We start from the raw sequence: 288,358 nt of genomic DNA on the forward strand, positions 1-288,358 counted from the left end.
ACCACAAGGGTAGTTGTTGGTGTAAGACAAAGATAGAAGACAACAAGGCAAGAGTCAAGCAGGACAAGGCTTGACAGGTTAGCCAAGAGAGTATTTGTGAAAGTTGGAAGCATGGCATGGAATGTGTGGATTTATGCTTGTTTCAATGGATTTTTTGGTAGTGGCTATGGCTTTGAGGGCTTCCATGATTGTATTGCAATGGTGTTTTTTGCTAAATAATACATGGTGATGGATACTTTTGGAGGCTGGATTTTTTCCCTCAATGAGAGTTTTCCAAGGTATATCTTGCATCACAATATTTGTGGGTATGTTGTCTATTCTCTTGCATGTGGATTTTAGTTGCATATTTATTTTAGATCTATTATTGGTTATGTGGAAATAGTTATATTCTTTATTGCAAGTGTCCTTATAAGTGGTATCAGAGCTATGGTTTTATTATTGTAACCCTAGATTGAATCCATGGGAATGCATGAGAGGATAGAAATGGCAAGATATATGAGTTGTTTATTGCAAATCTGAGGGTTTTGGTTTTCTATTATGATGGGATGTTGGTAGATTTTGGGCATGTTAAATTGTTGGTCAAATGGGATTTTTGGATGTTTTATTTAAATAAGAGTTTTAGGTGGAGCTTGTGAAAATGACCTCCTGAGTAAAAATAAACTTTACCATTGGATCTGGGTTGATGTTTCCATAAATTTTGATGTATAATATGCCCTAGTTTGGCCATGTTTAGAGGAAATGAAGGAGTTTTTTGTTTCAACCCATGATGGCTGTCAAATTTAATCCTGTCAAAATTTTTGTTACAAAAAAAAAATTGCAGTGAAAATGGTAAAAAGACTATCTTAATAAAACAACTGCAACTTTCTCTTAGGATATTGGATTTCAAACTTCTTATAGGCATTCAAAAGCTAATTTATAGCACTACAATTTGGTGTAGGTTTGGTTCTATGATTTTGACATTTTGTCAAGTTTGAAGAGCCTTAAATTTAGATGTTGGTTATTTTGAACACAAATTTGGGCATAACTTGGGCATACAGAGTCAGATTTTGGGCTTTGAGTTGTCAACAAAAAGCTCTTGGAGAACTCTACACATTTGTTTAGATTTGGCATGGTTTATTTGGTGATATATTAATCTAAACAATTTATGGTATATATTGACTATGGTAGCATTGTGAGTTTATGTCATTATATGTTTGGAGATTTGATGTCACTGTATACTCAGTTCATATTTTAGATTGGTATCATGATGATATGGTTATTAGTGTTTGGTTTGGATATGTATGATGACTTGTTGGGTTTACAAGTTGTGCAGTGTTGTAAGCGGTCTATACTTATAGGTTGCATTTATGGTTGGGTTATGGGTTGTCTTTGACCATTGATCTTTCATTATTGATCCATATTCAAACTAGTGGCTTGGATTTGGGTTGTCTATGCCTTAAGTCACATGATTTGCTAATTTTTCTTCATATAGAAGGAATGAGATGTTGTTACCAGGTATAGTCATGGTGGAAGATTGTGGTTGACTATTATATGCTTATAGATTGGACATATTAAGAGTCAGATGCTTGGTTCATGGATGTGATCATGGTTCCATGGATTTTGGCATGACATGATTGGATATATAGGTATATCCTTGATGTTCATTGGTTTGAATTCCTGATTTGGTTATGGTGGTATATCTTCTTGGTTGATGATCATGGTTATTTGGTTTCTTTTAAGGAGCCCATGATGTGCACTTTGAGTTCTTTGATGGTTTGATGCCTCAATTAATTCTCATGGTTAGAGGATGGTTTATTCATCATGATGTCATGGATAGTTTGGATAAATGGTTTAGTGGGAGCTTGTGATAGTGATGAGGTGACAGTGTAAGATTAGTTCCCAGTTTGGTTTATATCTTCTTAGTTTGGAGATCTTAGTTTCACTTGGTCTGATTCTTTGGTTGTGTCAATGTAGACCTGGAAGATCTTCATTGAGGAGATGGGTTTTATGATGCCTTGGTACCATGGTTGAGTGGGATTTTTTTGACATTGATATATTTATTGAGTGTTTGCATATGTTGGAGGTTTGTCTTAGATCTTGTTGCTACAAAAGCATCTTTAACATTTGCATGGTGCACTTGTTATCTTCATGGTGTGTGAAGATGGTTCTTCATGGTATGTGGAGATGGTTTTTCTTCATGGTGTGTGGAGATGGTTGCACCTTGAAGACTAATGAGGTTCTTGGTAAAGGTGTGGTTTATGCTTTCATTTGGCATGTTATTCATGGTGTTAGGATGGTTTCATTTTTTATGTCATGATATACTCTTGATATGCATTTAGAGTTTTGACATGTTATAGTATGTTCATATGGAGCATGTTATCTCTTTGATTGAGATGGTTTAGATCATGTTGTCATGTTTATGTTCCTAAGGCCATGGTTGGAACTTTGACATCAATCTTGGTTTAGTTTCTTGGTATTGAGTACATTGATCATAAGCTAGCTACTTCATGATATTGTTGTGTTGCATTTGGAGTTGGCATGGATTGATTATTTACAGGTGCTCATGGATACTTATAGGTAATGGTGATCCTGATTTCTCTTGGATTATAGAACTATTTGTTGGGATAGTTGATGGTTTCAGAAAGAGAGTTCAAGGGGCATTCACCTGATATGGACTTGAGAGGAGATTGTTCTTAGATGAGTCTTGGTTGGAGACTTGGATATCTTGATAAGTATTCTCATTCCCCACTCTTGGTCTACTTGGTGATTTACTACTTGAGAGGTATAACCCATTGTTTCTCTCAGGTGCATTATGTTTATGCTTGTCTTTCATGGATATGGATCTTGAGCCATAGTACATGATTTAGTTCTGGAAGGTTTATTTGAGAGATGGTTTAGCATTGGTTATCTCCATTTTCATATGTTGTTATGCTAGTTAAGTTTGGGAGATGGTTTTATATTGGGCATATTCCTTGGATTAGGAATGGTTTTGTCATGCCCAAAACTCAGAGGGAAAAACCACCACCAATATATATATATATATATATATATATATATATATATATATATATATATATATATTAATGAGACCAATAAGTTTGATATTTTTAATTGCACAAGTTCATGTAAAGGTAAAATGAGAAATGCATATTGGATCTCTTAATGATGTGCTGTCATTTCCATTTAAGTTTATCACAAATGAGTAGGAATAGATCATTGATTCGGAACATTCATTATTAGAATGATTTTGATATTTGTTTCGTTATTACATTAATTCTAAAACAATATATTTAAAATTTATTCGAATAATGATAAAAAAAAACAAAAGTAAATCAGACTTTTCGAAACATTGTAATCCAAAGGATTAACTAAATAATATCATCATCTGATAATCAAATAGCTAAAACTTGCTTAAACTTTACTCTAAACTAATTATATTTGATCTCAAATATATTCTAAATAAAGCATTTCTAATAGCAAGGATATAATTAAAATTAAATAACACTAAAAGAAAATTCTTCAACCACTCTAATTAACTTAACTTAGAACATACTATCTTAGCATTATGTTAACAACTTCTAACTTTAATTAATTTTTAGCTTCCAAAACAAATCCTAACAACTAATAATTAATTATAATAATTTTAACAAAACAAAAAGAAAATTACTAAAATAATATAATACTAAATTCAACCTATACCACACACTAACTTACCAATATTGGATTTCAAACTTCTTATAGGCATTCAAAAGCTAATTTATAGCACTACAATTTGGTGTAGGTTTGGTTCTGTGATTTTGACATTTTGTCAAGTTTGAAGAGCCTTAAATTTAGATGTTGGTTATTTTGAACACAAATTTGGGCATAACTTGGGCATACAGAGTCAGATTTTGGGCTTTGAGTTTTCAACGAAAAGCTCTTGGAGAACTCTACAGATTGGTTTAGATTTGGCATGGTTTATTTGGTGATATATTAATCTAAACAATTTATGGTATATATTGACTATGGTAGCATTGTGAGTTTATGTCATTATATGTTTGGAGATTTAAGATTTGATGTCACTGTATACTCAGTTCATATTTTAGATTGGTCTCATGATGATATGGTTATTAGTGTTTGGTTTGGATATGTATGATGACTTGTTGGGTTTACAAGTTGTGCAGTGTTGTAAGGGGTCTATACTTATAGGTTGCATTTATGGTTGGGTTATGGGTTGTCTTTGCCCATTGATCTTTCATTATTGATCCATATTCAAACTAGTGGCTTGGATTTGGGTTGTCTATGCCCTAAGTCACATGATTTGCTAATTTTTTTTCATATAGAAGGAATGAGATGTTGTTACCAGGTATAGTCATGGTGGAAGATTGTGGTTGACTATTATATGCTTACAGATTGGACATATTAAGAGTTGAATGCTTGGTTCATGGATGTGATCATGGTTCCATGGATTTTGGCATGAGATGATTGGATATATAGGTATATCCTTGATGTTCATTGGTTTGGATTCTTGATTTGGTTATGGTGGTATATCTTCTTGGTTGATGATCATGGTTATTTGGTTTCTTTTAAGGAGCTCATGATGTGCACTTTGAGTTCTTTGATGGTTTGATGCCTCAATTAATTCTCATGGTTAGAGGATGGTTTATTCATCATGATGTCATGGATAGTTTGGATAAATGGTTTAGTGGGAGCTTGTGATAGTGATGAGGTGACAGTGTAAGATTAGTTCCTAGTTTGGTTTATATCTTCTTAGTTTGGAGATCTTGGTTTCACTTGGTCTGATTCTTTGGTTGTGTCAATGTAGACCTGGAAGATCTTCATTGAGGAGATGGGTTTTATGATGCCTTGGTACCATGGTTGAGTGGGAGTTTTTTGACATTGATATATTTATTGAGTGTTTGCATATATTGGAGGTTTGTCTTAGATCTTGTTGCTACAGAAGCATCTTTAACATTTGCATGGTGCACTTGTTATCTTCATGGTGTGTGAAGATGGTTCTTCATGGTATGTGGAGATGGTTTTTCTTCATGGTGTGTGGAGATGGTTGCATCTTGAAGACTAATGAGGTTCTTGGTAAAGGTGTGGTTTATGCTTTCATTTGGCATGTTATTCATGGTGTTAGGATGGTTTCATTTTTTATGTCATGATATACTCTTGATATGCATTTAGAGTTTTGACATGTTATAGTATGTTCATATGGAGCATGTTATCTCTTTGATTGAGATGGTTTAGATCATGTTGTCATGTTTATGTTCCTAAGGCCATGGTTGGAACTTTGACATCAATCTTGGTTTAGTTTCTTGGTATTGAGTACATTGATCATAAGCTAGATACTTCATGATATTGTTGTGTTGCATTTGGAGTTGGCATGGATTGATTATTTACAGGTGCTCATGGATACTTACAGGTAATGGTGATCCTGATTTCTCTTGGATTATAGAACTATTTGTTGGGATAGTTGATGGTTTCAGAAAGAGAGTTCAAGGGGCATTCACCTAATATGGACTTGAGAGGAGATTGTTCTTAGATGAGTCTTGGGTTGAGACTTGGATATCTTGATAAGTATTCTCATTCCCCACTCTTGGTCTACTTGGTGATTTACTACTTGAGAGGTATAACCCATTGTTTCTCTCAGGTGCATTATGTTTATGCTTGTCTTTCATGCATATGGATCTTGAGCCATAGTACATGATTTAGTTCTGGAAGGTTTATTTGAGAGATGGTTTAGCATTGGTTATCTCCATTTTCATATGTTGTTATGCTAGTTAAGTTTGGGAGATGGTTTTATATTGGGCATATTCCTTGGATTAGGAATGGTTTTGTCATGCCCAAAACTCAGAGGGAAAAACCACCACCAATATATATATATATATATATATATATATATAAGATTAATGAGACCAATAAGTTTGATATTTTTAATTGCACAAGTTCATGTAAAGGTAAAATGAGAAACGCATATTGGATCTCTTAATGATGTGCTGTCATTTCCATTTAAGTTGATCACAAATGAGTAGGAATAGATCATTGATTCAGAACATTTGTTATTAGAATGATTTTGATATTTGTTTCGTTATTACATTAATTCTAAAACAATATATTTAAAATTTATTCGAATAATGATAAAAAAAAACAAAAGTAAATCAGACTTTTCGAAACATTGTAATCCAAAGGATTAACTAAATAATATCATCATCTGATAATCAAATAGCTAAAAATTGCTTAAACTTTACTCTAAACTAATTATATTTGATCTCAAATATATTCTAAATAAAGCATTTCTAATAGTAAGGATATAATTAAAATTAAATAACACTAAAAGAAAATTCTTCAACCACTCTAATTAACTTAACTTAGAACATACTATCTTAGCATTATGTTAACAACTTCTAACTTTAATTAATTTTTAGCTTCCAAAACAAATCCTAACAACTAATAATTAATTATAATAATTTTAACAAAACAAAAAAAAATTACTAAAATAATATAATACTAAATTCAACCTATACCATACACTAACTTACCAATACAAATCCCAAAATTACATATTACTACAACTTAATTATACTAACTTTCTAACTAAAACAAAATCAAACCTAAACTATACCCTAACTAACCTTAACTAAATTAGAAATTAATCAAATAAAAACATACTAACTAAAACTTAAAAAAAACCTTAACCAAAACTACCAACAAATCTCCCTTACCCTTAATCCCCTACCTAGCTGCCTACATCTATCCCTCCCCTCACGTGGCTCAAGGCCCAATGTCACACTGCCCAAGACTGATGGAAATGTAGCCCATGTGATTGGACAACAAAAAGGGGTGCACTTGCCAAGAAAAAGGAGGCTATGAGTGAAAGGTTGAGACTTTAACCAACCTAAACACATACAAAACTTCCCCCACTTAGTTTTTCATTTACTAGGTAATTATACATCTGACATAACACAGGGCACGTAGTCCCAAGACACCCACTTATTTTTTGGCTACAGAGAAAACGTATGGAGAGGAGATAAAAGAATTAAAGACCATAGCTGAGTTGGTGCAAAATTACATGGGCTAGGTTTGACATCATTTCCCTTTACCATCACCCCAACCTCTAAAGTTGACGTGACCAGCATGGGAAAGAGGGTGCGCTTTCTTAGGATGAATTGTTTTATTTTTTTTGAAAGGGGAGTTAATGCAATAAAGTTTTCTTGGTAGGATGAGATGAGACCATCTTTTATTTTTGAATATGAATCACTTACTATTTTTCTTTATTTTTTATTTTTTAATCATATGATTTTCTCTTGAAGTGGTATCCAAATAGAACCAAAATATAATATTCTCTATTTTCAATCCAAGGATTAATACATTCCTCATACAAACTCCAGCAGCATCCTGTAGATGGATGTTTGAAAATTTTGTTTTCTCTCTCTTTTTTTTTTTTTGAAAGTAGGTGTATATATATATTAAAAATCTTTTTTTGCAACTATGTTTTAACAAAAAGAGTATAAATATATATCCTTTCCAAATTAGATTTCACTAACGACTTAGTTTATCAACAATGCAAGATTCATCTATTTAATTCTCCCATATTCACAAATTGAATTGAAAATTTTGACCTAACATAATTTCTTCCTTAGCATAATTGAACTTGAAAATTGCCTAATTGAATCAACACCATTTTACCTCTCCTTTTCACATATGCATAAAACTAAAATACAAAAATCTCACATGCAATAAACATTACTTAATCTCTTTTTTTAATTTCTATTAATCAATCTGGTTCAAGGCTATGTCAGGAAAGAACTAGTAAGAAAACCCAACATCCTTGCCAATACATCTATATTTAAATATGTTTTTACATAATATTACAATTCAAATGAATTCTCTTCTAGGTCCTTCACAAGAGATCATTTCCAATATCCTTAATGCATCAAACAAATCATGGAGAAGATGAGAACTGACCCGGAGGTAAAACAACATAAATGAAGAACAAATCAAGCATGCATCCCCATCTCGATTTTGCACAATAGGTCCAAACATTGAATCAGACTAGGGGGGAGGTGGATTTTTCCAATAGGAGACATTAATCACCATACCATAACATAGCCCTTTTGGGGCTAAAACTCAAGAACTTTTGTTCTTCTACAAATGCCCTTTCGAGGCCGATATAACAAGGATTTTCATTCATTCATTTCTTCAAAAATTCATATTTTCAAACATGGTATGTGATGACAAGTAGGGGCCCATAACACCCTACCCTCTTTCCCTCTTCTCACCATGAGAGGAGACTCTACACTATTGAGGTCGAACTAAGGCCCTTCCCCCATACATGGCCACTTCTTCCCTATCCAAGGGTGAGTAATGCCAAAACAACCCCATGAAATTCCCTCAAAACTTCAAAGCAAAGCATAAGAATAACATCCAAGAACAAGTTAATCTCCCTCCCAAACAACCTCAACACACATACAAGCAGTACAAGGACAACACAATGCCTTATGCATGAAATCAAGCATGAACAAAATGAAGAACATGATTAAAAGAGTGAAGAACTCCTACATTCACAAAAAGTTATGGTAAAATGACAAGTTGAGAAGAGCTTTTCATTCCTTCCCCTTCAACCTTCAAACTTCTCTCTAAAACTAGAGATTGGGCAACAATCTCAAAACTTCTCCAAAATGCATCTAAATGTGATCCTAACTCAACTAGACTTTAGGTAAACCCCAAGGTGGAGTTTGAGTCACCAACTCAAGAAGGAGACCATCAATTTTCACAATCAACCAAAAGTAGGGTTTTTGAGTGACCCTAAAAGTCAACCAAAGAGGCTAAGGGGGTGGGAAGTACTTCCAACCCATACCCTTACCCCTAGGGTACTTAAATTTAATGTTTTTAAGCCTTAAAGACTTAATAAGAACCAAAAAAAAGCTAGGAGAATAGTAAAACCAATTAACAACTTTCAAAAAAAGACAATGCAAAGTAGCACAAATTAGCAAGGGGTACAACTCCGTCTTTCCATTAAGTTTCCCAAATAACTATCCTTCACACCCATTGCACACATCAGTAGTTCAAGAAATCACATGCATATATGTAAGTTACGTATTGGAAAAATCATGTAAATTAAAAACATCCATTTTTCTAATAATCAATTGTTTATCTCATCCTACTCATAGTTTTTACCATTAAAATTGCATAATCAGAGTTTTAGTTCTGCATTCATTTTCTTCATCATCATACATGTTCATAAAGGATTAGATGACGAAATCAAATATATGAAAGTAAAGCTTCATGCATCATAAAATAACATAATAATGTTCAATGCATCAAATAGTGTCCCGACATATTGAGTCATGAGTATCAAAATAATAATGTATCATCCATGCTACGATGGGTCGGGGCGAGGCCTCACAAATCAAAACATGAATCTTTCATTTAAGAAACCCTTTCTTATTTCTACACACCTTTAATCATTAGAAATTACATAATCAGTGTAACTTTATTCATTAATTTAGATTAAAATACTAAAATAATCATCGTTAGGCATGCATATAATTAAACATCATAAACATCATTAATAAGGCAAAATGAACTATCTAAAAGCATACCCCTTAATCATCAAGGTACCAAAATCAGAAACCTCATTATCAGTTGAAAATACCTCACACCATTGATAGTAATAACTAATGTTTTAAATAGTTGAGGTGATGAAATAGTTCTACAATCACCAAGTATTAGAACATGGATATATCAACTACTCTAGATTTCATTAGGACATTCACAATATAAGCATTACTTCATATCTATTTCCAATCTTCTATAACAGTTTTAATAGAGGGTTCATATTTGATAAGTACATACAAGGAGGGTCCTTACAGGTTTATGAGTTTGATCTTCTTGTGAGAGGCTTACATCCATGATTAGTTATATGGTATGGTTTGGGTGTTGCTGAGGCTTCTTGGTTAGGAGATCATACTTGCACAGTTTACATCTAGAGGTGTGTGTAGAAGGATATGATACAAGTTATGATTTGCATGGTTTCTCTTTGCTCTTGGTTATCTTCTTGGATGTTTAGTTTTTCACTTACATTGGATTTGAGATTGGTTAGAGATTATGATCATTGGTTTGTGCTCATGTATGTTGTGTGAGAAATGATATGGTTATTCCTTTATCTCTTTCCTCTATTGGAGATATTTTATGAGAGTTGTTCTTATAGGTTATTAGTTTATGTGTTGTGGATGTCTTTGAGACTACATGGATTCACTTCTTTGAGATGTTGCAAGTGGATTGGTTATAGATTTGACATTATCTTTTGTAGTGGGAGCTTCTTGGCATATATGTGGTAGGTATTTCTCTTGAGGCTTTTGATTGCAAGTTATAGATTGGATATGTTGATGCTATGAGATTCACTTGGTATACCTTTGGAGGTATGGATAGTTGGATGGGTTTGACACTTGCTGTGGGTGTTATTTCAGCTATGGATATTTTGACAACTACAGATACATGTGATTACCTTTGGATCAGGTTTTTGTGCTTGGTATTTTAGTTGCTACAAGATTTTATGATCTTCTAATGCAACAGGTTGGGTGACTTTGTCTTTGGATGGCTTCTATGTATGTTTGGTGGCAGTGACATAATTGGAGTTAAGATCATTCATGTTTGAGATGCTGGATACTTTGATTTTGTTATAGGTACCAAGATGGAGCACTTGGTGTACTTTGATCCATGATGGTGGATGTGCTAGGAGGGATTGTTCCCTTGCTCATATATGTGGCTACAGATTGACCCTATGCAATGTATACAACAAGTGAGAAATTGTTGAGATAATGGGTGTTGCATACATTGTATAATATTGTTATATTGTATTATTTTATTTTATTATGTAATGTTGCACCTAGATGGACATGCAACATGTAAATATTCCCATGGGATATACTTGATGAGTTGTATTATAACATTGTGATAATATTCATGTAATTATTTGATATTGGGAAAAGAATTAAATTTTTAATATTAAATGTGGGGTCAAGGGGATAGGTAGCACATGGTTTATGAAATACCACTTGGTGGTTTTGTGGGACTTGCTACTATATAAGCAGCCACAAGGGTAGTTGTTGGTGTAAGACAAATATAGAAGGCAAAAAGGCAAGAGTCAAGTAGGACAAGGCTTGACAAATTAGCCAAGAGAGCATTTGTGAAAGTTTGAAACATGTCATGGGATGTGTGGATTCATGCTTGTTCACATGGATTTCTTGGTAGTGTCTATGGCTTTGAAGGCTTCCATGATTATATTGCAATGGTGTTTTTTTTTTAATAATACATGGTGATAGATGCTTTTGGAGGCTAGTTTTTTTTCCCTTAACGAGGGTTTTCTAGGGTATATCTTGTCTCACAATTTTTGTGGGTATATTGTCTATTCTCTTGCATGTGGATTTCAATTGCATATTTATTTGAAATCTATTATGGGTTATGTGGAAATGGTTATATTCTTTATTGCAAGTTTCCTTACACCTGGTAGGCTGACTGAGTTACATCCTCATGAGTTCCAAATCTGTATTAAGCTTGATCTATTTCAAATTTCAACATTAAATCAATGTAACCAATAGTTGAATCATCACTCAACTCATAGCCTAAGGGCTCAATAAATGTTTCCCTTGGTTCTACTACTTCAACACAAGTTAGATCTGTATCCACCATAAAACATATATCATTCTTAAATATGCCAACAATTGTAGGGGCAATTCTAAATCTCTATTTCATCTCATTCTAAATTGTCCTCATAATCATATTTTTGTTATCCAAAATTTTCTCTATAGGATGCCTTCTACACACACTTGTTATCTTGTCCATAGTGTATCTTTCATTGGTCATAATATCAGTTGTTGATACAATGGAAATCTCTTAAGTACATGAAAGAAATTGTGATTAATTAGAGAATATTGAAATTTAAATACACCATTCTTAGTCCTCTTAATCCTTTCCAAATTCTCAAGGAGTTGCACTCTTAGAATCTCACTTAAATTCACTTGTTCCTCTTCAATGCAAATCTTATAAGCTGCATATATGAAACTTGTTGACAACTCATCACTTTTGGTACTTGCACAAATGGAATGCATAATGATTCTACTCAAGAATCTCACATCATGTTGTTTGATGATGCTGATCACCATTGCCTTACCATTATAAACTAATTTGGTGTTAAGTTCCATCTTCTTCTTAACTATTTTTTCTCCAATGGGTACATTGCCTTGCTTACTAAGACTAGTAACCACATGTATAAAGTTAGCATAAATATAAACTACATTGTCTCCCATCCAAAACTTTTCATTATAAATTCTACTTAATATAATCCAAGTCCATTCATCGTTATCAAATTCAGGATAGAAATAATATTTGAATAGGTCTAAGTCCTCTAGATGATCAAATTAGGGCTTCATAGACATATCATGTTTGAAAACAATTTCCTTGTCCTTGTTTATGAATTCACTTCCAATAGTCTCAAATTTTCTAGACAAGTAGCTTCCTATATCTTCCAAGTAGACTACATTGTTCAGAGTAATAGATAAAACCAAATTAGGGTTTTCCTCTAAGGTTTTCACAGGAACAATCTTCACTTTGGGTCTATCAACATTCTAACATTCTGAACTACTAACATATCCATAATTACACTGAATATAAATTTATCCAACAAATTCTGTACAAGAAATGATAAAAATATCTTTTTCTGAAGTAGGGTTTTTCTCGAAATCGCCTTTGAAAATCGCTTTTGTATGCTCTAATCTTCTGAAATGATTTGCAATGTGAAAATAATTGTGTTTTGTACTCCCTTTATCCAACTTGAACTTGCATTAATTACATACTTTGCTAACTCAAAAAAGTTGTTAATTACATTTTGAAATCAAATATCTGATCAAGATCATCTGTCCAATCTTCAAATGCTACCCAAGGTTAGCTATAATTTTCATCCATCATAACAATGCTTCACAAAACTTTTCTTCAAAAAATTTGCTGTAAAAACATAGATTCCATCTACTGTTATAGAATCAACCTTCTCTATTTACAATAGTAACTCTTATTTCCTTCATAACTTGTTACTAAAAGCTCCAAATTCCAAGCGAGCTTAGCCACAGTCTAGACTCATCTAGACACACCTTTTCCCAACCTTGCTACTCATAGTTCTATGTCTACCTAGAGTTTTGAGTTCTGGTGCAAGCTTAATTCAACTTAGTTGAATCAAACTTAATTACTAACTTCAACTTTCCTTTGTCTGCATCATCTGACTTTTCCTCAGAGCCAATAGTTAATTCCTTCACAAATGTCTGCTCAAGTTCCTTTTGAGGTTCATTGACTACATTCCTTTGATCTTCATTATCTTTCTTGGTTCTGATATTCCTTTCATGATTCCTTCTATTATTTTTAAATTTTCTTTCATCGTTCCTTCTATTTTTGAGGTTTCTTCCATCATTCCTTTTGTCCATTCTACAATACTTTGTTGTATGTCTGAAGTTGTTGCGTAACTGACATACTAGGGTCCTACTTCTAGAATTCTATTGATCAATAGGTTCTTGACAATTCTAGGCTATGCGTCCGAAGTTATTATACTTATAACACATGATCTTCTTTCTTTCTTGATAAGGTCTTCTTTCTCTTGATGTCCTCTCATTAGATCTTCTTCTATCTACAGGGTTAGTATTTCTAAACATTCTACTATTCCTTTTATCATTATCATATTTAGGTTTCTTACAATCAATAGCTTTATGACCAATACCATGAGAATTATAACAATAAAAATATTTAATATGATTAAATGACTTATTTGTACAATCTCTTTTCATATGACCTATTTCAATACATGAAAAACACTTACCTCTAAATTTACACCTAGTTTCCTTAGGAAATTCATCTTGCTTAGGTTCATCCAATTTCTCAATTTCCTTGACTTGTTCAAATTATTTAGACTTATTAGAGAATTGACTAGATTCAATCTTATCATCAGATTTGTCCTTTACTTCCAGATCTAATCTACTTTTAGGTTTCTTTGGGGTATGTTCAGGATCATGGTGTACCAAACTATGGCCTTAAGTGGTAGTGAAAAATCAGAAAATCAGGGTTATGTCAACTTGACACATAATTTTAAAGTGGTTATGGACTTTATATCAAATAGTTGTAAGAAAATAATCTGTAGGAAATTGAATGTAGTTTCTAAACTACTAGGCCTTATCAGGAGAAAAAAATAATTGATTGGTCAAAAGTTTGAATTTTAATGCAGTACTACAAAAATTTCAAGGCAAAAATAAAAAGTAGGTGTATGTCTGACCACCTTAATCAAAATCAAATGATAATATTTTTTTAAATATAATTATAGATATGAAAAGTAGACTCATGCCCAGATGTGACGCATATTTTTTGGTATTTTTATTTCAAATAAATAATTAAATATGAATTTTCTACCAAAACTTTTTCGGAAAAAAAAAGTCCCGTGTCTAACCACCTTAACTAATAGAAAATTTTATCAATTTTTTTTTTTCTTATACTAGGCGAAGCATAGAATGTGACGCAACTTTTAGATTTAAAAAATGTTATACCGTTTGAAAATTATATCTGTTTTTCAATCAGTATGTCAATCAACACTTTACAATAATCTTCATTGATAATTAACTAATAAATACTTACCGATCTCAGAATTTGACAAAAATTATATTGATCGAATCTTGAGAGCGATATTAAAAAACCCTTTTCGTTTCATTCAATTTCAATGAAAATAACATTATCAGACGACTACCCGAAGTCTGAGTATCACTAAAACCCTCTTCAAACACGTCTTTTGGGTTGACCGGGTAGGCTTGGTAAATACCAAGCCTAATCGGATATCTGATATGGCTAGGTGAATTTTGGTGGGAAATTTGAAATCCCAACCCATTTTGGAGGGAAAACCGGATTTAAGACTTATAGCTTATTATTTATAAATTATTTTTGTTATATTACTATGTAAATATGTATTATAATATTATATATATATATATATATATATATATATATATATATATATATATATATATATATATATATATATATATATATATATATATATATATATATATATATATATATATATATAATAACGTAATGTAAAGATATAACATATAATATATTAATATATAATAATATATTATGTTATTCTCATTATAATCTATAAATATAATTTATATTATTATTATTTTTACTAAATATAATAACATTATATATATGTTATTAATATATATAATAACGCAATATATATTATAACATAATATTTTATAGCTTATGATTTATAAATTATTTTTGTTATATTACTATGTAAATATGTATTATAATATATTATATATATATATATATATATATATATATATATATATATATAATAACGTAATGTAAAGATATAACATATAATATATTAATATATAATAATATATTATGTTATTCTCATTATAATCTATAAATATAATTTATATTATTATTATTTTTACTAAATATAATAACGTAATATATATATATATATATATATATATATAAGTATGTTATTAATATATATAATAACGTAATATTTTTATTAAATATAATAACCATATATTATATATATATATATATATATGTTATTAATATATATTATTATATTAATATGTATGTTATTAATATATATGTATATTATTAATATATACAGGTCAAAGGGGGTCATAGGTCCCTTCGAACCATTACATAACAACATATGTCCCTAGGGGTTCTAGGACCCCTAGTGACATATTAGAATCGTTCTTATGGGTCGAAGGAGGTCATAGGTTGACCTATGACCCCCTTCGACGCATTACATGATGACATATGTCCCTAGGGGTCCTAAGACCCCTAAGGACATATTAGAATCGTTCTTATGGGTCAAAGGGGGTCATAGGTTGACCTATGACCCCATTCAACCCATTAAATGATGACATATGTCCCTAGGGGTCTAGGACCCATAGGGACATATTAGAATCGTTCTTATGGGTCAAAGGGGGTCATAGGTCAACTTATGACCCCCTTTGACCCATTGCATGACAACATATGTCCCTAGGGGTCCTAGGACCCCTAGGGACATATTAGAATCATTCATATGGGTCGAAGGGGCTCATAGGTTGACTTCTGATCCCCTTCGACCCATTACATAATGACATATGTCCCTAGAGGTCCTAGGACCCCTAGGGACATATTAGAATCATATTAGAATTATTATTATGATATTGCTTCAAGAATAATATTCTTATTTTATATCTTATTCTTACTGCTTCAAGTTGTGATGATCCTTCTCTTCCCATAATATGATTTCTTCATTTATATTCTTAAGTATGAAAGGATGTGTATTTCCATCTCCTTAGTTTTATTATATTATTAATCTAATTAATATATGTTTATATTATTATATTATCAAATACAATACTATAATATTTGTATACTATGATATTATCATATTTTAAGATCAACTATATCTAATATTTAATATCTAATTATGTTAAAGTGTTACAAATATATCATTATATATAATAGATTGTATTTTAATTTAATATTAATATTATTAATTATTATTATTATAATATATTATAATAATAATATATTATTTCAATATTTACATTCCTATTAATTCGGGCTCACGACAAGTCTACCCTTCATCAAATTGCTTGCCCTCAAGCAATTTCTAATTTTCATTCAACACCTTATAATCATAAAATCAATGATTATTAAAATAATGATCATGCTCAAAAAATTATGAAGTATAAATATATATAATGTATAAACATTAATGTATGAAGACACAAGCAGACACAAAGTATACACATTGATGTAAGAAGACAGAAGCAAACACAAAGTATACACATTGAGGCAAGAAGACACAAAGTATACACATGAAGACATAAAATATGATGTATAACTTCAAAGTGTACTATTTATCTCTTTGATAGGCATGTTTTTAGAGTCTACTTGAGGCTCCCTCATGAGCAAAGCCCGTTTTGGGAATCTGACCTCGACATGAATGAATTACTCCCCTCTCCCTTCGTAAGATCTGCATTCACTATAAGACTTTGAGGTAGATAGATACTTGGAAATAATAATGTATGTATTATTCATTTATATTGTCATCTTCCTATAGTGAATTGTAGAATTATTGTGCTTAGGTAGAAATAGTCTCCAAGAGGCTCCCTCATGAACAAAGCCCATTTTGGGAATCTTCTCCTCATTGTGACCGGATTACTCTCCCTTTCACAAACTCCCTATTCACTATGAGACTTAGATACACCCTTATACTTGGGGTTGAATTTTCAACTTAGGAAGAATAAGAGGTTCTCTAGAAGTCAAATCTTGATATAATTAATCATATTTAAATAAACTTCTAATATATTTGAATGTTCAACTTAGGAAGAATAAGAGGTCCTCTAGTGATTAATTAATTTGTGAGTGGCATTGTTAGATTGGTACAATGGCTCTTATGGATATATCGATAGTATTTATTACTATATTAGACTTCTTGTTAGAGATAATCATATTAGCAATTATATTCTCACAGTCATATTTCATAATAATATTAATGTTTGAGATTAGTTATTCTCCCTTTTGAGAGACAATATTAGCCTCCATGACTTATGAACAAAGTATAATTTACATTTTCACTTTATATATATATATATATATATATATATATATATATATATATATATATATATATATATATATATATATATATATATATATATATATATATATCTATATCACATATTTTAAAACTCTTAATATTGACTTCAATATATAGATGAAATAATAAAAAAGGAGAGTAAGAGATACCTTTATGTTATCTCATAATTTTAAAGTTACCTTATTTGGGCTTTGACCCCACCTTCTATGTTTGAATAAGGAAATTGGCTAGTCCTTTATTAATAAGTTTTGACCCAATTGTGATTACTGAACTCGGGCCCAAATCATTGATGTACATTGTAGGGTTCATGGTTAATATTTGTTGTCATTTGATGCTTGCAATTTTTCTTGGGTAATCGATGTTAATTTTGTGATCAGATATTGGTTGTTTTACTTTTCTCGATCCTCAAAATGGATCTCTATAATATTGGGGTCTACTCCACTACATATTGTCCCTATCGGCCTCTTTCTAAAGTAGTGAATGGCGTCACTATATATATATATATATATATATATATATATATATATATATATATATATATATATATATATATATATATATATATATATATATATATATATATATATATAGATATACTGGAAAATTTAATCAAATGGATTATTATGCATGTATCATCTAATCTATTACTCTTAATATTCAAAGGTGGACCCTATCATGAGTAGATCACTATTCGTATCATGTTATGCCATTTCATACTCTAGGCGAGTGATTTAATGAGTTTATTTATACTCTCGCTAGCCACCCATATATTTATATAACATCATTGCCATAATAGGCTATCATCCTTTTAAATCTACTCAATTCCTTGTTACTCTCAGTGGTAGCCTTAATGGTTCAAAGATTAATCAATTCTATCTAAAAAATATTGCCCACCCTTATAGCTTTATCTAGGTGGCCGCCTCCTCTCCCATACTTTCCATAGTGGCATCCACAATATCTTTCCTCTGATATTAATAGATCAATTTTCCATTTCTTATCTTTTCTTATTGAAATTTTGTCTATACTATTCTAGGTTCCTCCAATGTATGCTGAATATAATAAATCTTTATATTGTCTTTGCCAACAATATTAGCCTTTGCTGACTATGATAAACACGTACACTACTTCTTGTATATTTCTATTTAATTTTCTTGATTTGTTGGCTCTTATGTACCTATTTGAGTAGTTAAGAAACTTAGAAATTGAACTGCACATGAAGAACCCCATTGATCAAATATTGCCTCTATTTTTATCTCTATCACCAAATTGAGTTTATATGTGTTTTCCAATTAGGATAATGAGTGTACTATTTGACTTTGCTAGCTTGTATGTGCTTAATTGTAAGTGGCTTGAAATCTGTCTGTAGTTCCCCTCTTTAATTCACTTTAGTGTGGGCAAGTAATGAAAAATATTCCATTTAATAAACATGCAACTTTATCTCACATTGCTTGCAATAGGTCACATCTCCACAACCAAGCCTTGTAGGGTTCGAATGTAATTATCTTTATCACTCTCTGCTAATGATTTGTACTACATATAATGGCTTGAAATAACCACCAATATGGAATTCTCTATTGTTGTCTAAGATACAATTCTGATTGCTTATACAATAGTTTCTCTACATAACAATACACCCCTTTATATGGACTATGGTCTTTCTATATAGACAACGAACTAATTTTTTTAAAATCTTTTGTTTCAATCTTTGTAAGTATTTGTATGAATTTGACAATTTCTTTTTTCTAATTTTATGAAAAATATCACTATCTTGTGCTTATCTATTTCTGTCATGTCTTTAGTTTCAAAAGACGCTTTTATAACTCCTCATCTTCTTGTATACTCCACAGGGTGACAAGATCATGCTCTGATACCATTTATGATGATCCTTCTCTACCATCCTTTTAGTTTTTCCCAATTTATGATATAAAGCTATTTATGAATTTCTTTTTCCCCATAATATGATTTCTTCATTTATATTCTTATATATGAAAGGGTGTGTCTTTCCATCTCTTAGTTTTATTATATTATTAATCTAATTAATATATGTTTATATAATTATATTATCAAATATAATACTATTATATTTGTTTACTATGATATTATCATATTTTAAGATCAACTATATCTAATATTTACTATCTAATTATGTTAAAGTGTTACAAATATATCATTATATATAATAGATTGTATTTTACTTTAATATTAATATTCTTAATTATTATTATAATATTAATAATATATATTATTTTAATATTAATATAATAATATATTATTTTAATATTTATATATCGTATTAATTTGGGCTCACAACACAAGCTCAGATGTCAACTTTGCTAGATTGGCTCTAAGATCTGAATTTTCAGCCTTCAATTTAGATTCAACTTTGTTAGGATCACTCTTCAAACTTAACTTCAGATTAGTAATCTTCAACTCATGCTTCAAGATCTTGTACTCCATTTTTAGCTTTGAAAATTCATCATCACCATTTTTAGATCTAGTAGATTTAAGCTTGGATTTGACATGATCAATCTTGTCCTTTATTTGTCCAATGTATACTTAAAAGTCTTCATATCTATTCTTCAAATTATCTCTTTCCTTAGTAAGGAGATCAATTTTTTCAAGTGCCTCTTCAAGGCTCTTCATCAATTGTTCCATATCCATAGGGATCTTACTCAAGTTATTAAGCCTCTTCTGAGTAACTGTGCTCTGATACCAATTGTTAGAAATAGGGAATACTGGGGGGGGAGGGGAGGGGGGGGGGGGGGTGGGTGAGTCAATATTCTAAAAAAAATTGTTGCCAACTAGATATTATTAATTACTTTGAACCATGCATAAGAAAGTAAAAAAACAATGCTGAATAGTAAAAGTAACCATACACAAAGAGAACTCATAACATCATATTTTGTTAACTAGGGAAAAACTGGCCAAGGGAAAACCCTAGTGGGAATGATGCCCACAAAGATATACTGATATATATGTTCCTTGTTAGAGGATGGATTGTATTAGGAGTCAATAAGAAAATTCAGTATATAGAACCCTTGTTAGGAGACTTTGAATCCTTTTTAGGAGATTGTGGTATAATGTATGCAAGAAGACCTCACTGCCCAAACATGCACTTTCAATTACAAGAAGAGCTCATTGCCCAAATAAGTAACTAAACTTTAAGTACCTCAAATACAAAAGTATAGATGTTGTAACTTCTTCTCAGCTACTCTTTGACCTTAGCTCGATCTTGGATCACAAATTAGTTTCTCAAAAAAATTGCATATATCACTTCACAAAAAGTTTGCATATCACTTGCACATAAAAAATGCACACTTAACCTCGCAAGATGTCCTTTGCATAAATACCATGCCTTTTCACAAATTCCATGCCCTAAATCCATGAAGCAAACACAACCAACAATTTTTATTTTTATTTTTTTTGTGGGTGATGGAATTTTAAATAAATTCAACCACTGAGTGTTGGAGATGGTAAGGTTAGTGGATGTAGCAAAATTTTATTTCATTCAAAAAAATGGATTACAAGTTTTCCTATGAGAGATCACCCTATCATCCAACAATGTGCAATACTAAATTGTAATAATATTATGGTTATATACTTTTCTTCTTCTATCCTCTAATGGAGACACTCTGTATATGCAAGTGAATTTTAAATTTCTCGTCTAAATGTAGTTGCAATGGTTCTAGGGTTTGCAAGAAAAAAGATGTTTAAATTGTCCTAAATGTTTTGAATAAAGGTTATCCTATCATGTACATATCTTTTCCCATTCATCTTCCATTTATATATAATTGTATTCCCTTAATTAACTTCTTACACCTTACCCCTTTCTCTGACCTTGATTAATACATTTCTAACCCAGTATATTAATTAGATCTTGATTAATTAATAACTATTTGTTTGATTTATTATTATTTCTATTCCTTATTTAATTAATTATTATTCTTTCAATTTACTCATTTAATCAAATAATTCCATAACTATTCACTACAAATCGATTAATCCATATTTGTTACAATCTATGCTCAACTTTAATTCTAGTTAATATAGTATAGGTATAGATATTTAGGAAGACCCTTATGATTATCCTTTAGTATCTACAACTATATCGATGTTCTATGACTAGGTAATTCCATCAACGGATAAATAGTTATTTCTCAATATTTTTTTTTTCCTATAATGAGTTACTCTTAAATAAAAATCCTAATACTTTAATACATGTAATAAATATCATCAAATGATGTATGTATTACAAATTTTACACATTCTATCTAATAAATCTTTTTTTCTTTTTGTCATACTTTACCTTTACCCTTAAAATATAATACATATTATTGTTACACATACTAATCTTATTTATATATTATTATTATTTTTATACTAAATTATTTATAAGAGAATAACTAACATAGGTCCCTAAATCTACTTTCTAATTTCTACTAACCCATACATTATTAACTTACTCTTCTCCCTAAACATAACTTTATTTGTTTTAAGTTTAGTACTTAATTAACCCATGTCCTAACACCACCTCAAATACCTCTAATTCTATCATTTTTCTAATACAAATACCTCCTAGGTGGACGTCCATCTATCCTTGTCCAAGGAGAACACCTAGGAAAGTCCCCTCTGACTTATGTCAGTTGCAACTAGGATGAGAGACCCCAGCAATTAACTTAGAAGGAATGTCTAATCCAAGACAAGGCAAAGACATAAATTTTTATTATTCCTAAACCCCAACTTCCAATGCAATTTGTATTGCCCCAAGGTGGAGGCTCTTAGGTGGGCGGCCCTAACTTCATGTCAGTGGCCCACGAAAAGTTTCCAAATGCATAGTCTTTTCTAGGTGTGGGGAGGGGGGGAAATACAAATCTTTTTCTTTTGTTATAAATTTGCAAGTATTCCATCATGCTAGGTGCCTAGGGAGGAATGACATACTTAAATCATGTCAGGAGAGTACCATCATTATCCCTTTTCACATGCAACAAGGCAAGGTCGCCTATTCCATAGCCCCATCTCCATTTGAATTATATTGATCTTGCTGCAAAAAGGTATGTATGGGATCAACAAGGTTTAGAAATTTGTTTATAAACATTTTTCATTTGGGTTTGGTCAAAGAGTTTTAAGTTTTATATTTAATAGTTTATACTTTGGGGGGGATTTTCTATTTAGTACTTTCTAGTTGTAATCTTAGGTGTCTAGACTTCTAGGATCCTTGAATCTAACATAGTCCTAAAATATACATTTATTTATAAATATATTTATTACTATTATTTTTTATTTTGTGATGCACTCCAAAAAGGTGAGATAAGGGTCACATGATTTATATCGGTATGTTCTATATATATATTTAAATGCTCTATATTTTTGGGAGAGACTTAATTTGTTTCCCCATACATTTTCCAGAGAGTTGAATGGGCACTTACAACAAGTTTATTTCTTATGCACTTATGCATTCATGTCAACCATTTGATTTTATATCCCTATAGTCTAAGGTATTTTTGATATGTTATTTCAATGATAATTTGAAGTTACTGAATATACTATGTATAGTCTAGATTAATGAATTTATGTTATCATTTGGTCAATAAACCCAATACAAGGACACACACACAAACACACACACACACACACACACACACACACACACACACACACACACACACACACACACACACACACACACACACACACACACACACACACACACACACACACACACACACACACACACACACACACACACACACACACACATCATGACAAGATCATATATAAAATTAACTGATTATTCTTATCTATGAATAATGAAGTGTACAAAACCATTGGCTCAAGAATTAATATTGTATTCTCATGCAAGAATTCAATTCGAATATGCATATACAACTACTATACAATAGAGCTAAGATGATAATAATGTTCAACACAGATAATCTTCCTATCATTACAATTTATTCTATGATATTAAATTTGATTTGGCAATCTTTTGCATGTAACTCAAGAAAAATCAAGTATTCTAATTCCATGATAGATATCCATATCATGACTATAACTAAGTACAATTCCATTATCTATTGAATGCATATTTAACACTTATATATGAATCAAGATCGATCATAGAATGCATCTACTTAATTCTATGAGAATGGAGAATGATGGAATAACAGAGAGGTAGTTATATTTACATCTTACTAATATCTACAATGATACTTAACTCTTCTCTTCAATACACTCATATCCAAGATAGTGGAACAACAACATCAATACAATGAATCTCTCTTCCATGATACTCTCAAGCTTCCATCTAGCATACTTATCAAGCATGATCATAAGGTGGTCAAAAACACCATATCAAAATTTATGGAATGGAAATACTTTCTACTAAACATAGATGATTCACAACCTCTCCATTGACAATGAAAAAGAAAAGAACATTAATTTTCAATACAATTAAATTCATATAACAAGATAGATTTTGCTCTCTATCTCAAAACAAATACAATAATGCCTTCTTCTCCTATGCACATGGAAAGACTACAATAACTCCAAGTTTCCAAGTTAATCAAATAAAACCTACAATTGAGAGATAAAAATGGAGAACCATGGAGGTTCACCTCCCAACCTAGGCCTCAAGGAGGCCACCCACCGAGCTAGGGGAAACAAGGCACAAACAGTTGCACACCTTCAAACTCATATATCATGCAAAGTCATAACAACACATCTCAACACAACCCAACACAATACAACCCATCCCAAGAATTGCACACAGATTCAACAATAGAATCAAGATATAGGGTGAAGGTGGGCTCTCTCCATGAGGAGAATTTCAAATCCATGAATCTCATAAAATCACATATTCCCATAAGTAACATGCCCTTTCAAGACTTGGCAATATCTTCCCCCTTCATACACCTCCTTATACCTCCCAAGAATGCAAGCAATCATGAAGTCCATACTCCATTGAAACTCATCACAATCATGTCCACACATGGCAGAGTTTCTCAACTACATGGGTGAGCCCAACTAACCCCTTCACCCAAGGCTTCTCTTCCCTCCCACGGGTGAGTGAAGCCTTTACACCCAAAAAAACATTCAATCCACAACAAAAATTCAAGAAGCAAAACCAAATGCAAATAGCTTCAACATGCTCACTCACATACACAAACATCTACCACATACACCATATGCAAAACACATAAATCCTATAAGAACACTTTTACAAATTCCATTCTTTAAACTTTAATGAGATGAGAAAATCCATGGCATGAAGCACTAACCTCCTTCCAAGCTAATGGTTATTGAATGGTGATGAAGAGCTTTCCTTCCTTGGCCTCCAAGTTCCTCCCCCAAAAAACCCTAAGTGTCTCTAAAATTAGAGAGTGGGTGAACAACAACTAATTTGGCACAAGCTCCTTAAAAAGATCCCCAATTTCATTCCCACCTACCCTTCCTACCCCCTCATACCTTTCTACCAATATGAACTTAACCAAGTGGAGGGGTGAGGAAAGAAGCCATGTGACACTTTGATTTTCGAATTGGCTTGAAAATGACTAGTTTAGAGGGTCTCCTAAGTACCCTAGACCAACTCATGGTTATATTTAGACCCCCAACCTATACTACTACCATGTGGGTGATTTATTTTCACAAAAATAACACTTGGGAACCACTTTTAGGTCCTCTAAAGTTCCTATCAAGTTTGAATTCGAATTCCATCATGAAGGTGACTCATCATAACACTTCCCAAGTGGGTTTACTTGAATGCATAATGGGGATTAGATTTAGGTTAAGTGACTTCATGCCCAAAAGCTCTATATGACATGTCATTTACACATAGACAACATGAGTGTCAAATGACACACATTAAGATACTTTACACAAAAAAATGACATGTCTCTAATTATTCATGATTTCTAAATTTATACATGCATGCATAATCACATTAAAAAAATAAACACAATACAATGAGGTTTTGAATCTTCTAAAGATTCACCTTGGTTTTACTGTGTTCACATAGGTTTGAACCTTGTTTCCCTGAATAATTTCCATCTTTCAACTTTTTCCTGCACACTCAACTTAAACATTAGTAGTCCAATGAAAATAGTATAGAAGTACATGTATATAGGTGTAGAATAATCCATTATCACATTAACATACACAATTATTTTCCCTTTCTAATCATTTCTATAAAATATTCAAACATTGAAATATCAAAATATGTGTATGAGAATTTATCTTAACTTAATGTAACCAAATTAACATTCTAAACATCATCACAATCCCTTCTATCATAACAATGAAACACTAAATTCATATTTATTGAATCATTAAACAATTAAATGGATCCTAAAATATGTCATATGTGAAAATCACTAATATGCAAACATGTTAACTAGTATCTTTTTATTACATTATGAGGTGTGTGTCCCTAGGGTCAATTTCTCAGGTCATTAGAATACTTCATAATTATGTCAAAATCTACATTCGTCCCTAACAAAATCTCATAAATCATTCTAAGTAATGAAAATGTCAATCATGACCTAATTTAACTCCTAATCACATGCATTCCTTACGATTTATAATAGGGTACGAGTGTGGGCCTTACAAAAAATTTATGCTAGGTTGGTTAGGACAAAAAATAAAATTTCCCAACTTAGAGTAGACATCTAGGATGTTGGCTCCAATTGGTCAAGTAATTACTTTGTAAATAAATTAATTCTTTTGTCTTCATTCTGTTGTTCTGTACACAGTTATATTGGTAGATCTTACATATCTATCTTTTGAACTTTCGTTACTAATTTTTGAGGTTATACATGTCATTACCAACATGTATAACATCTCAATCTAACGTTGCTAGTCATAATATGACATCAAAAACATTTTACATATAAAAAAATGCACTGCTATAAACCATTTTCATACTTAGACAATTTTCTAAGTGCCATAAAGCTAAGTATCTTTATTTATGAGGTTTACTACAAGTATGTACACCATGTGTTGCCATTAATGACAACATTTACATATCTAAAAATAGCCAATTGTCAACATCTTCTACCTACCTCCCTTTCCATTTGTCTAGGTACTCTTCATAAGTTTTATTCCTTGTACTTTTGCTAACATAGTTGTCCAATATCTCCTCAATCTCCTTTGTATCTAAAACTAGATGCTGGAATACTCCACTCCACTTCTGCAACTTCATCTCCATCAGCTCCTTCATAATACTCTATAAAATTTGAAATGTTAAATAATCATGAAATATTCAATTCAGAAGGAAACTCCAATTCATAGGCATTTCTAGAATCATGCCTCTTCACTATCTTACACAATCCAAACTTCTTCGTTTTCAACTTATTATATGTAAAAGTTGGAAAAAGCCCCTTTCTCAAATGAACTGTTACTTCATCTCCAATATGAAATTCCTTATACCTCATTTTAACCTATGCTTTATCCTTAGACTATGTCTTCATCTTAATAATGTGCTTCTTCACCTCCTCATGGATGTTCTTCAAACATTCAACAAAATCTTCCACTTCAACATTACTTATTTCTCCTATATCCACCTATCTTAATTCATAAGCATTTCTAGGACTATTCCTATATATTTTTGGAAGTACAATGGGAAAAGTAAACTTTGAGAGGGGTGGGAGTGAATCAACACTCAAAACTTTGACCTTAAAATCATTCACCACACATCCATCTCACAATCTATGCATTTAAACTAAAATACCAAATTAAACATATACATCCATAGTATGAAAGTAAAACATTCAACATATGTGTGACACAAGATATTTGGTTACCCAAAAACCATCTAAGAAGAAGGTAAAACTGGGGTGCAGATGACACCCATAAATCTCCACTACTACAGTAATAAAGTGTATCTAATGAAGGTTACAATGTTTGATCATGAAACATGATCTACCTTGTGAAAGGTCTACCTTGTTAAAGGTTTACAAGATTGTTAGATCTTACCGTGTTAAAGGATTTAAACGTTCTATTAGAAGTGTGCCTGGTAAAAATACTTTAACTTCAATGAAGTAAACACCCTGTTAAATGATTTACAACATCCTGTTAAGACTACTCTATTAAGAGATTTAACTAATTCACCTATTAGAATGTCTTAGCAATGATCTTGTAGTTTGCACTCTATTGCTAGATAACATATCACCTCTTTCCTAATGTGTACTTGATCCTCATTGATCAAATGTATCTTTGTTTTTTTCTAATTCCTTTCCTCTAGTCTCCTCTAACTAATTCTAAAATGTATCTCAAATTCACAACTCCTTAGTAAACATTAATGCTCTGTTTGCACATGCAAAATTCTCTCTTTTCTCCTTCCACAATCATTAAATTTTTAGAGTTCATCCTCCTTAAGAAGACCTAGGTGACTTAGGGTAAGGTATGAATCAATGATTGTGATTCACCCATATTATTGTTTAAACCTTCCCTTTTTCTGATTAGCTACATGTAATGCATATAATTTTTTAATAAAGATTCATTCTTATCATCTAAGATCCCAAAACAATCCTTAAGTTGGCTCCTAAAATGGTTTACATAGTAGTTTGTGCCATAAAAAACTATGTCAAAACTATATTACTTGACACTTAAAGTCCTTGATGCTCGGCATCAACTGTAACTTTAATGCTGTAACTCAACCTTTGGATGACTTAACACTTACTATCTGCTTAGCACTTGAGTGACTCATCACTTACTAGTAACTCACCACCTACTGTATATCTCTCGCTCGACATATACTATCTAACAACTTATGCTCGACATGTATTTCTTGTTTGACATGAACTAAATAAATGACTTAAAGTATATTGTTACTTATATGTCAAAACCAATCTGAGATTAACAATCTCCCCCTTTGACATGAGTGAAAAAATACTTGGTCATGTATGAATAACCTTAGCCTTTCAAGCATAACTTAGACAATATCCATCACATAAAAAATTTCAAAATTTCAAAATTTTACAAAACTTATGACTCAACAATTATACCTCAGAATTTAATAACTCCCTTGAGTTGATTAATCCATTCTAAACTAAAAATAAATACTCCTTCTAAGTAGATTTTGCATATGCTGACTTGTTGAATCTATTTCGATTTGATCTCCAAACTTATCTCTCCTTTTCATTCATTCTCACCCTTTCCTTGTTTTCCTCAAAACTTATATAGTTTTCCCCTTTTTGAAACTTATGTCATTGGTTGTACACTTATAGTGTGTTTTTCCAAGAAAGGTTTATGGACCTCAAGTATTATTTTCAGAGCTACATCCCAGTTATCACAAGCTACCTTTAATGATTTGATTTGGATGGCCAACTTAGCAACAAGATAATCTAAGCCTTCAAGTATAGAAAGATGGGGATCTTTCTTCATTAATGTCTCTACAAAGGCTAGCTCCTTGTGAAGTATTTCCATGTGTGGGGTCAACATGGATTGGATGTTGATCAATGTAGCTCAAGTTTTTGCATCTTGAGCACGTAGAGCTACCAACTAACCTTGGGAATTCATCAAATTCTTGAAGTCCTTCTAAGTCTAAGCTAGAGAATGAGGTAATGCTATACCTATTTTCTTCATATCTCCCTCCAAATTGTCAATATGGCACTGCAGTTCTTGTGTGAATAGATTTGTATCACACAACTTGGTGTAAAGTGAGAAAATATGCTCCAAGACATTCTTTACACTATCAATCTTGGTTGCTAACTCAAATTGACTAAGTGCAATAGCACTTGATATCTTTTCATTTACCTTTCCTTGAAATTTTCTCTCAAACCAGTCAAGTAATTTTACATTTGAATCCCGGTCTGCATCATTGAACTATTCCACAATGTTTACTGACTAGTCCATTATAGGCTTGTGTTCTTCAAGTTTTGGCAGGCTGAATGCATCAAGAAAGATATCCTTGATGTCTTGCAATGCTTGATTCTACCTAAGCTCCCTTCTGAGTAGTTCTTGATGCTTTTTATTGTCAAGTGCATCCTATAGTATGCCCATTTGTTCAATAGTGATTGTTGAAAGGTCAAACTTTGCTAAAAAAATCACTTCATCAAAGTTTGCATCACCAAATGATGTAACCTCATCTACCTTGGATATACTAGGACTAAGATGTGATGACTGCATTGGTGTAGCTTCTACACTCGGCCTATGAAGTGCTTGACTTGGAGGAGTAACAGTTGTTGGAAAAGTAACTAGTGTTTGTATTGCTAATTGCTCCTTAGGCTTTGTGGTCAAGTGTGACTCTTCATATCTCTTCTCTTCTTGACTTTAAACTTCAATTGCACCTTGAACTTGTGTTTCAACTTGTGCAATTGAAGTAATTTCTAGTACAAATAGAGTGTGCACCAATTTGTTGATGTTTATCATGGCTATTTTTTTTCTTTGATACACTACAAGGGGTAATGTAGGTTGTATCATAGTGAATTGAGGGGTTTTTGATATTTTTTGTGTTTCCACCTCTGTAGATGTCTTCTTTTCCTTCTTGAGTTCATCTACACTAGCCAATATAAGATGACTACATAGTTGTGCCTTAGTGGTAGAGTCTAGCAATATTTTTTGCATGTCCTCCTCTAATAGGGGATTGATGTTCTGAGGTGCATTTTCAGAAAGATCCTTGATCTATATAATTTCAATGTCTACTTGTGTCACATATTGTGGACTGGAACTTGACATTTGTGTATATGGTATACTTTGTTCTGTTTGCTGCTCATCTTCAGCTATTGCCTAGGTATCTACATTTGTCTCAATGCCTTCCACATGTGCAACTATCTCAGTGTCAACTATAGTAACCACAGTTACTTCTTGATCATATTTTTCATCACCTACCTCAACAGGTGTCTACTCAATTATCTTCAGTTTTGTCAACCCATAAATTACCTTCCATAATTGAGTACTCTACTAAACAACATCTTCAATTTTATTCTACAAAATATTAAAGGCTTGGTACTTTGGAGAAAATTTACCTACGTACTTTTTAATGGCCTTTGTCATCTCAGATTTATCTAAATCTAGCATCACTCTTGCAAGTGTGGTTTCTCTTATGTTTCTCTATGTTGTGAGACTATATTTCCATCTTTGCTCAACTCTATTAGATAAGTCCTTTGGTAGAGAGTTGGCAATCTCAATTGGATTCATCTTAAATGTTGCCATCATGGCATATACTAACTCTTCTACCTTATCCATATCTAACTTTCCAATCTTATCAAATTTAAGATGTGAAAATCCACTCAAATCTACATTATTCTTAACATTTTCACATAGATAATCCAAATTAGAAGAAGGACTATGAATTACCACTTTGAATTGACTATTATCACCAAATTTTGTCCTTTCCTCATCTGATTCGACTGGAGAAATGTACTTTCTCCTTTATCTCTCACAGACTCATCAACTTGTATAGCTTGCTTGGCCTTTATTTCTTTTGGCTTTGCCACTTCTTGAGCTTTCTTAGCAGTAGCTCTTGTGTCAGTTTTGTTAGGTGGACTATAGGCTTAGGTTTTACAACCTTCTTTGGTTCACTATCTAGTGGAACTTTACCTTTCCTCTTCTTCTTCTTCTCTATGGCCATAGGTGCTTCACTGGCTTCTTCTCCCTCGACACCTTCTTCAATCTTAACTTCCTCTTCACCTTGACCTTCTCCTTGACCTTGAGTTAAGGCCAGTGGTGCTTGAGTAGGGACATCTTCTTCTTCATCATCTTCATTGTCTTTCTCTTCTTCATCTTCTTTTGCTCCTTCACCAAATTTAGTTTTAAGCTTCTTGACCATTTTGTTCTTCTTTCTTAATACTGTTTTTGTCTTCAATTCCATAGTTATCTTTGATTTTGCAACATCATAATTACTAAAGGCAATAGCCTTATTATCTACTTCTTCTACAAGAAAAGCTATAATTGCTACAGATGCCCCATCAAAATTGATCTCATATCCTAGATGTCTTAACCATCTTACGCTTGGAACTACAACCTAAACATATGTGAAATTAGTATCAACTAGAAAAAAAACATCATTAAAATGTTTCTCAACTAGTGACACTGGAATCCTAATTCTTTGTTTCATAGAGTTCTTAAAGTCCTCAAAGTAACTAGTCATAATAGACTCAAAATTCTCTCCCATGTTCTCAATGAATTCACCTATTTGTAGTGCAATAGATATGTTTTCCTTCCAAGCTACCTTTCCAAAGGAAGGAAATGTGTTCTACACATAGAAAAGTATACATCCAAGTATTGATTCAAACTTGCATTGTTCACTCTTGGTTTTCCTTATGGCTCCCAAGTTTTTTGACAAGTATTGCAAATGTAGCTCAGCAAGGTCTTTAAGTATGATCCTTCTTCACTATCTTTTATCCTACATAAAAAATATATACAATGTACATTGTTCAACCCACTTGATTGAAATAATTTGTGTGAAATAATCCTTACTACAAAAGCAATCAAGGGATTAGTGATGGTGTCTATTATCATTCCTCTCTTGTTCCACAAAACCCCTGTGTTCTTCTCAATCACCTCTTTTTCTTCACTTCTCATGGTTTTGGGTCTATCTAGGGGTGGATACCCTATTACCCTCTACACAATATTCTTAGTAATTTTGATTGGTCCATTTTCTAACCATACAATGTTGTCATGAATTCTGCTCAAGATAATTTTTATCCACTCTGTCTTAAAGATGTTTGGAAAATGTAGGGCATGAGTTAACCCTTTTCTACAATTTTTTATTCCTCCTTCAGTATTCTGTTCTCACATAGTTTTCCATATATTTCTTTGATTTCTATGTCTCCTATGCTACCCACCTTGCATGTGTAACAAAATCTTACATCTTGAACCATTAAGACTTGTGGTGGTATCATGGATAACACACCAGATGGGTCTTGTTTATAAGCAATGTTGGGAATTACCTTGAAAATTAGTTATTTAATCTTGTTGATGATTAATTGAACATTTAAAACTTCCTTTCCCTCTTTGACCTTAGCAGCAAAATAACTAGATGCCATATTCAATACATAGGGTTTGTACAAATTCAAAACAACATAGCTCGACACATGATAAATACCTTCTCAAATCTAATGAATGGTGTTGAATGGTGTTTGAATTCACTTGAAAAATGCTTTGAATGTTCTCTTAAATTTTCCTTTAGCTCTTCATGCTCTCTTTAGTTTCAAATGATGTTAAATGAGTCAAAAATCAATCATATAGACCTCAAAACTTTGCATTTAATGCTCAATGCTTACACAATTGTAAGCTCAACTTGAATAGAAATTTCAACTCACTTAGCTTCCATGAAGTTTCCTTTACACTCAAAAACCACTACAAGCTTGATCAACACTATCGCTTACGATAGCTCGACATTAACTATATTTCTTGACAACCATAGTGAAACTTTTCATGCTCGGCAGTAACATGAAAAGTAACAAAACTTAAAGATTTCTTCCAGATTCTAAACAAAACGTTACATCTTTCTTCATGCAAATATAATCTTTTCAAAACTAAATCATTGGAACTAATTTATAGTGTATCTTTTAAATATTAGTCCTACATATACCTATTGATTGCTTAATTAGAGGTGGTGTGATCACTTGACCCATTGGGTGAAGTGATCCCATCTGAACTTGATGTGTTGCAATCTTCCTTTCTCTTTCATTTCTTGTTCATCTTATCTCTGACATTCTCAACATCTACCTTTCTTTTTCCTTTTTTGAATTCACTGCTAGGTTCCTTTGACCTTGTTGGACAATTTTTGCTTATGTGACCCGTATTCAAACAACTAAAACATGTAGTTTGACTCAACCATCTTTTGTAGTCACTTTTGAAATGCGTCCTTATGCAATTTTTAGCAACATTTCCATACTCTTTACAATAGTGACAAGTATACCTAGTATTATAATCCCAATTATAAGAGTTTCCATTGTACTTTACCTTTCTCTACTTGTTTGATGACCATTTGGGCTTGGATCTAGACTCATATGCTCTATGTCCATACTTCTGACAGTTATAGTAGTAACCTTTAAATATTTGTGTGCTTATGGTCTTTGTTATGAATTCATATTCTTGATGTTCTTGTTTGTTGCATTTGTGGCAGTGATCCATGAACTTCTACTTAGGATTCTATTTTGTAGTCTTGTTCCTACAAACATTAGTAGTATGACCTATCTTACCATAATTATGACAAGTAGGTTTGGAGTTCTTACCTTTGTTATTCCTTTTTTCACCACTTTTAGATGATTCTCCTTCTTTAATTCTAGTATAACCCAATCCAAAAGTATCACTGTTAGACCTAGGAGATCTCATCAATTGCTCAAAATACTTGATGGCTTTACTAGGTATGTTGAAATTTTTAGCAAACTCTTTTTCTCTTTTTAGATCATTTCTCAGTTGTTCATTCTGCAACTTTAGTGTTGTGATCTCAATATTTTTTTCCATTTGATTAATGATTTGCAATCATCATTTTATTCAATGTTTCCAATTGCATGTGAGTAATCCTATTCACCTCTGATGTTTTCTCTTCTAGTCTTTTGGTCAATACCTTTTTGTCATCTTCAATCATGACTTTGTCCTCTTTAGCTTTCTTTTTCTACTTAGTCACCTCACATATCAATACTGATTGGATTTCTTGTTCTATCTTGAGATTTCTAGCCTCTTTAGTTAGGGCTCCATTCTTTTCCATCAAATGTACAACTACTACATCAAATTTGCTCATGTTTCCATCTACATACAATTTTGTAGTGTCAATCTCTTGGTAATGTGTGTCATTCTATTCAATAGCTATCTCTTTCCTTCTCTTTAATGATTGCTTTAACTCATGTCTTGCTTCACTCAACTAATGTAGGGAAATTTGTATTTTAATTGTTTGGTTTTCAATTCCCAACTTGTAGACTTCCATCTTCAAGATCATTCCTCAAAGCTACAAAGCTTTACTTTCCAAAGAACTAGGCTTTGATACCAATTGTTGGAAATACAATGGGAAAAGTAAACTCTGAGGGAGGGGGAGGGGAGGGGAGGGGAGGGGGAGGGTGGTGAATCAACACTTAAACCTTCAACCTTTAACCTTAAAATCATTCACCACACATCCATCTTACAATCAATGCATGTAAATTGAAATACCAAATTAAGCATATACATCTATAGTATGAAAGTAAAACATTCAACACATGTATGACACAAGATATTTGGTTACCCAAAAACCCTCCAAGGAGAAGGTAAAACTGGAGTGGGGATGACAACCACAAATCTTCACTACTGTAGTAATAAAGTGTATCCAATGAAGGTTACAATGTTTGATCATAAAACATGATCTACTTTATTAAAGGCTTACAAGAATGTTAGATCTTACCCTGTTAAAGGATTTAAACACCCTATTAGAAGTGTGCCTGGTAAAAGGACTTTATCTTACAATGAACTAAGCACCCTATTAAATGATTTAAAATAGCCTGTTAAGACTACTCCATTAAGAGATTTAATTGATTCACCGACTAGAATGTCTTAGCAATGATCATGTGGTTAGCACTCTACTGCTAGATAACATATCATCTCTTTCTTGATGTGTACTTGATCCTCATTGATCAAATGTATCTCTGATGTCTTTTAATTCCTTTCCTCTATTTTCCTCTAACTAATTATGTAATGTATCTCAAACTCACAACTCCTGAGTCACCATGAATGCTCTATTTGTGCATGCAAATTTCTCTCTTTTCTCCTTCCACATTCATTAAAAGTTTAGGGTTTTTCCTCCTTAAGAAGAACTAGGTGCCTTAGGGTTAGGTATGAATCAACAATTGTGATTCACCCATATTTCCCCTAAACCTTCCCTTTTTCTAATTGGCTACATGTAATGCATAGGGATTCTCAATAAAGATTTATCCTTACCATCTAAGATCTCAAATCAATCCTTAAGTTGGCTTCCAAAATGGTTTACATAGTATTTTGTGACATTACAAACAACTATGTCAAAACTGTATTACTCAACACTTGAAGTCCCTAATGCTTGGCATCAAATGCAACTTAAATGTTGTAACTAAGCTTCTAAATGACTCAAAACTTACTATCTACTTGGCACTTGAGTGATTTAGTACTTACTAGTTACTCGACACTTACTATATATCTTTCGCTCGACATTTACTATCTGAAAACTTATGCTCGACACGTATTACTTGTTTGAATGACTTAAGTATATTGTCACTCATATGTCAAAACCAATCTAAGACTAACATATATAATATGGAATGGTGATTTAATAACACTCCTATAGATAGAATTTTTTTATGAAAATTCTACCTATGGTAAAATTAGATCCCAATCCTTTGGTTTATCTCCAACCAAGCATCTCAGCGAATTTCCCAAACTCTAATTCATAACTTTGATTTGTCCAGCAGTCTGTGGATGATATGATGAACTAAACTTCAAATATGTCTTCAATTTCTTCCATAATGTACACCAAAAATACCCAACAAACTTGGTATCTTGATCTAAAACTATATTCTTTGGAAGACCATGTAGTCCCACCACTTATCTAGAAAACAACTTTTTCATATGAACAATATCACTAGTCTTCTTGCAGGGAATGAAATGTAAAATTTTTAAAAATATTTCAAAACCAAAAAAAATAGAATCATGCCATCACTATGTCATTGGTAAACAAGAAAAAAAATCCTTATTAACATCCTCCCATGACCTCTTTGGTATAGGTAATGGTTGATACAACCCAATATTCTGCTTCACTACTTTTGCCACCTAACATACTTTATGACTCTGCACAAAATTCTTCACATCTTGCTACAACTATGGCTAATAATAATTCTCAACAATCAAAGCAATGGTCTTATCTCTACCAAAGTGTCCAACTAACCCTTCACTATACTTCTCCTTGATGAGATTCTCTCTCATAAAGCTTATAAGAATGCACATTTGACTTATTTGATCAATATAACATCTTGGATTATAAAATCCAACCACTTCATCCTGCCAAGTGTAATAGGTTTTGAACAAGATTTCCAAGCTTTCCCAAAATTAGGATCCTCTAGATACAAATTCTTGAGTTCCTTGAATCCAACCACCTAAATTTGCATCTCTGTTAGCAAAAGTTGTCTTCTACCAAAAGAATCTACAACTCTATTAGACTTTGCAATCCTATGTTTCAAAGCAAATGTATAACTTTTCAAAAGCTCAACCCACATAAAATGCCTTTCGTTCAATTTTTCTTGACTATTCAAATATTGCAAAGCTTGATGATCAACATACAAAACAAACACCATAGGAAGAAGTTAGTTTCTCCAATTCTTCAACACCTAAACTATAGCATAAAATTATTGATCATAAACATAATACTTTATTTTGGCATCATTCAAATTCTCATTGAAATAAGCAACGTGCCTACCTTCTTGCCTCAAAACAACTCCTATTGCAGTATCAGTAGCATCACAGTCTACTTGAAACACCTTGTTAAAATCAAGAAGTGCTAAAACAGACTGCTCTGTAACTTTTTGTTTCAATAGATTAAAAATATTATATGCTCCTATAGTCCACTTAAATTATTTCCTATTACCTCCCATTTTTTTAGTCAAACATACAAAAATAGTGCTAACACCTCTAATAAACTTTCTGTAAAAACTAGCCATATCATGAAAAGATCTTACCTCTATTGCACTCCTTAGTTTAGGCCATTCAAGGAAAACCTTCACTTTCTTGGGATCCATTTTTAGACCTTTTGATGAAAGTAAAAATCCCAGGTACACCAACTCCTTCACAAAACTATACTTCTTTATATTTATCAACAATTTTTCATCCCTCAACTTATCAAAAAACTTATGAATATGCATTGAATTCTCCTCCAATGTCTTGCTAAAGATCAAAATATCATCTAGGTAGAAAATGACAAACTTATGCAAAAAATCCTTTATTACCTCATTCATGAGCCCCACAAAAGTGCTTGGTACATTGGTTAGCCCAAAAGGCATGACTAAACACTTGTACAATCCTTATGTTGTCTTTAAGGTAGTCTTCCACTCATATCCTTCTCTAATGCAAATCTAATGGTACCTACTCCTCAGATCTATCTATGTGAAATAAAAAGCTCTACTTAGATAGTCCATAATATCATCCATCTATGGTAATGGAAATCAATACTTGATTATGATTTTATTGATAGCTCAAGAATATATACACATGTTTCATTACCCATTCTTCTTTGGTGCTAATACTGTAGGTACAACACATGGACTTAGACTCCCTCAAATCAACCCTTTCTGCAATAACTCATGCACTTGTCTATTCAACTCTTCATTTTCTACTAGTGTCATTCTATGAACAACCTTATTTGGAAAACTAGCTCCTAGGATCAAGTCTATCTGGTGATTGATCTTCCTCACTAGGGGTAATCCATCAAGTACATTATCTAAGAAAATACCAACAAAACTCGTTCTTACAACACTACACACCTTTTCCTTTCTTAGAGTGTAGGTATTTTCTTGTCCATCATGTACATCATGCTTTCCAAAGTGTCACATCCTACCTAACAACATGTGACATATGTTCATAGGCATAATATCACAAAAAAACTCATCCTAGCAGCTTCCAATCTTGAACTTCACTAGGCACTACTCATTGAACATGACCTTCTGGTCATCCCGCTAGACGTGGGTGTTTCTACCTCTTGAGATTTATCTTCATGACCATATTTTTTGACACTAGATTTTCAGCGCTCCCACCATCCATGATTACATTACAACACTTATCTTCACATTTTCACCTTGTTGAAAACAAACTCCTCCTTTGATTAGGTTCATTCTCACCACTTAGTAAGACTCTTCTATTAACTAGGTATTGTCCTCTTTCAACATCTTCAAAATGGGATTATTTGAAATCTTCATCAACATGAAATAAAATGGTCCTAGTCTTCTATTCTTTGATCCCTCATTCCTTGGTTTTGGGAACATTCAAATTATCTATGTCATTCTTCTCCACAGCGAAATTTTTTTCCATGGAAACCTCCTCTCCCAAATCCTTGTTGTCTTCCTCTTCCTCTTCCTCTCTAATCTCTATTGTTATGATCATGGAAATAATTGGAATTACTTGTCCTCTAGTTCTAACCACTACTACTCACTTATCCTTATTATTTTCATCATTAGTTTGGCCTCCATAAGATTGTCAACCAAATCTTCCACTGTGACCTCTTCCACTAGTCTTGTTATAAAACTTGCTCATTTTTTGCTCAAGTCTTAGGGAAAAATGGTATGCTTATTTAATACTATTTATTCAGACCAAACTCAACTCTTCATGAATCCTTGGCCTCAACCCATTAAGATAACAAACAAATTTCTCTTTATCAACTTCTACATGTTCGATTCTAATGAGAACTCGGTAAAACTCCCTAGTATACTCCTGAATATATATTCTTGCTTACTTCAACCCTTCCATTTTCTTTAGAAAATCAAGCTCATAATCCATGGGAATGAATTGTTTCTCAATTTATCTATCATCCAATTCCCTCTGATGATTATTTCCTTCTCTCTTCTATTTCACTCCAACTAAATCTCCTGCTACTATATCTTCTAATGACCTTTTAGTTTCACCTTCACAAAATTGACCCTGTTAGGATCTTCAATATCTTCATTCTCAAAGTATTCCTCTAATTAATTGATCCAATCGATCAAATCCTCTAGGTTAATATTTCCTAAAAATGTGGGAACCTAAAACTTGGGTCTTTTTCCAATCTTGGAGATGGCCTTAAAATTCTTTCTTCTTCTGGGTTGAGAATTGCATCTACTTTAACATTTTCTTCTTCTTCACCTTCATCCTCGCTTTCATCTCTTATAGAAATATTTATTCCTCTTCACATTGTTCCTCCAATTCTTGCAACTATCTATAGAGGCCTCTAAAACTCTCAGGTGTAACATCTATGACTCTTCCATCATGCTCTCTCCATGGAGGCATTTTTGTGCTTCCACTGAAACCCTAGTGCAACTACCTCATAATCAGTGATCTGTCTACATGCTCATCCCAAAACATGATCCTAGTGCAAATGCCTCATAGTTGGCAATCTATTTATACACTTAGGAACTTCTACTTTCATACCACTTGATGAAGGGTGCTCCCCTTAATACCACAAACATAAAACCAAAATAAAATAATAATAGAAATTAGCAAGAAAAAAAATGGGCTTCTTATTATCACCACAAATACAAAATTACAAAATTTTGAACTAAAAAATGCAAACTGTGGGTACCTTCCTTACAATAATTCACAACATAGAACTATGAACTATTACCTAGAGCTATCCTAGACAATGTACATATACTCATTATATAGGCATTTTTACACTACACAACAAGTTTCTAGAGATCAAACCCTAACCCCTCAGGCTAACTAGCTCTAAAATTATATATTAAAATGGCCCGATACACCTTTGACACTTATTTTGGAAATTTTGATCAGCCCAACTTTGGAAGGTCATACCTATCAAATCATTGCTCTGATGAGCTATTATAATCCCTTTTTGGATTCCTTAGCTTATGATCCACATGTTCAAACTAGCGCAAGCTCTAGTTAACCCCTTTTCAGAGCCCGTATAGGGCATCTAAGGTCTTCAAGCCTAAGCCTGAAGTTTTTATACCAAATTTGTACACCAAAAATTTGCAATCACTTCATGAATACTCATGATATGGCACTAGGCCTCAACTGGTAGGTTGATATATCCAAGATGAACATCCACCTCTACAATTAGGACATTCCAAGCTTGCATGACTAACTTACTAAGTATCAAGCCTTCATAGACAAAAAAATATGCACTAAGACAACCCTTAATCAAGAAACAAAAAGGAAATATTTTTGGGTTATGCAAGATTTCTCTTACACCAAGGATGATCCTGCATCATTTATAAAAAAAAACTTTGGGTGTAATCAACATCCTCATAAGGAATGTCTTCAATTATTTCCTTATCATCACCATTTCTTCAAATATCCAACTTTTCTATATCATGAAATTGCTTAGTGTAAGAATTTGGTATAGCTCCGATACCATGTAAGAATTTTCCTTAGGGAAAAATGTCACCAAGATCAGAAAGCTCAAAAAAAAAGCACAATATGGATCAAATGATGTATGATAATAATAACAATATGAGAATGAAATTAGTGTGATATGAATACAGACTAGAAGAAAAATGATACCAATATCGAGAAGCTTGTAATAAAGCACAATATGGACCAAATGATGTATGCAATAACAATATGAGAATGAAATTAATGTGAGATGAGTACACACTAGAAGTGCCTATATATAAAGGCCTCTAAATGACTAGGAGTTAAAAAAATGATAAGCCTCACAACTAAGCATATGTCCACGAAGAGTGGATTACCCTCCATTGAGCACATGAGTTTGTGCAATGATCAGGAATAAGCTTTACATAGGTGTATCTCATAAAGAGATGTTGTAGACACCATGTGCTAAAATGAGATGCTAACTCTTGTGTTGTCAACATAACAACTCATATTTTTGGGTTTCTAACTAATAAATAATAAAATAATATATTTAACCTAAGTAAACTTAAATAAAGTGTAAATAATAATTAATTATTTACACTAACATCCCCCCTTAAGTGCAACTTAGGGGAATGCACTTAAACTCACAAAAGCTATGATGAAAATGCATAATGGGTCCTAGCTACTAGGCCATGTTAGGTACCCATGTAAAAATGCAATGTTGTACATACAATGCAATGCAATTTCTCTAAAGAAGAAGAAAGAGGGTAAACCTCATGGAAAAAACCCTCCCCCCAAAAAGAGAGATAAGTAGAATAAAGAAGATGCATGCATGGATGAAGTAATCAAGACCCCCCTATCATGATATACATCATGCATATACAATAGAGAATCCCTCCATGAAATCCCTCCCTTAGTGAAGGATCTCTTGATGATGCGTGGTTGAAGACAAAAGAGAATCCAGTGCCTACAAACAACATTTCTCCCTTTAAGAAGAAGATACACCAAGTATAGGTGCAAGTATGCTTCCCACTATGGATAGGAAGATGGAAGAGGGATCCATATGTAGTATGTTGTTGATGCTACCTCTAAAGTTTGTTCATATGTCAAAAAGTCCTTAATGAATGTAGATGCCATGAACTAATCTGGTGGATGCCGAAAATAAGGTGGCAAACAAGATAGCATGTCCATGTATGAAAGTGAATCAACCTCCAAAGATAATAAAGCATCCTAACAAGAAGGTATGGCAAGAGAAGCAATGTACCCTACCCTCAATGATGAATGCACACCCTTGAAAGAAGCTCCTTGATGATTGAAGAAGTTGCACCATGAAAGCTGAATGATGTTCCTCCTTGTAGGAAGAAATGGTGCCATAGGTGTAGTAGAGAATGCTCCCCAAATAGTAGGAAGAATCCTCAGAAGATATGATGTCTGAGGAAACTAGAATACAATCTCCAAAGAATGATGTGCCTCCTCTAAAGTAAAAGAGTCCTTCTCTAACTACTGTAAATAAGTGTTCACAATCATGTTAGTCTCAAAAGAAAGATCAAGTGGTTGAGGGTTAGAGTGTTCCCTCGTAACAAGTGAAGAAGAAATCTAATCAACAAAGAGAAGATGTATTTCATCAATAATGTCTCCCACATCTTCAATGTAAGAATCCACAAAAAACACTACGATGTCTGAAAGGATGTCATCCCATGAAGTTGAAATAGGAAGACATATAGTGTTTCCTTCTACACTAAATTAGGAACATCTGTGGCTAGAATTGAATTAGTAAAAGCAACAAGAGCATCAGGAGGTAGGATCTCAACTGGAGTTGAAGGTACCATAACTGGAGTGACTGGAGGTAGAATGTCCTCTGGAAATGGAGGGACTATTAGATCTCGATATGCTTTCCAAAGAGCCATCCAAAGACCATAAGGTTCACTAATCTTTCAAAGCAAATCAAAGTAATCATAACTAATATTGAAAAAAAGGCTGACACAATTATTCTAATAGGTGTTAGATTAGTATAAGAGGGAAATTCTTTGAAAAATAGAAAATGAAATACTTCCTTATGCTCTCTTAAATGATCAATTATCAAAGCACTCCATTTGTGATAGTTCCTTTCTGTCAACTTCAATTTTAAACCAAATTGACACTTATGACATGACTCCATGAGATCAATATATGTATGCACCCCCAAAATGAAAAAATAATCAACGAAACCACCCCCCCACCCAATGTATGATTTGACACTTTATACTTAGTATGATTACAATAGCCATTTTCCAATTTAGGCCTAAGTGGACTTCTAATTTTTCCGGTTACAACAACAAATATGAAGATATATTAGATCAACAAGATAAGACACAAGACCTCTCAAGGATCTAATTAATTACAAGTGCTAATAGGCCAAAAATGAGACCAAATTATGAAAGTACTATGTCTACACAAAATTACTCCAAATTGATACCAGATCTGGAAAATAGAAAAAAAATCATGCACTTTCAAAAAAATAGCACTAAATATGTGTCCAGATGAGCTCGAACTAAGCCTTTGAAGTTGCAAAAATTGGGATTTGTGATTTGTAGAAAAATTTAGTAATAGAGATCATAAACAACCTACACCAATGTGTAGATCATGATATTCTACCCCAAAACAAAAAAAAATTGCTCGAGAAAAGGAGTCTGTATGAGGGAGATATCGTTGTTTGAAAATCACCTCTGTAATTAATTTTCCTGAATTGTCGCCATCGCACCTCTAAAAATCAATTGACTCTAGATTTCATCTTAGATGTCTGGTTTTGATGAAACAAAAGTTGATTTGGGGGTTTTTTAAGCTTCTAAATATGATGCCAATATCTGATTTCAGAGTTGAAAATCAATTGCATGGATATGAAGAGATCATACCAATTTTGCAAATCAGGCCTTCGGGTGCTAGTTTGTAAAAAAAATTGCCTCAATTTTGACTATGGCCTAGGGTAGGAAAACTTACAGTCAAAATTCACTAAATCGATGCTCCAGATGCAATGGTGAGGTTTACTTTGGCTCTAGATGCTCTTAATACTTGCAGATACTTTGGATCTAGTGAATCATGGTCCTCTAAGAGGTGAAGCAAAAATGGTCTCCAATGGCTATGAAATGGTGCTCCTATGGCTTTGATACCATGTAAGAATTTGGTATAACTTAAAAATGACACCAAGATCAAGAAGCTTAGAAAAAAACACAATATGAACCAAATGATGTATGATCATAATAATAATATGAGAATGAAATTAATATGGAATTAATTCACACTAGAAGTGCATGTATATAAAGGCCTCTAGAATGACTAGGAGTTAGCAAAATAATAAGCCTCACAACTAAGCACATGTCCATGAAGAGTGGATTATCCTCCATTAAGCACAAGAGTTTGTGCAATGATAAGAGGATAAGCTTGACATAGGTGTATCTCGTAAAGAGATGTTGTAGACACCATGTGCTAAAATGAGATGCTAACTTTTGTGTTGTCAACATGACAACTCATATGAGTACGCATACTTCTAGGTGTCTAACTAATAAATAATAAAATAATGTGTTTAACCTAAGTAAACTTAAGTAAAGTGTAAATAATAATTAATTATTTATATTAACACTTAGGAATGTTTGACATAATCTCAAAAATTAATTTTTCAAGAGTAGTTGTGTCCTCAACTTGAACAACTATTGTCTCATCAACTTTCTTATGTTCTACGGTAACTTTTTTCTCCTTTTGTGCTTGTTTTTCTTCCTTTTGTATTTACAATATTTACTTTCATTGAAATTGCCCTTATTTTACATGTTAGCAAGAATGATACATAGATTATAATAGTGGATTCTTACATCACATGACTCATGACAAAAGAAAGTCTGACAAATTTAAAGAAATTGATGATGGTGGAATTGTTAATCTAGGTAATGACATTCCATGTGTAGTGAAAGGTACAAGATCATTAATGTTGAATAAAAAATTAGGTCCAATGATGCTTCCTAGATACAATGACTAAAGTATAATATTTTGAGTGTTTCTCAGTTGAATAACTCACATCACAAGCTAGAGTTTCAGAACAGAAAAGTCAAGATTTTTGATAATTAATGAAATTTAATTGGAACTAAAATACAAACAAAAGGTATTTTTTTAAAATCTTGATCCTACTATTGATACATGGCCATTTTCTAAAGTTGAGGATGTGTGGTTGTGCCATAAGAGGTTGTGTCATGTAAAATTTGAAAACACATGAAGGTTAGTAGAAAGAAAAGAGCAAGAGGTTTACCAAATTCACATAAACCTGAGAATGCTATGTGCAAAGAATGCCAGCTTTATAAGATGATAAAGTTAAGCTTTTTGAGAAAGACACACACTTCTAATGATATTTTGGAGCTAGTGCAAACTAGCTTGTGTGGACCTATGGGTATGAAAAGTTATTATGGTGACATATATTTCATCTTGTTAGTTGATGACTATTCTAGAATAATGAATGTCATGTTCATGAAGTCAAAATCACATGCTTTTGATATGGTCAAATGGTATAAGGATAGAGTTGAGAAATAAACTAGTAAATCATTGAAAATTTTAAGATCTAATAGAGGTGGTAAGTTTATGACTATCAAATTCATTAACTTTTGTGCTAAGCATGGTATTAAGAGACATATATTTGCATTGAGGACACCACAACAAAATAGAATTGTTGAGAGAAGAAATAGATCAATTGTGGATTGTGCAAGGACATTGCTGATTAAAAAATATGTTCTAAATTTTTTTAGAGAGAAGCTATTAGCACTATTATTTATACTCTCAACAGAGTTTAGTTGAAGAAAAGAGAAAACAAGACACCCTATGAACTTTGGTATGGTCAATTCACCTACGTAAGCTATTTCAAGATAATTGGAACTAGCTATTATATTCATAAGGATTTAAGGAATGGTATATTTGATTCAAAAGGAGATGAAAGCATATTCCTTGTCTATTCATCTAAATCAAAGCTTATAAATTTTTGAATAAAGCTACTAACAAAATGATTGAAAGTGCAAATGTGAGAATCAATAAGTTTGCAGGCAAAAATGATGTGGAAAAAAAAGAAGGAACCTAAAGATTACAAAAATTTGATGTATGTGTATGAAGAGCCCCCAGACACACTACCTAAGTTACAACAAAGAGCTACTAAGCATAAGATGATATTATCCGAGTTACAAAATTCTTTATGCAAGCATAAGACACTACAACTTGAGCATGAAGCTAAACTCCAACTAAGTGAATAAAATGTTGAGAATCAAAGATCTAAATCTATATTAGCCAAATATGTGAGAAATAATCATTCACCTAAATAAATCATTGCAAACAAAAGTGCCAAGGTGTTGACAAGAAGTAAGTTAAGAGACAATACCTATTTGATAGCTGAATTTGAAACTAGAATAATTAAGGTTGCACTTGATAATAAAGATTAAATAAATGTTATGAATGAAGAAATTGATCAGATAGAGAAGAAAAACACATGGACATTAGTATTGAGACTTACAGACAAGAATGTGGTAGGAACAAAGTAGATTTTCAGAAATAAGTTGAATGAAAATGGAGAGGTGGTGAGAAATGAGGCAAGACTAGTTTGCAAAGATTATGCACAAGAAGAAAGAATAAACTATGGTGAGACTTTTTCACCTATACAAAGATTGGAATGTGTAAGAACGGGTTTGGTCTATAGTACCTACAAGAAGTTATAAGTTTATCAAAGATGTCAAATCTACATTTTTGAGTATAATATTCGAAGAAGAAGTCTACATTGAACAACTAGACAAATTCATTGAACCTGATTAGAGAAACATGGTTTGCAAATTGAACAAGGCATTGTATGGACTAAAACAAGCACTAAGAGCATGGTATGAAAGGTTGCATTCTTATTTGATTTATATTGGATTTACTAGAACAAGTGAGAACAATAATATGTATTTGAAATGTGAATTTGAAAGTATGGTGTTGATTTTTGAAGTATTTGTGGATGACATGTTATGTAAGTCATTTGGTGATCAAATGAGTAAGGAATTTTATATGTCTATGTTTGGTGAGATCATTTTTTTTTTAAACTTACAAGTTCATCAAACACAAAGTGGTATATATGTGACTCAATCAAAGTATGTGAAGGAAATCTTTAAGATATTTGGAGTGTATGAGTCTAGACCATTTAGTACACCTATGATGTCTGGAGTGAAATTATCAAAGGAAGATACTACTGTAGAGGTAAATAAAAATTAATATAGATCAATGATTGGTAAATTAAAGTATGTTGTGCATAGTAGACTAGATATTGCACATGCCATTTGAATTTTTGCAAGGCTTTCTTCTAATCCTAAGGAAACAAACATGGTTTTTGTCATGGGAATATTTAGATGTCTTAAAGGAACTAAAGATTTTAGACTATGGTATAAACAAGATGGTGACTTTAATATTAAAGTCTATGCCGATGATGATGATTGGGATGGTAATGCAGATGATAGAAAAAGAACAAGTGGTGGAGTTTTCTTTTGAGAAGAAAGATTAATTGCATGGTTGAACATGAAACGTAGATGCATTTCACAATCTACTACTGAAGTTGAGTATTTTGTTGCTGCAATCAATTGTTCAAAAATTGTTTAGATTAAGAAATGATTGTAAGGTATAAAATGAAATATTTTGACTCTTGTAATGCAAAAAATATGGCTAAAGAAGTTTTATATAATGTGAAAAACACTTGCAATGAACATTACTTAAAACAATTACATCAGATTTAGTTCCCCTAATGGACTGTTATTGAATGTGAAGTAAAGAGTATTTAACATGATCACATAGCCTTATACATGATTCAAAACATTTAAACATAGACTTTCAATCACAAAACAAGAAAATAGTGGAACCTAGAATAACGCAGATGCCCTGTAGGTTGGCCTGATCACATTCATGTCACTTAAAGTGCATACACTCTATAGGTACCAACTCAAACCCTACTATAGTTTACCACTCCTAGAACCCTGACCTCCTCGTTCCTCTATGGTGACCCCAAATTTTGGTGTCCTCAACTTAGTTATGTCTCCACACTATTAATGACTCTCCTATATGTTGAATACGTTGATAGTTAGACTAGTGACCATAGATGTAAATCTGTCTGCAACTATTGCTATTACTAATGTTCCCTGGAGTGACTAGCAATGAAGAAAACTCCACTCCTGACTATTGCTAAGTCCTTCTCACCTACACTTTTGTCCCCTGTTGCTAGCTTCACATTTGCATGTATGCTCACTCCTTAAGGGTGCAGATTGTTGTCTCACCTCAAACTGTTGTCACAGTGACCCAACCTTGTGCTACTACTAATATTAATGTCATCAATCTTACTCCCACACCCAATACCATGTAACTTATCCTTGCTCTATCAACTATGTAGGAGCTAAAACTATATATATTCCTAGTCAATATAGGGAACTTCTAATCAATTTTACCGTAACACTTACTTCTCTCAAGTTGATTTGATTGGAAGCAAGAGTTTTATATTGCCACTATATGTTTGAACTTATTTAAACACTTGCAAGAGCTACTAGGGCTACGTCTATTCTCCCAACATCTTAAGGGGTTTCATCCTTAAGATATCTAGTCACATTCAAGCAACCAATTTTATAACAATATGTTGATATATTTCATGGTGCAAATCCAAATCTGGATACTTTCTTTGATAACCTCGATGTGAGGGAAGATGCAAACAACTAGGAAATGTGGGATAAAAATCTTATTTTTTCTTTTAGTCACTTAAGTCATTTTTGTCATAAAGTGACTTTAAATGATAAAGTACTTTATAAATCAACTTTATAAAATAAAGTGAATTAACTATAGGAAGTTCCCACTTAAATATCTCCTTGTCAAAACCAAAAACTCCTATGATTGGATGAAATCCTCAAAATAAGTGTCATTAGCCTATCCAAATGGAAATATAGACCAATATGGCACCATAAGGTCTAGTGCAAAGAAGGCGAAATTACATACAAAAAGAGATAATTGAGCTTGTTACTATTCATTATGATAAAAATAGTGTAATAAATATATCAAAGAATCCTATGATGCATGAGAATAAAAAACATATATAAATCAAGTATCACTACTTGAGGAAGAAAGTACAAGAGCAATAATTTAGGCTTGAATATGTGAATTCTAAAGAACAAATTGTAGACATATTCACTAAGACATTGTCTAAGGATGCTTTTGAGCATGTAAGAGGTTAATTGGGGGTCCTTCCCTTATCCTAAATTTAGTAAGTGAAGATGCATGTTTCATCAATTCATGGATGAAAAAATAAATCTTTGTGGAGTTGATGCAAGAGTTCACTCTTTAGGAGTTGTCCTGAAGTTGTGAGAATGATCGTAATGAAATTTATATAAATAGTACGTGCAAGGTACAATGATAACTAAAAGGTTTTATAAATTTCACATAGGAACTTATAGTTACCTTTGGCATTGATGTCAAAAGGGGAGAAGTATACCAAGGGACAATATGAATAACTCAAAGGGAGAGAGACTCTATTGAGATGGAATATGTGGAGAGAATATGGAGAATAAAATGATGATGGTGTAGAATGAAAGAAGCTCATATTCTAAGGGGGGGAACTATTGAATATTTTTGCTACTAGTGAAGATATAGGCCAAGTACATCTAATGATAAAATCTAAATGAAGTTAGAAAGTTGAATATTTGTATTGTTGTCAACAAATACATTTGATTATCTTGTGTAATGTTTTGTAATTTAAAATCATATGTTATGTGTTACCATCAATGCCAAATGTGAAGATTTTTGTCCTTAACTAATGAGGTAACTCATAATGCTATGAACGTATGTGAAAGAGTCATATCAGTTGTTATGTTTTCATTGATGGCGAAGTCTTAGTTGATTAGACATTATGGTAATTCAATAGAGTGCCATGTCATTTGATTGATGAAGAGGATTTGATTAATGAAGAGGATTTGAAGAAAGTATGTTGATTACATAGTTGATGAGTATGGTATTTAATGGACACCTGAATGAGTTAGACAAAACTGAATGAGTTAGACAAAATGATAATGTAATGTTGATTTGATTGCTTTACAATCATGTAATCCTTTAATGTAATGAGCTATGCAAGCTACATGTAATAACCCTCCAATAAGAAAATCTAATATCAAATCATATTACTTCATCCTAAAATTATAATAGAATAAAATTTTGAATAACTAATTTAGATATATAATTGAATGATAATTTATTAAAGATAATTAGTATAATAAATTATATTTAAATAATATTAATTGAAATTTTAGCTAAATACAAATAAACAAGCAATGTGTAATATGGAACGATCATTTATCTTTAATAGATAAAAGCTTGGATAGTTATCTAAGAAAAAAACTCATCAATAGAAAATAAACAATCATTTAATAATTGTGACACGTCAATGGGTAGAAGGCCCATAGGCCACAACAATTATATGGGTTAACTGGAAATATATAAGCCACGCCCGATATTGAATAGAGGTGAGCGGAGGGGAGGCTGGGTGGGGAGCGGGAGGAAGAAAAGAAATGAAAGGTGGAACAAAAGATAGAATTCAACACAATACAAGCAAAATAAGAAGCAGTGATAACCAACATCATTGGGCGATACTGAACAGAGGAAACAAATCAAGTACCACCATTAAAAATAATATAAAGGTATTATATCTCATTTTAAATGATACTATCAACATCACATGCAGAGTCGATGAGGAGGCCAACAAGCATCAAGCATTAGAAGGAAGACAAAGACCCATACTTTCCAACATGGATAATTACAATACAACAAATCAGGGAATCAAATAGAAGATGACAATACTCAAGATAAGTAGCCAAGTCATGGATATTAAATCAAAGAGACGAGCTCTTTCTGTCATCAGAAGTAGTATTGTCATTGAACATTTGGAATAGAGCTAAAAGCATATGTAGCAGTTAAATAATCGATCAAGACATAAGTGCTTACCTTCATACGACTAATATAATCTAATAGAGAAGGAATGAAGGGACCCAAGTGTAGCAAGGAAACCATACCATCATCTACAAAGGGAGAAAAATAAATATACTACATTTTGCTAAGGTGGATAGACAACATATCAACAAGATAGTTAGAGACTAGCAACATCGATAAGAACTAATGTAACTTGGACTCATACAAATAACAAATTAATCAGATCACTGAAAAGTGTTGGGATATAATAATTCAAGGGAATTACCCCTACGTGAATAGAAGATATATATATATGCAAACAATGGAATAGGGATAGCTAAAAGAGACTCAATATATAGTAATAAATTAAGGGAGGATTATTTTTGACTAGAGGGAACTAAGTCTAAGCATCAAAATATAGATTACCATAAACTAGATTGATATCAAGAGCATACCTAAAGACTAAATATAAGTATAATTATATCTATTTACATTAACATAATAATGATAGTAGATTATAAGAGATCAAAGATTATAATGACCAAGTTAATCTTGGTAGATGACATCCCTATTCCATAGGGGTATCAAGTTTCTCATTCGAGAGCTCAATGACTAGAGAGCATTCTTAATTAAATGTTGGATTCCAAGATAGTAATCTAGAGAGAGGTTAATTGGGAATCTCTTAGAGGCAATAATTATTGTGGTGGTTAATTGATGCAGGAGCATTGTGGGTGTAAGGAAAATCTTGCATCAACCAAAAATATTTCATTTCAGTTGTTTGAATAAGGGTTTTCTTAATGTAAAGTTGAGGCTTGCTACTCAATAAGTTAGTCATATGAGCTTGAAATGTCCTAATTTTAGAGGTTGATATTCATCTTGGATATATCAACCTACCAGTTGAGGCTTAGTTTCATATCATGAGTATTTATGGATTTATTTGTTGGTATCTCTAACTATTGTTGTTTATTAGGTCAAAAACTTAGTCATTTACAAGGTAGAGTCAGATGGCCATCACTGTGACTAAGTTACTCTATATAGGTTGAGTCATGTACATAAGAAAGTAAGTACCAAGCTCTATAGGAGCTGAGTAAGTTATCATGGTCATCGAGTATCTTCTATACGAGCCGAGCTCAATAACAACCGAGCAAGTTTCAAGCATACAAGTGCTGAGTTACATAGTATATGCCGAGAAAATATAGACTGAGCAACAACAATGTCAAGCATCAAAAAATAGAAAAGACTAAGAAATGAAAATTTTACATAAAAATCAGAAATGGAACATAATTTGAGGTAAAACATTTTTCAATCTAACTTGGAAGGAACATTTAAAGTTTGTAGAGGTTGTTACAGAATATTTAATACTTACAGAGGTTGTTACAAAAGTTTTAATGGTGTGGATCATAGATGTCTATGTTTTGTGATCAATGATTCAGATAAAAAGGAAAAATATGGAAGCATCTGGAAAACTCTTTATGAGACTCTTTAATATCCTTACATACAACCAGAGAAAGAAAGGAGATGAGAAGAGAAGTGTATATGTGAACAAGTGATTGAAATTAGATTAGAAGTCAATGAAGGGTTTTGTTATTACTTGATAAAGAAAGTGACCTATTCAAGGCAATGAAGTGAAAGGGGAAGACAAGTATTTATCAAATTAGAGGAGAGGATCAATTAGCAAGGACGAGACTCAAGATCAACTTACAGAAAAAACCAAGAGTTAGGTATAGAATCAGTTCTAGTCAATTGGAATCAAGTTAAATCTCTTAACAAAGTGGTCTTAATAGATCTTTGTAAATCTCCTAGCAGAGTCCTTACTTTATTGTAAGTGTTAAATCCTCTAACAAGGTGAGACCTAGTAGTCTCTTAATATTTTAATAGGGCAGATCATATTTTATGATCAAATATTGTAACCTTAACTGGTTAACTTTATTACTATAGTAGTGAAGATTTGTGTGTATCATCCTCACTCCAGTTTTACCTTCACCTTGGAGTGTTTCTGGGTAAAAAATATTTTGTTATGTGTTTATTTTCATGCATGTGATAGATTAGATTTACATGTTACAACAAGTTTTACATGCCCAAGTTTATTGATAGATGTGAATGAATTGGTGAAAAGTTTAAAGTGTTCAAGATTTTAATTCAACCCCGCTCTTAGTATCTTGTTTATCCTATTCATAACTCCAATCAACATTATTGTAAATTTTTGGCTTGCAATTTTGATATAAAAACTTTAGACTCACTGTTGAAGGCCTAAACATGCCGAGATGAGGCCCAAAATCTTGACGAGTGGCTGCTTCCGTGGATCCAAGCCTATAGATTAGGAGTCAAGGATTCCAAAAAGTGGTTATAATAGCCAATTAGAGCAATGATTTAAAATTTATGACCTTCCAAAGTTGTGAAAACCAAAACTTCCAAAATAAATGTCAAAAATGTAGTTGACCAACTTTATATGTATTGTTAGGTTTTGTCGGCCTTAAGTATTAAGTTTGAGTGTCTAGAACCTTACTAGGTGACATAAAATTTCCTATTTAAGAAATTCTTGTACATTATCAAGAACAACTTTGGGTGGTAGTTCGCAGCATTATCTTGCAGATTATTGTAATGAAGTCACCCACGTGGGTTAGCATATTTTAATTCTTAATTGTATAATTCTGCATTTGAAGCGATAATAAGAAGCCCATATTTTTATTCTCGCAAATTGTTGTTATTTCTTTATTTATGTTATGTGCCTAAGGTATTAAGGGGAGCACGCTTCATCAAGCATTATTAGAGAAGAAGTTCTTGAGTGTGTAAATAGATCACCGACTGCGAGATAGTTGCATCATGACCATGGTTTGGGCTGAGCATGTAGATAGATTATTGATTGTGAGGTATTTTACACTAGAGTTTTGACATAAGTACAAAGATGCCTCCATGAAGAGAGCATGGTTCGTAGGTGTTACACATGAGGGTTTTAGAGCCCTCCAGAGGAAAATACAAGCATTGTAAGAACAAATGCGTAGAGGAATGAATCTTGTCATAGGAGATGATGAAAGTGAGGATGAAAGAGAAGAAGGAAATGTTGATCAAGTGGTAGTAGATGAATTTCTTAATCTAGATGAGTAAAAGCTTTTTAAGGATATTTCCAAGATTGAAAAAAGACCTAAGTTTGATGTTCCCACATTTTTAGAAAATATTAATACAGAGGAATTGATCAATTGGATCAATGAATTGGAAGAATACTTTGAATATGAAGATATTAAAGATTCGAATAGGATCAAATTTGCAAAGGCCAAACTGAAGGGCAATGCAAAGATCTGGTGGCAAGAAATCCAATTGAAGAAAAATAGAAGAGGAAGAGAAAAAGTCACCAAATGGAATCAGATGATAGTTAAATTGAAGTGACAATTCATCCTTGTGGATTATGAGCTTGATATACTAAATAAAATGCAAGGGATGAAGCAAGTGGGAAGATTTGATTAGGAGTATACCAAGAAATTCTACTAAGTCTTCATTGGAACAGGCCATGCAGAAGCTAATAAGGATAAAGTTGTCTATTATCTTAATGGGTTGAGCTAAATCATTTAGGAGGAGCTAAGTGTGGTTTGAATGACCAATATTGAGGAGGCATACTAGTTTTCCCTAAGAGTTAAGGAGAAGCTAAGAAATTTTTTTGATAACAAGAATAGTGAAAGAGGTCGTGGTGGAAGATCTCATAGACGATCTTATGGAGGCCAAAATGATGATCAAAATAACAATGATGAGGCAAGTAATAGTAGTCATAGCCAGAGGGGAAAACAATTACAACTATTTCCATGATTAGAATAATAGAGATCATAGAGGAAGAGGAAGAAGATACAAATTTTGAAGAGGAGGCTTCCGTGGGAAATGTTTTCACTGTGGAGAAGAAGAGCATAGAGGATTTGAGTCTTCCCAAAATCAAGGAAGGATAGATCAGAGAACCAAAGGCCATGCCAAAGTTGTGCATGTTGATAAAGATGCCAAATCATCCCATTCTGAAGATGTTGAAAGAGGATAAGTCCTAGTTAATAGGAGAGTGTTGTTGAGTGGAGAGAATGAACCTGATCCAAGGAGGAGTTTCTTTTGCACTAGGTGAAAATGTGAAGATAAGTATTTTGATGTGATCATTAATGGTCGATGTACTAAAAATCTAGTGTTAGAAAAGATGGCCACAAAGTTAAATCTTAAGAGGCAGAAACACATATGTCCATTCCATATTGCCTGGGTGCAAGCTGACCACAAGGTCATGGTCAATGAGAAGTGCCTAGTGAAATTCAAGATTGGAAGCTACCAGGATGAGGTTCTTTGCAATATTATACCTATGGAAATATTTCATATGTTGTTGGGAAGGATGTGGTAGTTTGACGGGCATGTTGTACATGATGGGTGAGCAAATACCTACACTCTAACAAAAGATGGAGGGAAAAATAAGTTAATGTCATATAAGGAGAAAGAAGAAAAGGTATGTAGTGCTACTAGAATATGGTTTATTGATGGAAAGGAGTTTCTCCAAGGTATGAAGCATGAGCATATGTGTTTTTTTTTTGTAATCCCAAAAGATGGTAAAGAAGAAGTAGAGGAGGTACCTACAAAAGTTGCAGATTTGTTGGGAGAGTTTCTTGATATTGTGTTAGATAATGTACTTGATGGATTACCCTCAGTAAGGAAGATCAGTCACCAAATGGATTTGATTTTAGGAGCTAGTTTTCCAAACAAGGCAACACATAGAATGACACCAACAGAAAGTGAAGAGTTGAATAGACCAACTCATGAGTTATTGCAGAAGGGGTTGATTCAAGAGAGTCTAAGTCCATATATTGTACCAACAATATTTACAACAAAAAAGAATGGAGAATGGAGGATGTACACAGATTCACAGACTGCCAACAAGATCATAATAGAGTACAAATTTCCATTGCCAAGGATGGATGATAGTATAAGCTATTTGAGTGGAGTTGTATATTTCATGAACATAGATCTGAAGAGTGAGTACCATTAAATTCACATCAAAGAAGGAAGTGAGTGGAAGACTACTTTCAAGACAATAGAAGGACTAAATGAGTGGTTAGTCATGCATTATGGGCTAACCAATGCACATAGCACTTGCATGTGGCTCATGAATGAGGTATTGAAGGAGTTTCTTGGTAAGTTTGTCATTGTTTACCTAGATGATATTTTGATCTTTAGTAAGATGTTGGAGGATCATTTGATGCATATTTGAAAGGTGTTTGATAATTTGAGGGAAGAAAAATTTCTAATAAACATGAAGTGTAGTTTTGTGAAGAAGGAGTTGGTGTACTTGAGATTTGTAGTTTCAGTAGAATGTCTAAAATTGGACCCAAAAAAAAGTGAAGGTTATCCTTGAATGGTCCACTCCAAAGAGTGCTATAGAGGTAAGATCTTTTCATGGACTAGCTAGTTTTTATAGAAAGATTATAAAAGGTTTTAGTAGTAATTGCAGAACCTTGACTGAAACAATGAGAGGGGATAGGAAAGAATTTAAGTGGACCATAGGAGAAGATAAGATTTTTAAAATGTTGAAATAGAAAATTATAGAGCAACTTGTATTAGCACTTCCTAATTTTAACAAGGTGTTTCAAGTAGACTACGATGCTAGTGGTATTGCAATAGGAGTTATTTTGAGAAAAGAAGGTAGACCTTTTGATTATTTCAATGAGAAGTTGAATGATGCCAAAAGAAAATATTATGTTTATGATCATGAATTTTATGCTATAGTTCAAGAATTTAAGGAGTGGAGACACTATCTTCTTCCTAAGGAGTTTGTTTTGTATCCTAATCATCAAGCTTTGCAATATTTGAATAATCAAAGAAAATTAAACCAAAGGCATTTGAAGTTGGTTGAGTTTTTGTAGAGTTATACTTTTTTTTTTTGAAACATAAGAGTGGGGAGTCTAACATGGTTGCAAATGGTCTTAGTAGAAGAAAAAGTTTGTTGATAGAAATGCAGATTAAGGTGGTTGGGTTTAAAGAACTCAGTAGTTTGTATCCAAAGGATCTTTATTTTGGTGAAGCATGGAAAGCTTGTACAAAACTTGTAAAACTTGATAGGAAAAAATGGTTGGGTTTCATAATCTAAGATGGTATATTGTTCAAAGGAAGTTAGTTGTATATTCTTAGAAGCTCTATGAGGGATAATCTCATCAGGGAGAAGCATAGAGGAGGATTGGCTAGATATTTTGGGAGATAAGATCACTTCTTTGGTTACTGAGAATTATTACTAGCCACATTTGTAGCAAGATGTGAAAAAGTTTGTGCAGAGTTGTAGAGTATGTTAAATGACAGAAGGAGTGAAGCTGAATACAAGGTTGCATCAACCCTTACATGTACCAAAGAAGCTATGGGAGGATGTTAGCATGGATTTTGTGCTTGGATTATCAAGGACTCACTAAGGGCATGATTATATTTTTGTGGTGGTTGATAGGTTTTCAAAGATGCCACATTTAATTTATGCATGAAGACTAGTGATGTTGTTCATGTGATAGAGTTATTTTTCAGAGAAGTGGTGAGACTACATGGTCTGCCAAATAGTATAGTTTCAGATTGAGATACCAAATTTTTTAAATATTTTTGGCGTACAATATGGAATAAATTGAAGACAAACTTGAAGTTTGGTTCATCACATCATCCATAGATTGATGGACAAACAAAGGTTGTGAATAGGACTTTGGGAAATTTGTTGAGATGCTTGGTTGGAGATAAACCAAAAGGATGGGATCTTATTTTACAACAGAAAAAATCTGCATATAATAATTATTTAGGAGTACTAAAAAATCACCATTCTAGATTGTATATGGGAGTAGTCTTGGAAATGCTTCTGAATTGAGGCAATTAGATAAAGGAGAAATAAATAGTGCTGAAGCAAAAGATTTTGCTGAACATTTGAAGTATATCCGTGAGGAAGTAAAGAATCTTATTACAAAGATGAATATGCAATACAAAGCTAAGGCAGATGTCAAAAGGAGGTATAAGAAATTTCAAATTGGAGATGAAGTCATGGTTCATTTGAGAAAGGAGCATTTTCTAGTGGGTACATATAATAAGCTAAAAATGAAATTTTTTGGACCGTGTAAGATAGTGAAGACGCATGATTATGAAAATGCCTATGACGTGGAATTGCCTGCTAAACTGAATATTTCACTAGTATTTGACATTTTATATTTGACAAAGTATCATGAAGGAGGTGATGGAGATGAAATTTTCGAAGCATACTAGAGTATTCCAACAACTAGTTCAGCTACAAAGGAGATTAAAGAGATACTGGATAGTCATTAGGCAAAAGTACAAGGAACAAAACTTATGAAGAATACCTTGTCAAATGGAAAGGGAGGCTAGTAAAAGATTCATCATGGCTAGCAAGGGAGGAGGTTAACCATTTTGGTTATCCTCTTAATACCTGAGATGTGACAAGGTTACTTGTCAAATTGCCTTGGGTGTTTGATGCAGGAGCATCCTAGGTGTAAGAGCAATCTTGCATCAACCAAAAGTAATTCATTTTAGTTGTTTGAATAAGGGTTTCCTTAATGTAGAGTTGAGGCTTGCCACTCGGTAATTCAACCATACAAGCTTAGAATGTCATAATTTTAGAGGTGAATATTCATCTTGGATATATCAGCCTATTAGTTGAGGCTCAATGCCATATCATGAGTATTCATAGATTTATTGCAAATTTTTGTTGTGCAAATATGGTATAAAAACTTCAGGCTCACCATTGAAGGCCTAAACATTCTAAAATGAGGCCCAAAAACTTGAAGGACAGGGACTTGCATAGATCCAAGGTTGTAGATCAATAGTTGAGGATTCTAAAAAGTGGGTATAATAGCCAATCAGAGAAATGGTTTAAAAGTTACAACCTTTTGAAGTTTGGCTGACTAAAACTTCCAATATTAATATAAAAAATGTATTTGGTCGACTCTATATGTATTGTTAGGGTTTTTGGCCTTAGGTATTAAGTTTGAGTGCCTAGAACCTTCCCAGATGATATACAATTGCCTATTTAAGAAATGCTCATACATTGTCTGGGACAACTTTGGGTGTAGTTTGTAGCTTTGTCTTGTAGATTACTGTAATGAAGGTGCCCATGTGGGTTAGCATATTTTAATTCTTAATTCTATAATTCAACATTTGCGGCATTAATAAGAAGCCCATATTTTGTTCTCGCAAATTTTTGTTATTTCTTTATTTCTATTATGTGTTTAAGTTGTTAAGGGGAGTGCCCTTCATCAATAATTATACACATATGTTAGAGACTAGAAGCTTGGTTAAAGGTGGGATCTCTAACAAGTAAGAGATATTATGAGTATGCTCATTAACAGAGATCCTAGAGGCCTTAAGGAGGCACTCCCCATATGACAATGACCTAATTGAGAATTATTCTCACTAGAGGATTAGGTGAATCTGAGAAGAGTTCCTTATAAGGATTAGGTGGGTTAATATGGGATTAGTGAATAGTTAGTTTAATGATTATTAATTCTACAAACACTAACATCTATTGTAGGTTTTACAAGAATTTCACTTTATATTCATATCTATTTTATCATGTACTAACAAATTATTATAGACCATTTTCTCATTATCCAATCCAAGAAGTGGGGACATTACAGTGGTATCAGAGCATGATCTTGCCATCTTATAGAGTAAAAAGGGAGAAAAATAATTCATATGAAAGACTAATATAGAAAGCCAATAAAAATTGATAAGGTCAATCATGTCAATGAAAACAACTTAAAATTTTAGAATAAAAGGCATACATCTTTCGAATCAATAGAAGAAACTATCTAATTGCTTGAGGACAAATAATTTGAGGAAGGGTAGATTGTCGTATCCCCATTTTCAAATATAATTTTAATAATAATTAAATAAATAATGATAAGAAAATCACATTCAAGTATAGAAATAAAAAATAAAAAATTACATATATAATGTATTATCAATAAAATGATATTTAGTATAATATTTAAAACAATTAAATAATAATGAATTTAATATGAATAAATAAATAAATAAAATTAAATAGAAAATAATATTGCAGAAAATATGTTATCTTTCTAAATAATATTTAACAATAAATGATAATAAATATAAAATAAATAAGTAAGAAATAATATAATATAAATTAACTAAATCTAATAAAAAGTCAAAAGATGTAATAAAAAGATGTAACTCTTTAAAATTAAGGTATAAAAAGGAGGAAATTTCATTTTAAAGAGTAAGGAAGAAGAGAAGAAGAGAAGAGTTAGATAAGGATTATTAGAAGAGTAATAAGAAGAAGACAAGTGACTTTTTCGATATTGAAAGAATGTGACTCTTTGAAAGGGTTGTGACTATGAATGGTTGTGACTCTTCAAAAATATTTTAACTATGAAGAGTTGTGACTTTTCAAAAGGGTTCGAATTATGAAAGGTTTTGACTTTTTTTAATAGTATTGGTTGTGACTTTTCAAAGGATTATGATTATGAAGTGTTATGAATTTTTTGAAAGGATTGTGATTATGAAGGGTTATAACTTTTCAAAAGGATTGTGATTATGAAGGGTTATAAATTTTCAAAAGGATTGTGATTATGAAGGTTTGCAACTCTTTGAAAAGGACATGGATGATAAATAAAATATGGAAGGATTAAAAAATAATTATACCTAAGAGAGTTGAACTACAAAACCATCAGAGTAGAGAAAGTAAAGAAACTAAAATAATATACATTGAATATTGGGGAATTGAAGTAATATATATTCTATGAAGGATTATAAAATGAAAAAATAAAGGGGCTAGAGGTGTGTTCATTTGATATGTTTATTTCATAAATAAATATGAATCATTTGGTAGATAAAATTATCAAGATAAAAAATAGAGATGAGAACTTTATAGTTCTCATAGAGACCAAGTAAGAACTTGGTAGAGGGAATTCATTAGAATTTCGAGTTTCTTTTAAGAAATCTCAAAGATTATAGGGTATTCTTGATTGAATGTCAGGATTCCGAATTGGAACCCAGGGAGAGATTTGTAGAGAATCTCTTAGAGACAATATATATTGTAGTGGTTAATCATATGCATATGTTAAAGACAAGAGCCTTAGTTAGAGGTGGGATCTCTACCAAGTATGTATTCTTAATGAGTACACTCATTAATAGATATCCTAGAGGCCTTCGAAGGTGCTCTTAACATGATGGTTTCCTAACTGAGAGTTATTCTCATTAGAGGGTTAGGTAAATTTGAATAGAGCCTCCTTCAAAGGGTTATGTGGGTTTAGTATGAGAATTAATACTTAGATGATTTGATAATATTCATCTTGTAAATTTCTAATAATTGTTTTATACTCAGATATGTTTATGTTATATTTTCCATCTGCTAACATTTTTTATAGGTTTTAAGCGCCAAATACTCAAGATGAGAGAAGGGACATTACAGTGGTATCAGAGCAATGATCTTGTCATCTTGTAGGGTAAATACAATTATAAACATTTCGATCAATCAAACCATATCTTTTGATTATGAAGATATCAATCAAACCATGCTCAAAATCATTTGAGGCAAGTCACTAACCTCGATATTATAACAATTATCAATCAACCTATGAATTGTTATTATATCATCAAATACAATAAATTGATCTCAAACTATGCTCAAACAATCATCAAATATTAAATAGGGACCCTTCTTATATTCACTAATTTGAATGGAAACATCAAGATTGAACTACTTGTAGCATATTCTCATACATCTATCATAATTTTGGGTTATCACTCAATTCAAAGAGAAACTAAACAAAGTGTTTATTAAATTAGAGGTTCATTAGGATCTAATGATTGAAATGGAAATCACAATTGCTTGAGGACATGCAATTTTGAGAGGGTAGGACTGTAGTAACCCTCAAATGAGAAAATCTAATATCAAATCATATTTAACATCCTAAAATTATAATAGAACAAAATTATGAATAACCAATTTAGATATATAATTGAATGATAATTTATTAAAGATAATTGATATAATAAATTACATTTAGACAATATTAATTGAAATTTTAGCTAAATATAAATAAAATAGTAATATGTAATATGGAACGATCATTTATCTTTAATAGATAAAAGCTTGGATATATACCTAAGAAAACCACCAATCAATAGACATTAAACAACATCAATGGGTAGAAGGCCCATAGGTCACAACCATTATAAGGTTTAACCGACAACATATAAGTCACACTTGATATTGAATAGAGTTGGGGGGGAGAGAAAGAAAAGGAGTAGTGGAATACAAGTTAGAATTGAACACAATACAAGAAAAATAAGAAGCAATGATAACCAACATCGTTGGATGATACTGAATAGAGAAAAAAAATCAAGATCTGTCATTACTAAAGGTATTATATTTGATTTAAAATGATAGTATCAACATCACTGAAAGAGTTGATAAGGTGGCCAAAAAGAATCGAACATTAGAAGGAAGACAGAGACCCATACTTTCTAGCATGGACAATTACAATACAATGAATTAGAGAATCAAATAGAAGATGACAATACTCAGGATAAGTAACTATCCAAGTCATGAATATTAAATAAGAGATACAAGCTCTTTCTATCATTGGAAGTGGTGTTGTCATTGAACATTGGGAACAAAGCTAAAAGAATATGTAGCAATTAAATAATCGATCAAGACAAAAGTGCTTAAATTTATGTGGCTAAAAGAATCTAATAGAGAAGAAATGAAGGGACCCAAACGTAGTAAAGAAACCATATTGTATGAAGGGAGGACAATAGATATACTACATTCTTCTAAGGTGGATAGATAACATATCGACAAGCAAGTTAGAGACTTGAAACATCAAGAAGAACTAATGAAACTAAGGGCCCATTTGGAAATGGAAATACAAGTGGAATAGGGATATGTATATTCTTAAAATTTTGAATTCTCTATTTGGATGCACCAAATTGGAATTGAAATAGGAATAAAATTGGAATACGTATTCCAATTTTGGCCCAAAAATGAGCATTTTATATTCCACCTAAATAGGTGGAATTGGAATACGTATTCCTATTCCTATTTTTGCAAATTTAGAAAACATAAATTTTTGAGTTCGTGAATTCCACATCAAATTCTGGATGAACCAAACAAGAATAGAAATAAGTAACCCCATTTTCTATTCAAGAATAAGTATTCCAGAATAGGTATTCCTATTCCCATTTTTATATTCCCGCAACCAAATGGGCCCTAATAGTGGCATAGGGATAGCCAAAAGAGATTGAATAAATGGTAATAAATTAAGGGAGGATTAGTTTTGACTTGAGGGAAAAAAGTCCAAGCATCAAAAGATAGATTGACATAAATCAGATTAATATCAAGAGCACACCTAGAGATTGAACAAAAGTATAATTGTATCTATTTGCATTAACATATTAATGATATTAGATTATAAGAGATCAAACATTATAGTGACCAAGTTAATCTTGGTAGAGAACACCCCTATTCCATAGGGATATCAAGATTCTAATTTGAGAGCTCAATGACTAGAGAGCATTCTTAATTGAATGTTGGATTCCAAGATAGTAATCTAGAGAGAGGTTCAAAGGGAATCTCTTAGAGGCAATAATTATAGTGGTGGTTAATCATATGCATATGTTAGAGACTAGAGGATTGGTTAGAGGTGGGATCTCCACCAAGTAAGAGATGCTATGAGAATTCTAATTAACATAGATCCCAGAGGCCTTAACGAGGCACAATCCATATGATAATGGCCTAATCGAGAATTATTCTTAATAGAGGATTAGGTGAATCTGAGAAGAGTTCGACTTCTAAGGATTAGGTGGGTTAGTAAGGGATTAGTGAATAATTAGTTTAATGATTATTTATTCTATAAACACTAACATTTATTATAGGTTTTACAAGAATTTGACTTTATAATCATATATATTTTATCATGTACTAGGAAATTATTATGAACTATTTTCTGATTATCCAATCCAAGAAGCAGGGACATTACACTACACTGAGCAACAAGGTGAAAGAAGGAAGATAGTTTTCACTGAGTGACTATAGTTGTCACCAAGGAATTAGTAAAGATTAGCATTAACTAAGTGATATTTTACCCAAGTGAAATTTTATGTTCATTGAGTAACAACTATAAGAACAAGTTAAGAAATTTGGAATCTAAGGCCAACTTTTGGTGAAAATAAATAATGTTTGAGAAGTTCAAAGGCTAAAGTCAAATTTTTTTACAAGATCTATGGATGGAAAAATACAATAATGATCTGATGATGGAGATTGAAAAAGGGTCAAGATGAGCACAAATTTCTATAAAAGTTCCATTTCTAATTGACTAAATACAATGAATTTGAGATTGATGATTGTGGCTAAATGACAAAATTTGGTACAATATGGAAGTAGAGAGACTACTATTTAAGGAGGTGATTGACGAACTTTTTGTTTTTTGATTAAGTTGTTGATCATTGGTAGAATTATGGGATAAATACGATCAAAGTGTGAAGGTGTTGAAGCTAAAAGAAACATGGAGAACTAAGTAGAGGACAAGGAAGAACAAGTAGAGTTAAGTGCAAAGTGAAAGAGTAAAGGAGTAAATCAGCCAGAAGATAGAGATCAGAAAGAGACCTCGCAGAACATAGATATGAAAAAGAAAGGTAGTGCTAAACCTAACAGATCATTTCAAATATCACTTTCTACAAATTTCATATAAAAATATCTTAATTGAGTGGACCTAACAAGTTTGTAATAATCCTATATGGTAACATCAATTAGTGATGTTTGTGATTCACTTAGAGAAAGAAACTCTTTAGACAAGATCAAGCAATGACAAGGTCTAGATAATCTTTTGGTATAAACCCTCTAACTAGGTCACATTGATAATGTGTATGTAAACCTGTAACAAGGTTGGTTCATAGAAGACATCACTTGAGAAGAGTAAAAAAATTATTTGGGTTGCTAGTCCCAGATAGTTTTTCCCTTTACAAGGTTTCCACATTAAAAATCTTGGAGTCAAATGTGTGAATGTAATTATGTTGCAAGTTTATTTTCCATGATATTTACTTTTTACTGCAACTTGGTAATAACTAGGTAACAGTAAAGTTATATCTCTGATATTTGGTAAAGTAATGAACAATGAGGTAAAATTTTGGTGTACATTGATTATAGTAGTTGATTTTGAAGTTGAATGAGATTATTGAGTAATTTATATTGAATCTTATGAAGTTTGATTAGTTCCAAAGTATTTGAAGGGACTATAGGGTAACTAGACATGACTGACTCACCCCTCTGCCCTCTTAGTTATGTATCAATAAGTGACATCCTATATAGGTTTGTCTCATGCAACAATGTTAATTTCCTATTGCAACCTTTGTTACTTTGAATGATAGAAACACATTCTTTTTTATGTGTTTCTATACTTTCTTATTTTATTATTTCTATAACGAATTGAAACAAAAGGTTTCAAATAAAAGACAATTGTCCCTTTGATGTTCTATTGTTACATTATTGAATAAAGGGTTTCATATAAGGTCTATATCTCTTTGATATCCACATCCATTTAATACTCTTTAGACCATCTTCATTAAATTTTTTGAATATAGCACATTATTGTTTAACCTCTGCTTCTATTCCTTTTTGTTCTATGCAAGTGTGCAACATGATGGTAAAATAAGATGTAATTGCATGAGATGAGGTTTTTAGCATTTCTTAGGTCCATTTGATCTAATCATTTTTCCTTTCATTGTATACAAGTCACAAATTGGAACACTTGGATACATGACTCGAGGCAGATGACAAGAAAATGCAGTAGACCAAAGTGACACAACCAATCATTACAAAGGACATGATCGGTTCCCTTTGATGCTATGCACATCTAATTTTATTTCCTTTCTTGTTTCTTTCATTGTTTAGAATAGCAAATAAAAGTAGTACAGAATACTCTCACAAGACCTTGTGTGAGAGATATATTTACATTCAAAATGAAATTTTCATTTTCATCAATTGTACTTATCATTTGATGACTACTATAAAGGACATATTGACTTTTATTATGCATACTTGAAAATAATTTTTAATGAGTATAAAATCAATGTAGACATGAAAGGAATTTGTGCCTTTGGTGAATCCTTTTCAATGACCAAACAAAATTTTAACATGTGTAAAAATTTCATAGAATTATTGGTGACTTTTTCTGTTTGTCTGCTTGCTAGACACAAAACTATAGTCTTCTATCCATTGGGAAACATAGTCTAAAATGTTAAATCTGTGTGTTATTTGTGTTCATTTTGTATTCTTCTTTTGTTTTTGCATATAACTATTTATTCTTATATTGTTTGGATATGTCAAACCCTAACATAAAAATAAATGCATTCTTAAGACTTAAAAACAATATGGTAAAGACTTTTGAACCTGATGGTCGCACCTGATATGTGTGTATGAATGAGATCAATGGGACAAATAGATACCCACTGAACTTGTTGATATACATGCATCCATTTCAAATAACAAGCTCAAGATATTTTGACCTACTTAGATTTCTATTTGGATTAGTTACACATGTATGAATGAGCCTAAAAGATATGACAACTATTTATACTTTTAGATATGTGTATGACTGATGCAAATATGATGCAAATAGTGAGAACTGATTAATGAGTTCATTGACCTTTGACCATTGACATTTGACCTTTGACCAACAAATTTTAACTAGCAATTGAACCTAGAAAAAATATGAAAACTAAACTAGGAAAGCAAAAAACAACATGTGCTTAGACAAAACATGGAAACAACTAACCTAGTATGCAGATGTAGTTATTGAGAGCATGAAACCTAACCTATTGTATACAAGATGAAATCAATCAATCATACCTCAAAGAAATTCTTGAGGTGTATCCCATTCATAGGGATAGGTAGGATATATTCTTCCATAGTTGTAAGATGAAATGTATTATTGTAATGTCCCCACTATTAGGGTTAGTTTGGGACAAGAAATTCCCACAAAATAATGGTTAGAATCACAACAATAACAAAACTAACTATATTATTCTACCCTCTAATTTAACCCAATCTTAAGGACATCTCCAGATCGGGGTTCCTAACTCATAGCTACCTCACTGTCTTCTCGGGAGCGCACCCCTTAAGATTATTCTTGGATGGGAATGCTCTATCCAAGGCCAATCACATATCCATATATAGACATCATCAAAATATTCTAGCACATTGATTCTCGGCCATGGCAGATAATGGAGACCTTAATATCTCACATGCTCCATGCTTCAAGTCCACATTGATTCTCAGCCATGGCAAACAATGGAGATCTTAATATCTCATATGCTACATGCTTTGAGTCTCATTAATATCCATGGTGATAACCCCATAAGTTAACAAAATATTATCCAAAATTATGATTCATTAATATAAATAAAATCATAAACATAATTAAACAAATATAATCCATAAACATACCTTTCTTATCTTCTCTTTTTCTTGATCCATGTGGCTCTATCCTTAGTCGGCCCTTTAATGAATTATACCTTCTAGATTATCTCAACTCTATATTTACTTTTCAAAATTCTTCCTTTTCTAATTATAAGGAAAGAACAAAATATAATTTTTTGTTTCTTCTTTTCCAAGAGTTACAAGCTTTCATAATACAAATCCTTTGAAAAGTCACAATACTTCATAGTTATAATCCTTTCAAAAAGTCACAACACTTCATAACTAAAATCCTTTGGAAAAGTCTCAATATTTTATAATCATAATATTTTTGAAGAGTCGCGGCTATTCATCATAGTGACCATTTCAAAGGTTCACATTCTTTCAATATCATTGATACATTTTCAAAAAGTCACTTCCTTATTATCTTCATATTACTTTCTTCTTCCATTTTTCCTTTTTGAACTCCTCTCTTCTCCTCTTCTTTTTTTCCTTCTCTAAAACAAGCTCTCCTCTCTTTTATATCTTAATTTTAAGGAGTCGTGTCTTTTTTTAAACATCTCTTGAATTTTCATTAGATTTAGTTAATTTATATTATTCTATATTATATTATTTATTTACTTACTTATTTGTGTTTATTATTAAATTCTATTTAGAAAGTTAACATACTTTCTACAATATTGTCTCTTGTATTTAATTTTATTTCTTTATTTACTCATTGAAATATCATTATTATTTAATTATTTAAAATATCATACTAAAGATTAATTCATTAATAATATAGATTAAATAATTATTATTTCATAGTTTTATATTTTAGTATTAGTTTTAATATAAATACATTATCATTATTTATTTTAACATTGTATTATCTAATTATTTTAAAAATTCTATCTTAAAATGGGGATATGACAATTATGTTCTTTGCACTTTGCAGTAACAAAAGGTTTGAACCAAAAATGATCAAACTTTGCATGTAACTCGACTAAATTTTTAGAACACCCCACCTCAAAATCAAGTAAACCTTATTGAAGCTCCTAATGGTAGATTTTTTTATTATCAAATGTTTTCTTAGTTTGAAGTTGTTGGAATTTAATTTTCTACAATTTCTTGGTTCTCTAGTCTTCCTCTATCTCTAGCAGCTTGGCACACCTTAGTTTCAAAGGATCATCCTCCTTAAACAACACCAACTGATTAGCCAATTCAAGTGAGGGGAACTTTGTATAAATAGGAGACCTTGCTTCTTCCCATACACAAGAACATAATGTGAGTTACCAATAACCTTCTTAGGGGTAATCCTATCCAATCATAAGAAAGATTTTAGAATTCTATGACAATCTCACTTGTTCTCTTGTGAGCTCCTCTTGACTATTCTAATAAGATCCTTATTAGTACTTTCAGCCAAATCATTAACTTGAGGATAGTAGTTTGAGGATGTATTAAGATATATCTAATTCTTAAGAGCCTATTTAGTCACTCTAGATCCCATAAAAGATAAAGCATTATAAAAAATAATAGACTTGGGAACCTCAAACCTAGTAATTAATTCATCAGAGAAGCTCAAAACAACATTTTTATTTTCTTACCGCAAAGCTATAGCCTCAGTCCAAAAATTTAAATAATCTATTGCAGTTAGGATCTACTTGTGTTTATCACTAGAACTTGGATTTATTGGACCAGTAGAGTCAATACCCCATCTAATGAAGGGATGATCAATAATTATAGGTTATAATGGTAATGCAACCGATCTTTCTTTTCCAACAAAAAAAGCACACTATTTGCACTTTCTTTCCCAAGAATGAACATCCCTAAAAAAATCAAGCCAATAGTATCCAATCCTCATGATTTTGTAGCTTTTTTTTTGGGGAAAAGTGACCACTTGCATCAAGAAACTCTTCAAAAAACTTGTTGACTTGATCACAATCCACACATCTCAAGAGCATAAAATTATGCTATTTTTTGAAGAAAATAGTATCAATCATAACATAAGGTATGGATTTTAAGTGGAAGTACCTTTTCTTATCTCTATCAAGCCCTGAAGGGCATTCACTAGCTTGTAAAAAATGAAACATCTCACTTGACCAACTAGCTGGATGCTTACTTGCACTTGTAACATCATTGACGAACACTATGTTGTCATCATTTTCTATATTCTGAGATGGTTCACGAGCTATCTAGTCTCACATACCCTTGTCTCTTACCAACTTAGTAATATTTATGTCAAAATCATAATCCATGACATTGGTAATCCAACCTACATGTTTCTCATTTAGATCTCTACTAAGAAACAACTCTTTGACATTTGAGTGAGAAACCACGAGATGAATTCTATTATTAGATATCAGATGCTTGAAATTATTTAGGCTTTTAATAACAACAAATACTTGTTTCTTCATAAAATTGTAACGATGTTCATAACTCTCAGGACCCCTGCTATAAAAAGCAACCAATTGTTCATAAAAAGAAACAAAAAAAGCATCAATACTTCCATATGCATAAATAATAAAATCCTTCAAAAAAATCACGATTAACAAAGATTGGGAAGATGATACAACTTCCTTTAACAATTGAAAACTATTTTTACCTTCCTCAATCCAAGTGAAGAAACAATTATTTTCCAACATTTTTGTTAAAGGTTAACTCAAAGAAGTAATATCTAGAAGTAAAAATGTGCATACCCTTTTATGGATGGATAAGGGAAGCTCTAATATTTCCTAAACTCTTCCAACATCAATTGTGATGCCTTCCTATGACACAATGTGTCCTAACAACTTGCCTTCATGGACCACGAATATGCATTTCTTTGGATTAAGAGATATTCCAAACTGCCCACATCTCTCAAAAACTAACTTCAAGTGAGAAACATGTTGATCAACATCCTTTGGAAACATTGTAATGCCATCAAGGTATACCAAAACCATTTTTTTATAATAGCTACAAGAAGGCCATATCCCTTTCCCATTGAAATGTGGCACCTGCATTAGATAAGCCAAAAGGATTCCTTTGGTAGGTCATTGTGCCCCATTTTGTAGTAAAAGTTATCTTATATTGGTCTTCCTCTTTGCATCACACCTGGTTGTATCCTGAAAAACTATCTAGTAATGAGAACCTTGCTGTATTAACAACTAGCTCAAGGATATGTTCCATTAAAGGTAGCAAGTCATGATCTTTTAGTGAATCCCTATTTAAATCTTGAAAATCAACATACAACTGTCTCTCCATTCTTCTTCTTAACAAAAACTAGATTGGACACCCAACTACTGTGTTTAATTTCATAGATAATACCCCCCTCAATCAAGTTAGTTAATTATTTAAACATAAGGAGTTCTAGCTTAGGATTAAGAGGCCTTGGTTTTTTCTTGACGGGTTTAGGATTAGGGACTAGTTTTATGGTACAATGGGATATTTTAGGATCAAAACCCTCAACATTAGAGTATTCCCAAGCAAAAACATCTAGAAAATCCTTACATAACTTGACAAGTTCTACTTTTTCTTGTTCTGAACAAACTTTTCCACCCTTTATAAACTTATGCTCAACTACCTCAATGCTTACATAGCGATCCTCTTTCACCTACATGCTACCCTTTCTTTTCTTGAGATCAAAATCCCAATTGAAAATGGATTCCAAAGTGACTAAGCCTTTAGGAAACTTATCTGACTTAAGCTGAATAATCTGGTCATTATAATATTGCTTTAGCTTATCTTGCTTAGAAATAGAAAAAAAATCCTCTTCCAACAAAAATCAGAGGATCTGTTCATCGTGTTGGTCCCAACCGGTACTGAGAAGGGGAGAAAATCAGTACGAACACTCAACCCAATTTTCTCTACAACCATTCTGACAAAATTGAATAATAACTACCTAACCACTAGAACAATGACAAATGCAGTTAGATAAAAACATGTAAACTCAAACACAAAAGCATACATTAAGTGAAACACAAATTTATATGTGGAAACCCTCGATGAGAGGATGAAAAATATGCTAGAGATAATATACCCACTAGCCTTTTCACGTAGATAAAAGGTTGTCCGGTGAAGAGCTACAACTTGTTCCTTCTAAGAGCATATCTAGTTATGAATATTTCCAACCTATTAGGGTTACATGAGATTGTAAAATATACCTTGTTAGAGGATTTAAATATTTCTAGGAGGCACCTTATTAGAGAATTTACAATATTCTTGCTACTGAAGCATGCCCGATTAATAAATTACAAGATGATTGCAATGATTAGAAAGAAATGAAATATATATCTAAACTATATGGCACACCTTGCCATGTAGGTCTCTAGTGTATATCAATAATTTATCTTGATCTTCTCTTATATGTTGGTGTTAACTATGATATCTTATGTATCACCACATTCCTTCTCTACTTAGCCCTATTTATATAAGTGCACTAGTCTATGTTGGCTTGTTGTTTCCTCTTGTTCTCTTTATGCTCAACTCTCCTCTCAAGTTTTAATTCTATAACATCTTCTTTAGAATTTCATTTTTTGTCCACACACACACACGCACATGCTTCAATAATGAATCTTGTAGACTATATATGTGTCCTTTCTTCTCTGGGTGTTGAAACCCTAATAGTATCCCACCCAAATACAATGCATTCAAAATTTGAATCACATGTCTAGGTTGTTCATGCAATCTATGACATCTATATGAAAGGGTCTAGATTGGTAGCCCTATCATTCTAAGATAGGCCTAAGCATAGCCTATCTATCACTTCTTCTTTCTGTCATTTCATCAAAGTGTCAATCTTTCCATGGTGTTGGCCATGTCTTCTCTATCAATAATGGTAACTTATCGTGCTTGATGTAACTTGTTTCCTTATCTTTTCCTCATCCTCATACTTGATCTGATTGGTGTAGATTTCTACCAGTGATTGTTAGATGGTATACCTTCTACTTGACCAGTTTCTAATCAATGACAACACTTTGGTGTGCAATATATCAGCATCACCAATTAACTTTCTTAATAACAATAAGACTTTTAGGGTCTACAATATCCCCCTTTGGAATTGATGGAAAAACTTATGATCCTTCTTGATTTGTTCATCTACCTTGTTTGGGCTTCCCTTTGATGATACCGATAGAATCTTCACCAACATGTGGACTTGGTCAAGAGTGCAGTACAATACTACTTTACTCTTCATTGCTTCTTGTCTCCCCCTTTCTTGGTTATTTTCTTCATGTATTCTTTTCATCTTCTTATCTCCTCTTTTACTCAAGGTCTCTTCTTTGCATTTCAACTCCCCTTTGTTTCATTTACCTATCTATTTTGTTCTCCTTCATTCTTCTCACTGATTTCCTACTCCTCTTTTCTCTTTACCTTTAGCTGCACCTTCACATTTTGTCTTTCATTTTCTTGTTCTGTGGATTGCTATTTATATTCTCCCTCATTTATATTATTATACATCTCCCCCTTTTCTTTATATTCTCCCCCTTGGCCCTTTCTTTATATTCTCCCAATTTTCATCATCAATGACAAAGGGCCATATTATGTTCTTATACTAAGATTAGCAATATCCAATTGTGTTTACCATGAGATGTGAAGTTTTTTGAGAGACAAGAAAATTCTTGTCATCTCTATGAGCATGGTCCCCATTTTTTCTAACATATCCATGAGGGCAGTGTTAAATAGTGCCTCTACTTGTTTTGTATTCTCTTGAATAATTCCTACTAGTAGGGATATGAAGCAATGCAGTTCAAAGAGTGTAGAGGTGTGCTTAGATTACTCTGCCTTGATCTTTTTGATTAGATGTAGCTTCTCCCATATTTGGCCGATATGTATAGTTGTAGAACTTGTCATAATGTCAAAAGAGTTTTGTGTCACCTTAAGCTGCACATGATATTTCAAGGTGCTTTCCAAATATGCCATGTAACCTTGGGAATCTGACACTCTCTATATGATAGGTGAAATACCCTTTAGTAGTTCTAGCACAGTGTCCTTTTCTTTTGTAAGCTCCTTTCTGTGTTGCTCTATTAGTTGTGTGAGATTCTCCTTTTGTTTCCCTATTCCAATTTCACTAGTAATCTTATCAATATCTGTAGTCTCAATGAGTTGTTCTAGTTGACTTATTAGATCGATATATGCATTGTATTGAGCCTCAATGGCTAGTCCCTTGATCACATCTCTCAATTTTATCAATGTTCGAGCTCATTTCTACCTCTTGGTGGATTGTCTTAGTATTGTGAATCTATGAACCAACTTGTAATAGTGGTCAAGTTTCATGTCACTCATTTCCTTTAATCTTCTAGTGCTCCTATTGATTTCATCTTGGACCTTCATAAGGTCTCTTGCTTCTTGTGAATCTCTTTCAAATAATGCTCCTTCATCTTTAGAGCTTGAAGATGATGAGGATAAGGATGGAAATCTCTCTCTCTCTCTCTCTCTCTCTCTCTCTCTCTCTCTCTCTCTCTCTCTCTCTCTCTCTCTCTCTCTCTCTCTCTCTCTCTCTCTCTCTCGTCCTTTTTTCTTCACTTCTTATGTGTCATTCTTATCCAATCTGAGTTTCCTCTTTGGTGGATTTGGATTGCATTAAGCTTTGGGGTCCTTTGGTGGTACCCAAAGTCATTTTAGACTTTCCCTATGTGGCATGGATTTTCTACGTGTGGTAGCTTAGCATCCTTCACTAGTGGCCTTGTGAGAGCTATATGTGTCTCTTTTGGATTTATAGATTGTTCTTCTACAATTGAAGTGAAGACCCTTTCAGGTGACTTTTCTTCTATTACATTCATTATTTGTTCAGTTGCTACTAAATCTTTATGCACATTTATTATCTCGGAGAATTTCTCCTTTTTAGGTGCTTTGACACTAGTAGTGGCAATGTGTGTCACTCTCCTTGGTGATGTGATATGATTGTAGTTGACCAGTGTCTCTAATATTTTTTCTACATATACATCCTCTTCAGCTATTTGGTTGGATCCAATGGGCTTGATTTTCTTTTTCTTTTCTTATTGTTGAATGCCCTTTCCTTTTCGATCAATCTAGATTTGAGCTTTGGCTTTCTCTTCCTTCTTTTGTGCACATAGTATCTCCATTTCTTATTTTATGGATTTTTATCAATTCATTGCCTATTCAAAATCATCTTTTTCTCTACCAGCAATAACCAATGCAATATTTTCTTGAGTTGAAGATTCTTTAGTGCAAGTGTCTACACATGTCTTCCTTTTTTATGGAGTGTAATCTGGCCTAACCTTAATTAGTGTATCTTTGAGAATTCTTTTGATTTTTGAAAACCCAACTTGTCATCTTTTCATAATGATATACATTGATTCTTGTGGCAATTGATTCTTTATTTTTACTATAATTCTACTATATGTTCTTAAACTAAGTAGACTAGCACCAATAACACTATTTTGATCTTCCTCATTCATAAAGTGGATATTTATACCTTATTGTATTGTAACTCTTTTTGTGTACAATATCATTCATAATGTACTAGATTAAAAGTGGTGAAGGTAAGTTCTTACTTTTCTTTATTGGTTTGGGTACTCTAATTGATGATTCTCCAGTCGATGATATTGTTTTCTTATGTGTTGTTTGAACAATCTAGGTTTCTTGCTTACTCGTGTCGCTTGTGACCATTTCAAGTTCAAGTGAGGATGAATCGTATCCTAAATAATTGTTGACTTCAATATTTCCCTCTCTTTTCAAACTTGGAGACCCTTCACCGGTGACTCCTAACTGTTGCTCCATGTTGATCTTCTTGCTTTTACATGTTTGTGATTGCTTTTCACATCTTTTCTTGTTTTTCTTTCTTGCATTTTTTTGTTGGTTCTCTATCTTTCTTCATTTTGATGAGTGCACTTTTCTCATCATGCTTGTATCAAGATTTGACAACTTTGGGTCTACAATCATTGACAATAATAGTGCAATAGAAGGTATTTCTTCTTCTTCTATCATCTCATAAATATATAATGATACTCAGTCCTATTACTATTTTGAGCTAAGAAGGGAAGAAAAATATGTTACCAAGGAAGGGCTTGGATATATACAATTGATGAAAATGAAAATTTCATGTTGAATGTAAATATATCTCACACAAGGCTATGAGAGTAGCCTCTACTACTGCTATTTCTATTTTATACAATGAAAGAAACATGACAAGAATAGAATGAGATGTGTAGGGAGTCAAAGGGAACCATTCATTTCTTATGTAATGACTGATTGGTTGTGTCACTTTGGTTCATTGTGTTGCCTTGTCGGCTACCTTGAGTCATGCATCCAACTCTTTGTTCTGTATAAAGTGAAAGGACAAAAGAGTTAGATCTAATAGATCTAAGCAATGTCAAAAACCTCATCTCATGCAATAACATCTTTTTTTCAATTTTATTTTTGCGAATAAGTATTCTTTCATAGATAAATCAGAACATGCTAATTTGTTGTCTCATGACATTTTTCAACCATAAAAATTATGTGTTGGCTCTCAAAATTGTTGGTTGGATTCCTACAAGCCTTGCCTTCTTGATGCTAGGAATCTCAACATAATTTTGGTCAATGAAGAAGGTTCAAAAAAAAAAAATCAATCTCCACACTTCAGGATCTACAAGACCTAGGTGGTTGTACCTATGTTGATGTTTACTAAGGAAAACTTAAGGCTGTAACAATGCAGACTTTATAATTGATGCTCTTGAGTTAGAGTTTCTTCTCAAGGAGAAATGAAATGTAATAATATTTAAAATGTGAATAAAAAATATAGAGAATGGATTCGCACAATACTTGTTGACAAAATTTCACCAATCTACAAATGTACATATTGACTCGAAATGAATATACAAAGATCAATCCTTAATCCATTTGGCAAGTATAGAGTCAATTCTCACATAATCCTATTATCAAACCTTAAGAGACAGTGTGCACCTCATCAACTATTGGACATATAAGATATAAGTACAATTCCTAGTCTAAATGTTTTTAACCCCAATCAAAGGAGACCAAGTAGATAGATACCATAACTTTGTATGAAAATATATGATGAATCAAGTTCATGCATTATTCTCATACATCAAAACAATATTGTAATCCAAAGGGAAAATGTAAAACATAAGAAAATAACAAATCATACACCATTTTAGATATAGAGGAATCAACATTGTATTAACTTCATTCACAAAGAAATACAATAGAGTAGTTTCATTACATATCCTAACTAGTAATTGCATGAAAATAGAAAATTACTTCATACTATCCATTGTAAGCAGTATCTCATATCGTATATCCCAAAAAAATGATCATATCATATGTATTTAGAACATTTCTTCTTAAATAGGGGCCTTGGTACCTTTTCGTATAAAAATGAAAAGTTGCAACGTAGCTTCAGACCCCTTCATAAACATAAATAACTATTAAAAGCATAATTGAAATACATAATTATGATTTTGACTATCCTCTATATCTTTAGGAACCTTGAGTTAGAATTCAATCCATTTGGAAATTTGGGTGTGAGTAGGCCATACAAATTTTGAAACTATTGGGGCAAAAGCCTTCAAATAGACCCACTTCTTTCCCCGAGCTATCTTCAAATCTGTTATGAACTTTACAAATTTTCCCTTTGTTGCAATTATCTTATTCAACAACATGTGAAATGAATCAATTTGGAAATTGTGTTCCTAAATTTGGTTGTTACTACTTGGGGTAAATTTTTGAACTTGTGCCCCCACTCTTCCAAGTTTTTTATCTTTCCTTCTTCATTTTTGATGGTGGAGAGACAAGAATGGTCAACAACAACAATTAGGTTCAACTTTTCCTTCAATTTTTGGATGTTCTTGCTTATGTAACTCAAATTCTTTGTAACAACATCAATGAAATCAATAATCCTTTTTACCTACGTAGGTGCATCATGATTCCTCTTTGTAACTTCAAAGAGTTTGCTTGATTCATACCTAGAGGGTCCCCATTTCCTCTCTATTTTAGAAAGTATATCTTTCCCTTTTACAAAGAAATCTGACATATTACAAATGTTATTAAATCCCTCATGCTTTGAAAGTAAACCCATTTTGATCAACTTCTGTGGCTATTTCTTTATTATGGTTTTCAGCATCAATATTTATAGGTCTATGTACCACAATGGCTTGAGCACTTTCAAATTTTTAATCATGTAGTTTTTTTTCCAATCTCATAATTTTCACATGCATCTTATTTATGATTGAATTCATTTCCATTTCTTTTCTTTGTAATTCTATTATTATCTCTTTCATATGTTTAAGATGGGCTTGATTAAACATAGATGTATGCATCAAATGTGATACAACAACCATGGGATCAGTATTATCACAGTCTGTACCAAAGCTATCCCTTCTTCTCCTTTAGCAATATCGATCAATTTAGGCTTATTTCCCTTGAATGTAACCCAAGTAGCAAGGGTTTGATTTTTGAGATCATAACATGTGCCTTCTATTTTGTCCAATGATTCAAATTATGACGCAAAATTCTGGTCTTCTTGCTTCCTTACTTGATCAAGCAAAAAAATTTCTTTCAAGCTCAAACCTGGAAGTGTCAAAATATCATTGTTTTTCACCATCTCTCTAGCCTCTTCTTCAATGCATGATATATACTCCAAATTCAGCTCTTCCATCATTTGTTGAATTATTGAAGCATGTGGCAATTCATCAACGCCTTCAAGTCTCTTCTTTTTCTTTTCTTCAAAATCCTTAGTTTTAAACTTCATCCAAAAATCTTTGAATTCTTGTGTCTAGGTAAAATTCTCATTTTCAATAAATCTAAAGGAAATATCTTCCTTCTCATCTTAAATATCAATTAGAACATCAATTTCCATCGTATGAGCACAATAATAATGTCTTTCCTCAGAAAACCTAGGAGTTGGATCTAAAGCCTCAACACTCTTATCTCCTTTCATTTTTTTGAGAATATTAACAATTTCTATTGAACCTTCATAATCAAAATATTCATAAGCCACCAAAGGGAGATTGATTCTTTCTTTCCAAGGTTTGGGGGCAGCAGAGTGAGAACTGGAACCTATCAACTTTCTCTATTTTGCTTGTTGCACTTTTGCATTCTCATTTAATAATTATTTAGTAATTATTAAATAGAATTTACCTTTCAGGTTACCCTTTTTGGCTTTCAATCTCCTACTATAAGGATAGATCATTTGTAAGTATCTTATATCTTTTCTTTATCTAAGAATACATTTGCATATTTTTTAGAGCAAACCCTTGCCTCCTCTTGTCATTTTCTTCTTTATGATAGGTTTTCTACGTGCAAGTATTCCCTTTCCTCTTTCTTGTTCAACATACTCCTTATGTAAATTCTTAAAGTCTCGAATGCATCCCTCAATCCTAAGGGTTTCAATATCTTCATCAGGATGAAAGCGAGGCAAGCCTTTTCTTAACCTTTGATTCTCTATCCTATTCAAGACATTCCATTTCTTGAATCTCTAGCATATTTTTAGTATACAATCACAACTTATGATAATATACCATCTTCAATGTTCAATTGATGAGAATACCTAACTTTTATAGTTTTAAAATGTCCCTCGGGGTCATAATCCATGCTCTTGTCATTGGCCAGCTCGAACTTATTCATAAGGACCTGTTGAACATCCTGAATATTGTTACATCCAATTACATACCCATCAAATATTATAAAACTAGATATCATGTTTCCCTTCTTTCTTAATTGAATATATTCCTTCTCAACCCATAACAGCTGCCACATGAATTCTAGGAAACCTAATCTTTCAGAGACAAACATATGAAGCTTGTGAGCTGGTTGTCTACACCCATATATCCTTATCAAAGAATATTTTGGTTTAAGAATCCAATCACCCAAGTTGTAGTTACAACCCTTATCAACCAAAAATTTCTTGGGTCTCAACATGTCCTTAATTGACTGGGGCATTCTGGTGACTATTCCTCCAAGTGATCTCACTATCCATTGCACAAACACATCCCTGAACGTTATGAAATCACCATCCCTAGCACACATGTCCCAAAATGGGCACCATAGTTGAATGGGTTGTCTTTTACCTTCCTCGTCAATTGTGGCTAACTTCATAGAATTCCTAAATTGGTTGACATTTTGATGAAGAATTAAATAGCACAATAGAGAATAGTTCCTAGAGGACTTGGAAGTTTTCCACTTGACTAATTGGTTGTGAAGGGTTTTTCCAAACTCACTAGAAAAATCAAACTCCATATATGTATGAGGGTTTTGAATTTTCATGCACATATACATATAGTCAAATAGGATCTTTTGTTATTCATCTTCTCCAAACAATTGTAACCATGCATAGAAGGTGTATTTGAAAAAATCCATGAAGGATTCAACAAAGTGAGGACCCATATGATCAACGTACATAACTTTGTTCTTGTGACCTCTATACATTAAATGTGCAATTTCTCTAAACCTATCGAACTTCATGGTTCTTTGATACTCATTTTTGAAGTGTTCCTTATTGATTTTTGTGAGGGCTTGAGTGTCAGTCCAAAACATTCCTCAATACAAGATTTTGTAATGACCAACAAAGGCATTTTGTCCATCTTCCTCATAGTCCTAGTGGCTGACTCATAATGGTTTGCTCTGTATCCACAGACACATTAGGGACCACAATCTTGCCTAAATCTAACATCTAGGGTTTGTCTCTAGGTTCTTTCTTATTTCTATATGCATAGAAATCCTAGAACAAAGCTCTATCGTGAAATGGAAGGTTAGAATCTCTAGAATTCTCAAATTCATCCACAAAGACATACTTCTAACCATTGTAAGAGGAATTGGGAAATACTTCTAACAAAATCTTCTGGATATTTTTCTCAATAGGAATTTCCTTTGACTATTTAGTACTAGGATCTTCTTTAATAGGCATCTTTATCAAACAAGTAATGCAAAGAGAAAGAAGAGAGATTTGAACTTACTATTTTCTGCAAGTTTCTGAGGATGCCTTCAAATCTTTTCGCTAGCTTCTATCATAGCTCCCCTTGCATGAAGTTTATGAAAAAGACCCTTTTCGCCAAGGTGATTAATTCACTTTTATTCTGCATTTATGATTGATAAATTTTCATGCATACATTCACTTCACAAGTTGTCCAATATGTCACAACACTTGATTACTTCGTTTGTACTTTCAACTATTAAATTAATGATTTTCTCTTTTGATAAAAACTACTTTCGCATTCTCATACCCTCATTATGAAATCATCTCTGAATTTGCGATTTTCAAAATCTCAATAAGCTTCAACTCCTTTTCTGAGATCTTGGAACTCATTCTTTTAGTATTTTGCGAAATTGTGATTTTGGTAACCTTCCTTTTGGTTGCTAGTGAAATCACGATTTAGAAGATTAAATATTTGGTTACTCTTGAACTCACGACTTCAGAGATCTCATATTTCTAATCCTCCACAATTTTTGATATTTCACCTTCTCGTTGATAGCTTGATTTCTTCTTCCCAAAATGGCAAAAATGCATTGAATTACTTTCTTTTTGGACAAGGATTTTCTAGGGTCCATCATAATGAGCATCAATATATTCCATAACCTCATATTCCTTTTTTTGTTGATGCTCTTGGAATTTCCTAATATAATGTAACAAGAGTGACAAGTCACAAGCAAGAGACATACCCTATGCTTGTCCATAATAGCTTATTTTATTACTGGCACCGCTTCATGGAATATTAGTTATTTTATGTGTGTATGTACATTTATATTGTTCATAAGCTTATATCGGGCCTTGAAGAACCACTCCTCTCAAAATTGCATGTCCTCGAGCAATTACCAACTATTTTATAGCGGTGTCTAACAAAGTTATCATTTTTGGGAAACCTCATGTTACGATAAATTGTTCTAGATCAATAAAAATTAATGAATGTACATCACAAAATATATGCATGGGCATATGATGACAGAAAGCATACACAACAATCCATGAAGACACAAATCATACACATTGATGCATGAAGATACAAGGCATACACATAATATACACATTGTTAAATTTTCTTTTTATTGATTAAAATGATTCATTTATTCATGTTTACCCGCTAGGATGACATGATTATTTCTCTAATACCACTTGTAATGATCCTTAATAGGTTAGACATATGTGTTACACAGAACTCAATTCCTACATTGTATGTTCAAAGATACAACGATTCAAGCTAAAGTATTCATAATAAATAATTATTAATTCATTTAATTGAGTTAAATTATCTATATGTAACATTAATACCCCCATACGCAATCCTATTACTATTCACCTTAATGATGGAAGGAGTAGGTGTTATCCAAGTTCCTAGATACCAATTGCAATGGCCCCCCTCAACGTTTACAGATCTAAGCCCTTAGTTATCTTGGGACTATGCTCGCAAGGAGCTCATGGTCACTAATCCATACCCTATCTTAGGGCTAACAACCATTGCTTGGATTTATACAAGTCCCTCCTTGGCAACATCTTTGTCTTCAATTCTCAATTTAAAATAGTAATGGAACTAAGTACCACTATATATTTATATGATTAATTTTTGATTTTGTTGTTATATATATATATATATATATATATATATATATATATATATATATATATATATATATATATATATATATATATATATATATATATATATATATATATATATATATATATATATATATATATATATAAAATTTCCAATCATATTTTGTAGATTACCAATCAGTAGATAAGTTACAACATACTAAATTTGTTATCTTGTGATGTTTTCCAAATTTTGCAGATTACTGACCCCTCTTTGGCAACATTTGTCTTCCATTCTCAGTTTAAAATAGTAATGTAGACACGCACGCGCGCATACACACACACACGCGTGCGTGTGTGTGTGTGTGTGAAACACATGTATATGTATGTGTGTGTGTGTGTGTGTGTGTGTGTGTGTGTGTGTGTGTGTGTGTACATATATACATATATCCCTTATTTCCAATCATATTTTGTAGATTATCGATCGATAGATAAGTTACAACATACTAATTTTGTTGTCTCGTGATGTTTTCCAAATTTTGCAGATTACCGATCAATAGATAAGTTACAACATGCTAATTTTGTTGTCTCCTGATGTTTTCCAAATTTTGCAAATTACTAATCAATAGATAAGTTACAACATGCTGATTTTGTTGTCTCATGATGTTTCCAACAATAAATATCATCTATTTCCTTTCTATTTTGTTCCTTAAAATTAACACCAATATATCTTGTAACATTTGATTCCTGATTTTTTTCGTTGATGATCTAGGAATGTCCTAATATAATTTAATGGGAGTGATAAGTCATAGGCAAGAAATATACCCCATGCTCGTCCATAATAGCTTCTTTTACTAATCACATTGTTTCATGTGTATTAGTTAATTAATATTGATATCAATTACATATTCAATAATATATATATATATATATATATATATATATATATATATATATATATATATAATTGTTTTCTATCTTTTGTTCAATAAATAAGGAATTTAAGCAAATAGTTGTGTGTGTGTGTACATTTATATTGATCATATGCTAATATTGGGTCATGACTTCTGCCCAAATATTTGATCCTATGGAGTCCCAACATTTTTGGAAGAAGAGGGTCATAAGTCCATTTGGTCCTACAACCTTTTTTGGGGACAAAGAGAAAACCACAATCCTAACTATCCTAACTACTTTGAGTGAGAAAGGGTTTAGTAGATTTGCATTATGTTCAAAATTTACCAACAAGGGGATGTTTTAGGTGGTCTTGAAGATTCTCTTCAGCTGAACTTTAATCCTGTTGGTGGTTAAGAAGAGCAAATATAAATAATGGGCTACCTTCTTTTTTTCATATTTTGTCAAGATAACCACATTTTAATTTGAGATTCAAAGAATTGGATTGTAGATAGATCTTTCTTTGGCTAGTGAGCCATAATTCTCTAGATCTTTTCCTCCAAAATATTTCTTCTCTTTCAAGGATTTATTCATATTCTTTTTAAATTATTTTTGGTTCATTATAAGAGCCTAGGTTGATGCCGTATTTGATAATCTCGTCATTTGGTTGGGATAGTTGGCTTTCAAGATGATCATTGGAGGCAAAAAATTCTTGAAGGCATTTTTGTTCCATTCTTTCATTTAGATTTTAATGAGTTGAAGTGTCTTTTATAATTGGTACATCTTGAAACCCAAAACAAAATAGAAACCATGCCACCATGACTTAAAGGAGGAATAAATGAGATATTTTAGAACCACATTTGTTCAAACTTAAATAAATAATATTTTTTTTGCTTGGAACAAGGAACAATGTGACTTAGAATGAGAAGTAGCATGATCCTTTATATGGAAAACTCTTTAAGAATCAATAGCCATATTTTGATATCCAACTTGGGTTTGTAAATATTCTATCAACATAAAGCTAGGATCTTTAATTTGTCCATGTATATTTTTTTTAGTTGGTGTGCAATCCATGAGCCCATATTGGATAAAAACCAATAAAATTTTACTGTATCACCCTTCTTATCTTGGAGAGATAAATGAAGTTAAGACCTACCCTAGAACAATTGGGATATTTGGGAGCTTTCACATGACACTAGTAATGAATCCTAAAGTGCCTTTTTCCCAAGGCATTTGGGCCCATATATTGAAATTTTGAAAAATAATTGTTGATATTATTAACTTGCATTTTTTTGTCAATTAGTATTTACAACTATATTTTGGACCTTGACAAACTTGTGGGGATGGAGGAAAGCTTAACCTGCACCATAGATTGATAAGAAAAGTAGTTCAATTCTTGGTTATATGCCTATTCCTAGTCATGGTGTCAACAAGGAAAATAAATTTGTTTAAGTACTTTCACTAAAGATTTCTACAAAATTTGGAACAACTCAAATTATGTCTCAATTCTTGGTCCTCTTTCAAGTGTTAGTTTTGTTCTTGATGAGCCCCAAACTACCTCAAAGAAAAATGAACCATGACTCCTATGATTCTTTATGGTCATCTCGACGTGAGGCTTGAGTACTCCTAATTTTATTTTTAAGAGATTTTGTGTGAAAATGGTTTAGCACTATGAAGTCGAAGCCTTTGGTGGTATCTAGAATTGTCAATTGATTCTTAGTTCTTAGTGAATCATTGTCTGCCAACTGTCAAATTCAATTTTGTGCAATATAGGCAAAATATGCATCTTTAGAGAAATTGATTTTAAGATCTCTATATTGGCCACTTCCATTTTCAATCGGCGAGTTCAAAGAAAAAATGTGCATGCATGGGAATGTTAAAGCTTTCAATGGTTACATGAATTGCCAAAACTACATGATTTTAATTTTATTTTTGACCTTTGCATGATTCTTATATGAGTTTTCGATTTATTGACTCCTATTTGGGTGTGCATTGAGAGATATTAAGATGTTAAATGCAAGAATAGGTGAACTAATTCACATGTGATAACACAAAACTAGAAGCAAAGTTATAATGTGAGAAAAGAAAGAAAATGGTTGATGATGCCTAAAGGGGTTTTAGGAACCACCAAGACCTTCAACATGGTTCCTAGCTTTCATCCCAACCTCAACCCCTAACAAAATGAAGACACATAATGGGGAAGACAATGGCGAGTGAAAGAAGTTCAAGCGTTGATGTTGATGTCAAAGGGCAAGATGAATGACATTTGACTAAATTTTATGTTTATCACATTGTTGATGTCCCTTTTCTCTACTTTGTCGACAAATGTTTTTGTGTCAAGCTAATAACTCAATCCTAATGGCTCAAGTGTCTTCTCCAAGCATTAAGAAATTTCTTGATCTTCTAATGTGCCTTTTTTTGGCACGTGTTTGGGGCCAATCCTAAATTTCTAAGGCTAATAATGTACCACCTTGTTGTAACTTCATTTTTATTCTCTTCTTTGAAACATGATTTGCACATTGTCTTACTATATGTTGATGACCTAGCCCTTGAAGATGTGTTGATATTTTGTGAGGTTGTCTACTAATTTTAAATTTATTTTCTTTTGTGGTTCATTCTGTCACCAAGCATGTTTTCATTTAATTTGTTTTAGGCTTGATTGTGTGTCTATGCACAATAATTATGTTAACTTGGCCAACTAAATTTTATCGCAAATGATATCCCTGCAATTTGGATTACCAATTTTGGACAAGATTTGTCTTCAATCATATACTTAAATGATTATAGCATAGTAACTTAGGATTTTGGATGCCCAAAGGTATACATCCTCAAGATGGTCTGATTTTTAGAGAGAGGGCAATTAAAATGTGGCTCACTAGATGCTTTTGGGGTCACTAAAGCTTTCTAGGGCATAATCTTTGCTAGTACAAATGATATTGAGCAAATATTGTATTATACAAGGGCTAGTACAAATTGTCTTAAAACATGTGATGTGTGTGAATTTCCCTTGTAAACTAGCATATTTTTACAAGAGACTTCTCAGCTGAGGTCTCTCTTGCTATATTTGTCATTATGATTGTGGTATGATTTGGTGAAAGTGACATCATTATAAATATTACAAGCTTTGCAATGGCCCTTTACAAGTTTCAAAATAATTTATTCAATGAGTTTGTAAAATGTATTTTGTACATTGTTGTCACTATTTTGGCACATATGAATGCATAGCTATAGTTGATTTTCTTTTTGACACATGTAACTGCATACCTAACAAATAGGCACCAATTCAAACATGGACCAAACTCGTACTACTTAAAGCAAACATAAACAAGTATTATGAGTAGACCTTTGTGCATCTGTGAGTTGATTCCATTTCTTGCAAGTTATATGTGCAAAATCATATCAGCTATATAGAAATTTTATGCAACCAATTGGTCTTATCCAGTGACAATTTTTGAGACAGAGAGAAATGGGCTCAGTTGCATATGTTTATTGATTGCATAATTTGTATGCCTTGAATATCTTTTAAGGTATACTAATAGTAGCAACCTCCTAATTTTAAATGAGCTTGAAACATAAGGGATATAACCCACTCTCATAAAGTTGGCCTTCTAACACTCCATGATTTTTCGATGAGCTGCTTTCAATTGCATGATAACAACTATGACATTGAAAGTGAGATTTGCTTCAAGTGGAGCAATGGTTTTGGTACCCAACACTTTAATTCTCTCACATTGTCTTGATACCATGCACTCATGCATCTTCCAGCCATGATGAATTACAAGTGTTACATTAATTAAGGGGAAGATGACATGAACAAAACTCGCATGCCACAAACCAAAACTGTCTTGACACAAGTAATATGGTTGTCAAGTGCAGAACTGCCCTGATAAGAATGCAATCACAACTAATTATTTTTGGTAGTCTTGCCATTGTACAAAACATTTTTTATTTTAGATGTATTTATGATGAATTCCCATATGTTTGATGGTCAATTCGCTCAAGATCTTTATGGATCAATGTGAATGATATTGTGTTGCACTAAAATTTAAAGAGGAATACAAAAATAAGATTCAAGTACAAGAAAATTTAAAAAAAACAAACCAGAAATAACGCTTTAAACATCTAGTCCTTCTGACATCTCATAAAATGTGTTCTTAGTATTCTAGTGTTCGAGCCACTTCGCCAAAAGGGGAGGAAACATAATAATTCTTATTGACTTCCCTTTTGTGGTTGAAAAAGCAAAATTGACCATTTGTATGGTTGTACAAACATCCAAGGGATTCGTTAGTCACTAAACAAAATGACTTCCATATTCGGTTTATCAATTATCACATAACTACATAACAGACATCCATGCTACTCGATATTAATTTGCAAACAAATGTCATTGTTTTGAAATTATATATTCAAATTAAATTGCAGAAAGTCCCATTATATTCAATTGAATGAAAACAAACGAAACTGACTGAAAACATCTCATTGACATGTTGTCCAATTGATAATAATTTTAGGTTATATGTTCTATGGACATTCCATGAGATGCTACAATCAAAAGGTTAATGGTCTCCATTTTGAAATATTTGGGGAAAAATTCCTCATAGGTGATAAAGTAATATCTACAAAAAAAATGATAATTAAAAATTCAAAGGAAGTGGTTATACAATTTTGGAGGCAAAAGACCCTCCCTAATCTGCCTGTTACAACTTTGGTCGTTCGACACCACCCTATTCTATTGTTGGAAACATCACTCGGATATTTCACTTGAGCGCCAATTTGTCTATTGGTTGTCATTTGGTAATTGATCTATATTTGCTTGGATCTTCTCCAAAGCCATTGTAATTTGAATCGTTTAATCTGAATTACTTTGTCGGCGCTGCCATTCTTGGCAATTGTCTTTCCTGCAATTGCGTTGTGCCAATGTGTCAAGTTGTTTACATTGGATACAACGAAGGCTCTGTAATAAATAAATACTCTTCCAATCTTGAGGTGATCGATATTGTATTTCCTGATTTGTGCACGATTCAATCATAGATACAAGTGGTGCATACTTGTTCATGTGATCTGGTGTTTCTCTGTGGAAATACACATTATCATTAATTGTAGCATTAAATATCTGTTCCATGCTCACCTTAGAAGATGAATACATAACCGTCGGCAGATTTCCATATGGCCTGCTCCTAAACAGTACAGACTGCATCTACATCACTGTACGGGTTGCATATTTCACTGTACAAAGACATACCCAGATATTGTACGACCCTCCACCTAATCACGCTGTACGACTGTTCGGCATTCCTGAACTCTCCACACTGTACAGTACCTCAGGATTGCCTCTTTTTTGCCAATAGCTACCTGACAACTTATATGCACCCCATTGAATGTTAAATAGTCTTAGTTATATTTTCATTGTAAATTGGTGCATTCTGGTGGCACCGTAGATGGCAACCTCTTTTTTCGTCATATGACCTCTCAAACTACTTCTCTGTAGGACATATCCTTACCTATTTCCACCGTACAGCATGCTGTGAACCCCGTACGAACTCAGTGACCTCTCCTGTGGGCTCAAGAACACTACATACATTTTCTTTGATTCTCTTTGTTTCCACTACACTTGACAGAAAAAAGTCAAGTGACCGTCATTTAGTGGAGACACTTCCTTCATATACATTAATAGATTTGGATTATCAATTAAAAATTGTTGTTAAGAAAAATGGTCAATATTATATATGTGTGATCTAGTAATAGTATCATCGTCATTGTTTACAGAGCACCTGAGTGGTATCTTGTCTACTTTGTGTTTTCCCTAAACTAAAGCATCGCAATGTGACCATGAAAGTATTATTTGTTTGCAGAATCATCTCCATAGAAAGACTGTTCTATGAAGCAGTTCAAAATACTTCTAATTTGTTTTTGCGCAACTTTATTATTATTTGGACCAAGATCATTGAAATTTGGCTACTTCGCAAATGGACGTAACTGAGTATTTGACATTTGTCAATACAGAACACAAGTTTTTTCAATATCCATGTTATTGACATAGATGAAAACTAGCAATACATATACTGCAGCTGAATCAAAAGGTTTGTATCACATCTATTTTGACCACAAGATTATGTTGTTCCAAATTTCTAACCACCAAAGAATAATATGATGCAGAGGAACATAGAACCACAATTAAAGTACCTGCAATTCAACAACCAAAATCAAAATCGAATTGCAAAAATTTCTCCAAATTAATTTTCATATATCTTATTTGCCTACTACAAACCAAAATGAAAAGCCTAATTCAAGAGTCCAAGATGCTACCATGAAAATCACTACCTCATGATGTAATATCTCAACATGAACAAGGATCTTCCCAAACACAGTGTTCCCAAAAAGAAAGACATAAGGTGTATGGAAATGCTCCCGTTGGCTATGATGGGTTTGCAGTGCATATTCTGAGCCTGATATAGAATACCAGTGTCAGAACGATAGAAATGATAAAATATAGCATTATTCAAATTTCATTATCCATTTAAGACCGCTAATAAATTGTCAAATGCTTTAATATTACTCTGGTATAATAATGTGTTATATTTGAAATAGTATCAGAGACTCAGAACAATGGTATTACAATTTAAACACCTGTCGTAATGTTTGCATAGGTCATATTTGTTGTAAAGGGAGAACAAAAAGCAAAAGATCTCAAATTCATAAGGACATTAAAGCAGAGACAGTTTTGTTGGAGATTAGAGTAAGGTTCTCATCAGAAATAGTCATAAATCATCACACATTAAATGTCTACAGTTTTTACTCCTTTGGCCCTTTGATATGATGTTACAATGGACAAATTGATTACTAATTGTATGCTCCATGCTGCTATCTTGTTTGAAACAAAATCACAATCGAATTTTATATAAATACCCCAGGAATGCAAAGAGTTTTGTCACAAATTTAATATAAAGCAGTGACAGTAATCAAGTTTCTGATGAAAAATCCAAGATTAAACATGAGCATAAAACAAAACTCTAGGAACAAGAGAAAAGAGAATATAACAAGTGAATGCCATCACAAGGTTTTTTAATTATATGACATACCAGCAAACATCTCGAGAAGACAAAACTCCAGCCTCAAAGAATAACCTCGTATAGTGAGGCAACTGCAGATGCCAAAACATTGATCTTCTTGTGTATCATAGATTACTGATTAAAAAGCATCAGAGCCCAGCCATACTTATCCAAGGATAAGCATTATCATCCTTTTGAAGCATGGACATCAAAGTAACCTGACATAATAAGATGATTAACAGAAAGAGAATTAAGTACAATATTCTAATTCCATTCAAAACTAAAGAGCACACAAAGGGGATAGGCATGTGCATCATAACAGACCAACTAATGTTAATACAGTGTTAGAGATAAAACACTCACCTCTCCTTTACTACGGAAATACTGCTGCAGATCTTCATCAGAAATAACTTCATCTGATTTGAATACATGCAGATCAAGCAAAGCACTATAGTGGCCATCTTCAATTTGATTCTCATCTGCCTACAAGTCAACATAAATATAAGAAAATCAACCTGAATTGCACAGCCAAGCATAGCGTACTAGAATAAAAGAAAAAAGATGGGAAAAAAAAACTCATGGTAATTTGAGCATGCTCAATGTCCTTAAAGAGCCCAACAAGACAAAATTTTCATCTTGTATGAAAAGAGTAGGTTCCAACAGAGGATTGTATTCAGTTTTTTTTTTTTAGTGCACATTCCGTTAACATGTACAAATATGCAAACAATTAACTGTTAAAATGATTTGACTAGCAAAACATAAAGATCAACACACGAACTTAGAAAAGGGCACTGATACAAGACCCTGAAACTGAAAACCTGAGTTGCGGGGTTCGGACCCTACTAGTCGAGGCTGGGACTGGGTCCGTGGCAGGTCTGGATTCGCCTGAGATCTGTGGCAGGACCCCACAGGGTTTGCACCACAGAGTATGGGTCTGGCCTGCTTCACACCAGCGTGGTCCCACTTGAACCCACAGGCCGTGGCGAACCCAGGCAGACCCACGGCCACTTAAGCGAAAAAGACAAAAAAAATTTAAAATGAATTTTTGTATTTTTTTTTTCTTGACCCTAAAAGGAGCCTATTAAAAAACATTTCCCTCATTTGGTTTCTCATTTGCTCTCTCATTTTGGTGTGCCCAGTTTGCACGCTTGAGCAAAAGGTTGTAGAGATTGATTTTGGAGTCTCAAATCCTTCCAATAATCAGTATTTGATTGTTCCAAGTATGCATTTGATCCTTTCTTTTGCTTCTTTCAAGTTTTTTAATTGTTCTAAATTTTATCAAGTTTTTGTATAAGTTTTGCAATATGTTTTTTTTTTGTTATAGATTGCAAGAATGAGTAGTTAGAGCCCAGTGGATGAGGAGGGGTCCCAACAATTTATAATTGATAAAAGTTCTCCTTTGTGGAAGTATACAACACGAATTGAACAATGTCCTGGAGGGGGGTGGGGGTGGGGGTGGAGGTGCGGGTTGTGTGGAATGAGGGTTATATGGAAATGCAATTTTTGCAAAACCCAATATGGAAGCTCCTATTACCGAATTAAACATCATTTTCTAGGCCCTGGGGGTAAAGGCATCAATATGTGTGTGAGGGCTTCGAGACAGAGAAGGGGTTGTTGCCTGCTCAAATAGATATCATGTAAACAAGAAAAATCAAAACACAAACCACCAACACCACCCTCTCAAACAACCACTGGATATCATCCCTTCTTACCTATGCCTTCTACGGATAAAGATGTAGAAACACCCGAAAGCACCACTTGCAAGAGAGGCCCATTAGATAGGGCATTTCAGAATGAATTAAGAGAAATTGCTGATATAAAGGTTGGACATTGCCTCTTTGTGAATGGTTAGTAAGATCACCTTATTGGAGAGAGATAGTGCAAGCAATAAATCAAGTGCTTAGTGGTTACCAAGGTTTTGTGTATAAAAACGGGGAGAACCACCTTATTGCATAGTAAGAGAAAAAATGTAGACAACCTCCTCAAACCAATAAGAGATTCTTAGATCCAAACGTGGGTGACTATTGTCTCTGATGGATGGAAAGATTGCAAAAACTATCTATTAATAAATGTGATTGTTGTCTCCCCCAAGGGGGCAATATTTTTTAAGGTGGCTGATTGTGAAGGGGAGGTAAAAGATATTGAATTTATTGCCCAAATTCTCATTGAATCCATAGAGTCCGTGGGTGTTGATAATGTTGTCCAAGTAGTCACGGACAATGCAAAAGTTTGTAGGGTTACGGGTGCTTTGGTAGAAGCACGATATGATCATATATTTTGGGCACCATGCATTGTCCACTCCTTGATTTTGGTGGTGAAAGCAATTGGCACCCAAATTTAATGGGTGAAAATGTATATAAGGGTTAGGAGATAAAATATGTGTCATACTTTACATAATTGAATAGAATACTTTTTGCACTGTTTACATATTTAAAATGTGTTATTAATTTACAATTAGCAATCGTCCTTAGACAACTTGTGAGGGTGAAAGATGTAATGTCTCAAATGGTTATTAGGAACCAAAGGAGTGTATAGAAGCAATCGAATACAATAGGGGCCCCAAAGGTAAAGGAAATGATCTTGGATGATGATTGGTGGGCTCGAGTCAATTTTGCATTAGAATTCACCGAGAACATCATGTTTGTGCTTTGGTTTGCCGACACTAATGAGCCTTGTTTGGGAGTCTCTATGATGCTATGAACTCCATGCTAGAGAGGGTGAAGATGGTAAGTTTAATTTTTTATTCAATAACATTGTTTAATGAGAATTTTTTATTTTTTATTTTAATTGACATCACATCAAGATAACTTACATGAACATCATTTCACATCCCAAGGCATTCATGGGAAAGAGTGTGATCCTGAGGACACCTTGTACAAAAAGATGGAGTCAATTGTTCTTCATTGCTAGAACAAGATGACTACACCTTTACACCTTCTAGCATATGCACTATCTCCCAGGTATTATAATGCTGAGACACTTGCTATTCTTGCTAAAGTGCCACCATACAAAGATCTTAAGGTTGCTTGTGGGTATAAGTAGGCATTCAGCAGGCTCTTTAGCATTCCTAAGGTGGCATCAAATAGTAGGAAAGAGTTTGCTTTGTTTGTCTCAGGATAAAATGCAGAGCCCAATGCAATTAATGACCAAAGTACAATGGATGACATTAGATGGTGGTATCTACATGGGCAAGATTGTATGTACCTCTAGCCTCTTTCCATGAAGATCCTATCTTAACCAAAATTTTAAGTTCTTTTTTACTATTTTTATGGCCACTTACCTTGTATAATTAACACTCTTAAATTTCTATCGTATAACAATTTCTTATTTTTTTTAAAAATTGTTGGTTCTCTCTCTATGTTGCAAGCTCTTCTGTTGCTGAGCGAAATTGGTGTACATTCATTTTTATCCACTTAGTGGAAGCAACCAATTGGGTTTCATGAAAGCAGAGTACTTGGTATATATTCACACTAACTGGCGCCTCCTATCACACAAGGACCCAAGATACAAGAAGGGGCCAATGAAGTTGCGGGATGTAGCACCCAAGTCTGCTGACTTGAACATGACCATCCAAGATCTAGCTAGAGCTACCTTGCTAGATGTGGATGACGATGTTGATGATATAGCAGCATCTGGGGCTAGTGGAACAGGTTTGGGTTCCAATGATGAGGATCTAGATTTAGTTGTAGCTAGGGATGAAGCCATTGATCCCTCATATTTTGACGACCCATTTGACCCTTGAAGGGTGTAAAGTTTAATAAATTTTATTGGTGGAGAGTAAGCAATTATATTTTCAGACTTGAGAGGAATTAAATCTAGAGACTTTGAAGTTTATTATAAGAAAGCTTGATGATTTATGTAAATTCAAGATATCTTCAATATATATAGTAGTATTCTGATATAAATCTGAGATCAAATATGCCAATGTTATTGATGAATGATCTGCAAATTGAATAGAACTCATATATATATATATATATATATATATATATATATATATATATATATATATATATTGAAGCATAATCACATAGGGACATGACCCTACCTAATCATGTCTCAACATAATTATAATTGTACCGTTGATAACCAAACATGACAACCCGATACTGAATCGGTGTGATAGACAAGACAAGGTGACCGATATTGATCGGTGTGTAACCACCTAACACTAACGATGTGAATGTAAACCAAGACACCCAATAATAATCGGGGTGAATATAAGGCAAGACTCTTGATGGTAATCGGCGAGTAAGAACAGACGTGGATAATATGGACTCTGATTATATTAATGACAAGGTAGGAAGAATAGACTCTCACCGATAATCGGTATTTGCAGTATAAGGTTATGACAAATTTTATATATATATATATATATATATATATATATATACAATGTATAGATACATATGAATAATCAATACTTCATTAGATGTTTCAATTCACTAAACAGCCAACATTCTTAACAAAGGGAATTGATACTATGATAAACTATTAAACACTTGTCATTATGAATTTTTGCTTATCATTATGTTTCAAACTTTATTACTTGATGAACTAGTCTATGTTTTGAAATTTCATTTTGCAATTTAGTAATTCAATGTATGATTTTCTTTACAATCGTGAACATAGATTAATGAGTGAGTATTTATTGTTTATCTTTGACATTTGGTATTGATCAATGATCAAGAAACATTTATTCATAGTATGAAATGATTTAGTTTTGCAATTATGCATGTTTCTCTCTTTTTTTGTATATATAATGCACATATACATACATACATACATATCTATCTATACACACACACACACACACACACTTATGAACTCTTGACGAACCCAAATGGGTAAAAAAATTTTGCCCGAGCCCACAAACCCAAACTCGAATCCAAATCCTTCCTTGAACCTGAACCGACAGCTAAAAACTATCAAAATTCCTCAAACTATCAGCATATACTGAAAAAATGTAATGTGATAACATATGAGAACTCAGAATATCAATCACCAACCCAAATTGCAATATAGAGCAAGCATAAAGCATTGACTCTTTAGATAAATGCAAATTACAAGAAAAAATGTTTCTACTAGTTCTCAAGAAACTTGAGATTTTTTTTTAATGTTACTTGGCCGGGGGCGATTTCTACTGTTTTTTGAACTTGCCAGATTCAGTCTCCATGACAACCTCTCGGCAAACAAGTTAGAAACAACATATTGTAGCTTGTTTTTTCAGTATAACTTGTTCGCATCTTGTTTTCAATTAGTTATTTGCACCCTACTTGAACATTGTAATGACCCCTTCCATGGAATACCTGAAAATGTCACTTTTAGCATCCTCAATTCCAATAAGCAAATATCAGGCTTTCATACAGAATAAATTAATTAATCAAATGAAGTTCTCCAATAAAGTAATATTCTGGATGACTTTATATAAGTAATTAATTATCATAAAGTGTTTTACATGTTATATTTGGGCCAAAATTAAAAGTATCTTCAAGAAAGTTGTATGGAAAAATATTAAAGCTGATATGAGAGCTCATTTGTATATGCTGGATTTTCATTTCTATTTTGTGGAAACTTGAAGCTTCCAAGAAGAGAAAACCCTCCAAAGATACCTTAGGTAATCGATTTCCGTTTCCATGGCTGCTATCTGTTTTCGAGACATTGCTAGGGCAATTTTGGTTGGCATTACACCTTTGCAGGTCTACAATTACATTCCTAGAGGCTCATGCCAATATTGGGGTTTTTTTCTTGATTGATACCTTCTCTTACTGAGACAACATGCTTACTAGGTTCCTTGCATTTCAGATATTTTTTAAAATGGTGCATTTCACACAGCTTTAATTCCTTGTATATATTTAATTTCTTCTCAAAATCTGAAAAGCATATAATCCCAAAAAATACAAAAATCACAAACTTTCAAAAAGAAAGGAGAAACAATATTACTTCTATAGTATAGCAAGGAGTGAGCCAACAGGGTTCATTATAGTGGTATCAAAGCAATTTCCCACCATCTTGCGGGGTTGGAAGTGTTGAGTTCCCACGCTTGATTTGTGAAGATCAACACTCTTGCAAGTTATTTTAATCATAGACAAATATAAGAAATCCAATAAATATGGAAACCAGTTGACTTGTGTGTCACGTTTTAGGAAACAAATAGGTGCCTTGGTAAATGAAATGGGGAAATCAAGGCAAACACAGGAAAGGTGAAATGCAAGACTTTTAGATCAGACGAGAGTTGACAAGGAGCTAGGTTTATGGTTTCCTTTTTCAATAAGTCCTCTTTACAGAGTATGCAAGAAGAGAAACTAGAGATTTCCAAAGAGGATACATCCGCGAGTTTTCACAATGCATTCTTAGCAGCTTGTGATCATGGTGAAGATGATTTTGTGCTTGGCGGGGCAGCCACTAGTCCTATCTACAATTATGGTGTTGGAGTTTCTACACAAGGACATGTGGATGTGTTAGTTTCGTTAGAGGACAACATTGAGTTCTAGTGGTTTGAGGATTCTAGAGTTAGTGCTTCAGAAATGTTGAGGATATGCTAACTACCTTTGATGGCAGTCTTACATCAGTTGGTAGTAGTGGGGATATGGGTAATAAAGGGTCTAATTTTCAGGACAGCAATCCCTTATATGAGTATGTTTACAATGTTGCAGATAGTCCAAGTGTGAAAAATGCAATTGATACCACTGCTAGTCTAGACTTTCCTGATGAGAGAGTTGTTTTTAGAGACTGCAAGGATTATATGAGCACTGATAGATCTGATTTTTATGGCAGCAGCCATAGTGTTGGGTTAGTGCAAGGGACAACAATCTTTTCATGTGTAGAAGATAAGAGCGTGGAATCACTTGGTATAACACTCATGATTTGAGTGTTGAGGAGTTACACAATGTAGATTCATGCCATAGTGATGTAATCTACATGTTGGCATTGAGTCATGTATCCAGCAACAAGAGATAGCAGAGGAGTCTCAATTAGACGATGTGAATACTAGTGTTATAGGCACCTTAGATGATTTGTATGAGGTGTTTCATGCTGTAGAACATCTAGATTATCATGTCAGATTTTGAGTGATGACTCGGAGTTGTCATGGGATGATGATAGGTCCCAAGATCAAGTTTTATAGGGTTGGTGATTGATATTCTGAGTTCTCATATAGGGTTGGTGATTGATATTCTGAGTTTTATGTCTCATAACAAGTGCTACTTAGCTCAAGAAGGTAGTCTCTATCAGCTACCAATTGTAAATAATTATACTTCAAGATCTTGACAACCTCTCGAAGTGAATGAATCTCTACGAGGGAAAGACAATTACCACTATGCTAATTTGATATAGGAGCATCCCAACCAAATACAACTAACATTTGTTGGATAGCATCATAATGCTCAAGAGCTGAAAAATATCACTATCACTCATCTTCAGCTGGTCACATGATGTCTCTGCGTACACTGGCTCCTATGTAAGCTCTTTGTCTCACTAACTACACTAAGAAAATTGTATCCTCACTGCTTTCCATACGATCACTAATATCATGTGCTCTAACAACCTCGCACATGTCCATCAACGAGATATTGCTATTGGGTACCTTTGCAAACAACTCATCCAAAGTGGAAGCCACTACTATCATTGAGCCTCTTTTGATCTAAATTTATTTCTAGAAACTTGTGTTTTCAATTTTTCAATACAAAAATCATCTTGTGAATATTTTGTGGTTTGTATTCGAAGATTTTTGATGAAAATCGTGAGCTTGGTCGAGGGATTTTAATATTTTATTGCATGATTTCTTGGTTTGAGCAAAAGTCTTTGATTTTTTAAGGTTGCATGTATTTGTATGTGAGTTGCATGTGCATTTTGTTACTTGCATATGATGTTTTACCATGCCAAATCTCATGTTTTGCCGCATGAACGTTTCTTTGATGAGTTTTCATAATTTTTTCTCTGAAAAAAACTCTTGTGTTTTCATAATTTTCTTTGAAAATATTTCTAACGTGTTTTCATACTTTTTTCCCTTAAAAAAATATTTTTATTGGTTTTCTTAATTCTTTCCCTTAAATTTTTTTTTGATGGGATTTCATAATTTTTTCCCTTGAAAATTTTCTGATAGGTTTTCATAATTTTTTCCCTTTAAAAATTGTGATGGGTTTTTAATTTTTAAATTATATGATGGGTTTTCATAACTTTTTCCCCTTAAATTTTTTTTGATGGGTTCTCATAATTTTTTCCCTTAAAAAATTATCTGATCGATTTTCATAATTTTTTCCACAAAACATATCTGGTGGGTTTATAAATTTTAGGAAAAAATTATATGTTAGGTATTACAAGTTTTCCTTAAAAGCAAAGCTTTGTGTTCTTTGATCCATGTCTCGAATCTTGATGTCTGGTTTCAATCAATTTTTCAACTAAAAATTGTGTCTGGTTTTTTCAAAATTTTCCTTTGAAAATTGTAGCTTTTTGCAGTTTGTTTTGATGCATCGTGCTCATCTTCAAAGTCTAGAGTGTTTGTCAATTTTTTCTCAAAATCGTGCTAGTTGTTGCCAATGTTTGTCTCTGTCTCCAATGAATAGCAACTCTGTTATCCAACATCAAGTTGGATGTTTTAAATTTTTGTGATGATTTCTAGTCAGAAGTTTTGTTGATTCTGAGAGGGCTAGTGGCAGACTCGTCTCAGTGACAGAGTTAGTGGCAGGTTCTTGTCTCTTTTTGCAAAGCTTTTTGAAGAAGGGGGAACCCTTCTTTGTTCTTTTCTAGATGGACTTTGGCTACTCCTAGTAATTGACATCCCACAAATTCAAGGAGGGTCTTAGCAAGAACAAAATGTTCTGCAAAATTTATGACCAAAAGACAGTAGTTAAACAATAACCATTAAGGGAGGGTATTAGAATATTAGAATATTTCTTTAATGATCATATTAGTTAGTCTTTAGTTTATTAGGTAGTTTATGTTTTCGTCTTTAGTTCACAATTGTTTCTTTTAGAAAAATTGTCTTTGTAAATTTATATAAGGGGCTTTCATCTCCTCTATTTAATACAACTACAACAACATCGATTTACCATAACAACAATAAGGAGTAGGTAAGTTGACCATTTATAGCTACGATGGTTCTAGCAAGTGTATTGCATGATTATGGGTCCAGAAATCCGATAAATACTCATAACGTAGCCAATAAGTATGCCAGACTTCATTACAATGAAAAATCATGAGTGGCAACACCATCAGTAAGTGACCTTGGGACATGATGTGTCGCCCCATATTCTGATTTACACAAAGGTTGACTGAAAGCTTGATAAAATGGACCATAAGATGCATTTTAGAAAGCCTACATAGTTGAGATGGGTTGGATCAATCGACTCCTACATAACCAAGTTCCAAAAACTTTCAATCATGGTCATAGAGGTTTCTAAGCATATGTTGATTGTTTTTTAGGTAAGGGTTCACATAATCACTTTGTGGTTGGGTCAAAGCATTTGATCCAAATATCTTGCAGGACACCATCAAGGGGGCTCAAAATACAGAGAGTTAAATCCCTATGATCTAGTAAACAAATCTCTTTTGAAAGACCTATTCCATGTAGCACATGAGACTTTTCGAAAGGGTGTCACATATTTCTTAGAGATTAAAGGAGATAAGTGCAAACGAAAAAGACTCTGTGCAAGACTTGAAATTCATGTGCAAGTCAAGAAACCATTAGAGGAAAACAATGTGCCATAAGTTTTGAGCAAATGAGCATTCAAGAGAGAAAACTTATAAGAGAGTGAATTGCTATGGCACATCTAAAGAAAAAACGATCATACAACGAACATATAGTAAATTCAATCCCAAGAAGGTTGCTCCTTATAAGATTTTCCACAAGTTTTTCAAGGAAATGCATGAATACTGGTTTCCAAAAGGAATAATTATCTCATCAATTTTCAATGTTTTTATATTTATTCCTATCACATAAATTTCAAAATGTGGCTTGCAAGAGCATGAAGAGGTGGATTGGACGATTGACACTCCAAAAAAGTGTTGGAAATATTAATTGCCCCTGAACCTCCCATTCATTCACCTCTCTGTTAGGAGCAGCCTGCAGATTTCATCGGGATCTTGCCTCCCACCTACCCATCACACGCAACAACAATTTCACAATAAATTTAATATTGGCAGCTAACTTTGAATCTTGAAATTGTGTGATAAATTTTGTAAAGGTGGAGAATGAGATAAATAGAAGGAATGTTAACAAATAGTTAGAGCCCGCAGAGAAAGAATGCGAACAACAGTTTTGTGAATAACAACGACTAAATGAGTGCAGTGAACAACAGACAGCTCCAGGGAAGTAGAGTAAGGAGTTATAGGCCAGATTGCTGCAAATAATTTGCAATCAGTTAGTAATTGGTATAATTTATTTGTAAGAGTTTTGTTTTATGATTTGAATGTAAGTTGCTGGTTTGGATTCGGGTTCAAAGTTGGCTTCGAGATTCGGGTTCAAAATTCGTTAAAAAAATTTGGGGGTGGGTTCGGGTTTATTTTGGGTTTCTCCATACAAAAACATGTGTTTTAAAAAAAAAAAAAAGTGTGTGTGTATATATACAACAATAGGTAAGTTCATACACCCCTATGCTAATAGTAAAGAAACATAGCAAAATACACAATCATATCTATGTTTCAGCTCAGTAGGATATTAATTACATCGTTTAGCCATTCATACAACATAATACACTTGCTTGGTCACATGCATGGAACATATTCCCAAATCAAGGGGATAGTTTGAGAATGAAGGAAATCAACATAAGATAAGTGCAGTTATCTATAGTTTTATTCTATATTGGTTAGAGGATTTCTATCCAGGCTAGATCAAAAGGCAAGATTCAAATTTTAAGCCTTGGATTCAAAGACATTGTAGCTTTTTTATAAAATTCTTCTATAATTCTCAATTTGGATTTCACCTATTGTCAATTTGGATTTCCAACATAAGTAGGTTTTCTTTTTCATTCACAAAGGCACCAGTGACAGAAATTATCCTCTTTGACCCTTTTAGTGGTCGCTTTTTAGGGTTGGAAGGTTGATTAGACCAAAATCGGCAAAAAAAAACACTTCAAAAAAGTTTTTTTAAAAAGTGTTTTACACCAAGTTTGGCCCAGGTTCGGCGGAAAAATCTTTCAACATCTCTCCAAATTCTGCCTGGGTTCCTCTGACAAAATTTGGAACGAATTTGTGGCTCTGCAAGAGAATTCAACAAGGACTAGACTTTGTACAAAATCAAACAGACTTTGAAGGTTGCTGGAGAGAAACTAGTAACTTAGATTTCAATAGAAAAAAATTACTTGCATGTCTCTACCTGTACATTTTGATTGGATTTTAATTTCCTATACATTGGTATCAAAGCTAGTAGGCCCTAAGTGCTTAGTGAGATAAGCATTTCATTTTCCTAGGTATTGAAGATTTGTTGTTGGAGACATGGCTGGAGAAAGTAACAGCTGGCAGCAGCCACTGTCCTGTTAATGGACATAATTATGATGTTGGGAAAAGAAAATGAAGACTATAATGGTTATAAATGATTTGAGGGAGCTTTTGGTCAGTGGGTTAGTAGATGAGACTAACCTAGCTTGGTTTGTAACCCTCAAAAACAACCAAAAGGCCTAGTTAAATGAAGCAAGAAGGAAAAATGCCAAGGCATTAAGTTTGACAATGACAATATATCCTAGAATAGTAATAGACAACTATGCCAAAAAGGCTTGGGAAATCCTCCAAACATGTTGCAAAAGGACTAATAAAGTCAGATTGGTGAAGCTCCATATCCTTTAAAGAGATTTTAAGAATCTTCAAAAGGAAAACAATGACTCCAATTCAAATTTTTACATGAGTCTCTGATAAATCAGTTTGTAATGTCCTCTGCTAGGTTTAGGCATGTTTTAACCCAAATTTTAATATTTATGTCCTAAGCTAACTGGATAAAGATATAATGATTCAGTCTAAGACATTCAAAATAAAGAGAATTATTAATTCATCTTATTAGATTAAGTTATTTGTGTATATTATTATCCATAACGACCCTATTACTACTTCAGTCTTCAACTCAATAAAGGAAGGATTAGGCATGTAACCAAGGTGCCTAACGACCAATTACAATAGGTTCCCTCAAAGTTTATAGGTCCAAACCTATATCCTATCTTGATACTTTCCCTCAAGGCTTTTGTGATGCTAATTGTGGCACTAACCCCTACCTTGTCTTGGGACTGATACTATTGATTGGCTTTAGACAAGCCCCTCCTTGGAAACATTACAACCCATTTCTTCTCAACATAAATAGTAATAAGACTAAATATGGTTTTATTCATATCTTTGAGTAATCATTTATATTCCTTATTCATATCGTCCTTATGAAGGGTCCCCAACATATTTTTATGTAATCTTTGTTTCCTCTTGATATCTTCCTCACCATATATATAATATAGACTAATGCTTCCCTTATAGAATATATATATATATATATATATATATATATATATATATATATATATATATATATATTGAAATCTGTAACATAATATATATATGATTTCTGATTTCATTATCATTAATATATATAAATATATAATATAACATATAGATATATAATTATGATCTCATGGTCATAGATATATATACATTAGCCCATTCAATGGTTCCTTAGCAACATCATTTCTCAGCCCGAGGGTAATGGATCTAGGCCTAAGACTAACCATGATGCTGACCTTATGGCAGCACTACGGGATAGTGATGGTATGTTTGTTGTTGCGCCAAAAGCTCGAGCTATTAACAAATGACACAAACACTAGACTTACCCAAATCCATGAGAGGCGGTTAAGCCATGTTGCAAACCCCGAAGGAGGTGCTGACCACCAAGTCAACAATCTTCCCCTCAACACCAATTGAGGTTTACACACCGATGGAATGAAGGAGACCTCCCGAGATTCGAACTTGTGACCCAAGGCTCTGATACCAATTGTTGGTATGTTTGTCATTGCGTCAAAAGCTCGAGCTATCAATGAACGTCACAAACACCAGACTTACCCAGATCCACGAGAGGTGGTTAAGCCATGTTGCGAACCCCGAAGGAGGTGCTAACCAACAACTCAACAGATAGGGCTTGGAATCATGTCATTCCTGGCCATAAAAAGGAGTTGCTTACATGTTGGCATTGTATGGTAACACATAATGGGGGAGGCATTAATAGATTGAATTATCACCTTGCACATATACCAAAGCATGATGCTAAACCATACAAGGAAGTACCCCAAATGTCGTGTGCAATATGCAAGCTCTTTTAGAAGCATCTAAAGAGAAAAAAAAAAACATAAAAAGAAGCAACAAGAAGAGATGGCACACTTAGGTTGAACTGGAAGTGTAGAGGGCTCTTTAAGTTATCATAGTCACCCTCTAGTTCCACCCACTAGTACTATTACATCTACAAGTGTGACCATTGGGCCTTGGGTTCGTAAGAAAAGATCCACACTAGATTCCATCTGTGTTCCGTGCACAACTTTAGGTGCACAAACATCGCTTGAGGAGATGGCTTGGAATAAAAAGAAGCATGAGTAAGCAAAGTTGGCACTTGGAGATTTTTTATTCTATAAAAACCTTCCATTTAATGCAGCAAGGTACTTATTATTTTATTTTTTAATTTGTTCTTTTCTTGTTTTCAAGACTCAAGAATCTATGTCTTACTTCTCTTACTAGTAACTTAGTAAGTTTGCTTATTTGTTTATTTAATTTGTCTTAGCTCTCCATATTGGCAAATTGTAATAAATGATTTTATTGTTTACGGCCTGGGAGTCAAAGCCCCTAATGATGAAGAGCTAAAAGGTCCTAACTTGACCCAACAAGTGACTGATGTAAAACTTGAAATTGAGAAGCAGAGTAAGGTATGGAGGGCGAAGGGTTGCACCATCGTGACCAATGGTTAGATTGATAGAAGAAATAGAACACTGCTGAATCTTCTTGTTTCCTCATCAGGTAATTCAATATTCTACTTAGAAAGTTAGAAGTTAGCAATAAATTGATTGTTGAACTAGATACTAAATTGATTGATCATTGTAATAAATTTCTTTAGCAATTCTTAGGTTCCATAGTGTTTTTGAAACCGGTTGATGCCTCGGAGAAAACAAAAAATTAGAGTATCTATGTGAGCTAATGGAGTAAGTGTTGAAGGAGGTGGGTGAGGAGAATATGGTGCAAATAGTCACAAATAATGCAGCAAATTATGTTGTTGCGGATAAACTTCTTATGGAGAGACACCGCCATTTGTTTTGGACCCTTGTGTTGCCCATCGCATGGACCTCGTGTTTGAGGATCTAGGTAAACTTCCTTGGGATAAAAGAATGTGTAGGGCAAGGAAGAAATATTTGTAAATTCATATATAATCATGCTTGGGTCCTCAACCTTATGAGGCAACACACAAAGAAAAAGAAGTTGTCTCCTCCAAGGGTCACTAGAGTTGCAACAAATTTTCTCATGTTGCAATCTTTGCTTAAATCAAAGGCAAGTTTGAAAGGCATGTTTGTATGTGAGGAGTGACAAGTTCATCATATGCAAAGAGCAATGCAGGGGCTAAGGTGGTTGATCGAGTTTTTGATGAGAGTGGCTTTTGGCAACCTCCCAAGGAGATTGTGGAGGGAATTTTCCTTTATGTCCTCATTTCCATTTCATTTTACCATTTTTGTTAAAACACTTGTTTATGCTCATTGACATTCACATTGTTCAATTTTAATAGGAAAACTTAACGCTTAAAACTTAATGTTTTGCCTTTTACAATGATTACAGTTCATAGAGCCTCTTATTTTTCTCCTTTGGATTGTTGATGGAGAGAAGCCCTTAATGGGACATTTATGAGGGTATGGACAAGGTGAAAGAGGTCATTTGAGCTTTTTTATGTAGGGACCTCGAGATAAATATGGTCCCATATGGGATGTCATTGATAGGCGATGACTCAATCTACTTCAAATGACAATACATGCAATTGTTCACTTCCTTAATCTAGCATACCAATTCAACCCAAGTTTTAAGTCTGACAACAAGGTGTGGAGTGACCTCTACGATGTTATATTGAGAGAATGTCACCTGATGAAACAGTAGGAACAATTATAGTTCATGAGATAGAAATGTATAAGAAAGCACAAGGAGACCTATTTGCACAAGACTTATGCAAGAAAAAATGGAGAGAACTAATGCCTAGTAAAAATCTATGATTCCAAATTCTAATGTCTAATTCTATTACCATTTTAGATCTAAAATCTAGATTGATAAAGTCAAACTTATGTTTCAGATGTATGTTCAAGCATATACAAGTGCTTTGGGATTTGAATGCAATTGGGGTATGTTCAAGCATATACACTCGAAGAAGCACACCAGTTTGGCAGTAAAAAAGCTGAAAGATCTTGCATTTGTTCATTACAACCTTCACCTTCGTCACAAACAGATTTCGGGCACCGACACATCTCCTATTGTATTAAAGAATATTGATCTACAAGCAAGGTGGAACACAAAGATTGATGATATTGTCTTCAATGATGAAGTCTTGGAGTGGGTTGATCACGTGGATCGAGAGGCAAAGGTAGTAGTGATAGTAGTGGAGGAGGCTAGAGCACAAGGAGACTCGGTGCAGGACCCTGAGGTTGAGTGGTGGATCCGACTCTTATGAAAAGGATTTTGAGGATGAGTATGACGATGAGGATGATCATGATGAGCATTTCACTGAGTTTAAGCCTCAGACACAGGGAGAAAGGATGGCTCTAGAGTATTCCATGACCTATCTTAGGCGTACTCGTAGGAAAACTGGGACATAGGCTACTATGAGCCTTTATTTTGATATATGTTTTGAACTTTTGATTCCATGAGTTGCATATTCCATGAATATTGTAGACATTTGACAATAACACTAATATATTTGTATTATGTTATTCAGATTAGCTTTAAGTAATTTCGTTTAAAAAATCACATTTATACTTATGTGATCTATGCAAAGTTGTATATATGTGCAAACTACCTTCTATGTATCTCAATTTAGATAGGCAGCTCAGCACTACATGGAATAGAAAAAAAGAACTTTTTGCCCTAGAATTGTAGGGTCCCCATAGCTCATAAAATTTTAGGCCATTTTGTTGCAGCTTCCAACAAGAAGGAATAAGTTGTAACCCATCGATAGGTGATAGGAAATATGGCTAGGGGTAGGATGTTGATCCAACTAGGGCCTTAGAATAGTAGGGGGCAACTAGAATCACTGTCGCCCCTACAATTCTATGGGCCAATGTGGGATCATTCACTGGTTCTGAATCCCTTCCCCTACCCCACCACACCCCACTATTTTATAGGTTAGGTAATTATTCAAGCTCAAAGGAAGGTCCTTAGTCCCTACCCCCAACTACTATAGAGGGTGAGCAACCTTATTGTGTATTTTATGTTAATTAGCTAACTAATGCATGAAAAAAGACTTTAAATCCTTAAAAATCTTTGAATTTCTAGGGTTTTTTAGTTTACTGAGTCCAAATTCAAGCCCGATTTGGGGTTGTCGAGTCCGAACTGAGTTTGAGGCATGTAACTAAGGTTTAAACAGACTAGCCAATCTTGTAACTTATTTCTTTTATCGATAAGAATGCCAAATCTGGGACAAAAATGGGGAACAATGGAATACTTCTGGTTCTTGGTAAAGGATCTATCATTATCCATGCAAGCAAGGTGTGAAGGAGATAGAGAAAATTTTAATTGCCTATGGTATAAAGGACAATCTCTTAAGCGTTGAATAGATGATCCAAAAAAGTTATAAAGTGTTGATGGAGAAAGGCGAATGTGTTAATTTTGACAAGAATGGAAGCAAGAATATTGTTGGAATAGTTCTAATCACAAACAACTAGACGTTTCCATAGAGGATAGGGATATTTTTCTCATCTCCATTAGGCTTTAAGGTTCAACACCCCCCTAGACATAGGCATCTCAAGTTTGGACATGTCGACTATGCTGGTTTCCAGTGTTTTGTCTGCGAAAGGTATGGTTAGAAGTTTGCCAACCATTGTAGAGCCTAGTGGTAGATGTGAAATTTGCATTTTACGCAAGCAACATAAGAAATCTTTTCAATTGTGAAACTCTAGAAGGCGAAGAGCACCATTGGAGTCAGCACACAATGCTTTTTGTGGCCCTATGCAGACCATTTCTACAAGGCAAGTCAATATTTTATGAATTACACAGATAATTACAATTGTAAGATATTGACCCATTGGAGTCAATGCACATTGCTTTGTGTGGCCCTATGCAAACCATTTTATCGGGGGAAGTCAATGTTTTATGGCTTCCATAGAGCATTACAATTGTAAGACAACTATTTTTTGAAATATAAATCTAAAGCATTTGAAAAGTTTGTAGTGTTTAATGTCCAGGATAAGAAGAGGAGTGGAAAATTAGTCAAGGTCCTAAGGTCATAGAGAGTGGGAGCATATAGCTCTAGTAAATTTGCAAATTTTTGCAAGCATCATGGCATCAAGGAGTTAAATACCAACCATACAACACAACAAAATGGAGTGGCTGAGAGGAAGAGCAAGACCATTGTGGAGATGACAAAAAGTAGGTTGAAAACTCCCAATTTGCTATTAGGGTAAAGTGATAGCAACAACAATTTATTTGATAAATATAAGTTCCACAAAGACAGGTTTCTTACATGATCCCACAAGAGGGATGGACATAATGCAAGCGGACAATTGAGCACTTAAGAGTGTTTGGGTGTGTAGCATGTGCACTTGTGCAAAAGGAGAAGCAAATGTTGAATGACAAGAGTGGAATGCATTTTCATGGAATACAATGACCAGTCTAAAGCATATAGACTAGAGAACCTAGTCACCAAGAAAATAGTGATCAATAGAGTCATGGAGCAACTCAGTGAACACTTCTTAAGGTATCTTTATTAGAGTGCCCATTGATGATGAAGAATATGGATAACAACTCAAAACGAAGGAGGAATGTTAGAAATGGTAATAGCCCCTAAGCCTCCCATTCACCTACCTATTATGAGCAACGTGTAGATTCTAATAGGACCTTGCCTCCCACTCGCCCCAAACATGCAACAGTGCTTCAGTAATAAATTTAGTACTAGCAAGTAAATTTGAATTTTGAAATTGCTTGGGAAAGTTTGCTAAGCATAGTAATGAGTCATAGAAGGAATGTCAACAGATAGTTCGAGACTGTAGAGCAAGAATGTAAGCATCGAATCTAAGAAGAAAAATGTTTTCTACAGTAGCATTTGTGTGTGCAGTGAGCACCTGATAGCTCCAATCAATGTGAATTTCCACGAGCATAGAAAGGAGTTTTGAGTAGTTCTAGATTTTGTTATATGGTTGAAGGCATATCATGTCCCCAGTTTTAGATATTAAATATAATTAGACAATACAATATTATTAAATACATAATGATAGTGAAATCATATATTAAAAAATAAAAATATGAGACAATATAACACAATTATAATATAAACTATAACATATATAATCTATCATCAATAAAATAATATCTAAAATAAGATTTAAAGCAATTAAATCATAATAAAATTACAATGAATGAATAAATAAATAACTACAAGAGAGAATATTGTAGAAAGTATTTTACCTCTCTAAAAAGGATTTAGTAAATGATAATAAATATAAAATAAACAAATAAATTAATAATATAATATAGAATAATATAAATTAACTATATCTAATGAAAAATCAAGAGATATGTAATAAAGAGATGTAACTCTTTCAAATTAATATATAAAAGGGAGGAGAGTTCATTTGAAATAAGGGGAAAAAGAGGATTAATGGAAGAGGAAATGAATGAGAAGAAAATAAGGAAGAGACATTTCCAAAAGGTTACAATAATGAAAGGATGTGACTCATTGAAAGGGTTTTAATTATGAAAGGTTGTGACTCTTCAAAAAGATAGTAGTTATTAAGTGTTGTAACATTTCGAAAGGATTGTGATTATGAAGAGTTGTAACTTTTTGAAAGACATAGATGACAAATTAAACGAGATTCATAAATCACCATTTAATAAGAAAAAGGAAGGAAATTGTATCGAAAGGGAAAAAATAGAATAACATAACAAAAGAGATATAATTACATACTTGTTGGCATATATTTAATGTGAGAAGCAAGACAACTCTAAAAGGTGGTAAAGGTATCATAAACGTATGTGTATAAGGTATGTTATATATTCAAAGTTTTCTTTACATTATTATTATGAAGTAATTGGAAAATACTTGCTTGTTATTAACAGAGACCGAAAGGTCAATTTATACAAAATAATAGAACGATGTTTCCTTAGGAAACGATCGTAAAAATTAGAAACATTCTATTCTAACAGAGAAAGCTAAAAAAAGAAAGCAAACTAAAGCTAACTAGATATTTACAATAGATAACCATTAACTAATAATAGACGACTTATCTATTATTGTAATACCCTCCCTTAACAGTTTATCTATCTAGATCACCAAGTTGTCCTCTAAATTTGACAAACTTATCAAGACCAAGAGGCTTGGTGAGAATATCTGTACTCTGATCTGTGGTAGGAACATACTACAAATCTATAGTACCATCTTCAACCAATTGTTATATGTAATGACAATGAACATCCACATGCTTGGTTCGTTCATGGAAGACTAGATTTCGTGCTAACTTGATAACGCCTTCGTTATCAACAAACAAAGTAGTTGGTCCTGTTGGTGACATCTGCATATCCCCAAGCATCTGACGAAGCCAAACAATTTCACATCCTACCTTAACAGTCCCTCTGTATTCGGCCTCTGCAGAGGAGAGAGAAACTGTCTGTTGCTTCTTACTGGTCCATGTGACCGCACCGGATCCCAAACTGAACACATATCCAAAAGTTAACTTGTTATCATCAACAGAGCCTACCAAAATCTGAATTTGTGAACCCATTGAGTTTAGGATTAGAACTTCGAGAGTACAGAAGTCCATAATCTGAAGTGCCCTTCACATAACGAAGCACACACTTTGTTGCCATCCAATGATCAACCTTAGGAGCTGTCATAAAGCATGAAATATAGCTGACCATGAAGTTGATATCAGGCCTAGTAGCAGAGAGGTAGATGAGGCTACCTACTAGTTGCATGTATGTAGTATCATCAACAGAAGGAAAATCAAACTTCACTGATAACTTGAGACCTTTCTCCATACGTGTAGATGCAGGCTTGCAATCCTGCATCCAGAATTTGTCTAATAGGGCCCTGACATATTTGGACTAAGAGATGAATATACCAAAAGATTGTTGCCAAACTTCAACACCTAGGCAATAATGCATGAGCCCAAGGTCAGTCATATCAAAAGACTAGCATAAATTTTGTTTGATTCCTTGAATCAAAGATGCCGAATTGCTAGTGATGATCAGATCATCCACATAAATAACCAGAAGGATGATGTCGTTGTCAGTAGTCTTGATGTACATATTTGAGTCTGAAGAACTCCTCTTGAAGCCTTGATCATTGAGGTACTTTTCAATTTTTATGTACCATGCCCAAGCGGCCTGCTTTAAGCCATAGAGGGTTTTTACCAATCTAAGAACCTAATGGTCTTTACCATCAACCTTGAAACCAGGAGGCTGTGTCATGTAGACCTCTTCATGGAGATCACCATTCGGGAAAGCACTCTTGACATCCATTTGATGGACCTTCTAGCCAAACTGTGCTGCCATGGCTAGGACTAATCTGATGGTGCTCATCTTTGCAGTAGGAGCAAAGGTCTCCTCATAATCAATGCCTTGACGCTAAGAAAAACCCTTCACCACTAAACGAGCTTTATACTTATCCAAAGTACCATCCAATTTGTATTTGATATTGTAGACCCATTTGCAACCAATGGGTTTCTTCCCTAGTGGAAGATCAGAAAGGACCTAGGTGTTGTTCTTTGGCAGGCTCTGGTGTTTAGATGTCATGGCCTGTTCCCACTCTAGAATTCCTTTAGCCTCAGAATATGTTTGAGGTTCAATACATTGTGAATGTTGGCCATGAGAGCAAAGTTAACAAAATTTGTAGTTTTGCTCTTTTTCTAAGCAGTTCTCCCATCAATGAGCTCATCATCACAAAGATCAACAAGTGTCTTAGCCCACCACTTAGACCGGATAGGAGAATGACCAACATTAGTACCAAGAGATGCTTGATCAGAAGGATCCTCATAAGAAGAATCTGGATCAAACTTAGGTGAAGCATCTACAACGCAAGTTGATCCTGCAAGAGAAGTCAAAGGTGTTTGTATAGGTATCACTAGTATAACTGGAGCTACAAGAGCTACTGGATTCGTCCCATCAGGTGGACCTAATGGAAGCCAAACTCCCAAATCATGACCCTGCATAGGCTGGTCTGCTGGATTAGGAATAGGAGAAACAAGCGTGCAAGGTCCTTGCTGCTCATCAAAGGCTACATGACGACTGTAGATGAGACGAGATGTCTCAACATCGATCACGCGGAAGGCTTTGTGAAGACTGCTATATCCAGCAAGCATGAGTTTCTGACTCTTGGCATCCAACTTGGTGGGTGACGCATCAAGGATCCAAACAAAAGCAAGGGAGCCAAAAACAATAAGGTGACTAATTTTGGGCTTGTGACCTAACCAGGCCTCTTCCGGAGTTTTACCTTTGACCGCCACTATAGGTGACTGGTTCAACTAATAAACTACAGTTTTAACTGCTTCTACCCAAAACTGCTTCGAAACATGTCTGTGTTTGAGTATGATCAAGCCATCTCGATGATTGTCATGTTCCAATGTTCAACTACACTATTTTGTTGTGGCATGTGGCGTGTGGTTAACTGACGTTTGATGCCATGTGTATCCAAGAAGCTGGAGAAAACATTAGAACAAAGTTCCCCCCCATTATTTGATCTAAGAGTAATAATAGATTTCCCAAACTCTTTTTCAACTAAAGGTTTAAACGTCTAAAATACAGGAAATGCATCTGATTTCTTTTTAAGGAAATACACCCACATTTTTCTAGTGAAATCGTCAACAAACAACAAAAAATACCTAGACCCAAGAACAGAAGGAGTGGCCATAGGGTTGCAGATATCGGCATGAACAAGCTGAAGTAACCTAAAGCTCGCCATGAATTGTCACTGGTGAAAGCTGTGCGATGTTGCTTCCCAGCCTAGCATGCGTCACAAACTCCAAGCTATTGAGTCTGAATCTCTGGCAATCGAAAAACAAGCTCATCCTGAGCAAGTTGTGAGAGATAATGCACATTTAAGTGCCCATATTGTTGATGCCAAAGTGTGCTGACAAAAGACCGTCAAGCAGCCATAGTTAAGTCCTGAGAATCACCAAAATCAGTAAGTCTAAAAAGACCATGATCCTCAAGATCCATTGCAACAATAGACTTAGTCACCCGATAAGTGATGGTGCACTGATGTGAACTGAAGGTGACTACCAAGTGTGGAGAATGTCACAGCAACTAACTAATTGAGAGTAGATTTAGTTCCATCCCTGGAATGTAGTACACATCAAGGAATACGAGATTCCTCCCAGTAGACTAAATCTAAATGTTGCCTTTATCGACAACCATGTACTCTTCTCTATCACCAAAAATAACAGTCTGAATAAGGCTAGTAGTCAGTAAACTAGTCTTTGCGGTGAGTGAAATGACGAGAGGCACCTGAATCAATGTACCAAGTAGACGACTTCACATGATCTGCAGGGCTTTTAGCCATGAAGACGTAAAAGGAAAATTTTGCCTGCTTAGTGTGCTCTGCACTGTTCACTTTGGGCTGCGAACCTGATTTCTTAGACTGTGCAGCTAAGCGTTTCCGACATTTAACCTTCATGTGTCCAAACTTGTGGCTGTAGTTACATTGAATGTTCTTTCGAGAACCATCTGATGCTGGAGCAAAAGACTTCTGCCAAGATGGTTGTTGAAACTTGTCTTTATCCTTCTGAAAGGATTTCACAACAAAGGCTTGCTCTGTGGAGATGGAACTGTAGTTGCTACCGATCTTGCTAAAGCAGCAGGGTGCAGAGATCAATGAACTTCAAATCAATACTAGAAGATGTGATGTTGAAATTCTCGATAAAATGCTCGTAGGATTTTGATAAACTCCGAAGAGTGATAACCACAATATCCTCTTCCTCCATCTTGTGACCGATGGCAAGTAATTGATCACAGATTTCCTGAACCCAATTCAGGTGTGCCTAGAGCAAGGTGCGCTCATCCATGACAATAGAAAAATAGAGTGCTTTTTAGAAAGAATGTTCTACTTTTGTTAGAAGTCTCATGAAGACCTTTGAGATGTGTCCAGATCTCGGCAGTTGTCTTGCCGGATGGAATCTGAAAAAGCTGATCATCAGCCACAGATAATTTGAGAAGCATCACTGCCTTTCGACTATTCAGATCCTATGTATATTGATCAGGACAAGGAGAAGTTAGACGCTTCGTAACACCCAGAACAAGTTGATTGGTGTTCCAATATTAAAAAATTGTGATAATTTGCTGCTTCCAAGTGCCATAATTTCGACTATTGAATTTGGAGTTGTGCTCAAGAAGAATGTTTGTCAAAGATGCCATGGCACAGCTTTCAATGAAAAACTATGAAAATTTGTGTAGGCACATTCTTCGAGACAAAAAATGGAAGACTCAAAAAATTCAAAGAGTGATCCAGAAGAGAGCTCAAAAAACTCAGAAGGAATATGTTGTCATTTTCTGGACCCGCTGGCTTGAAAATTGAGGCACAAAAAACGAGGCACCTACAAAATTCAGACAACCCAGTTGAGCTCTCGAAAAACCCACCACGAATCTGTGATAAAAAAAAATTCGAGCCCAAAAATTAGGGTTTCGAAGAAAACCCTAGCTAGCGGCCACTAATAGCCGAAATTGCAGAAAAAAAGTTGTTTTGCAAGTAGAAAAATGGCTGATTATATTCAAAACAGAGGCATTTTGGCTGAGAGACAACAGAGAGGATGAGGAAACACCACCAAAAATGCCCCAAGAAATCACTGATTTGCAGATTTTCAATTTTTAGAAAAAACGACCAAGAAAAATATGCCTCTTTTTCAGAGGAATTCACAGATCTTTGTCTCTGAAACTCTAGGAGCGACTAGGTATTACAAAGCATGTAAAAGACTTCAGAAAGAATTTCAATTTTTTTTGGGGCAAATAATTTCCAAAGAAATTATAAAAAATTCGAAAAAATTTGAAGTCTAGGCTCTGATACCATATTACGGAGTAATTGGAAAATACTTGCTTGTTATTAATAGGGACCAAAAGGTCAATTTATACAAAAGAATAAAATTACGTTTCGTTAGGAAACGATCGTAAAGAATTGAAACATTCTATTTTAATAGAGAAAGCTAAAAAACAAAAGCAAACTAAAGCTAACTAGATATTTACAATAGATAACCATTAACTAATAATAGACAACTTATCTATTATTGTAATAATTATATGATATGCCAATAAATACATAATTGGTTATATAAATGTATTTACATATGTGTATGTGTGTGTGTGTGTGTGTGTTAATATATGTGTATTTATATATAAGCACATATACATGAAAATCCATATTAACTCAAAGTAATGATTTCTAATGGTTATTTAAATTTGATATTATGATCATTAATTGGATGTAAACAAGTAACTGATAAAATTCTCATAATGCTAGTGTAGGGACTATACTCATCTCTATATGAATGACTATGTATCACTGTAGGGTTTGGGGTCGTCTCTATATGAATGGCTAAGATGGGATTAATGAACCCTCATAGTGTCAGTGCAGAAGGTTAGTACAATCTTTGTATAAATGGCCATAATGTCAGTGGGAAAGATTGGTGTAACTCTCGTATAAATTGCTAGATGAGATCGTAGTGTCCATATGAGAGATTAGCATTATCTCCATTTGGCCGACACCATGGAGATTAGTATAGTCCCTATAATGTTGGTATTAGGATTGTTGTAATCTTCATCTAACTGACATGACTAGGACTAGTATAATCCCCATGTGCCAAAATATTCTAATGATGTCAACATATGCATAAGTGATTGACCTTGGCTAGAGGATGTCCCATCCAAGAACCTTAACAGGTGCACTCTAGAGAAGACAGTGGAATAACTAAGGGTTAGGAAACTCGATATGGATATGTCTTTAAAGTTTGGGGTTAGGATATAATGTAGAATATATGGTTAGACTTATTATTGTTTTACTCGGACATTTCTTTTGCTGGTTTTACTCCTTTTTTGCTAACCCCAATAATGTAGACATTACAAGGCATCTATAGATTACTTGTGATACATTTAAGTTGCTTGTAAAAAAATTCTTTATGATTTTTATAAAAAAAGAAAACTCTCATGTCTCTAGTTGTGCATTTTGTTTTGGGTTTTCTTTGTTGTGGGTGTATTCATAGCTGTTTGGCAAAGGACCAACATAATATGAAAACTAGGTATCCACAATGTTTGGCAAAGGGTCTATGGATGATATTTTGTTGCAAGCATGTGTTTGTTGGTTAGAGATTTCTAATATGAAATTGTCCGCACACATTAACTTAAAAATATTATCATTTTGGTATACTATCTGCTGAATCTTGGATTTATAATCAAGTGTGCATTTCTTTCTGCCAAAATCAATGGGTTAGTCACTAGTGCATACTAGTGCTTGCATTAAAAATTGGAATAAGTTACTAGCCTTGAAACATATCATGATGCCACTAGTTAATGATTGGTTAGGTTGACAGTGCATTAAAGTTACAGCAGTTGCCTAGGAAGATGTGTCACCTCAGCATGATAACAATTTGGTCTTGCAAACCATATTGCATGAGGGGTAGTGATTTTATAAATTTTACGTATACAACTCAAATTCGATGGCGAATGGCTGGCACTAGATACTAGAACAGGATTATTATTGGAGTTTGGCATCAACAATTCATGTTGCAGGAAAGTAGACTATGCATAGATCATCTGTGAGAGATTGACATTTAGAGACAATGTGTTGAAGTTGATGGTTGTCATTATTTTCAATTCACATCCCAAGAATTCTTTGTACATCTATGTCGTCATATGCAACAAATAAAAAGCATCCTTTTGTAATGATATTTTTTGATAAAGATGGTGATAATTCTTCAAATTCTGATGTAAATTTACCACTGCGTAGCTTACACATCTATTAACTGCTTGTTCATTTTACCAAGGCAAAAGCAAAAATAAAATTATTTCCTAATGTATGAACCTGTAGTTTTGTTACCAACTTCAAAATACTTCATTTTATCATCTGCTCCTCTATTTCCAAACTTCTCACCAAAGGACGTCTTCAGCATGGAAAGCTAATTGTTGGCTTCAAAACCAAGTATAAGAAAGAAAACAATCTTCTGCACCTTCTTGGTTGAAAGTGACAATTTTTGCAATATTGCTAGTGGAGAGCCAAAGACAGAAAGAGAAGGTTATGAAAATGATGGAAGAGACCAAAAGCCATACCAATGGAAAACGACCATGTTGAATTATGAGAAGTATTAATCTATTTCTCTTAATTGCACAGCAAAAATCAAAACTGCGTATACATCTCTTTGCACAGTTTTTAAATTCTGTAATTAACTAAAACAAAATTCTAAAATTTCTTCTATTCTATCTTCTTCCAATGTAAATACCATTTTGTTTCAGTTATCACTGGTTTATTTTTGCTTAGATTGTCTCATACACAATTCCAACTCTTTCATATAATTATCATTTCCCTGTTGGAATGCAACCCCTTGAATACATCCTATGATCCAGATTGTTACGCCTTCAAAATACATAATAATATTTCACCACCAGGCGCTGATTTTTTGAATTGTATCATATCAAATAAGACATAACACACTATTACAAGTCAGCACATTCTACTTCATCTCCAACATGTACTACTATATTAGCTACAGACTGGGGAACACTCTCATTTATCAATAAAAAATTAATTAAAGTAACTACATCATTTAGATAAATTTGCAAATTCCTTGCAGGCCCTGGCTAAAACAGAAACAGAAATTGTCAAAAAGCACAAGACATAAAGACATGCCATGAGTAAAGCAATAACAAGAAATCGTCAAAAAGCAAAAAACGAACAAGGTATACACATTCCTCTTTATGCAAACATCCCAAAAATTTAATAATAAATACCTCATGGAGGAGAAGACACTCTATTATGCAGTCTTCCCAATCAATCCCATTTTTCTCATTCTTCTTTTTTCTTTTCTTTGATATTAATGACAAAGCACTTGTCTGTCTCAAATTATCTTTTATTTGATCTTCATAGCTTTGTCCAGCATTATCCTTCCAACACAAATACTTGCTAATTGAGTTCTTCACCTCATTTATGCGTAACTTGGCAGCATTTATTTTATCACAGCGCCTGAGAATTGTTAAAAATAAAAATTAATTTGATAAGTGGTGACGAATCAAGAAATTAGATTTATTTGCCTGCATTTGGTGGAAGCATAGTGCTTGTTACGAATTCAAACAATATGATGTGGAATAGAAAAAACAATCTTGCATACAAAACAGGACATCAACATAATGTGTTGCAAAGAATATGCAGAAATTATGAATTGAATTTAACTGAATGGAAACTGTCATACATGATCAGGATGAGCAACTTAAGCATTAAAAGAAAGCAATAATCAAGTGTATTCTTTTTAAAATCACTTTAAGATTTTGACTTTTGACAATCCTTTTTATCTCTGAATCAAGAGCATCCTCTATACCTTTTTGCTTTGGAAACATATTTCAGAAAATCAGAGAGTTTCTTAACATTTCTAATTGTTTTCTATGGGGAAATATTGAATCCATAAATTATCACAGAAAAAACTTTCTTAAATGTAGTTCAAGCAACGATTTGATGAGCTTAATACACCCTGCTTTTCACACTAAGTAACATTTATCGGTTATTGTTAACATGTGTTCATTAAGTCCTTATTTCTTTAAAAAAGATATCCAATGAAGATCTAGGAGACCTATTTAAAGTATAATTGCACTAACCTTGCACGGGCCTCTACGCTTGCCACAAACGATGGTGGCAGAGCGTCCGAATCTTCTTGCGCATTCAAAAGGTGCTGCATTGAGATCTTTGCCTGTGGAAGAGTAGATCTAACAGGATATTTAACACGGGTATTACACTCACATCCTTGACTTTGTACCATACTATTTTTCTGCCTATTCTTGATATGATCTTCATTAGTAAGCACTTTTTGTCGTGTCAAAGGAAGTTCATGTAAAAACTGATCATAGATACTAGCTAAGGACTTTGCTGATAATTTAGATTCAAATGTATCTTCCGGATTCACTTGTAGTTGTTGCTGTGTGAACATGATTGTGTCACTTGGATCAACAGTACCTAAGCATGGCCATGAATGATGCTCATCCATTTGAGGATTGCCAGTCATGTCTACAGGCATTCCATATTGTCCCTTTTCCAAGCCCAACATTAAATCTTTTTCTATGGTTGAATGTCTGGATGTTGCAGAAGGCCGAGTTGGTGATACTTGGACTTCAAAAGGAACTGATAAAGTTTTGTCAGTCCCAATCCTTGCCTTTTTTGAGCATTCTTTATACTTGGAGATGTTTTCCTTCCTCCTAGATTTTGTATTTGCCTTTATCTCCATATACTGCAAAAGAAATAAATTAAAAATGACACGAATTGAATTTCATTGTCTAGCTGAAATATATCTAAGCAAGCCATTTCTGAAATTTAATTAAATAATTCACAATTTCAAAAATGGTCAAATTTGGCTTGGATAAAGAAAATATATATGAATACATTGTGAAAACTGCTCTTGAAAAACAAATGGCAAAAAAATTGAAAATATGTTTTGAACTGCGCAAACTATTGTGACATACAGTAGCTCCATTCATTATCTATATATCAAATAATTCCTATGAATCTGCACTTGATTAATTTTGACCACACCCTAAAACTATTAGAAACACTTTCGGCAACATTTCTAAACCAATTATAAGAAAATTATGACAACAACTAAAGACTGATATATGTGAACCAAATTCTTGCAAATAAATTGTAAGATATATTCATATCTATTTATGAAATATGTAGGTTCCTGAATTCCTAGAGAGAGGATTTATGACATTATTAGGTTAAGCTAATCATTAATTATCATAAGTAGGGAAAAGAAATATTAAAGTATATTTGCTAAAATACAGGTCAAGAATGTATGTAAACCCAAATTTTGTTTGAGGAGGCAGTATAAGATGATGTGATGGGTTTCAGGGACCATTAGAACTTCCCTCAAGTTTCCATGGGATTGAAGCTGAGGAAGGGAAGAAAATTACCTAATATAATAAAGAAAACGAGTGTATGAGTTGCTATTTCAGGATCAATGATTGGATAAATCTCTTAAAGATTTGCCAAACATGAAGATATGAACCAATCAATTGCATTGTGTATCAGAAGGCCTGCATGCTGTTTGGACAAGGCCTGTTTATACATTTGTCTTGGCTAGAGGATAAATGGCTAACTCACCGACTTAGCAAGAAAGTTGTAAACTAAGGAAATTTTTCCAATGGAAAGGCCCATGGGAAAAGAGAACGCTAGCACAGATGGAAAGACTTTTAACCACAAACAGCTCACTAAAGCCAGTAAATCCATCTGCTAAGAAATTTGCAAGTATAACCCTTAAGAGGATTTCTATAATATGGCTCCTTCTTGGAGTCTATTTGGAAGGTTTCAAGATGCAGAAATAAGATGTCATCTTCTTTTACTTAACTACAAAAAATAATATGTGAGATTCCAAGAACCCCAGGAATCACAGATGCTTGTTTCTTATGATTGGAGATAAAATGTGTCAAAACACTTACTATGGGTTAGTTCTGCACCTGTGCTTTGTACTCGTGGAAAGATTAAAATAAAGTAGATTTAGTGACAACACTTGTGATCATATAAGCTTATAATTTACAATTATGATTTCCAATCTTTCTCAGCAGAGTTTTGTTGATATGAGTTTTATGCCACTACAACATGCAAGATGAAACACTCAATTTTCCAGGATGAAACACCAAAAATTGAATACTCTCTTGAATAAAGACACCACAAATGCTAAAGGTTGCAAAGAAAGATAATCAAGGTGACTCCAAGGTTCCTTAATAATGAGGATATTCGTTCAGTTTATTTAATGTGATATGTTGGTATAATGAGGAGACTTACACTAGTTCACTAAGATGTAACAACTTGGTTTATGAATGATATGGCTTCACATTGTGCAATATAAGTATTTTGACTTCTAGCTTGAGGAATGAATTGCAAGTGAACTTAAATTTACAATTCTAAACACTTCTTACTTCCACTCTATGATGCAAAGACTTATAAATATCACTATAACACTACTAGATATGGTCTTGTCATCAACTCCACAACCCTAGAACAATCTTCTAAAATATGCTCAAAAAATTAAAAATAACCTCCATTGTATCACTATCATCAATTAATGCATATCAACATTCAAGTAAGAATTGAAGTTAAGTCCATAATAATCCCATTTGACCATGAAGGCAATAATTACAATCAGAAAGTAACTAGTGGTTTGGTCAGTAAACGAGTTCGACAAGGATTGTTCACAATTCCTTTTACCCAACTAAACTATTCAAAGAAAATTATAAACTTAGTACTTAAGAAAATTATTCTAAATAAGAAATGTAGATCACCATGCAATACTCCAAAAAGATCACAATTATTCACCATGCAAACACAACAATAAAAATAAAACAATTTTGGCAGTATATTAGCAACAATTCTCCAACAATCTCCTTAACAAATGAGAGGAGTAGGGTTTACATAGGAACCCCAATTACATTGAACTACCATGATTAAAGCACAATCAATGACCTAAATTTACTCAAAGAAAACCTAACTAGGGGTTCTACAAACATTAACTGCATATCCAATGAGAATGAGGCACCAAGATATGAGCTAATGAGAAAATTCAAAGGCATGAGCACTGATGAGCAGGAAAAGATGCCTAGTCACCATATAGCTTGACATTAAGAAGATATAACCCCTTTTACTTCTCCACTTTAAAAAATTCCATGAACATAAACATGATTGCATCAAGTTCATCCATGGCAACGTTAGGCAATTTGGTATGATGTAGTTCAATTACCTCTAACTTTTCCATGCAAGTATCGAGTATATTGTCCTAATCTAAAGTATGCCAATATAGATCACTGATGGATACCATAAGGGAGAGAAAACCATCCAATTAACCCTTCTTGATGAATCCTACATCTCTGAGGTAAATTGCTTCCATTTATTCCTCCAACTTCTCTAAGTGTACCTCACTAGAAACATTAAAATGAAATCAAGGTAATTCCTTGATTGCAACAAGTTTAGTTGAAAAACTCAAACATAACTCCACCAACCAATATTTTGAAAAACTCATAATCACCAAAAACTTGGTGAGAAAAACGACAATAGATTGACACTTTAATTGAACATTTGAAAATATATAATTTCTTGAAATATTCTTAAGAACACCCACATATACACCAAATTTGTAGAACATAGATGTATTGAGATTTTCAACATATACTAATCAAAGTTTGGAGTTAAATACATAGCAATTAGAACTTAGCAAGTAAACTTAGAATAATGTACCACAAAACAAGTGCAACATCTGAATAAGATTGACTTCAATACATATCAAAGTCAGACTCCATGAAACTACAAGTTCTAAATACATATTAAGTTTTTGTATCAATGAAAACTAGAAGTAGAAATCATAAATTGCATCTATGACTAAAGCTCAAAAATGCTTGTTGTCAATGCGTGGATGGTGTTGAAGTAGTTACAGCATCATCAATAGGTGCCTCTAATGGATGACCAAGATCACTTTCCTCCTCTTTATGTATTGCCACTTCTGTATCCCAATTACTTCCTCTATCTCGAACTCAGATAGGTGATCATCAATCAAGAAAGGATCCATATATGCATCTACATCCACATACACATCCACATCATCACCATCAAAAGAAACAACCCACTCTCATCCAAGTCAAGTGCTTCATGTGAAGCCTACCCTTGTACCTTTCTTTTGTGCAATCGAAGGTTGTAACACACATAAATCAAGTCATTCAAGTTCTTCACAGTCAACATATTTCCCTTCTTTGTGTGTATGGCCTAAAAAATACTTTGGTTTTGCTCACAATTAGAAGGACTATAGGACTGCGATAATATTCAGATAGCAATCTTTTGAAGATTAGGTGTTGTGGCACCATAATCTTCTCACTGCAAACTGCCAGGATTAAAATATGCCATTTATAATTTGGTAAAGTTTACATTTAACGTAATGAAGAGAAGAAATGGTATAATTAAACTAATCAATGTTCTTTTCTACTTGGTTGTTGGGTGTCTCTCCTATGTTTGCAATTAGGTGAAGAAAAAAATGACTAACTGGCCCTCTTAAAGCTATGTAACTCATCAAGTTTGAGGTCTCAAAGGTTCAAATCAGAAAAATATCTTTGAATACATGTGTCCAAGTTCCAACTTGAACCTCAACATCTACTCTAAAAGTGTTGTAGAAGTAAAACTTGGGTTCAAGTAGTCGGCAATAGCACAAATATGTTGGAGTTGTTAGTTCCACCTTTTACCAATTATGTGCCATATGGGTTCATATTTGGTCTTGTTTGACCCATACAAGTGTTGAATGGCCTTGTTAACCCTATCCATGGCCTTATATAGATGCCCCATGGTATTTTTGTCCCCATCTGCAATTCACAGAACCCTCACCAATGGTTTTGACTCAACATAAAAAAATTTAACAAAAATCCGCAAATTACAATATCTAGAAATTAAATAATAAATCATTAATCAAGATTTGAAAACCAACATTGATGATCTTCATCATGTTGGCAAATCTAACATCAAAAATAGCTTTCACAACCTTCTTTGCTTCAAGCTTCTTGGCATTAGTTCTCTCCAACCATCTCACTCACAAACATCTACTTCAGGTTGACCAATGTGGTTATTATGCTTTGCAAGGTGAGAAAATTAGTCGCAAAGTGTGCGACCCTAGATTGTAAAAGATCCTCATCATTAGTGTGCTCTCTCATAAGACTTGGAACCCATGTGTAGTTATAGATGCACTTTGTGATATTCCTTCCATCTTCAACAACCTTCTCCACCCAACTCAATTTGCCTAGGTTCTCAAGGAGCAAGTCAAGACACTGGCCAACACATGAGCTCCAAAATATTGTGGGATGCCTATCAATCAGAGGTTTACAGACTGCTAGATATGCATTTGCATTATTAATCACAATCTGAACAACATTACCTAATCTCACTTCCACCACCACCTCATCAACCATGTTGCACAAATCCTCTGCATTTTTCACTTGATCAAAGGTATCAACTAATGTTAGAAATACTAATGTCCCCCTAAAGCAACTAGAAAGTTGATGAGCATCTTATTCTTACCATCTATCCACCCATCAGATACAATGGTGTAGTCTTTTTGTTCCCAATCTCTTCTTTGCTCTTCCACAAGTAGATGAGTGTTTTGGGCCTCATCCTACAACAATGGCTCACTCACCTCATTACGACATGGGGTCTTGAACCCCTTACTAGACATGATCATTGCAGCAACCCATTGATCTCAATATGGACTACATGAAGCATTGAAGAAGGGAATATTGTTGAAGTACCAAAATCTTGCAACTACCACCTTTATTTGTTGGTGCATCTCTTTGTTCCATGCAATACCTTGCAATCTGGTTTGAACACCAAGAGTGTTACATGGAACCCAAAAGTTTGATGTATGCCCATCCGCATTCCTAAAACTTGTATTTGTGTCCCAGTGGAAGAAGCTCTTGGCACCTTTTCCAACCCTACATAACTAAACTCTCCCATTGGGGCTTCTATGGCCTCTATTGTCCTCTTCTTTTCTTCCTTCTTTTCTGCATATGCCTCAAGGCTTGCCAAAGCCTCCCTTGTAGGCTCTTCGAGACAGCCATCACACAATGTAAATCATTACATAAAATCTTTACAAGGTGATATTTGAGCTAACTTTTGCCCCCAATCATCTATTTAGTGCAATGGCTACAAGTCACATCTCCTCGATTTGCTAACTGTGTCCCATGTTTCCATTATTTGTCCCTTGATTTTCCACCAACTATTTTCTACAATTACTACCACTACAAGTCCACTATATGAGCATGGAGTTATGAATATGGAACAATGAACTTCTGAAGTAATTGAGATCAAAATTTATCAAGCTTTCAAAGAGGGCAGTCACCAAATAACATACAAGTATGAGATCAGATATTAGCTGAGACAATGAAGTAACTGAGATCAAAATTTATCAAACATTTAAAGAGAGCAGTCATCAAATAGTTGTATAAGTTTGAGAACAAATACTAGTTAAGTCTATTAAGTACCAAAGATCAGAATTTATCATATTATTTTGTGAAATATCACCACATGAAAATGGTTAAATTGCTGACAATTTTAATTGTATTTTTATTTGTGAGGTGGGATATATTGTGATATATGTGATATAAACGCACAATTTTCAACCATCTGAACAAGAACCTTTGAATGTACTTCAATGATAGGGCCTTCAATATCAAGAAAATCAGCCTGTGCATGTTCAAATGTAGATCTCATAGACATGAAATGATACCAATGATCAAAATCATATGCACTCCCTCTCTCAATCACCTCCCCTTGAATCAGAGAGATAATCAGTGCTCATGGTTAAAGGAGCACATATATGAACAATGGCTTCGCTGATAATAGCACAATAAGTTAGTTTTTCTTTCTACTCATGGTTTATTTATCTCTCTTTGTAATATTTACAAGTGGAATATACACCATGAACAGTGTAGCTAATAGTTAAGATTTCCAACTGCCATTATATAATAGCTATTGGGCCTAATTTCAAGGGGTAAACATTAATTAATGTTGTTCTTTTAAAATAAGGGAACATAGTTATAATCAATTAGTTAAATTCAAAAACATGAAAAACATACGCACTCTTACAAATACTGTAATGGAATCTAATTGCATGTGAAAAAGACAAAGGAAATGTTTATATATGTTTCTACGAGAGCTTGACAAGAAAACCACACTATATTCCAAATATACCTTTAATACCTTTCCCCTCTTACCAAATAAGTACTTTGTCCTCCACGTAGCATATTAAACTATACTAATGTAACATTGTTCAGTGATCTATTACACATTGTGATATATGTACCTTGTTATCAATTTGAATCGACAACCCAAAACATAGTTAAAGCAGCATTCGTCAAAGCAAGAAAAACATCTGAATTCCTACAAATGCTATCATATGCTGTTGTGAAATCTGCGCATGTACAAAAAATAACCTAATTGCATGTAAAGAAGACATAATGTTTTTAACATATTTCAATAAGAACTCTCCATAAAACTACGTTATCTTCCCAATTTCTCCAAACTTATTCTTCCCGCATTGCTGTTGACTAGTGAGATCACAAGCCAGAATCGTTTGACTTAAGAATGGATTTTTTTACATTCAAGTAATTAAATCAATTTGGAAATATAGAAGAAATGCTTTATCCAGGGGATGGAAAGGAGAAGGACCAATATACCTGCAACAGAAAGGATGCATGCCTTACAACAGTTTTTGTTGTGATATCCTTCCCCCAAGGTAAGCTCTGCCCAACTCGAACTAAGGACTCCTATACAGAATTCACAATTAGAACTTTCAAAGTCCTTTCTGATCAGATTTCATTCAGTATCTAGAAAAATAATCATCACAATATGGATGTTTAAGAGTTTTCATTATAGATTTGCTATTTCACACAGATAAATATAATGATTATCCATTTTACAATGTGAGTGCAACAAAAGATTAAACTGCAGCTCCAAGTGCAAAATAGACTAAACAACTTCTTTTCTTGATATTTATTTAGTAGTTCTTTCAATGGAGGATCCTTCACTAACTTGAACATCTTATTTATATGTTGGTTTGGGATGCTTCCTTTCCTAGCTTAAGCTTTCGTTCTGTTTTTTCTAGTTATTTTCATAGCATATGATATCCTCTTACCCGAGTTATAATAAAGGATATTAGAACTCAATGTAGGCCCAAAACATTTGTTTGAAGTTGACAGGAGCTACAGAAGTAAATACCATTTTAGATAGTTTTCAACTATATTCCCTTAGAACTGGCTAAGTTGTAAATCCAATTCATTGTCACAGATAAATAAATTAATTAATTCCAGAAAAGATACCCCAAGTTTAAGAATTTTAATGTCTCCTCCAAAACAACTCAAACCAGAATAATATGTGAAACAATACACCTGTTCAAATTATCAAGGGAAACTTCCTGAGATCTAAGTTAAACCTGCTACACAAACTTTCTTTTGGGACATTTTGCAATAATAAAATAACAACCTTCTTATCTTTTTGCCTCAGCTATGAGCACAAAACTAGTAATTGATTTTATACAAGAGCAGTTTTATAGATTACAAGATGCAAAGCATCTACTCTAAATGAGACCATCTATCTTTTGGTTCCCTTTAAAACCAAGAGGCATTGTTGGGTTCTTCTGACCCAATAGTGTTTAGATCTCATATCTTGTTCTAGTTTTATACTGTTTTGTTGTGATTAATGTTACATTAATATTGTATTATTTGTGGATAAAATTAGAAACTTATTGTTCTTGGGAGGTTATATGTTGGTGTTATTAAGGAATGCCTTTATAAGCCCATGATCTTGTCCTGTATTAAGTATTAACAATCCCCATATGATGTAATTTTCTACTATTGTGTGTTCATATTTATGTTATGGTGTGAATGTTTGATGTTTGTGCTCAAATCTTGTTCCTAACACTAACCACCACTAAAAGCCAGATATACAAGCCATATATGTTCAGTGTTTGTAGTTCAATTTACTTTTAAGAAAATACAGATCATACTATATATTCTAGTTTTTCCTTGAATCAAAAAAGCATTATGCCTCCATATAAAGACAATAATTTTGGGGTTTGCAGCTATAGATGCTCTGCGATGCAAGGAGGTTTGGATTCTGACAAGCATGATTAGGGTCTTCATATGTCCTCCAAAAATTTTTAAAACTTGGGAAAACCTACTCAAAACTCCTAGACAAGAAATTTGTACTTTCTTAATATCGAAATCTTTTACTAGCATGGACACAATCTGTGACCAACTGAAATGATATTTTGTGACACACACCACCCAAAGAGCACAGTAAAAGAAAATAGAAGATATAGATATTACACTGCTGCAAAATAGTTTGTGGTGCAAGAAAAGTGAAAATAAGTTGATTGTAACTTTTTCATATAGCAAAACTATCAACCTGAATTTCTTTGTATCGTAGCTTGCAAGTGTGCATTGGGACATTCAACTCTTTAGAAATGTCTTCAAGTCCAACATTGACCTGTCGCACCCACCCATAAATTATTTACTATTACAAAAATGGCAAGTAAAGACATCTAAGCTATTCTTTAAAATTTCAAATATCCCAAATATAATACGTCACAAATAGAAATGGCCAGATATTCCAGATTATAGAAGCAACTCCAGTAAAGAAAATTTTCTCAATGAGTCAAAACTATCACCTCTTCAATCTCAGCAATAAATGCCAATATAGCAGCCACAATCTGCAATATATTAAAAAATAACATTAGTAAAATTTGAAGCTAACTAAATCAGGTATTAAATTTCTACAAGCATTCCACAAATAAAGAAAAAAGGAATCTACAATAATATCCTTGAATGACCATTTATAATCAATAGCAACATGGATGATATAGCAAGGGAATGTATAAAATATCTCCCGCTTAGGGTATGCCTATTTCCTAATTAAGAAAGTGGAACCAAAATTTAAACATTCAACCTCAAACCAAACATCCCCATCATCAAAGAATACAATTACATTCAAATCTAGAATACAAATCCAGAATAACAAATACCATGTTTCTATTGCAGAATATCACTAACATGACATCTACGACATGCACAGTATTTTATGTAATCGCAACATTGACATGCTTTAGAAGGCGAATTTATAGCCTTGCAACAAATACATCTATAAATAGATGCACAAGGAAAGTGTTCCTCAAATAATTAGACAGAAACCAAAGTTAACAACCAAGACAAGCAAACATAAATAGTTGTATGTATTTTGGCATGCATTGGAGGAGCCATCAATACAGTCATCATTCACAATTGGTGTCAATGAAACCTCTAAGAATGCTTATTGAGGAGCAAGTCCATAGCTAATGTCAGATATTGTGACAAACAAATAATAACCAGGACCCAATGCCTTTAAATTAGTCACAAACAAGAAAAACTGTTGCCCATTGATGGTGGCTTTCTTCAAGGAGACAAATAGGATTGCAATCTTCCTTAGAACAAAGGATGCTAGATTGTTCACTTGCAGTCCTAGCATTGAAATCGCCGACTAAAAGGACTTCACCTAGCTGAGAATAACTTTAATATCATTTTTTATGTTGCAAAGGAACCTTTGTTGTCATGTTAGTAGGTTTCTAAAACTTGTGGAGCAAAATAACATTTTGCAATCCTAATAAGATCTACATTTTCTGATATTTTAAACTAGATAAATTGTTTATTTGAGTTTTCCTTTCTAGCTGAATATAGTGACTTTTTTCCCTCACTAAGATCATAATGCTCCTCATGTCCTTTGTCATTTCCCACTGTCTTGTTCCACACTACCACCTTCAAATACCCTTCAAACAAAGGTGTCTTGCACCCTTCATGCTCACGTGTTTCTATGAGAGAAATTATGTCTCTATCTTCTGCAACAGGTCCTAACCCTGCTCCGCTCCTCTAAGGGTAACCTCTACAATTCCAACAAAGTAATCTAAGGAAAACATGGGTAGGAGCTGAGAGAAAACCAACAAAATTTAAAAATTTAAAATGCAAAACAAATTTAAAAATGTAAATTACTAAATTCTACAATACAAATCAGTAAAATAAAAAACAAATAAACTTACTTGGGAGAGTATCTTGATAGCAAGAGGTTGGAGGTACATAAATCTTAACCATGGAGGTACCACCATGTAGTAGCATCCATTTTGGGTTGGTCATTTAACAACACAAGGAGTATTATTTATTATTGAGATGAACAAGCCAAATTCTCCCCTAACATTTTTCTCCACATTTGGATCTTGGAACTGTCTACTAAAGGCTCATTTGAACTCAACGACAACTTCAAAAAATTTATATGGTGACAATCTCCCTAGCAAATAAAGTACATCGTTGCTATAACACCTTAGAGATAGTGCATATGCAAGGAGGTGCAAATAGGGTGGCCATCTTGTTCCAGTAACGAAGAATGATTGATTTCATCCTTTTAGAAAAGGTTTCTTCATTCTCTTTCTTTTTCCTATTTTGACTTTTATTTTCTCAATCATCATATCCATGCTATCATAGACATTCCCTAGACATGGTATATTTGTATCAACAAACCATACCATAGTCATAATAGACTCGATGAATCCAAATGCATATTCCATGTGAGCACACCAATCATCATTGAAGATCAATGACTTGACCTTTTGGGTCCTCTTTGAATTCAATTGATTCCAAACATCCATTGATTGCTAATAAGCATTTTACCCAATACATCTCGCACCTTCAAAGTCATTTCATAACAATTGTATCAGATGCAAGTCAGGTCTCAACAACCGAAATCCGTGTTAATAACAAATTAAAAATATGTAAATTAACAAACAAAAAATTATTATAATACATATTGAATACGTCATTAATAAAATTAATTAAATTTACCTTTAACAATTCAATCTTGAGAAAGTTCTAAAAATTACTTGTGACATTTGGTGGTTAAACACACACATTTGAATCTCCCTACTTTCTTGGTATATTTTTTTCCACTCTATTTAATTACCAATTGCTTTCATAACCAAGTTAAGGATTGTACGATGCATGGTGTCCAAAAAAAGAGCTCATATCTTTGCTCAACAAAAGCCCATGCAGCCCTACAATTGTTTGTGTTGTTTGTAATCACTTGGACACATTCTCATGACCAACCATCTCTATGGACTCAATGAGGATTATAGAAATGAACTCCACATCTTTGATTTACGCTGAAATCAATAATCCTCAAATACATTGCCCCTTCGGACTAACATTTATTATTGGATTTTTTTGGTTTTGGTGAGATCTTCACAAAATTCTTCTCTGTTTGTAATAAGGTGGTACACGACTTTTCATGCCTTCCACATGTGAAACCAATAGGTGTACTATTGAATTCCAACAACATTTCCTCCCACTATGGCACCAAGTTGAAAGGAAAACCATTGACATAGATGCAATGTGCAATTGTTTATTCAACAATATCTCCCGATTCTGTTTTAAATGCCTTGTCAAATGGACATCTTTAGCAGGTGAGAACGTCTTCTTCAAGTAGAGGACACTTGAAAGAAGGGATGTTATGATCCCATTACTACGTTAGTGGGAAAATTCTTTCTTTTTTCTTTATGAAAGTATGAGCTCTTTGCTCTCCTCTTGCAAACATTCTATCAACATCTTATTGTTCTCTTATGAATCCTGCTATTTGTTTGATACCAACCCCTTCTCAATTGGGCCTAAACAAATCTAAATCTCTTTCTCAAAAGGGGCATAAAGGGAAGTTTTACTCGATAAGACAAGCTATTAAATTTTGAATTACACAAATTACACTTGCAAATATATCCCCCACCTCTTGGAAGTTGTACCATCCTTGTGGTATGTCTCCATCAAGGAGATTGTTTATCAATTTCGAATGTTTGGTTTCCTTCTATGAGCTCAAAACTTTGGCTATTGGCCATTCTTGCAATCTGATTTTTTCCTATTATAAGAAATTGCATAATTGAAAACTAAAAAAACAATATAAAAAAATACAAGAATTCAAGTGCAAATGAAAGATACACATCATTATAATTAAGAGTTAAACGTGTTTCTTTTTTTCAATAAAACAACCAATGTAACACCAGTACTAGGGTACATTGAGACAGCGAGACGGGGGGAAAATGGGCCTCATTTTCGAGATGGCAAGGTGATGGCCAAGGGACGACAACAAGGGGAGGAAGAGGCAGGGAGGGGTGTTATATAGTATACATCAGAACTTGAAATGCTTGTTATGAAATGATGTTTTAGTAGAACATACCAAATTAAAATACTTGAACATAGAAAAATTGCAACATGAACTAGAACCATTGAACATTGAACATAGTAACATATTACATGCCCAATAGTAAAATTCAAAAATCAAAATTCAAATAGAAATGCAAGTCCCCATTCCAACGGCAGTATGGTTGTGGAAAAGCAAAGGTGGGGGTACTTGGGTATGTGAGTACCCGGTGTAGGGACGGGTACTCCGAGGTTTGGGAAGGGGGTGCAAGTCCCTGTGTAACATTGAAAATAACAAAACTTTAATAAATTCATCACAAACTTTAAAAAATCATCAAAACCTTAAAATAAATTGTTAAAAGACTAAAGAATGGGGTTAAATGCATATCTCAAACACTTATAATCTTTTTTGTGAAAGTTATTTGACACTCCACAAACAATCCTCTTTAAAAACCAATTACTCCTTGAAAAACCAAAATGGAGACAAAATGAGTTGATAGAAAACCGGAAACAAAATGAATATGTTTCAAGTTGGAATGACCTCAAAAAGGGACATTTTAGGTTTTGCAATAAAAGTGAAAAAATGAAATTTTAAATGTTACCAACTTTTCCAAGATCCCCATAGGTACCCTACGGGTGTGCCCTAGATGCACACCAAGTGACCCAAACACACTTTGAGTATGCATGTGCATACCTACTATTAGCACCATTATCATGTAGCCTTTTGCCTGATAGTACCTAGTTTAGTACTATGAAGCACTCAATATACCATAAGAATGAGACTTCAAAATAGAAATAAATTTCATGAACCACACCAACAATAATCCTCCATCAAAAGAAAGATTATGCTGGGAAAACATAATATGTTTGGAAGGAAACTAGAGGATAAACTTGATCTCTATAGAAGACGTTCATCGCAAGGAAAAGTTATCATTAGTCATAGTAACATTTTGCATCTCTCTTTGATAGTGTTCCAATTGCGTGAGTCATCAACGAGATTGATGGCGCCTCTTCCTGATAACAAAACTAGCCACATGGATATAATTTCATCACAAGTAAGTTTGTTGAGTCACGATGATCAAAAAATCTAAGAGAAAGAAAATATGCATTATAGAGGAGACTCTCACCTTGTCTTTCCAATCAGAACAAAGTTGACTTCATCCATGATATCAAGAGGATCGAACGAGCATTTTAATGTCACTCTGATTTCACAAGTCTCTTTGATGAAAAAGGGTATCTTGTCATTGTGAACATATCAAAGTTGTAAATAGTCTTATTGGCATCATGGAAGTTAGTGCTTAGTCTCTCTAATCCAATGGATAGTGAACATTAGCATTAGTAAGACCTTATGTATTGAAGGGAGAATAAAATATCACACAGATCACATGAGTTACACCAATAAGCACATTGAAGACATTGCTCGTATGTGTTAGAATTTGAGTCATTGCTAGTGAGTAATTTCATCAAAGGCAACATTTGGTTTCCTCCACAAACAAATTATGATAAATTTGATTGGAAAGACGACTATTCTTGAAGTAACTTCCCTCAAGGCTTTCTAACTATTTAAAATAATTGATATCCTCAAAAGGAAATTTGAATTATCATCCTAATACAGAAAGGTGAGATAGGGACACTATATATCAAAGAGACTATTAGTTTTGAAGGGACTTGTTCATTTCCAAGCGAACATTCAAATCATGTCGATAATAACAAAAACTAGGTTGTCATCAGAGGAGATTCTAATATCTTTCTCCAAAGATTATTATATATAAGCTTCAGATTTATTGGAGAGGTAAGTTGTTATGGAAGGATGTCTATTTGGTGTCTTTAAAGGCATGAGTCACATTGATACCAACCGATTTTAGGGGAAAATCTAATTTTCTCTCCAAACTTTTCAAGAAGAATAAGAAGAAAAGGTCTTTGAAGAGACAAATATTTTCAATGAGACCATTAAGTAATCAGTCAATCCATTGGCAAATAGGGAGAATTCAATCGAAGAGACATATGTGGTCTAAAGGACATTTTAGAGGTCTCAACAATCAGGATAGATTTATAAATAATGATGGTGCCAAACTGAAGAAAATAAATTGGGGTGAAGTTTAACCTGCCTCGTCGATAAATAGGGTCACACTGGCACAACATTTCTTTCAAAAAAGATGATCAATGGACATCAATGGTTGCATAAGAGAAACTTAAACAAAATTACTATGTAAAGAACACCAAAAGAATTCATATTCATTCAAGGAAAACAATTGCAGAGAAACAAGGCTGAAGCTATTAGATTGGTGATTAACGAAATCATTATAAATTGTCCATGTAAGTAACAAATCATCTCGCTCTAAAAATCCTAATTGTTTTGGGCAGAAAATTGTGTTAGGTTTTCAAGTTGTTGACATTCGGTAGCTTCAGGTGGATAAACATATAAGATAATACTAACGTAGATATATATATATATATATGAGCTATAATTTACACACACACACACACACACATATATATATATTCATTATATATGAGATATAAATTAATATATCTACGTATTATTATGTAAGAGAAATTAATATGGTAAGACTAAAGAAATATTATGTGTGTGTGTGTGTGTGTCATTATATCAATTAATAGAGTATATGTTAATGAATAGATAAGAGGGAGATCACTATCTTTGGAAAAAAATGACATACAGGCAGTGATAATACATTTGCAGCGATATTAAATTTCAACATGGAATTAGAGCCAGGCTGTAAATATAAGAAAGGAAAGAAAATGGCAAGAGCTATTAGTGACAAGGAAGCCATAACAGGGGCAGTTAGAATAAGCACATGGGCAGATAAAATTATCTTACATCGAATCAATATGGGGATTGCAGAGCTTAGAAAAGACAAACAGTTCAAAGATCAATCTTCTACAGGCATTCAAAGCAGAAGCGATAATTATAATGTCAAAAGACTAGAAAGGAGAAAAATAGGTGTTGACCAAGGAGAAAAAAGAAATTATCGCATCTAAGAGATTAAAACAAACAGTTCATTTGAATGATCCACTTCAAAGATTATTATTTGCTCCTTAATTTTCAATTTTCGAGTCATACATCTGCAGTGTTTAATCTTTTGACCATTTATCAGCATCTAAGAGATTAAAATCAACAGTTCATTTGAATGATCCACTTCAAAGATCATTACTTGCTCCTTAATTTTCAATCTTTGAGTCATACACCTGCACTGTTTAATTTTTTGACCATCGTCGTTATCACTGCCATAATACATCGCTGCCTTAATGTTTCTTTGTTCATTATTAACTTTATTAGAGTTGTCAGGCTCTATCTTCTTGATGTCAACCCTTTGTATGATGCATTCATTTCAAAGGAGACTTCATCTTTAATCTTTGTCACCATTCTTGTGTTCAATGCATTTTATAATTGCAGTTGTGTTTGCGAGCCTTATCGGTTTGAACAAATTTTGTATAATCAAATTTGATTATTGTTGATCCACTTGCATACACAAACGAAGCCATACTTCTCTGATATATATATTTTCTCGAACCTTAAGTTTTATTTGGTAGCACACTGTAATCTGTCCCTCTAGTGTTGTTGGTTTATTTTGTGTTGGGTGGATATTTTGAAACTGACAATTTTGGGAAAAAATCCAATCGCAAAATAGGATGACCAGCCAGAGCGTGTGAGATAGTCTCTCCTACCTTAAAGGAAAGGCTCCTCCTTCTCACCATTTATTGGATCAACTCAAGGTAAGAAAGAAGTCGAGAGATTTTATAAAATGGGTGTTACCAATGTCCTTTTTTCTTATCTTTCAACAAAGAATCCACTTACTCGTGGAGCGAGTAATGGGCAAGGTGAATCTCTAACTACACTTCTATCAAGAGCTAGAAATAGTGATACCGATAAACCTTCACTAACTCAAAAGCTAGTTGAAAATGTATCGGTTCGGCTCTAAGTTCGGTCGTACTTCTACATGGAAAATCTTTACAATTAGGGCATAAAGACTCCTAAAAGTAAGAATAACTTAACTATTTTGTAAATCAAGAAAGAAGTATAAGCTACAGACAATGCTTCTAGCTATATATTTCCACAATTGCTCCTGGTCAAAGCTCCAACTCCAATTGCTTCTTAACTCTTTTATATTCAATTCACAAGATACAATTACCAAGAACACAAGATAACATGAATCAAAGATAACTTAGATGAATTATAGACAAAGCTTATAATTCGCACAAGTAACAATCTCACTTAATCAAAGTTAAGCCTCAAATGCTCCTTTGTATTCACTTTTCTCTCAAAATAGTGCTACACAAGCAAAGTTCTGCTAGCACAATTTCTCCAGAGCTCTCTTGCATAGAATAAAAGACAATTTTTACAATGAGGAGGCACTCCTTTATATAGGCACAGGAGTTGAGAAAAAGGTGGAGGAAAAAGTGGGAGCAACTTGACCAACTTTGACCCAGTCTAACTAAAAGAGAAATTATTGGGTTACATGCAACTTGCATTACATGTAATTACACATTTTCATGTAATACATCCTCTTCAATTGCAAACATGGAAGAAGAAGAAGAAGAAGAAAGAGGGAAAAGAATTGAAAGAATCCCAAGGATTGTCTTGAAAGGCCTTGTCCTTGGCGATGCTATCCCGAATGATCACAGGATTGGGAGTTCATGTATTTTGTGTCACTGCATTCACCTTGATAACCATGGTCTTGCATCTTTTGATAACCTCTGACTCTCTTTGATAAATTGTCCGTTGTCATTTTAAATCTTGATGTGATCAAGCTTTTCTCGTTCAAGTTGTCGTGAATTCTCCTTTGTAGATTGGCACATTCTGGATTCTCTGATACTTTGAAAACCTTCTTGATGGTGTCCAGATGTAAACTCGGAATAACTTTCCATCAACACCTTTAACTCGTTTTTTTTTTTAAGTTAAGTGCTTGGCGCATGGGAATGCATGCAAATGAGAACTTTTGACTTTTAAAAAGTGACTTGGGCTTTCAAGATTTCATTGCATGAAAAATGATTACATGTACGAGTAACATGTAACAAGGGATGAAGGATGAGATGGAATGCGAAGGCGGATGGAGGATAAGGTGCAAAGCATGGAAAGATGCGGAAACATGTATTTGCTCATGAAGGCGCAAATGCATATGGAGAGATGGAAATGAAAAATGGAAGAGGGACAATGAACTTTATAGTCATCTTTGGTGAAAAGGGGAAGTCAAAGTACATGGAAGATGAAAATGACATCTTCTTGACTTTTCAAAAAGTGACTTTAAGTCAAAATCAAGGTTTTGAGATGCAATTACACGTAAGGCTTTTCGTGTAATCGTGCCACGCGAGTGAATGCAAAAAGTGAGATGAGTGAAAATGGAAGTGAAAAATGGGATTACATGCATGTACAAATGGTGAATGAGATGGAAAACATGTAATTGCATTCGTCGGATGAGATGTGAAGTGTTGTGACATGGAAGATGGAAGTGAAACGTGATGATGCTTTCGCATGAAGTGAAACAAGAACAAGTTCTTGGGAAAGAACTTGCAACTTCTCCAAAGTGGAGAAAATTGGAAAGCAAACACAAAAAACACAAAAAACTTAAAAGAAAAACATACCTTTGGAAAAATGACTCAAACATGTCAATATGCAAAGCACTTCAACACAGAATCTCAAATTTGGAGTTTGAGGAAAAACCAAAAACATGAAAATGAACAGTTTTTTCATTTTTAAAAGAAAAATGCACTTTCCATGGTATTGATTTCAACAAGTGGCAATCATCAAGGAATAATGTGCATAAAATCAGCAAGATAAACACAAATTAAATAGCAACAAAGAAATTGTCCACTTACATGAAGATTAAGTGTCAAAAATGGTGGAAAAAGACGCTCCAATGTTGAATTTTTTTTCAAAAACACTTTGAATCTTCCAAACCTTGCAAATTCGAATGGGACAAGGCAGCAAACAAGGCGATTTAAGTGGAAGATGCCAAAACGTGCCCTATTCTTACTCCAAAATCCAACGCTTTTGGATTGCATATGCTATGGGACGTTTTTGATAAAAAATGGTTTTCTCTCAAGCATGAGATCAAAACGTTTTGGTTGTTAAACACCAAAACATGTACCAAGATGTAATGCAATCTAAAATATGCTAAATTGATTCCTCCTTGAGCAAAAAAGTGGGCCAAAAATGGATTTATTTGGAGTTTTCACCAAAAACGTTCCCTTGGATAGAGCTTAGAAAAACACCTTTAAGCAAGATGAATCCATTTTTAATGTTAGAAAATCCATTGATGGGAAAAAACGACCCTATTAGAGAAGATCTCATGAAAAACCATCAAGTAAATCTCTCACAATCTTCAAAATCGAGTTCTTGGGGGGTTATTGCACATGTTCTTCCAAAATTGGGTTTCTTGGGAGCAAATAAATGAGTTTTAGTGTAAATCAAACCTTTTAGGAGGCATGACATGTTTTAAAATATGCTTTTGGTTAAAATTGCACCTTTTAGGATAGAATGCTAACTTTTTAGAACTCCCCATAAGGCAAATCGCACCTTTTAGGAGGCATGACACATTTTAAAATATGCATTTGGTTAAAATCGCACCTTTTGGGGTGGATTGCATATTTTAAGTAAAAGCTCATGTTTTTGATGCAATGACACATTAGTGAAAGCTTACATTTTTCGTGTAATGACACCAAAAGGGTCCACTTTTGATTACCTTGTTTTTAAGTTGAAATTATATTCAATAACATGTAAAATGTTCACTTTTGATGGATTTTACATGTAATAGCATATTAAATGTCCACTTTTGATAACTTAAAGTGGTTAAATAAACATATATCAATTTAATTTCATTAAATTTTTACTTAAATGGGACATAAACCATATTTACATATCATATTAAAAATATAACATATAAATATCATTTAAAAAATAACATTTAAATGAGCATTTGATTTAAATGTCAAAAATTAAATTGAAATATAGTCTTTTTAAGTGAAAAATCAAAAAGTAACTCAACTTAAAATTATAACATAAAGTGCACTATAGTTACTTTTAAGTTTAAAATTTAATAATAAAGTAACTTAAAACATAACATAAAGTGAATTTTAGTTATATTTTTCAAAAAGTGAACGTCCAATTAAAAATATAACATGATATTTTTAATTTATGTTATTGCATCAAAAAGGTCCACTTTTGAGGCACTAAAATGGCCATATCTCTTGATTGACAACTCCGATTACGTTCTCGGTTAGATCAAATCGAAGGGGAAACCGAAAGCCATGACTTGAGCAAGAACAAAGGACTAAAAACCAACAAACACAAACTCAAAAGCAAAAAAAAGGACGATGAAGGCTTCAAAAATCAAGCAAAGGCTCAATAGAAAGCAAAACGAAAAAGACTTGACGAAAGCCTTCAATAAAATGATTTGATATGCGAATTGAAGTTGATTAATCAATCAACATTAAGCAATTGAGTATCAAATTCAACTTAGACAGATACGAAATTAGCTTGAAAAAGTTTCCTGTTGTTACCAACATTTTGTGGTGACAAAATGTAGGACAACATTCTGCACATTACATACTATGTGATTTGGAAGGGCACGTCACTAGCCGACTCATTTTCTAAACCACTGATAGCAGTGTTTCATTCAACATTGACATATTATTGCCTCTAATCGATTGGAGTTTGGTATCATTTATATTATTGAGCTTATTCCTTGCAGCTTCTTATAGACTAACCAACTTTATTGTTTGTTCTTATGAGTTGATGTTTCTTTAGTTCACACTCTTTTGTCTGATGTCGTGACCTTCTTCACATTAAAGCCTTCTAAACCTTGTTGGTGTCTTATTATTTTCTTTTTCTTATATGAATAAACTACAACCATTATTGTTCAGTTGATGGACGTAAATATTCTTCACATTCAATATAGTATACACACTATCGTCCTTAATCATCATTGCCCAACTGAATTTTATCTCATTCATCGCTATCTACTTCATTAATTAAACAAGCAAACTTGGACATCTTTGGCTTTACATCTATCTTCATGAAACAATGTGACATTCTTCCTCATACTTATTGAATATGTTGTCCTAGAACTTATTCAAGAATGCTATAGAAATGAGAAATGTGAAAGTTCCTAAATATAATATCTTGTGCAAAATTGAGTAAAGGATTCAAAGCAACTTGTATCAGAGATGTTGATCTACAAATAAGTATTTATTATCCTTGAGTATTGCATTCTTCTACTCATTATAAGTCTCTCTCTTATTTGTATTTCTATACATATTATAAGAGCTATTAGCCTTTATCTTTTCCTTTCTCTCCAAGTATGTTCTTGTAGGAAAAGGGATTGATATCAGATTCAGAGGGATTCTAACAATTTTTCAAAGGCAACATTGGATGAGGAGCTCAAAAGATTGATATTCAAAGGGGATTTGAAAATTCATGTGTGGCATGATTTAATGGGCCTGCCCCTGTGTACATCATGAGGAAGTGGCGACTTCCTAATGATTATCACTTGTATTTGTTGAAGTTATTGAAAGGTGATGATCTTACAATAACTTAATCTTCTATTATGATAAATATCTTATGATGTATAAGCAGATCGTGGTAGATGATAACTTGCATGGTGGATTAGTTTCTTAAACAGACCATGGCCTTCTTTTGTTATGGACGAATTATGATGTTTGAGACAATTCACATAGATGATAACTTGCCTGGTGGATTAAGTTCTTTAAATAAACCATGAATATTTATATGGTAAGTATTATTGAGGATACATTATCTATGGACATTTTTTGAGTACTTGGTGAATATCATGTGACTTGATATTTTGGGGCCATTACTCTTGATATCATGAGATGTTATCTAAATGGTGGATATCTTCTGATCAAAGATATCCTTAAAACTTGTCATTCCTAATTTTACATTAAGGTAATATAATACCTTGTGTTTATTCTCCCTAGCTAAGAGGAAGTGTTGATGTTTGGTAGCTTCAGTCGGATCAACATATAAGACAATACTAATCTAGATATATATATATATATATATATATATATATATATATATATATATATATATATATATATATATATATATATATATATATATATTTTTTTTTTTTTAAATTATTATTTTTTAATTAAATAAGAGATATAATATATACATATATATATATATATATATATATATTCATTTTATATGAAATATATATTATATATCTAAGTATTATTACAGTGGAAAAAATTATAAAATAAGACGAAAGAACTATTATATGTGTGTGTGTGTGTCATTATATTAAGTAACAGTGTGTATGTTAATGAATAAACATGTATCCTACGAAGGGACATGTTTTTCCATCTCTCATCCACAATATAAATAAGAGAGAGAACACTGACTTTGGAAACACATATCGTACAGGAAATGTTAATACAGTTACAACGATCTTAAAATTCAACAAGTTTTGTTTTTCCATAAACAATAAGAAAAATGGAGAAAAATCCCAAAGAACCAAAGGTCAAGAGAAAAAGAATAGGAAGTGAAAGAGCCAGAAGAGAAAGGTAAATTAGGATCTTCTTTACCTAGTACTAAAAAATTAGGGGATAAAACTCGCAATTTCCACAATCCATCATGTTAGATTGTTGCCTTTTTGGATTAAACTGTGTAGTTTTCCATCACCAATGTTTCAGATCACACTACATGATCCATCATCAGGATAAAGCAATAGATAGAGAGCAAATGATGCGTCATGTAACATGATTTACTCTCTATCTATTATTTCATCCTGATGATGGATCATGTAGTATGATCCAAAATGTTGATGATGAAAAACACACAGTTTAATCCAGAAAGGAAACAATCTAATTAGAGGATAGACAAAAGGCTACATAGGATATCTAGACACTGCATAGGGGATATGATATGTTTATGTTCCATTATAAGAGCAAAAACAGGCATGAATCAATATATAACCCTTGGAAGTTCAATTTAGAGAAACTGGAAGTTCCAAATGTCTTCATAAATGTTGACCTATTACAATTCCTTGCAAAGCACTATAAACTAGCAACTAAAGCAATTGGCAACGTTCAAGCGAACCTTTTTTAAACCATTGCCAGAGAATTTATTGTTGTGGTGTTTGACTTAGACAATACATGTATCACAAGATAAACTATGAGGATCTAATGAATGATTATACCAAGATGGATACCACACAAAAAGGCAGTGTAACACGGGGACTCACATCCACCCCCAAACCTCGAAGTACCCTTCCCCGAGACATCCGGCACCGGGTACTTGCGCACCCAAGTACCCCACCTCCACCATTCCGCAACCATGCTTCCACTGGAAAGGGTACTTGGATTTTTATTTGATTATTTTTTTTGAATGTTACTATTGGGTATGTAATATGTTACTATGTTGAATGTTCAATTGTTCTAGTTCATGTTGCAATTTGAATATGTTCAAATATTTTAATTTGGTATGTTCTACTGAAACATCATTTCATAACAAGCATTTCTAGTTCTATATGCATACTATACAACACCCCTCCCTGCCCCATCCTCCCCTTGCCACCGTCGCCCCGCTGTCCCGAAAATGAGGCCCATTTTCTCCCCATCTTGGGAAGTTATCCTAATGTCCCCACATCCCAACGTACCCTAGTACTGGGGTTACATTGTAAAAAGGTAGAAGCTGCCCTTACATAGACCTCGGGTGAATGCAAGTGATCTTGCCAAGCTTGAAGATAATGAAGAGCCTTTATTTCATGTAAAATTGTTTGAAAAATACCTTCACACTTATAATTCAGTTGGCCATGTCTTGGGTATGGAGGCCCCTGAATTCATGTCTATTCTTCCAACCGCTGTATAGAGCCATAGCGCTCACACATTTGATTATGCCTCCGATATGGTAAGAATGATTGATATAGGGTTAAAGCTTGTCAAAAATAACCATTCTTGCATATTTCAAACATTACTCTTTCCTTATGTGCATAGTATTATATGTTGGTTAAGAACTTAGAATGTGGCCAAAACAATTCAAAATTGTCGAAGTAGATAATGAGAATGTAATAACCCCCAACTGGTTATAACTTCGACAAACGCCAAATTCTTTTATAATTCAGTTGTTTGACATTTCGTCAAACACTTTGCAAACAAGCTCTGATACCACTGTAATAACCCAACTGACTCTCAAACAATTTGTGCTGAAGAATTGATTTCTATTGTTTTATTCTTGAGGATTTTCTATTTTGATACAACAATATAGCAACAAACTAGAAGATTTTGCAATATTAATTTCAACTCAAATATTTAGATATTACATAGGGAATATACAGCTGAAAAATTCCAGATTGCAATATCAACTTAGATATTGAGTGATTTCACAAAATACCAACAACCTAGTTGATAAAATATCCCCTATTAACTAAATCAACAATACCCAAAAAAAATAGAAGTTACAATCCCTGAACTTACAGGTAAGACATGCCTTGAAACCCTCTGAGATGAAAACTAGCAGCAACAAAGAATTCTTCGACAAACAAATGCAACTAAAGATTTCAAAAACGTTGCTCCCAAAGTGCAGTTAGAAAATAACACCCAACAATAAATATAAATTGGTGCTCAACCAACTCCAAATTAACCAGCACAAAATTTGATATAACAATTCCAGCGAATCCCTTCACAAATTCTAGAACAACCTCCAATAGCAAGAAAAATTAAACTTCTCCTTAGCAACAGTTAATACAGTAGGAGAAATGACAAATCGTATAACTCAACACAATTTGCCAAGCAATCTCAAAACTGAATCTACAATACTTTACCTATAGATCCCAAACCCTTATACTTCATCAATGACACAAATTTCAGAACTTCAGAAGTGTCACAAAGACAACAAAGAAGGGTAAGATAATCAAATAATTGGATTTTTTCTTATCAAATGTCCTCAAATTTATAATTTTCAAATGGCGCCAGTTTCCCAAAAGAACTCCACTTAAGAAGCTTTCTCTGCACAACATTAAAATATAATTAAGTGTCATTAATATAATTTAATAATTGCTTTTGGCTCCAAAAATGACCTTTTCTACCATAACTTATTATTCTGACATGCAAGGACACTATTTCTTGTTCCCATGATTTAAAACTTTTCGTCTTGATTCCAGTGAGCTATGATACTAAGGTGACCGACCAACAATACCAACAAAAATAGCAACCTCAGCGTATTTAGATGAATAATAATAATAATTCACCCATCTTGCGAAAACAATTGAAGAAGCATCAAAATCGAAATTTGACAACACCAAAGTGATCCTGATGATGAAAGATGATGAATGAACCTAATGGGGTGACTTACTATAAATAGACACTCCCTCCAAGATTCTTGGAGCCCAAACTGGAAGCCTAAAATAATAATTGAGACCACCAAACTCTAACTCAACCGAGTTCATCGGAACCAACAGTTTGATTTACTATAAATAGTAAGTCCCTCAATCGGAGCTTAAACACAGCATAGGCTGTTGAAAAGCTTATAACCCCACAATTGAGACCTTAAATCCCATTGTCAGCTCATGAGAGTCGCAATGGTGAACTGACCAAGCCAACTATAGGAACCTGCTAAAAATGGGGACATTACAGAGAATCAAAATTTGCCTATTTTGAATACAAATCAATGTGTTTTTGCTCCCAAAATTGCCATTCAAGGATATTGCAAAAAAAATCCCAAGAATGAGGAAGAAAACATGAGTTTTGCAGATCCAAACACATGCATTTCGTCGAAGATATCACTGTCCAGCCTCAAAATGCATAAAGAAAGACCAAAAATAGGCTTTTTTAGTAAGAAAGCATATGCTTTCTTCCCCAAAATTACCACTATATGCTTGTTAATACCAAATGCATGGAAGGATGAGTAAAGAAACAATTTTTGGAGTCAATAACATGTGCTTTTGACTCCAAAATTTCCATCATATGCTCCTTTATGCCCAAATGCAAGGTAAAATGGGCCAAAAATGAGTTTTTTGACGTCAAACACATGTGCTTTTGAATCGAAAATTGCAAACTTTAGCATTTTGGCTGTAATTGAAAGTAAAGACAGGGTTTTCAAGTGAAAAAACATATTATTTTCACTTCAAAATCGCCACCCAAGACATTGGCATCATTAATGTGGCTTTATGAAAGTAATGACGGGTTTTAGAAATGCAAAAGCATGTGCTTTTGAGTTGTAAAATCCCACCATATGCTTTTACAAGTCCAAACACCTCTATTGGAGAAATATAGACGGGTCTTTGAGATGCAACGGCACATCCAAGTAAAATGCATATGCTTTTGGGTTAAAATTCCCTACCCTTGGACATTTAAGTTATAACCCAAGTTAAAATGCATACTAGTGGACTTTTGGAATGCAATAACATGTGTTATTGGGTTCAAATTCCCCACTTACAAAGCCTTTAAGTCATCAAAGGTTTATAATAATAAGATTTATATATGAAAGAGCATATAAAAACTCATTGACACATGTTAAATGACAAATTTTTAAATAAAAATGTGTTATTGCATATGAAAAGCCCACCTTTATGCATTTGGGACTTAGATTTTATTAGAAGTGGGTTTTAGAAAATGATTCACATGTGGATGATATGCAATGAGTGATAAAATCCCCACCTTTAATGCATTTAAGCATAGTTGAAAAACTCGGCTTCGGCAATATCTCGGCTGGCCCAAAAAATATAAAAATGTCAAAATCGGCAAAAACTTGGCGAAAAAATCGACAATAAATCAGTACTTTTATCGAACATTTGAAAATTACAATTTTGTAGAATATTCTTAAAATGCACATATACAACAAATTTGTAGAACATATAATGATTTGAGATATCCACCATACATTAATCAAAGTGAAGAAATAGGTAGACTTTGAGGACCTAGCCAATAAACAACCAATTATAATTAGAAAGCGTTTAATGAGTGACAATTTAATATTTTATAAATTTGTTAAAATACAATTTTAAATCTACAAGGATCTATTATAAATCTATTAAAATCTAGTATATATCTATTAATATATATTATAAATCTATTATAGTATTACTATTAAAATATATCAATTATAAATCTTTTAAAAAATACTGTCAATACTATTATTATTATTATTATATAATAGTTAAAATAGTTAAATGAAACATGTTTGTAAATTTAAAAATACACGGTAAATAGTAAATTATTTACTACATTTTTATTTTATTTTTTATCAAAATGAAATAATAAATTATTTAATACATCTTTGTTTTTATAAAATAAATTAAGTTTTAAACAATTTTTTAAAATCAAATATATTACAATTACAAAAAACATTACGAACTAAAATAAATACCTAAAAGTCAATGGCACAATGCAGACAAATTTAATGGCAAGGAGGCAAGTCAAATGCAAACAAATTTAGGTCAGCTGTGAATGCTCGCCGAATGCAAGGAGAGGAAGATTGCTGGCGTTGAATGCAGGAGACCAAATGTCCTGAATGTCGTTGTGTCAAAAACTAAACCTCAAACCTAAAATTTCGATGACACTTCAACGATTTTTTACAGTGTTTTTCCGATTTTCGCACTATATTATTGGGAAAAATCACTACGGTTTTTTTGATTTAATTCAAGGCCGCATTTTTGTGCATTTTTTTCAGCCTGCAAATTTTTCCGCAAAATATCGCGGGTTTGGTGAAATATCACCATTTTTTTCAACTATGCATTTAAGTGTCTCATTTAACTAAATTTGATATATAACTATAGTTTTTAGTAAAGTAATACGAAAATAGACTAGAAAAAGAAAATCTTCATTAAGACCTTAAAAACTATTGGTTGAATCAACTCAGAATGGGCTAGAAATTTTAAATGGATGTCAAAATCCACTTTAGATATTAAAAATAATTTTATTTCATGCAATTGTCAATAAAAAAAACCACTTTTGTAGGATGTTTTTAAGAAGACGCGTTGTCCCTCTGAAATACCCTATCTTTTTCTTTTTAACTTGAGCTAGACAACTTTGTTTGAGACCTAAGTTAGCACAAAACAAGCGAAATTCCAAGGGATGTTATCCTAAGGGAAAAACAAGTTTGAAAACTACTAATAAGAAAGGGAAAAACGAAGAATAAACTTGAAGATTAGCAAAAATCAAACGCTTGCAATCAAAGAAGAAAAACTCATTTTGACGAGCATTTATAGGGATTAACTCATCATGACACTTTACTAATATGTTATAAGAAAGAGGGCGCTCCTACGAATTCATGAGAAAATTGTATAAGGTTGCCCCAAATTTATGATGTCAAAATCGTAGACAACAGATAACATTATAAGGCAAGGAGAATACACAACATAAATTGAATCCAAAAGTTGTAAATATAGTTTAGATTAATAAAGCTCAAATTAATGAAGGAAAAGGATATCTAAAAAAGACTTCATAGTTACACTGCCTTGGGAGATGGGGGGACAGCAAAACGAGGGGACAAGTTTCCAAGACGGGGGGTCAGAGGGGCCTAAATTTGGGGACGATGGGGGGATGGCGGCAAGGGACAGGAGAGGGGGTATATATATGCATATGGTAGTTAAAATACTAGTTGAAATTATGTATTACAATATAAGATATAAAGATGTAAAGAGCAAATACTTGAACATTGCATTGAATTGGAACATTGAACATTAAACATAAATAGTTGAATCTGCAAATAGTCAACATTGGAATGTCCCCCATCCTCGGTGGAGGTGGCAGAATCTGGTGGCGCCACTAGCAACGGGGGAACGGAGTCCCCAAGTCCTCAGTGCATTGAAGTCTCTAGGATGTTGAGCAAAAATGGGGGGGACGCGTCCCCTTGTTACTATGAAAAAAGTTCAAAAATGAGAGGTTATCAAAAATGAGAGGTTATTCATGAGAATACATCCTTGACGGGTAAAATTAAAGAAACACCCAAAGAACTGACATATCAATTGACACAACAAGAAGAGTCGCATTAGAAGAGCAAAAAAGAAAGATGAAGATCCAACAACTGAATACATGAGTGAGAAATATCAGTTTTGAAGCAAGTTTTGTGTAATGTCCTTCCCTAACTAAGGTCCCAACATTTTTTATAATTTAGTTAAATGCTAGTTAGACCCACGTTAGCATTTAATTATAAACATTTATTTCACATATGCTTAAATACTTTCTATTTCATTAAAAAGGTAGTATGTCCTTGTTTTTCTAGTGGGGGTTAAATAAATGAATGGGATTAAAAGAATACTCTATTACAAAGAGGTAGATTAAAAGGGATGTGTATCTGAATCATTATCTTCTTATATAATGTCATCTTGATTTGCTACGTCATCATTTTCTGTTGCCATGCGTATTCCAAGTGTCATCTCATCACAGATGTTAGCCTTTGTATTTCCACATGTATTTGATTCCATAATGTCAATACAACCATCACTGCATATTGAGTCAACTCCATTTTCAAAGAATTCATTATTGATCATATCATCTCTAGTATGCAGTGCACTATTATTTATATCCTTCTTTGTATTTCCTTTCTTCTTATTTACATTCCTTTTTCCCATGTGTGCTCACAAGATCTACCTTCAAGCGGTTAGGCTTTATAGAAGGAACCGGCTCTGATACCAACTGAAGAGCACACGATTATACTGAGGGGCGGGGGGAAGTCTAAATCAATATAATAAAACTTTTGCACATTTAAATTTTTTTATCCAATTAATTACTTTAAATAATGAAATCAACAATTATGCACTTAAACACAATGACACAAGATTTACTTGGAAACCCAATGCAGCAAAAAACCATGACAATAAATGCTTTTATATATACTTTGTTCTTTTACAATGTATTGTAAGCTTTGACCTACTAGAGGCTCCAACCCCTAGGTTTATGAGTACCGACTCACTGAAAGCTCCCACACTTTGCAGGCTCTGACCTACTAGAAGCACCAACCCCCACTACTTGTCTTCGTGAGCACCAGCCCCCCGCACACAAACTTCTCTTCTACCTTGACTATGTTGCTTGCTTCCATTGATGATGGATACTTCAATTTGTACAACTTCAATTCTTTAATCTGATATCTATGAAATTCTTTAACTTTTACTCTTCATAAAATATTCTTTTCTAACTACACCCCTCACACTTCCTTTTGTAATTTCTTATATGAATATATAAATCAGATTAAAAACTGATCATATATATTTCTTCTTTTTCTCACTTATATCCTTAAACTATTTTTATATTTTTATATTTATCAGATTTGAAATTCTGATCAAATACATATCCTCTGTCCTTTTCTTATTTATTCTTCTTTCTTGCCACTCACTCTCCTTAAATCATCTTCTTCTCTCTCACATATAAATATATAAATCGGATCAACAATCTGATTATATATATTTCATTATATTACCCTTCTTCCTTTCTTATCTTTCACATGCTGACTTCATATATTCTTTCTGCTCCCACACTTCTCTTTCTTTATTGTTTCTTTTTCATTCACCTTTCTTCAAATGATATATTCTCTTCTTATATCTATTTGCTCCAAAAGAAAGTCATGTCTCTTGGCAAAAGAGACACTTCACACCTTATCATTGTAAACTTTTAATTGAACCTTTTCATTAAATTATTTTCTTACCTTTACTATAATCTCAATTTAATGGCACCCTTTTGTAATATAAGAATGACATTATTTTTCTTTAATTGCATGACTTACTCAACCAATCTTGATTAGAACTGCATAATGCAAATACCATTTAACTATTGACAGCAGGCTCCTTCAAAAATAATTTGCTGTGGTGATCTGGATGGCATCAATCTTTCAAAACCGCCAATGCCATCGTTGCACTTATATTGCTTTTGTTGATGCTTAACTCTTCCAAAGGATATCGCATAAGATTCTTTAGTATCATTGAATAATCCAAACAATTAAATATTTCTATGGATCTTCACATGCATATATGTCTGGACTTAGAAGACTGATTTCACACTATTTAATATATATATTTCCCGAACATTTGTTGTTGCCGTAGCCTGAGCATAGTATCAATTCCTTAAATTGTTATGTTGTTTTCTTCTCTGTGGCTGTTAACTTTGACTTTGTCCAGTGTTGAGTCTTTGTTTCTTCTTACGGTAGAAAAACACAACTGGAATATGGATTTCTGTATACAAATATCCCTGCCAATCATAATCTTTTCTTCAATCCACTTATCACTGCTATAAAAAATAATCATCGCATATCTGCTGTGGGTGTTTACACATCTAAACTGGCATTTTTCACATCATTTTTCTTCACACAATAATTACCTTGTGTGATGTGGCTTTACTTCCATCTTTTGAGCAACTTGTATTAACCATATATAATATAGTTCTCTTACTATATCGGGCCATTACTAATGCGGAAACTCCATCGAGACTTATAAAAAACGTGTCTACAAGTTGTCTTCTATTTGAATCTTTGCTTCCATCACTACTCCCACTCTTTTTCATTATTTACAATCAATATTGTAACACTTGTTCACTATTGTTGTGATGTGGAGCCTAATCAGACTCGAAGGTTTATTCGGTGCGGTCTTTCTCCCCATATTATTTCTACGGGAGTTTGGATGCAATGGGCAGCACCCCTGTGGGGTCCTGGGGGCGCTGCCCTAGGTGCACTCCCTGTCGCAATACAGGGTGGGGTTGAGGGACAACACCCTTGCGGGGTTTTTCGGGAACAATGCCCCCAAAGCCAAAAAAGACCTTATATTGTAAAAGGCGTCAGCTGCTATTTTCTTATTGGACGACTTATTCTAGCCCTAATTGTGTAAGCGGAAGAACCTTGTATAAGAGGGCTTAGGGTTAGGGATTTCATAATGTAATGGTGATATTGTAGCTTCTTGCAGCGGTATTGAACTGTAAGGGATTGTGGATTGTAATCAATGGATAATAATAATATTGGAATTGTTGTTGGTGGACATAGCCTAGAGATTGGGTGAACCACGTTAAATCTTGGTGTCTTGTGTTCTCATCTGTGTGATCTATTATTTTCTAATATTGGTTATTTTTGCATGTAACTGTTATTTCTGTCTGAGGTTAACCCTAACAACTATAGCCTTTGTGTTCGTATGTTGTTTGATATGTCATTGCTACTGATTTTAATTATCACTGCACATCTGCTCAAGATAATAGATATGTATGCCATTGTCACTTCATCCCTGTGTGTTCTTTATTGCTGCCGGTTAGACTTTGCTTTAATGCATTGTTGACTAACATTGTTTGGTTTTAACGATACATAGAAACATCCCCTTTGGCATAGTATATGCTGAGAGATCAATCCAAAACACTTGGCATGAACATTGTCTCCGCTAAATTTTTTGATTTGGATTTGTTGCATTCAATATTATAACTGTCTGTACATCATTGATACTTCTCATCTGTTTGTTTTTGGACACCTCACAAGATAAGAAATCTGAGAATAGAGATGCACTCTACTATATAGATCATTCTCTGTATAGTATGCTCTTCTCAATTATTAATAATCTTAACACTTAAAGTAACTTCTCATCTTCCCCGTTGTACAATTTCATTTTGTATATCTTATCACTACAATCAATCCTTTTTTTGCTGGAAACTTGTCAATCTCTTCTCAGAAAAGTTCAATCATTGTCTTCATTGTTTTCAATACTTATAAGCTTTATTGAAATATTTCACTTCTTTATATGTACTTAGTATTGTTGTACAATTTTAATATATATCATTATTCAACATATATTGTATATAGTCTTTAACTATCACTGCCTTATAACTACTGGCTGCCTTATTCCCTATTAGTGTCACACTTTATGTTTATTCATCATTTTAATATTAACCAGCTTCTTATATTTGACTTCAATGAGGGCTGCATCTTCATACCTTTGACATTGATGAAAACTCGTAGTTTTGTTCATGGTCTTTGATATCAATGACAATAATTCCATCAAGCTTACCACCACTGTTCAGTGATGATAAAGGTTTGAGGAATCAGGATGAATGGATAGCAAAGTGTGAGTTAATGCTTCCAGATACGTTAGAAGATATAAAGAATGAGGAGGCTGTATATAAGAAGACCCACAATCACCAAGAAAGGATGATCAGCATTGAGTTCTCTGCAAGAGATATTGTCAATGATCTTCATACATATTCAACACAGGAGTGCCTTAATCATATTTCCCAAGTTCATTTATGCACATTGGAGCATAATCTTTGTCATGTTTTATGTTGTTAATTTTTGCAAAGTTGTTTAATTCAAAAGACACTATGATCAATGACCTTTTCAAAAACTGCTATATAGTTAGGCATGTATTGAAAAAAAGATTAGAAGGTAGAAATATGAAATATAATTAAAGGGCTCTTTTCTGCATATGTTGTGGTTCATGGATTTTCTCTAATCAATTCAGTTTTTCTGTGGTTTTAGTTCCAGCAACTAGAGCCGATTTGAAGTTCTTACATCAGAAGTTGTCTTATGTTATATTCATTTGGATATCAAGGGTGTTTCAGATCAGTTTTAAAAATAGATTTTATTATATAATTTATTTAATTGGTTCTCCCAAGAAAAGATTAAATTCAAGTAGATAAGTTATCATAGCATAGATAGCTTAATGGGAGCCATGAATTTCAGAGAGTTCATTAGGTTGGGCAACTAGAGGTTGATGACAGAATGATTGGCAAAGCCATAGAGTGATCTGATGTGGCTCATGGGATTTTGGCTATCTATGTTGGAGCACTCCTATGATAGATGAACACTATGATGGTAATCTCTCCCTTGCAAACTTTCATACACTTTAAGAAGCCATTAAAATAATGAAACAAATCTATTAACAGTTATTGGCTGACATAGACTATCTTCTCGAGTGGGGTTGCATTTGCTATGATGCACTAAGGGGGAAAGGTGAGGAGTTATATGGGCTCACTCATGAGTTGGGAGTGACTAAGGATTCACTGGAGAAAGCACAATTGGCCCTTCGTGAGACTTGGTCATGTGTTGAGGACCTTACCACGGAGTTGAGGTTGGTACAATCTTCACCAGCTACAAATAAGGTACAGTCATCCATAGTGGCAATTAGTGATGACCTTATATCTACAAGTTGTGGTGATGGGTGTGTTGAAGATGTAGCTTCATCCATTATAAAGTGGACAGCAATAATTTTAGTTGGAAGGAGTATATTGGGTGAGAGCAATAAAGAGTCACTGGTTGCATCAAATTCTCCTGAGGCCAATATTATGACAAATGATGCAGGTCAGATTACTGATAGCTCTTATATAACAATGGTGGATCCTCCAGAGTGTTGTGTTAGTACATGACGCTAGTCCATCATCTACATAGGGTACACGCAGAGTATCATCTAGTTGGGTAGATGGCTCTCATGTTGATTTGTTTCCCTCTCTTGGAAGCAAATATGCTACTTCATCTCATGCAATTGATGGTGATAAACAACATGTGTCACAGAGTCAAAGTGACCAGCTGAGGGTTGCAAGAGAACACGATGAGTCTACTTGAAAGCTTGTAATTTCACGAGGGATTGTTTGAAGTAACTAAGGATACTCTAATCTGAGGTTCTCGTGAGATCAACCATTTGGTGGGAGCGATTCTAGATACTTTGACTAAAATGCTTCCTCGTAGAGATTTCATGATTAGGTTTACAACGAGGGTTACCACAAGCCCTGCCCAATCAGTTGTTCGAGGTTACGGGTTGGAGTCATCTTCTAAGTCCAAGCTTGTCAATGATGAGAAATTGATAAAAATTGAATCCTTTTACGATGACTATACAATGCGGAGTGCTCTTTGCTGTCCTACATTTTGTCACTACAAAATACAAGTAACAATACAAAACTTTTTTGAACTAGTTTCGCATCTCTCTAAGTTGAATTTGATATTCAATTGCTTAATGTTGGTTGATCAATTGACTCCAATTCGCATATCAAATTCTTTTACTAAAGGTTTTTGTCAAGTCTTTTTTGTTTTTCTGTCTGTCAAGCCTATGCGTGATTTTTGAGGCCTTCATCATCCTTTTCTTTGCTTTTGAGTGTGCATTTGTTGGTTTTTAGTCCTTTGGTCTTGCTCAAGTCATGGCTTTCGATTTTCCCTTCGATTTGATCTAACTTAGAGCGTAATTGTAGTTGTCAATCAAGAGATATAGCCGTTTTAGTACCCAAAAAGTGGACCTTTTTGATGCAACAACACGAATTAAAAATATCATGTTATATTTTTAATTGGACATTCACTTTTTGAAAAATATAATTTAAATTCACTTTATGTTATGTTTTTAAGTTACTTTATCATTTGAATTTTTACCTCAACTAGCTATAGTGCACTTTATATTATATTTTTAAGTTGAGTTTACTTTTTAATTTTTCACTTGACTATTAACTATATAGTTCAATTTAATTTTTACCATTTAAATCAAATGCTCTAGTAGATATTACTTTTTAAATGATATTTACATGGTATGTTATTAATGTAATATGTAAATATAATTTATGTCCCACTTAATTAATATTTTAATGAATTTAAATTGACATGTGCTTATTAAAATCATTTAAAATCATTAAAAGTGGACATTTTATATGACATTACATGTAAAATCCATCAAAAGTAGACCTTTTTCATGTCTTTGTATATTAAAGTCATCAAAAGTGGACCTTTTTGATGCCATTGCATATAACTCACTTGAAATGTGCAATCACATCAGAAAGGTGAGTTTTGTAACTTAGATATGTTATTGCACCCAAAATGTGAGCTTTCACTTAAAATATGCAATCTCCCTAAAAGATGCGTTTTGCACTCCCAAAAGGTGCATTTTGCACTATGGAGGGATTTTTAAAACATGCAATGACCATGAAAAGGTGCGATTTGCATCTTAGCATGCTTTTAATATATGCTATGGACACTAAAAGGTGCGTTTTGCACTAAAAGGTCATGTTCTTGCCCTCAATAAATCCACTTTTGGACGAACACATGCAAAGAGCCTCCAAAAACCCGTTTTTGAAGATTGTGGGAGATTTACTTTATGGTTTTTCACGAAATCTTCTCTACTAGGGTCATTTTTGCCTAGGCATGGATTTTCAAGCAATGAAAATCAATTTATCTTGCTAAAAAACATTTTTTCAAACTCCTTCCAAGGGCACGTTTTTGGAAACATCTTCAAAAAACTCCATTTTTGGCTCACGTTTTGGCCCAAAGAAGAATTGATTTGACATTTTTAAAGTGTTTTACATTGCATTTTGACTCATGTTTTGGTGTTTAACAGCCAAAACATTTTTGTTACATGTCTTGGAGAAACACGTTTTTGGACAAAATGTCCCACATACATGTGCAACCAAAAACATTGAGATTTAGAGCAAAGATAGGGCATGTTTTTGGCATCTACCATTAAAAATGCCTCATTTGCTGCCTTCTCCATTTCAAATTGCAAAGTTTGAAAAAGTCCAAGTGTTTTTGAAGAAATTTTCAACTTTGGAGCGTTTCCCTCCCATTTATGGCAGTTAATCTTCATGTACGTGGACATTTTCTTTCTTGCTATTTAATTTGTGCTTATCTTGCTGATTTTATGCATGTTGTTGCTTAATGATTGCCACTTGTTGAAATTGATACCATGGAAAGTCCATTTTTCCTTTAAAAATGATGAAAATGTTCATTTTCACGTGTTTGATTTTTTCTCAAACTCCAAATTCGAAATTGCATGTTGAAGTGCTTTCCATATTCTCATGTTTGAGTCATTTGCCAAAGATGCATTTTTATTTTAAAGTTCTTGTGTTTTGTGTGTTTTCTTTCCTTTTTTTTTCACTTTGGAGAAGTTACAAGTTCTTTCCCAAGAACTTGTTCTTGTTTCATTTCATGCGAAAGCATCATCACATTCCATTTTCATCTTCCATGTCACAACACTTTCATCTCATCTGACAAATGCAATTACATGTTTTCCATCTCATTCACCATCTGCACATGCATGTAATCTCATTTTCCACTTCCATTTTCACTCATCTAACTTTTTGTATCCACTTACACAACACGATTACATGAAAAAGCTTTACGTGTCACTGCATCTCCAAAACCCGTTTTTAACTTAAAGTCACTTTTTGAAAAGTCAAAAAATGTCATTTTCATTTTTAAATGTACTTTGACTTCACCCTTTCACCGAAGATGACTATAAAGTTCATTTTCCCTCTCCCATTTTCCATTTTCATCTCTCCATTTGCACTCATGCCTTCATGAGCAAATATATGTTTTTCCATTTTTCGTGTCTTACCATGCTTCATATCTCATCCGTTATCCGCACTTACATGTAAGCTCATCCTTCCTCCGCATTTGCATCTCATCTCACTTTCCATCTCCCTTTGCATGTTGCACTTACATGTAATCATTTTTCACGCAATAACATCTTGAAAACCCTAAGTCACATTTGAAAATCAGCAATCTTCATCTGCACTCATTCCCATGCATTCCACCTTCACACGTATCCATTCCTTTTCGTTTCATTCCATCATCTATTTTCCACCTTCATAACACTTCATTCCTTATTTCATCTCAATTCACATTTCATCTCCATTCACTACGTATGTATATGATTTCGTTTTTTGAGATCATTTCATTGGATCTACAAAGCCTCCAATATGTATTCGAACCTTTGTTGCTGCTCGAGAATTGTAAAAACCCGAACTGGCTCCCAATTTGAACAATGATGCACAAACTCTTATTTGCAATATTTAATTGTTCTCCAATTTATTTTAAATTTTCCCAAGTTGATGAGTTACAAGAAGTTTGAAATGATGTTATAAATTTAGACTATAACTAGAAATAGATTCTTTGCATTTGATATGAAAACGACAAATCAAAAATATATGTTTTAATAATGGCACCCGGCTGCAAGTAATTTGCGAATTTATTAAATTGAGAAAATGACCAACCATGCATAAAATTGTACAAATCCTTTGCCGGCTATAACTTTATAACACCAATTTCTTTAATATTTAATGATTAAACATTCTAGCAAACACTTGTATAGCAGCCTCAAAACCACTGTTAATGACATAGCTAGATGTGAACTGTCATGCCACAGTAGTCAAGCCAAATACTGAAAGGATATTTTTAATTAAATATCAACCTATAATTTATTATTCAAACCTTTAGAGTTACAGACATACACTCAACAAGGATAATGAGGAAATCTGTAATTACACTACCCAATTGCAATAATACAATTCTAGCATACACTTATTGGTAAACCATGTGCAAGATATAAGAAGAACCTGATTTGATAATGTCAATGATTGGCCATAATATCATAATCGCAATCCAGATTGAAGTCAGCTCAATTTGCAACCTCTAGAATTAAATGACTTGCAACGTGCATGTAATGATGACCCCGCAAACCTGATCTGCAACCTTAAATTGCCTAACCGCAGCTCTAAATAACTTATTGGCAGCTCAATTAGTTGTTGACTGCAGATGCAAGCTCTAGACTACACCACACGGCTTCTAGACAGTTGTTACACACCAAGCACAGGCTGTGAGCAATGTCTGGGCACTAATATTGCTGACGTCTGACCTTTACCAAGTGATTGCCTTCCGTGTCAACCCTGGCTGCTGGGATTATTGAATACGCAGACTCCCAATATCAGATTCAACCTCCAAAGTAAGCATTTAGCAGAAAAAGTAAACGTTCACACATATAATCTTTCAGTAGTATTCTCCTTAGCCACAGTGTGCTACAGTAAGGAAAATATTTAGCAAATATCAGATCCATTATACCTCAGCAATGGAATGAAAAACATTTCTTAGATACAGTGATGAACAGTAGATAAGTTAGGCAATCTTAGCTATTCTTAGCAGCCAAATTGCAAATGCAATTCTTAGAATTTTCAACCCTTATACATCAACAAGGGCATACAATTCAAAACCTAGGAAAAAGCCATGAAGGCACAAAATCAAATATATAATCAAGCATTTTTTTCCCAATGCAATGAGCTCTCATTTATAAGCTTTTGTTGGCCAAAGTTTCCTTAAAACTCCACTTTAGATATTGTGAAAGTTTCCCAAAAGAACTCAACACTAGAAACTTTCTAACTCGCTTTTTAGAAATATCTTTTAAAGTTATTATTATTAAAATATAAACATTATTATAATAATGCAACTTAATGATTAATACACAAATAAGAGCTCATGCAATTATTACTTTATTAACTGTAGGTGACGATCAACTGCTGAAGCCACCCATTGCACTACCAAAAATAGCAACTGCCAAAAATAGACTTACTAAAAATAGTAAGTCCACAACTGAGACCCCCAAAACACCCTGTCAGCTCACGAGGGTCGCTATGATGAGCTAACTCCATAAACTAAGTAGACCTGCCAAAAACAAGAACATTACAAAAACCTCAATACAATTTTAAATAGTGAATTGAACTTGAATTGAATTGTTTAGAAAATGGCCATCTCTCCTTATATCAACTCATAGCTGAGACGTGGATGCTCAATCACCTCCAGCAGTGATGGTGATGCCTCCAACAACACTCCAATCAGCTACCATCAACAATAAATAGTTCCCACACCCACCCACGTCTATGGTTTGCTGAAACATGTGACCAACTACAAACCGCAGGCCTAAAACAAGGTATGTTAGCTTCTCCCTGCTGCCACAGCTCAAACACCAAGGTATTAAGGCCAAGTGGCCTTCACTATGATGTCGTCTGCCCACTTCTAGAAATCACTTCTTGCTTTCACCCACATCTGCCAATACTTGATGAAATTCGTAGCTTCCAAGTATCAATACATCCAGCAACACAAATGTAGACTCTCAACAATAAATCATAAGCCTACACTTACAAATCTCCAAGCCAGAGGAGTCACAGTAGGAGATTTCAACAATTGTTTACCTCAACACAATTGTTAATGAGAACCTCAAAATTTCTTCAAACCCTCAGCCAGATGATATGAGCAAAGAAAATATATAATTCAAAAATATTCTCCTTAGCCACAAGAATACAATAGGAGAATGTTGACTAATTATATACTTGAGCACAATTGCCAAGAACTTCTCAGACGAGATCCTTATACTTCAGCAAGGGCTCACAAGTCAGAAATCAGGAAAAAGCCACAAAGGCACAAAAAATAAATATATATTCAAGCGTGTTTTTTCCAATGTATTGAGCTCTCATTTATAATATTTCGTTGGCCAAAGTTTCCTAAATAACTTTGTTGGGTGGATATTTTGCAACCTACAGTTTTGGGTAAAAATCCAGTCGCAAAATATGATAACTAGCCACAGCATGTGAGACAGCGTCTCTCCTACCTTAAGGGGAAGGCTCCCCCTTCTTGTTGTTCCTTGGATCAACTCAAGGTAAGCAAGAAGTCGAGATTTTGTAAAAATGGGTGTTACCAATATCCTTTCTTCTTAACTTTCAAGAAAGAATCCACTTACTCGTGAAGCGAGTAATGGGCAGGGTGAATCTCTAACTACACTTATATCAAGAGCTGGAAACAGTGATACCGATAAACCTTCACTAACTCAAAGGCTAGCTGAAAATGTACTGGTTTGGCTCTAAGTCTGGTCGTACTTCTATATGGAAAATTTTTACAATTAGGGCACAGAGACTCCTAAAAGTAAGAATAACTTAACTATTTTGCGAATTAAGAAAGAAGTATAAGCTACAAACAAAGCTTCTAGCCATATATTTCCACAACCGCTCCCAATCAAAGCTTCGGCTCCGATTGCTTCTTAAATCACTATGCTCTTTTATTGAACACACAATAATAACATGAATCAAGACAATAGGCACAAATTACAGACAAAGCTTCTAATTTGCTCTATCACAATTGCTTCCAGTCAAAGCTTCGAATCCAATTGCTTATTTTATTAACTTTTCTCCCAAATTCGTACTACACAATCAAAGTTATGCTTGCACAAATATGGCAGAGCTTTCTTGCATAAAACAAAAGATGATTTTTACAATAAGAGGGCACTCCTTTATATAGGCACAGGAGTTGAGAGAAAGGTGGAGGAAAAAGTGGGTGCAACTCAACCAACTTTGACCTAACCTAACTACAAGTGAAAATATAGGGTTGCATGCAACTGCACGTGCAAGTACCAATACATCTTTTCATGTACATGCAACTCGCATTACATGTAATTACATATGTAAGTCGTATTACATTCTCTTCAATTACAAACATGAAAGAAGAAGAAAGAAGATGGAAGAGAGTTGAAACAATTCTAAAGGGCCTTGTACTTGACGATGCAATCCCGAATGATCACAAGATCGGAATTTTTTGTACTTTGTACCGCTGCATTCACCTTGATAACCATGGTGTTGCATCTTTTGATAACCTCTAACTGTGATGAATTATCCATTGTCATGTGGAAACTTGATGTGATCTTGCATTTCTCGCTCAAGTTGTTGTGAATTTTCCTTTGAGATCAACACAAATTGGAGTCTAACACTTCGAAAACCTTCTTGACGATGTCCGGATGTAAAGTCAGAATAACTTTCGATCAGCACCTTTAACTCCTTTTTTTTTTGAAGTAAAGTACTTGGTGGATAGGAATTCGTATGAGTGACAACTTTTTGACATTTTAAAAAGTGACTTGGGCTTTCAAGATGTCATTGCATGGAAATGGATTACATGTAACTACGACATGTAATGAGGAATGGAAAGATGAGATGAAATGCTAAGGTAGATGGTGGATGAGCTTTTACATGTAAGTGTGAATGGAAGATGAGGTGCAAAGCATGGAAAGATGTGAAAACATGTATTTGCTCATGGAGGCGCAAATACATATGGAGAGATGGAATTGCAATGTAACTTGATGCAAAGTGAACTTTATAGTCATCTTTTTAGAAAGGAGAAATCGAAATACATGGGAAAACATGCATGTGCGGATGGTGAATGAGATGGAAAACATGTAATCGCATTTGTCGGATGAGATGTGTTGTGACACGGAAAGATGGAAATGGAATGTGAAGTGAACTGAAACGTGCTCAAATTCTTGGGAAAGAACTTGCAATTTCTTTCAAAAGAAGAAAAACGAAAAAAACAAGCAAGCAAAACGCAAAAACAAACACATGCTTTTGGCAAAAGACTCAAACATGTCAAGATGCAATGCACTTCAACACACAAATTCGAATTTGGAAATTGGGGAAAAAACCAAAAACAAGAAAACGAACAATTTCATCATTTTTAAAGAAAACTGCACTTTCCATGGCATTGATTTCAACAAGTGGCAATCATCAAGCAATAATGTGCATTTAAATAGCAAGATAAGTACGAATTGATGAGCAAGTTTGAAAATGTCCACTTATTTGGAAGTTAAAGAGCCAAAATAGCAAGTTTTATAGACTTTAAGACCAATTCTTCCTCAAACCCAGAATTTCAAACCACTTTTTAATTTTTTTTGTACTTGCATTTAACAAAAATTAATGAGCAATGAAGGATTGAATTTGACATGAAAGTGCCAAATACATGGTCTCCAAAGACAATATCATGCATTCAAAACTCAAAAACAATACCTCTTGATCAAAGGTATTGGCTGAAAATGCATTTTTTTGAGTTTTTTGAACAAAAACATGACTTTTTAATGCAAAAATCTGAGCCGTTTTTGCAAAAACCTGGCCAAATAATGCATGTTTTTGAGTCATTTTGGACTTGGGAATGCAAAAACGACTTTCTCAAATGCATATACATGGATCAAAATGCAAAAAAGTGGCTTTAAAATGCATAAAAGTGGATTTAAACCCCAATTTTCCGGGCATTTTAAATAGAAACGTGATTTATAAAAGGCATGAAATGAATTTGTTTTTGGCTTGTAAGTGCAAAAATGTGAGCCAAGATGTATTGCAAATGATTGAAGAAGCCAAAACTCCTCTTTTCCTTGCAAAAACGTGATTTAAATCACTCAAAATGGATTTATTTGATTATTTTTCCAAAAATGTGCCCTTGGAAGGAGTTTGAAAAATTGTTTTTTAGCAAGATAAATCCATTTTCAATGTTGGAAAATCCATGGCTAAGCAAAAACGACCATATTGGAGAAAATCTCATGCAAATCCATTGAGAAAATCTCAAGTTATGATCAAAATCGGGTTTTTGGAGGGCAAGATCATGTTCTTCTTCAAAAACGGACTTTTGGAGGGTCAATGCATATATTAAAACATGTCGTTTGATCAAATCAGACCTTTTGGAGTCACTTACACATTTTAAAACATGCATCTCTCCAAAACTGCACTTTTTGGGTGCCATTACATGTTTTAAAATATGCTCATAAGCAAAAACGGACCTTTTGGGGGAGGAAGCATATTTTAAAATGCATCTCACTTTTAAGATGTAAAAGCATAAAAACACCACTTTTGATGCAGTAGCATCAAAAAGGTCCACTTATGATAACCTTTTGATGCAATGACATCTAAAAGGTTCACTAAAGTAAACTTTATATGTAATAACATATAAAAAGTCCACTTTTGATAGATTTTACATGTTATTGCATATAAAATGTCCACTTATGAAGACTTTAAGTCATTTAATTCACTTAAATTTTAAAAATGTTACAAAATGGGTCATAAACAATATTTATTTATAATATTATGAAATATAATATATAAACATCATTTTAAAGTAACATTTAAATAAACTTTTGATTTTTAAAACAAAAAATTAAACTGAAACTATATAGTTATATAGTTACTTTAAGTGAAAAATAAAAAAGTAACTCAACTTAATATTATAACATAAAGTGCACTATAGTCACTTTAAGTACAAAATTTAAAGTTAAAGTAACTTAAAAACATAACAAAAAGTGAATATAAGTTATATTTTTCAAAAAGTGAATGTCAAATTGAAAATATAACATCATATTTTTAATTTGTGTTGTTGCACCTAAAAGGTCCACTTTTGAAGCAGTAAAATGGGCATAACTCTTCACTGACAACTCTGATTGACCTCTAGGTTAGACCAAATCAAAGGGAAAAACAAAAGACATGACATGAACAAAACCAAAGGACTAAAAACAAACAAGCAAACTCAAAAACAAAGAACAGATGAAAAAGGCTTCAAAAATCAAGCAAAGGCTCAACAGAAAGCAAAACGAAAAACACTTGATGAAGGCCTTCAGTAAAACAATTTGATATACGAATTGAAATTGATCGATATCAACAATGAACAACTGAATATCAAGTTCAACTCAGAGAAACACAAAACTAGCTTGAAAAAGTTTCATGTTGTTACCAACACTTTGTGGTGACAAAATGCAGGACAACAAACTTCACCTCAAAAATTGTGGAAGTTTCCCAAAAGAACTCAACACTAGAAACTTTCCAACATGCTTTTTTTATAAATCTCTTAATGTCACTATTATAATAATATAAACATTATTATAATAACGCAACTCAAAGATTAATAAATAAAAGGAGCTGATGCAATTATTACTTTATTAACTATAGGTGACGACCAACTGCTGAAGCCACCCACTGCATTGCCAAAAATAGCAACTATCAATATTTGACTTACTAAAAATAGTAAGTTCATAATAGAGACCCCTAAACACCCTGTCAGCTCACGAGGGTCACTATGATGAGCTAACTCCATCAACTGCGTAGACCTGCCAAAAATGGGGACATTACAAAAATCAACTTGTATGGTGATTCCCTCTAATGATTTGTTTATGTTTTGGGATTTTTTTGTTGCAGCACAAGTGCAAGAAATGCCTTCACCATCAAAATCCAAAGGCAAGATGAAGTATCAATTTGATAAAGAGTTCTCATGCAACTCCATCATCAGTTGCATCTATTCTTGACAACGTACAGAACACAAAGATTGGTCATGTGGACGTGGCCGATTTTCTACGGAGAGTAGAAACTTTTGTTGTCCAGGAGATGAAGTGCATCAAAACAAGTCACATTAACTTGGTGTCTACATTTCCCATGGCTGCCATGGAACCTGATTTCATTCTTGGATGTGCAAGACATTTCAGCCCAAAATCAAAAACAATCAAGAATGCTAACGGCAAGGTTGTCATTAGTTGTGATAACCCCAACTAGTTATAACTTCATCAAACACCAAATTCTTTTATAATTCAGTTGTTTGACATTTAGTCAAACACTTTGCAAGCAAGCTTTCATACCACTGTAATGTGCTCCACTGGCTCTCAAACAATCTGTGCCAAAAAAATTATTTCTTTCTTTTTTTTTTGAGGTTTTGCAACTTATGATACAACAATATAGTAGAAAAGTAGAAGATATTACAATTATTATTTCAGCTCAAATATTTGTATATTACATAGGGAATATACAGCTGAAAATTTCAGATTTTAATATCAACTTAGATTCTGAGTATTTTCACAAAATACCAATAACCCAGTTGATAAAATATCCCTTGTTATCTAAATCAACAATACCCAAAAAAATTAGAAGTTACAATCTATGAGCTTACAAGTAAGACATGCCTTAAAAACCCTTTGAAATGAAGTCTAGTAGTAGCAAAAGAATTCTCCAACAAACAAATGCAACTGCAGATATGTAAAATGTTGCTTCCAAAGTGCAGATAGAAACTAACGCTTAGTAGCAAATATAAATGGGTACTCAACAAACTCCAAATTAACTAGCACCCAACCGCTTCTCAGTAGTAGTAATAAGTTAATAACAATATAAGAAGACGCCAAATTCCAAATTCCCAACACCACAGTATCTCCCAAGCATAGTGTATACAACAATGAAGATAAAGACCATTTCTCAGAAAAGTAATTCACAATACCTCAACTATAAATTACAATGAACTTCTCAAGAACAAACTCTTCAGAAACATCACAAAGACAACAAAGCAAAATAAGATAATCAAATAATCGGATGCTTTACTCATCAAATGAGCTCATATTTATAATCTCCAAATGGCACAAAGTTTCTCAAATGAACTTCACTTAAGAAGCTTCCCACATACAACAATAAAATATAATAAAGTGTCATTATAATCTAATTTATTAGTTGCTTTTAGCTCCGAAAATGACCTTTTCCACCATAACTTAATATTCTGACACATAAGGCTAGTGTTTCTTGTTCCCACGATTTAAAACTTTCGTCCTGGTGCCAACAAGCTATGATATTGAGGTGACCAACAAAAATAGCAACCTCACGTTTAGATGAATAATAATAATAATTCACTCATCTTGCGAAAACAACTAAAGAAGCATCAAAATCGAAATCTGACAACACCAAAGTGATCTTGATGATGAAAGATGATGAATGAACTCGACGGAGCGAATTACTATAGATAAATGCTCCCTCCAAGATTCTTGGAGCTCAAACTGGAAGCCCGAAATAAAAATTGAGAGAATCAACCAGCTCCTCTAACTCAGCTAAGCTCATTGAAACCAACAGATTGACTTGCTATAAATAGTAAGTCCCTCAGAAAGAGCCAAAATACACCATAGGCTGCTACAAATCCTATAACCACACCACTAAGACCCTCAAATCCTACTGTAAGCTCATGAGAGTCGCGATGGTGAACTGACCTGGTCAACTACAGGAACCTACAAAAAATGGGGACATTACAGCCCTCCCTCCCTAAGATTGCTTGTCCCCAAGCAATCCTGGAGAAAAATGGACATCACAATCCACCTGGATCCCAAAGGTAGAACTACATACTATTCCTATTGTGTACAAGCAACTCCTGTAGCACTAACACCCAAATAACGGACATCAACATCAAAATCATTTAAAAACTCACCTGAGGCGTTGATGAAGGCAACAACTCATCAGAACTCAACCCAACTGATCTGCCAACAATGTCTACACTCACACCCAACTGCACTGTGGAGATGGTCACAACCATAGGTACCTGAAACATTACCACCAACTCCAACCTCTACCAAACTATCTTGTGTGTATAGATACTACAAGGGGTCTAATTTGCAGCTATCAATCCCATCTACAAAAAATGGTGCTAACCCATCCCATATTGGATGGCATGAAACTGGAGCCAACCCACACCGACGTGAAACCAAATCCTCTACTTGTGGGTCAAAATTAAAGTGATGAGCACTCCTCATAGTGTAATGTCAACAAAAACTCCCAATCTCTTTCAAGGGCTCATCAGTATCAATTTGTGAATCAGAAGATGGCTCCAATCCCTGAATTTGAACTACAAGTCGGGCAGGATCCTTGGAAATCCTCTCAGCAAACCCAACCTCGAAATCCCTGTGGGGAAGCATAGTAGACAATCTCTACAATTTTTCCCACAAACCTCTAAATGGCACAAGAGCCTCAAATGAGAGTACCCTTAGACACTCTGTATGAATCCTCCCTCACATCCGAACTCTCCAAAAGATACTCCATGAAAGACTCTGTGCAATAGAAATTATATGTGGAACCATCAACCTGCCTCCCTGTGACCCACACAACTAATCCCTCTGAAAATGTGGCACTGCCAACTGTCCAATGCTATTAGTTGTATGGAAGCAAATCACCATGAGAGCATTTCTCCACTGACGCTCTCACCTTCTCCGTAACTACTGCACCCATATGCTAGACAAATGTGTCGGCTACATTATCACGTCCATCATCCCCAACCGTAGAAGCAAACTCACCACAAACCACAATATGTAAATGAACTAGATCTGGGGTTGATGTGGTCTGAACATGCTCCAACTCCACAGTCACCTCATCTAATTGTGACTGTGACTCTTGAAGAGCCAACTAAGTACACTAAAGAGAGTCCACACTCACCTCAAGCTCTTGGATGAGCTTAACCACCTCCTCATCTTTCTCTAACAATATCTCATAATAGGTGCTACCCCACTCGAGATGGTAATCCATGTCAACAACTAGCTGCGAATAGTTATGCTTCATGATCTTGACAGCCTCTTGAAGTGCATGAACCTCTACTAGAGAAAGAGTACTATCACCGTGCTCATTTGGCATAGGAGCACCCCAACCAGATGTAGCCAGCATATGACGGATCGCATCATAATGCTCAAAAGCTGAAGAGAAGTCACTTTCAACACCTTCAACTGATTGGTCACATGATGCCTCTGTAACACCTGCCTCCAATGCAAGCTCTTTGTCTCACTAATTGCACTGTGATAGGAAACTGAATTAGAACTACCCACCACAAGATCACTCACTGCATGTGTGCTATCGACCTCGTACAACTTTGCATCCAAGATATAACTACTACATACCCCAATCAACTCCTCATCTGAAGAAATGGAAGCCCTCACAATATCAATATCCCCACATGTCTCAGCTTCCACCTCAAAAGATAGATCCTGTAAACATTGATCCTGGGACCCATCCAAAACCTCCTCAGAATCATCAGCTGAAACCTGGCAAGGGATATCAGACCCGGTGCAACTCATAGTATCATCAAATGTATCATTAGATGTGTCCATACTATCTGCATCCACATCTCCTAATAAAGCCTCAACTGCTGACACATGACTCTGCACACATGACTCAACGTCAACCTGTGAAACAATAATGCTAGAGCATAAACCCACATCTACTGACTCTGTTGTATCACCCAAATCACCAACATCACAGCTGGGTGACTCCATACATACATCGGTCCCACTTGAGAAAGCAATTGCCTCTTACACTAGAGCAACACTATGACAACTCATACAAATCTCCAATAATAATCTCCTTGTTGAGAGAGTTAAGTATCAGTAGTAACAACTGCATCAACTGTCTCTACACTAATTGTAACAACAGCTCTAGGAGCCTCAACTTGTTGATGCTCAGTGTCGCTATCCTCCGCTGCCATTGACACAACATGTCCCTGTGAAATAAGTCCATCATCAAAACTACGGATAGGACTAGCAGGTGTCATACTAAATATAGGTACATCTGCATCATGGACACCTGTCGGGAAAAACTCAAGCCTCCTTCTCACAGACCATCTAAAGGTGGAAACCATGTACTTGGCGACTCTCTCAACTGTCTCTGGATTCGACAAGCTCTCAACCAACCTATACTAATGAAGCTTAAGTTTCTCCATACTCTCCTGCAAAGCATTCATTTTCATGCTAACTTCTTCATTACTCCACCAACTTCTAGAACTGTCAATCCTCCTATGTTTGTCCATCGCTAGAGAATACTAAAGTGCTGGTCACTCCAAATGCAATAGCAAATCTGAAAATGAAATAACTTTCCTACCCCACGAGATGGCGAGAAACTGCTTTGAAACCACCGTAATAACCCCAACCGGTTATAGCTTCATCAAACACCAAATTCTTTTATAATTCAGTTGTTTGACATTTTGTCAAACACTTTGCAAGTAAACTTTCATACCACTATAATGAGCCCTGCTAGCTCTCAAACAATCTGTGCCAAAGAAATGATTTCTTTCTTTTGCTTTTAAGGTTTTGCAATTTATGATACAACAATATAGCAGAAAAGTAGAAGATATTACAATAATTATTTCACCTCAAATATTTGTATATTACGTAGGGAATATACAGATGAAAATTCCAAATTTTAATATTAACTTAGATACTAAGTATTTTCACAAAATACCAAAAACCCAGTTGATAAAATATCCTCTATTCTCTAAATCAACAATACCCAAAAAAATTAGAAGTTACAATCCATGAACTTACAGGTAAGACATGCCTTAGAACCCTTTGAAATGAACTCTAGCAGCAACAAAAGAATTCTCCAACAAACAAATGCAACTGCAGATATGTAAAACGTTGCTCCCAAAGTACAGATATAAAATAACGCCTAGCAACAAATATAAATGGGTACTCAACCAACTCCAAATTAACTAGCACCCAACCGCTTCTCAACAACAATAATAAGTTAATAACAATATAAGAAGACGCAAAATTCCAAATTCCCAACACCACAGTATCTCCCAACCACAGTGTATACAACAATGGAGATAAAGACAATGAACTTCTCAAGAACAAACCCTTATACTTCAGCAAGGGCACAGAAAAATTAGACTTCAGAAATGTTACAAAGCAAAATAAGATAATCAAATAACCGAATGCTTTACTCATCAAATGAACTCATTTATAATCTTGAAATGGCTCAAGGTTTCCCAAATGAACTTCACTTAAGAAGCTTCCCACACACAACTTCTCAAGATGGCCAAAGACTGTTCATCGCTCTAACTTCAAACAAGAATACAAAGATCTCATCATTCTACTCAACAAAGTTTGTGGTCTCAAAGATTCTACTGATTTTGAGTCATGGATGTACAAGTTCATCTTCCAAATTATGGAAAACAGAGAACACATCTTTTGGGGAAAATTGATTAGCACTACACTTTGCCAGCAATTGCTTAACGTAGGAACTTCAACGCCTTTTTACATGAACTCCTACCTCATCTACATTGTTACTATGGGATCTTTCTCTAGTCTCTCGACTAAAGGAGATCGTCTTCAAACTCTAGTTTGGGATTACTATGACCAGATCACTCTAGCTAATAGTAAGTTTTATTACAGAAGAGTCCAAGATGTTTTCTTTGGACATTTCCGGTGTTCATTCAAGAAAATGTTATCTATCAAGAGGGTATTTGATGCAGCCTGGGAAAAGGTGAATCAATACGGTTGTATCTTCATTTAGTTTTCAACTTTTACATACTCAAGAGTTGGGTATTTTAAAGGCGAGTCGTATACCTTACCGAGGTATGCTACTAATAGAATCATCTGGATGGAGTTAGCTAGACAACTCATGGAAGTGTAGAGTGATCAGTATACTTTGCATAGGTCTGGTTTCGGTATCACTTCTGCCAAGCCCTTGGCAATTGGTAACTATTCAATCAACTCTGTGCACAAAGCAAAGAATATGGAAGCAAAATTGCAGTTGATCACCTTGAAAAAGTTCAAAGCTCGATTCAACTTTGATTATCGAGAAATGAATTCTCAAATCAAAAGGGCTTTTACACATGTTCATTGCATCGAGGACATCTGGATTGACATGAGAACTGAGCTGGATATAATGAAGATGGACTACTGCAGATTAACTTTGGAGTAAATAATCAATCTTAACATGCTAGGAAATCCTTTAGATTTCCAAGTCGAAGATGATGGCAACATCCTTGATCCAAAATTTCATCAAAGTTGATTTTGATAAAAGGTGCCCTCTTCCTATTCAATGGCAGCAGAAAGAAGGTACATCTATCTTGGATAGACTTCAATCAATTTTGGCAAACACCGACAAGTGGCTGAAAATTAAAGGCTTAAAAAGAGTTAATCCTAAGTTGGGTTTGGATAGTAGAAGCTTTGGTCCTCCTAGAAGGAAGTCACAGCTGAAAATTACAGGGAAAGATGGTGCCTCCTCTTCTGATGTGAAGAATTCCCTCAAGCTCAAGTTAATGGGCGGAAAGGGCTCTAAGTCATCCCAGATCTCTGAACCAGTTCAAGAATTAAAGGAAGAATCAGAGGAGGAATTGGAGACAGAATCGGATGAAGAAGATGAGGAGGAAGAAGGGGAAGTCATGATCATATCTCTCCCAAGGCCTGCACAAACTCGTGCATCATCCATACACGAAGCACCTTTTCTGGATGAAGTAGATGATGGTGTGGATTCATTCTTCACTATTTTCACACCTTCTATTCCAGTTTTGGAAGTCAATACAATGGCTCTTCCTATTTCTTCTGCTACTCCTCTCATCTTGGCAAATGAACAATATAAGCATTTGGGAAATGTGTTTGAAGATTTTCCAACTCTTACAAGTGGTAAAGTTTCCCAACTTGATACATCCTTGATGGGTTTTGGGCTTTTTATGATGGAATCCTCTCATCATGTTCTTATGCATTCAGCTCTACAAACTGAATCTCGTTCAGTCACAATGGAGATACAATCTGGATCAATGCCAATGGTCTTCACTATACCTGCTTCTACAGATGAAAGTTTCAGTTTGCCTGCATGGTTGAGCAAAATAAGAACAAAGAGAAGAAAAATGGTTGTACCTCTGGATAATCTCCCTATCAAGAAAATCAAATCCAAATCTTTGAAAGATAAAATTGTTTCAAGAATTTTGGTTGATTTGAATAAAACCAAATTTGTAGAAGTTGTTGAGCCACTGGTGGACAAACCTATTGAAGAACTTACTCGTTCTAATTACAAGTGCACTAAAGTTGAAATCAAGAAATAGTCACGTCTAAGTTGTTTACAAGATGCTCAAGATGCATTAGCTAATGTATCAAAGAGCAATCATGAGCTATGGGAGAAGAAAAATCAACTCAAACAAGAGGTTTCTCGCCTGAACTAGGTCATTCAGGCAACAATCTTCTCAAAGTGTTGTTGTTATGTCTCAGACATCCAAGGAAAGAAAGTTGATTGAAGCTGCTAAGTCTTGGATAGGAGAAATCATCTCTGAAGGAATTCGAGCCTTCACTGAAACATTTGTAGCTCTTAGGCGTGTCAAAGAGATGAATGAAATGAAGCAAAACTTGATCTCTTCTTTGACTCAACAAGTAGATGATTTGAAGGAATCCTCAATAATTAGGGTGAAATTGCAAAATTTGATCTAGATGCCTTGGTCTAATGTGACATTCTTCCGTCATGTTAAATGTTCTTCACATTTTAAGGACTTATAGGCTACAAAGAGGAAATGTTGAAGAAGCTGATTACAAAGTTGCAGGCAGCTCTTAGAGATTGTCAAGCAGTTGAAACAGGTGTCACTTGTGATTTGGAACTGATGGGATGTCAGGTTCTTGATATTCGTGGTAATCTCATTGTAATTGAAAGGGCAAGTTCAAAATATACAATCAAGATCAATGCCGATGTGGATTCTGGAGACTTTCGTTCGCACACAATGAACAAGTTGTCTTATATAAATCCCCGACAAAGCACTTGTTAGATTGTTTGGCAACAAATTGCAAGGTTGTGCAATCAGCATATGCAGATGCAGTGAGGATTGAAGCCATATCAAAGACAATGGAGATTGTTGATCTTTCTACAATGCGTGATGTCATCACCAAGTGCAAGGCACTGAAAAGCAATCTTTAAGATTGTTGTTTTTATTTTTGTTTATAGGTCTAAGAGGATGCATTGCATGAAAGGATGTAATTACATGTAATGCAAGTTACATGCGCATGAAAAGATATAACGCAAGTTGCATGCAACCCAATAATTTCTCTTTTAGTTAGACTAGGTCAAAATTGGTTGAGTTGCTCCCACTTTTTCCTCCCATCTTTTTCTCAACTCTTATGCCTATATAAAGGAGCATCCCCTCATTGTAAAAGAATCGTTTATCATTTATTATATGCAAGAGAGCTCTGGAGAAATTGTGCCAGCAGAACTTTGTTTGTGTAGCACTATTTTGAGAGAAAATTGAATACAAAGGAGCAATCTAGACTTAACTTTGATTGAGTGAGATTGTTACTTGTATGAATTAGAAGCATTGTCTATAATTCGCATATGTCATCTTTGATTCACATTATCTTATGTTCTTGATAATTGAATATAAAAGAGTTAAGAAGCAATTGGAGTTGGAGCTTTGACTAGGAGCAAGTGTGGAGATATATAGCCAAAAGCTTTGTCTATAGCTTTTATTACTTTCTTAATTCGCAAAATAGTTAAGTTATTTTTTACTTTTGGAAGTTTTTGTGCCTCATTAGTAAAGTTTTTTCCATATAGAAGTATGACCAGACTTATAACCAAACTAGTACACTTTCAGCTAGCCTTTGAGTTGGTGTTAGTCTATTGGTATCAACGTTTTCAGCTTTAGATAGAAGCATAGTTAGAGATTCACCCTGCCCATTACTCACTCTACGAGTAAGTGGATTTTTTCTTGAAATTTAAGAAGAAAGAATATTGGTAACACCACTTTTACAAAAGCTCTTGACTTCTTTCTTACTTTAAGAGTATCCAAGGAACGGTGAGAAGAGGGAGTCTTCCCTTTTAGGTAGGAGAGACTCTGCCTCACACGTTGTGGCTGGTCATCCTATTTTGCAACTGGGTTTTTATCCAAAATTGTTGGTTGCAAAATATCCACCCAACACTCTTTATTTTTATTTTGATCGACATGTGGAGGACTTGACCGTGCATTAGTGTGGATTATCTCCGGGATTATACCATCATCTATGGGATGGATGTTCACCCACTTTAGTAGATGGAGTCAAGTAGGTACAAGTAGGTGGAAAACTTCTTGCAGGGTCAATACATCTTGAGTAGTTAAGCAAAGGATGGGTTTCCAATCCAAGTGGGACAGATAGAATGTAGCATGAGGTTTGGTGTAGTAGATGATTTTAGGTATTCTTACCTCCTTATGATAGAAAGATGTGAATTTCATGCATTTTGAGATCCAAGTGGTGGCATGTTTTGCAATACAGGTTGGATGAGTTCCATTGTATTGCTTCAACATTGTCAGTATGCTGACATTGTGACTAGATTAGAGTAGCATAAGCCTAAGTTTATTTTTCTTAGTAGGCTTACATTCAGGATTCGGGATCCACGTATATTTTGTTGGACACTTTTTCGCGTGTTGTGGGATCCTTTGCATGCATCAGAGTTCTAGACTAGTTTCATTGGGGAACATTGCAATTAGCACATGATATGGGCTACTCGTAGTTTCACCTTCAATCTTCATGTACATGATTTGTTTCAGATGCACGGTTTAAGTGTGCAAAGATTGGATAGATAGGTTGTTCATTTCAATGTAGTTGTGGTTATAGATAGGTTATTAAGTTCAGTGCAGTTGTGGTTTCCTTGGTTCTACAACAATTGTGATTCAGTGTGGGACAATTTATAGTCTTCCTTTGGACTTCCCGTATAGTGGAGTTTCTTTGCAAACGTGATTGCTTGGGAACAAGAGTTTGTTTAGTTTAGCCTATCAAGGAGTTTATTTGCAAACATGATTGAGGGTGTACTATAATGTCCCCTTTTGGTGAGCATTAGAGTTTGTTTAGTTTAGCCTATCAGTGGACCTTGTATGCTAAGTTCAGTGTATAGAGGGTCTTAGTTGGTCAAGCCAAAAGGCTATTTTCCCACTCCAAAGGTCAGGGATGTTCAAGTTTTCCCTTTGTACTAGTTGGATTAGCATATTTGCTATTTATAGTAAGCTACTATTTCTGGAAAATCAAGGTTCCAATGGTTCAATAAAGATTCATGTGTTTCATCATTGTTCCATTCGCCAAAGGTTCATAACCCCACTGGTTCATCTAGCATTTACCATGAACAGAAGTCTGCCTATAGTCGAGTCTATTCATAGCTTGTGGGGTGGGCTTGTCATCACCTTGGCCTTAGTGTATCAAGTTGATTGAAAATATAGGAGAGAGTGCACATCCAACCCTCTAGAGTGAATGGCAATAGAGAAAGCAAGTGAACTCACTAAGTAGGGACTGATTGAACCTTGTTTTTTTTCAACGTTTGTTTTAAGAAATAATTGCATCTAGAGTAAAGCACATTTTTTGGAGCCCTTGGGCGGCCCTACTATTCTATGGGGTGTTTCTATGTTAATTGTTATAGACATAACAAACAGATGCAATAGATTACTATTCTAAGGAGGACACCTAAACAAATATTAGTAGCATGGAGTTGATGGGACATCAGTAGAGCTTCTAGTTTGGGACTTACTATTTATAGTAAGTTAACTTATGGTTAGTGCTATTTTCAGTAGGGCACCTTGGCGTCTGAGTCAAGTAGTGAGCAACTCAAAATGGAGTGACTCCTTCAAAGGATTTAATGAGTTATTAAGTCATTATCAAATGTTAATTAAATTCTATTTAATTAATAGTTAAATTTGATGTTTATATTATGAAGTGTGCTCAAGTGGATTAAATGTTTATTTAATTATAAAGTGACTTGGTGCTTATATTTGGAGGGAAATGTAAGAACCCCACCCGCTTCTAACTTCGCCACTCTAATATCCCTTGCATTTCTAATTTATATTTTAAGATTTGTATTGAATGCATTTTGTCAAACTGGTGGCTTGCAAAGTCTAAATTGAATTTTCTGATCTTTCTTGTCCAAATCTTGTTATAAAACATGAACCCTTTGCAAATTAATTTTGTCAAACACTTGTCATTCTAAATAAAGGATATTTCTTCAATATGTTGTCATAAAAAGAAACATACTGACAACATATATAAAGTCTGAATTGTTGAGCAATATTCATAGGCATTAAACCAAACAGTTGGCATGCAAACCTTTACTAAATCAAAGTAATCATAAAGCATACAAATACCAATTTTTCTATTCTAAAATGTTAATACAAAATTAGAGAGAACATGGTAATGAAATGTAGCTCATGTGTTATGCCAAAAAAAATGCCAATATATATGTCACGGCTCCTTGTAAATGTCCTCCAATCTGATGCCAAGGCTAGAAACATTGATTTGAGACACCACTCATCAAAGTAGGTTCCCTTAGTCTACCAACACTAGCTCTAATATTCAAATTGCAGCTTGTAGAAGATTGTCGCTTCACTTATATAACATGTGGTCACTCTTTGAACTCAAATGTTGAATCCTAAGTTGCCAGTTTGGGTTTGGTTCCAAGTTTGCGGTTCGAGAACCAGTTCGATGGTTCGACAAAATTTTGGAAAGGGGTTTGGGTTCGTTTGGGTTTGTTAGTACAAAAACATCTAAAAATTTAAATATATATATATATATATATACATCTTTATGAAGCATGAGTTAAAATTAGAAAGCAACATAGTAGCATAAACACATTTAAACAACAAAAACTTTAAAACAGCATAAACAATAACATATCATGGTGATCATACCATCATATAGTAACATAGTTCAATCAACTTCAACATCAAAGATGAAAGATTCAAAACATTTAAAATATCAAGTTCAAGTATCATTGTTTCACGTTCAAGGTTTAACAGTAACTAATGGAATGAAAATCTATTAAAATTCTGAATTTTTAGTTCTAAGTTCTTCAATCTTCATCTTCTATATATTCATCTTCTTCATCTTCTTCTTCATCTCCTCCTTCTCCACCTCCACTATTACTTGCACCAAGGCCAATGGGATCAGCAGCAGAATCAACAATGGTATTGGCATCAAAGTCATCAAAATCATCAATTGTAAGCCCAGCAGTGGAAGCATCCAAGTCCGCAATCTACATCTACATCCCACTTCATTTGTCTCCCCTTCTTTGTATCCTTTTCCAGCCATTGCAAGTTTGCAAATGTGTATGAATGATGCACAAACACTTGAAGAACACCAACAAATCAATCTTGAAACTCTTCCTTGCACAACCAGATGCTTGCTCAAAAACTTATGTGCTCTCCTTCAAGGCAAAATAACCTATTTAGAAACATCAAATGGCAATGAGAGGGCACAAAACCAATTAATAAAACTTTTTAGGTTACATGGACGCCAAAAAATTATGCAAAATTGCAAATAAAACAATCAAAATCATGTCTATAGCCGCGGATTCGACTTGGTTCGAATTTTTGGACGTGGTTCGCCTGGAACCAGATCGAACCGGGCCTGCGAAAAAGGACCCTAGGCGAACCAAGTTCGAATCGGACCTGATCTTGGAACCGGTTCGAACTAGTTCGTGGTCCCAGGGGAGGGGAGGTACCTGTGCAACTGAGGTTGAATCATACATGGGTTGCAATCTGCACCGATTAAAGCTTTCTGACTTAGCTATCAGATTTGCGCATCTGAGTCCGTATCGAGTTTGGATTCGTAAACCGGTTCTTGTCGAGTTCACGCAGGGTCTCAATTTGACCTTGTGGGTTCTTCTAGACTCACAATCTACGAATCTAGATGAACCTACAGGGTCAAATCCGAACTCTGTACAAATTTGTTATGAATCCATTACGAATCAACACTGACCCGGTAGAATATGGCATGAATCCATGCGGACATAAGAGAATGAGGTGCAAATCCACATAATTCTCCAAGGACTCATTGACCAAACTTGGAATAAGTACACACAAATCCATATATGATGCATATATATGTGTGTGTGTGTACTCACCTTACAAATCATAATGGAAATAAAATTTCATGAATCCTTGAATCGGATTCTCGCACCCGAATCGGCAACTAAGCTTTTTGCCCTTGCAATCAAATCTGAAACCCTACACTAAAATGCTTCTCACAATCTGATCATAAATTAAGTGCAATGATGGTTCTGAATTAAACCATCCTCAAGCACAATTCTCTGGATAGTTTCACTAGTTCAAAGTGCTAAAACAGTTGGAAGAATTCACAATTCCTCAAGCTCAAAATCTGAAACCCTTGTTTCAATTTCTTTTCCACACAAACAAAAGGAAATGCACATAAGTCATGAATAAACTTCACAAATGTTCAAAAGCTGATTAACTATGGCTGCCAATGATAACCCATGTCTCTAATGAATAAGCATCAAAGATGCACAAACCATTGGTATTTCTTCACCAATAAACCCAATCATGGCCTCTAAATAAAGCCATTGTCATTTGCACAACTCACTAAATATTACACCATTTAAAAAGTGCTCAAAACTGTGAAGCATTCTCAATTCTCCATGCTGAAACTTCCAAAATCCTTGTGTACAATTCTCTTCACACAAATCAAAAGCATAGGCAACATAATGAAAAGAGAACACATGAATCTTTTTATAACACTTTGTGGGAGAACACACTTTTCAAGCCAATGTGGGCTTAATAAATATACTTTTTCCCTTTCATGATTATTTATTCTAATACTTTAATTAATACCTTGGCTTAGGCTTCCATGAATCAATTGAATAGATAGCTCCTTCCAATGATGACTCAACCCTTAGCTGAAGCGAAATTATAAAGTCAAATTATAACTTTATAATAAGCCATTTAATGTTTTAGCAATAATTTGGCCACTAAACTAATAATAACTCCCAAAATGTAATAACCCTAACTGGTTATAGCTCCACCAAACATCAAATTCCTTTAATAATCAATAGTTTGGTATTTAATCGAACGCTTGGCAATCAATAATGTTTTAAAATCTCGCACTCAATTCCAAGATGTGTAACAAATTATTCACAATTACCAATTAAATCAGAGTTCAAGTTTCTTGCATAGATGGAATACCAAACCACTGATATATATCTCTTCCTTATGTGTTGCTCATATATTTTGAATGGAAAGATTTCTTTAATAATTGAAAATGCTTAATACCAAATGAGCAGGCCTTTAACCAGGTTTACCATGAATCAACTCTACTGATAAGATTTATCAAAATAAACCACTGTGAATAATTCTCCTTTCACTTTGTTTTGGCACAGTAATAATTGTTAAATGAAATTTACAAAGATGACTGAAATTCAAATTCTAGAGCAATATATAATAAAGATAAAAACCTATAGATGATTTCAGAACCCAGATTTGCAGACCATTAATGACGTCAAATCCCATGCTTGGAAATTGTGACAAACACTTGTAATTAAATCCATTATCAAATCACCTGCTTGAGGAAATTATCTTATTGTAAACTATAATCAAGAACCTGAAAATTCACAGCGTGGGTTGGATTGCAGCAGTCAATTGCAATCTGCTGATGGATGCACGCCCAGATTGCAGACTAGTGCATCCAGAATATTTGCTGGGAATGCCACCAATTATTTCCAGATCTCCAACGCTCAGATTTGGATATGCAGCGTTGTTTTCTAGTGCCAACGTTAACCCAAATTCAGTAACTTGAAGCGCCCAGGCATATAGCTTAGCAATCAGCGTTTAGAATTGCAAAAACAAGCCGTCCAAGGTGGAGGTGGACTTCTTCAATTTTCTCCCAGTCAAGTGCAACCAATTTCCAAATAACCCAACATCTTCTAAATCACAGCATATACAGAAGGAAGACTCAATCAATTCAAACTTGAGTCACTCTCAGAATTAATTCCACTATACTTCAGCAGTGGAGAACACCAACCGGCATTAAACCCTTATACTTCAGCAAAGGCACAAAACCAAACATCAGAAAATTCTTCACAGACAACAGAGGCAAATAACTAATCGGATGTTTTTCTCATCAAATGTCCTCATATTTATAATCTTCAAATGGCACCAGTTTCCCAAAAGAACTCCACTTAAGAAGCTTCCTCTACACAATATAACAAAGTGTCATTAATATAATTTATTATTTGCTTTTGGCTCCAAAAAATGACTTTTTCCACCATAACTTAATATTTTGACACGTAAGGCCACTGTTTCTTGTTCCCATGATTTAAAACATTTTGTCCTAGTTCCAACGAGCTATGATACTGAGGTGTCCAACAGACAACACCAACAAAAATAGTAAACTCGGCGTATTTAGATGAATAATTAATAATAATTCACCCGTCTTGCAAAAACAACTAAAGAAGCATCAAAATCGAAATCTGACAACACCAAAGTGATTTTGATGATGATAGACGATGAATGAACCTTTTGAGGTGACTTACTATAAATAGATGCTCCCTCCAAGATTCTTGGAGTCCATACTGAAAGCCCGAAATAAAAATTGATAGCATCACACAACTCCTCTAGCTCAACTGAGCTCATTAGAACCAATAGTTTGACTTACTATAAATGGTAAGTCCCTCAAATGGAGCCAAAACACATCATAGGCTGCTGAAAAGCCTATAACCCCACAATTGAGACCCTCATATCCCCCTGTCAACTCACGAGGGTCGTGATGGTGCACTAACCAAGCCAACTGTAAGAACTTGCTCAAAATGGGGACATTACACAAAATACTATCCTTTAAATATGCCATCTAATATAAGAGTCACCTATTATTTTCACTTGTGGGAAAGTGCACTTTCCAAAAAATAAAAAGGGTCCCTCTCAAACGTCCAAACTTGTCATTAAAAAAAAGTACATGAAACTAAACCCAAAGAAAGTCCAATATAAGCCTAACGAAGACCAAACCCAAACTTACTGAAGTGTGGAGAAGCCAAGACTCTCCATAACTTAGCCTCTGCCTCAAAAGTCCCTCTATCCACAATAATCAGAGTACGAGGGACAAAACAATAGACTAACAACTCATCCTCTAACACTGGCTGAAAAGAAGACACTAGGAAATATAATGAACTATCTATATCAAACATGGCAACAAAAGAAAATATTTTTAAATGACCAAGCTATGTTTTATGTTATGAAAGGCGTGACCAAGAAGCATCCAACCGATTTGCATTTGTGAATTATAAATGCATTCAATGCAAGGAAGAAAAGGAGGGGATTGAGCATTTGACATTTGTGAAATTGGTGACTGAGTTGTGCCTAGGGTTTGAGCAATTGGAAGCCAAAAGGATTTGGGTATCTTCTGAGTATTTTGCACTTTAAATTGGTTGATCTCAGCCGGTGAATTGTGTCAGCGTTAATCTCATCCAGATATTAAGATTGCGCTTAATTTGGTGATCAAATTGGGACAAAGATTTCAGCTTTAATTCCAGAGAGGATTTGCAACTTGGGGATCGATTTGGTGAATGCAAGTAGCCCCTATATGAAGAGATGCAATTGGAATTAAAGGCTGCCACTGTCATACTTAGAGGGATGGCACTATTATTTTATGCCCACATCTTGTCTAAGAAATCTGTGTTAGGTTCTTTATGACTGCATTTGATTGCTTGAGGCAGTGTTTGGGTTTGTCGGGCTGCTTTGGGTGAATAGTATGTTATCAAAGTGCCTTATTTAATTTCCAAGCACCAGCGACTAGAGGAATAGTCTACAGAAGCAGTGATAACAATATATTGGTTGACAAATTTATGTATGCTGGCATTCCAGGTTCTCATTATTGTTGCTTATTTTCATTTCTTAAATTCCAATAACTGTTGTTGTATGCAATCAGATTGCTTATCGAAAAAATTGGGATACTTCTGTTTGGATTTATGAAACAAATAGTTTATTTCGCGCACTGTTAATTGTTAAGTAATTACAAAACCATTCAAATACAAACAAAACAAACACATATATATTCAGAAATAAGAATTTAAGAACTGCATGCCAAACATTTGATGAAATGTCAAAAGGTAAAAATTGAGTTTACATGGGTAGAACCAACTGGTTCTTACATGACATTATTGTTTGTTGAATACTGCTACAAGTCCAAAAATCGATCCAAAGCTTGAACCACTTCACTTATGAGCTGGTGTTTCCCTTTTCTGATTACTATAGCCTCCAGTAATGTGCCCAACAAGAAAATATGCATTAATCTATGTTTCTGCAAGTATTTTTAATCAACCCTTTCACAAATATTAATCATTTTCCAAATGGCCACCCAAGTTGAATTGATGTAATGGCACATAACTGTCATTTTCAGAACAGAATTTTTTAATAGTTGTTCACAGAAATGCTCCTTTTTCAGTCTAATATTAAACACTCAATGCATGGGAAAAATTCTTGAATTTCCAAACCCTGCACATAGATCATTTTCCTGCAATTTTTCAATATGTTCAGTAATGTTGAACTCCACAATTCTAGAAAGATTTAACAAGTTAGCTCAACCAATTCACTTCTCTCACATTCAACACAGCTGTGAATCCTATGTGCATTCACCAAGACTCAACTAGTGGGTTTTCATCAATGAACCTAAATGTCAGAAGGATTTTCCTCCATGAAACTGATAATTGGAAGGGTTTTCATCCTTCAACTGAAGATTGAGTCACATCTAATCTCACCAAACTAGTATTTGTTAAAAAATAAAATTTCAAGAATGTCTTGTCTTCCCACGAACTCAGACACTTTTAGGGCATCAATTAAAGAGATTAAATTTCCACAATCCATAGCAAATAAACTGATATATTTCTGGATAGCAAATAAACTTTTAGGGCAACTAAAAGAATTTCACCTTTTTAATTTAATATTTCTTTTTGCATGTCACCGCTTTCAACATAATACTAAATATCACTTTGAAAAGCTTGTTAATTTGATAATAAAATATTAGTTGCACTTTGTTGGGTGGATTTTTTGCAATTGACAGTTTTGTGAAAATCTAGTCCAAAAATAGGTAGACCAGCCACAACATATGAGACAAAGTTTCTCCTACCTTAAAGGAAAGGCTCTCCCTTCTCACCATTCCTTGGATCAACTCAAGGTAAGCAAGAAGTTGAGAGATTCGTAAGGGGTGTTACTAATATTCTTTCATCTTAACTTTCAAGAAAGGATCCACTTACCGAGCGAGTAATGGGTAAGATGAAATCTCTAACTACACTTCTATCTAATGACTGGGAATGGTGATACCAATAAACCAACACGAACTCAAAGGCTGATTGAAAGCATAACGGCTTGGCCCTAAGTCTTGTTTGTCTAATTTATAAGAAAAATCACTACTATTGGGGTGCAAAGACTTCCAGAAGTAGGGAAATTCTAACTACTTTTCCTGAAGTTGAGATGGTAGCACAAGCTATAGTCAAAGCTTCTAGTCTATGTATTACCTCAACTGCTCCCAATCAAAGCTTCGGCTTTGATTGCTTCTCAACTCACTATGCTCTATGATTAAACACACAATAATAACATGAATCAAAGACGACAGGCACAAATTACAATCAAAGCTTCTAATTTGTACTACCACAATTGCTTCTTTTATTCACTTTTCTCCCAAATTGGTACTACACAATCGAAGTTATGTTGGCACAAGTTTGGAAGAGCTTTCTTGCATACAACAAAAGATGATTTTTACAATGAGAGTGCACTCCTTTATATAGGCAAAGGAGTTGAGAAAAAAAAAGGAGAAAAAAGTGGGAGCAACTCAACCAACTTTGATTTGATCAAACTAGGTGAGAGAAATTATTGGATTGCATGTCATAAGGATATGCAATCGAATTACATGCAATTACATATGCAATTCATTCTCTCCAACTATAAACATAAAAATACTTGAAGAAAAAGTTGAGGCTGTTGATTCTAAATGAATTAGTCATGTAGATTGCTAGCAAAGACCTTGTACTTGATAATGCAATCCCGGATGATCACATGATAATCATGGTGTTGCGTCTTTTGATAGCCTCTGACTCTCTTTGATGAATTGACCATTGTCATTTGAAAACTTAATGTGACAAAGCTTTTCCTCGTTCAAGTTATCGTGAATTCTCCTTTGTAGATTGGCACATTCTAGAGTATCTAACACTTTGAAAACCTTCTCGATGGTGTCCGAATGTAAACTGGGGACAACTTTCCATCAGCACCTTTAACTCTCTTTTTTTGAAGCAAAGTGCTCGGTGCATTCCTACACAATCAGGTTCTCGGACAGCCACTGGAAAAGTGGAAACCAAATGAATTATTACTTCCTTTGATTCAAAGCATGCCTTCTTAACGAGATGTCTCTATTCTTTGAAGAAGTTCTAACATATCTTGAAGATTGCACCATAACATATTTGGGCAAAAGGGGCCGAAATCAGACTCTCAAGGGTCGATTGTCTGTGGGCAAAGATGGGCTTTTGTGGGTATCACCAAGAATGCAAGTTGGGATGCATATGAATGTGTACAAATGGCAACTTTGGTGTTTAAAGAGTGACCTTCCAAAGTCGGATTCTCCAAACGCAATTACATGTAATCATAACTTGATGTAAACAGGTGATTAGGTTCAGGGGATGGAATCACATGCGAATGTGGAGAGAGGATGAGATTACATGTAAATGCGGATGGAGAATGAGATTACATGTAAATGAAATGAATGTATTTGCGTATATTGGAAAGTGGATACAATGTTCTTTAGCAAGAATTAGTGGAATAAGATATGATGCAATTGCATGAAAAGATGGAAAGTGGAATGGTAAAGAACCCTCTTGCAGTCTTGGGGAAAGAACCTTAGCTTTTTGAAAGAAGAAAATTAAACAAGCAAACAACAAAACAAAAATAAACACAAAACAAAAACATACCTTTGGTTTACTTAGACATGACAAATACCAAGTTGCTTTCCTATGCAAATTTGAAATTGGAATTTGGGGAAATTCCAAGCACTTGAAAGTGAAAGTTGTCTTCTTATTTAAAAAAGATTTACAAAATACATGGCATATCTTTGGACAGAAGCACAAGGATGAACCAAAATATGCAATGAAATCGAAAAGGATTGAAAACTTCAACTTTCTTGGTGATCAAAGAGCCAAATGTGGAAGATTAATAGGTTTGAAAGAATGTTTCTCCTCCAAATTTGAATTTTCAAACAACTTCTTGACCTTTTCAAAACTTGCAAATGATGATCTCCATGCTCAAATACTTGGGTGTTTTCGCATGTAGAAGGCAAAATGCAAGTTAGAAAACCCATGTAATACAAAAACATTTTGATGTAATGCATGTAGAAGGATGTTTTTGGGCAAAAAAGTGCCCTCCAAATGCACAAGTATGGGTCATTTTTTATGCCCTTGGTAAAAAACGTGATTCTCATATGCCAAATCTTGACCCAAAACTCCAAAACGCCTTCTCCATTTGCAAACATATGGGCTGGAAGTGCAAATTCCTGGGCGTTTTTGACAAAAATGTGTCCTAGAAATGCAAATACATGAAACGTTTTTGCTGGAAATGATGAAAAACATGGTCTCTTAATGCATATACATGCATTCAAATGCCAAATTGTAACCTCCAAATGCAAATGCATGGCTGGAAATGCAATTTTCTGGGCGTCTGTAACAAAAACATGGCTCCAAAATGCATATATATTGATCGTTTTTGACTTGTAAACGCAAAAACGTCTCTCCAAATGATATAACATTGATTCAAATGCACAAACATTGCTCCAAAATGCAAAAACGTAGGGGAAAATCCAATTTTCTAGGCATTTTTAGCAAAAACGTGGCCAAAAAATGAAAGTGTTTGAAGCGTTTTTGACTCAAGAAAGCAAAAATGGGTTCCTCAAATGCATTTGCATGTGTTGGAATGCAAAATCAAGGTCTATGGATGCATTTACATAATTCAAATGTATTCAAATGGTGGCTGGAAGTGCAAATCGCACTCACGGAGCAATCACATGTTTTAAAAATATGCATTTGGAGGTTGAGAAGGCAAATCGCATTCTCCATGCCCAAACGCATGTATTTGGCCAACAATGCAAATCGCACTCTCCATGTGCTATTGGATATTTAAAAACTTGTAATATGATAAAGAATGCAAATCGCACTCTCCATCCTCTATTACACATTTTTAAAATATCTATCATGTAATATGCACTGGACATTTTTGGCCTTGGAAGGTAAAAACGTTGACTTGGGATACAATTACATGTTTTAAAAATGCCAAATCACACTCTCCTAAAGGCATCACATGTAACACTTCAACATGTAAAAGGTCATTTCTATGTAAATTGCATCCTTTGAGGTCTATTACATGTTTAAAGTGTTTAAAAGTGCCTTTCCAATGCAAACCGCACTCTTGGAGGCCCTTTACATGTAAACATGTAAATGGGTTGAAAGTTGTATTTGCACAACTTAAGTGATCAATTAAGCACATGTATGATTGATTTTTTAGGAAATATCACTTAATTGGGTCAAAAATAACATTTAAACAATATAATAGATATATCATGTGCAAATATTAATCAAAAAGCAATATTTTAACTTAGATGTTTTGAAATAAAACATAAAGTAACTCAAAAAAAAATCAAACTATATAGTTTAATAAGTAACTTAAATGAAAAATTAACAAGCAACTCAACTTAAAAATATAACATAAAGTGCTCTATAGTCACTTAAGCAATAAAAAAATCTTAAAAACATAACATAAAGTGAATTTATGTTATGTTTTTCAAAAAGTGAATGTCAACATTAAAATATAACATGATATTTTAAATATGCAATTGCTTCTGGATATACTGGATATAGCCCATGATATAACAAGTAATATGCACTCTCCAGATAAGCTTTTCAGTTAAACTATATCAGGTAATACTTGCATTTCAACCCACCTAAATTTGCCACATATTTTTCCTGAACTCCTCTCACATACCCTCCAATTTCATTGTTTGTGTGTGGACACACATGCAAACTGTTGTGCATTTGTCAAACGATTTTGCTCTGCCTCATCCACATATCTTCCATTGTACTCAATTCCTCTTCCATTACTGCTTTGTGCCATCAGATAATATCTGCTACTTACTGTTGGATGGTGTGTGTTTTTACTTGTATAATGGAAGAACGAATATGAAAATTTGTGTTTTCTACAATAATGATTAAACAGTAACAACATACTAAAGCTTTTTTATTTTCTTACAGGAAGTGAGTGACGTCCTGTTGTCAAAAACCACTGAAAAGCACACTGCAATAGGAATCGCCCATGTTTCAACATTTTACTTGTCTTTTCAGAATCAACATCCTGCACAAAGAAGTTTTGTTATATTTCCTAGCTCTTAACAAATAAACAAATCTTGAAAAATGTCAGATTAGTTAGAATCCTTATTGTTAAGCCTAGGAGCAGTTTCTTATATTATTAAAAACAAAAAATGTTTAACCAATGTGTTCAACTCAACAATCTGAGAGAAAATTAAATCTGCATAGCTTAAGTATTTCAAAATACTACTCATGGAACATTGAGGATTAGCAATATTCTGAAGGCAGTGTTTTTAATTTTGTGTTTACAAATCCATTAGTTAGATAATAGAAAACTGTGTTCTGATTGATCATGGACCTATGTGTGTATACTTCGGAATTAAAGTTATGTCAAGTCACATCTTGGTATTGTCAAAGGACATGGTAGTGCTATAATCTGGTGTAAATCAAGGAAAACTCAAGTTTTGTGTCCTGAGATTTTTTACGGACCATCAATGACTTCCCTCTGTCTTGCTTTAATGAAATTATTTTATATTGTTCACTGTCAACCATAATTTCTCAGTCCTTTTATTTATGCAAAAATTAATGATTAGAACCTATTGTTACAATATTGAATGTATACAAAGATAAGCCTTTCACAGTATAACTGTTTTATTACAATGTTAGAACGAGTGCACTATTAACTCTAAAGAAAAGCATTTATTGCTGTTATAAAACTGCACTATTGTAGCACCCTGAATAGTGGCCAAATAATGAACAAACCCACCAATGTTGTAGCAACAATATACCTTATGTAATACTGTGGAATAAGCAAGTTTCAATAACACCTTGATACTTCTATCTATCATATCAGGACGAACACACAGTAAAAACTACTGATCACTGAAGCTTGTTTGAGTTTGAAAACATTTAAGTTCTATCAAAACTACAATTCTCATTGTAAATCTTAAGGGTCCGTTTACGAGTAGAACAGGCATATGTAAATTCTTAAAATTTTGAATTCGCTGTTTGGGTGCACCCAATCGGAATTGCGAATAGGAATATGTATTCCAATTTTGACCCAAAAATGGGCATTTGCAATTCCACCTAAATAGGTGGAATTGGAATACGTATTCCTATTCCAATTTTATTTATTTTAGAAAACATAAATTTTTGAGTCCGTGAGTTCCCCTTCAAATTCTGGCTGAACCAAACAAAGAATAGAAATATGTATCCCTATTTTCTATTCCAGAATTCCTATTCCCATATTTCTATTCCCGCAGCCAAACGGACCCTAAAGGCTTGAAACCTATCTTAAACATTCTGACACTATAAATTATATATAACTTAAAATATTAGAAAACAAACACCCATATTTAACTACCACTTAAATGGTTTTCTCATGTACAACTTCAGGTAGTCATGGTAACTCCACTAGCTCACTGAATATGGAAGGGAAAAATGTAATGATCCCTTGTCAGACCATACTTGATGTCTTCTACAATTCCCTTTATTTATAATTGCTAGACGAGAATTACTTATATTATAACAACTACATTCCCTTATTCTTTATTTCATATGATTTTATATTAATTGATCAATATATCAATTTATTAAAGCCTCAATAGTTTGTGCTCAAACCATATATTTATTACATCTATAATTCTTATTTTAAATTCTTATATTAAAAATAAGTTAACTTATTACTCTTTTTACGATTCTCAAATTAAATATATTCACATAAGAATATAAAATTAGAACAGATATTAAAGAATGCATATATTCCATGTATCATATTATATTTAATAGTTCAACAATGTTGTATAGCTAAACAAATAACCAATCTGCCTTTTAAAACCTGTTCAACCTTGAAAATCAAACTAGAACAACTGGTTTATTATAATTAATTTAGTCCAAAACCTTCATCGGCAAACTCCTCCAAAGATGCAGCCTAGCACAATGAAAGGTAAGGCCAACATAGTGAGCTTCTTGTACCTTCTTTTGAAGCACGATGGTGATCTCTATATGGAACCACTCAACTAGCTAATGGGATTTTGGTCTCGAAAACCAGAAACTCCAAGAGGATTCTTGCCCTCAAGAGGGCAAGAGCTCAAGTACTCTCCAACAAAAAAATGAAACAAATTTTTGGAGTCCAACCTCTGAAATGAGCCCTCGGCCTCCTTTATTAATTTTTTTACCAGAAAACAAACAAATTTTAAAAATAGAATAAGTTTTTTAATTCCCTCGCAAAGACATTTTGGAGGAATTAATATCCTTTTGAAGTGCAATGTCCCCCCAGCGTGGATATCCAACTTATAATATTTTTAACCAATGCTCCTTTAATATTTTTAACATTAAACAACTAAAAGAATTAATTAAAAAAGGCAAATAGCTTACCCAAATTGCAGAAAGTATCAAAATGACATAATTATGTATTTTTTGGTCATATCACAGTGATATATAAGGTGTATGATGATGAACTGAAGCAACTGGATGACTTACTAATAATTCCCTGCTCCTCCCAAGAAGTTTGAAGGGCACCTACAAGGTTGAAAATTGTTTCTTAAAGCACCAAGAGGCTCCATGTGACCATCTAAACTTGTGCCAACCTTGCAAGACACATCCTAAGAACTCCAAAAACTCAAAAGTTCTGCCCAACTCACCAAGTAGGCTAGAAGTGAACTCAAAAACTAGGCTAAATGCTTACAAACCATTTTTTCTTAAAATAGGAAATTTATGGATGCTCTTATCTTTATGCTCTGAATTAGTTACAACTGGACGACAGAGTCTGTCTCCCAACAACAAATGTCATGAGTTAAAGAATTAAACTGAATTTTGCAATTTTTTATCAAAAAAATACTCGTGCCTTCAAACTTTTGTGTGGTCTTTGATGTCAAACTTTACTATAAAATCATTTGGATGAAATAGCTCCAACTATGACAGACTGGACTAAGATGCCTTTGCAGATTTGATCATTATGCCACATTATATAGAGTTTGCACAGACACATTATACATTGGTCTCAGTTATAACCAAGTTTAAACACAACGCATGTTGAATGATATTAATGGTGGTGATTATCACTTCAAGTGACATTGGCAAAGGAGGAAAGAAATAACACCATTTCTTGCAAAAAAGATGCCCTACAAATGTCACATATCAAGCAAAACAAGCTCTTCAAGCAATTTATAAGGGCAAGGAAGAAAAAAGAAAGAGCTGGGATTAAAGAAGATTCTAATTCTACAGACGATAGGAGCTATTATTTGGACAAGGAAGATGGTGCATTGAATGTTGACCCATTGAAGATTTAACACTGTGCATTTAAACTAACATAAAGAGACCATCATCGGCATAGCAAAAATGGATGAGGGATAATTTCCCCGTTGTCCAAAAACAAAAATTAGTGAAAAGGGTCATAAACGCCATGTTTCATGAGTTTATCCCTAGTTAATACTCTCTTGTTTATCAACAACTACACAAGGAAGCTCACCTTGGGCCAGACTGCAGGGTGCCAAAAAAGTTTAAATATATTCTTCAACAAATTGAAAGTATTGCTACTTAGAGCAGCATAGCCCAAAGAAACAATATATTCATCTACAAGTCTACAAATCCTAAGAAAGTTACACATTAAGGAAGTTTATAAAAAATAATCCAAAGGGACTATCTATTTGAGATTGTCACACTTCACCAATGTGGGTCAGCTATCCCAAAGAGGGGATTCAACACCACCATATCTCCCATTGATGAGCATTGGAACAATTGTAATATGCAACTTCGATCCATCCTATTTCATGCAAACCAACCGTGATAGTCTTTTAACTCTAGGAACTGAGTGATGATAGGAGATAACTGTCCCAAGAAATGTCTAAAAGTTAGCACTCTAACCATTCTGATTAACACAAAACAAATGCTTTTTTAATAAGTTATCAAGGTCGGCGAGAATAACAGTTGCACCCATCTAGGTTGGACATGGATTCAGATGCCTTATGAGTTCACTTCTGGAAATAAGCTCACATCAATCTCTCTGTTGTCTCGTCTTCTCATGAGCATGAAGAGAAAAATAAATTTTATTGAAACCATAGAATGACCACTTGAAATAAGTTATATTTTTATATGTTTAATGTAATATAAACTATTAAACATTATAATTATATTCTAATGTTTTTTAAAACGTTTTTGTTACTTTTTTAAATGGCATTTTACTTTTATTCCACACTATCAATAGTTTTCATATTGTGTAATCAATATAATTATTTATAAAATAAAATGAATATTTTATGTTTATTTTAACATTATTAAATACTGATATACATAATATTATTATATAATTAATATATTATATATAAAGGCAAGAGCCTCCAATGCAATGGTAAGTTGTGAGCCTCTCATTGGGGAGGTCTTGGGTTCAAATGTATTCGAGATTAACACATGATAATAAATTAATCTTAATAATAATAATAAATAATCTAGGCTTCGGCTTATTACCTATCAAAAAAAATTAAAAATATATATATTATTCTTTTTAAATATATATAATCTATATATAATTTATTATATTACACATATACCTATACTTGTACACAAGAAATCATTGTCATACCATTGCACCCGCACCCATGCCCAAATCAGCAACATAGCTTTTTTACAACTCTCTCAAATTTTTGTTACAAGAGACTAAGAGATCCCTTACAGGGAAAAGACAATTGAATAATCCTCTAGGTTTTATTCTCTAGATGCATAGCTCTAATATTACTAGGCAAGAAGCCAGCCAAAACTATTAGCAATCTCCAATAAATTTTTGTATCAAAACCTTATTAAGCATGGTCGAAGATTTTAAACCTGAGCTATCAATCTACACAAATTGACAAAGGGCGTCCCATTTGATAGAGGCCACCTTTGTTTATCTTGCAAAACACTTCACAGCAATTTCTAACAAAGAAAATCTAGTTATATCAATATTCTACCTAGAAAATTCAAGATCGAGAAATAACTCGATATAGACATGGCTTGAATGACTACCTCAACCAAAGGCATTTGCCCCTATGGAAAGCCATTTATTAGTCCATTTCATCAATTTTATTCAAGCTTTGTTTATAATCCAATGCCAATTTCTTATTTGTTTACTTGCAAGAGGTATCCCAAATATTGGAGCACATAAGACCCTCTTCTAAAGTGAGAAATTTTAAGGATTTGATCCTACTCTTTGATAGAGCTATGAAAGAAAATAATGCTAGATTTAGTATGGTCGAAAAGCTGACTAGTAACTCTAGGGAAAATTCTAGCGAAACCTTTGCAATTGTTGAGCTTCCAATAGATTCACCTAAGAGCATTACATCATCTAGAAACAAAAGATGGTTGAGAGGATGAGTTTGACATTCTTTTGTTACAAGTTTGCCAATGTACTCGACAATAATAATTAAAAAGAAAGGGGGATAAAAGATCACCCTAATGCATGCCCTAGAAGGAGATAGATGAGAGGCATTAACCAAGACCAAAAGGGAAGTTGTGATGTCTCCATCTGTTATCTAATAACAAGTTGGAAATAAAACATATATGTGATCAAGGAGTGGCAGACCATGAACACTTTCTAGTGGTTAGTAAATAAAGAAAAATCATTTTTTATATATGATTACTGGCCCTATTAAGCAAAATAGTCTTATTTATAAGACTACATAGTTTTGCATACTTTCAGCAATAAAGCTATTGCACCTTGTAATATCCCCATCTTTAAATAAAATTTAAAAATAACATTTGTATTCCAATTGACTTATGAATATCTTGAGCCCATCTTTATTTTTTATCGTACGTGTTTTTTGTCACCTTCGGAGTTTTCGTCCGACAGGGTATTTATGACCTACATGTAGGATGTTTTAAGTATGCAACTTAAATTATTTTATTTTATTGTATTGTGAATTCCAGTTGGAGTTCTTCTCTGTTTCACCATTTCAGAAGTGAAAGAGCTTCCCTATTTGGTTGGTACAATTTTAATGGGATTCGTACCCTCACCCTATTCTACTCGGTATACTTTGCTTCGGATCAAGCATATTTGGAGTGCCATCATTGTTTGCAATAATAGAATTATTGTGGCAATTATCTCATGGTCTCTCCATAGTGTCCAATTATTGATTACATTAACCCAAGGAGGCATACATAATTAGGTTGGCCATCATCCTTCCACAAATCAACTACACAACAACATCCCTTAATCCCACCATATGACGTGTTCAATTTTTTGGATCGCTGCAAATGCACTAACATTGCCATAATATGTGGCATATGTGTTCCAAAGGTAGCTCTCCTCATATTAATAAGCATAAGCCATGAATAGACATGTCCCTTTAAGAGACATGTCTATTTGTTAATTAATAATAAATATAATAACATAATTATAATAAATATAACCATAGTTATATATATTATTACTATATTAATTTATCTCATATAATAAATACACATATAATTATATGTAATAAACCTGTCTGATTATAGCTAAATCAAGCATCAATTTCTTTCACATTTCAATGGTTTGACATTTTGTCAAACACTTGGCAAGCAACCCAATTACCACTGAATATATGATGTCTTAAATTTTCAAACACAATATCAAGATGTACAACAAACTGATCACAAATTTGTTTAATTTTGGCCTTATAAGTTTTGCATAATAAATACCAAATGCCAATAAACAATTATGAAATGATTCACAGTAGCCTCTAAATTAATTCATTGACAAAGCATACAGCAATATAATAAAAAGAGAATTTAATTGTTGGCTGATTGCTATATATCAGAATTTGAAGCCAGCCTATTATACTTTCAAACTGTGTAATATAAACTGAATTTTACAAATTAAGAACCTGGGCTTTGTTGTAGAATGTAATCGCAATGTCAAATTGAAAGCCGCCTGGTCCAATTTCGATCTAGCGTTCACAATCTACCCTTACAAATGCTGCCCAAAACTGATATAGAAATCACACCAAACACAAGAACCCTTGGCATTCAATCTTTAAATCCAACACACTAATTCTGATGCAAATCGAATAAACTAGGATATCCAGAATTACCAAACTCCATTTTGTAGACTAAACCCTCACCCAACAATAGAGATGATTGCAAATGAATTAAAACTAAATTCTTCAGCAAGCCAGTCACTTCTCAACCACAGTAGACACAGTATGAGAAGTCTCTTCAATTTAGATTGAAAATTAAATCAATACCACTTTACTTCAGCAGTGGATTGATGCAGAAAGTTAGTCTCAAACCCTTATACTTCAGCAAGGGCACATAAAATCAGACCTTCAAGAAACGTAACAAAGACGACAAAGCAAAATAAAATAATCAAATGTCCTCATATTTATAATCTCCAAATGGCACCAATTTCCCAAAATAACTCCACTTTAGAAGCTTCCTCTACACAACATTAAAATATAATAAAGTGCCATTAATATAATTTATTAATTTCCTTTGGCAAAAAATGACCTTTTCCACCATAACTTACTATTCTAACACGCAAGGCCACTGTTTCTTGTTTCCACAATTTAAATTTTTTTGTCCTGGTTCCAACAAGCTATGATACCGAGGTGACCAACAAAAATAGCAACCTCAACGTATTTAGATGAATAACAATAATAACTCACCTGTCTTCCAAAAACAACTAAAGAAGCATTAGAATCAAAATCTAACAACACCAAAGTGATCCTAATGATGAAAGACGATGAATGAACCTGACAAGGTGACTTACTATAATAGACGCTCCCTTCAAGATTCTTGAAGCCCTAACTGGAAGCCCGAAATAAAAAAAGAGAGCATCACTCAACTCCTCTAACTCAATTGAGCTCATCGGAACCAATAGTTTAACTTGCTATAAATAGTAAGTCCTTCACACGGAGCCAAAACACACCACAGGCTGTTGGAAAGCCTATAACCCCAAAATTGAGACCCTCAAATCCCACTGTCAACTCACAAGGGTCATGATGGGGAACTGACCAAGCCAATTGTAGGAACCTACTAAAAATTGGGACATTACATTATACCTCATTATATATATATATATATAAGATAAAGACATCCAAATTGACTAAAAATTTAACATGACGAACCACTCCCTCAAATCATCTCAAATTTCACCAAGCATTCGCTCTCAACATACTCCATTGAGTTGATCATCATACACCCGCTAGACAAGGCACCTTAATTGCACCATGCATCCTCACACATCTTCGTACAACTGTCTCAAACACCGTATAACCACACATCTTCGTACAATTGTCTCAAACAAAGTACGACCCTCTAACTTGCACTTGCAAAACATGATTGTCTCCCCGTACAAACCATCATTGACACTGCATGCCTACATAGGTCAACCCTGACCATATGGCTCACTCTTGAGGTTGTACATCATCTCTACCATATGGACTAGGTCATCTTCGTACGCATATTCCCATCTTTTGTTGATGTATGATCTGTTATTCATTGCAGAGTTCACCATCATCAAACTAACTCGACCGATAACAAAGGCATCCTACAAGGTTCAGTACATAACAGTGGTATAAGAGTTGGGGACCTTGCCAACCTATGGGAAGTGAAAGCAAGTTTATACCTAGAAAGGAAGGTGGTATCGCTTGGTAGAACGGGGGATTCCCAAGACCCCACTATCAAAGTCATGTCTCTACTAGAAGACCTCATCAAGAATCAAGCCCAAATCAATGACACTCAACGACTCATTGAGGAAACATTACAAAAAAATTGGCCATAGGCAAAATATTTGAAGAATATAATGGACATAGCAATAATTCAATTATAGGAAGGGCAAACCGTCATCCTTCACGCTCCTAGTCCTCAATATCAACTTTTTCTCCAAGGGATGAACCATCTTACAAAGACCATGCTGATTTGAGAATGAGGTACTCCATCATTGACTAGTGTGGTCACTTTAATGATGACCTCAAAAGGAAGTAAGGCAAGCTAGATCTATCTCCACTTACCCAAATAAGAAGGAATTAAATTCATCACACTCCACTTGGAATGAGTGGCACATGAATGGTGGCGTTGCAGTATGGTTACTCTCGATCATGACCAAGTAAACTCTTATGTCGAGTTTATAGAAAAGCTTATAGATTGTTTTGATGGTAAAGATCCAAAACTTAATTTCAAATAATTGGCTCAGCTGAGGTAAACCGCGTTGGTTATCAATTACATTACTGAGTTTCAGAGACTATCTATGCCGGTTACGGATATTTTAGAGAGACAGCAAATCGTGCTATTCATAGATGGACTAATGGAACCACTGAGGGTAAGGAAAAAAGGGTTCAACCTCAAGGCAATCAAGAAAGCCCAAGGCATGGTGACATCATTAGCTTCATCTTCTGAGAATTATTCCCACACCAAACCAACATTGGCTCAGAAGGAAAAAGACAAAATGCACCATCTAAAGAAAACATCATTCAATAAGGATACTAGAGTCATGGTAACTTGGGCATAGATACTTTGGAAAAGGAAAAATACACTACATTTAGGTAATGTCAAGACACCAAGGAGCGGGAGCATCCAATACCCAAGGGGATGGTAAGCAAGTTTCCAAGGAGGTTAACATATACTATACTAAGAGGATCATTGCACCGATATGGGAAGAAGGCACTATCTGTAAAATAGTGGTTTCTTACAAACTAAATTATAGTCTCGAACTAACTGATTTAGTCTTGTTCACATGACATAGTTCTATTGTTTAAACTGAAATAAATCTAAATTACAAATGCTAAACTTCCAAGATTACAGATTTAAAACATTTACAACTAATTCAGCTGAAAGTAATTATTTAACCACCTCTAGTTTTTAACCGAAAATAAATGTACTTGAAAAGAGATTCAAATGAATTATACATGATCATTTAACTATCTCAACATACTAATTTAAAGTATATGACTTTCAAGCTTGAAAAGAAAAACTAAAGTTACAGATTTAAAAGAACATACAGATTATTTGTGAAACTTCCTTAATCGGTTGTCCAAGCTCTAGCTTTGGTGAGAGGAGAAGCATTGACATAGGCTTAACCTCCCACCCGCAGACCTTTACTTATCCCCACAGGTTCTAATTTAATAGAATGGCCCTCCCTACCCCGAGGTCAGGCTTGGGATGTTCATTGATCCAGCCATCAAAGTATCCACGTGAGTTGAGGTCCCAACAGTTATTCGACGAAATAACTAAAGCCTCTGGACAACAACAAGATCAATTGTTTCCGGCAAATCTACCTAATTCCACCCTAGCCAAGGATTTCAAAATGTGGGTTTAAAACCCGATCTCCGCCACTCAGCTTGACAACTTATTTCAGAAGTGGAACTTGCATGAGCGAATGCATTAGTTTATTTATGTGTATATTGGTTTCTGATTTCATTCTTGTATTTTTCTTTAATAGGTTCATCTATGCTTCCTCATCATAATCAAGCCATCTAGCCGGTGATTCCTTGGTGCCATCAATTAACTTTTTAGATATATATTGTACCTTCTTCTCCATATTCTGGCTTTTAGCCTGGTGAACTCCTTGGTACTCTAGTTTATCATTTATTCTCAGTTAATAATCATTATATCACATAGCAAAAATGAATGTAATTCGAGATGACAAATTTTCAAGAAGGATTCAGATTATTGCATATACGAATATCATGAAAGTTTCAGACTTGAAAAGGAAATTAATGTTATGGCAACTGACTGATCTTAAGAAGGTCATACTGATTATAAAAAAGTCTTAGTTGACTTCACTCACTTTCTTGCATTACGATTGTCTCAGAGGCAGAGTAAAAAGGTAAAGAAAAACTTCAATCTCAGATCGTAGTTTCTACAATAATACTGGCACACTTAAATTGAAGGTGAAGAACAAGTACAACTGCTACAGGAACGATTACCATGCATTAACAAATAGTATGGAACGGAAGATGTTTTCATTGTATGCAATTATAAAACCTTACGTGACACTGCAGAGTTATTGACTAGCTCGAATGCTTGAGAAGACTCCAAACCATGGCAAGCTTATTCAGCCGTATGCAAGGTAAAACCCTCTTTTACTTCTGCAACTAATTTGATTGCTAGCTGGGGAAACTCGGATGCAAATGGCTTGAAAGCCTAAAGTAGTAATGGACGCTAAAGCCAGGAATATGAGTGTCGAGTTATGCTTGATGGTTTCATTATAAAGATACAAGCCAAACCTTTTGGCTTCCATCGGTTTCAAGATCATATCCGAATTCTTTTATTCAATCGGCTAGAAAGAAATAAAGAGAAAGAGGGAAAAATTAAAAAGAAAAGAAGATATGATATGATATGATATGATAGATTTTAATGACGTCCACGAGACTAAAGTAGTCTATGGGACCCATGCAATCACCCTCTCGAGTCAGGAGCCAAACTAGTCAGTTGCAAAGTTTTGGTTAACTTGTCTCTTCTTCTCTGAATTTTGATAATCAAATCCGCTGTTCTCTTCACTTGATCTTCCTCGAATAAATAGTTGAAGTCCTTGTTCTGTAGAATTTTTGTATAATCAGATCTGATGTCGTTGTAAGCCAGGCATTCCTTGACAAAGTGTTGCTCTGTCTCAACTGTTCCCATATTGCAGAATAAACATGTTCTGTCTGCCCACTCTTCCTTTGGAACTTGCCATCTACCAATTTCACATCGCAGCTGATGAAGAGTTTATTTAAATAATTACTATTATTTATATTATCTTATTTTCTTGATTAAGTTTATGGGTACGTAATTGTAAGGTGGCATTATTGGATTAATGAATTTAATGTAATGATGCCACTTTATAATTATTTATCTATGATCATAGTTAAGCGAATAAAATAATATTTAAATGATATTATTATTTGATAATTTCTTAAAGGTAAGAACTTATGTTTATTTGTATTGTTTTTAATATATATTGTTTTACTTATAGCTCATGCGGTTCCACCATGAAATTATGTTGCCAAGTCCTAATAACCTTGCCAGGTGGTTTTTAGGTCAAACCTGTCGTTTCTGATGACTGAACCTTATGACCATCCCCTTCCGATGACCTCGTTTCACAATGCCTCCCCTCTCTCTTCGGTCTTCATCCTATGATCAGTCACAACAACATACTCGCCAAAACATCAATTCAAGATTTATAAATTGATAATTAAAATCATCAAGTGACTGTTAAGATTTTTATCAATATCATAATAACTGACTTATTCATCATATATGTACAACGGCTACAATTAACTGACTCCATTTCACATGATCATGAATAAATTAATACAACGGCTAGAATTAACTAACTCAATTTCATATGATAATTAAATCAATTCAACGGCTATAATTAACTAATTCATTTTCACATGAGCATAAAGGAATAAGCAACGGCTATATTTGACATGTTATAACAACGGCTATAATTAACTAATTCAATTTCACATGAACATGAAGGATTAAGAAACGGCTATAACTAACATGATATAACAACAGCTATAATAAACTAATTCAATTTTCACATGAACATAAAGAAATAACTTGGTTCAACGGCTATAATCAGTTAAAATTTTAGGGCAAAAATTGGAATGTAACACTATCGCTCTTATTGGTAGCCCGAGGTGCATTGTTTCCGAGTACAAGGGACTCTCCAGGGACAAAGGGTCATAGTGATACATGATAGTGGGGCTACACTTAATTTCATTGTGTCATCACTTGTGAAGCGAAGAAGTGGTTTACCTACAAAGGTGCATGTGGGATTCCAAGTCGAGGTCGTGGGAGGAACCCTCTTATCATGTACCCATCTAGTCCCACAACTGAGCATTACCATAGGAAACCATATAGTGACAGACAACTTCTTTATAGTAGATCGAGAAGACATGGAGGTCATTCTAGGCATCCAGTGGATGAAGACTCTTGATGAGTACACTCAAAGTTTCAAGCAAATGGAGTTCTCCTTTACAGATAATGATAAATAGGTTATTCTGAGAGGAATGGAAAATGATGGACTAAAGGAGAAATCGGCATGACAGATGGAGGCCATCTTTCGATATGATGACATTGTCTAGGCAGCACATTGCTTGGTCTCGATAGAACTTATTTAATGGGCAAAAAAGTTACTACCAAGATGATGAGCTTTAGGCCATATAGGATAAGCATTAAATGGTTTTCAATGACATTCCACCAAGCATACCTCCACACCAAGGTCTTAAGCATATTATTGAACTTGAGGCTGGTGCCAAGCCCATCATCACCACACCATACCGTCATCCTAAGAAGTTTAAGGATGAAATTGAAAAGACAATTTAGGAACTTCTTGACAAGGGATGCATTCGGGCCAGTTTTATTCCCTTTGCCTCACCGGTAGTGTTAGTTAAAAAGGATGGAACCCTATAGATGTGTGTGGACTATCGTGCGTTAAATAAGAAGAGCATAAAAAACATGTATCAAATTCCCAGGATCAATGAGTTGATGGATGAGTTACACAATGCAATCTATTTTTCCAAGATAGATCTTCATTCCAAATATCCCTGAATCTGCATTAGGGAGCATGATGCAGAGAAAACAGTCTTTCGTTGCCATTATGGACATTATGAGTTCTTGGTCATGCCATTTGGGTTGACCAATGTTATGGTCAAATTCCAATCTTGTATGAACCATATAGCAACTACTCAACTTCCTGTTGGTGTTTTTCGACAACATGCTCATTTACTGTAAGACATGGGAGGAACATATAAGGCATTTGGAAGTGCTCAAAATTATGGAGTCACAGTCATTGTTTGCCAAAAGGTCCAAATGTTAATTTGGAATACTAGATATATTATATCCGGGACACATTATCAATAGTTGAGGGGTTGAGATGCATCAGGAAAAAATTCAAGCCATTCTGGACTGCCCACCATCGATGACTCTCTCGAAACTATGTAGATTCTTTGGGTTGTACAATTATTACAAAAGGTTCATGAAGGAGTTCGTACAACTCAGTGCGTCATTGATAGATTTCAAAGAGAAGGGCTCTTTCCAATGGAATGAACACATACAACAAATGTTCGAAAAATTGGAAATGGTTGTGAGTTCCTGTCTGGTCTAACACTACCAAATTTCACTCGACCTTTCATTTTAGAGTGTGACCCATCAATAGAAGGCACCGGAATCGTACTAATTACAAGACCGACACCTAATTGCATTTGAAAGCCTAAAACACTTAAGGGTTGAGCGGTTGTAATCCATCAACATCAAAGAAATGCTTGCCATCGATGTCAAAAGTGCCTTCCTAAATGGTGATCTACAAGAAGTGGTGTCTATGACAACCTCCTAGATTCAAAGTTTCTGATAAAGAACATTAGGTACTTAAACTGGTGAAAGCACTACATGGGCTCAAATAGGCTCCTTGTGCATGGTACACAAAAATTGATGAGTAAACCACAAATCAAGGTTTCCAGAGGATCCCTAGCTTGAATTTGTTTGTCAAGATTACTCGTAGTGACATCATTCTTATGGTTATTTATGTTGGCAATCTAATTATCACTAGTAGTTCAACATCTTGAATTCATGAAATCAAATAAAATTTATGTCAGTCTTTTGGCATGACTGACCTTTCGGCTTCTACATTATTGCCTAGGTGTCAAGGTTCGGCAGCAATCACATGAAATCTTTATCTCTCAATCTATGTATGCATGGGCTCTTTTGGACAAATTCAAAATGCAGGACTGCAAACCTACATCTACATCTATGGAGTTTGGTCTAAAATTGTCAACTAAATTTGGTTCTCAAGTTGACAATGAATCTGCATTCAGGCAACTAGTGTGCAATTTTCTCTATCTCATCTCCACTCGACCTGATTTCAGCTTTGCAGTGAGTTACATATCTCACTTTGTGACAAATCCTACTTCAGATCATTGGATTGTTGCAAAGCACATTCTACGTTATGTCAAAGGCACATCAGATTTTGGCATTCTCTATGGACAAACCAAAGATCCCCGACTCGTCAGTTACACAAACTCGGATTGGAGAGGCTTTGTTGATGACAAAAGGTCCACTTCAAGGAATGTCTTGAGTTTCGGCGCCGATGTTATCACTTGGACTAGTAAGAAGCAACAGGCAATATCTCTTTCCTCCAAGGAAGTTGAATATCGAGATACAATCAAAGCAATTTGTGAGGCAGTTTGGCTTTGTAGGATGCTTTTCGACATCCATATGTCTCGAGCAATCCTGTCAAACCTCTTCAGCAACAATCAAGGGGAGCTCAAACATGCCAAAAATCTGTTCTTCCATAAGAAATCCAAGCACATTGATATTCACTATCATTTCATCTGTCAACTGGTTGAAAATGGATCCACAAATTTGCACTTTGTTCCTACGATAGACCAGACTGCTAATATTCTCACCAAGTCCCTACTTCTAGAGATGTTTGTCAAATTCAAGGGGCAGCTTGGTATTGTTTATAGGTTGAGCACTAAGGGAGGGCATTAAAATATCTTGCAAGTTAGATTATTTCTATATTTAACTGTCAGTTGTAAATATTGCCAATATCTTGTATGATAGATTATTTCTGTTATTTGTATGATTCTTTTTAGAAACATTATTTCTTGTAAACTCCATAAGAACATTGTGTTCTTAGTTAATAATATTCGATTTTTTACCAATTATTTCCATAATAAGCTTCACTCCTCACATAACTTGAAAAAATATTTAATTTTGATGGAGACTGCATTCATAGTTAAATTATAACTCCCTTTATATTTCTCATGTAAAAATGACTTTGCTTCCTTTGTATTTAATTCATAAATTGTTTTATTTTCATGTGCTCACATTGAGTTAGGGAATTAGTAATAAATAAGCCTCTTCTTGATAAGTAACATTATAAATGCAAATGACTAAGTCATTTGGCTTCATTTTAATGATGAATTGACCCCCCTTTATTATAGTGCAATTATAACCTGATTTCATAATCTGCCATAAATCAATAATTTTTGATAAAATATTACTTTATTAATAATTAAAACAACATAACTCCATGAATACTCAATATTCTTCAGTTCTCTCTGAACTAGGGAGTCAACCATTGAATCCACTACATATCTAACCAGCTTACTAAACATAATAAGGGTCCATCTCTATCAATCTCAAACTTACTATAATTGGTAAATTTTTTAACCTAATCAAACCAAAGGTGTCAAGGGTCATCACTACAACTGAAGTCAGTCCAAACTAATACAAATGGAGAGAAATCTTGAACACTTCTGACCTCTAGAACGGTATTGGCTCATTGAACAGTTAACTAGGACTCCCTAACCAACTAACTTAGTCTATAAGGGCCACTAATAGGCTAATTCAAACCACCAACCATGGTGAGCTAAAAAGTAGACATTACACATTCCATCATAGATACTTCGACAAATCCTAGGACGGAAATTTTAAGGATTTTACTTGTCCTTGTGGAGGTCATTTTTCCACCCGTTCCATGAAGTTGAACATCTAAAAACAAAAATCCATGACCAAATTAAAAATCTCTCCTCTAGAATTGAAAGAAAAACAAGAATAAATCAAAAGAAAATTAAAAAATTGAAGGATTGGAGGTGGAAATTGAATAATAAATAGATTCAATAAAATACTCAATTTTACACAAATCCTTGGGGTCTACATTCAACTTTGCATGAGTCTCGAAATCAGTTCTTAAAATGCAATTACAATTTGTCGGCAACATGCCTTCAAACATGCTAGGCAAAAAAGGCCGAGTTACTTAAGAAATCTTTAGTTAAAGACCTTGAATCCGCTAATTTATCAATCTACACAATCATCAACTATCCACCCCTTCTAGTGATCTATAACAATCCGATATAGGTCACACAACACGCAAGTCAGTTGAGAATTGAATTACATTCCCCAAGAATAGGAAACGCGTTACCACAAATACGTCATGTCCTAAATTGTATAGAACTCATTATAGAAAACTCGTTAGATATGGTGATCTGAGATTTAGGTCCTCGCATGATCCAAGAACATAGAAGTATGCACCCCAAATCATCACAAGCCATAGATTTCCATCACAAAACCATAATTCTCAAATTTGTCACAAACTAGCAAGAACACACTACTCAAGAAGAAATCCAACATAACTCGATCAATACAAAACCTAAAGGGTTGTACATAGGAATGTGCTTAGGACTGGATGCTAATTATAATTTGATCATAGCAAATGCTAACTCAAAGATATGATGACTTGCCATTAATCTCTCAATCCGTACAGATTGGTAAAACAAGAATTGGCAAAACAAGAACAACAGGAAACAAAAATGCTTTGGTTGATGCAAGATTGCTTTGAACTCAAGAAGTTCCTACATCAAGTTCAATGGGAAGGATCCCTGTAAAGATAATGATGATTAGGAATCCTAAGAAATGAAGGGGGTTTGACTCAATGAGATAAAGTTCAAACGAGGTTAAACGACTCCAAGAGAATCGAGGACAAGATTCACAAGCAAGGAATATGAATAAGCCACACAAATCAAGAGGATCGCCATGGAGATAAAGGCATGAATTTCAAAACAGTAAAGGTCCAAGTGCAAAGAATTCAACTACCATAAGGTTTAGAAATCTAGGAGAAAGAATTCCAAGATCAATGAAGAATTCCTAGGGATAAGGAAGTGGAATTCAAATAAAGATGGCAAGAGAAAGAAGCATACATATTCTTCAAGATGATTTGCTGGATGACTAAGTGTCTTCCTATTGGTTCTCCTACTTTTGAATTCTCCAATTGGCCCATAGGGTTGTGCCTCATTGTCATTGGATGAGCATTTAATGTTTATCACAACCCTCATTAAGATTTTCTATGAGTTACTCTTGGCCGTCATTTTCAAATCAATCTTTGGTCATTCATTGTATTTAGGGGTCCTATATAAAACCTCACCTTTCATTTGTAAAAGGGAAAGTCCTATTGAAATTGTCGTCATAACGCTATCAAAGTAATTGCAAATTCATTGTTCGTCTTCATTGTGAAATACTTGTGTTGCTTTGGAGTATTGCATCGTTTATGCATTTTCTCATTTCGACTAGGGAATTTATTTCATGTTGATTAAGTACTATTTACTTGAATTGAAGATATTTTGGTGCACTTTGGTGAACTCGCATAAGACCAAACCACTAGTTTCTTGCTAATTGTAAGTTTGTCTCACATGGTCAACTACTATATTCATAAGCTTAACTTCAATCATTGCTTTCACAGTGATATGCATTGGTGGATAGTATTACCCGAATGGTAATAGTTTGAGCATTTCGCATTTACCTTGGGAGATTGCACTAGCTTCGTTGATGTTAATGCCTAAACTTAGTCTATTAAAGTCATAGAGGCATTCATTATCACTTGCATTCTAGGGGTACAATAGTTTCCTAAACCATTTCCCTTTACAATTTGTTTGGTTGGAAAAAGTTGAAGCATGTTATATCCATTGAATGAATAGCGTAAGTCCATTTGTGATACCTAGTATATCACATTACAAAACTGAATAAGTCAATAAGGAGCCTTGGGGCTGTCTCATTTGATCACACAATCTATTTGTGTTGCAACATTTCACAATTTTATTAATTTATACAACTAACAAAATATGATCAATGTATAAGTACTTTCTTTGTGATCAAAGTAGCTTCTATTTGATTATTTTACTGTGTAGCCTGAAAGATTTCTAAATCCTTAAAGACATCTTTGTCTCATGGCTTCTTCAATTTGCTGACTCTTTGGTGAGTCTAGGCAGTGGATTTGAGTCTAGTCAAAAAAATAAATCGCCAAGTCCAAGGCAAGTCTAGTCTTGTAGCACTATATATGTGTATGTATGTTTTTATGTAAAGATTTCTTAAGCTTCTTAAATAAGTGTTTTGTGCACTCATATGAAAAGAAATCACTCGATAGTAATTAGTATTGCTATCTTGTTGCTAAATTGCTGTTGAGAAACTATATGTTCTTATGTGTTTTTGAATACCAACGAATATATATCTAAGGCTTTTTATTGCACTAGCTCGTAATTTAGTTGTTGAAATTTGAATACAGTTACAGTGTCATGAACCAAGGGATAACATTTATGCTCTCAATGAAGAGAAATATGGTGACATATTGAGTTTCCATGTGCATTGTGAGTTTAAGGATAGGGTGGTTGGGAATCGATCATTTTCATCGTAAGCCCCTAAAATAGATTTAAGACTTGACCATTGCTCAAATTCTATAAAGTTTAAACCATTTTGATTTATCAACTCAATTAAATTTTGCTGTAAATTATGTTCAATTTATAAGCATATTCTGATTAAAAATGTTATTTGGAAACAATGTATATAGTTGTACTACTTTATTATTTTGTAAAGCCATACCTAACGTTGTATTAAACCTAGAAACAAAAAATAGATTGGCAAAATTGTTATACACAATGTCCACAGTTTACTCAAAGCAACAACTTAGCTTCAAAATCAAAGTCATCAAATCCTATCTACATGATGAGAGTAGACTAATATACAAAAGAAGGAAGGCTGTTTCCACAATCCAAGACAAGTTCAGTAAAAATCTTGTGACCATAATCTTTGATCAAAAGTCACTTATAGGCATTTGTTATCAGGAAAAGAAAATATAAATGTATTTCTACTGTGGAAATGAAAATGCATTTTAATTCCAGGTACCATTTCTAATGGGGAAGCAAGTCCAAGTACTTACAGAAAATAATGGGAAGGAAGTAATTACTCGCTCCAAGAAAATGAATAAATCGACGTCTGGCTGCACAAATTTGCAATTTGAAATGACAAAACGAATATTAAATAGAGGTTATAATATATTTATTTTCACATTAATGTCAATCACTAAACAAATGAAAATATTCTTTGATGTAGACATAAAGATGTCAAGGTACACACAAATATATACCAAATCATCCATTGTGTTCGCAAAACTTACAAAGTCAGTTGATTTGCTTAGTTTCAAGTTTCAACCAATGGGCAGTAAACAAATTATCAGTTAAATAAAGAAATTAGGCCCCGGAGATAATGTATCTAAGGAAGTAAAGCCTCAATTACCTCAAAGCTTTACTTACTAAGGCTTATTTCTACTAACCCTCCTAAATATATTTGATGTTACTGAGAAAAAATAAATATGAAATGCCAATAATGTGGATTTCTTGATCCCATTTGTGACAACATATGATTGTAAACAATAAAAAAAAATTACACCAAGCTCTGATCTATTAACATTCCGCTCCTACTAATAGATACTGCTAAAAGACATATTGAATTTTTAAATGCAGAATCACAAACACTACACGGAGATCACAACACTTCTCTTTCTGCCACTGTATGGATGATTCAGCCAACTCAAGGATTCATTTTGGGATTTTCATTTGTATTTAGAATCAAAGCTTTGATCACTTTGCTGGATATCAACAACCCAGTGCTGCATTGATCAGTATACTAGCTCTCATTACTTACCATGTTGTCTGGTCTTCTATTTATGTTTGTTCATTTTCCATAAAGAATCATCACCATAGTGCTAGAATTATAAAATATTTGTGAGACTTGCTAATTATTCTATTCAATTAGCTAATTTGACTCCATAATCATGTTCCACCAATATCAGCATGCATTATAGACAATAGTTACTCACCAATTTGATATCTAAAAACTTGAGCACTCTGTTGTACATTCGCCCCAGTTCACTGACATTACAGTTAATGATGACCTGTATAAAGTTATAAACACATCAAATCCAAATAAATACAGAATTTAATTGCCAAAAACATGTCATAAGATTCAAATGACTTTGCCAAATAGACTTGAATTCATGCTACAACATGATGGAACTGAATTATTTACAAAGGCCACAAGAAATGCTTAAAGAGATCTTCATTTTGCATATCAATTTATGCAGATGTTTCACTTTACTGATTAATCAAGCTCAACAAATGTCAGTTTCTTATACTGCCAGAAGTTTCAATTTAGAATTGTAACCAACCATTTTGTTTCAAAGAAAGTTCTGATAAATTATCTTAAATTTTAACCAACTAAAGTGTATACATCACTTCATAGGAGAAAATAAGTCCATGAGTTTTTTGTAAGCCCTTTCTTGACAGCAAGCTGATATCAAAAATCAGACGAACACAAAGAAAAATCATAAAAAATCAATTCCACAAAACTACAGAAATGGCAATTACGAAACCACTTCAATACAAGTTCCAATATAGCTTTTACATACCGCAACCTCTATTATTGTCAAAGGAAGATGACTTTGTCTAATGATCACATAGATACAAGCACCAATTAGAATTTCAAACCATCTTCCTGCACCCCATTGCCCCTGTGTGAGTTTTTCAACCAAATATTTAACCTCATGAACTCTTTCTTTAGATAATCTCAATAATGATGTCAACTCCTTCAATTTCTTCAATGCAATCGCCTGGAAAGGAAGAATAACTTAATTAGAAGCAATTATTTGTCACTCAGAAATATACAGAGCTGATTCTGTAAATGGCTACCATTAAGTATATGATGCAAAGAAAATCAAAAGCAAACTGTACATAAGCTGCTTTTGCAATTTAGGTTTTGGTTATGCAATAAGGAATAGGGACCCTAGGAATAGTTTATTGTATAAAAATGGCACCATTGCAAGGTGGAAAACTTTCTAATGGCAACCTGTGTTGTCCAATGAAAATGGCAAAAGAAAATGAAAAGAAAACAAATCTAAAAATGTTAAATATGATAATGAAAATTACAAACTAACATGTAATTTGTCGTCACCTCAAAAGCACATGGTTTGTATCAGCATCAACTCAGGAAGCCTAAAGTGCAAGATTTGACTTCACACTTATAAAATATCTAAGTAAACTTCATAATTATTTTTTAACCCATTTCCTGATTAGTCTGATATTTTAAAATTTTCTAAAAAAGAGTCAATTGCTTATTTTCCCCAAGAGTAGAGTGAAAACAAAGATTATCTGGTCATCTAGGATAAGTATGGGACCCTGGAATCAGATATCACATAAATACACCATCAGATATTGATCTGATGGTATGGGCAATAAAAGTTGGCATTGTGTCAATTGGGACAGGTTTTGCAGGCCTAAAAGGTTGGGTGACTTGGGTCTTGAGATTTAAGAGCACATGGGATTGCTTTGGCTTCCAAGTGGATTCTCAAAGCCATGCAAGGTAATGAACCCTGGAAAGTACTTGCGAGAAACAACATCAATAGATCTATCATTAAGAAGAGTAAACAGTGCAAAGATATCTTATTATATGATATTGTTCTAGGTGAATTTGATTTCAGAAGATTTGCTCCAATGTGTTTGCCTCACTATGGGGAGCATGGTCTCAGATGAGGAAGTTGCTCTATTCCATGTATGTTTGTTGGTGGACCTCCTTCATACTCTGTTGTTTATCGTTCTATCTGGTGGCAAATCTACCTTAATAGCAAACCTCTTGCCTTAACACAATGTTGTTCCACCAAAGCTACAAAGCTAAAGGGATCTGTCTTATCAGAGACATTTTGAATGACAACTGTTTAGGGTCATAGGAAATCAGTAATAACTATGATATACACCCTTCTTAGAAAAAGAAATTCCATGAAAGATTTAGAACAGTGATGATTTTGTGGTGCAGATAAAATGGCCTGAAAATGCAGTTTTTTTATGTTTCAACTAAACAGATTTACATGACTAAAAACAACTGTTATTTTTAGATGGATTAATCAAAATTGGGGCCTGGACTGGTCAGACTCTAGTTGGCACTTTTTGTTTGATTACTTTTGGCATTCTCGGCTTGAAGACAAAAAAAAAAAAATTGTTTTCGTTGGCTCCTTTTCCTAAAAAAGCTTGTTGTTGGCTCTATAAAGTATAATGTCTTCTACTGGCATTGAACCTATCAAATGTTCCGTTTGCAACTGCCTTGAAACTTTTGCCATTTGTTTTTTGAATATATATATGCAAGCAAAGTGTGGTCTCTCTTTTTTGGGCAACCTATTGTGGGAGGAGTATAGAACCCTGCAATCAGGTAATACATAAATGAACCATCGCATTAGAGGAAAAAAGCTTCCATACGGCTCATTTTTTACCGAATATGAAAGCCTAAAGAACTTGAAAATGGAAATGACTTGGCAAGCCAAAGAATAATGAATTACCATAATGCTGATTAAAACCAGCTCACTTCAACTAAGTATAAATTTTCATGATTACTTTTGATGTCAATTTTGCAATTAGACAGAAAAATATCAATAAGTTGGATAAGTATTAAATATACTTGCTTCTTGAAGAGTCAAGCTTGTGACTATTTGGTAATTTAGGAATAATATTTTATAAATGTCATCTGTGCCAACCTGTCCAGAATTTGGCAAGTGCATGTTCCCATTTCCTTCTAGATATCAAGGATACCTGAATGTGTAAATGATGTTGTGGGTGTAAACCCCATTGGATATCCCTCTGTGACAAATTGGTTCCATTTAGCTAGCCTCACTAGCGGGAAGCTCACTGCAAGCCCCCAGCGACCAGTATTTCTTGAAACAGATCGAGAGATTAAAATGTAATAATTATAGGGTGCATTCAAGGATAACCTATGTTTGCAACTTTTAAACATGTGCTCAAGATGATCAAATCCTTCAACAATGATAAAGCAAACAATAATTTTGGCAGAGAGATCATATTGTGGCAAGTTTGGTGAAGCTTATTTTAATCCCCTCCCACGAAAAAAAATCCATGCAAGAACCCAACAGGTACTATGTAATGGGCACCCCTAGATGTCCCAAAAAACTAAACCAAATTGCTGAAAGGAATTATGTCAAACAGTTTGCATTCAACTTCTTATTTCTCCGTTTAATGTTTTAAACCCCTTATAACTCCGGAAATCAAACATTTATTGTTTGTTGTGTTTCGTGCATGGAATTGGTATCATACAACATAAACAAGAAAGAAACTACAATGATATGCCAAAAAACTAAACCAAATTGCAGAAAGGAATTATGTCAAACAGTTTGCATTCAACTTCTTATTTCTCCGTTTAATGTTTTAAACCCCTTCTAACTCCGGAAATCAAACGTTTATTGTTTGTTGTGTTTCGTGCATGGAATTGGTATCATACAACATAAACAAGAAAGAAACTACAATGATATGCAAAGTGGAAATGAACTGCTGCTAATAAAATGTTATTTTCAGAATTCATAAAACCAAATACATGGCAAATTTATCAACTCACTAATTACTTCAGCAGTATTGACATAATACTCCAGCCCATGCTTACGAACTTGCTGCTACAATACTTTGTCCTTCAATCAGTCCACTACCTTCATAATACCATTCCCTCCAAGCAGCATAAGCGTCGGACAAGTAGTGAAGAAGATATGAGCAAAATACCAAATCTGCCTGTAGCCGGAAATGCAACTAAACTGCCTGATAATGAAGCCAATAACAAAGAATTCCATAGGCCAAACCCCAAGGGAATGACGTCTAGAATGTTACAAGAGAGGATAGACGTCCTCAAATGCCAAGAACGGAGTTGCAACTCACACACCAATTTCTTCTCATATTCAACCTACCTAATGAAGCCACAAATGCTTCCTTTTATTCTATTTCCAAGGGTCCGCTCAACTCATATGGGCAATGTGGGATAAAAGATGTGTAATATATAAAACATATATTAAAATACCCCTTATGTCTCCCTTGGGTACACATCACCATAAAATAAATATTAAAGTAACACTTTAATATTTTACAATTAAATTAGATGTTACTTTAATAAAACTTTAGGCATTAAAATGTATTAGCAATCGGACTCCGAATAATGCGAGTGATAGCTCATCGGAAAGCTCTCACCGAGGAGTATCGAATCCAATCACCAAAATTGACCTGCACTATGTCCTGCCAACTTACTAAAAATAGTAAGTATGCCTGAAACTGAGTAAATCAACTTCGTTTTGGCCCAAACTGGAAATGACTAGGCCAAAACACTCCAAGATCCCATTAAACCCTTCGTTAGCCCTCAGGACCATGTAGAACAAGGCTAACGCACACACACTTGGTCAACTGCTAAAATGGGGACATTACAGTCCACCCCCCTTGAAATTGCTTTTCCTCAAGCAATCTCAGTCCAGCCTGCTGAATAACCTGCTCACTCTCCCATGTAGAATCTTCCTCCGGCAGGTCTTTCCATCTGACCAAATACTCCTTCACTATCCTGTTTCTAAGCTTCCTCTCTCTGGTGTCCAGAATAGCCTCGGGTACTAACACAAGCTTCCCCTCCTCATCCAAAGGGGGTAAATCTGCAGAAGGCACTACACTCTGACCAATGGCTTTCTTAAGCCTAGACACATGAAACAAATTGTGCACTCAATTGCCCTCTGGAAGCTCAAGCTCATAGGCGACTTTGCCCACTTTGCGAATCACCCTGTAGGGACCATAAAATCTATGGTTTCAACTTTTCAGCTCCGCTCTTCTTGAGCGATGACTGTCTATATGGTTGTAGCCTCAAGTAAACCATATCCCCTACCTCGAAGCTGCGCTCTATTCGGTGCTGATCAGCATACAATTTATGTTGATTCTGGGCCTGTCGTATATTCTCTTTGAGCACTTTCAGGATGTCCTGACTATCCTGCAATAAGTTTTTGGCTTTGGGCACTCTACTGTCCCCCAAAACTAAATCCATGAAGCTAGGTGCTTCATAACCATAGAGTGCCATAAAAGGAGTCATCTTGATGGACATATGATAAGTGGTGTTATAACAATACTCTCCCATATGCAACCATCTGATCCAAGCCTTTTGTTGTGTAGTTACTTAGTTCCTCAAATATCCTTCCGCCCATTTATTCACAATCTCTGTTTGCCCATCTGTTTGCGGATGATAACTAGTGCTAGGTGTAAGATCTGTACCACACAACCTAAACAACTCTTGCCAAAAAACACTCATAAACTTACTATCCCGGTCGCTGACAATGAATCTGGGGAGCCCATGTAACCTGAATATCTCTCTAAAGAAAAGATCTACCACCTGTGCTGCTATGTAAGTAGACGGAATAGCAAAGAAGTGAGCAAACTTCGTCAAGCGGTCCACCGCCACATAGATGCAATCCCTTCCCTGCACTCGTGGTAAACCAGTGATGAAGTCCATCGAAATACTTTCCCATTTCCTATCAGGAATGCGCAAGGGCTGTAATAAACCTGCAAGAAATGTGTGCTCTCCCTTATTCTGTTGACAAACCACACACTCCCTGACATACCTCTAAACATCATCCTTGAGCCCTTTCCATGAAAATCGCTCTCGGATCTGCCTATAGGTCTTGAAGACCCCCGGATGTCCAGCTGTGGGTGCATCATGAAATGCCTTCAGTATCGCCTCTGTCAAATGTGATGATGGAATCAAATAAACCCTGTCCTGAACTCTGATCAATCCATCTATCACCTCATAGCAATCATCCTGTATGGTACCTGAAATCAATCCAGAAGCCCAAGCATCTCCGACATACTCTGCTATAATCCGATCTCTCCAATCTCCTGAAATCTCTGCCAGAGCACATAAGTGAGGTCTCCGAGATAAGGCATCAGCCACCACATTTTTCTTACCTTTGACAAACTCTATGTCAAAGTCATAAGCCTACAATTTAGTCACCCATTTTTGTTGCCGGTCATTAAGATCATGGTGGCTCATGAAGTATTTAATACTGTTGTGATCAGTCTTGATCACAAAACGTCCACCTACCAAATATGATCGAAATTTGGCCAATGCATGCATTATGGCCAACATCTCCTGGTCATAGATAGAATAACTTTTCTCAACTCCCCGGAGCTTCCTACTCTCAAATGCAATGGGATGCTTCTCCTGCATCAATACTACTCCAATCCCATCACCTGATGCATCACAATGAGGCTTCGTGAAATCCGGTAGAGCTAGAACTGGACATGAAGACATTACCTGCTTGAAATGCTCAAAACACCTCTGTGCTGCCCCTGTCCACACGAAGGCTCCTTTCCTGGTAAGATCTGTCAAGAGTGTAGCAATCTGTGAGAATCCCTTAACAAACCTCCTATAAAAACCACATAAACCAAAGAATCCCTTAAGCTGTGTAAGGTTTGTGGGAGTAGGCCACTCTACAATAGCTCTAATCTTTTCGGGATCAACCCGAACGCCATCTGCACTAATGATATGCCCAAGGTAAAGGAGCTCAGTCATGCCAAACTCACATTTAGATTCCTTGGCATACAATGACTCTCTCTCTAGAATAGATAACACCTCCTCCAGATGATGTAAGTGCTCCTCCCAGGTCTTACTGAAGACCAAGATGTCATCAAAGAAGATCAGGACAAATCTCCTCAGCTGCTTCCTAAATACCTGGTTCATACAACTTTGAAATGTAGCAGGTGCATTGGTTAGACCAAATGGCATAACCATGAACTCAAAGTGGCCATAGTGACATCGGAAGGCTGTTTTCTCAATGTCCTTTGCTCTCATCCTGATCTGATGGTATCCGAATCGCAAATCAATTTTGGTGAAAAAGCATGCCCCATGCAACTCATCAATCAGCTCATCAATCCTAGGAATGGGATATCTGTTTTTAATTGTTTTCTTATTCAGTGCCCTGTAATCGATGCACATGCGCATCGTCCCATCCTTCTTCTTTACCAATACTATTGCTGAAGCAAAGGTGTTCTTACTGGACCTGATATGCCCCATCTCCAACAAATCCTTAATCGCCTTCTCTATCTCATCCTTGTGTTCCTTAGGATGACGATAAGGAGTAATCATAACTGGTTTGGCTCCCTCCTCAAGCTCAATAACATGTTCCATCCCTCTGTCACGAGGAACCCCATGAGGAATATCGCTAAATACTTTAGCGTGTCTATCAAGTATCTTCTGGATATCTGGTGGATGACTCTTTTCTTGTGGCTCTGGTGAAGTTGGCATAATGTAGCACTCTGCCGCCCACTCTATGTCATCATGACAAAAAAGTCTCTGCATTCTCCTCAAGGACACTACTCTGCAACCTCCATCTCAAAGTCCTCTAAGTACCACAGTTCTGCCCTCATGCTGGAATCTCATCTCCAATTTCGCTAGATTGAGTGTGAACTCAACTAGTGAAGCCATCCATGTCATGCCGAGGATGACATCATAATCTCCCATGTCCACAACATAGAACTCATCCTCCAACTCGTAGCCATCTCCAAACCTGATGCGAAGATTAGATATCTTCCGAGTACATAATAACTTATCACCGTTTTCCACCATGACTCTAAACCCATCATGCTCCTCTGTCTGTAACCCTCTCTTGGCTACCAACTGTGCATCTATGAAGTTATGTGTAGCCCCAGTGTCAATAAGAGATATCACTTTCTGCCCCTGGATAGTACCCTTGACCTTAAATGTGATTGCCTTTTGGGCCCCTGTCAAACGTGCCAACGATCTATCATCCTTAGGAATGTTGCTCTCCTCTATAGTGTTACCCTCATCTGAATCGGAGTGTTGATCCTCCCCTTCTAACTCTGACTCTTCTGCTGAAAAATACTCCATTTGATTTGCCTTAGCCTTGAGAGAACATTTATGAGATAAGTCCCAAGGCTCTCTACAATGGAAGCACAGCTTCTTCTTTCGAAGTTCATTCAAGGTTTCATTGTCTAGTTCTTTTGATCCTTCTTTGGGTTTGCTATACTCTTTCTGAAACAGTTTTTTGTCTTTGTCCTTGCGGTAGGAAGAATCTGTTGAGTGGTTTTTTCCTTTGTATACCGAAGGGGCTAAATCTCGTGCCTTTTTAGTTGCTTCAGCTAAGGTGAGTGGATCATGTCCCTTCACCCAACCTCGCAATGGATCAGCAAGACCATCACAAAATAACACCACCAATCTCCTAGGAGAGATATCAGTAACAAGTACAGACAAGCGCTGAAACTCGGCAATGTAAGCATCCACAGAACCTGACTGTTTTAACTGTGCTAGCTCCTTGAAATGTAACTCGGGATCCTTAGTGTCAAATCTCCCAATCAATGTTTCGGTGAATTCCTCATAAGATGTAATCTGATTATGCCCCAAAGTCACCATGCCATGATGCCACCATTCATGTGCAACGCCATCCAAGTGCATAGCCGCATACTTGATAGCCTCCTCCTCAGGCATAGGATTTAGCTGCAAGTATGTATCTACCTTCTGCACCCAAGCTCCTGCAGTCATCTTCCCTGAAGCATCATAATAAGGTAAAGAAAGTTTTCCAACTTTCTTCCTCAGCTCAAAGTTTTGATTCCTCTCTCCTGCTTTAGGCATGTGTCTCATCCTCAAGTCCATATAATCTCTAAGAGAAATATCCGCCTGAAACTCCGGTCCACTAGCCTCCCAGTCCCTCCTGAACTGATCCTGTAACTCGGTAATCTGCGGTTCGTTTACTAGTTGAACCGGATCTCTGGGTGGGAAAGTGGGTAGAAGAGGTCTCGAGCTCGCAGTCCGCGCTGAGCGTGCAACATGTCTAAAGTTATCAGCCTCATTCCCATTGTTGTCGTGTCCATTATTACCATTAATGTTATTCTCAGGACCATTATTGTTGCCTTGGCCTCCATGGTTATTGTTTCCCCCGTTGTTATTGTTTCCCTCGTTGTTATTGTTTCTGTTGTTGGCATCACCTGGATTAATATTGACACCCATCTGTCTAGCCATGAGCTGCAACATCATGTCCATTCGCCTATTCTGCTCCTGCTGCATACGCTGCCCCTGCTCTAATGTATCCAGTAACTGTCTGAACAGTACCTCCCCCTGATCTGGACCAGCATTTCCGCCTCCGCCTAATCCTGTATTCCTGTCATCTCGATCACCCATATTATTGTCCTGATCAAAGAATATCTCCTCTGTGTCTGTATGGTTGGATTCAATGTCCACCAACACAGATGTACTAGACTGTTTGCTTTGCAAGCCTGAAATCCTATTTTGTCTTGCTCTGGTATCGCGGAAATTATAAGACCCCTGTCGCATGCTCAAACATAAATGCTTAGCCTGTGTTTTTATTTATTTCTGATTTTAGTGTTTTGACATTTCGTCAAACACTTTTTCCCTCTATCCGGCTATTCCAAATTCCCTTTAAGACCTCCACAGGATGGCAGGACTTATAGCTCTGATACCACTGTAATGGGCACCCCTAGATGTCCCAAAAAACTAAACCAAATTGCTGAAAGGAATTATGTCAAACAGTTTGCATTTAACTTCTTATTTCTCCGTTTAATGTTTTAAACCCCTTATAACTCCGAAAATCAAATGTTTATTGTTTGTTGTGTTTCGTGCATGGAATTGGTATCATACAACATAAACAAGAAAGAAACTACAATGATATGCAAAGTGGAAATGAACTGCTGCTAATAAAATGTTATTTTCAGAATTCATAAAACCAAATACATGGCAGATTTATCAACTCACTAATTACTTCAGCAGTATTGACATAATACTCCAGCCCATGCTTACGAACTTGCTACTACAATACTTTGTCCTTCAATCAGTCCACTACCTTCATAATACCATTCCCTCCAAGCGGCATAAGCGTCGGACAAGTAGTGAAGAAGATATGAGCAAAATACCAAATCTGCCTGTAGCCGGAAATGCAACTAAACTGCCTGATAATGAAGCCAATAACAAAGAATTCCAAAGGCCAAACCCCAAGGGAATGACGTTTAGAATGTTACAAGAGAGGATAGACGTCCTCAAATGCCAAGAACGGAGCTGCAACTCACACACCAATTTCTTCTCATATTCAACTTGCCTAATGAAGCCACAAATGCTTCATTTTATTCTATTTCCAAGGGTCCGCTCAACTCATATGAAGATGTGTAATATATAAAACATATATTAAAATACCCCTTATGTCTCCTTTGGGTACACATCACCATAAAATAAATATTAAAGTAACACTTTAATATTTTACAATTAAATTAGACATTACTTTAATAAAACTTCAAGCATTAAAATGTATTAGCAATCGGACTCCGAATAATGCGAGTGATAGCTCATCGGAAAGCTCTCACCGAGGAGTATCGAATCCAATCACCAAAATTGACCTGCATTGTGTCCTGCCGACTTACTAAAAATAGTAAGTATGCCTGAAACTGAGTAAATCAACTTCATTTTGGCCCAAACTGGAAATGACTAGGCCAAAACACTTCAAGATCCCATTAAACCCTTCGTTAGCCCTCGGGACCATGTAGAACAAGGCTAACGCACACACACTTGGTCAACTGCTAAAATGGGGACATTACATACTAACTCTAACAAACACCTAATTGCTTCACTTTTCAAATGTTTGACATTTTGTCAAACACTTATCATGCAAGTTTTGAAACCACTGGTACGAATTTTCTGATTGTCTTTTTTGAGTAAGTAGGCTGCAAATGAAGTTATTGAATACTTCTAACAATGCAAGGTTGTTATAGAAATGATATAGTAGTTGTTTCAGACCTTTGATAAACATGTAAATGACTGAAATTAACTAGTGCAGCTAATTGAATAAAGACAATCAATTGTCATACATCCCAACGTACACCAACAGCCACTAAGCATTTCAGTAAACAGGTGGCGTACAAGCCATATGCTGATAATAAACCAAATACAATTAACCATGCTTGAGATTTCCAACTATATTGCTAACATTGCACAAGACAATCATACACACTAATTTCCAAAGAATGTCTATTACAATGGCAATGACATGCATAAGAAATTTATTCAGAATTTATAGAGGAGAATTATCCAAGACAAAAATCCAAACATAAAACCAAGCATGCTCAAAATGAGCTTCTCCGTGTTCTTTAATACCACAGACCTGTGACTCTTCCTTCCCTCTGCATATCTCTTGGAATTCCTATTGTCTCTTTATATTTCCTCTCTTTTAATTAAAAATAGCTTTACTGATTTTCATTGAGCTCCGGTAATGTTATTTAATATGTTATAAAGTTCTCATTAAATTTTATGTGATTTGACAATTTTAAAACTTTATTATTTGATTATCTATCCAGAAAAAAACTTAATTTATTTGATTGAAATCTAATGTTACAAAAAAAGGGACATTACAGCATGTTCTAATTGAGTGCCATTTCTTAAGGAAGCAAGTAATTGAGCACCAAGGTAAGCAAGAGTATGTTGCTACTATTACAATAATAGATAGCTTCTATTATTATCCATTATTATTTAATGGTTATCTATTTGTAATCTATTTTAAATATTAGAATGTTTCTAATGTTTAGTTACCTGTAATAAATTGTTAGTTTTCTATTAGCTAGAATAGATTGTTTCTATTCTTTATGATCGTTTCCTAAAAAAACATCATTCATTCTTTTGTATATATTGACCTCTCGGTCGTTGATAATATTAAGCAAGTATTTTACCAATTATTTCGTAATATGGTATCAGAGCCAATACTTTAAAAAAAATTGAAAAAATTATAATTTCTTTCAAAGTTATTTGCTAAAAAAAATTCAAAATTATTTCTGCAACCTTCTCTACAACCCATATAGGGTTTCCATTCTGAGAAATCCGACAGTGAAGAAAATCGCAACCAGGGTTTAGGGCCATTTTTGGCATGATTTTTCTCCTTTGTTGCTGGTTTTTGGTTCTTAATCGTGATTTTTTGGCAGCAGTTTCTTGTGTCTTTCTGCGTTTTTTGGATGCATTTTTTCTGCTCTCTTTTTGCAATTTCTAGATACAATTTGTGGCTCCATATCCTTTGGTTCTTGGCCTTTTTTTTTACAGACATTTTTTTGCAAAAGGATTTTCCTCATTCGTGCGCCTATGACTGCAAAATAATGTCATTTTTGGTGTCCAATCTCTCCCCGCTGGCACCGTCTCTACCTTAACACCTCTCTCTGTGGAAAAATCAACCATATTCTCCCTAAAATCTCCATTTTTCTGCAAGCTTTTCCTTCCATGGCTACCGACTAGGGTTTTGTTCAAAAACCCTAATTTATTGGCTCAAAAAAAATTTGATTGCAAATCTTTGATGGGTTTTTCGAGAGTTCAAATGGGTTGTCAGCATATTTTCTCGGTGCGTTGATTTTTTATCCAGCTGATCCAGAATCTGACAACATATTTTGCTTGAGTTTTTCGAGCTCTTTCGAGTACACCTTCAATTTTTCTGTCTTCTCTATTTTTGCCTTGAAGTACATGCCTTCATAGAGTGCAATAGTGACCTACAAGAAGAGGTCTACATGACACAGCCTCCTAGTTTCAAGGTTGCTAGTAAAGAACATCAAGTTCTTAGATCAGTGAAAGCTCTCTATGGCTTGAAGCAGACCCCTAGGGCATGGTACATAAAAATTGATAACTACCTCAATGATCAAGGCTTCCAAAGGAGTTCTTGAAACTCAAATTTGTACATCAAGACTACTGACAGTGATATCATCCTTCTGGTTATTTATGTGGATGATTTGATCATCACTGGCAGTTCGACACCTTTGATTCAAGGAATCAAACAGAATTTATGCCAGTCTTTTGATATGACTAACTTTGGGCTCACACATTTATTGCCTAGGAGTTGAGGTTTGCCAACAGTTTTCTTGTATATTCATCTCTCGGTCCAAATATGTCACGGCTCTTTTAGACAAATTCGCTATGTAGGATTGCAAGCTTGCATCTACACCCATGGAGAAAGGTCTCAAGTTATCAGCCAAATTTAATTCTCCTCCCCTTGATGATATTACATACAAGCAACTTGTAGGCAGCCTCATCTACCTCTCTACTACTAAGCATGATATCAACTTCGCAGTCAGCTACATCTCACGCTTTATGACAGCTCCCAAGGCTGATCACTAGGTGGCAGCAAAGCGTGTGAGTTGTTATGTGAAGGGCACTATAGATTATGGACTTCTTTACTCTTCAAGTTCTAATCCTACACTCAATGGGTTCACCAATTCAGATTGGGCAGGCTCTGTTGACAATAAAAAGTCAGCTTTTGGATATGTGTTTAGTTTGGAATCCAAGTGTTGTCACATGGACCCGTAAGAAGCAGCAGGTAGTTTCTCTCTCCTCCACAGAAGCTGAATATCCAGGGATTGTTAAGGCCGGATGTGAAGCTATTTGGCTTCATCAAATGCTTGGGGATATGTAGATGTCGCTAGTAGGACCGACCACTTTGTTTGTTGATAATGAAGGTGTAACCAAATTAGCGCAAAATCCTATCTTCCATGAACGAACCAAGCATGTGGTTGAAGACGGGACAATAGACTTGATGTCAAAGATGGCATGATTCTTTTCATTGATGTCAATGGACTAGTTAATGGTATTCAAGTTTATTTATTCAAGGTAGAAATAATAGTTTATTTTGGACAGTATCTTCATATGTTTTTTGGTTGACCTGTTTTTTTGCAAATTGCTTTATAAAACTATTTTTCTACAAGTTTTTTGGCAGATCTACCTTTTGCAAGTAGTTTGATGGATGGCCTATTTTTTTGCAAGTTGCTTCTAGGCCAACCTACTTTTTCATGAGTTGCTTTTTGGTCAACTTAGTTAGAGAAGGGTATTTTAAATATATAAAAACAAACTATTGGCCAACCTAGTTAAGGGGCCATAACCTTTGTTGAAAGATTATATTTGAAGGGGTACAAAAAGATGTCACTTGAAGTTTATTTGATGATCAATTCATTGAATATCATTTCTACTTTAAGAGCATACCTATAGCAGAAGAAGAGAAAACTTATATAATAAAATCAGACTGTTTGGAGCAAAAATAAGATATCATTTCATGAAGGCATATTTCAGATTTGCGAGAATTCATTGAAGATCCTATTGTAGATTCAAGTGGAGTTGTATTGTAGATTCAAGAACGAAGTCTTAAAGGACATTTTGTTGATATTGTGAGCAGATTTTGAAAATCATCTAGATCAGATCCAAAACATCACTATTATCTTGCATTTTGAAGGTTGGAGCCTTCTATTCTAATAGATTGAGAGGTTGGTGCCTCTCATTGAAAGAGATTGAAGTCCCTTGTTGAGATGGAGCTTAAAGGAGGAGATCGATGTCTCTTGTGGGTTGGCACCTACAAATTTGTAAGAATATTTCAATAAAAAGCAATATTTTACTGTGGTTTTCTCTCGCAAGCATGAAATTATGTGTGGATCTTGTGTTGCTCTTGTTAGATCTTAATTGTGTAGATACTTCATTCATTGCTTTCAGATTGCTTATAAATGCTAAAGTTTTAAAGTGAAAATATTGTTCTTAAACTGATTCAACCCCCTCTCAATATAAGTGAGTGTGTGTTTTCTTTACTTTTGGAGATCACTGACTGAGGCAACTAGGGTTTCTTACCAGTGCTGATCATAAGCAAGATCTGAAGCTGTTTACTGGTAGTTTTTTATGCCCTAATTAAAGCAGCTAGGGTTTCTACACTTGCTGATCATTAGTGCAGTTCTGAAGCTGTTTACTAGTGGTTTTGTTGCCCCAAATTAAGCACCTAGGGTTCCTTAGAGTTGCTGTTCCTAATTACAGAATCTGAAATAGTTATTTTGTTGTTTGATCTCACATATTAAGATAGCAAGGGTTTTTCACAGAAGCTGTTCATAACTATATGATCTTAAGCTGTTCATCAGTTGTTTGGGCTCCTTTTTAAGATGCTAATCATTGGTTATCTTCAGTATTGCAGCCAATTTGCTTGCATTGGCAGCTAATGAGTATGTTGATAATGCATTGGAATGAGATTACTCTATCTATATATCATTAATTTGATAGAGTATTGTACTCTCAGTTCATTGATGATTGTAAGGGTTTCAAATGTTTTGCATTTATTTATTGTTGTGCATTCAAATTCAAGAATCAAAAAACACGAAATTTAAACTCTGCAAACAGTATTCTACCAATCACAAAGTATGCAAACTGTCTGTTAGAACATAAGAATTTTTCTATTAAAAGCAATATTCTACTGTAGTTTTCTCCTGCAAGAGTTACTCCACATGAAATTATGTGTGGATCCCGTGTTGCTCTTGTTAGATCTCCATTGTGTGGATACTTTGTTCATTGTTTTAAGATTGCTTATAAATGCTAAAGTTTTAAAGTGAAAATATTGTTCTTAAAATGATTCAACCCTCTCTCATCATAAGTGTGTGAGTGTGTGTTTTCTTTACATTTGGAGGTCACTCACTAAGGCAACTAGGGTTTCTTTCCATTTCAGATCATAATTGCAAAATCTGAACTGTTTATTGGTAGTTTTCGATGCCCTAATTAAAGCAGCTACAGTTTTCACACTTGCTGATTATTAGTACAGATCTGAAGCTGTTTACTAGTGGTTCTGATGCCCTGAATTAAGCACCTAGGATTCCTTAGAGTTGCTGTTCGTAATTACAGAATCTGAAATAGTTATTTGGCTGTTTGATCTCACATATTAAGATAGCAAGGGTTTTTCACAGAAGCTGTTCATAACTATATGATCTTAAGTTGTTCATCAGTTGTTTGGACTCCTTTTTAAAATGCTAATCATTGGCTATCCTCAGTATTGCAGTCAATTTGCTTGCATTGGCAGCTAATGAGTATGTTGATAATGCATTGGAATGAGATTACTCTATCTAGATATCTTTAATTTGATAGAGTATTGTACTCTCAGTTCATTGATGATTGTAAGGGTTTCAAATGTTTTACATTTATTTATTGTTGTGCATTCAAATTCAAGAATCAAACAACATGAAATTTAAACTCTGCAAACAGTATTCTACCAATCACAAGCTATGCAAACTGTCTGTTAGAACATTAAAAAAATTCCATAAAAAGCAATATTTTACTATAGTTTTCTCCTGCAAGAGTTACTCCACGTGAAATTATGTGTGGATCCTGTGTTGCTCTTGTTAGATCTTAATTGTGTGGATACTTCGTTCATTGCTTTAAGATTGCTTATAAATGCTAAAGTCTTAAAGTGAAAATATTGTTCTTAAAATGATTCAACCCCCTCTCAATATAAGTGTGTGTGTGTGTGTGTGTGTGTGTTTTCTTTACTTTTGGAGGTCAACTCACTAAGGCAACTAGGGTTTCTTACCATTGCTGATCATAATTGCAAAATCTGAAGCTGTTTATTGGTAGTTTTTGATGTCCTAATTAAAGCAGCTAGGGTTTCTGCACTTGCTGGTTATTAGTACAGATCTGAAGCTGTTAACTAGTGATTTTGATGCCCTGAATTAAGCGGCTAGGGTTCCATAGAGTTGCTGTTCATAATTACAGAATCTGAAATAGTTATTTGGTCGTTTGATCTCACATATTAAGATAGCAAGGGTTTTTCACAGAATCTATTCATAACTATAAGATCTTAAATTGTTCATCAGTTGTTTGGACTCCTTTTTTAGATGCTAATCATTGGTTATCCTCAGTATTGCAGTCAATTTGCATGCATTGGCAGCTAATGAGTATGTTGATAATGCATTGGAATAAGATTACTCTATCTAGATATCTTTAATTTGATAGAGTATTGTACTCTCAGTTCATTGATAATTGTAAGGGTTTCAAATGTTTTGTGTTTATTTATTGTTGTGCATTCAAATTCAAGAATCAAACAACATGAAATTTTAACTATGCAAACAGTATTCTACTAATCACATACTATGCAAACTGTCTGTTGGACCATACGAGTTGTTCTATAAAAAGAAATATTTTACTGTGGCTTTCTCCCGCAAGAGTTACTCCGTGTGAAATTACGTGTGGATCCTGTGTTGCTCTTGTTAGATCTTAATTGTGTGGATACTTTGTTCATTGCTTGAAGATTGCTTATAAATGCTAAAGTTTTAAAGTGAAAAGATTGTTCTTAAACTGATTCAACCCCCTCTTAATATAAGTGTGTGTGTGTGTGTGTGTTTTCTTTACTTTTGGAGGTCGCTCACTAAGGCAACTAGAATTTTTTACAATTGCTGATCATAATTGCAAAATCTGAAGCTGTTTATTGATAGTTTTTGATGCCCTAATTAAAGCAGCTAGGGTTTCTACACTTGATAATTATTAGTGTAGATCTAAAGCTGTTTACTACTGGTTTTGATGCCCTAAATTAAGCAGCTAGGGTTCCTAAGAGCTGCTGTTCAAAATTACAGAATCTGAAATAGTTACTTGGCTGTTTCATCTCACATATTAAGGCAGCAAGGGTTTCTCACAGAAGCTGTTCATATCTATATGATCTTAAGTTGTTCATCAGTTGTTTGGACTCCTTTATAGATGCTAATCATTGGTTATCTTCGGTATTGCAGTCAATTTGCATGCATTGGCAGCTAATGAGTATGTTGATAATGCATTAGAATGAGATTACTCTATGTAGATATCTTTAATTTGATCGGATATTGCACTCTCAGTTCATTCATGATTGTAAGGGTTTCAAATGTTTTGCATTTATTTATTGATGTGCATTCAAATTCAAGAATCAAATGACATTAAATTTAAACTCAGAAAACAAGTATTCTACCAATCACATAGTATGCAAACTGTCTGTTAGAACATTATGGCAAGGAATGCAATCAGCAAGAGTGTCAATTGTTTGACATTATTCCTTCAAAGCTGAATGGGTGAATGAAATGCAACAAAACTCAAATGGGTTAGGACATTACATGATTCATGTTTATCTTAAGAATGCATCCAAAATAGGTAACCAGTAATTCCAGCAAAAGGACATAGCATATTTAGAATCTTATGGATATAGTCAGGACTCACAATTTAACCATATACCGCACTATAATAACACAGTCCAGTAGAAACAACATTATCTAGCATTGGTGTATAAAAATGAGCCATGTTCAATAGCATGACCAGAACAACGGATCAAACACAGGGACATGTTTTCATGACAACAAGGTACATAATGCCTTTTTTAGGAGGCAACATGAAATAGCAATCATAAAAATATGCAGAACTTATAAAAAAAAAAATGATTCAAATATTCATATGATAAGTATTTACCATATTCATTATATAGCCATAATATGAAACATTAGAGATGAATTGACAATTCACATTAGTCAACATATAGATGCAAAAAAATTCAGCGTCTAATTATTTGAGTTTCCACTACCAAGATGCAAAAATTACAAAAGGAAAAAGGCCCAGAGGATACAGCTACACACTGACAAAGAGTAGACAACTAGATCTAGTATTGCTATGACTTTGCCTTATCTTTGACTAAATCAAAATTTGACTTTGAATCTAGTCACAACCAATATGAGAAACAATCTCATCCAATGTAATCCCCAACAATCCCTTCTACACCCCCTCCTCATCAATCTATGTGGCATCTACGAGATCAACATCCCTATAAAGCTAAAAGTTGTTGACACTCAAGCATGTCAATCCTTAAGACACAAAACACTATGCACGGCCACCACCTTCTCCATCCATCAAGAGGAAATTCTATTCCTATTGACTAGTTGAAGGAACTTAATTGTGGATCAGCTCTAGAAGAACGAATTGTGGACATCTGAAACAAGTTGTTCATAGTGCTCCACCATTGCATTACAATGAGCCTTATGTGCCCCAAACATGTTTCCAAGTCAAGACCACTACTATGTGTAGACACCTAAAAATCCTTTAGAAAATAATATTTTTATTTTCTGAAAAAAGTCCCTGATGACATCATCATTTATTAATTAATTAATTATTTAATTTATTTATTTATTTTTATGCCATTAAATCCCTTTATCTTAATTAAAAATATTTAATTAAGGAATCCCTCCCAAAAATGTTTAAATCTTATTTAAACATTATTTCCTTATTTATTAATTATTTAATTAATAAATTGACCAAAAATCTCAAAATAAATTATTTATTTATTTTTTGCCCAAAACTTGGCCAATTTCCTTAAGACCACTAACCTCTTCCAAAATCTTCTAATTCTTCTTTAATTTCAATTAAAAGCTAATCTCATCATTTCCTACCCCTAATCCCAACTCAAAATATTTAATTAAGATTAAATATTAATCCTCATGTTTATTAAAAATATTTTAATAAATATCTCCTCAACCTAAACCCTTGAAATAAATAAAACTTTACTTATTTCCTAAAAACCTTATTTATCTTCATCCTAAGAAGTTCTAGACTCTTCTAGAAAGTTTTCATCCTCATCCAAAGCCTAGACTCTTCTAGAAGATGTCAATCCTTATCTTTAATCCTAATCCTAATCCACCCCCTAACCTTGTCACATTCCCTAAACATGGGTTAAGACTTGCTAACCCAAGCCAAAGTTAACAAATATCTCCTCCTTCACCCACCCTCATTTATTGTCATCCACTTGCCCATCTCTAACAAGTCTAATCTAATCTTAACCCAAGCCTAATCCAAGCCTTAATCATTTGCACATTCCTAAGTCAAGTTTAAGACTTTCTTAATCCAACCCAAGTCAAAATATCTCAACTCTCTCACAAATATCCCAACCATAAAATTTTATGAAGCCCACAAAGCCATAAATGACTCTTACAAGCCCATTCATTGCTCTTACAAGCCATTATGAGGGTCTTTATGAGCTTTGAGCCTCCTTTGTTGACCCCTCAACCCCTCTTGCTCTAACCAATGACCCTGTGACATGTGTCACTCCCTGATTGGCTGTAAAGAAGCACAATCTATGTGCTCTCCTCTCATTCAATCTAAACCTTCCATAAGATTTTTCCCATCCTTGCATCCTAGCCCTTGATCCCTCAAGCCCTTTGCCTATTTAAGAGATCCTCTCCCAAGCCATTTAACACAATCTAGAAAGTAAAAGCCATAATGCCATTTTGAGAAGCCATTTTTACATCAAATCCATTCACCAAAATCTATCAAAAATCTTCCATTGAAGCCCATTTGAGCATTTGAGCACACATACATAATCAAGCCATCTTAGCTATTAGACACACCTCTACATCATGTGATCATCCTCATTGAGAGAGCCTATCTATGGCTCATATTCTCATTTGAGGACTTCACTTTGTCTCTCATGAAGTTATGTTAAATTAGTATGCAAATGTTTTTTTATTGTTTTAATTTAGTGTTTCTAACATACTAAAGTAGCATATACACTATGAATTGCAAACTTCGTCTACTCAAGCATGTTGTCAAGCATCTCATATAACCTGCAAAGGAAACTAGAATCTATATCAACATCCTATGATCCATACAACATGGAAAATGAAAGGAGAAAAGATATTTGTAAACAAAATGTTTAAAAGAGAATAATACTCAAATGAGAAAGAGTGAATACTAATACAAAAATAATTTACAAGTTATAAACACTAGTAAGTTAATAATTTAATGTTACAATCAGCAATCTTTCACCTCCAAATGGACAACCACTCATCATAAAGAAATCTGTGTAAGGACCAAAACTAAATGCATTAAAGACAAAAAAGACGTAAAAATACTCCAGCACAAATAATTCATTCTTATGAATTTAATTCAGATATGCACAGAGCATTGAACTACACTAGATTGATACAACTCATTCTTTGCACCAAGCATGCAAATATGAATGCCTAAATGATCATTGAGACTCTGCAACAAATCTTAACACTTTGATTGTGGATGTCACTTTGTCATTTGTGCTATCACTCTAAACCATGAAGTCTTCTACTTGTTACCATCCCCAAGAAATCAAGGCAAACAAAATGTTTAAAAGAGAATAAGAATGAAATGAGAAAGAGTGAAGACCAATACGAAAGAATTTACAAGTTATAAACACTAATAAGTTGATAATTTAATGTTTACAATCAGCAATCTTTTGCCTCAAAATAGACCACCAATCATCATGAAGAAACCTGTGTAAGGACCCAAACTAAATGCATTAAAGACAAAACAGACACAAAAATACTCCAGCAGCAAATAATTCATTGTTTTGAATTTAATTCAGATATGCGCAAAGCTGCACTAGATTGTTACAGCTCATTATCTGCACCTAGCATGCAAATCTGAATGCCTAAATGATCATTGACACACTGCAACTAATCTATTAATACTTGGATGGTGGATGTCACTTTGTACATTCGTGCTATCACTCAAAACCATGAAGTCTTTCAATGCTTCCCATCCCCAAGAAATCAAGGTGAAAAGCATGAAGGGCTCTATATACAAACACTACCAGTTGTTGTGACATCACGAGCCTAAGAGTAAAGTTGGATTCTTTTTTACAACTTTATTTTTCTTTTCCTCCCGAGACTTCATATATACTCTATGATTCCTCAATCATAGGCAAACCAATCTCAATCAATGGCAATTAATCGACATGTTCATCTTTATATAACTAACCATGGCTAGCTATTACGCCATGTATCCTTCTTTAATTAAACCTAAATATTCGTACATTGTTGATCCACTCCTGCAATGTTACTCCTGTGCTGCCTATTCGAATAGGGGCATTGTATTGCTGGCTTCACACTTCCTAAGCTTTGTTCACCTCTGGTCATCTACCTCACTTTCGATTAACCATCATGTCTCAGTACTCACCTTTTTTGCTAAATTTATATATAATATCGCCACACCCTTATTGAATTATTCAAATCTCTAATGGAATCTCAGAGCCGTACTAATAGCAATACCATCCAGAGTGATGGCATATACTTAACAATTTTCATGAAAGCGGCATGAATTAGACGTGTTTCTAATCTTTTGTTAAGTCTAAAAGAGTCACCTGCTGTTCTACATTTTGAAAAAAGTTCAATTTCCTTGCCAGTATCCTCCCTAGTTTAAATATAAATAAAATTACCAGACCACTGAGAACCCGGAATAATATATGAATCAAAATGAACTGAGAAATATATGTACCTGTTTCCTTTCATGATAATCGTATTCTCCAGCACCGTGTACCCAACGGCCATTACGCCTGGCTGAATAGAGACAGGAAGCTCGCGCACCGGTGTCTGTGGCGGACACAAAGTTTCCGAAGCCTTCTCCTGTTGCGGCGTCCCACGCCGACGTGAAGGCTGAATCTTCCTTCACACACCCACACGACTCACACACCACAATACCCGTAATCGCATCTGTCGTCACTCTTTTCTCTCCGCACCTATCACACTTCAATGGCTCTTCCATTCTGTGGATGTTTTCCCTCAAATGGTAAGATGGCCCTCTACCACGCACTTCCCTTCGACTCTGGACAGAGATTTTGCGATTAATGTCTGTTTGTCCCACATTATCAAAGCCAAATTTTCAATGCCATTTAGGTTATTGGGACAACACCGGCACGAGGAGCTCTCAATTACTAGGTGCCCGATAGATCGCTTTTATATACTCTGCTACTGAATTTGTCGGTCACTTTTATATGCTCTGCTTCTGAATTTGTCGGTCTCAATCGATAGAGCACTTTTATATAAGACCTTGTTGCGCTTCAAGGAGAGTATCTGAAGTGGGGTATGAAAACTCTTGCACTGCACATCACTAAAATCTTCAACAAAATCTGTCAAGAAAGTTTTCGAAAGATTGGACAATCAGCCTTGCAATACCACTTTTTAAGAGTGGTGATGTTAACAATCCCTCCAACTATAGGACCATAATGATCAATCCCCTCTTTGCTAAACTTTGTGGCAGCATAATAGAAACTAGGATCAGCAAATGTGCAGAAGAAAATCATAAACATGCTAAAGGGCAAGTTGGTTTTAGGCCAAAACACTCGACAGTGGATCATTGTGTCACTCTGAGACACATTATTGAAAAAGACTGGGAGAAAAAGGAAGAGGTTTTTTGTTGCTTTGTTGACTTTAAAAAAGCTTTTGACACTGTCCCGAGAGACAAGCTTTGGTTCAGGATGGAAGAATTGGAGATTCCTATGCATCTCAGAGCTGTTGTTCATAGGATGTACGAAGAGGTGAAAGTCAAAATCAGAACTTCAGATGGCATTTCAGAATGTTTTAAAAGCGATATCGGGGTCAAACAGAGTTGCCCTTTATCTCCTACTTTGTTTGGTTTATGTATTGACAAACTGGGAGAGTGGTTAAACATGCAAAAGGGTGAAGGCATTCAGCTAGGTGAATTTGTTATAAAGTTGCTCCTATATGTGGACAATCTCATTTTAATTGCCAAATCTGCCTGTGGTTTGCAAGATCATCTATCTTCTCTTGAGCACTTTTGTGGAATGGTGGGGATGCAGGTCAATATCAACAAGACTAAAGTTATGATTTTCTCTAATAATAAAAAAAGCATCAACATGAATTTTATTACAATGGAAGTGTTCTTGAAGAAGTTGCATAGTATAAATACCTTGGCATCGATTTCAACAAAAAACTAAGCTAGTCTAGTTGCAGGTATAAAAGGACATTAGGTGAGTGGAAGGTTTTTTATGCTCTTCAGAATAGGTGCCATGAAGCAGAGTTGTGAGATTGGAAAACTATTCAAACCTTGTTTTGTCTTCTTGTGCTGCCAATTGTTCTTTATGGGTGTGAATTATGGGCCAACAACACTACTATAGCACAATGGAAACAAATCGAAAGAATCCAAAAGCACTTGATCACAAGCAAGTTTAAAATCAAAAGCATTGTTCCATATGATATCATGCTAAGTGAAACGGGGGCTGCTCCTATTGAGGCACTTGCTATGGTTCGCCTTCTAAGCTATTTAAAAAGAATCGAAAAAATTGAAGAGGATAGATAGTCTAAAGTTGCCTTTAGTGACACACTATGTAAGCGAAAAAGGACATGGATACAACAAAACATCAAATGGATGAGTAAATGGAATATTCAATTCAATATGTGCTCCAAAAATAATAAAGAAATAAAGGTCTTTGTTATGGAGAAATTCTACAAGAGAAATTGGGGAAGCGAGATCGAGAGGAAGAAACTATATTATATAAATGAGTTCAACCCCACTTATGATCAACTCCATAAAGCGTATATAGGAGCCAACATTTCTTGGAGGGCTAAAATTCTTATTGCTCAGCTAAGAACCAACTCTCACCAACCTTGTTGTGAGACTGGGCGTTGGAAGAGGCCAAAGGAGGCTTGGGAAGAGAGAACTTGCAGATTCTACAATTTTGGGAAAGTGGAAACTGAACAACACTTTATTTTAGAATGTGAGGCCTACAAGGATAGTAGAGATAAATTTGCAGATACTATATGTGACAGTTCTTGGCATAACCTATTCAATGAAGAGTACATTGAGCAATTGGGTGGACTCATCATCATCCTACACAAGAAGCGAACAATGCTACTTAAGTCTGCTTGAGTTGTCTTGCTATCCCATAGGCTATTTTTAGCCTCGTGGACATTAAAATTTTATCTATCTATCTATCTATACTCTACTTCTGAATTTCTTGGTCTTGGTAGGTAAAAAACTTTCAAAAAAGTATTTTTCAAAATTACGAAATATTTTTATATACAATTTCTTGGTCTTAGTAGGTTAAAAACATTCAAAAAAGTATTTTTCAAAATTTAAGAAGTTTAATAGTATATGGAAACGAAATGTTTTTAAAATTAAGTGTGATGAATCCTAAACAAATAAGTCAAGAATGATAAATACATTTGTAACGCCCCGCCAAGGGATCCAAAAGAATTAACCTAAAGTTTCACTAAGTTTGCTAAACATTTTTTTTATTTTTTTTATTTTTTTTTTAAGTAAGAAAGTACAACATACACATCAAACACATAGTAGCGGAAGCAATAACATGTAATCATCAACAAACATAAATTGCAAGTTACATTTCTTAAAGATCCCAAGACGTTGAGTCACGTTTAAATTTAATCAATTCTAAGTCTAACAACTATCACATACATATGAAAGAATATTCAGAAACTCCAATGTCCATAATATACATTTGTTCTGAATGCCTCTCGGCAAATTAATTCGGAATGCTCAATCACCACTGTACAAGTCACAGGGTATGAAAGGCTTAAAAGAATATACATATGTAAAGATCAAGATACAATATCCTCAAATCCATGATACAAAGTACAGTAAAAATATATGAAACTATTCACCATACATGATACATCCATACATCCATAATGATAAAACATCTATCATAAAATCTAACCATCCATCATAATAATCCAAGAACATAGTGAAGGTAAATGCCAATCACGAAAACTTCAGCCACGGTGACCAAGGAACGGATCTCAAACACATACACCTCAACTTCACACAAGAAAATCGGAAAGCAATAACAAACAGTAAATACATCCATCATAGAGCATACAATCACATTATCTTGGTTGGTTTGAAAAGATCGAGAAGAAATCATCATAACATCACATTCACAAACCCGGGCCTCTGGTAACAACCTAAACTGGTTAATACTAGAACAACCCAAAACACGGATAGTATAACAAAACAATATAATATGATTCAGTTCATAGTTCGGGTTTGTTTCCATAATACACCCTAAGGTTTTAAGTTTGAAATTCTCAGTTTGAGTTTCAACGAATGTTTTTTTAATGTAAAGGTTTTTTTTTTTTTTTTTTTTTTTTTTTATTTTTTTTTACTATTACCCTTATAATTTGACCCAATTATTTAATCTTCATTTAATATTGACTCTTTTAATATTTTCAGATATTACTTTATCCATAGTTAAATAAATAAATAAATATTTTACTTAACTATACAAGCATTTATTATTATAAAAAATTATTAATAAAATATATATATATATATTTATTTATTTATTTATTTAAAAAAAATTAATTAAAAATTTTTTTATTATTAATATCTATTAAAAATTTAAATTATTAAACATTGTTGAAAATTTTTAAAAAATTTAAAAAAAAAAAAAAAAAAAACCTTTACATTAAAAAAAGTTCGTTGAAACTCAAACTGAGAATTTCAAACTTAAAACCTTAGGGTGTATTATGGAGACAAACCCCAACTATGAACTGAATCATATTATATTGTTTTGTTATACTATCCATGTTTTGGGTTGTTCTAGTATTAACTAGTTTAGGTTGTTACCAGAGGCCCGGGTTTGTGAATGTGATGTTATGATAATTTCTTCTCGATCTTTTCAAACCAACCAAGATAATGTGATTGTATGCTCTATGATGGATGTATTTACTGTTTGTTATTGCTTTCCAGTTTCCTTGTGTGAAGTTGAGGTGTATGTATTTGAGATCCGTTCCGTGGTCACCATGGCTGAAGTTTTCGTGATTGGCATTTACCTTCACTATGTTTTTGGATTATTATGATGGATGGTTAGATTTTATGATAGATGTTTTATCATTATGGATGTATGGATGTATCATGTATGGTGAATAATTTCATATATTTTTACTGTACTTTGTATCATGGATTTGAGGATATTGTATCTTGATCTTTACATATGTATATTCTTTTAAGCCTTTCATACCCTGTGACTTGTACAGTGGATGATTGAGCATTCTGAATTAATTTGCCGAGAGGCATTCGGAACAAATGTATATTATGGACATTGGAGTTTCTGAATATTCTTTCATATGTATGTGATAGTTGTTAGACTTAGAATTGATTAAATTTAAACGTGACTCAACGTCTTGGGATCTTTAAGAAATGTAACTTGCAATGTATGTTTGTCGATGATTACATGTTATTGCTTCCGCTACTATGTGTTTGATGTGTATGTTGTACTTTCTTACTTTAAAAAAATAAAAATAAAAATAAAATGTTTAGCAAACTTAGTGAAACTTTAGGTTAATTCTTTTGGATCCCTTGGCGGGGCGTTACAACATTTTAAACATTTAGAAACTATGCATTAATTTACCATTAATATTTTTTAATCAAAATTATTGATCTTTAGGATAATTAATTAGAATGATAAATTCATTTTTAAACATTTAGAAACTATGCATCAATTTATCATTAATATTTTTGAATCAAAAAGTATTGATCACTTATTTTAAATACTTTCAAAACATTAAAAATAAATAAAGGCAACCATGGTTATTTTTATTAATGTTTTTTTTTTTCTTTTTTAAAAGCTAAAGTAATCAAATAATAAATATCATTGAAAATAGGGCAGTCATGATTATCATATCAAAGAAAACAAAGGCTAACGTAAGTGTTTAATCACAATATACAATTGAACTGACTGAAAGAAGTCGAACATCCATTGGCGCGACCTTCCAGGTTGGTGCAAGAGCACCCACATAAAGATTGTACATGTTGCCGCATTTCAAACTCTACATCATTAGGATAAGATCTTTTCTTGGGATTTGTTCAAACCATTATGGGTCGTTCTTCCCTATTCTATATTGATCTAGAATATTTTGTAAGTCATTTTGGTAAGAAGTCTCTTTGGGTCGGTTTTCCTATTTCATAATAATCTAGAATGTTTTGTAGACCGTCCTAGCAAGTATAAATAGAGATTTTAGGTTTAGGTTTAGTCAAGTTTCTGTATATGAAGTTACAGGAAGAAGAAATCTTTAGGAGAGCAAGTGTATTTATTATTCATTTGATGAATCAATTAAAAGAATATTGTTATCTATCTCTTTCTGGTGCTAGTTTCTTTTGTTTTTGCTTCTGTTGAGTTTATTTTTGCATCATTTTTGGTATCAAAGCTTGGGGAAAGCTCTTGAGGCAATTGGGCTTTATGTCTGGATCAGAGTCAGAAGCTTAAACATAAAACATGGTCACTAATGCTGAACTGGCAAAGAAGATGCAAGAACATGAGAAACCAATAAGTGGTTATTGGATGAATTTGAGAAGTTGAAGGGCCAGATGGAAAAGAGAGCAAAGATTTCCTCAAAGCAAGAGGAAGAAGGGGAAGAAGAGGATAACCCTAAGCAGGAGGTGGTTAACTTACCTGCAGACCACAAATACTTCATAAAAGCCCTTGAAAGAGTTGGCAAGAAGGATGCCAAAGATGACCTACCCATCTTCTCAAGAAAGATGGATGTTGATGCTGTTGTGGATTGGATAGAAGCCTTGAACAACCATTTTGAATGTGAAAATATAGCAAAAAAGGATAAGATAAAAATTGCCAAGTCAAAGTTGAAGGGACCAGCCCTCATTTGGTGGAATTTCACCCAAGGAGAAAGGGTCAAAGGAGGTAAGAACATGATAGCTTCATGGTAAAGGATGTGTACCAAGGTGAGAGAAACATACTTACCTAAGGATTATGAAATCCAACTTCATAGAAGGAGACAAAGTTTAAGACAAAAGGAGCTAGATGTCACAACCTATACTGAAGAATTTCAAAAATTAAGCCTAAGGGCAAAGCAGAGTGAATGTGAAAGTGTAAAAGTTGCTAGATATCTCAATGGATTGAGGTTGAACATTCAAGAAGAACTTAATTTATTGTGTCCTGATACAGTACAAAAATGTTATCAACTAGCATTGAAGGTGGAAGCCAAATTGAAAAGAAGGCAAGAACAAAATAGTAGAGGAAGAGGAAGAAATCAAAGGGGAAGAGGAAATTTCCAAAGAAGAGGACAAAACCATGAAGATCATAAGGAGATAAAGCAAGAAACTAGTCAAAGTGAAGGAAATTTCAGAGGTAATTTCAAAGGTAGAAGAGGCAATTCAAGAGGTAGATTTGGTGGTGGAAGAGCAAGTCCGATCATTTGTTTCAATTGCAATAAGGAGGAACATTATGCATCTAGGTGTCTGGATAGAGCTAGTTCAAGTTCACAAGGTGAAAGAAGAACACATTTGGTACAAGATGATGAATACCAAGAGAAGGAGATGGCTGACTCGGATAGTGTACTTGAAAGAGGAGAAAGTTTAATGATGAAAAGAACACTTTTGAAAGTGCCTACTACCATGGAACCGCCACAAAGGAAAACTATCTTTAAGATTGCTTGCAAATCCAGAGGTAAGGTATTTAAAGTCATTATTGACTCAGGATCTACTGAGAATTTAGTTTCTATTGAGATGGTTCAGAAGTTAAAACTTAGGAGAATACCTCATCCTTTTCCTTTTAAGGTTTCGAGGCTAACAAAGGGTCAACAAATCTTGTAAATGAGCAAGCACGGGTTGATTTTCAGATTGAAAAGTATAAGGACAAAATTTTGTATGATATATTGACATGGATGCATGCCACCTATTATTTGGTAGGCCTTGGCAGTATTATTTGCAGGCACAACATGATGGAAAAATCAATATATACACCATCAAGAAGGATGGAAAGGTGAATAGATTGATTCCATTTGTTGATCATGAAGAAGTGGAAGAAAATAAAGAAAGTGGAGCCAAAATTATGATGGTTGATAAAAAGGAATTCTTATGGGACATGAAGGATGAACCTAAGCCTTTTTTTATTTTGATGCCTAGCCCACAACCACAACAACCCATTAGAAATGACAAAAAGGAGGTTGAAACAAAGAAGGCAATCCCTGATGAAGTGAAAGAACTTTTGGATAAGTATGAAGGTTTGATTTCAGAAGGTATGCCAAAGTCTTTACCACCTATACGAGACATTAGTCATTGTATTGATTTCATTCCTGGAGCTACTTTACCCAATAAGGCTGCATACAAGATGACACCTCAACAAAATGAGAAGATTGCTAGACAAGTAAAGGATTTACTCGATTTTGGCTTGATTTCGAAAAGCTTAAGCCCATGTGTTGTACCTACTATTTTGGCACCCAAGAAGGAAGGAACTTGGAGGTTGTGCGTTGATTCTAGAGCCATTAACAAGATTACAATCAGATATAGGTTTCCAATGCCAAGAATTGAAGATTTGCTTGATTGTTTGGGAGGTGCAAAGCATTTCTCCAAGATTGACTTAAAAAGTGGGTACCATCAAATAAGGATAAGAGTTGGAGATGAGTGGAAGAAAACATTCAAAACCAATGATGGATTATATGAATGGAAGGTAATGTCATTTGGACTCTCTAATGCTCCTAGTACCTTCATGAGACTTATGAATGAAATACTCAAAGACTTCAATGGCAAGTTCATCATAGTATATATAGATGACATATTAATTTTCAGCACGAAAAAGAAAGAACACCTAGAGCACATTGACATGGTTTTGAGAAGACTTCATGAGGAGAAATTGGTAATAAACTTGGAAAAGTGTTTGTTCATGCAAGAGGAGTTGATATATCTTGGTTTTGTGATCTCCCAAGGTAGCTTGAAGATGGATAAAGATAAGGTAAGTGCTATACTATCTTGGCCACCCCAAAAAATAGTTAGAGATGTTAGAAGCTTTCATGGTCTTGCTACATTTTATAGGAAATTCATAAGAAATTCCAATCATATATGTGCTCCTATGTTAGAAACTATTAAAGGAGGAAGGAAGTGTAAGTTTGCATGGAGTCAATCAACAAATGAAGCTTTTGAATTGCTTAAGAAAAAGGTTAGTGAGTAGCCAATTCTTTCTTTACCTGATTTTAACAAAATTTTCCAAGTAGAATGTGATGCTAGCAAGGTTGCTATAGGGGCAGTTCTTAGTCAAGAAGGAAAACCAATGGCTTTCTCAAGTGAAAAGCTCAATGAAGCCAAGCAGAAATACTCTTCATATGACTTAGAAATGTATGCATTGGTTGAAGCTCTCAAAAGGTGGAGACATTACTTGTTGCCAAAGGAGTTTTTTGTGTATATCGATAACCAAGCAGTTAGTTTTCTGAATAGCCAAAACAAATTAAGTCATAGGAACATGAAATGGGTGGAGTATTTATAGGCCTATACCTTCACCATCAAGCATAAGAAGAGCATATCAAACAAGGTTGTTCATGCTCTTAGTAGAAGGAATCTGACTGTCTCCTAGATATAGCTAGAAAGTGTGGGAATTGAAGCACTTGAGGACATGTATGTAGCAGATCCAGATTTTGGTGACATCTACAAGGTATGTATGGAGTTTGGTGAAAGATACCATGCTAATTTTCCTAATTTTTTGATACAAGACTGACTTCTTTTCAAAGGAGGAAAACTATGTGTACCCAGGTGCTCTATAAGGACAAACATTATCAAAGAGAAGCATAGTGGAATAATGGATGGACATTTTGGTTTGGATAAAACCTTAGAATTGGTTAGAAGGTACTACTATTAGCCTAAACTTCAGACTGATGTTAGAAACTTTGTGGAAACATGTATGATTTTTCAAAGGGCCAAAGGAAGGACTACAAAAGGGGCATGATAGTGTATTTTTTGTAGTAGATAGGTTCAGCAAAATGGCTCATTTCTTACCATGTAAGTCAACCAATGATGCTTCTCATATAGAAGATCTCTTTTTCAAGGAAGTCATAAGGATTCACGAGCTACCTCTCAACATAGTTTCAGACAAGGATGTGAAGTTTGTAGGACACTTCTGGAGAACTTTATGGAGGAAACCTAGAACCAATTTATCATTCTCATCAGCCTACCACCCTCAAACTGATCGCCAAACAGAGGTAGTTAATAGAACATTGGGCAATTTGTTAAGAACACTCACAAGACAACATGCAGCAAAATGGGATGTAATCTTACCCCAAGTTGAATTTGCATATAATAACTCCATCAATAGAATTACAGGAAAGTCACTATTTCAAGTGGTGTATGAAATTCATCCTAGAGGGATCTTTGAGTTAAGAGATATGAGTTCACAACAACAAGTTAGTGCCCAAGGAGAAGAATTTGCTACAGCCATAAAAGAAATCCATGATGAAGTCAAAGCACAACTCCAAAAAACCTTTGAAAAGTATAAGAAGCATGCAAATCAGAAATGAAGACACTTAGAATTTGAAGTGAGAGATTTAGTATGGGCAAATCTCAAGAAAGAGAGGCTACCAAAAGGTAAATCTACCAAGCTTATGTTGAGAAAACTAGGTCCTTGTCAAATATTGAAGAATTTTGGAACCGATGGTTATGAGATTTGATTACCACCTAAGATTGGCATCTATCCAATCTTCAACATAGAAAACCTCACACCATTTAGAGCAACCAATGAAGAAATTGATACAAGACCGATTGTTGATACAAAAGACATTAAACATCTACCATTTAAGAAGACACTACATCTAGAAAGGATACTTGACACCAAAGTCATCAAGCAGACAAGAGGAAAGGAGTCCAAGCAATATTTGGTAAAACTTAGAGGTTATTCAGATGCAGATGTTGTATGGATAGCTGAACAAGATATCAAGAAGCAGAGTACCACTCTACAAGAGTTCATCTCAAGTGGGCTTGAGATAAAATTTCTTGGGGAGTATGGTGCAGGAGTACCCACATAAAGATTGTCCATGTTGCCACATTTCAAATTCTAAATCATTAGGATAAGATCTTTTCTTGGGATTTGTTTAGACCATTGTGGGGTCATTCTTCCCTATTCTATATTGATCTAGAATATTCTGTAAGCCATTTTGGCGAGAAGTCTCTTTGGGTCGATTTTCCTATTTTGTAATAATCTAGAATATTCTGTAGACTGTCCTAGCAAGTATAAATAGAGTTTTTAGGTTTAGGTTTAGTCAAGTTTCCAGATGCGAAGTTACGGGAAGAAGAAATCTTTAGGAGAGCAAGTGTATATACTATTCATTTGATGAATCAATTAGAAGAATATTGTTATCTATCTCTTTTTGGTTATGGTTCCTTTTTTTTTTTGCTTCCGTTGAGTTTATCTTTGCATCACAGGTAGACCCCCATTCGACATATAAAATAGCCATTGTGAATGGAAGAAGAGGCATCAAATGGGAGGAAAGGGCCATAGTCCAAGTATCAAAGAATAAGTGCATTCACCATCGTGACGTGAAGTAGAACAACAATCTCAGTATCGGAGGAAGAACCAATTCAAAATTAGCATAGACAAGGAAACATTACGGGCAGTTTATCTTCTACAGGAACATTCAAGACCCAGTCCCATCAGGCTGAGAGACATAGAAGGAAGGAAATATTCGATAGTAAAAGCCACTATCGACACCATCATCATTATCCAAGTTCGACAGTAACAATCAAGGAAAGTGTAGACACCATCATATCCTCTAAGCACTAGTAGGAAGATACGTATTAGGAGAAGATTGATTGGAGCAAATTAAAGAAGTAATAAAAAAACTATTCCCTCTGATAAGCATCAATTACATATATCATATAGGCATTGAAACATCCACAAACTGATTTACTGTTGAACCTAGAAACTTCCAGTCTTTTGCTACAACACTCACATGACAACAAGGTAGACAAGAACAGTTTGTAGTAATCAGTGGATTACTACATCACAGAAGAATTAGAGATTCACCCACTAAGATAGAATATATTACCAACTCAAGAGGCTTAGCTTGAGATATATTTAGCTAGGAACCACATTAACAAACATACATATAGGGGGATTAGAACAATTCTGAATCCAAATAAACAGGAACTAAGGCAGAGGTCATTTATCTCTGAAAGTCAGTATACTAAAACTTACAGGCATATGCATATGAAAGGATGGATAGGCTATTAAGGTTATCCATAAGACCTAGACAAAGAAATCTTCTAGTGTATTGAAACTTACAACCATATGCATATGAAAGGATCGATAGGCTATTAAGGTATCCATAAGGCCTAGATAAAGAAATCTTCTAGGAAGGAGGGGTAAATCAAAGATGATTACCCATAGGTCTTAACAAGAGGACATATAGTGAGAAGACAATACTTAGTAGAGAGTTACTCTACCGAGCGAAAGCTATAGGGGACACTCCCATAGGAGTTAAGTATCTAATCACAGCCGCTCATTAAGAAGGGGAGTAATTGGGATTAGGAACTTATTTTATTCATTTTATTTAATAGATAATAATTTGTAATTCCATAAAACTACTAACATCCTTACATGTGCAAAAGATAAAGGTGGGGAATTAACTAGTTACACTAGGGACATTACATTAAGATAAATTAAGATTGAGATAGATGGGTTATTGATCTATTGGTGAAGTTGAAAGGTTCTTAAATGAACAATCAGAAATCAAGTCTATCAAAAAGACATGAGGTTGGGAATGTGTTATGATAACCCTTAATCTTAACTCTTTGAATAATTTTATTTTAAGTCAAGATAATTTTATTTTAAAGCCTCTATAAATTAAAAATGTCATGTTAAGTGGAGAGATTTACTTAAATGTTATCAAATTTTTTATATTGCGAATAAAAGATTTTGATATCTATAAAATTCATATATATATCAAGAATTATTAAATTCAATGTTATTGTCTATTTAATGAGAATAAAAGATTTTAATAGCATCCAATTTCATTCACTTTTTATTATAAATTATGAGTATTTTTATACATCATATTTTTTAGTATTGTCAATATAGTATTTTAATAATATTAACAAGTTTAAATATAAATAAATAAAATTTAAATATTTATTGTGTTTTTAATCAAGATTTGATAAATGTGTGTGTGTGTAAATAATTGAAGGTTTGGACAAGTAACGTTTGATTAAGAATATATCTCGAACACACACACACACACACACAAAACAAAGTGGTCATTTAGGAAATGAAATTAAGCATAACCTTGGTTTAGGATAGGACAATACTTGTTGAAGCCCCTTACAATAAAATACAACTTTTAATGGTATAGATAGAAGCTTGGAAACACTAATTCCCTTTTTTCAAATTATGAGTTTTTTCTTCTTCTTTTTTATTATGTCTCTCTTTTTTCATGGAGGTCCTCCATGAAATATTTGTCACTATCCGATATGGGAGCACAAGCCTTGTTGCTGAACCTCTTCACCTAAGAGCTAAGGACTGAGGGGTATCCATTCCACCAAATTCATCCCAGGCACAATCCCAAGCACATCCCTTTTCAATTTTGGAGCCATGCACTCAGTGAAACTTGATCTCTAGTGGGTTCTTTAAGAACCTTTTAACAAAACCAGTAGACCAAGGGCCCACTGACAATTATGAGTATCTTTAGAAATCATATTTATTTAGTATTGTCAATATAGTATTTTAATAATATTAACAAGTTTAAATAGATTTTTTTTGAAATTTGAGTATTTTTTGTGTTTCTAATTAAGGTTTGATAAATGTGTTTGTGCAAATAATTGAAGGTTTGGACATGTTTGATTAGGAATATGTTTTGAACACACATTAAACAAAGTGGTCGTTTAGGAAATGAAGATAAGCACAACCTATGGCTTAGGATAGGACAATACATGTTGATTCCCCTTACAATAAAATATAACTTTTAATGGGATAGATGGAAGCTTGGAGGCACTACCTCCTCCTTACACAACACTCATTTCTTGGGCACACCAGTTCGAGTTTCTAGAGACTTGAAGACCTAAAGAAATTATCTATCTCAAATTAAAGAGTACATGAGCAATTTCTTCAAGGTGCACATATCACAACCCTAAGTCCACGAGTAGACACTTCCACCCATGGTTCAATGTTGAATTGGAAAGCCTCCCTTCCAGGAGTTCACTTGTTCAACTCACGTCACTACAGTATAAAAAAAAGTCCATGAGTAGGGGATTTTGATTACTAAAATAATAAGTTTCTAGTAACAATTCAACTAGCATGTTACAAGTGTCCAATGAGCTACTTAATGCTCTAAAAAATCCTAGTAGGAGTCTAATATACTCAAAGGTAAGCCTCATTTCAAAGTGGCACTATATACTAAGTGTCAATATTGGCTAAACTTGGTATTGGCCTTAATTTACATAGTAGACCAATGGACACTTGCTTGAGGTTACTCCCTTAAGGTGAGTACCTCTCCCCCACCAAGGCATGCCTTTCTACTAGGGTTCTATCTTAAACAAAAATATGTTGAAGGACCAAATGAATTAAGTACTTCATAAATTTTAAGCACCAAAATGAGGTGTTTGCTAAACTAAATAAACAATTGGTTCCAACGTGATGTCTTTGACAAACACTTGCACTAAATAGCATTAGTAGTTTCAAAATAATATATTTGAGAATTGGCCAATACTTGTAGAAGCCCAAAAAAGTTGAAATTTAGCTCCCCCAAGAAAAATAAAAGTAAAACATAATCTTGAAAAACAAAAAACTAACAAAACAAAACGAATCTAAAGAAACAAAAATTAAATATAGTTAATGAAAAATTAATCTAAACTAAAAAAGAAGCTAATCTAAATAATAATTAATCTAACTTAGTTAACAAAAAAAAACTAATCTAGTTAATTATTTAATAATCTAAATTAAATAATAAGAACAAATTATAAATTAATAATAATAAGTAATCTAAGTTAAAACAAAAAAACAAAAAAAACTATATTAGTATACTAGCTCTAAATAAAATAATGAAAACTAGTCTTTAGAAGAACAAACTAACTCTGTCCTAAGCAAGTCAATCTTTGTTGATATAATAATTATCCAAGAACTAATAAACTCTGCTCAAAATAATATGGAACCTTGTATGTTAATAAAATTAGACATTCAAAAAGCTTATGATAAGTTTGACTGGCATTTTTATGCAAGACTATGGAAGCCTTCAATTTTTCTCATCAACGAATTAACTTGATATATAATTTTATTTCAACTCCCAAAATATACCTTCTTATTAATGGTACGCATGAAGGTTTCTTCAATTTATCTAGAGTTATTAGATAGGGAGACCCAATCTCCCCTTTCCTATTTATCATAGTGGAAGAAGCATTTGACAGAGTAATAAAAAAGGCTCAATTGGATGGGAAAATTAAAGGTGTTATAGTAGCAAAAGAAGTTCCAAAAATAATGCATTAACAATTTGTAAATGATACAATCCTTTTTGGAGAAAGCACAATGGAGAAGGCTCAGAACTTGAAAGAAATTATAATAACTAAATGGAAGTGTTGGGTCAAAAAGTAAATCCTAATAAGTCAAAGATCTTTTTTCTTAACACCTCTACTGAATTAGAAAGAAATATATGTAATACAATGGAGTATAGGAAAGGAAATTTCATTTGCAAATATCTTGGTATCCGATTGGAAAAGGGTGTAAGAGAAAGCAAAAAACGGAAACTCATATCAGAAAAGATAGATAAAAACTTGGAAAGTTGGAAAGCTTAATGGCTAACTAATGTTGGAAGATTGACTACGATTAAATCATTCTTATCAACCATCCCTACTTATCAGATGGTGTATCTACCACTCCCAAAAGGAGTAAAAAGATACCTAGATAATAGATTAAGGAATTTCTTTTGGAAAGGAACGTAAGGGAAAAAGAAACAAGCCTTAATAAAATAGGATTGAATATGTTGATGTAAAGAGTATGGAGGTCTTGGAATTAAGAATTGGAGTTGTCAAAATGAAGCTTTAGGAGCAAAAGTAATTTGGAGAATGTTTCAAGAACACGAAAGAAAATGGGCAAAAAAATTATACCACAAGTAAAGGAATAGTGTAGATCCATTATCATTATTTACAACCAGGAACCTGCCAAAAGGATCTAGATCATATAATCATGTTGCAATTCTTGGAAGTCTTTAATTGGACACTAAGATACTTGGGGGGGGGGGGGGGGGGGGGGGGGGGGGAGGGGGGGGGTGAATTAGGATCTATAACGCTTTAACCTTTACAACAATTTTGTAATGCATTCACCACTTTTACCATCTCAAATCCAATTGTTTATGCATGCATCACTTATTTAACCAAATTGTAATAACATGTTGATCTAATCTATCAATCACATGCATAAAAAGTAATCACATAACACAAATATTTTGCTTACCCAGAAAAACTTATGAATGAAGGTAAAACTAGGGTGGGGATGACACCCACAAATCTTGACTACTCCAGTAATAAAGTTAATCTATTAGGGTTACAATGTTTGACCATATCAATGATTTACCCTGTGAGGGGTCCACCCTATTAAAAATTTTTGGAATTGTTAGATCTCAACTTGTTAGAGGATTTCACACTTCAACAAACTAAGGACTCTGTTAGGAGATTTACAAAGATCTGTTAAGACCACTCTATTAAGAGATTTACCCTAACTCAATCTATTAAAACTGATTCAATACCTGATCCTTAGTTTGCTCTAATAAACTGATATTAGATCTCCTCTTTCCAATATGATATGATCTTCTTATTTGATAAAGCTTTTATGTCCTTCACTGCTTGACTAGGTCACTTTCTCTATTCTGGAATAATAAAACTCTTTTCCTCTTCTGCAATATTCACACTTGAGTTGCATGAATAACTTATTCGCTCGTTCATATCACCCTTCACTTCACCTTCATCTTAAGTCTTCTCTCTATATCAAAATAAGTCAAGTTTTTTCCTATTTAAATATTTCGTAAAGAGTTTTCTAGATGCTTCCATGTTTTTCCTCTCCATTTGATTCGTTCATCACAAAATATAGGGATCTGTGATCCATATCATAAAATGCATAAAACTCTTTGTAACAAAATCTTCAAATCAAGGTATTTTTTAGTGGCTAATATTCACAAATTGGCTAATTTTAGAATTTTTTGGCTAATAATTTAAGATTTGACAAAACCTAAATCGCCATAGTTTTATAAATTTTAGTTCTAAAATATTTAAAATTGCTCAATAATTTATTTCATTGAAAAATTCAAACTCGAATATTCGCCAAAATATTCATTACATGATTAGAATTGAGCCACCTAAATATATTATATTATTGGAGAGATTAAATTTAATTTACCAATAATTATCATAATTATTAGTTACTTTAGGGATATATCACCAATATTTAGTTTTTACTATTGATTTAAAGTATATGTAACAATCCTCATAATATTCCACGGGGTAAAAAAAAATGTTCAGTTTTGATTTGTAATATTCCATGGCAATTAATGAACTTCCTATTATTATTAAGATTCGTCAATATATTATACAAAAAAAAATTATGATTAAAAAATAATCACCAATTTTAATCATATTTAGAAGAAAAAATTGAGAGATTCGCCAATAGAAATAATTTTGGTTTTTCAAAATAATGAAAGATATGCCAATATTTTATATCTTTTTTTGGAGGTGGCTTTCTTAAAGTTTACCCTACTTCAAATATTAAATATCACATCCATGTTGGCTTGAAAATGGTTTACCTCAAAGTTTGCATCATTCCTAACTTGAATGTAAATTCTACGTTGCTTGGCACTTACTCTTGTATACACTAATCTAATGTGCTAGAAATACTAATCTAATGAAAGCATTTACACATTAAACTAACATAACATATAAGAGAGACAAAGAGAAGACAAACTCAAATGAGAATGTGAGCCATGGATAGGCTCTCTCAATGAGCTTGTTCTCTTGTTTTTGAGATGTGTCTATGTGTAGATTGGGGATGTATGCTCAAATGCTCAAAGTTGCTTCAAATGGTGGAGATGGATAATAGCAAATTGGTAGCTTTGTGAGCTCTCAGTTTGGCATTATAAGGGTATGGGTATGGCTTTTGGCTCTCAAAAGGGCATGGTAACTTTAGCTCAAATATTGTTGATGAAATGGCTTGGGATGGGATTCAATTTATAGGCTAAGGGGTAGAGGGATGGAGGGATTAGATGCAAGGATGGATGAAGGCTTAAGGAGGGCTAGGATGCACTCAAAGGAGAGCACATGGATTGTGCTTGTTTAGCACCAATGGGAAGGTGACACTTGTCACAAGGAGGATGAGTGTGAGAGGGTAGGGTAAAGGGTTGGTTAAAGGCATGATGAGTGGGGTTGAGTATGTAAGAGGGATGTAAGAGGAATGAGTGTGGAAGAGGGAAGAGTGTGGAAGATGGGTGTAAGAGTCATGAGTGGGCTTGTAAGAGTCTTTTATGTTTTGTAAGAGCACTCATGACTTAGTGGTTGGGTTTTTTGAGGGGAGACTTTGGTTTGGATTAGGAAAGTCTTAAACTTGTTTAAGGAATGTGACAACATTAGGGGGTGGATTAGGCTTGGGTTTAGGATTAGATTAGGGATGTTAGAAATGTACAAGTGGATGGCATTAATGAGGGTGGGTGAGTTAGTGGCTAAGCTTGGTTAGTATGGGTGGATGGGGTGGATTAGGCTAAATGGAGAATTAGAGATAGGTTAGGGGTTTTTGAATTTGAGGATTTCATTTATCAAATAGATTTATTTAATAAATGGGGATTTTTGGAATTAGATAGGAGAAAAAGATTTAATTGATAAATAATAGATTATTTGATTTATCAATTAGGACTATAGATGATTAATTAAATTAATCAACTAGGGATGGCAAAGGATTAATTAAATAAGAATTTAATTAATGATGCCTTTAGAGATGGCTAAATTAGATTACCAAAGCAATGTAATCAAATTTAGGTGTCTACATTTTGCCCCTCTTTGACATAGTGTTGAGACAACACTATTTCAAAGAAGTTCGAATGAAGACGACACGAGGAAGATGTTTTAGCAACAAGGTTGCCCCAGTCTCGGATAAGAAGAGGAGAGACTAGACTTAGATGATGCCCCCTCAAGAAGGCGACAAGGAGAGAAATGAGGCTCGACGACTTCTTGAAAAGTACAAGAAATTGAGATGAGCTAAGACATAGGTTGGCAAAGAGAAGGGGCTGAATTAGCTCAAACTCTCACTACGGGAGAATGATAAAGGGAAATCAGAGGCACAAAAGTAAAGCAAGCTTAAGACTTTCTAGGATTGGGGGGGGGGAGATGGAGGAGCGGAGCGCTATAAAAGGAATCCATGGTAGGGAGATGGATGATAGAATGATATAGCTGATGCAACAGGATTTCAAAGAGTCAGATTGGCAGAAGATGGGTTTCGGAGATCCCTAGGACTAGGATTGTGGATCTTGAAAGATGAAGCTTGGTGGATTGATTTGATTGGTGGATCCCTAAGACTAGGATTGTGGATCCCTAAAGCTAAGCGTGAGGAGTGATTCAAAGAGATACTGATGCATACGCTGGGGTAGGAGCGAGAGATGCAGAATATAGATGGGGGATAATGGAGATGAAGGGAATCCATTGAAGCTTTTTGAGCGGGGGGATACTTCAAAGAGAAGTACCACCATGTAGTTGAGCACTAGATTTGCTATAGGATTGTTGGTTAATTGCCAAGGTTACCAAGAACATCAAGGCCTTTTTACCAACTGTCCAAAGGACTGACGAACTGACTCAAAACAAACACACAAGGATTGCCCCAGTATCACACATGAATCCCAGAGGAAGCAGCGTGGAAACGACACTAGGTAACCCACAAGCAGAAAAAGAAAACAAGCAAAAGACCTGATCAAGACCTTACACTCTAATTGCCCCATTTGCAGCATACCATGATATGGAAGATCGTGGCAACCTTGAGGAGGGAACAAGGAGATTGCTTGGAAAAGATATTTCAAGACCCAAAAGGGAAGATCCCAAATCAAAAGAAAGCGAAAATCCAAAAGAGAACTGTTTGCCAACGAGATGGGTAGGACAAGGTACTAACGGACCAAGATCAGACATGAGGAAAGCTATATCCTGCAAGGATCTATCGGAGAGCAGCTAAGCTGGTAGATTTTGGATGAGTGATGCGTCTGGCAAGCTGAACTAAGAAGGATAACACTTTGGTGACAGGAGATCTAGCTAAAGAATGCATTGGAATAGCTAACCAAGGTGTGCGATGTGTGCAAGATGTTGATCAAGGACAAAATGACACGAACGCTGGATAGATACAATGGTACTAAGCTAAAGAGGATGTACAAGCTGACGGACCAAGATATTTACAAGCTGAAGCTGACCAAGATAGTTACAAGCAGGCAAAAGCTCAGGATGATAGGATAGCAGGATGGAAGGGCGAAAGCTAAGGATGGGGTAATAGTAGAAGATATGGATTTGGGGAGGATGCATCCCAATGATGATGGAAGATTTTGTGACCAAGGATAGCTAGAGGAGCAGGATGAGATCGTTGGATAGGATGGTAGATAGCTAGGATTATGATGGATATAAAGAGATGACATTGGGTTTTGCATGAGGATAGCCTAGAGCTAGATACCAATGACAAGGGAGGATGAACAAGACAATATCTCCAAGGAATACAATGCCCCTAGTAAAAAGATGACATGTGGAAGAAGGTCTTACAATGGATGCAATAGGATTGAAGCTAGGATGGAAAAGCTGGAGGTGCTAGGGAGATGGATGATAGCTAGGATGCTTGGCTGAAGCTGCAGGAGATAAGTGGATGGTGATAGATGGAAGATGGAGGATGGAGGATATGTGGATATATTGGAAGATGGAGTTGGATGTCAAGATGTGACCAAAAGCATGAGGATGATAGGCTGAATTGGGGATGGTTGGATTACGCATGACGCTTGTTTGCCAAGTTTTCATCATGGTACTTGTCCAAGGCGCTTGAATTGTCAAGTTTTCACCAGTGGACGCTTTCTTTTTCTTTTTGTTTTTTTTTTTGAATTTTTGACTTTGGACTTAGCTGGAATGCTTTTGGATTTCTTTAGCTATTTTTGGCTTTTTCTTTGGTACTTTTCACTAGCTAATTGGAATGGTCATTTTTGTTGCTAGGATGTTGGTACACTGGATGTGAGATTTATGCAATAGATTGGATTAGATGGGATTGATGGTAGGAGATGGAAGGATAAAAAGGTTGGAAAGGAGTATTAGATGGAGATGCTTGCAGGATCAACATTGGCACATGTTGGGACAGGTGTGAAAAGAGCATATGGGGGATAGATGGTAGATGTGGGCTTGATGGTGGATTTGTGGAAGCACGCTTGGGGATATAGGCACCCAAGATGGAGTTAGAAGATGGGAGACATGAGTCACTGGATGGAGGATTAGCAATGGTGGATGCCATTATGCATTGGGTTTCAACTTTTTTCTTTGGGATCCACATGGTTTTGGATTTTCTTTTCATAGGATTTTGCATTGTTTTGCATTCTTTGATTGGATTTTGCCTTTTTGGAGTATGTCTTTTAAAATAGACATATGATTGCCTAGGGTGTGGATTTTTAGCTTTATGCATTTTGAAGTTGGCATTTACATTGTTGTGATAAGCTTTGGGAAGATGGTTAGGAGAAGCTTTGTGAGATGGAGAGGATATGGAAGAGCATGTAGGGGGATGATGATGGATGATGTGCCCTGATATGTGCCTTTGTTGATCTTGCATAGGAACAGATGGAATAGGATTTGAATGATGGCTGATAGGAGGATGGAGGATGGTAGATTTTGGGACATAGGGACCCAAAATGGATTTAGCAGATGAAGGGGGGATATGGTAGGTTGTTTTGGGCTGCAAAGATGGTGGAGGGGGGATGACATAAGCTTTCTTGAAGGAGTGATGGGAGGCTGGCATGATGGGCCTAGAGATAGGCTTGATTTGGGGGTGTGGTGTACCAACACTTTTAGATGGTGAGCCTTTGGATACATATCCAAGACCATGAGATCTTGGATTCTTTTGTGCAATGATAGGCTTTCTGATTCCTTGCTCTTGTGGTCCTAAACCTTGACCTTGATAATGCCATCGATTGAGCATTTGAACTAGCTGAGGATACTTTTTGCTTGCAGAAAATGGTGGAAGTGCTTTATCAGATGTACTACAATGGGGAGATACTGTTCTTAACTCTTCTGCTGAGAGGAGGCCACCATGGATGAATGTAAGTGAACCAAGAGGGTAGATTATAGATGGTGGAATAGCTTGAATAGGTGGTAAGATGGGAGCATGGAATGGAGGAGATGGTAGGATAGGCTCTTGATTTAGCTGATGGGATGAAAAGATATCCTGCAGTAGAGGAGGTATGGCTTGAGGTTTTGGAGATGGAGGGGATGGTGACTGCGCTATGGATGGAAGACATGGTGCAAGGATATCTTCGTTTACGCTTTAGGGGATGTCGACATGCTTTTGGGCAAGATCTTGATAGGATTGGATTGGGATGGATGGTGTGATAGGAGGTGACGGGATGGATTCTTCAAAGGTAGTGGATGGATAGATGGGAGATTCAGTAGTGGAGATGGGTGAGTAGAAGATGAATGCATAAGGGTCATCACAGGAGATTTGGGAAATGCTTGGAGGGGATGTGGATAGGATTTGAAGGGATTTGACAGGTGGTGGGATTTTGGTGCTTGCGGGAAGTGGAAGGATTTTAAGCAATTTGATGGATGGTATGGGGATGATAGCTTTGGGAGATGGAGGTGATATTATAGATGGGGAAGCTTCATCACTGACTACTTTACATGGTTGGATTAGATGACATGGCTTATCGACTGTTGGAGGCTATTTTTCTTGTATTTCCTCTAGGAGATTCCTTGGAGACTTGCGTGTCAGAGGTGGAGGTGGATTGACAGGAACAACTAGTGTGATGGGGGTGGAAGACTGGAAGCTTGGTTGATTAGGTGATGGAGGAGAAGTTGGGATACAAGATGGCATGACTAGATAGTTTGGAATAACTCTTGGATTTTGGGGGATGGTTGGTGGAATGTTTCTAAGGTTCTCAAGATACCCTTCATAGTCAACAAGATCTTCATCATCATTGGAATAGGAGGTAGCAGGAGCAATGACAATACAACCAAATATATCATGATAGGATTGGTACTTCATGCTTTGACGATGAGTTTGATGGGGATGGGGTCTTGCATATGGATGAACACGGAAGCCCATGGTCGGATTTGGATTAAGCTCAGATTTCCTAGGGAGAGTCAAAGCTGTATGACAGACCTAAGGAGGATTGGCTGGGGATTTTTGGCTTTCCTATGGATGGAAGACTTCAAGGGCATGCTGTCAAAAAGTAAGAGTTTTGCTTTCCTATGTGCAAGATTGGTGGAGATTGTGTCAACTTAAGGATAGACTAATGATCCTATGGGCATGACACGAGATTGACCACTTGTGGATCCCAACCTTTAGCTCAAGGTGATGAGGGATACAAGTGACAAAGCTGGATTACCCTAGACAATGCTCTGTCAGAGGGATGACCTTGGTAAGATTGGTTGATTAGTAGGATTGATTGGATAGCAAAATTCTGGCTGAGTAACAACAACTCTCTAAAGGCTTGGGTGTGATTTTGGATTGGGTTGCTAGCTGGCTGGGGGGGATGATTTGGATGGACTTTGGATTTGGGATTGTTCTAAAGCAAAGAACTAAGGGAGCTTGGATGATCTTCTGATGAGGTAGTGACTACGCTAAGTATGCCTTGAGTTGGGAGATTTCTGCTTTTCTAAGATTTTGACCAAAGTTGGCAAACATTTATTCAAAGGCTATGAACAAACAAGCAAACAAAATTTTGGAGCAAGCACGCCAAACACACCAACATCCTAGGAAGCTTTCTACAAGGATGAAATTTGGTTTAGCTAGGGAGTCCTTGATATACGCAAGGTACGTGAGGCCCATATGTGTAGATGAAATCAAAAAGATGTCACACAGCCGAGAGGAGCGGTAACCCACTTCTCCTCTTTCACTTCTCAAGGGTATAAAGTTCCTTGAGGCTTAGCCCGAGTGACAAAATCTTGATCCCAAGAGAGGTGTCTTTCGATTCACCTCCCGATTTTTATACTCCGCCGGAACGTTGGAGTTGAGGTTGTCCCAAGGGGTGATGAAATCCCCAAGCAGGCCTCCTAAAAAAAGAAAACAAGGTTTTGGATCCTAATCTTATGCACCCAAGATGGCCTCAAAAGACGACAAGGGGAGAAGACTTGGATGACCTTGGGCTAAAAAGCAGAGTTCTTTTCCAATTGATGACTTAGATTTTGTAAGCTATGATTGAAGACACTCGTGATTACGGCATACAATGTTCATTCCAACTTGACAGCGTCGTCAACATAATGGAAATCGAGAATTCGTCAACGTAAAAAATGCGAGCGTCATTGAGATGCGTCAAAACCATGCAATGTTCATTGATTGTTAGGCATTCAAGATTGTGTTAGAGTTTTTTAAGCCTAAATTGGAAGTGTGAGATATTGCAATGGTTAATTGATCCTTGGCATTCAAGATTGGATTTGTTTGTCTTAAGCATACATTCTAAGAAAGATTGATTTTAAACCATTGCATTCAAGAGTGTGTTTTGAGCAACATTCATTCAAATGAAAGATGTGTTTAAACATGCAAGTTCATTCTTAAAAAAAACTTACAAAAAACATGATTAGGTTAGTGGGACGCTCCAACCTGCAATAACTACAAAAGAAAGTCAAGTTGATTAGTAATCCCAAAAATCTCAAAATTTGAAGCTTAACTACGGGAAAAATAAAATCAACTTTTTTTGTTATTTTTCCTACGCGTAAAAATGCTTTAAATGGTCTAAATCCTACGGAACCACTAAAAGTCAAATTTTGATTTATACTCTTTAAAAAAAAAAAAAGATTTTTAGTGATTTTCAGAGTTTTGAAAGCATGCAAAGACAATGACTTGGACAAGACAACCAAAAACTAGGCGACAAATCTTGGAAAGCAATACAACAGGCGGAGACGCCAATATGCACAGACGCTAATCTGTGCAGATGCTGATCTGCGCAGATGACAGTCTGATGAAGAAAGTAGCTGGCAGCGTCGGAGATGACAGTTGGTAGATTGCGGCAGCGGAGACGACAGTTTGACAGGCGGAGACCCCAAAATTCGCAGACGACAGTTGAGCTCGCGCAGACGACAGTTGTGCAGGCACAGACGACAGTTTTGCAGGAGCAGACGACAGTTGTGCAGGCGCAGACGACAGCTTATCTTTCGCAGACGACGTTTTGAGTTTGCGCAGATGACATTTTGCAGAGACGACAGGCAGAGACGCTAAACTGCGGAGACGACAGGCGGAGACGCCAATCTGCGCAGACGACACTATGCGACGTGAACCGACAGGTGCGGGTTTTTTCCAAATTTTTTTGTTTTCTTGGTTGTTTTTGAATTTTTTGAGGGTATTCTTCTCTCTAGTGCGTCCTTCAACCTATAAACACAAACAAAAACACCCTACAACACACTCAAACAACAACAATCATTAGATGGTTAGAAAAAACAACATATAGATGAAAATGGATGATTAAATGACCCATAGCGGGCTCCCACCGGGCGTGCCAAAATGTATACACTAATCTAATGTGCTAGAAATACTAATCTAATGAAAGCATTTACACATTAAACTAACATAACATATAAGAGAGACAAAGAGAAGACAAACTCAAATGAGAATGTGAGCCATGGATAGACTCTCTCAATGAGCTTGTTCTCTTGTTTTTGAGATTTGTCTATGTGTAGATTGGGGATGTATGCTCAAATGCTCAAAGTTGCTTCAAATGGTGGAGATGGATAATAGCAAATTGGTAGCTTTGTGAGCTCTCAATTTGGCATTATAAGGGTATGGGTATGGCTTTTGGCTCTCAAAAGGGCATGGTAACTTTAGCTCAAAGATTGTTGATGAAATGGCTTGGGATGGGATTCAATTTATAGGCTAAGGGGTAGAGGGATGGAGGGCTTAGATGCAAGGATGGATGAAGGCTTAAAGAGGGCTAGGATGCACTCAAAAGAGAGCACATGGATTGTGCTTGTTTAGCACCAATGGGAAGGTGACACTTGTCACAAGGAGGATGAGTGTGAGAGGGTAGGGTAAAGGGTTGGTTAAAGGCATGATGAGTGGGGTTGAGTATGTAAGAGGGATGTAAGAGGAATGAGTGTGGAAGAGGGAAGAGTGTGGAAGATGGGTGTAAGAGTCATGAGTGGGCTTGTAAGAGTCTTTTATGTTTTGTAAGAGCACTCATGACTTAGTGGTTGGGTTTTTTGAGGGGAGACTTTGGTTTGGATTAGGAAAGTCTTAAACTTGTTTAAGGAATGTGACAACATTAGGGGGTGGATTAGGCTTGGGTTTAGGATTAGATTAGGGATGTTAGAGATGTACAAGTGGATGGCATTAATGAGGGTGGGTGAGTTAGTGGCTAAGCTTGGTTAGTATGGGTGGATGGGGTGGATTAGGCTAAATGGAGGATTAGAGATAAGTTAGGGGTTTTTGAATTTGAAGATTTCATTTATCAAATAGATTTATTTAATAAATGGAGATTTTTGGAATTAGATAGGAGAAAAGGATTTAATTGATAAATAATAGATTATTTGATTTATCAATTAGGACTATAGATGATTAATTAAATTAATCAACTAGGGATGGCAAAGGATTAATTAAATAAGAATTTAATTAATGATGCCTTTAGAGATGGCTAAATTAGATTACCAAAGCAGTGTAATCAAATTTAGGTGTCTACAACTCTTTCTTACACTCGACATTCATTGTATATGTTGTTGACACTCGGTCTCTATTATGCTTGGTACCTTCTATATAACTCAGCTTCAACATGCTTGAATTGTTCGGTTAACATTACACTCATCTTACATTGAAAATACTACTTGGTGACCACATCCTTGCTTGACTCCTATGGAGCTCGATATATACAGGTTTACATACTTGACTCAACCTTTATAGAGTAGCTCAATCACAATGATGACTGAATGACTCTGCTTAGTAAATGACTAAGTGTTTGACACTAATAGACAATAATAGTTAGAGAGACCAACAATCTCCCCCTTTGACATTAGTGGAAAAAAACACTGTCATGATTACAGTTTTACAAATATGAGTACTCACCCTATGCCTATGAATTAGTTCAAAAATAGAACTACAATTTTTTTTACTTATGTTGAATAAACAGTGAACAATATACACATGACTCTAAGTAGTCTAATTATTTCAGTGTCATACCATGTTTGCCTTCTGCATTATGATTGCCTTTTGATCTCTCTTCTACACTCTAAACTTTGATTGTCATTACATTCTCTGTTGGGACTAAAAATTGCCTTCTCGGTTTGAGTACCATTCCAAGCTTTTGAGCCCTCATGAGCACATTTAATGAATGCATACCCGACTGTTCGTTTGTGGCCTAAGAGGTGTTTAATGTTTCTAACACTTTGCATTCAGTGTATCCATGCATCCCATGAAGATAAATTGTCATTCCAAGTCATTATGTAAAGTTTCATTTTGAACAATGTCCAAATTTGCATTTTTGCCTAAGTGTCAAATAGCGATAGATAGCGTAGTTTGCATTTGAATATCTTGCACTCAGTGATGTTTCATGACTTGCCACTTTGGGAGTGTTTAGTATGCATAAATAGAGGGAAAAATAAAAGTTTAGAGAACAATAATATATATATATATTTTTATTGGTTTTGACGTGCAAGGTCTTTTAAATCAAAAGGGCTTTTATATAAAGTTTTGACTTTAGGATGAAATCAATTTTTTGAAAAAACAAATGTAGACCTGTAAGGTAGTTTTAAAATTTGAACTTCAAATGGAGATTCTGGGCATTCCTTATATGCAGATATAGCACTACTATATATTGTCAGAATCGGCAAAAGATGAACTCTCCAGTTTGGTGGTTTGTTTCTACATAGGAAGCCACCTGTTTGAGTTATTTAGGATTTTGTATTAGATACTCAATTTTTCAACCACATCTAGGTATGGCAGTTTAGTTTTGATTTTAGCAAGATGGTGCACTGGATGTGTGCCAGAGGCAGTAAGAATGTAGTTAGCAATAGTTTTTTGCTCTCATAGTTCAGTGAAGGTTTTATCAACATTTCGGATGCATACCCGATGCTTTTGTTAGGAAAAGGGTTTCTCATCATTTAGGAAGGCATATTTTGAGTTTTTTACACACAATGATGAGATTCAATGATCAAATTTTGCTTGTAGAGAGAAAAGAGATGTTTTACAACAACAAGGAATGAAGATTCAAGTGTACACATGTCACTTCTAGATCAGATCTGACTTCTTTTTCCTTTCCTATATCTATCTCTTTCTCTCTAATTTTAAGGGTTCCAGTTTCTTGGATGTTTTTCACTATTGTGATACCACAAGGATAGTTCCAATTAGGTTGAAATTTCTATCATCACTGTGATACCATTCTCTTCAACATATTTCTCTTTTGTATGAACAATAACAATGAAGCTAATGTAGATAGCTTTGATCTATTCAGTAGTTTTATGGGTCATTTTACATGCGTCTTGAATGTATAGTTTCAAATAAATGAATAAAATGACCAAGAATCTTCTTATTTTCATTTTGATTCTTGTCTCCTATCTTTGTAATCTGAAATGTTGTGCAGTTTAGGGACAAAGAACTTAGACCCATTTGCATCCTCTTAAGGTTGTATGTATTATATGTTTTGTTGTTGGAACAAAGAGCCAATTAAATACTTGATCTATTTGACAAGGTTGTTGGTTATTTCAGAAGGATATTTCATGAGAATGAGGTCTTTATGAACATCGATGTCTAATTCACAAAGTGATAAGATAGATCTGATATCTTGATGTATGGAATATGTCACTGGTATCATAGATGTATGTGTATGATTTATAAAAATGTCCAATAGATAAGGCACTAATCAGCTACAGGATCAACTTGTTCTTATTGTTTCATATTTGGGGATTTGCTAAAATCAAAATTATAATCATCCATTTCCCTTTATGTTTAAGAGTTGAAAGGACGCCCTTACTTAGCTTATCAATTTCTTAGGTCATGTTATTAGTTATTTCATGTCTATGATCTTTGCATAAGTATAAAAGATATTAGGGTTTTATTTGCTTTGTTTAGATTCATTGTACATGCTTTGAATACTAATATCATATTAATGAATTTGAGGTACACCCACCTAGGTTTTGCAGAGCTTGAAGTAGAAGAAGGGTCTAGCCTCATAGTTGGCCTGGTGTCTGAAAGGATATTTTGCAGATAGGAAATAGCTACCCCTAGATGTATTATGTTCTCATCGGGATAATTTGAAGCATAACTTTTTAAAACACCAACATTCGCCTTGATCTATTCTTGTCCTTCTTCTGCACTCAAAAATATGTACTCATTATTACACTTCCCTTTGCTTTTGTCACTTATGGTTGTTGTTGGGGTTGAATGAGTGCAATCAAACCATTTTTTTCAATAAAAGGTTTATGAATTTGGGTGATCATAGAAAGTGCATGATCCCAAGTGAATCTTTCTAATTCTAAAGTATGATTTTGCAACTGTAGCCTAGTTGCCAAACCAATCAAATTGTCAACCACTAAAACATTATGATCTTCATTGATAAGATCTTGGGTTGTTTTTAGTTTCCCTCTACATGACCTCCAAGTGAAGTATCAATCTTGTTTGAATGGAGATCTACTATGATCTCATGTTTTTGTTAGCTACCTGTAGCTTGACCAATTTGGCTTGAACATCTAATAAGTTATTGTACTTTTGTGAACTAGATTCAACTGGTTGTAAAGGAGTGTTCCTTGGTGTCTTCATGTCAACCTGAATCTGTTGGATGTTTGCCTGAAGATCACCTGTGAATCTTGGCAGATCACATAAAATATTGTATAAATGTTGTACTCTCTAAATTAGTTCAGTTGTGTTCTATACACATTCCTGCAATTGCACTTTCTACTCAACAATTATTGTAGAAACTTTGTCTACAACCTTATGTTCAAATTTCTTTGTAGACCAATCCATCAACTTTTCATTGGATTCTATATCTCTATCTTTTATTTTTTCAACAATATTTACAAGCTGGGAAATTATTGGGGCTTTCCCATCAAAATTTTGAATATCAAATGCCTCGACAAAAATATCTTTAATATCATGCAATACTTGCCTTTGTTCATGTTCTCTCCTTAGTTCTTCATGTCTCATCTTCTTTGCCAAAATTTCTTGTAGAAAAATTGTTTGCTCAAGAGTGAGATTTTCCAAATCTAATTGTGGCATCTCAATAACTTCATCGAGACTAACTTTAATATCTGGAGAGAGGTCCTTTGTTTCTTTCTTTGCTCAAGGTGTAGAAGTGTTGCTTCTTAGCACTATTTTGGGAGATGGTAAGGAGCTATCACCACTCGATCGTGTCTATAGGTTAGTGCTAGAGAAAACAATAGTAGCCACCAGCTTTATTTTTATTTCCTCCTTACTCACCTCAATGTGAGGTCCAAACTCTTTTGGTCCTTCTTGATCTTTTGTAGGAATGCCTACACTAGTATCCTTATTAGTTTCTTCCTCCTCTTGCTCTGCCTTTTCTATATTTGAGGACATCTTTGGAGTGTCAGGACTGTCGGCATGAACTGGTGACATACTTCCTTATGGACTTGACACACCTGAACTCATCTCATCACTCTCATTATCTAGAATAGTCACTGTCTCGGTGTCTTTTTGTTTTGTTGTGAGACCAAAAATACTCTTCCAAAATAACCTATTCTACTGAATTACAACATCAGTCTGGTTTTGCAATAACATAAAAATTCTAAATTTAGAAACAAATCTATTCCTATATCTCTCCAAAAATGTTTCCTTCTAATCTTGTGATAGATTAGGCATAACCTTTGCTGTGTGTTAGTTCTTATGTTTTTCTCTTCATCTTTTGCATGTTGCTACCTTTGAACAAGTCTATCATAGAAATCTGTAGGTATTTTCTTCTCTACTTCATTTGGAGCTAGCTTATGATTTTCCATCATATCTAACATGGCCTCCTCAACTTTTTTTTTATCAACATTATCCAATGTATCATATTTTACAATTCTAAAATTGGATAAGCCTAAAGATTTTCTTAGGTCAGGACATACCTCATCAATAGATTTTGTTTTGCCTGCGGGTTGTCCTTTCACCAATCTTGTTCTCTTTGGTTTTGATCTGTTGGATTCAGTAGTTTCCACTACTCTTTGTTTTATAAACTACTCGACACTAGCTACTTCCTTAGTCCTTGGTTTGGTAGGTGATGAAGGAGAGAGGGGCATCGCTACTGGCTTCTTTGCAATTCTTTTAACCTTCTTTCTAGGTAGTGTAACAACCACTAGGTATTTTCCCTTAACTCCTTCTTCTTCTTCTTCATTGTCACCGCTATCCTCTTCTTTATCTTCTCTAGGAGCTTGTGTTAACTGTAATGGTTCCTTGCCCATGCCTTGGGTGCCTAGCTTTGTCTCTATGTCTTCAATCATTTTCTTATTTTTCTTTTCCTTGGAAGCTATTTTGATATTTGTCGTGACTCTTGCCTTAACTTCTTCATACTTCCAAAAGGTTATGCTTCATTTTCAATGTCTTATTTTCATAATGCAACAATGTTTACATTCACAACCTCACTATCAATCTTGTGGTCAAATATTATTAGTCATGTCTTCCTTGGCTTAACTGCCTGCACATATGTGTTGTTTGTATCTACAAAGAAACATACATCATTATAATGTTTCATTACCAAGTCTTCTGGTATCCTCATCCTCATTCTTATTCTCTGTCTGAGTTCTTCAAAATATGTATCCATAACATTCTCAAATTTTTCTCCCAATTGAGTTATATACTCATTGATTTGTCTTGTTATAGGTTTCCCTTGTTCCCAAATAATGTTTCCAATACCAGGAAAATATTTCTAAATTTAAAAGAAAATGCACATGCTAAGTGAACCAGATGTACACATTTAATTCTTTACCTTCTTGATAGTTGTCAGGTTTTCTACTAATTGTAGCAAATGCAACTCAACAAGATCATATTCGTGATCTTTCATAACTATCGTCCATGCTTGATCCACTACCATACATGGCACACTATTCAACATGCTAGATTGATAGAATTTGTGAGAAATAACTCTCCCTACAAATTTGATTAAATGTATTAGGAATGTTTGTGATGGACAACCCTCGTCCATTCTATTTGATACCTGTGTTTGCTTCAACTTCTTCTCAACCCAAACTTTACATGGTCTTCTTCTTATCCTATGTGGGATGACCAATAACCTTGTGAATCATCTTCTTTGTTATTTCAACTGGTCTATTGTGTAGCCAAAACTTCATGTCATGGATCCTTGTAAACACAATCTTAATCCATTCGATCTTGAAATTTCTTAAAAATTCTAGGGCACAAGTTAACCCTTTCTTCTCAACAATTTTGAATTCATCCTTCAAAAATTCTTCAGCACACAATTTCTCATATGCTTCCTAAATTTCATAACCACCTACTTCTCCAATCTTACACATGTAGCAACTATGCACATCATGTATCACGATTACCTTGCATGGTATCGAAGATAGCCTACCTATTGAGTCACCTTTCATTCAATCTCAAGAATAACATGAAATTTGGGTGGAGGACAAGTGTCACTGCTCACCAATTGAATATTATTAACCTCTATTCCTCAACTCTTTCCTATGGATGATGAAGCTATCATTTTCTCTTTGTTAGGGTTAAAAAAAACTTTCTTCCTCTGGATTACTTGACACAGCTTAGATCTTCACTCAATCAATAGTCTTTGCTTAGATTTACTCTTAAATCACCTTAGAATCTATTTGTCGCTCAAATCTCTCTGTGCTCTTGAATTTTGTGTGCAAGGTATGAAATAATGCTTTCAAGTTTTGATATATACTTCCTTTTTCTTGATTTGGGGTCTCCATTAATGTTGTGTACTCAGGTAGGTGGAAGCCAGTTGTCTTGGTCAACATTGTGTCTTTGAACTAGGTCTTCACTATACAGCTCGGTCTCTTCCAACTCAACCTATTCATTAGTTTAGCTTGTGAAGTACTTGGTCCATATTTAAATGCTCGATCAATATGGGCAATTTTATTGATGTTCAACACTATTATAAATAAATATTTTGCACCGATCCTTTCATAATTATGTTCTTGCGCATCTTTACTTATGTAAATATGAACTTTGTCGCATTTGATGTTATTAATTGATGTAAGATGTATCATTAGATATATACAGTTCCATACATACCTTTCTTTCTTAGTTTGAGATGATGTGATTAGCTTCTCCATTGGATTGGGTGATCTCAACTCTATTTGTTCCACTCTTTCCATCTTTTGATGTTTTCTTCCATGTTTGGTTCATCTCCTTTCTTGTTTTCTCAATGTCCACTTTTCCTTTACCCTTGGTGTTGTTGTGATTTTTTGTTGGTACTTGGGTTCTATAGTGTTTGCTTGAATGTCCAAACTTGTGCCATTTGGAACATACATTGTTAGGTGCATGGTTCTTCTTTTGATTAGTCTAGTAGGGTTTAGTCTGAGATCTGCATTCACTTGCTCTATGTCCAAACTTTTGACAATTGTAGCAATATCCTTCAAATCTAGGCATAGTAGATACGTTCTTCATTCTTGAACTACACTCATGTATTTGATGTCCTTGCTTCTTACAGTAAAAATAGTAACTGGTAAACATAGGTTTAGGGTTTTGTATACCATTTATGCTTCGATAGATGTTTATAGTATGACCAAGTTTTCCACAGTGATAACATGTGGGTTTTCCCTTTGTGTTTGCATTTCTTAGTTCTCCATTCCTGGATGATTCTCCTTGCTCGATTGATGAATGTCCTGATTTAGTAGTGTTGCCATATGTCTTCATAATTTCTTCAAAGTATTTCATTGCTTTGTTTGGCTTGTTTAATCTCTCCACAAGTTATTTTTTAGTTTTTAGTTCATTCTTTAGTAAGTCCTTTTGTGATACCATATTTGCTATTTCCACATCATTTTTGTTCAACTCTTGAATTGCAAGCATTAGTTGATTCATCAAGTCAAGTTGAGTGTTTGTGAGCTTTTGTACATCAGATATCCTTTCTTTGAGTCTAGTTGTCATTGTCCTTTTATCTTCCTCACTGAAAACCCTGTCTTCCTCAACTTTCTTATTTTGCTTAGTTACTTCATATATCCTCATTGGTTGAATCTCATATTCCCTTTTTAGTCCCTTGACTCCATCATTTGAGAGTTTGTTCATATTTAGTAGACCAATAGTTGCTATGTCATTTGAATTTATTGGTTCAAACAATCCTTCCGTTTCAACTTCTTTGTAAGATTTTTTTTAATCCTAAATATCCAATTCATTTCTCCTTTTCAGAGATTTCTTCAAATCTTGTCTTATTATCTCAAGTTTCTATAGTAGGAGCTTGATGTCAATCACTTGCTTGTCAATAATTTTGTCCAATCTGGAAGTCTCCATCTCCAAGATCTTGAATCCAAGTTGTTAAACTTCTCCAAGAGAACTTAGCTTTGATACCAATTATTGGAAGTCTTTAATTGGACACTAAGATACTGAGGGTGGGGGGTGAATCAATATTTGTAACACTTTAACCTTTTCAACAATTTTGTAATGCTTTCACCACTTTTACCATCTCAAATCCAATTGCTTGTGCATGTATCACTCATATAATCAAACTATAATAACATATTGATCTAATTTATCAATCACATGCATGAAAAGTAATCAAATAACACAAAGATTTTGGTTACCCAGAGACACTTCAGAATGAAGGTAAAACTGGGATGAGGATGACACCCACAAATCTTCACTATTGCAGTAATAAAGTTAACCTATTAGAGTTACAATGTTTGGCCATATCAATGATCTTCCATGTAAGGGGTCTACCTTATTAAAAGATTTTGAGACTGCTAGATCTCAACTTGCTAGATGATTTCACACTCACAACAAAGTAAGGACTCTGTTAGGAGATTTACAAAGATCTGTTAGGACCATTCTATTAAGAGATTTACGCTTAGTTTTCTCTGATAAGATGATATTGGATCTCCTCTTTCTAGTCTGATTTGATCTTCTTATCTAATAAAGTTTTTATGTCCTTCACTACTTGACTAGGTCACTTGCTCTGTTCTAGAATAAAAAAACTCTTTGGCTCTTCTACAATGTTCACATATTCACACTTGGATTGCATGAATATATTATTCACTCCTTTGTATCACCATTCACTTCACCTTCATCTCACTTCTTCTCTCTATATCAAAATAAGTCAAGTTCTGTCCAATTTAAAGATTCCATAAAGAGTTTTCTAGATGCTTCCTTGTTTTGTCTCTCCATTTGATTTGTTCATCACAAAACATAGGAATATGTGATCCATGTCATAAAACACATAAAACTCTATGTAAAAAAACTTCAAATATTAAATATCATATCCATGTTGACTTGAAAATGGTCTACCTCAACATTTGCATCATTCCTAACTCAAATGTAAATTTTGCATTGCTCAACACTTACTCCTTCTGAAACTCGACATTCATTGTATATGTTGCCGACACTCAATCTCTATTATGCTCGGTACCTTCTATATAACTTGTCTTCAACATGCTTGAACTTCTTGGTTAACATTACACTTAGCTTACATTGAAAAAATTTCTCAACAACCACATACTTGATCGATTCCTATAGAGCTTGGTATATATAAGTTTATATACATGACTTGACCTATATAGAGTAGCTTGGTCACAATGATGGCCAACTAACTTTGCCTAGTAAATGACTAAGTTATTGACACTAGTAGACAATAATAGTTAGAGAGACCAACAACAATGCCATCATCTTATAACCATCAATCTCACTTGGGATATTGGTCAAGGTCAAGAGGTTCTATTTTAGGAAGACTCGTGGGATGGACTTCCTCCACCTGATAGTTATAATCTCCTAGCTAATTAAAAAAATTATTTAATTGACTTGTGGGGTCATCATGTTAGTGATTATAAACAAGTAAGTAATTCTAACTGATATAGAGACTGGAAGTGGAAATCCATTGAAGAAAATAATTTGTCGAATCGAGATAAACAATTTTTTGAATAATTTATGAAAAATAGACAAGCTAATCATAAAGATAGGAAGGATAAATTAATTTGGGGGGCTTCAAAAAATGGGAGTAAGTTTTAAAGAGGATATGAAATATTATTAACTCCCATTAATGGGAAAATGTAGATATCCCTCTAAATATTTGTTGGGATGAATCATGGCTACCCAAGGCTGGAATTTTCTTTGGGAAGCTCTACAAGAGAGAATCCTAAAAATGGATAGCTTTACTAAGATGATGGGCTTCAAGGGACCCACAAGATTCTTTGTATGTGAAAACAAACTTGAGATGGCTGATCATTTTTTGTTTCAATATCCCTTTTCTAGGAAGTGTTGGCAATGGTTATGCCAAAAACTTAATTAATCAACTGCATTCTTAGAAAATTTAAGAAATATTTCTAAATAGTTGGCCTAAAAATGGGCATAGTAGGATCTACAATAATTTATGGAAAATATCTCCATCCATACTTTTATGGGAAATTTGGAAGGAAATAAAAAAAAGAATATTTATGAACGAATGTATGGTCTTAACTTCATTTCTCAGTAAAGTAGAAGCATGCATTATAGAAGTAGAAAATGATAACTTGAGAAATTCTAACAAAAAAAGAAGGCTCTTTTCCGAGTGGGATGAAAAAATGTGCAAAAAATAGTTTCATCTCATTAACCCATCTATGACCTATTTAAAAGATAATAAACAAGTTAGGATTGTATGCAAATGGGAACCTCCTCCAAAAGGATGAACTAAACTAAATTTTGATGGAGCCTCAAGATGCAACCCAAGCCCTATAGAACTAGGTCGTATTATCCACTCTAATAAAGGCTTGTGGATTATAAAAATAATCCAAGCCTCTAGGGGTTCTATCAAATAATATAGTATAGTTAGAGGCTTTGATTGAAGGATTAATCCTTAGTTTGGAATTGGGTATAAGAAATCTAGTTATTGAAGGAGATTCACAAATCATTTTAAATCCACCAAGGCAAAGAAGTATGCCAAATTGGATATTAAACTCTAAACTTGACTATGTGTTAAAGATAATTGAAAGATTTGAAGAAACAAGCATCAAAAATATATATCAAGAAGGAAATAAGGAAGCAAAAACATTAGAAAACAAAAGAGTAGATGGTGAAGATTCTCTAATAAAGAATAAACAAACTTTCCAATAATCCAACAATTGAAAAAGTGATAAAAGCTGTAGGATGAAATATATTTTACATCTAGAGTTGACAATAGGGTGTGTTAATATTTGATTAGTTTACTTATCACGCTAGGATGAACAATCCTTTCATAGGTTCTATGCTATATGTAGGATTTTTTTATGTCTTGAGGTATGGTGTCTTTTTCCATTTTTCTTTTAGGCCTTCTCTTTAAATAGCCACTCACTATCAATTTGATTGTAACTTATTTCTATATTATAATATTGAATAGATGTGTATTTCCTCTTCTAGATTTAGGTTTATATGATTCTTAGTGCCTCTTAGTATGAGACATTGCTAATAGTAACTTTCCTAATAATTCAAATTTTGCTCTATCATAAAATAAATTCATATTTCATAAGTGGTTAAAGAAAAAAGATACTTTATCCATTCATCAGGAAAAAAGCTATTTATAGAAGAAGAAAAATTCAATGTGATTTTTATGATTCACTATCACTAATAGGGATCTTAGCCTATATATATATATATATATATATATATATATGCAGGTAAAAACATTTGGTGACTTGAACTTTGAACTTTTAAATTGTGAGTCCTAGACTAAACTAGGGGTTTTCTTCCCCATTCTTTTTCCCCTAGTGCTTTCACTTTGAACATGGAAAAAACAATAATGTAAAATTTAAAATTTAATAAATATTGGCAAAAGCCTTTTACCGATCAAAGAAAAAAAATAGTCTTAAAAAATATTAATAAAGATAATCCAATTGATATGCACTAATTATGTGAAAATTCAACAATGTAAATAATAATAATAATAAAATTTGATGATGGCATGTCTATTCTCTAGATTTCAAAATGGAGAGTAACAAACTACTATGTGCGGGAAGACAAGACGATGAGTAAGAAATGAATTTAATGCAAATTATCCTATAATAATTACACCACAGATAAATTTTATCACATTATGAAGAAAATATATTATTGGGATGAACTCTAGTCATGTAATTATTAGAGATTTTGAGATATCATGTGACACATTTTGTAAAACTTTGATCGAGTTGACATTTATGCCATATTTGTGAATTGTTGAGTCATGATGTTTGCAACACCCACTTTATAAAATAGGTAATTTATTATGGATGTAACAATTCATATCAAAGGAGTGAAGTGTAATTTGAGTGGTCCAACATACATTCATTTGATAATGCCATATCACAGGGGTTGGGTCATTCATTATTACTACCAACCAAAGAGATAATAAGTTACTTAAATATGCATGGAGATACATACTTTTAAAAAAATTATATGTATAGAACATGTTCATTTTCATATTAATTACTTATCACATGGTACATGTAATATTCATGTTTATGGAATTATCACATCATTTGGCTATGGAAGTGCTAATATGATTCAATATTTTTTATGTATTTGCAAATATTTCTTGTGTTTCTATAATATTTGATGTTTTTTTATATCATGCCATGGTCATTGTGGCTTTAGAGTGTCCTTTATGTTTCTAAATCAATGTCACCTTCATATCACCTTTAATGCAAGTAATATGTAGACTCTCATGTACATAGAGAGATGTACTATAATCGTGAAAATGATTATGAGGTTTCAAATATTTTACAATGTATGGAAACTCCAAAAAATAAAAGAAAATAATCCAAACTATGATTGTCATGATCAAATTTGTATGATCAGCAAATTCATGGATATAAGACAAAAATATATACATTATTTGCAATTCGTGTGGAATGGAAGGTCTTTGGAACATTTATAACTAGGGCATAAAATTTCTACCAATACATAAAACCTCTCAATCAAATATCACCATCAAAGTTTAGAGAATCTTATGGCCTATGAAACTTCAAAGTTATAGAATTTTGCATGGTGGATCATATGGGAAATATTCTAATTTGTTACCAAACCCTTGTTAATGAGGGTTTATGACTATTTTAGAATAATTTTTTCATAATACCTTTATCCTACATGGAAAAGGCTCTAACCATTTTTATAATTAAGTAAACCTATCATTCTTAATATATTTATAGGTTTAGATTCTAGATGAATCCAAACCAATCCAATATAAACTCCCGATCAACAAAAACATGTAAAAGCACATTACAAAAATAAGAGTTTTATTAAATTTTCCTCCTTCCAAACACAACCATTCACCGTGGTGGTCCATATTCAACCTAAAGAGGATTTGTAGACCTTGGATATACTTTTCCCAGCTATTTTTAACCAATATTTAAACCAATTGGTCATTGAGGAACAAAGTTACGAAAGTTGCCATAGAAAATTTTGAGCCCTTTTTACATTTTACAACCAAATCACTCCCCATGAACCTCTATTATCAAACATGTCAAATATGGCACAAACCCTGAAATAAATAATTTTCTTCACATTTAGGTTCCTTTAGAGGCATTGACCAATGTTGACCCACTTAGGACCTAGTTGGTGTAAAGATGAGAAAATAACACAATGGCCTTAGAAAGTTGTAGGTTTTAAGTGGGCATGAACCACTGCTACCAACACATTTGGTTAAGTGATTTTAGCCAAGGTCTAGTCCATTTTTGGCTTCCTATTCACTAGAATATGTAGTGTCATACCCTACTGACATATTCCCTTAGGTGCACTAAGTACACAAAAGTGGCAAACTTTGTTAGAGTATTTATCTCAATTTGGGGCACTTACATATGATTCATATATATTTTTAGGATTATGAGAGGCCCCTCTATAATAGGATATCTAATATTTTCAATACTCCAAATGGTTTTTTGTAGGGTATTGATTTTTTTATTGATGCATAAATTGTTAGAGGTGTTAAATGTAAAGGTGCAAGGTAGTCCAGATATCTATGAGTTCTTCATTAAAATGAACCACCACCACCACCACCACCACCACCACCATGTCCATTAGGTTGGATTAGCCAAGGAATTATCCATTTGTGGACACTCACTTAATAGAACAATTAGTATCATACCCTATCGATAGTGTTTCATAGGTGCATTGAGTGGACAAAAGTGACAAGCTTTGTTAGGGTATTCTCTCAATTTACAACATATGCATATGATTTTTATAAATATATATGATCATTGGGGGCACCTGTAAAATATGATATCTCATATTTTTAAGACTTTAAGTGGTAATTTTAGGGTAGTGACTTTTTTTTTTATGCAAAAAATATTAGAGGCATTCTATGGAAAGGTTCAAGGTAGCAAAAATATCCACGAGTTCTTTGAAGGAAAAAACCATCATACCACCATCACATCCAATAAGGAGGGCTTATCCAAGGCATGGTCTATTTTCAGTTCCCCACTTTTCAAAATACTTGATGCCATGTATTATTGGTAGTGCCCCTGGGGTCTAAATAAGGAGGGTTTTTGGAACACACCCATACACTCTTCTCCAATGTTGACCAATCACTCAAATACATTGCATATAACCTTCACACATTATCCAATCACTCACATGATAAAGATTTTAAATATGTCAAATAACCAAGGGAGGTAAATTAGTTATTCCCACACACTTATAGAGAGTTTTGATCTTTTGAATACTTAACAACCAAAAAACATCCCTTAATATCTACAAATGATAGCTTAGTAAATCAAGAATGTAAAGATAATCACGAATTCAAAAAAACACTAATAGAATCAACATGAAGATTTACATGGAAAATTAGAACTGGGAGAAACTACAAATTATATAATTCTAATGAAATGAAAAACATTATCTAGGGTTACACCAGCTAAGGATATTTTATACAAGGCTAAATACCTAAAATAATCACTTTAATATGAAAGGGTAGTAATGGTAGGCTTTATTGCCAAAGAGGTTACACCCTAGAAATACAATAAGACTCCTTACTATTAAATAAAGGATTACTGCCAACATGTTTATAACGAGTACATGAAATAAGTAGGAACCACCACAAAATGTAGTTGTTGAGCCTTTACAATTATAGTTTTCTTCTTTTTCCCCTCCTTGAATAAATCAAGAAAATTTTCACTTGCATCACATATAGATCACATACAAGAAACAATATCACATTAAAACTTTAATTCATGCACTTTTATACATCCCTTTTAAAATGATGCTTTATGTATAATTAGGTACATGTCACAAATCTATCAGGTAAAATAAATTTGAGATCTAGGTCACACCACCTAAAGAAATATGATGATCCTAATATGATTCTTTATATTTTCATGAGATATGGGTTCATGTGCATCTTTACTCATGAAACACGAGTCAATGACTTTGACTCAAAAACTATACAATTGAATCCTAATAACAATATCAAAATTTGAAATGTTGTGTAAAATATATCCTACTCAATTGATGAACTTAAGACACTTTCAAATGAATGGTTCATAAGGTAGAATACTTGGTGAATATTTTTTAAATGGGTTTGCAAGTAGAGTGGATTTAACCATGGAGGAAACTTTGTAGTTAAGTGTTATGAAGCTAGAGTAGTATTGGGATGGGTGACCTCCTATGAATTCTTAGTGCTTCACCTCAATGAGAATCTCCTAGATCCAATGATTGTTAAGTGTTCCATTCATTCTCGTGAGAGATGGGTTCATATCAATCACTACTCATGAAACATGGATCAATGAGTTTTACTCAAAACCTAGACAAATGAATCTTGATAGTTAGATCATAATTTGGCTTATTGTGGAAAATATCTCCTCTTAATTTATTAGATTAAGGGGATTTCTAATGAATGTTTCATAAGGAACAAAACTTGGTGAATTTTTTTTAAATGGAGTTGCAAGTAGAGTGGTTTTAATCATAGAGTAAACTTTGTAGTTTAAGCACGCTTAGGCTAGAGTATTATTGGGAGGGGTTACCTCCTGAGAATTATTGGTACTTCACCTCTATGAGAATCACCTATATCCAATGAGTTTTAATTGATGAGTTCATGTGAACCACTACTCATGAACATGGTTCAATGAATTTGACTCAAAAACTATACAGTTGAATCTTGATAACAATATTACAATTTGACTTGTTTTAGAAAATAGATCCTATTCAATTGACAAGATTGAGGGGATTTATAATGAATGGTTCATAAGGCACAAATTGGTGAAGGTTTTGAAAATGGGGTCATAAGAAGAGCTTGTTTAACCATGGAGGAAACTACCTAGTTAAGTGCACTCAAGTTGGAGCAGTACTGAGATGGGTGACCTCTCAAGAAGTCTCCATGCTTCACCTATATGATCATCACCTAGATCTAATGAGCATTAATTTTTCCACTCATTCTCATGAGAAATTGGTTCATGTGAACCACTACTCGTGAAAAATGGGTCAATGAGTTTGACGCAAAAACTACACAGTTGAATCCTGATATTAATATCACAATTTGACTTGTGGAAAACATGTCATACTCAATTGAAGAGTTTAACGAGATTTATAATGAATGGTTCATAAGGTATAACACTTTATGAAGGTTTTTCAAATGAGATTGCAAGAACAATAGATTTAACCATGGAGTATACTTTGTAGTTAAGTGCACTCAATTTGGAATATTACTAGGATGAGTGACCTCTTGGTAAGTCTCGATGTTTCACCTCTGTGAGCATCCCCCATATCTAATGTGTGTTAAGTGTTTAATTAGTTCTCATGAGAGATTGGTTCATGTAAATCACTACTCATGAAACATGGGTCAATGAGTTTGAGTAAAAAAGTACATAGTTGAACCCTAATAGTGATATCACAATTTGACTTGTTGTGGAAAATATATCCCACTTAATTGATGAGCTTAAGGAGCTTTCAAATGAGTGGCTCATGTGTCACAACACTTGGTGAACATTTTTTAAATGCGGTTACAAGTAGGGTGGGTTTAAATATGGAGAAAAAATTGTAATTGAGCACACTCAAGCTGGAGTAGTATTGGAATGGGTGACCTCTTGGTAAGTCTTGTGCTTCACCTCTATGAGCATCACCTAGATCCAATGACTATTAAGTGTTCCATTCACTCTCATGAGAAAGGGGTTCAGGTGATCCAATACCCATGAAACATAGGTCAATGAATTTCAATAAAAAGCTATATTGTAGAATCCTAATAGCAATATCATTACAATAGCATACTAGAATTACTTCTAATGCTAATGGTTATGATGAACACATTAGGAAAATAATTGATGGGACCCAAATTGAAACTACATGCATCACAAGAATTGACCAAAAATGGTCCACAAAGAATGATACATAAGCCAATGAGGTATGAAGTATTAAGAAAATTAAATCTTAACTAATAGTAAAACTCAACACCTAATACAAAGGTTATTGATAGACAGTAATAAATGAAAAATGGATACACCAAGCTATAGTTACACATCCAATGACATGCCATAGGTTGAGAGAATGATGTTGAGATCAATGAAAACCATCAACCTCACATTCTAAAAATATCCCCATTTTCCATGGATGGAAACATTCATCAAAACCAAAACAAAGAAATAATATTACCATAATAATTACAAAATTTTGTAAAATATATACAATTACCCATTACACACTCTCATCTCTTGAGAGAAATAAAATCAATATTAATCTATAAATATATCTATATGTAAAAACCTACTAGACCAATGCACACATCAGTGTATACTAATGAGTGTCATGAAGGAGAATAATGCCCACCTTCCCTCGAAGATAGTGAAAAAATCCTTAGAAAAAGGTTTTGTGAAAATGTATGCAATCTAATTGTTTCTTGGTACACACTCTAACATATCTTCTCTAGACCTATTCTTTTCTCTAATAAAGTTAGATTTGATATCAATGCATTTTTCTATGATATGCATGATCAGATTCCTTAACATAGAGATAATACCAATATTATCACATAGTATATGAACTAATTCTTGTGTTCTTCAAATATTCCTTCATCCATAATACCAATGAACAACACAAGTATGCTACAATATATTATAATTCTACGGTAGAAATTGTTATAGAATCCCACTTCTTAATTTACCTTCCAACTAACTAAGATTCAAGAAAGAAGGTACCCCCACTAATACTCTTCCATTTATCCAAAGATTGTGCCAAATCCAACATTAAAGAATTTTAATTCACCAATCATAGGAATATCAAAATCCTTTCGTATATCCTCAATAAACTTCTTTCTCAAGTCATCTTTGGCACCAAATATGATAGTGTCCATATAGAAACAATAATTATAATTCTATTGGTATCTAATTTTAGGTACAGATTGTTGTTTTCCCAACCTTTCTAAAAACCTTGACCAATAAAGTATTTATTTAGCTTACCATACCAAAAATCTAGGTGCATGTTTCAAACTATAAAGTTCCTTCTTTAATATGTAAAAATTGTATCTAGTTTAACCTCTAATGTAAATTCTTTCAGTTTCTCAATGTAAACCTCTTTATTCAACTCACCATTCAAAAATCATGATTGACATCCTTTTGATAAACCTTGTATATTATGAAAGCTTCAAATGCCAAGAACATTCTAGTGGTCTTCATCCAAGAAAAAGGTTCATAACTCTCATCAAAATCAATTCCTTCAATATGATAATAGTCTTTCTATATAAGTCTAGCTTTATTTCATAAGAGGATTTGAGTGGTCTTTATCCAAGCAAAAGGTTCATACATCTCATCAAAACCAATTCTTTAAATATGAGAATAGTATTTGCATACAAGTCTAGCTTTGTTTCCCACAAATTTTCCATTCTTATCTTATTCATTCATGCAAACCCATATAGTTCCAATCATGTTCTTAATTTCTAGTATAGGAACAAGCTCCTAGGTTTCTTCTCAAACTAGTTTAGCTCTTTATTTCCTTGATCCATTTGTGACCATTACAAGATTTTGTCATATATTTAGGTTCAACTTATATAAATATATAGTATAGGGCTTGTTCTTTCATTGCCTTACTCTTGGTATCAACACCCTTGTCCTTATCATCCATAATATGAATTTTTGAATGATTTTTTTAATACATAACTTGGACTCTAACCAATAGAATAAGGTCTTAGAATTGGTTCTTCTTCTTCCTTCTAATCATTATATTTCTTGTCCTCAATATCATATTCATAATTGGTGTAGGAGCCCCTAAGGGTAAATTCTAGATTGAAAGGCCTTTTATAGTTCAATGTGAGAATAAGGATGTGTTTATATTCCACTAGGTTATTTGTGAAGTTTTTTTAAGGTTTTGAGTTAGTTTGTGCCAAGTTTGGCCAAGTATTGCCTAGTTGGCCAAAAGTTGTCAAGTATGCCAAGAATGGGAACATAGCACAAATGACGTAATAGAGGGAATGAGACTTTTTTATGTATTTTATATGATTTAAGGACCTTAATCCATCATTCTACATCATTATTTTGAGATTTTTTTAGTGAGGGAAAAAAAGATGTTCATTGGATGCAAAGTTGCAATGACAACTTTTGTAACTCTGCAATGTTGCATTGACAATTTTTGTCTAGGTTGTGCAACACATTCCTAATCAGTTATGGTCATTTAAATGTAGTTCGAACATGTTTTAAGGAAATATATAAATTATCTCAAATAATTGTAAATATGTTGGAAGATATTTGAATCATTTGGCAATAATGAAACCTCGATAATATTTTGGCAGACTATGTACATATGCTCCGCAACTCGAGAAACTTGATTTTTTGGATTGAACTTGAAATTTCTTCACTATAAATATTTAGAATAGTTTTTTAAAATTTCTTTCTATGTTTTTGTGTGGTTAGATTCATAGTTTTTCTTGGTTAATTAAAAATCCAACTATAGATTGCAGTGCACTGGTAGTTCTAGGGTTTGGATTGAAAAATGCCTCTATCTTAAATTGCTAGTGTGGAAATCCAACGACCATTATAGATTTATAAGTAGAGTAAATTTACTTTATAGTCAAACTCATTTTTTCCATAATTTTTTGTTTTTAAATTTTTCCATCGAGCCCTAGGTGAGTAGGTTGATAGCCTAACTTGGAACTTGAAGTGTGCAGACACATTTTCTTGTAGAAGTGGACTAGGAACAAAATCCAATGATGTCGTAAAGTGTAATGAGGCTAGTAAAATCCTTGGTTGAAGGATAAAAATATTTTGAATCCATTTTAGGAGGTTGTGAGTATTAAAAGTTATTCCAACCTTTTAATTAATCTTGTATAGACTCAATTTGGGGTTTGGCACTATACAAAAGGTTTAGGACCCAAGACCTACAAAATATTTTTGGCCTTCTGAATGGGTACTCTAAATGGTCATTTATTCATAGGTTCATTTTCCAAATTTTCAAGTTAGAGCCCAAAAACCTAAAATGGATTGCTAATTGTGATTGAAAAGCCTAGTAGGCCTAAAACTACCCAAGTATGAAATCGATGAAACAATGCTTGGAAGAACTATTGAATTGGAATTATACAAGAGCATCTTTATGAGTTTTGAAGGCTTTTACTCCTACAAGATAGTTTCATAAGTGATTAGGAAGTCAATGTACAAGCTTGTGTAGATGATCTTGGAGACTAGTTTGAATAGCCATTTTGAATTGATTTGGAGCTGTAGGGAGGAAAGTTGTTGACAATTTAGACTTTCTAATCCTAAAATATTATGCCTTTAAATGGTCCTTGAAATGACCAAGTATTTAATGTAGTAAATTGAGTCTCGATCCTCCCTATCAATAGTCAACAATCTTCTCTAGTTTCTTCTACAAATCTCTATCAACTTTCACATTTATACTTTCCTCAGCTTTATTCAACCTTTTATTATAACAATGATATACTTTTCTTTTTATAGAGTTTCCTAGAAATATTACTTCATTACATCTACTATTTAATTTTTCTCAAATTATCTTTATCTCTATGAATATAATAATTACTTGCAAACATTTTAAAATATTTTGTAGTAGGTGTCCTTCCCTGCCAATTCTCATATAAATTCTTATGATATATCTTTTGCTAGAAAACTCTAGTCAGTGTATACACAATAGTGTGCATGAATTCCATCTAGTATACTTTCAATAGATTTGCTTCTTTGTGTTGGAAATAAAGAGAGTAACTAAGAGGGGAAGGGTAAATTAGTTACCACAAAAACAATTGCTTATCCCTAGATGTCAAATCAAACTCTTTAGTAGTAGTGAAATACTCTATCTTGCTCAATTAAAACTAAGTACTTGTTGTAACTCAATCAACAAACTAGTATTATGAATATTAATTGGTTATAACCTTTAGTAGCTTAGATGAAAAAACATAAAGTGTAAATAAAATAACATGAACATAGATGACATTAATATTTAACGTTGAAACCCAATTTGGGAAAACCACCATGCAACTAGTTACAATATTCTTCACTCTTCTAAAGTGAGCCATGTTAGGAGCCAACCTTGTTAAAGGTTATAATAAATATTGTTAAGTATGACCCAGTTAGAGGATTTGGATCACCCCATTAGGAGTGGCCTGGTTAGAGGTCTTCAAACAATTCAATCTTGAAATGTCACCTTGTTGAAGGATTTACAATATGACTGTTAAGTCAACCCTATTAAGATATTTCTTCACTACTAAAATGGTTAGAAAGTAACAATAATTTGACCTAATTTATGAAGCAACTTATTTTGCAAATTTAGATCTCTATTCTAGCTTGACCTTTGGATCCTTACTGATCAGAATGTCCTTTGCAGCTTATCTTCTACACTTTCTTGCTATGCATTTTCCTTCAATCACATATCCATCTTATTCCATGTATTCCACTCACACTCTCTCCATTTTGCTTCTTTATCTCTATCATATATCATAAGCTTTGACAAGTTAGCTTGAATACCTTTTCAAATAACCATTCAACATCCAAATAGTTGGCCTCAATTACTCAAATAATTTACAAGTGTAATCTATTGATACTCGATCAATATTGGGATTAATCTCTTAGTTAACATTGTGATTCCTTTAATGCCAGACCACTTGTTTAATACTAACATTAATCACTCAGTTAACATTGAGTACCCTTCATTTCCTGACTACTCAGTTGATACTAAATATGCTCGGTAATTGAAATTTGTGTAACATCAATGACAAAATAGAATTTGTAGAATTGTTTTCGACAATCTCCCTCTTTGGCATTGATGGAAACACAACATGTCAACATGCAATGGTACAAGTATGAGCAATTAGGTAATATCCTTAGTTTGATTTTGATTCTCATCCATACCAACTCCCTCTATGATTCTACCTTGATTTTTCTCAATAACTTTTAGATGAATTCTCCCTCTTATATCTATCATCACTTTGTTGTGTACTTTTGTCATTATTCTCTCTCATTTCTGTAAATTCCATCATTTGTATACTTTCCTTCTTGAGATACTAAAACTCTCCCTCTTTGACATCAAATGCCAAAGGATCAAATACATACTTTGATGTTACTATGTACCTTTAATTGTACTGATTCATATGCAATATGTTTTTCATTTCACACTTGAACTGTGACAATCTGCATAAACTTGATAGGTCTTCAATGAAACTTGGTTAATGCATCACTATCTTGTGCTTTAGTGAGCATAAAATAAGGGAATAACCCCTAGTTTATCTCTTACATACATAAATACATCCTTAGGTAATGCCTTTGTAAATATGTCTTCTATTTGCTCCTTGGTGTTCACATATTCCAATCTCACATCTTTGTCTAGAACCAACTCCCTTAGGTAATGATACTTGATTGCAATGTGTATTGTCTTTGTGTGCATCACAAGGTTTTTGGATATATTGATTGCACTTTTGTTATCACAATAGATAACCACTTTTTCCTTGATTTCCTCCTTCATTCTTGACAACAATTTCTTTATCCATATTATGTTAGAACAATTAACTACTACAACAACATACTCCATCAATGTTGTGGATTGAGAAATACAACTCTTCTTCCTACTTGTCCAAGATACTAATCTCTTTCCAAGAAATAATGTTCCTCCATTGGTGATTTTTCTATCATCAATACTTCCTACCCAATTTGCATCAGTAAAGGTTCTTAACTCAAGGTTTTCTCCTTTATTATACCATAGCCCATATTCTTTAGTTCCTTTTAGGTACCTTAGAATCCTTTTTAGTGCCATCATGTGATTTTTTTTAGGATTTGTAGAAAGCCTTGCAACTATGCCAAATGTGGATGCAATATCAGGTTTGGTGTGTATCACATACTGAAGTTTCCCAATCATTGATCTATAGGTAGTCTAATTTACCTCCTTTGAATCATCATTCTTTGAAAGTTTATTTCCAGAAGATATAGGTGTTCCAACTAGTTTATAATATTCTATTCCAAATGCTTTGAATGTTTCCCTGATTTACTTTGACTGAGTGATGAATATTCCATCCTTTATTTGATCAACTTGTAGGCCGACAAAGAATTTTATTTCTCCAAACATAGACATTTCAAATTCTTTCCTCATTTCTTTAGCAAATGATTTGCATAACATCTCATTTCCTCCAAATATGATATCATCCACAAATATGTATGCTAGTAATATCTTGTCATGTGGTCCTTCCTTTATATACAAGTTAGTATTTTCATTTATCTTTTCAAAAACAATTCTTACTAGATATACATGTATCCTTTCATACCATGCTCTAGGAGCTTGCTTCAGTCCATATAGAGCTTTGTTTAGATTGCATACCATGTCTCTTTTGTTTGGATCAATGAAACCTTCAGGTTGTTCAATCTAGACTTCTTCTAAGATTTAATTTAAGAAAGTTGGTTTTACATCCATCTGATATACTCTGAATCCCTTTTGTGTAATATATGCTAGTAGTATCCTGGCTCCTTCAAGTCTTGCAACACAGACACATATTTCTCCATAGTCAATACCTTTTTTTGTGGATAAACTTTGCATAATAGTCTTGCTTTGTTCCTTGTTACTTCTCCTTTCTCCTCTAACTTAATTCTGAATATCCATTTTGTACCAATCACATTTTTATCCTTAGGTCTAGGTACAAGAGACCAAGTATTATTCTTTTCTATTTTTTCAGTTTCTTCATTCATTACCTCTATTCAACTTTCATTTTATAAAGCATCTTTTACAAATCTAGGTTTAAATTCACTAAGTAAGCATGTACCTTTTGATTTGTTCCGTATCAGTATGCTAATTGTCTCTCCTCCAATTATTTCTTTAGGTGCATGATATCTTTTGACATATTTTAAATTTTTGGATCTTTCCTTCTTATTTCTGAACTTTAGTTCACTTAGTTCTCCATGCTTGTGATCTTCTATCTTTTTCTTGAGCTCCTCTAGCTATAACGCAGGTTCTTGTAGCTGTAACTCAAGTTCCTCTAGCTGTAACTCAAGTTGTATTGCCTATGACTTGGGTTGCATTGTCTGAAGTGATTGCATCTTAGGTTTTATTGCCTGTGACTCGGGTTGCATTATCAGTGACTTGGTAGGTTCACTTTTTTGTTGCTTGGCTTCAACTATTTATTGTAAAGTCTTAGGTTCCTCCTCATAGAAAACAAACTTTTTTCATTCTTCAGGTTCCTTGTTGATCTATTCTTCACTTATTTCTACAAACTTGTCAATCTTCACATGTGCACCTTCTATGACTTTGTAAGTAGCAAGATTCAAACATTTATATGCCTTACTCTTATTGGAGTAAACTTGAATATACCTTCATCACTTTTTGCATCCAATTTTTCTTTCTTTACATCTTTCATGATATAACATTTGCTACCAAATACTTTTAGATAACAAACATTATACTTATATTCATACCATAATTCATAAGGTGTTTTGTATGTACCTTTCTTTAGTTGAACTCAGTTTAGTGTATGAAATACTATGTTGATTGCTTCTCCAGTATTTTGGTGCAACATTTTTCTCAATCATTAGTGTCCTTGCACATTCCATGTTGGATCTATTCCTTCTTTCTACTATACCATTTTATTCTGGTGTCCTAGGAGTTGATACCTGTCTTTGGATTCCTCTTTCATTGTAGAATTCATTTGAGATGAATTCACCTCCTCTATATGATCTTAGGCATTCATATTCTTCCCTATTTCCTTCTTAACTCTAGCCAAATACCATTTGAAATTTTGAAAAAAATCTCATTTATCTTTTAAAAAATTACAGTCATCATCCTAAAATAGTCATCAACAAATAGAATGAAGCATATGTCTCCACAGTAGTTTTCTATACCTTTTGGTCCATAAATTTTTTTATGAACTAGTTCCCAAAATTCTTCAGAATTGAAAGACTTACTTCTGAAGGTTCTTTTACTCATCTTTCTAATTTAACACTGTTTACACGAGGCCATCTCAGCTTTTGTTAGATTTGGTATGCCTCTTACTCTTTTGTTCTTGCTTATGGTAACCAGATTATCAAAGTTAACATGACACATCCTTTTAGGCCTTAGCCAAATTTCCTCTATTGAGCCCAAAAACTTATATTTTCAATGAGACCTAGGTAAAACTAGTTACCTTTTATCTGATTAATACTCCCAACCAAGTTTCCTTCACCATCTAGTAGCTTAGCTTTGTCATTCATGAATTCTACCTTATATCCTATGTTGTTCAGTTGTGCCACACTAAGTAGATTATGTCTTTGTCCTTCAACCCAATAGGTATTGCCACATTTGATTCCTTGAGTTAATGTTATGAATCCTTTTCCTTTTACATAATATAGTTCACTATTTCCAAACCTAACACTTCCACCATCATAGTGTTCTAAATCTTCAAACTTAGTTTTGACACCAGTCATGTGATGAAAAAAACCACTATCTATGAATCATGTATAATTTTTACTAACATGAGAAACAAGTACCATTTTTTCATTTTCCTCATTATCAGATTCATCCTTAATAGCAATATAAACCCCTACTTCTTATTATCATCACTATCAGAATCTTTAGCAATGTAACAAGATTGCTTACCTTTGCCATTATAGTCATTGTACTTCTTGGAGTCTTTCTTGCCTTTGAAACTATTGTTTCTTTTCTTATCTTTATCTTCTTTGTTTGCACATCTTGTAGCAATATGACCAACCTCTTCAAATGAGAAACAAATCAATGAAATTTTGTCTTTGAATTTTCCTTTCCCTTTTGATACTCTTTTTGCAAGAAGGGCTTCAATGACTTCAAGATCTTCATTTGTTCCATCTTCTTCTTTACTATTAACTTGTTTTCCTTTCGAGTTTCCTCCTTTTCTACCAAGAGTTAGTTTGGTTTTGAATGTATATTCAAAGTTACTAGGATTAGAGGCAGAGTTATCAAAGTTGTCCAATTCAAAAGAAGTCAATCTTCCCAAAAGTGCATCCAAGGTTATATCATTTTTTAGATTGCATCTCATCTAAATTTTTGAAACTCTAATTGCATAAATAGGAAGTAGATTTCTTAGTACCTTGCTGACCACTATTTCATCAGTTATTTTTCCTCCTACATCTTTGATCACACTTACACTTTCTTCGATTGTTTCATTGTATTGGACAATGTTTTCACCTTTTTTCATTTTTATATGATCAAACTTGCCTCTCAAAATTTTTTCCTTGGCTCTCTAGACATTTTAATCACCTCCATATACCTTATGTAGTTTTTCCCACATTTCAAATGTAGCAAGACAATTTTTAACCTCATCAAATTTAGAAGAGTTGAGAGAGGAACCTATATCAATCATCATTATATTATGATATTTTGCCTCTTTCATCTATTCTAAAGTCATAGGTTTAGGTGGTGGCACATATCTACTTTCCAAGTATAACATATCAATATCTCCAATGCTTGATAGGTGTAGCTTCATCAATTCTTGTCACACTGAAAAGTTTTCTTTGTTAAGATTGGGAATCCCCCTTTTGTACGACATCTTGATCTTTAGCTTAGGTCCTTGAAACCTTTCCTGCAAGCACCAAATGCTTTGATACCAATTGTTAAAAATGAAGAGAGTAATTGAGAGGGGAAGGGTGAATCAGTTACGAGAAAAATAATTCCTTATCCCTAGATGTCAAATCAAACTCTTCACTGATAATTAAATACTTTGTCCTGCTCGGTTAAAACTAACTAGTTATAACTTGGTTAAAAAAATAATCTTATGAATATTAATTTGTTTTAATCTTTACTAACATAGTTGCAAAAACATAAAGCATAAATCAAATAACATGAACACATATGACACCAAGATTTAACATGGAAACTCAATTTGGGAAAACCATCATGCAACTAGTTACAATATTTTTCACTCTTCTGAAGTGAGCCCTATTAGGAGACAACCTTATTAAAGGTTATAATACATACTATTAAGTATGACCCTATTAGAGGATTTAGATCACCCTATTAGGAGTGGCCTGGTTAGAGGTCTTCAAACACTTCAATCTTGAAATGTCACCTTGTTAAAGGATTTACAATATGATTGTTAAGTCAACTTTGTTAAGATATTTATTTACTGCTATAATAGTTAGAAGGTAATAGTAATTTGACCTAATTTAGGAAGCATCTTCTTTTGTAGATTCAAATCTCTATTCTGGCTTGACCTTTAGATCCTTATCGATCAGAATGTTCTTTGCAACTTATCTTCTATAGTTTCCTGCTCTACCTTTTCCTTCAATCACATATCCATCTTATTCCATTTATTCCACTCGCATTGTCTCCATTTCACTTCTTGATATCTCTTACATGTAATAATATTTGACAAGTTGGTTTGAATACCTTTTCAAATAACCATTCAACATCCAAATAGTCAGCCTGGATTAGTCAAATATTGACAAGTGTAATTTGTTTATACTTGGTCAATACTAGGATTAATATCACGGTTAACACTATGATTCCTTTGATGCCTGAGCACTTGGTTAATACTAAGATTAATTACTTGGTTAACATTGAGTACCCTTCATTGCCCAATTGCTCGGTTGATACTGAATATGCTCGGTTAATATTGACATTTGTGTATCATCAATGACAACATACAATTTGAATAATTGTTTCCAATAGTTTGATCATAGTCATTTTTTCCTCCTAAATTGTTATATTCATTATCTCCATAATACCATTCTATTGTGGGGTTCTAGCTATAGAAAGTTGTATCATTATTCTATTTATGTAGAGCCTCAAGGAAAACTTATCAATTTCCTAGGATATTGATAATCCAAACAATTTTTCATCATCTATAAGCATGTTCTATCCCTTGTCACCAATCAATCAGTTAGATCCATTGATTCAATTAGCATCAATAATTCAACTAGCCTTCTTTATGTAACCATAATATATATGATAGGTTCCCCAATCCTATCAAATAAGATCTTACATACCCATGAACTCAAGTATTCAATTAAGATAACAATCAATCATCTTCAAGGTTAAACTCAACCTTTAGGGAAACAATATTGTATTCAGGGCTATTCTTCAAAATTAGGGATATTACTCAACAAAAAAACATTGTGATCTATTACTTTTTCAATACTCTGCAAGTTAACCTTTAAACATTCAAATAAATGTTTGCAATGAACATTTCTTATCAAAATAACTTATACACATCACCATTTTACTTTGTCATGCTCCATATTTTGTCCTTGAAAAAATCCACTAATTCTAATTAGTTAATCATTGTCTTGATTCGTCCTACAACATACATCATGAGGATGTGATACATCCATTCAATATCCAATTACAAAATTTGTATACCTCACAATCCATCACCCAATTTACACATTGGTTAAGGTTCTTTACTTGTCCACACTACACTTCCAACATAAAAATATTAGATAATACATTGTTCTTCCATATTCAAACTTAACATTGAACCATTAGTCCTTAGCAAGTGTAATGGAGTCTCTACTAATGATTATAACAAGAAAAATCATCAACTTCGATTAAAATATTCAATAAAAACTTAAACTCTATCATGAAATAGTGAACCATTACTCATCATGTTTTTACATTTCTTCTTTCTCAAACTATATTATTTTTATGAAAATGAACAAATAGTTTTACCCAAAAATTGTCCTTTCTTATTATTCTATTATTACAAGAAATATTTTATCAATAAATCAATGAGATAAATAGTGAATTAGACATAACCTTAACTAGAACTTCACTAATAATTAACATTGTATTCAATCACTAATAATTAACATTGTATTCAACTTATTTACAATCAAACCTTTAGTTTATCATACAATTTCCTTCCATACACATTCCCAAGGTTATACCAATTACTTTCATCTTATCTTAATCGTTATATTCAATTCATTGCTAGGATTAAACCATGAACAAAAATAATAATTACATGCAAATATAAAGAATATCAGAAAATAATAGATCAGATAGAAAAGAACACAAGACACCAAGATTTAATGTGGTTCACCCAAACCTTGGGCTACATCAGCCAAACAACAAGTCCAATATTATTACGATCCAGTGATTACAACCAAATTACAATTTGTAATCCCTTACATCTCAATACCACTACAAGAACCAATTTTTGCATCACAACACTGAAACAATCCCTAACCCTAAGCACTTTTATACAAGTATTTTTACTGCTTTAGGGTTATAATTAGTAATTACATGTTAGCCCAAAATCCTGATAAAATAGGGCCCAATTTTTTTTTTCACAGTACTTTCCCGATCAATCACCACAAACTAACATTCATATCTCCCACAATGCCAATAAAAGTCTATAATACATTTTTACTATTGAAAAACACAAAATTCCTCAAGAAGAGCCCGCTAAATACTATTCTTCCTTATGCCTTCATATAACATGAGACCAAATACATATTAAAGAGAAACTAGTATACTTCTAAATCTTATATTTATGGATTTTTTGAATGGTTGGAAATAAATATACTATGAAACCCTTTCTTATAGGTATGAGACCTTCAGTGCTAGCTTTCAAAAAAATTTGGATGTCTATTGATCCATCTTTAGATGCTCAAAATGGTTTGTCTACTATTTAATCACATTTTCTTACTAACAGATCCCACTTTCTCATTTCACTAATTTTGATCTTTTATCCAATTTGATTATCATTCGAGCATATTATGATAATATTCTTCATCACTCGCACCCTCTTTCAAATCAACTACATATCATTTTAGAATCTATTCCTATTTTATCTAAACTTTTTGGAATCGCCTCTAATCATTTCAACATCATCAGAATCTCATCCAATCAACCCTAAACAATTTCAATATAACTAGAATCCTTACTAATCAACCCAAAATTATCTTTAATCAACCCAAAACCATCCCAAATCAACCCTAATCAATTTGAAACATGTCAAATATCTCAAATCAATCATCACTTATCCAACCATAGCCATTGTTACGTGCCCCAGTGCCTTGGAAATCTATCAAACCTATCAAACCTATCAAATATGACCTTAGCACTACCATGTCCCTTAGCGCAAGGTCAAACTAAATTTTTATCATCTGATCAACGACATTTTTGAGTCCCTCAGTGTTAGATTGTGGTCCTATCCAATCAATTTAATAACATTGGTCATGTATGTTGATGTTATTATAATTAATATTACCAATCAACTTTGATCTTGTGGCATTTACAATGTTCATTAAATGTCACATGTCCTCAATCCATGTCATATGTCCTTGGCATGTTATCAATCCTAATCACTTGATCAATTTGATCATGGCTTTGATTTACCCACTATCATCCTAGTCGATCTGCATTATCATCACATTTCATAAAAAGATTAATCCCACATTTATTTCATTAAACTGGCCAAACATTTACTAACTTATCCTATATGATTAGTTAACCCATAATCTATTTTTATGTCATTTCACATTTTTCATCCCACTTTACTAATTATTCTTATTAAACAATATTCTCAATTAATTAGTATTTATTAATTAATTGGTCTGTCTTTGAGAACTATGAGAATTCTCAATTTCCTAAGTCCTGTTTTCCCATTTCTAAATTCTAATTTATTAATTTCCATTTATGTGAAATTATGAGTTTTTAATTCAAATATTCCACCTAATCTTAACACATGGACATAATGAGTCATAGATCCTCTTTCTACACTTGGCTAATATGTGTCATATTTGACATATATTATTCCTTACACATGACTATAATAAGGTATATTAGTCATAGATTCTTTTCTACAAGTGGCTTTGATGTGCCATATGTATGTCATATATTATCTTCCACTTTTAGCTGTGTTGACTTGTATGTGTCACAGTATCCTATATGTGGCATATTACGTCATTTTTGTCATAGATATTCTAAGGAATATCGTGCCAAGTTTCACACTTGAATTGAAATTTTTTCCTCTCCTCATTCATGTCTCACCTCTTGCATTTTGGCTATAAATTGAGCCATCTTGCATTCATTTTGGGTCTTCAAGCCATATCCTTAACATCCATTTTCTCTAGAATTATGCCCAAAGTACGTTTCTAGTACTCTCAATGGCATTTATCCCATCATCATATCACTTTGTCATTTGCTTTCAAATATTGTGTGTGCACTATAGGTAATTGAAGCTACATCAACAATGGAGAGGACAAAAGGACATGGGAACTACAATTGAAAAGGGTTTTTTTACTTGTTTTAATCTCTTTATTTTCATTGGTTTTCATGGTAAGATTAGATTGGTTTATATCATATGCTGAATGAGTTTTGTGGTTTCTCATAGTATGCTAAGTTTTAACCTATTTTCTAGTCCTACAATTGGTGAACCAACATGAAACATGTTTACTAACTTGGGTTTTCTTTGTTTGTGCTTGTAGATGGAAGGAGGGAGCTCATTTGAAGGAGTCTAACATTTTTTTTTATTGTGATCACACCTAGTGTAATTAGGGGGTCCAAGAACAATCTTTTATCCATTGTTTAAGCATTTTTGCAGCTCTCTATCTTAGGTGTGCACTTGGTACTATCAAGGTGCACTTGGGTACCTTCGAAAGCTATTTTAGGTGCTTAAAACCTAATATCACCTCTTTCTAATGTTCTACTCTAAAAAACTATGCCCCTAAACCACCAACTATGCCCTTCTAGGCCCCAAGTGTGCTAGGGGGACACTTGGCATTGTTAGAGTGCACTTGATAGCCCTACTTTGAGTTTTGTAGGTCATAGGTACCATTTTGATAATGTATCACCCTATTTGGTTCCTAGCTTCCTAGTTGTGCCCCTAAACTACCAATTGCACCCTTTTGGGACATAATTTCACCATAGGCACAATTGGCATTGTCCAAACACACTTGGGAGCTTTTTGAGTGTTTCTGGCCCTCTCTAGTACAATTGGCTCACAAAAAGGTCAAGTTTCAAGAGGTAAGACCGACCCCTATCACTCAGAATGAAGCTGCCCTATCCATCCATCTGTGGCGATAAGGTCCCTATCCATCCATTTGCTGAGACTAGACTAGACCAAGTGGCAACAACTATAACTATTAGTTTTTTTGGCGCTAGGCTATCTGGGTGTGCATTCATAGGGAATAGTTGTGAAATCGACAAAGTGCCTATCTCTGTGCATCCAAGTGATTATCTACATCTAGGGTTTCATTTTGATTCTAGAACTTATATTAGAGTTTTTTCATGTTACTTATGATCTATTTATAGCATGTGGTACTTCTTGGGAGAAGACTAATCACTTGAAAACTACTAATATGTTTGGTGCAAGACATTGACAAAGACTTGTGTGTTTTTCCAAACTATGTTCATAGTTTTCTTTAGATTAGCCAACACTTAGTTTGGTACTTTAAAATGAACTTTCTTTTCTATTTGGTATCTTTGCATTGTTTAGAATCCAAAGAGTTGTATGGGCATATCCTCTCCCCTCACCATTCATGGATCTTGGTTGTAAGAGAAATCCATGCAATTTCTTTTAGAGAGGCTTGCTTTGGAACCAAGACTCAACACTTGGTGAGTCCCAGGGGTCAACCTCAAAGTGGTAGCAAGCCAATGCCAGGTCTACACTCTAGCCATTATAACAAACTTGATATTGTTAATTCCCTATTGGTGGTATTGTTGAGTGATAGCTTTCCTCTAATACACTTGTGGTATGTAAAACTTTGATTCTCAGGGTTGGGAGACCTTCTGAGGAAGTTTATCAGTCACTTTCCAAATGGAGTGCCCAAACTAAATACCATGTCTTAGTGGCCAAAATCCTTTCTATCTACTAGCTTAGGGGGTCAACCATGCCCATGAAGATATCCCATAATCTTATGGTCCTTCGTAGAGGCAACAATCCCTTGGAAAGTGATGACCCTTGGGAAGAAGATCTTAGTAGCCCTAAGAAGTGAGTGCATTGTAAGGGGGAGCCTGTGGTGCCAAGATCCTAAGTTTTCCACTCTAGATAAGTGCAATTGAACTTTGGTTGAAGTGGGAATTCAATGGATACAGTCTTAAAGCCTAGGTTGTGATGTATCTTTTAAGTTTAAGAACAACCATTCTTGTCTATCATGTCTTGTGTGTGTGCATAACATTAATATAACCAAATGCCAATTTACAAACTTACACCAAACAAATTTGAACCTTTGACACTTCCAAACAATCACACGATCAAAACATTATAACCCTCTTGTCAGAATATTGCAAACATTATGTCAAACCCTTAAGAACTTTGTAAAGATGAAGACTTGTAGCCTTAGGAGTCCTTGGTATGATTTAGACTTCATCTTTGCATAGAATACTCTTACATTCTCCATCTTTTGATCCTCATACTTTCATCTTTTAGCCCTCATTTTTCATCTTTAAGTCCTCATACAACATCCCTTATCCTTCATATTGTGTCCCTTAGTCTTCATTTTGCATCTCCTAGTCTTCACCTTTTAGTCCTTTTTCTTCATCTTGCTTCCCCCAACTTGAATTCTTGCATATCTTAACCCTCATTTAGAAATCCCTGGTCCTCATTTCTCATTTCCTAACCCTCATTTTTCATCCCCATTCTGATCATAACATTGTCCCCAACCAACCTACTCTTTGGCATAGCAATCTAAAAGTCATCAAGTCTAAAATCCCTAAGTTTTCATTTCACTTCACTAACTGTGCCCCTAAACTATCAATTGCACCCTTCTAGGCCCCAACTACACCATAGGCACAAATAGATCTATCATAGCACACTTGGTGTTTTCTAGGAATACTTGGTTACCCAAACAACCCATTTTGACTTCCAGATTGCATTTTGAGACCCTAGAATTGCCTCTAGATGCCTGCATAGGTCCTCATTCTGAGTATGTCTTGAACATCATTTTTCTCCCTAGGATCCTTTCATCTTGCATATCCAATTCACATAGCCCTTATTTTGACCCCCCTCTAAACATTATTTTGAACCTAAGATCCCTTTGAACGTAGAAAAAAATCAAAACAAAGCATGAGTCGTAGAGTATCGATGGATAAAGGATCTTGACCTTAGTCTTTTTGTCATTTTTCTTTGGTCAAGCTCCATCTATGTCTTGATGGATTTGACCTTGTCCTTTTTATCAACTTGATGTTTTTTGATATTTGCCTCTTTTGGTCAAGATCCAATGTCCATCTTCATAAGTTTAGACTCTTAGATTGGTACTTTCGAAAGATTTTCTCCTAAGTTCAAACCTCACATACACTTTTCCTAACCATTAGCAAATATTTAGTCTCCCTAAATGTCATTTTTCTTAACCCTATTTGCATAATCATTTCACCTTGCATAGTCCAAAACCCTAGAATTTCCTCCAAGTATCAAAATCCCACAAAACACCTCCAATAATCAACTTGTCCAAATCATTTGTCAAACCCAACACTTTACACAATTCCACATCCCTATCTTGCATGTCCTAAATGTCAGTATCAACCTTAGCATACCCACTTTTCATAAATCCAATCTTAAGTTGCATACATCAACCTTCAATATCATTTCCAAGTCTAAGGTCCAATAAAATCTACACTTTTCATATGTTAGAGTCATCTTCATATTTGTTAGTCAAAGTCCAAAAAACACTCACATTCGCATTTGTGCATCATCCCCTTAGGTCATTTACACCTTTCATATCATAACCCTAGGTGATTTTTCACTTTCATAGCTTGCATAACACATCTAAACCCCTAAAATTCAAAAAAAATTCATATCTTCCATGACCCCCTTTCAAATTATCAAGTTTCAACCTATTTGACCAACTGCACCCCTATTTTTACCAAGTGCACACCTCAGGGGCACACTTGGTAGTTATAAGGCACACTTGGTAGTTTCAAGGTGTACTTGGTATCTAGGGAGTCCATCTTAGGTTCTAGAATCGTAAACTACATTTCCACAACTTGCATTTCATGCCTACAACTCAAAAAACCCCTTTAAAAACACTTAGAGTATACATACTTTACATCTTTGTCACTCAAACACCTCATTTACCAACTACACCTTTCTAGATTCCTAGTGAACACCTCAGGGGAAGACTTGGTATTTTTTGATGGTAGGTGCTAGTTTAGGTGCACACTTGGGAGACAGATAGTCCATTTCAAAATTCCCCATTGCATCTACATACTTAGGTATCATGCCAACTCTCACAATGACACAATCAACTCAAAGACCAGAAGAATTATATGAACCCTTGTTTTCTCAAGTACGAACACAACCAAAACCTCATCCATGACAAAATAA

At 34.1% G+C, this 288,358-nt stretch overlaps 1 protein-coding gene across 2 annotated transcripts; it reads right to left on the reverse strand.

Annotated features, from left to right (window-relative positions):
• Positions 1 to 88,229: 88,229 nt before the first annotated feature.
• Positions 88,230 to 227,743, reverse strand: LOC149530897 (POLLEN-EXPRESSED TRANSCRIPTION FACTOR 2). Of its 2 annotated transcripts, XM_089809781.1 has the most exons (14): positions 227,229 to 227,743; positions 205,759 to 205,959; positions 205,171 to 205,245; positions 204,232 to 204,291; positions 184,528 to 184,629; positions 126,950 to 126,991; positions 126,688 to 126,768; positions 124,959 to 125,048; positions 117,363 to 117,988; positions 116,505 to 116,736; positions 89,748 to 89,867; positions 89,415 to 89,602; positions 88,657 to 88,781; positions 88,230 to 88,518 (listed from the first exon to the last, which is right to left on the reverse strand). In XM_089809781.1, the coding sequence occupies exons 1-12, from the start codon at positions 227,493 to 227,495 to the stop codon at positions 89,534 to 89,536; spliced, it is 1,965 nt and encodes a 654-aa protein (XP_089665907.1). In that variant the 5' UTR covers positions 227,496 to 227,743; the 3' UTR covers positions 88,230 to 88,518; positions 88,657 to 88,781; positions 89,415 to 89,533. The 2 variants fall into 2 exon arrangements, with proteins under 2 accessions (XP_089665907.1, XP_089665908.1); XM_089809782.1 differs by lacking the exon at positions 205,759 to 205,959 and having other exon boundaries at positions 227,229 to 227,657.
• Positions 227,744 to 288,358: the final 60,615 nt, after the last annotated feature.

Source organism: Cupressus sempervirens, chromosome 11, assembly GCF_028749045.1.
Source record: "Cupressus sempervirens isolate cs-2001-9-10 chromosome 11, ASM2874904v1, whole genome shotgun sequence".
In the NCBI taxonomy this organism is placed as follows: Eukaryota; Viridiplantae; Streptophyta; class Pinopsida; order Cupressales; family Cupressaceae; genus Cupressus; species Cupressus sempervirens.

Bases quoted from the DNA above. Each gene is read 5' to 3' on its own strand.
- LOC149530897 (XM_089809781.1), bottom strand. From the start codon at position 227,495: ATGGAAGAGCCATTGAAGTGTGATAGGTGCGGAGAGAAAAGAGTGACG. The intron at 205,960-227,228 runs GTACATATATTT...CTTCCTTTCCAG, and splicing joins ATTATCATGAAAGGAAACAG to GCGATTGCATTGAAGAAATT. The intron at 204,292-205,170 runs GTGAGTAACTAT...AAATTTGTGCAG, and splicing joins AGTTTTTAGATATCAAATTG to CCAGACGTCGATTTATTCAT.